The sequence below is a fragment of the Ixodes scapularis genome, unplaced genomic scaffold (genome assembly GCF_016920785.2).
Source record: "Ixodes scapularis isolate PalLabHiFi unplaced genomic scaffold, ASM1692078v2 PGA_scaffold6__148_contigs__length_123643588, whole genome shotgun sequence".
NCBI classification, from domain to species: domain Eukaryota; kingdom Metazoa; phylum Arthropoda; class Arachnida; order Ixodida; family Ixodidae; genus Ixodes; species Ixodes scapularis.
The window spans coordinates 70,032,903-70,321,260 of NW_024609881.1; the positions used below are offsets into that span (position 1 = coordinate 70,032,903).

Genomic DNA, 288,358 nt, shown 5'->3' on the forward strand with positions numbered 1-288,358 from the left:
CAACCCGGACAACTATTTTTGGAGATGACTGAGGACCCTACGCGGATTATCTCTGGGAGGGGGGAGAACAATTGCCATTGTTCGCAAAATCGCGTCGAGGGCCGTTCCACCAGGGGCCTTAGTTCGACCTACTTCCCCTCCTTCGTTTCCCGAGAATGTCGAGCAGAAAAGCTCGAATGGCAGGCACTTACCACCCCTATTTCTCACAGTGGAAGATAACACAGAGAGGGTATGCAGTATGCATCAGAAAAAGTAAGCGGAAACTTTCAAGAGGGGGCCAGAAAACGTTGAATGCAAAACCGCAAAACATTGGTACAGAATCGCGCTGAGCGGGTTTTCACAGTTCAAGAGAGTAGCAGAAAATGTCTAGCTGATAGCGGGCGCGAGAGTCGCACCAGCCGCATTAGCATCAGCAACATAGCGGCGGCCAAAGAGCGTTTTTTGGAAAGGTGTAAAGAAAAAAGAAAAAGTAAAATAAAAAGAAAGGCACTCTTGTGTATTGTGGACACAAAAAATATGCCTAGTGCGAAAAAGTAATTAGGTAATTTAATTACAATTACCATCGCTGGAGTAATTTATTACATTACTAAATTACCTGCTACAAAAAGTAATGAATTACATTACTAATTACTGGAACAAGTAATTAAATTACTGTAATTTCATTACAGTAATTGCATTACTGCCAGCTCTGGAAAAAACAGGCGAGCTTATCGGGAGCGTAAGAAATGGCAGAAGCAGCAGGATGAAGCTTCACGAGGATCCCGCAGAAGAACGCCGGTAACTGGAAGGCATATCGCACATTCTGTGCTTACCAGTCTTTGTCGGCGTGCTGAAGCTTCTATGGTTCATTTTTGTATAACAGGCAACCCGCGGCAGCGTTGTTTTAAATGTCGCGAACTCTGCCACGGAGAAATGAGATCTTCCATTTTACTAAGTCCGACCGCAAGTGACACTTCACTCCCTTGGAGCCAATCGGTCAGCGGCAAAAACTAGTCCCTGGAACGCGTCCACAGCGACACTCGCGTTCGCTTGTGGTTTTTTGCAAGCATTTTACGACCAACCGCCAGGATCACGACATCCGACAGCTCGACTCCCCGGCTTCTCTGGCAACATTTTTTGCCACTTCGGGACCAGTTTTGACGTATGGACAACGCAGGACGCTAAACGCACCGGTCGGAGACGCGCTCCAGGTCAACGTTACTGGAGCAAGCTCAGTTTCACAGTTCCGCCTGTGATGTCGGCTCAGTGGTGGTCACGAGAACTAGCAGCGCTGCAGTCGAGTCTTACTTCCGGACTGGCTAGCCTGCCAAGTTTGACTAGCGATAGTTGAGCTTGGGCGAGTTGGTGATTCCAACGAACACTTCACAACTCAAGGAAATAGACGGACACACCAACAAAAATTTCAAACACTAAAGAAAGAATCTTTTACACTGCGCTGACTCTCAACTCCGTAGTGTGGTACACTTTAACTTCATCATCTTTTGTTTCTATTACGCACATGGACATAAAAAAACAAGGAAGAAAAGAAAAAAAAAGGAAGCTTTCAACGCGGTGGTAGCCGACGACGCGCGAGACAGGGAAGTAAGATCTCACTGCAGCGCCGCTAGTTCTCGTGACCACCACCTGGACCCCTTGCCTCCTCAGGCGAAAATAGGGAGCTGCAAAACTGAGCTTGGTCCAGTAATGTTGCTCCAAATACCATAGCGGTGTAGCCCTCAATGTTTGAACAACGCCACTGGCGAGAGGCCCGTAGCTCTCAAGTTTTGAGCAGCGCCACAGGCGAGCAAAACAGAATATTTGGCTCGCGTTTCGAACATGCGTCAGTACGCTTCCCCACTACAGTTTTTTATACTCCGTTCCATTCTAAACGTAGCAGAGGCTACAAGAGCGAGCTGCGAGCTTTCGGCGTCCATGACAAGCACGCCCGTTCCTGCAGTGCGAGCATGGTTCGGGAGGACGTGTTTTGGAGAGTAGGTACGGCTGGGCTATCGCGTATGAGTAAAACATACGTGCTCGGCGGAAGTTACGAAAGAAAGCAAAGATGAAAGGAATGTTTAATGGGACGCGGTGGCCGCAAGCTGCATGATCTTTCTTATTTTATTTTATTTTTTTCACGTTCTGCTACGACACATGTACCGATGTTAACAGATTCTTGTATTCGAACGTGGCACATGCAAAATCGAACGTTACAGCGCCACACGGATGGTGCAGCCAGCATAACATGGTCGCGTCTGGCGTAAATGTTCCAGACGCGCTCGCGCGCGCCCCCTACCCCTGAGCCACGGGTCGAGCAAAATTGTATATTTTTAGGTCGCGTTTCCGCTGTGCGTAGAGTTGCATCCTTTCGAAGGCTTTGTTAGTGCGCAAGAACCGTGAGCAGACGCTGAGGGACGCTGACAGACGCCAGCTTACTCAGGTGGAAAGTGCATGGCGGGACGCCAGGACGCCGCTTCATGTCAGCATTAAATCGACGCGTCTCGCGGACGCTCGCGAAGGCGCTCTCTTGTGGTAGCGTCTCGTGAAGGCTGCAGCGCTCCCTGGCTGAGAAAAACAGGCCTATAGCCAAAACTCCGTCGTCACTGCGCCCCTCGTCTTTGCGCCTTTCCTTTCACCGACTACACCAACCCCACACACAGAAAAACAAAAACAAAAAACAACAACGAAGAATTAGGTTAGCGAAGCACTTGCTGGTACACCAGGGGGCTCGAAAGGTAACCGCTAAGGGAGCGAATAAAAGATATGTCGCTGTCCGAGGGATGGGGAAAAAATATAAGTGAGGAAAAATAAATAAGCACGCCCTAAATAAGCCATTAATAAATACAAAATATAATGCTAGAGTAAAAACAAAAAATAAATAGAAAGTAAGGTAGATGAATACATTTAATTAATTTTTTTTTAATCTAGTATTTAGCTAAAAATGATGACATTCCACAATAATGGGGATCCAGAAAAACCAATGCAGAATAAATCCAAGCGCATAGGAACATTGGCAAGTGCATAAAGGACAAGAGACTAATAAGAGTTATAAAACTGATGGTTCCTATACATTAAAAAGTAGACACGCGAATGATCACTGATGGCATGCGATCAACGGAAGATTGTTTACACTCGCTAATAGGTTCAAGGAGGGAAGCGTAAGCCCTCCCTAAGGGCGCGTGACTTGTTCCCTGGAAATACGTGTACTGCAGACGCCTGCCACTTGACGAGTGGAGCTAAATCGTGTAATTCACAACGCTCGAGCATATAATAATAATGCCTTTATTTTCTATCCGGGAGATGTGGAAGATTGGGGAAAAAAGCTGAATAAATCAGCTCGACGACCGACCTCCTTCCCAGAAATTTATGCAATGCAGAAGACAAAAACAAGGAGGCAGACAGTACAACATATCGCGCAGAAACACTCTGTATAAATCATACAAACAAGCTATTTGTTTTATGAGATACTCTTTAAACATTTTACAACCATAACAGTGCGATACTTATAGCTTCATACTCGTGTTAAAAAAAAAAAAGCTTCAAATCTTTTTTTATGTAAATTCTAGTTGTATGTCGCAATTATTACAGAAAGTTAGCAATTCTGGGAGTTTGCGTTGCATCATTTGCTCCCCATAGCTCGTTTTACACGCATAAATGTTCCATATGTCAATGCTACGTGTGGGATATGTGATTGTTCTTTTACATAAACATGCTAACTGGGTAAGAAAATTCATGGTGTTTTTTGCTTCCTGTTTATAGTTCATACACAAACGAAATGCATGCATGTTATGAATGTTCATTATGCCATGTTTTTGAAAAAGCGGTGCAGAAGGGTGATCATACGAAGCGTTATCAATATTTCTTAGCATTTTCTTCTGCAGTAAATAAACTTTCTGCAAATTTTAAAGGGTCGTGTTTCCCCATACTAGATTACAGCGATTTATCTGGGAATAAAATGATGTGTTATGTACGAGAAGTTAAACTCTAGTAGGTAAAATTAGGAGATGAATATAAGTTAAACCTATGATACTCGATAATTTTTAGACGACGTAATTTGTATGTTCTTTCCAAGTCATGCGTTCCCTGAAGACTACGCCAAGGGTTTTGAAGGTGCTGACTAATTCTATTTATGAATCAAACAAATTAATATCTTCATAAACGCGTATATTTTTGTCATTTAAAACACTGTAATTGCTTCTCTGTATTTTGAGCTTTTCTGTCCTGCGCCGTGCATACGCAGTTAAAATCGCCTAAAAAAAGCATGAGTCAATGAAATTGAAAATATTTTACAATGTGCTCAAATAAGACTACACGCTCCTCTACGTTCGTAAGGGCATAGATGCACAGAACACGAAACTTGTGGAAATAGAGCAATCACAATTGGAAATAGAGCAATCACAAAATACAAATCGACCCGACTCGCAGCTTACGACCTGCTCGACAGTACCTATAGAGTTCTTTAAAAATAAGAGACTCGCCCCCCCCCCCCCCCCCCCCCCCCCCCGAGGTCCCCCGAGCGTGGGTGACGCACACGTCATTCCTCGTTTCAAAAAGCCGCAGAATGTTCTCCTCCTGGGCCTCGTTTTTCATCTTCGCCTCTTGAACCGTGATTATGTCCGGGTCTTTCTCAATAATCAATCGGTCTACCTGGTACTGCCGTTGCCTGGTACGGGACCCAATGAATCTTGAGCCTAACTGCCGTGTTCGCCGGGTCGATGACAATGCAACGTCCCCCTTTGATAATCAGCTCCTTTGCTTCCACCAACTTCTGCTTGGCCACTGGCGACTGTATCCGCAGCATCCATACATCATTCATTTGATGAGGACCCGTGGACCCTCAGTCCTTTATCCCCCCCAGCCGTTGCAGTTCTTAGCGAAGGTCGTGGGTGCGATACGGTCGCCCCTTCACGTCGTAACGAAGGAAAACAGCCTTGGTGACAACGAGGTATAGGGCCTTAGAGTGATAAACTGGCAGCTGAAAGTGACCCCCAATTGACCGCCGCCATGTTGTACAATTTTGACCACTGGACACGTGACCAGGCCAAATCTGTGGCGTAACCAGACCAAATCTCTGGCGTCAACGATGAGATGGCAGCGCCCAGTGCGTGTCGGAAGCGTTGTGGGCGTTGATCGGAGTGTGTGGATTTCGTGTGCGTAATTCGGTTTTTCAGGGTTTTGTGTGCTCTCCCGCGTAGGAATAACGTGAAGTACGAGGGAATGAGGCTTTTCTTTTTTTATTTAATTCAGAGTAAGCCAGATTCGGTCCCGTGCTTCTCGTACGGGCTCGGATCACTACCTCGGACATCGCTCGGTCGTTCGAGTTTAATTAAAATATCCGCAATCGTTAACCACGGGAGCTCCTCCATAATCGCTGAGTCGAAGGATACGTCGAACCCATCCGGAACGCGGAGTCTAAAGGTATGTAGGACGTAACCAGAACGCGGGGTTCTAACGGTACGGCGGACGTACCCGGGCAATTTTCTTAGCTCGACCGTCAAGATTTGCATTTGAAGCAGCGAGAGAAGTGTTGAAATCTCCGAACTGCTCGGTGCTGAGCTAACTACGGACCACTTCACTATGTGATCCGTAGTGACGTGAAAAAGACCGACGGCGGTCACTCCGGGCGGACGGCGGCTCCCGGCCGCCTGCCGGGTGCCTTCTGTGAAGGGGCGACAGTCGTGTAAGCAGTACTGTACCAGCTTCTCTTATAGTTATGTTGTTCTCGAGCAGCTTCCCGATCACTAAACCCCGCAAACGCGTGCCGAAATTTCAAAAGGTGTCTGCCAACCTGGAAAGCCTTGAACTCCCAGGGAATTTCGGATCATCTGGGAAAGTCAGGGAATCATTCAAAAAGTGGGCTAAATAAGGAAAGACGACTAGTGAAAGCGGCATGGCGGTTTTTCGTCGGCACGGCCATGCTGAATGACATTGCCGAAATGTCATCCTTCGACTCAAAAACTCAAGGAATTTGATCAAAATAGTCAGGGAAAAACTTGAAAAAGTCGGGGAATTTGAAATCAGTAGTTTGTTAGACACAATGTTTGATTTTCTTCGCACTCCACGCGTTTCTACACACGACAGGCACACGCCCGTGTATCACACGGCAGCCAGGCCATGCGGCTGCCAGCCACTTATGCAAGGTCGATAAGCCGCAAGCGTGGAACGCTTTCGGACTGCTGTAAATACACCAGCGGGAGCGTCCGGCCGCAGTCCGACTGCCCACGCTAGGACACCCGACACAGACTCCGCGTCCTGGGTACGTCTGACGTATCTTTAGATTTTGCATCCTAGGTACGTCAGACCTATATTTAGACATAGCGCCTGATAATAGTAGTGAATAGGGTCACGTTCAATGCGCAAGTCGCTTTATTACACTCGGAGAGCGGAATCCCTTTCCCGTCGCGCAGGTAGTTCCTGAGCTAGGCATGCACTTGAAGACTATGTTTTACTCTTTCATAAAGCAAGCTTTGCGGGACCCCTCCGCCCTTGTGCACCCATTCGCAGGTCGTGTCGCCTTTCCTCACGTAACTCCCGCAGGTTCAGTGAGTTGCCGAGCCACTGCAGCCCCGGCGTCGCTCGGTACATACAAGAGGCGGCTCACGTCGGTCGTCCAGCAGCACACTGGAGGGACGCAAAGCTAGCAGCCTCCTTGGTGCACGCAAGACGAGGCTGAGCAGAGCTCCAAGCTCTTCTGACGCACATGTGCACTCCAATGAGACCGGTGTCGCACCCCGATTCCTAGAGATCTGGTCGCACTGGCAGTCTTGTTGGTCCTTGGGGGCCGTCGAGGAGTGCAGGAAAGCAAAATTCCATCCTTCTTGCGCAGGTAGTTCCCCAGCTAGTCACTTCCTTGACGACGTCGCACCCTCTCTGGAAGCAAGCTTCGGGATGCTCTTGTGCACCCATTTGCAGGTCGTGTCGCCTTTGCTCACGTAACTCCCGCAGGTCCAGCGAGTTGCCGAGCCGCTGTAGCCCCGGCGTCGCTGGTCGTGCATCCTGGTCCTGGTCGTGCATCAACCACCGCTGCCCATTTCCGCAGAGTGCTTGGGTGTGGTAGCTTGACGTGCTTTCGCAGAAAGCTGTATGCCTTTGCCGAGTAAAAATGGAGCGTGAGGGCAAACTTGCGCACATCTTCTGTACATGCGTTTTTGTTGCGCCTGACTCTTTTTAAGACGAGGTTGTGCATTGTGTTGGTGAATGCATTGTCAAGTATGTCAACTGCTGGCTTAGGAAGTCGTGTCCTCAGTTCACGGAGCAGTGTGTTCAGCTTCCTAATCCTGGCCGTCTTCCGATTGATCTTCTTCTTTGCCTGTTTCAACAGTTTCCTCGCCTTCTGCAGCTTTTGCCTACTCGTGGCCAGGACCCTGTGCGGTCGTGGTGACACAGCTGCGTACGAGTGGTCACCGAAGGAAGTGTTGCGTCGCTTGAACACAGCTTCAGGGGGAGTCTCTGACGTCGTAGCCTGAGAGGGGGAAGTAACCAGCTCCAGTTTTCAGGTACTTCGGGCGACTAGTTGCACAATTTGCAAAGGTGTGTCTCTTGTATCTGAAAGTGGTGGTCAACGAATCACTAGAAAAGTGGCATCTTGGGGTCAAGTTGATAGGTTCGAGTAAAACATTCAGGTTCTTTGCAACACTTTCAACCACCACCATTATAATAATTCCATGGCACGCTGTATGCTTTTTACAATCATTCAATCATAAGTGGGTTGCGTGTTTTCAGTATATACTGATATACATAACAATATGACCTCCAAACGATTTTTCTTGAAATCTGCAAAAACCGAAAGAACCCGAATTGAGCTTGCTTTGAAGAGAAATTGCACTTTCCACGGCAGGGAACCTTGATAAACGTCTGTACTTTTGTTGAACCACAACACCGACCGCACTGAACTGTCTGCGAGGCTGCTCTTTTTCTTTGGAAATTGTTTCTATGTGCTCCATTTAGCAATGAATAGTGCATATCATGGTGTGTCTCCTAGAAACGCAACAGATATGCATTTGCTTTTACCACATAAGTACCGTGACACTCCGAGTTTTAGTCGATATCAAAAATAGACACCGAAAAACTCAAAATTCAAGAGAACAAATAAGCACCAAAAAATCACCCCCATTTTTAAAAAAAATAAAACTACGAGAGCACCTCAGCTTTCTTTCATGATGTGAGAATGCGTGAGCATTACCTTTGGCCGAGTTATATTGACGTCAATGAGCAAGGTTGACGCAATGAATAGCACACTAGTTTTGCGATCATGAGAGCCTAGGTTCGAAACCGGGCAGGGGGTAATTTATTTCTAGGTTTATTTTTTGTTCGATCACGTGATTAATAATTAAGTCACATGACGAAAATAATAACGTGAGCACTGCTGTTTGTTTTTCTCTTATTTTCTTTTCCCTTGGATTGCGTCGCATTGGTCACGGCATTTGGACACAACTTTTGGTTACAGCTTTTGGCTGCACCCTTTAATCACGGCTCTATTTTTGCTCACTGAGCCAGGTAATACTCACAAATTAAAAAACACCCAAAACATGGAACCCTATTCATAAGCCAGAACTCCCAGCACCCCCTTTTTGTGCGTCAGTGCCAGTTCTGGCCAACGCATAAAAGGTGTGGTCACATATCACACTGCACAGTATAACCTGCCAAGAATGCATGCCCTGGCACACAGTCTTGTGGAATACAGGCAGTCTTGAATGTCACCGCTCGTTGTTCTGCTGACAGGTCTCACCCTCCAGAGAGGCAGCCTGGATTGACGACTGATCAGCCAACCCCAGGAGAGGCCCAAGCTGCTGCTGGTTCTGGAAGCAGTGTAAAGCTGGTTACTTCCCCCTCTCAGGCTACGACGTCAGAGACTCCCCCTGAAGCTGTGTTCATGCGACTCAACACTTCCTTCGGTGACCACTCGTACGCAGCTGCGTCACCACGACTGCACAGGGTCCTGGCCACGAGTAGGCAAAAGCTGCAGAAGGCGAGGAAACTGTTGAAACAGGCAAAGAAGAAGATCAATCGGAAGACGGCCAGGATTAGGAAGCTGAACACGCTGCTCCGTGAACTGAGGACACGACTTCCTAAGCCAGCAGTTGACATACTTGACAATGCATTCACCAACACAATGCGCAACCTCGTCTTAAAAAGAGTCAGGCGCAACAAAAACGCATGTACAGAGGATGTGCGCAAGTTTGCCCTCACGCTCCATTTTTACTCGGCAAAAGCATACAGCTTTCTGCAAAAGCACGTCAAGCTACCACACCCAAGCACTCTGTGGAAACAGGCAGCGGTGGTTGATGCACGACCAGGACCAGGATGCACGACCAGCGACGCCGGGGCTACAGCGGCTCGGCAACTCGCTGGACCTGCGGGAGTTACGTGAGCAAAGGCGACACGACCTGCAAATGGGTGCACAAGAGCATCCCGAAGCTTGCTTCCAGAGTGGGTGCGACGTCGTCAAGGAAGTGACTAGCTGGGAAACTACCTGCGCAAGAAGGATGGAATTTTGCTTTCTGGCACTCCTCGACGGCCCCCAAGGACCAACAAGACTGCCAGTGCGACCAAATTTCTAGGAATCGGGGTGCGACACCGTTCTCATTGGAGTGCACATGTGCGTCAGAAGAGCTTGGAGCTCTGCTCAGCCTCGTCTTGCGTGCACCAAGGAGGCTGCTAGCTTTGCGTCCCTCCAGTGTGCTGCTGGACGACCGACGTGAGCCGCCTCTTGTATGTACCGAGCGACGCCGGGGCTGCAGTGGCTCGGCAACTCACTGAACCTGCGGGAGTTACGTGAGGAAAGGCGACACGACCTGCGAATAGGTGCACAAGGGCGGAGGGGTCCCGCAAAGCTTGCTTTATGAAAGAGTGAAACATAGTCTTCAAGTGCATGCCTAGCTCAGGAACTACCTGCGCAACGGGAAAGGGATTCCGCTCTCCGAGTGTAATAAAGCGACTTGCGCATTGAACGTGACCCTATTCACTACTATTATCAGGCGCTGTGTCTAAAGATAGGTCTGACGTACCTAGGATGCAAAATCTAAAGATACGTCAGACGTACCCAGGACGCGGAGTCTGTGTCGGGTGTCCTAGCGTGGGCAGTCGGACTGCGGCCGGACGCTCCCGCTGGTGTATTTACAGCAGTCCGAAAGCGTTCCACGCTTGCGTCTTATCGACCTTGCATAAGTGGCTGGCAGCCGCATGGCCTGGCTGCCGTGTGATACATGGGCGTGTGTCTGTCGTGTGTAAAAACGCGTGGAGTGCCAAGAAAATCAAACATTCTGTCTAACAAACTACATGATTTCAAATTCCCCCACTTTTTCAAGTTTTTCCCTGACTATTTTGATCAAATTCCTTGAGTTTTTGAGTCGAAGGATGACATTTCGGCAATGTCATTCAGCATGGCCGTGCCGACGAGCAACCGCCATGCCGCTTTCACTAGTCGTCTTCCCTTATTTAGCCCACTTTTTGAATGATTCCCTGACTTTCCCAAATGATCCGAAATTCCCTGGGAGTTCAAGGCTTTCCAGGTTGGCAGACACCTTTTGAAATTTCGGCACGCGTTTGCGGGGTTTAGTGATCGGGAAGCTGCTCGAGAACAACATAACTATAAGAGAAGCTGGTACAGTACTGCTTACATGACTGTCGCCCCTTCACAGAAGGCACCCGGCAGGCGGCCGGGAGCCGCCGTCCGCCCGGAGTGACCGCCGTCGGTCTTTTTCACGTCACTACGGATCACATAGTGAAGTGGTCCGTAGTTAGCTCAGCACCGAGCAGTTCGGAGATTTCAACACTTCTCTCGCTGCTTCAAATGCGAATCTTGACGGTCGAGCTAAGAAAATTGCCCGGGCACGTCCGCCGTACCGTTAGAACTCCGCGTTCAGGTTACGTCCTACATACCTTTAGACTCCGCGTTCCGGATGGGTTCGACGTATCCTTCGACTCAGCGATTATGGAGGAGCTCCCGTGGTAAACGATTGCGGATATTTTAATTAAACTCGAACGACCGAGCGATGTCCGAGGTAGTGATCCGAGCCCGTACGAGAAGCACGGGACCGAATCTGGCTTACTCTGAATTAAATAAAAAAAGAAAAGCCTCATTCCCTCGTACTTCACGTTATTCCTACGCGGGAGAGCACACAAAACCCTGAAAAACCGAATTCTGCACACGAAATCCACACACCGATGAACGCCCACAACGCTTCCGACACGCACTGGGCGCTGCCATTTTTTCGTTGACGCCAGAGATTTGATCTGGTTACGTCATAGATTTGGCCTGGTCACGTGTCTAGTGGTCAAAATTGTACAACATGGTGGCGGCCAATTGGGGGTCACTTTTGCCTGATGAACGGTATACTAGTTTATCACTCTAAGGCCCTCTACCTCGTTGCTTGGTGACGACATAATTAGTAGGCAGCGATGGCAGAATAACCTTATTATCTTCAGACCAAGCAAAAGCAGACTACCACGGCCTGACGCGGCCGTTATCACCGCTCCGTCGGAGCTTATGCTAGCACAACAGTCACATTCGAGCGTCGGAAGTGGGCCAGGCCAAATCCGCGAACTTCCTGCTTACTGGGAAGAAGATAATGAGTAGCAAATGAGAAGGCGATGCGAACGGGCCCGGATAACGGCATCGCGTTCCACTCTTCTCATGAGCGGGTGCACAACGCCTGTGGTATGAGCACCTACTGAATTCTAGGCCAGTCGGTGGCTAGAAATGGCAAGGCTAGAGCGCTGTACTTTCTGCTTCACTTGCCGTAGGCCGGCGACAGAGACAGATATCACGCGAGTGCTGCATGAATGTTCTACTGGGGCGCGTGTTCGATCAGCAAGGACACCAGCTCCAGTCGAAAGCTCACACGACACCGATGTCCGTCCTGTGCATTCTGGGCTGGCCTACTTACCAATGATATTTACTAGTGCTTGTAGGTTTTGGTGCAACTTCTGTTAATCTCAGATGGAAAAAAAATACTCCTTCGTTTCCATAAATCATTTATTGCATTTTTCGGCAAAAGCCACAGAAACAGTACGTGATATACACCGACTCACGCCATTGCTTTGAGTGTATTTCCGTGTGCACTTGGTATAAATTATGCAAAATGCCGGATAAAAACGGGGGGTGGAAGAAACTACACTGCTAAAACCTCCCGTTGCAGCCCCCGCCTTTCTGCGACGAGAAGCAGAAGAGAATTATGGTCCATCACGGCTCTTTGGAGGCACAGTTGAGCAGTGCTTAGACCGTATACGACAGACGAGTTTTCTTTGTGGGAAGCGAGAGCGAATTCTCCTCACCCAGAGGAAAGGGAACAATCAATGAACTCGTTCCGTATAGAATAATCCACTCTGTTTTTATGCCTTTTTCGTGGTAGCCTAATACATGCGAAGCCAATATTTTCTTACAGTGAATGAAAAGATTGGCTGTCGGCCGTTTTAAACAGCCTTCATTGTGTGGATACCGCTTGTGTAAGGGGATTATTTAATCATGAAAAGCAACAGAAGTAGGCCTTCTGTGAATCTTTCACGCTCGCTGCGGTATCCAATCCGACTACGATCGATATCTACTCAGTTTAAACAATATTTCTAAGATAAACCAGAATATAAATAAACTTGTATTTTCGACGCCCATCCCAAACTTTCTTCGTCATCAAGGCCTCGGCTCATGAAGGAGGAGGAGCGGAGCTGGAATTTACTTGGGATGACGTAAGGGAGGGGGTGCGGTAAGGGGGGGGGGGGGGGCGGGCGCATACATTGTTGTTTTTTAGGTTGTATTGGTTCAACGGAATTTGGGGTAGTAACGAGCCTCTTGTAACGCTCCACAGATAACTTCGTTACTTTTTGTTAACCTTTAACGGTAACGAGTAACTTTCTTTTTTTAAGTCTAACTAGTAACTGCAGTTTTCTTACTTTTTCTAGAGTAACAATCAAAGTATCCACATTAGTGGTGGCGTTACTTTCCAGTTTCTTGGTGAAAATTTTATAATTGAACGAGTACACTCTAGCCATTCCTTGCACTTTCTAACTTATCTATTCCCGACATTTCGAGTGGTAAATTAGCCTTGCACAAACTTGTGAATATGTTAGTGAATACGTACCTAAGGACGGAGGTGTGATATGCGTAAGTGTCATAGCCGTCGTGGTTAAAGTCGTGGATGCCACTGACGACTGCCCCCAGTGATCCGGGAACTGGGTAAGCGCGGTAGAAGTTTCTAAAACCATTCAGCATTGCGCGTGGCAACTGGATAGTCCCAAAGTGGGATTTCGCATAACGCGAGTAATGTTGGAAAGCAAGTCTTTCAAGCAGACGACACGATGAGTCTCCGTTCGTTACGCCATTTTCGGCGGGACGTCTCGGCCGCCCTCTTTCGTCCTCTGCGTGCGGCACGGCTTACGGGAGGTACCGACTACCCTCTCCTCGCGGCGAGAGTGAAGAAAAAAGGGTTTATCCATCTTCCCCGCGCGCGCCGCGAAGACAAGAGACGAAGACGAAATCTCTGAAAAGTGTCTCCCATAAAGCTGTCGTTTTAAAATATGAATAGTTATCTTAGGGCACGCGCTTGTACTTTGTGACTGAACACTTGCACGTTAGTATCTTGAAACCTTATCTATGTTGTCGTTTATTTTTATTTTTTCTGCGGCTTGCCCAAATAATTATAGAATACTAAATAATCGTTGCTTGTTTGCATCACATCCATTTTTGCGATGAGAGATATATTATCTAACCTTTACGCCTCGCGTACGTTTCGCAAAATTGCGTTTCTCGGGCCATAAGAGTGCCGAAGCAAATCTGGCGACGGGTAGTGTTACCAAGAGATTCAAACTGACGAATGTAACCGCACCTTCGCCTTAGATGTTATGCACGTCAGCACAACATGATACTGCTGTAATAACTTCTTTAGCGATCTTTATAATAGTCAGTCCAAAACAAAGTTAGAGTTTTCAAACTCGAACACATGGAACACAATGGAACAGAATTACAAAAACAAGCAAAAAATAACCTCCCTCATGACGTCCTTGGTTGCTTGAGTGGCCGTGAACTAGAGAAGGGGTAGTGAGCTCATGAAGCGCTCACGGCTGCCGCACTCCGCGTCGACGGCGCTAGAGGGCGCCACTAAAGTATGTTCTGCATAGGTTGTATGCAGCGGGCAGCCAGAGCGGCTCTCATTGCATTTGCTGCGCGATTAAACACTAATTCGGCATGACACTTCATTGGCCACAAACGACAGCAAACGCGGGGTAAAGATCAGTTCAGAATGGGAGCCACTTCGCGCTGCCATACCGCGTAACGGCCAAACCGCAAGACAAAGCTTCTCGCCGAAGGCCTTCGGAACGCTCGGAGCTGGTCGGATCCTCCTGTCCACACGACCGCAGCGCCGACGTGTACACCCTTGACCTTTGCGTGTCGGCGCCTGATCCCACTACTTTTTTCTAGTATGCGCCGCTTTTTCCACCGCTTGGTGGCGGGCATGTTGACGGGTCATTTCTTGTTTCCGTACTTTATAAACTGCATTCGTTTTTTTTTTTTTTTTCTGATCTAAAATACTGAACAAAAACTACTTTTATAAATAACTGATTCAGTTCGCGCCACTAATATTTTCTATTTCCACCAAAAAGAAGCTTTTCGCGGCTCTGACCAGTAGTAAGCCCAGGACCAAACATGTCACATTTTGCACGGTTTCGGTACCGCGGGTCGCCCTCGTCGGTGGAGGAGGTTTCCGCGTCGTCCGGTTAAAATATGACGCACTGATATTTAGTTACTCTCTCCATGTTGCCGTGTTGGAGCGCTGTTGTCCCTCGGGTGGGCAACCCTCATGTAACGCCCTCGGGTGGGCAACCCTCACGTAACGAAAAACCAACACCAAGAGTGGGGTGTTTCATGTGGCCCCCTATGTGGCCCCCTATGTGGCCCCCTATGTGGGCCACATAGGGGGCCACACGAAATGACTTCTGTCCCCAGACAGAATTTGAACTCGCCTTGAATTTGAACGCGACCTTGATACCGTGATTCTAGTGCTTTACCTACCGACGAAGCTAGCAAGGCACGGCCTCTGCTCTCGACGCGAAGACAGATATTTCGCGCGGCGTTCGAAGGCCGCGCGCCCTGGCCCTGTAGCGCACCTCGCAGCCCCCAAAGCGTGTGGGCAGCTCTCAGCGTTTGCTCTGTAACGAGGCGGTGCCGTTCAGACGCCTCTCCCTTCCGCCGTGGCCATGTTGGAAGAAAAGAGGGGCGAGCTTATCGAAAACGTAAGAAAGGCAGAAGCAACAGGAAGAGGCTTCACGGGGATCCCGCAGAAGAACGCCGATAACTGGAAGGCATATCGCACATTCTCTGCTTACCAGTCTTTGTCGGTGTACTGAAGCTTCTGTGGTTCATTTTGGTCGAACAGACGACCCGCGGCAGCGTTGCCTTGAAGAACTCTGCCGCGGAGAAATGAGATCTTGCATTTCACTAAAGGCCCGTTGACACACTTGCAACCGAGCACGACCGAGAGAGACGAGACCTGTTGAAACCTCTTAAAATTTCTTAGGACGAGAAAACACACTGGCACGCTGGCTCCATCTATACGGTAACCCGGGAACTGCATTTCAAAAGAGCGAAGGTTTTGCGGGATTTCCGAGGTCAAATGTGCGTAATACCTATAAGAGAGGCTCGTTTATAACGTTGACAAAAGTTTTTTGAGCCGAGAAAGAGAGGATAATGCGCGAGAAAAATAGAATATATGCCGGACCGCCAAGTTTACACTGCTGCCCAATAGAAGGCGCCAGTGTGTCCTCTCGTTGCAAGAGACATTAAAGGGATACTGAACCAAAGAATTTAGTGCCCATAATAAGTGGCGCACGTTCTTTCCACCAGCCAGCAGCCGCCGGTGTGCGCGAGCACACGCAACAAAAATGACGTCACAGACCTCCATTCGCGGTTGAGATGACAGTGAAATGCATGGGCTTCGGACTAAAGGAGAATGAGTACAGGCTTTTCATCTCTACAAGTGAAAGCTACGTGCTTGTTAGACCAATTTGATCGCTTACTTTTTACACAGGGCACCACTGTGTAGATGAAAAACTTGTCTTTATTCTCCTTTGGTCCGAAGCCCATACATTTCACTGTCATCTCAACCACGAATGGAGGTCTGTGACGTCATTTTTGTTGCGTGTGCTCGCGCACACCGGCGGCTGCTGGATCGTGAAAAGAACGTGCACCACTTATTATGGACACCAAATTCCTTGGTTCAGTACCCCTTTAAGAGGTTCCAAGGCACTAGGTTCTAAGAGGTCGCAAGTGTGTGAACGGGCCTTACGTCGGACAGCAAGCGACACTCCTATCCAATGGAGCCGATCGGGCAGCGACAAAAACTATGGTGCTTGGAACTCGTCTCCTTATGGTGTGTCTACCGCGTCCAATAAAAAGTGGTCCCTTGATTTCGGCCTCATGACGTCATAAAAGTGTCGCGCTGTCGCCGACCGCGATCCTGGCGGTGTCATAACAGGGGGGGGGGGGGGGGGGGGGGGTGAATGTGGCCGACGCCTGTTCTGCTGCAGGCCGCTTTCTAGCGTGACAGTCCAGAAGTTTGGGCACTGCGACGACAGCGACACTCGCGTTCACTCGTGCTTTTTTGCCAGCATTTCTACGACCGACCGCCAGGATCGTGACATCCGACAGCTTGACACTCCGGCTTGTGTGACGTCATTTGTTGCCCCTTCAGGACCACTTTTGATGTATGGGCAGCAGAGGACGCTAAACACACTAGTCGAAGACGCGCTCGAGGCACTATAACAAAACTGTGTCGTAACTACGCTCGTTTGTCGTCTCTGCACTTTTCCTACCACCGACTAAACTAGTCACGCACAAAACTAAAATTGAAGAATTAGGATAGCGGAGCATTTGCTGTACACCAGGGGTCTCGAGACATTTCTGTTAAAAGGAACTGTCGCTGTCCGAAGGCCGGAAAGACAAACAAGGAATATAAGTGAGGAAAAACTAAATAAACGCACCTAAATAGGCCAATAGTAAATACAAAATTTGATGCTAGAGTAAAAATTAAAGATAAGTAGAATGTAAGTTGGATGAATACATCTTAATTTTCAAATCTAGTTTTTAGCTAAAAACTGTTACATTTCACAATAACAAGGACCCACAAAACGCACCAAGAATAAATCAAAGCGCATAGGAATATTAATGTACCTAAAGGAACAATATACTAATGGGAATTCAAAAGCTGATGCTCACAATGTGCAGTAGATACAACACAGGACACTGTTTACAACGTGCCGAGAAACTTGGGGAGACGAAGAGGATACACGCACTGCCATTTCCACTCGCCACGAACTGCACCCTCCGCACCTACCGCTGTTCGGAAACAAATGTATTTATGAATCGGTATCTACGTTACGGACTACTTTTTTTTTTTTAACGTTTTTCCGGAAGCAATTTTATGTATATACCTGTACTGAAAAGGCAAATGTATATCGGTATTCGTATCTTAGCTCTAAAATACATGTATCTCAGTATTTGTATTCCGGAATACTTTTAGGGGTATACCTTCCCAAGCCTTGTTTTTGGTATCTTTCTTCACGCTGTTGGTGCGTGTAACGGCGCCGCTCGTTTAGGCGCGTTTATTTATGTGTCGCGGTAGCAGCGGCCTTTGTGGAAAGTGGGCCGCGGGCAGGGTTTCGTTCGAAGGACCGTCGCCTGCCACGGGCCGGGATTTGGAGACACCTGCTGTACGATTCTTTTTATAAGGTTATAACAAACATGCAAAGCCGACAAGCGTCTCGACGATGCACTTTTGGGGATGCTTGATTGATTGATTGATTGATTGATTGGCTCCAACCAATCGTAGCGTTGGCTGCGGGTCTCCTGATTTAGAGATCGCCGTCGCTCTTGAAATGCTGGAGAACGAGGATCCACCAACCATGACGTCACACACTGGTCGGCTCTTCTAGGTGGTATCAGTTGACGCACGAAGACTTGCTGCATTGTTTCAGACTTGGGCTCGTTAGTTCAAAAATGTAACGGATTACAGTTAAAAATTACCGAGCCTCAAATGTAATGAATTACCGTTACTAATTACTTTCGCTAAAAAGTAACGGATTACTTTACTCAACAAAATGCAAGGGCGCAAACGAGCTGGTGTACATTGCCCATGATTGAAAAGACTGTTTAGTGCTGTGTCGTTTACCCGCAGTCTCGTGGTTTTTTTCAACCATGTACTTAACTCGTTACGTTACAAATTACTTTCACGTTACTTTTTCCATACAATTATCCAGAAAGCAATGAAAATATTTTTGATATTTTTCAAAAATGTTTTGCAAACCGCACTACTTTTCATTTCTCATACGCCCGTATTATGGTAGTCCTTGTAAAAGGTGCACTCCGTTCACCTGTAAGCTGACAAGGCACCAAAAGCTGCAACCACACCTGCCATCCCGCTAGCTTACGGCCTCCTGAAATGATCCTTGGAATTGTGCAGACAGAGCTAGCGGTGCTCAGTAGCAGCGTCTACCTCCGCTACGAGATTCGGAGCTAAAGGAGCGATCTACGAAAGCTCCCTTTTGACTCGGGTGTCTCGCCTGGTATACTCACAAGAAAAGAAAACTTGGTTCTAACATTACGAAGTATAGCCAATGCAGAATGCAGGTGTCTCGGCTTACCTTGATGTTTTTTCGTAGATTAGACTTTGTTGTACTTGCTAATCACAATTTGTGTTTTTGACAAGCAAAGTATGCACTGAAACTCTAGTTTTTCGTTCTCCTCCTTGCCCTGAATTTTGAACATCTCATTAAGAGATGGCAATGGATACGACTGACACTCCACGACCGAAAACTCGACCAGTCAGAGAATAAGTGGCGGTTACGGGTTATCGATCGTTCATCGATTATCGCTTTCACACGTGGAGGCGAGGAAATGGGAGGGCATAGAGAGCGAGAGAGGCGGTGGCCACAGGTCTTACAAAGCAACAAAGGATCACACCACTTTTACGCGTTTTCTCCCCCTCTCTCTCTTTCTCTCTTTGTCAGCACTCCTTGGATGGCCTAACCCCCCCCCCCCCCCCCCCTTTATGTTCACAGGGGACTGTAAAGTTAGGAGTTGACTCGACCGCCATGCCCAGACAAGTAAACCAAGAGAAGTGTCGTCCGTACAAGAGTACAATGTTTCCAACGCTCCGCTGTATAGGGTGGCGACAACGTATGTGATACCTGTTTCCGACAAACCAGTGTTGCATACCTTGTTACCATGGCAACCTCGGCTATTTACGTCGACCATTTTTGTCACACTCGCCTGTCGTGCGCTCAGACTACGCCGCTAAACGACGACCGCCATCCCGCTGAGCCTCCGACTCCTCTTATAAACGGAAACGGAAGTGGCCTCACAGTTTTGCCGGCGTTTCGAGACCACAGAAACTCAATGTTGTCTACGCTTAGCGAAATAACAAGTGGGAATCAATGGTGGTGGGAGAGGATCTGAGAAAGGATAATAAGAAGTTGGCGCCACCCTAAAGCGGAGCTGAAACATGTAGGCACCCTAGTCCGTACCCTCGAAGACGATGCTCTTAGCCTCGCTCCAGGTGTTTTTCTGCCGTGCCTCCAAAGCGTGCTAGAGTACACTTCTCTAGTGACCGGCTATTCTCTCCTTCCTGATGTGTTCTATTTTGTTGAACTTGCTTTCTTTATGCTGCCGAATGTTCTCCTCGTATTGCTCCAGTTACTGTATTATGCTCATATTTTAAGAAAAGTAAGGAGTAAATAAAGTAATCCGCTACCGATATTTTGTAACGAAATAACATTACGAATTACTTCCGAAAAAAGTAACGTGGCAGTTACAAATTTGCTTGAAAAAGTAACGGCTTACAAGTAATCCGTTACTTGTAACGAATTACTTCCCAAATCTGATTGTTTCCAACAACGGAAAATTCGTATACATATATATAGAAAGGGGCATGGAACACGTCGAAGGGATAACTTTTTAATGAAACGCACTTTTGCCACCAGTTTCGTTATTTTACAGCCATGGCTTGAAGATTTCCCTGTTCGCCCTCGACAGGGTTAATAGGACCTATTAGGTTCACATCGTTTTCTCGAGGAAGGAGCACAGCCAGGCAAAAAGACTTTCAGCCTTTCCACTCTTGCGAAAAAGGAAGACCAGCGAGGCTGTACTATGGTGGAAATGAAGTATTTATAAATGTAAGGATCAAGGTATGATTAAGTAATTCGTCATGTGACAACCGTACTGTCCCCGGTTTTCTTCATTATACCACGTCAACTGCCGAAAGTCATAAACAGGATTCGAGGTGCCACGAGTAGTTCCTCCACCACGTCCAACCGCGGTAGGTGCTCCGGTACGGGTGGGTACTTGTAGCCGCTTACGGTCGCGAACCGGGGCACCGCGCCTTTGAACAGGGAATCTCGGTACGTTCTGCACGCCGGTTTTTTGTAAACGTCCGCCGACGCCGATTCCATACACTGCCGCAACGCGCACGCGCGTGTTTCCCGCTTCTTCTTGTCCGACACGCTGCCGATCGTGGATACGTCTCCGGCGTACCAGAGCCGGTCCCACACGGCGCACGTGATACCAAACGGGCTCTTTACGACCTCTTTCCGGAACCTCGCCCTCGCATCCGGGAACAGTTCAGCCGGCGTAGAGTGCTGTCGTCGCCGGGTCTCGCGCTTGCGCTTGGCCTCCGTGGCACGATCGTCGTCCGTGGCGCCCGCCGGCGCCGTTTACATCGCTGGTTTTGGTCTCGGCGGCGGCTTTCCTGGCGAGCGATGCGTGCTCTTTTTTTCGCAAGAGTCTGAAGCGGTGGACGCAGTGGGAGTTGAGACGACAGCGGCTTCGCGTCGGTTGCGGACCCATTCGCGTTGCTGCGTACGTCGCCGCTCCTTCTGCACGCAGTCTCCTTTCCCCAAACGGGCACGCGGCCGACCCATCCTGAGTCCAAACCGAAACTGATAAGAGCGCAGGAAATAGACGAGCACCAAGAAACACAAGTAACGTGCGCTGCGCTCGTCACGTGTGTTTTTTCTTCGTCCGGGTCTGTTTTTCGCGCTGTTTCCTATGATAAATTCCCACCAACGCGCCCAAATATCCATTCGTCTATCATGATGATGATGATGATGATGATGATGATGCGGCTATTTCCCTTTGGATCGGGAGGACTCAAACAAGGTTTGTGCCTAAGCCTGGGAGCGTAGGTGTCTTAATGCTCCCTGAGGTGGATCTTCTGCCACCAGTCCTCCAATCTCCTTTTCGTGTCTGCAACAAGCCTTTTTGTGTCGCTGGAGGCTACCTTCAGCCCCGTAGCTGGGCAGACTGCTGTAAATTGTCCGCATGGGCTTACCTACCGGAGGGGGGGGGCAAGGGGGGCACTCGCCCCCCCCCCCCCCTAGCTCTCAGAGGGGGGGCAACGGATGTGTTCCCCCCCTGAAACACAGGAGCACCGCTCCCCGGTCCTGGGGGGGGGGGGGGGGGCGTGCCTGGTTTGTCCCCCCCCCCCCCCCACCACTCAAAAACAACTGGGCTGGGTACGCCACTGATTGTCCGATTTCACGGTCAGTGAAGCCCAACGCTTCAGCGAGCGCTAAGGGTTTCGGACTCCTTGGGCCATTGTCCTGTGACCGGGACGACTTGAGTCTCGCGCAGTCTGGCACGATGTGCTCCACCGTCTCGTAATTTACCCCACAGACCCTACACGTTATTGACGTACCAGTGGTGTTGAAACGACGCCTATAAGACAGCGTCCGCAGTGCGCCGGCACGTGCCTCGAACAAGAAGCGGCTACCCAGGCTGTTATCATACAGCCGAACTTCCGAGGCGATGGTAATTTTGTTGGCGAGGTACACCCCCAGCGTCGATTTTGTTTGGGCGTCTTGGAGCCATTGTTGGGTCTCGCAGTCTCGGACTCTCTTCCTAACTTCCGACGTCCACTCCGTCTCCGTCGACGCATCAACAGGCTCCGAGAAGTAGCCGTACTTGTGTTGAAGTTGATAGAGGCGCTTCTGCCGGCGGGTCCACAGAGCAGTCAAGTTGGTGTATATAAACAGTCTCTTCGCCCAACGGCACCTATCCATAAGTCGAAGGCATCTGTCATACGCAATCTTGCTTGAAGCCTCCCGAGCCTTAAAAGATAACCAGCCCAGGTAACCCTGCACTGCCTCGTTGGCGACCGCTCCATGGCAGCCCAGTGCCTGGCGTCCAACGTCTCTCTGTCTACGCTCCATATTGGCGCGGTCATCAACTAGGACACACACCACCGGATTTGCAAATGTTGGTCCGGGTACCATTACTGTTTTCCACAATTCCCGCGAAACGATGAACCTGTTGCAACTCCAGAAGTTTCGCTTACGGAGAATGCTGGCTCCTCGTAGGGATGCTTGGCGGAGGTGGGTGTGATGGCCTAGCAGGTAGTCTGTGCCGTTTGACATTGTTATGCCCAAGTACTTGTAAGAATTAAGAATTGGTACATCGGACCCTCCGAGGCGAAGGCTATCGAGAGTTGTCTCGAGGGAGCCCGAAAACACCACCGCCGCCTAATTGCTGGTGTCAAATTTTTAACGAAGTCCCATAGCCTTCTTGGAGCATACGTCAAAAAGTGTTTGCAGTTCAAACACTGATCCTGCGGTCAGTACCACATCGTTCGCGTACGTCAATCCCGGTAGAACCCAGTCACCTCGATTCCCATGCTCCAAATGTGCTAGTGAAAAGCCCAGTCCTGATTGTATAAGTTGATTCTCTAAGGTGGATACATAAAGCATATACAATAGGGGAGAAAGCGGGCAACCTTGGCGCAAGCCCCTCGTCACCAGCACCTCCTCGGGGTGAGCATTATCAAGGTGGGTCATAACCGTGTTGCCATGGTATAGGCGGGAGATGAGTGTTGTCCACTCCGTCGGCAAGTCAAGCTGTTGTAGGCTAACAATAAGCTGGGCATGGGAAACACTATCATAGGCCTTTGCGATGTCAAGAAAACAACATATTAGGCTCCTCTCCTCTTTCCGTGCAGCCTTAATACATTGTGTTAAAGTAAAAAGATGGTCCTCTAATCGGCGTCTTCGTCCGAAGCCTCCTTGGATTTCTGTCAGTATACCCTCGTCCTCTGCCCATGCCGTCATGCGATTTTTCATGTGGGCGAATACCCTATACACCGCGCTTGTCACAGTTAGTGGTCTGTACTGTCGAAGGTACTGACGGTCGCATCCTTTTTTATGAATCAGGACAACTCTGCCGCACCTCCCGTCTTGAGGAGATCTCTTCATTCCCAGATGCAATATCATTAAAAATTCCTGCGAGTTGGTCTCTGCAATCCTTACCCAGTGCTTTGAGCACCATTGCCGGAATGTTATCTAATCCCTGGGCGGTGTTGTTCTTAATATGCACTGGTGCGCATGTAACTGACACCCTACCAATTGTTACATTATTTCAATCCGGTGCACAGTCTGCGCCTTGCTTGGGGCAGAGATTTTGTAGTGGTGTCTCTCCTGGAGGGGAGAAAATTTCAACGAGATGATCTGTGAGGCATTGCCCAAGTCTCTCCGTGGGCAGCACTGTGTCTTCGTTCAGGTTTGCTAGGCACTGGTCTCTTCTATTGAGAGTTCCGATATATCGCCAGAACTTTCTGGGTGCGTCTCGACCACTTGAACTGATGTCTCTCATTGTGGCTACATCGGCCTGGGCCATTTTGCCTTGCACAAGCTGTTTTACAGCCTGCTTCTACAACTTGTATTTTTGCCATCTTCTTACAACAGCGTCTGCCGGGCCGCCATGGAGAACCACGCGGTGCTCCCTGCGTCTCGGCGGCTTGAACTTCCGCGTCCCACCAACGCTTTCTTAGTCGTCGCCACCTCGGTCCTTTGTAGAATGTTGTCGGATGAGGCGCTTTAATTCTGCCACATATTCCGCGTATCCAGCCGCGTTCTTTCTCTTGGTGCTGTTTTCAAACTCCTCCAACACCTTCTCCACTGCCGTTGGAGGTAGTCGGGAACAGCCTTTTGGTGAAGGCTTTTGTCTTATTATTTTTGGTGTAGCTTTGGAGAATTCTAACTGTATCGGGTTGTGGTCACTCCCAATACTGTATTCACCCGCTTCATCAATGTGTGCGTAACCAGATAACGGACCGCCATCTACGAGCGACGGCGGCAACCAGACTGGTTGTGTGCTTGTCGCCGTTGCTTATAGATGGCGGTAGCTGTCCAGAGGTTTGTGTATAGTTTGTGTCGACATGAGTTTGGTACCAAACACGATCCTGGGGAACCTAGCCCTTAACAGCTCCCCTGTAAAACTATATCAAAATCATTAAGACAAATGCCAAGACTGCCCACAATGTGCAAACGCCCCCCCCCCCCCTCCAAAAAAAAAAAAAAAATCTTTTGTTGGGTTTTTTTTTTTTTCTCGAAGTCCTGTAATAATTGGAATGTTGAATGGGCTAAAGTATAAATATATTAACTTGAAAGATTGCTTGGCTAGGCGTACGGCACTTCGTGAAGCATATACTGTTTCATACTTAGCATGCAACGCTGTCAAAGCTACTGGCGCTAGCGCGTGGCTTCATCTATGGTTTTGTTTGCACGAGAACGCGTGCAAATAATCAACGAGGTGACGCCCCATGCTCGCACCAGAAGCTTTGACAGCGTTGCACGCTAAGTATGAAATAGAGTATAGATAAAGGTGAAGCCTGGATAAATGCGCCACCACGAGGCACCACACTGATGGTTGACGGGTGGGAGAGGAGGAGTGAGGTGCTCGACGCTGATTGGTTGATGGGGAGGTCATGTGACTAGAAGGGTAGGCGAGGACGGCTCGACCACCTGTGCGAACTGAGGGGGAGGAGCTCGAGAGTGAGGAATGCTATTGAAGATCGCGAGGTTTATCAGCCAGATTAGCGGTTGAGTCTTAATCGAGTGGCCGTGGCGGTAGTAACGCTTAATTCATTCTAAGAACAACTATCGAGTGTACAGATGATACGCATTAAACTGTCTGATGAAGAGCTCCGTGAACGTAGGCGTCTGAAGTCTGGAAAAGTACAGTGTCGCTAAACTAGCAATTTTTCGAAGTTATTAAAGAGCAATTTCAGAGAGTAAAGAAGAACGATGTTTATTCATTTTCCCTCCAAATTTAAAGGCAAATATGCACCACGCGGTCACGCGATATTTTCTTGCTGAATTCAGCGGGGAACTTCTACAGCATTATAATGTCACGTGTTGTTTTGACGTCACGTGAGCTGACTTCACGCGACGTCGTTACGTGACCTGTGATACCATGACGTCGACGTCGTGTGACATGAAATAACGTTACCTGAGAATATATTTTTTTTTTTAATTTTACGTGACGTCAGGTTACGTGATGTCAATTTCCCCGTTAAATTTAGCGGTAAATCGACGTCACTGGACGCGACTGGGTCAAGTCGTGGTGTCACCTGGTACTATTAAATCACGTGACATCAGGTCACGTGGTGCCTAATTTATGCTAAATTTAGTGGAGAATTGTTTTAGTTATGAGGTCACGGGATGTCCATTCACATGATGTCAAGTGTCCCGCTAAACATATGGGGGAACTTGAGTGACGTCTGGTGATTTGTTCGTTAGCGAGTTTTAGAATAGGGGGCCCCAACGTTCGGGTTCACTAAGAAATCGGGCGACCCAAAAGCAACAAGGTTGGCGTCGACGGCTTATAGATTAGAGGTTTCGCAACGCAGCGCAGCGCGCTCGCGTTTCCCGCTTGCAGCGCCAATGCGGCAAATGAGCGTAATAATCAAAAAAGAAAAATATGAATAAACGTAAAACATATGCGCTTAGCAAGTACTTTTTGTTTACAAATAATGGTTAAGGTAAATCCCAATCAAGCCTGCTAAAACAAGAGACAATGAAATCAGTATAAATGTTATTTTCTTTATTCGGCCAAAACAATCCATACCGTAGCGCGTTCTAATTTGCCGCTCTTTCTTAGATCTTTTTGGGCGTTCGTATGCGCTTTGACCGTCGTTCGCCGAAGATTTAGGCCTTCAACTATGCCGAAACTGAGACGAACGCGAGCGAGCATTCTCTGCGCGACACTGCTCTATTTAGATATAAGCTGGAGCGACTTTGAAGCCTTGCAAGAGTAGTTTTAAAGCTACAGGCTTCGTGCCACGAACGAAAATAACTCGGAGCCTCGGAGCAGCGATACGTTGCTATGTCAACGGTTTCCGTGTCTCTTTGTGCATAGGAACGGCCAGAATTCGAGGGTTATCTTTAGAATGGGGCGGGCTCACCGCTCATTTTTTGTGACTTGAGCGGGATAAAGCGAAGAGAAAGCCGGGGCTGCACCATTCACTGGCAATGAACGTGGCTAATACTGCAGCTGCCATGACGAATTTGCTCCGAAGCGACCGGAAAGGACGCCATTATGTTTACCGACGCAACCCGGCCCCAAGGAAACAGGGGCCCCACGCTTTGTCTCGAATTTCGCATTAGGGGCGAGCGCCAACACAAAACCCAACCCTCAGTCTGGGGATCGGCGCATGCACAGTGTGGTAGGCCCGTATTTCTTTTGGGGCACCCAAGCTTTGGGGACCCCTATTCTAAAACTCCCTAAAATATCACCGTTAAATTTAACGTAACATTTTCGCGTGACGGTAACTCGCGTGCTTTGACGTCAGGGCGTGCTTCGACGCCTGGAAGTCGTGGCTTCACATGATGCCATGATGTCATGTGACTTGATGCCACCCGTAACATCAAATTCTTCGTTAAATCGGCCGATGAAATGCTCGGATAGACGGACTGATAAAAGGGAAAGATGGATGAAGAGCCAACATTTTGGGATTCGCGTGCTGCTTTCAAAGTATTCCACGCTTTAAAACGATGACTCATCTGTCTGCGTCGTCCTTGTCTCGGCCCCGCGACCTGTGTGAATATTTTCAGAGGGGGAGAAAGTGGCGCCCTCCCGGGGCAGAGAGGTAAGGCTTCGTGCCTGAGACATAGCCTCCGAGATCCCGAAGCGCGCGAACGCCGCGCGCGCGCTTCGGGATCTCGGAGGCCATGCTTGAGAGCGCTTACAATAGGTGGCGCTAGTGAAACAATGCTTGAGCCCCGCAGCCTGGCGGCAAATTTCGACATTTGAAATTGTACTCGGAGGGTCCCTCCGGACGCAGGATAGCGGCTGTGCACCAACGTAATGTAGATCGTTTCTTATGCACTGTTTAAGGAATTTAGCCCCTCAATAAAATTCACGCTTTGCGTTTTTATTGTTTTTTTTTTTTTTTCGAAGTACTGACAAGCAATGTCCCAACGCGTGAGCCACCTACAGAATGGGTGAAGGCTGCAACGCTAGCGTCACTATATTAGCATCCGAGGGCCGCTCATTTTAAGTGCTGCGACTTCATTTGCTTTTTAAGGGCAACACGGGGAACGAGTCTCGTGCACTGTCGCATTCGTCTCTACGTGCAGGGCAAACGCGAACACATCGAGGGACTTTATAGAGGCACGATCACCGGCGCATTAAATAGGAGAGCGCCTCACCTATGGTTGCAGCCCATAGAGAGCAGCGCTCGTCAGCTCAAGTTGCGTTCCCACTTGGAGCAAGGTGACTCCTAAAGCCTCGTTTACATAGCTCGTACAACACACACACAGTGTTCTCTGCTGACATGACGACAGAAGTGTCTAGAGTCACGCATCAAGGAAGTTCTCACACTATGAAAGAGACATTCGACGTGACAGTTTCGGGCAAATGTGCAGTATTCGCTCTGGCCAAGCCCACAGTGCTTTTGGGGTGGCTAAGTATAAGTGAACCTTTCTTCTGTACCTAGAAATACAGAGCCTCTGGCCAAAGCGCGCTCGGCACCAAAGCGTAAACGGCCTCGGAGGTGAATGGTTCTTTCGTGTTATTGAGACACTGTACGCTACAGGAAAGTGCCCATAAATGGAAGTTCGCGTTAGTTTGGCGTCTCTTGATTTCAGAACGTGGAGAAGGCAGGATGAGAGCAAATAATAATATCAGTCGACTTTTTTGTCGTTATTTTTTTTTCTTTTTGTATGTGTGTGTGTCTGTGTTCTGAACTCCCAATGATAAGGAAAAATGAATGAGGGATGCCGTCGGTAAAAATCTTAGAAGCTTTTGTGTATGGTTCGCTTTTCCTCCTCAAAAAAGGTGTATAGCGCCGTCATTAGAACCACGACCTACTGTAATCCTGACCTAACGACAGACGAAAGCGGCAGCGCGCGGTGTTTCGTACACACAGAATTCGCAGCGTTTCGTAACGTTTTAAGTGCATGGCGCCACTTAAAGGTCTTTCTGCTTCCTAAGATCAAGTCGCGGCTGCGTTATCTGTTCCTACCACTGATCTCTATGACAATTGCTGGATCGCGCTTCCCCGCACCGAAAATAAAGCCACCGTCGGCCACCTTACGAGATATGCTTTAGCGCTGTCAAGCCTAGACAGTTATCATGGTTACCGTGTGTAGGTCAAGTGACAACAGAGACAACCGCCGCCTTGACAACGCTTCCGTGGAATCGGTAAGATGGCCAACCGATGGCTTCAATCGCGCAATGGTCTCGAAGCGGGGACGCGCGATCCAGCAATTGTCATAGAGATCAGTGGGTCTTACCGCGATTTCGCCACTGTGCGTGTGAAATATTTTGCCACTAGGGGCGCCAGCTGCCGTCATAGTTTTTGCCGCACTGAGGCGTGGGTCGAACACGCGCGTACTTATTATACTCTGTTTCACCTTGTGTTGTACCGCAGTAAAGGCTACAAGCGCGAGCTCCTTGCTCTATGGCACAGCTCGGCGGCACAAGCTCTCGTGCACCAAGGGCAGCTGCCAACGCTATGAGCTCGCGCTTGTAGCCTTCGCTGCGGTACAACATAAGGTGAAACGGAGTATAAACGGCTTCTATATACTTAAACTGCATTGTCAAGCGTGTAAGTGTACACCTACTTTACAAAAGACCTCGATAATTGGCAGATTCACTGAAAAACACACTCGGGAAATGTTTGAAGCTTTTAGTATACTCCGCTTAGGCGAGCGTTGTGTCAGCCATCCTTCTGTGGCTTTAACCGACAAGAAAATAGCCTTTCTACAGTCGTTTGAGTGTGGTTGATGGTGTGTGTCCTCCGCGTCCTCGGGTGCCCCCGTGCGAGTGTGGCCTCGGCTCGTGATACAGCGGGCTGTTCTTTTTCAGATGCGGAGCATTTCTTGCTTGGGTCTATGTCCCGCGGCGTCGTAGTCCGCACTCACACTATACGCATGCGCAACTCTCCTCCTTCCCTCTCTCCAACAGCTGCGCGTTACTCTCTCCGCTCTCTCTCTCTACCAGCTGCGTGCTCTTCGCGTGCGTTCGCTTCTCCTCACACCGCGCGCCATGCGCAACTCTCCTCCTCTAGTCTCCTCTCCTTCAAGTATAAATATAAGCAGCGGTAGCGCGCTGCGCGCGTTCAGTTCACTGTTGTTGACTCCACTCCGTTCTTCCGATGAAGTGTGATGGAAGCAACAGTCCCGTCAGTTAGTGGGTTGCGCAAGCAAGCGTCAGCACCACCCCACAAAATAACAGCAACGCTACGTCTAGTGCCACTAAATAAGCTACGCTTCAGAGCAACGACACTTGGCCATATTGTGGCTTTAAATCATGGCTGCCAGTTATCTGAAGCTTTATCTGAAATCACAGAAAACGCTTTTTCGCCCTCCAGAAATGTTTAAACAGTTCGCGACAGAGCAAGGCAATATTGCATGAGCTTCCTAACACAACATTTAATGCTGAGGAAGTCGCACTTCTGAATCATGACGATCGGCAGTTGCGTCTGCCCTGCATACGAGCCAAAATGGCGGCGCCCACAGCAATGTCGGGGAACGGAGTGCCGATACTGTAAGCGCAGCTCATTTAGTGGCTCTAGCTACGTTCACTGAAGACAAAGCTGCGCAGCGAAGGGCACGTGACGCTGAGAGCAAACGCTTGAAGCGAGCGGCAGACCCTGAACTACGGCAACGAGAAGCGGCGTCCATTCGTCAACGTCGAGCGGCGGATGCTGAACTACGACAACGTGAAGCAGCGGCGGTTCGAGAACGTCGAGCATCAGAGCCTGAGGGTCGGGGCAGTGAAGTTCAACGTAAACGTACGAAGCGAGCGGCGGAACCCGGCCTTCGAGAGCGGGAAGCCGCGTTGGTTCGTGAACGTCGAGCAGCAGAACCTGAGGTTCGGGACCGTGAAGTTCAACAACGTTACTAACACCGTTAATAATAGAAATAATGGAAACAGCGCGCAAACGACAAGGACGGGAGGAAAAGGAGTACACAGGACGAGCGCTGAACACCGTTAATAACACCGTTAATAACGATCCGCGATGCTCCGCATCACCCCATGGCTCCCCTCGGGAAGATGGTGTAATTTTTTCTTCCTTCAATACATCCGGTTGTGAGTTTGCGCTTGTCTCTTCACTCTTCCCTTTTCTCTGTTCCTTTCTATTTGTGCGCAATTTTAACCATGTCCAATCATTGACAACTCGCCCAACTAACCACTTTACTATAAACAGCTTCAATATGAATAGGCGACAAGGATAACCGGTTTCATGGTTTGCATTATTTATTGTACTACAGCACTTCGGTGCGGTAGTAAAATTTTGTTCTACCTCCTGGCACCGCCCCCTGGCCCCCTAATCAGTCAAACAGAAGCGATTAGATCAACATTGAAAAAAGTTTATTGTCCCGCTACGAGCAAAAACCGTTGGCTCCGCCGCTGCCGCCGCTCTGCGGCGAGGTGGACTCCTGTGGAAGGGAAGGAAGAGCGGTAATCAGCTAGTGGCAGGGGTGGCAGGCCGCAGGGAAGGCAGGCAATGAGCTGCGTGTGGGTCCCAGAAAAACCTTTACCGCGCGCTTTCAACGGAGAAACCAGGCACTCCGCCGGTGACAGCTGGTCCCATAGGGGGCTCTTCTGTCAGCAGGTCAGGATTACAGTTGGTTGCATGGGCGTACCAACCGGGGGGGCAAGAGGGGCACTTGCCCCCCCCCCCCCAGTTCTCAGAGTGGGGGGGGCAAGGCATGCGTTTTGCCCCCCCTGAAACGGCAGGCACTGGGCAGAGCAGACACAGGCCGGCGGCGCCCAAGGAATACCAAGGGCACTGCCCCCCGACCCGCGCGGGCATATTTTTAACGCGCAGGCGATACAAACCCTAGCAACGGTGCTCACGCACGCCGGATTGGCTGGTTCGTAAAGCCTTGCTCCACGAACAAGGCTACACGGTAACCTTACGGAATCCATCCGCGAGACATGGGCCGGACGGGCCGTCCAGACCAGGACGTAGGCCCTTACACAAAATAAAGTTTTGCTTGCTTGCTTGGAGATAGGCGCTGCCGCCGTCAACATAGGCAGCGGATGCAATGCGAGTTTCCGAAGAGGTAGCGTAACTTAGTGGTGAGATGTCTGCCTCATACGTATCAGACCCGGGTTCTATTTATGGTGTGGGCCGGCTTACTTCTTTTTACTTTTTTTCTCGAACATTTTGTTTTGTCGAGGCATTTGGCGATATTTACATTTCTTTTTTACCATTAACACTAAAAAAACGAATGTTGTTGACGAAACATCGCTAAACTAAATCGTATCGACTCTATTTACGGAAGTGCATGGGGGGCAGCGGGGCTTGGGTTGCCGACCGGACGCCGCAAAGCGGCGTGTACGGGGGGTGGGGGGGCTAGGTGGGTTAATAGATTTGTAATTAGCAGCCGCACACCGTCACCGCGATGCGGCGTGAACGCAGGCGCGGGGGTGGGTTAACGCGCTTCGAGTGATACACGAGCAGCCCTTCCGGCGTGAGCGTCGTTGTTAGGGGTTCTATCGCCTGCACCGTAAAAGGAGCAGTGTGTGCACCTCCTGTAGTGGGCAAGAATTCCTACATTGGAGAGAAGCGGGGACAAGCCCTTTCTTCAAATGCGTCAAGTCTCCTTGAGCTTCGGAATACAAAGAAACGCCACTATTCGGAGCTAATCCCACAGTTACTCGACCTCTCTTGCGTCGTGTCTGTTCGCTCCCCGCGCCTCGTAGCAGTGTTGTTGCAGTGGGGGGGCTCGTTAAAATTTTGGGGTTTTTTGGACTATCTAAATCACTTTCTTCCTTCCCATCCCCCCCTTTTCTACTCCGCATGCTTCTCCCTCTGCAAATATCAGCTGACCTTCCGACCTCTGTTCTCTGTTGATAGGCAAAACAACCACTAAAATTATAAAGTAATTTGTAATTTGAGTGGAAGTTCCTCGGAAAAGTAGTTAAAGTAAACTACTGATTACTAGAATAGAAATGTAATTAAAAGTTACTAAACTACCCAGAAAAGTAGTTAAACTACAGTAACTTGAGTAAAGTAGTTGAACTACGTACAAGTCTGGCCTGGCAAGCGCTCTGCGTAAGTGTTTTCACTGATCTGCCTAGCCCCGCACACCATCACATGGGCCAAGAAAGGTGTAGTTTTACTGCAGAGGAGAAATCAGCAGGGTCCAAGATGGTGACAATGGAGGATGGGGGACTGTTCCAGTGGCTGATGGCTTGAGAAAGGAATGACCAATTGAAAGCGTTCGTAGAACCAGAAGTGTGTTTGATGGTGCAGACGTTGTTGAGGCGAGAAGATGTTCGGTCGAGGGGTAATAACAAAGTGGTTTTGAGGTCGGGCATGTGGTAGTAGATTTTGTGAATAAGGCACAGCTGAGAGACTTTCCTGCGAAGCTGCAAAGAGGACATGGTTAGTTCAGTTTTTAGCGCCGAGACACTGAAAGAAAAGTCATAAGTGGATGAAATGAAGCGAGCAGCTCTGTTCTGAACTGCCTCTACAGCGTATTGATGAGGTACAGTCGATGGGTATTCCAGATGGTTGAAGCATATTCTATTTTTGGTCTGACGTACGTGTTAAAGGTTAGCTTAAGGACAAAGGGTGGAGCGATTTTTTAAGTTACGTCTGCTTAGTCCAAGAGTTCCAGATGAATCGGCGGTAATGACTTCAATGCGGTTATTCCAGGGAAGGTCAGATGTTAGTCTTACACCAAGGTATTCATACACAGTAGCGGTCTCAATCAGATCGGAGTCCAAGAAGTAATTAAAGGACAGAGTGTTTTTTTTTTCTTGGTGAAGTGGATTAGTTTGCGTTTATACTTGTTTGGTGACATAATCCACTCTTTGCACCAATTGTTAATTTTATCTAGATCTTCCTGAAGCTGGTTATTATTTTGCACACAAGTTACTTTGTTATGGATGATGCAGTCGCCGGCGAAAAAGCGTTTTTTTTAATAAATCCCAATGGGAATGTCATTAATAAATATTAAAAAGAGTAAGGGCCCAAGTACGAACCCCAGGGGAACACCAGGAGATACATTTATTAAGGAAGATTCATGATCATCATGGACGTGACCTGTACACGGGAAAAAAGAAAGTCACGAATCCATGCAAACGGTTATTGGTCGAGGCAAAAAGATGATAGCTTAGAAAGAAGGCGTTGATGGAGGACACGGCCGAACGTTCTGGAAAAAAAAAAAAAAAAAAAAAAAACTGCGTCAGTTTGGACGTGACATTCAAGGTTAGTGTGCAAGTCATGGATGAAGTCGCAGAGTTGCGTTCCGCAGGAAAGTACCTTTTGAAAACCGTGCTGCTGTTTAAAGAAAAGAAATGGGATGATAGGTGCCTCATGATATTGGAGTAGAGGATATGCTCAAGTAGTTTGCGAGAAATTGAAGTCAATGAATTAGGGCGATAATTAGATGCGGAAGAGCGGCTGCCCTGTTTAAAGTCTGGGAATTACCCTTCCCACCTTTTGGTCAGATGGAAGGCAGCTTTGAGATGAGGACTGAATGAAGATGAGTTTCAAATACTCACTAGAAATAACACGGGTGTTTCTTTTAAATTTTAGGGTTGATGTTATCGGTTCCAGCGGACGAAGTAAGTTTTAGTCTATCAATCAATGTTTTAATACCAGCGGAGTTAACGTTAATAGGATGCAGGCGCTCGTAAAGCTCTTCAGGGAGAGTGGGGACGAAGTCCAAGCACTCGTTAGTAAACACTGATAAAAAGTATTCGTTAAACACAGAACTATCATGCTCGACGTTGCACATCCGACATTCCTAACTCTCCCCATCTTCCTAAACGTCCGTGTGTGTCCTAACACCAGAAACCGGAATTTTAAAGGTTAAAAACGGCACGTTGCGAATATGGAACGCGCACTTTCATGCAAAGCTGACGTCAAGTGACTCAAATCGAAAAACATGCATATTTACAGTATTGTTATCTCTTCTGGTGAAGGCTAAACAACCGTTGCATCCGTTTTCGCGCACGAAACGGTGACTCCCAGAGAAAGTAAGAACGCTGTGATTGTCTTTATTTTAACAATGTAAACACACTTGGAGGCGTGCGCTGATGAAGCCTCAAAATCAAAACTCTCGTAGTGTGATTCGTGACTGCTCCGGCTACTAGCCAACCTCGTTGTCACGCCGCTTTCTGCAAACAAACACTAAAATTGCCAGTAAACACACAAAAGCGACATCGATACAATTATCTTGTAGAATATCACCTTATTTAATCATAACTGTTTCAATAGGCACTACAAGTTGTATTTATTTTAAGAAGAAGAAGCAAAATTTTTTTCGTGAGAAAAAACAAAATATCAGTGTTAAGTCTGGTAACGTTGTAATTTTGCCGAATCATTGCCACATCTTTAGAAAACTTCGACAAAAGTTGCGCCGAATTTTCGATTAAGGGGGTTGGGGAGAGGGTCGGGTTTGCCCCCCCCCCCCCCCCCCCCCCCCCACTCAAAAACAAGTTGGTACGCCACTGGTTGGTTGTGATTAGAACAAACGGTTTAAAGTGGGCCCGAGTGGCTAGACTGCTTTAGAAAAAAGTCCATTGCGTAGGCTAGGCGCTCTGCTACAAAACACATTCAAAATTTCTGCCAGCTCATCGTGTCGTTTCAAGCCACCATTTTTAGTGTTTTTTGCCATTTCCCATCTGTCGAAGAGACGCGTATGCACAGAAATATAACCTCGAGATAGTACAAAAGAAATAAACTTCTTTTTGTTTTTGAAATTGTCAAAAAGTCAAATTTGTCGTTAGTTGTTTATACAGCAGGAGGTGAGTCTGCCAGGACATTGCGACATTCTTGCCTACTGTAGATAAGCAATTTAGCCAGTGCAGTACGACTGCTAGCCTGGGGTCTTTAACGTGCACCACGCAGTAGTGATACACGATCGCACGCCGGTACGATGCTCATCCAGATCGAAACGAGCAGGGGTGGGGATAGAACCCAGGATCCCTGGGTTCTGCAGCGCGAGCTTTTGCTCCATGTGCTCCGAGCTGGTGTGCACTAGCCGACTCGGCCACCTATCCTCCCTATTTAAATCGGCGTGCCTAGGCGTGCCCTCTAATAGCTACTGCGCCAATAAAAGATTGCAAGCAAGGCGACTGGCCGCTGCCATGTCTCTGCTCGTGCGGACAAGCCCGTGCAATTGCAAGCTTGCCAAAGCCATGTTCGCGCGCGAGCTCCAAGTGCTTGCTCGCATGAAGCACCAGTCATGAAGTCATGCTTGCAATGGTCTATAGGGAGTATTCACTGGCAGCCATAGCTGTGTGCGCGAATGCTGAGCGCGTGCTGATGGCGAGCTTCCACAGTTCTTTTGCAACGTGCATTCCGCACCATCAAGAGTGCCGGTCTTAGCAGCCTAGTTATGAGAGCTCGTTCTGAGCATGCGCTCTAAACAGCACCCCCAAATATGGCGTCCAATGTATACTCCCTATACGCCTTCCCCACAAGGGAGCAGCCATCTTGGATATCGTCACTTCTAGTATGCGGTAAACATCTTTTTTATCTCTCCACGCCGCTGAAGGTTTTTACGGATAATATATGATTGTCACACATCTTGCTTTGCCTCACCTATATTTTCTCGGATCTTTCAGGTTAAAAAATTTTTATTATCTTTTTGTCCCGCATACCAGACACGGAACCCACGTGACTGAGGACGACAGGAAACAGAAAACGTCTATAGACCAATCTCACGAGCCATTTTATAGACCATATGCGAAATTCTTTGTAGCTATCATCATCATCATACTCGGGAAAGACACGCCGGCACATTGATGCTTTAGACCCATGTTGTAAAAAGAACTATCTCCAAACTCCGGTCTAAAAACATGCTTTTCGTGCAAGGCCCGTCAAATTATGAGGCGCTGGAGAAATGCAGCATTCTGCGTTAAGTCCTTATTTCGAACTCTTTTTGTTCGCCTTCCACCCATTGAAAAGCATGCGGGAAGGGCCTTAAAACGCACCTAGTATCGCTGCGCCGCAGCGTTCTTCCTCAACATAAAGTTCGTCTGCTTTCCTCTCAGTCACCATGGCAACGAACGCCGAATGAATAGAAGCACGCACGGTACCGCCGCGTGAAGATAGCAACAGCTGACGCCATTTTACGAACGTCGTCTGCTAGCCAAAGCCGAACGCGGTCTGTCAGATCAACCGCCTCCGCCGGTGCGCCGCTAGCTAAGACGACGAAGCTGAGACACGCCGACGGCGATCGAGCAAGCAACAATACCGCGGGGCGACTGCAACGGCGGCATTTATTCGCATCAAAGGCGCGAAATAAGCAAGAACAATTTTTATTTAAATCATAACACCCGATATCCAAGTTTGGGACCACATACCTTTGCTGGGTCTTTCCTGTAAACTTTTTACAGAGACACGGGGTGCCGCATTCAAAACACAGCTCTGTTTGCAAAATATGGGGGCCCTGAAAAGGACCGTTTAGACCGCTACCAGAACCTATAACTGACGTAACGAGCACTTGACGAGCGGTTGGCGCATAAGTCGTCTTTATGCATGCAGGCTGGTGACGGGCTCAGCGCAGCGGATCTCTCGAAGTCACCGGGGCCGTCAGAATCCTCGCCCTGTCTGCGTCGGGGCTCTAGATTTTGGCGGGCGCGGCGACGAACGACTAGAATCTATCAGTGCTTCCGCGCGCTTTGTCTCTCCTCCAAAGCATGAACTTTGCAAGGTGACCAGTGAAATGGTGGCTCTCGCGCCGTCCAGATGGAAGAGAGTTTCTGACGTGGGCCCAGGTGCAATCCACCGTATTGGTGTGCGCACCAGTGTTCGCGTCGACAAAGTGCAGCTTGTGGTTGACAGTGAGGTGCGTGAAGCGAGCGTCATCTGCAAGCTTGCGATGGTCAGCCCAGCAATCAATAATTATTCTTGTTCCAGGGCGGACCCACACGGCTATTAGCCCTTGCAGGGTTTTAGCGTCACGGGTAACATCGGGAACAAGAAAGCAGCACCCGCTGCAACGCGCCACACCGCCGAAAACCCAGTGGCCAGGCCTTAAATACCCGCAATGGTACTTGTGTCGACCGAACATACTCTCGTCTAGTTCTACAGTCACGCCTTCGCCACCAATCGTGTCTGAATGCTTAAAGACGGCATTTAACACAACCTCCCGACAAAGGCTCGCCCAATCAGTTATTTTCTTACTTGCGATATCAGCCTCCCGCTGAATGACGGCGCACGGGTGGGTTCTGGCATTCGGAGGATGATTTTCATGAGTTGGAGAAGCGTCAGGTGCGATCCTTCGAAAAAGGAACCGCTCCGCACTGAGACATCACCCCGGCACTGAACTTTGGCCGGCTTCCTCTTGAGCACCTCACAAGACAATTCTAACAAACACATTGGTTGATCGGTCGGACCACACCATCGTGTGACAAAACAAACGCCAAACGTATGTCCACAAACGGCATCGTCACAGAGAAGGGAGCAGTCGAACCCAACAACAAAATGAAGTAACAAAGTGAATAAAAAGAAAAAAATAAGAAGGAAGCCGTTGGAGTTTCGGACGGCGTCTTCTTTGATGAGAGGAGCTGCTCTGGCCAGAGCGGCCAGAGCAGCCGTGCTGCTCTTGCTGCTCGGAATATTCCGTTTTTACTCGTTTTTTTTTTTACTCTACAGGGTGCCATAACCCTTATTTGAAGCTGATTTGTTAAATTAATAACAAACAACGCGTTGGAACGGAGGAGGTAGAGAGTCGTGACGTCAGAATTCGACGTGAAAGAAAAGAAAATAACGAATGCACAATACATACCGTATGCCAAGACCGTTATACTCCGCACTCGGCGCGGCCTTATGACGCCGCCGACGACCGTTAGGCTATTTATTTTGTTTCTTTAAATTTTTTATCGTGACGACTACTCCACTGTGCCTCGGAGTCTCCAGCGGAAACATATCGAGGGGCTTTAGTGGGGTGGCCGAAACATTGGTTCACAGTGGGATGGCTCGAGCACCATCACGTTCTACTCGTGGCCTTGCTCGCGCCGCTGCCAGCTGTGCTCAGCTAGCTCAAGTAGTAATAAAGTAGAAAGTTGGGCTAGTTGGTTTTGGTTACACATAATGACAAATACACAGCGCTCTGTTCTATCCGGTGTGTCTCTTCCCTTTTTGTCGTTTTGCGCTGTGTATTCGTCATTATGTATAGCTCAAGTAGCGTGGCCCAGCAAACGGATGTATGCGAGAATGCCAGGCTGGGTATAAATTGTTCTGTGATATAGGGAGATGCGGTTCCACGGTTGTAGAGGCTTTCGCAATAAATCTTACGAAGAAAGATTCAAATGTTGATTGACGTGTTAATATTCTATCAATGAAAATTTCTTCAGTAGGAATGCACGCTTAATAGACTCAATCTTTCAAGACACCAGTGGAAGCGGACATCAAGTAAATTGCTTCGCGATTTACGGTACTTACCTCACCATTTTAATGACTATTAAAAAAAGGTGACGAAATATTATGTTTCACGGGGTCCGGAAGATGTTCTAAAGGTTGTTACATTATAGGTTCTCCGGAAACAAACGCCGTTGCAATATTTTCCGAAGTACCGACACACATAATGTTGTAAGTACAGCTTAGGAGGAATATGATGAAAACCATCAGAAGAAATAGAAAGACGTTTATTTGCAATGAAGACGCTATGAAAGAACGGCGTTTAACGACGGCAAGTTATGAGCGTTCGGGAATTTATAAGTTGACGTGATTGCTCACTATGGACATACGGACAATGAAGACCAGTTTTGTCGGGAGATGGTGTTGCGGTGATGACCTGATATCGGACGACTCATGGCAGACGAACAAGCAAGTTTCTTCTCAGCGAATGGTAAATGTCCAGTGTCAAGCACAACACGTGGCTACCGACGTTGTCGACGTTTCGAACACTTACCGCTTTCGACAAAAGTCGTGGCATCTGGGCTAACTTTGTGGAAAGACTCGAAGTCCTCCTTGAGTCCAACGCCATCATGAACAGTAACTGAACACGATCCACTATTCAGTCGGTGGGTGGCGAAACGTATCCACATCTGTGGAGTCATGGGCGATGCGTACTCTAAGTGGCTGGAAGTTTACACGATGCCTGCCACGACGTCCATACACGTCATTGGCGTTCTACGGTCTCTTTTACCTACTTTTGCCCTACCGAAAATACTTTTCTCTGATAACGCGCCAAATCTTGCTTCAAACAAAATAAACAAGTTTTTGAAGAAAAAAAAACTGGCATCAGGCATCACATTAGTGCCCCATACCATCCTGCAACTAACGGGCATGCAGAACAGATGGTGTGCGAAACAAAAAAAAAGCCCTTTTGAAGCTTACGGAAGAAGCAGTTCAGTGATGAATCGCTCGGAGCACTTGGAGCGAAAGCTCGCGCTGCAGAACCCACCCCGCCCCTGCCCGTTTCGATCTGGAAGAGCATCGTGCCGGCGTGCGGTCGTGTATCACTACTGCGTGGTGCACGTTAAAGACCCAAGGTTTGCGGTTGTACCGCACTGGCTAAATTGCTCATCTACAGCTGAGACACCAGACGCCCACTAAGGCAGACTGACTTCCGGCTGTATAAACATACACACAACAATTTGCACCTAGACGCATAATCAAAAAGAACACAGCGTGCCGCCTCTTTTCTTTGAATGCCTTTTTTTTTCTAAACCGGCGCAAGCTCGTGCTTTCTCTTTTTTGAGACTGCACTAGAACGGTCGCACATAAAACCCGCTTTCCTCCTGCCCGCTTCCTCTTCTCATTATGTGCATTTGGTTATAACTAAATATACTATAATAATGGTGTATTATTCATATTTCCTTTCAGCCTCAGTCAGGGAAAAGGAGTTTCGCGGGAACTACAGCCAATAAATGAGCTGCGCTTAGAGTATCGGCACTCTCTTCCCCGACAGTGTTGTGAACGCCGCCATTTTGGTGCTTGTGCAGAGCAGGCGCAACTGCCGATCGTCATGATTCAAAAGTGCAACATCCTCAGTATTAGATTCGGTGTTACAAAGCTCATGTAATGTTGGTTTGCTATGTCGCAAACTGTTTAAAGTGGAGGACGGAAAAGCGTTTCTTGTGATTTCAGATAAAGCTTCAAATAACTAGCAACCATGATTTTAAGCCACAATAAGGTCAAGTGTCGCTACTCTGAAGCGTAGCTTATTTAATGACACTATTTATGCTCTTATTCAAGAGGCTTGTAATACCTGGAGGGGCCATGACGTGAGCCCCTTGGATTCCACAAGCCACTACCTTTTGACTCCTGCCTCTTCTTCATTGTTCCCGCTTGTGCCAGTAAATTAGCTACGGTTCAGAGTAACGGCACTTGGTCATATTGTGGCTTAAGATCATGGTTGCCAGTTATATGAAGCTTTAACTAAAATCACAGGAAACGCTTTTCCGTCCCTCACAAATGTTTAAACAACCCGCGACAGAGCATTGCAATATTGCATCAGCTGCCTAGCACCGCATCAAATGCTGAGGAAGTCGTACTTTTGGATCACGATGATCGGCAGTTGCGTTCGCTCCGAGCAAGACCCAAAATGGCGGCGCCCAAAACAATTTTGGGGAACGGAGTGCCGATGCTTTAAAGCTCATTTAGTGACTCTAGGCATGAAGTGAACTCGGGTGTGTTCTTTTCCTCTTCGTCTTCATTGTTTATTGATTTCAATCATATCGAATAATGAACACATTATATCACGTTACGCCTGTGTAATTATTTGTCTTAGATTTATTAGCCTGACCCAGTACTTAAACCATTCAGTTATCGATAGTAAGTTTTACAATATATTTCTTAAATGTGAGGGTAAAAAGACACGGAGATTGATGATGATGCAGACGCCAACGCCGCCCTCGGAAATTTTTTGAACATAAGAAATCAGCAGTTTGTCTGCCATCCGCCAGGTAGCGCAACGAAACGCCCAAACAGTTTTAATTGTTTTTAGAATTAGCTAAGCTCTACACCTATTAAGAAACCAAAGCAAGATCATTGTGAAAATTTGATGCATCGCAATGTATATCTATTCCAAACAATAAATATTCATAGATGCCAATAAATCTGTTTGATGTCCAAAAAAGATTTGCGTCAAAATAGGTAAGTTTGAAACGCTCCTGGAGGGTTATGACTTTGAAAATGAAAAAAAGCCATCGTCCACCTCTCGGGCAACCATTGTAGCTCTAAACGTTATAAAAGATTTTATCATAGTTTAATTATTTCCTCAGCAGCATTTGAAGTACCATGACTCGAAGCACAAAAAAGTGCTACGTTCGATATAAAATATCTAAACAAAAATATTTTACACAACATTAAATTTTTTTCTGCATATTACCAATTTTAAGCACTACATTTGTAGCTAATTTCGTTGCCCTGGCGCGTGTCATCAAAAATATATTTGTGCTGAAAAGTGTCAATTTTAGGGCAATATTAGGAGGGATGAAAAAACCAAAGTAGTGCAAATACCAAAAAAGTGTGTTGTTACATTCTGGTTCGACATCATCTTAAAAAAACTGCTATATTGAAACCGTGTTATCTTTAATGGATCGTTCATAACACATGAACTAGCGGAGCAAGTGAGGGTCCGCGCCATCATATTCGCAATGCTACAAATGCGCATGAACAGTAAAAACCAACACATACATAATATCAAATGAAAGAGGATTGCATTGCCTTTCGCATGACATCAATCCCACAAAACAGTATTTAAAAGGAGATGAGTATATGACCTGCCAAAATGTACCTAAACTGCCACATTCAGTGGGACCGTGGCCTTAACAGCACAACACAGTTCACGACGTTCACCTTATGTGCCCGTCACCGACAGTGGGGTCCTCCGCGTTACCTGCAACACGACTGAGCTCCCAAATGCGTCGACCACCAGACAGACGTGGTGACTACGTCTAAAGGTGTAGCCACACGACGGACCAAATCGCTGTTTTGGTACGCGGGCCGCGCATCACGTGATCTTACGTCACCGGTTTTCGAGGTCCGCCGGTGGTCCGCGGCCCGCGCTTGTGAGAAATGCCAAGCGACTTTTCTCGTCCGGACCTTGGCGGCGGACCGCGGCGTTTTTAGTATATTTGAAGTGCTAAGTCTGGCAACAAGCTGACTTTTGTTGTTTGGATTGGAATCCAAATCCAAAGTCGTGTTATTTTGGCGCTAACTGTTGAAGACGAAGACGAACCTTTTGTTGTGCCACGATGGCGGCATGGTGCGACGATGCAACTTTTTACTTCATCGCGCTCGTGGAGCAATTCCCCGCTCTGTGGGACAATAGATGCAAGCCCTTTTCGGTTCTCAATAGTCAACGCCAGGGCCACCGCGGTCAAGCGGCTCTGTCGTTCAACCTCCATCTTGGCTCCTTACAAATAGCCTCAAAGCAGCTCGCTGCATGCGTTTGGTGGAGCTGTGAGGTCGAGGGTTAGGCCGGCCCGTTCACTCTGTCGTCTGCTCTTTTGGTCCGCCGTGTGGATGCTCATTGCAGCCGGGCGGCCCGCGGGTCGCGCATCACGTGATCAATCGGTCCGCGGCCCGGTCCGTCGTGTGGATACACCTTAAGGAGGAAGGGCTGTGATGTATAGACCTTTGCGAAAATTCCAAAAATCGCCTTCTGCGCGCTGCCATTTTTGTCTGCTGTGCTGTGAAACGCCTTCTGTGCGCTGTCGCTCTGCAGTGCGGTATATCGCGGACGCTGCGCATGAGTCCACAGCCCAGGGATTCAGACGTTTTCGCCCGGCGACAAGCGATGAATGAGTGAGCGCGTGCTTTTGATCTCAAGGCTGGGAGAGCTCTCGTGACCACATAAACCGACCGAGTCAGAGGCTTCCAACTGGCTGTCTACTCCGTTTCACCCTATGTTGTACCGCAGCGAAGGCTAGAAGCGCGAGCTCATAGCGTTGGCAGCTGCGGTTAATGCACGAGAGTTTGTGCCGCCGAGACTTGTAGCATCGGCTGCGTCTGGACCGAAGCTGAAACGAAGTATAAAACCTTTGTCTGTTGTCTTCGAAAGCAAAGAAGACGACACGAAGGAGCGAGCCGGGAGCCATCAGCAGGATGATGTGAGACCACGGTGTTTCTTGCACATTATTAGTCTTAGTTATTATGTATTTTCGCAATCATATTTCATTTTATTTACAACTTGAATGCCACTAGTCCTTCCATATTTGCGATACTTCAAACCATCCTATTGTGTGAATCAGTGCCTTAAACCTTCGAATGCATGTGCCTTATCTCGCTAGAAATACAACGTTAATGGGACAATAAACCCCGGGCCCTGCAGAAAGGCATAAGCCGTTCTAGGCGTTCCGGCAGTGTCACATCCCATCAATCTGAATTTGTGCGATACACAACACAATGTTAAGGGAATGATGTGCATGCTCATTAAAAACGCGTTCTCATAAACATAATATTTATTGTGAAGGTTGAAGCGCGCTAAGACAACGACGATTAGAATAATCTAAGCACCGATATACTGCCACACTAAACATGGAGTTCCAAGTACTTACGTTATAACCAGTGACAAAACCTACTGACACTGAATATGACAGTGTACCTTCTAAAACATATTGTGTATATCATCAATCTATAAGCTCTCTCCATAGATTCCGGCTGTTGACTCTCCCAAACGCTTTGTGGGAAAACAGATGCATTGTATGCTTCAGAGCGCATGCGGGATCAAAGATCTGTTGTTATTAATCCCATCTTAATATTATATATCTCTCGCAGTGTAATCCGGAAACTGGCAAAGTTCAGGCCGTCTCCCCAGGCAATGTTCGCTGTGACTCTCCTATCGAGTTGCGCCACAATTATGGTCGTCCAACTGTTTCCAGTCGCGCCACTACTTCACCACTACCCAAATCAGCTGTGCTGCGAGCCCACCCGAGTCCTTATAGTAGTGAAGACATACCCCAGCCACAAGCCACTCAGACAAGCCATCCGGGAGACCGTGGCCAGCAAATCTGTGACATCCGCGCTTCCCTGGAGAGTCCTCTTCTACATGGGACACACAGAGGACAAGAAGATGTCGACCTTCCTGCGGAAGGAGACGAGGAAAGGAGACGTCCTTATCGCCCCGTACAGCGCAGAGTCGTCCAACATTATCCCGATCTTCATCGAGGCAGCACGATGGATCGTCGAAAATTGCAGCCCGCGGCTGGAGTACGTTGTCCACATCAACGATACGACGTTTCCCGATCTGCTCGGTCTGCACGAGTACATCGGCAAGCTCGACGAAACGGACAGATACTTCCACTGCGACGACCAACATTTCGTTCCGGTCCGGAGGCGTCCTGGAGACAGATTTTATGTCCCTGAAACGCTTTACAGAGATGCGTTCCTCCCAGCGCACTGTGAGCCAGATACCTTTCTGGTTAAGTCCGGATACCTGAAGGCGTTGGTGCTCGCTTCAGAGGTGATACCGCAGTATCCTCTCTTCGGTCCCTACGTCACGGGACACCTGACCGTGCTGGCCAGGCTTGGGCATATAGATATCTCCAAGAGGATGGAACTGGTATCCGTTCACCCTGACTGGGACAGTTGCGCACTGTTTGTGTCTGGACTCGTAAATGCGTCTTTGTGGAAGCAATACTGGTTCAATAGGTTGTTAGAACATCGTCATGTGACGAATGTTACGGCCATTCTGGCAAGAAAAATGTTAACAAGTACGTAAACGAAGATCATGTTTGTCTAAAAACAAACTAGTCAATGTCATATCTAGAAGTTGATGCCATAAAGGATTGCCTATAAACGTTTATACTTCTACACTGAAGTGCGTCCTAGTTTTGCAAACGGAGAAAGCTAGACCTCTTGAGCAAATCTGATGGACCCTTTTGAAAATTACGCCCTTGTATCGTCTAATGCCCGAGGCCCACTAGAGCGACAAACGGGAACGAACGACAGTGACAAGCCTGAAACACATGCAGCATGCTCGCGATAGTACCTTTGGCAGGCGTTTAGTCGTTCGGTGCTCATGAAGTAAGCACGAGTGATTGCAAGCCTGCCAAAGTTACCCTCGAGTGCATGATGCTCGTGTTTGAGCATAGCCTGCTTTATTCTAGAGAATCATCCAAATCGTGAAAGACTCTAGTTTCAGGATTGAAACTAGAGTCTTTCAGTTTCAGGATTGAAACTGTCGTTAGTTTCTGGGCGCCGCTCTAGTGGGACTCGGGCATAACTGAAAATATTTCACAGCGGCGTGAGCAAAACGCACCATAAAAATGTAGAGTCTATGAGTTGTGTAGACCGTTTTACTCGTTACAAACGTCAGCCCCAACTTGCGTCCCACGTGACTTCAGGTCACTCCGTTTTGGCAAGCTTGCCTAGCTTGCTTATGTCACCAGTGCTAGAAATCATAAATGCTACACAGGAGACAAAGTTGGAGGTTTAGCGAGGGTCTTAAGGCTATATGATCTAACGTCTTGGAAAAGACAAGTTGACTTACAAGAATATTCGAAAAATTTGAAGAGATCTCTTGCTCCTCGGTTCTTTTGTCATTCACGTGGAGAACTGGTGGTTAAATGCTTCATAGACGTTTTAAACAGCGGTACTCAGAGTGACTCTGTTCCTTATTTTTATGTACCGAAAGTTTGCTTGGACGGCATAGAGTAGCTTTATAGGCTCCACTTGCAGAGCCAGAGCATCGCGTTCCTTTTCCTTTCGCCACCAAGTTCGTATCGGCGGAGAAGCGGTTACTTGCCCCGAGGTGGATCCAACGGCGTGCGGAAGAGCGACCTTGCAGGCGCGGAGTTTGGAGCTGATCGTGTTTCTCGCCTTGCGTTTGCGAAATATACATCCTAAACTAAAATGAAACAAATTGGAAGGTTCCTTGACTGTTCAACATTTGTTGTAGCCACTGGAAACAGTATAATCGTGTTGTTTTATAATTCGTGCAATATTTTAAAACATGTTTTCAAAGTATGGGAAGAAGACGACAGGGAGGACGATCGCGTAAATCGCGAAAGTAGCGCTCACGGAGTGATACACGAGTGGCACATCCGGGCACTTCGCACCAGAAAACAACGCGTAGCTGTGGCTTGTGAAAGGACGTCCTTTTCGTCGACTACTACAATCTACCGAAGGCATAGAGAAAAACAAGAGACAAATAACGGAACGACGGTGCACGCACGGCTTGTCACCGCACTATATCTTCTCTGCTCCACACGCCGCAGCACGCCGCCTCACAGCCACGCCATCAGCGCGTCAGGGGCTCTTGTGACGGTCGCTTCCCGCAGTGCGGCCTTGGATCCAAAATGGCCGCCTTGGGATCACCATTGCGGTACTCTGCTTTGCAAGCGGAGCAGATACAGTTACTCTATAAGGTCAAAGACTACAAAACCGCCTAATGGCGTTTGCAAAAAAAAAAAAAAAAAATGTGGGGTGTATGTAAGTTTAAATAGCCTAGAACTTAGTCTGCCTCCGCGGGCGACTTCTCTCCCGGCTGTAGATGAGACATTTTGCCAGAGCAGCACCACCGCTAGCCTGGGGTTTTTAACCTGCACCACGCAGTAGTGATACACGACCGCACGCCGGTAGGATGATCTGCCAGGTCGAAAAGGGCAGGGGTGAAGATTGAACCCAGGATCCTTATGTTCTGCAGCGAGAGCTTTCGCTCCACGTGCTCCGAGCTGGTGTGCGCTAGCCTAGTAGCTCATTTAGTGGCTCTACGCTAGCCCACTCGGCCACCGATCCCCCTTTGGCTTTTGCAAAAAAAGGGGTCTATACAGTTTTTTGGAACTGAGTATTATTACAGTGTACTAGAATGTGTTGGGACCAGAGCGGCTCGCGTGCATGAGGCATGTAGCAACGTTACTGGATCGGACAAGTTCACAAGCTCCGAAAAAAAGGTGACGCGCTGCCATTCACTGCCGTGTTGTGGCGCTCGTGTCCAAGGCCGCCTAGAGTTCCTGTATAGCCCGTAGGGAGCGTATAGAGGAACTCTAAGCCCGCCCGACCCCTTCGGTCTGGCTGGCCTCGGTACCCGTGGACTGGATACGCCGTGAAACATCGTTTTCGTGTGGATTCACAAAGTGTATTACTAAGTACTGTTGCCAGTGTGTCAATGTCCTGATTGAGAAAACATTTCCTGGGACTTTTGAGGCAAATTTACGCTCACCGGGCATTAGTTTTCGCACTTTTCTGACATTTGGCACCAAGGCAAGCAGCTCGGAGAAATGGCTGCGTCTATCGTTCGTGGTTTCCTGCACATGGACCATAGTGTCTTGGTTGTCTGCGGACTACAATGCACTCAACTTCCCTCTTCTGGTGTTCTGTGTTTGTGTCAGAAGTTGGAGCGTAGAATGCTTCATACATACCAAAGCCACATTAGGAAAGAATGAAAATTTGAAGGCGTTTTCGTCATTTGAAAGAATCGGGCTGTTTTTGTATTTGTATTCGGCTACGTAGAGGCCTGCTACTGTTGAAAACAACTCAGTTATTCCTCTCGTGTGTTCTTTACGTGTGTGACAACCTCGCTCCCTTGCGTGTGTGTGCCATTTAGGAGACGTGTGACTAAGGGATAAGAATTCCAAGACATCACTTCCAATCAGCTGATCAGCGCGGATTCGTGTGTGTATATCCGAAGATTTACGTGTGAACGTGTGGTATATATTAGAACCGTTATTTTACAGTACCTGCTACAGCTTCGCGGCAACAGTGCACGAATTGTGAGACACCACCGTTGGCTATGTAAAACGAGTTCATTTGTGTTAGTGTATGCATGCTCCATGTGCTTGACAGCAACATGCTTGTTGACATGTTTATAAGCTCGCGTTAATTTAAATTCGCTTTACATTAACTACTATTTTCTTAACGTTGCAGTTGTCCATAAATGATAATGTTGTTTCATAGATCTCGTGATGTTTCTGCGATCTATCTCGAGACAAAATAAAGACATTTTGGCTACACTGAAAATGCGATATAGGAAGGTGGGAATGCAAATACCACTTTTGAAAACTGCAATGCCTCTTCGTTGTAACACAAATGCTCTCCTACGCGAGATACATTAATCGAGAGATGGCGGAAAAGGTGGCTGTAGCAAACAAGAAAGCTCGAACCCTGTGATCGCCAACTACTGGTCTTTTCAGTCCTGGTATTCTGCATTCTGCTCGCCATTTTTTTCCATGCAAAAATAAATAAACGTTGCACAGTACCCATCAGCAATTTTAGCCTTACCGACGATTTGTTGTGGTAACAAATAAAAGTCAGAAAACGTATTTTGTTCGTTTTCTTGTGACAAGTGGGAGCGTTTATCCTGAACTGCAAGCGGCGCTGGCAGCACACGCCAGCCCCTGTTTGTGGATACTGGTAATAGACGAATATGAGAGACATCAACTATGATATGAATCCTGGTGTATTTTAATATTACACGAACATAGAATCGCGCTGGGAAGCCAGACCCAAAGCTAGGCACTCAATGATTTCCCTACACACTCCCTAGGCGGGGTGTACCCCCCCCCCCTTTTTTTGTGTTTCTGAAGGCACATTCCTTAATACGCGATGACCCCTCTATTCTCTATGCCCTCCCCCCCTAAGAACTTACCCCCCCCCCCCCCCCCCGTTTTCAATACCTGGGTAAACCTAGGGTGCCTACATGTCTGTCTGTCTCAGGGTGAAGACATCCATTGTTGCCCTGAATGTGCCAGCGCGTGACGTTCTCGCGCACTCGGTGCGTGACTTGGGCGGTAAAATGGCGTCTACGCATTAGCCAAAGCTACGCGCTCGAGCTGAGTGACACCGGATCGCGCGCACTTCAAAATGCATAAAAAAACGATCGGGCGAAAAATGGCTGAGATGTCACCACTCACGCAAAAGAGCGCGTGTGTATGAAGGCACTCTAGGTAAACCACTGTAGGCACCCATGCTGCCATCCGATGAATTATAGAGTAAAAATCAAATAAATCGATAGCGTGCATAATTACAATCGTGACTGCAGTAGAATCTACTTGCAGAGTCCATTTTTTAAAATGAAATGCGGAAGGGCCGCCGACGTACCGCCGACCGCCTGATTTCGTAATGAAAAGCCAGCGTCCCGAGCTTGCCCAGAGCTTGGCCGGCCTTGCGGACAGGGCGGGCTGCGACGACAGCGACACCACGCTGGCGCGAACGGAGGGGGCCGGCTTTGCGAAGCGCGGCTAATGCGGAGCTTGTCAAGTGAGCTGATCTGGTAACGTTGGCGTGTAGTGCAGATCGCGATATACTCCGTTTCACCTTATGTTGTACCGAAGAGAAGGCTAGAAGCGCGAGCTCATGGCGTTGGGAGCTGCTCTTAATACACGAGAGCTTACGCCGCCGAGATTTGCCCCAGAGCAAGGACCTCGCGCTTGTAGCCTTTCCTGCGGTGCATCATAAGGTGAAACAGAGTATAGATGTCTCCACCGACGCATCGGCAGTAGGGTCAGTATGATAGTGGTTGTGCACGTGCACCGTGTGCACGCGCACGTGCAGCGGCACGTGCGGACTGCGACGACTTTCTGCTGACCCGTCGACTGCAGCGCCGCGACTGTTGTCTACACTCGCAGTCTCGCAAGTTCCCATTGTCGACTCGTGCCGGTCCAAACACAGCCCAGCATTCTAGTACACTCTATTATTATATCAGTTATAAAATTGCCAGCTTGTTGGTGTTTTTTTTTTTGTTTGTTTTCTTGCGGTACGTTATTGTGCAGTATTTTCAGATCGACCGCAAGAGGGCGTAATTTTTAAAGGTGCTATGTCCTCGTTAAAAACTATTCCTAGCTTGGATGTCCTGAAAGGGATATCAAATGCTTTACTAAGGGGAATGCATTCCATTCCTTGAAAAAACAATATAGCCTCGGCGCGGTCAGGTTTTCTGGGTCGAATGGCTGTACGTCCCGCATCCGTGAAGTTTCCCCCATTGAATTAAAGGTAGGGTGCCTACATGTCTTTCTGTCTCAAGGTGAATACATTCATTGTTGCCCTAATTGCGTAGCGCGTGACGCTCTTGCGCACTTGGTGCACGACTTGGGCGGTAAAATGGCGTCAATGCATTAGCCAAAGCTACGCGCTGGAGCTAACACCGGATGGCGCGCGCTTCACAATTCACAAAAAAACGATTGGGAGGAAAAATGGCTGATATGTCACCACTCAAGCAAAAGCGCGCGTGTGTATGAAGGAACTCTAATTGGGGGTAGAGTGCCTTCATACACACGCGCGCTTTTGCTTAAGTGGTGACATCTCAGCCATTTTTCCGCCCAATCGTTTTTTATGCATTTTGCGCAATCTTGTGTCACTCAGCTCGAGCGCGTAGCTTTGGCTAATGCATAGAGGCCATTTTGCCGCCCAGGTCACGCACCGAGTGCGCGAGAGCGCCACGCGCTGGCACATTCAGGGCAACAATGGATGTCTTCGCCCTCAGACAGACAGACATGTAGGCACCCTAATTGGGGGCAGAGCCGATTGGGGGGCTTGGCGAGAGCCATCTATCGTCGGGGAGGTCTCGGCTATCGGGCGGTAAATGGTGATGATGATGGCGGTGCGTGGATCTTGATTTTGAGGTTGGCTTTTTCCTTCAAAGGCATTGCCCGATGGGCGCGCCGTTGGCCGTTTGATTGTGTGTATTTTTATCTGTCTTATGTTATTTATACATATATACGCGTATAAATAAAGAACACAGCGACGACAAGGTTGAGAGGATGGCACAGCGGGCGACGGCGGTGCCTCAATCTGAGCCCTGGCCGGGCCTCGGTTCCTTGGAGGCGGCAGCTTCCACTTGGACTTGGCTACCTCCTTGGAACCTGATGCGTCGACCCCAGTGAGCAACAGCGCCATCATGTTCCTAATGCTCCTTCATGCACCGATTCAACGGCGTGCCAGATCCCCGTGGCTCGCTGCTGACCCGTCCAACCCGCCTTCACGACATCTGGACTTCCGTGAATCGGACTGCCATCGCCCCCAATATCAACAATCCATGTCGTCGTTATCCATGCATGTACAGGGTGTCACAAAAGAAAATTTACACGGTCTTTTTCACCGCAAAAATAAACTAGGCATCGTCGAACGCTCATTCTCCGCCCAAAGGTAGAGCTAGAGGTCACAACCAGATGCCAAAGTTTCAGCCCGATCCGATAAATCAATCAAAAGTTATAAGTGATTTTCTGAAAATTTCAATGGGATAATGGAGCCCATTTTTGCCCGTTTTCGGTTTCTGTTGCCATAGAGCCCCATGTGTTTGAAAACTCCGTCGGCCGCCATTTTCCCATTGAAAATTTCAGAAAATCACTTATAACTTTTGATCAAGTTATCGGATCGGGCTGAAACTTTGGCATCTGGTTGTGACCTCTAGCTTTACCTTTGGGCGGAGAATGAGCGTTCGGCGACACCTAGTTTATTTTTGCAGTAAAAAAGACCGTGTAAATTTTCATTTCTGACACCCTGTATATATTCATCACATTATCATGGTCACTAGACGCGGCACCGCGGGCCTTCATGGTACGAGCTGCTGCCTTTCCGCGGTGCCGCGGCTCTCCAGAGCCAAATAAATAAAGACTAAAAACTAAGGACTAAAGACAAAGTGCTTTGCTGACCAAGAGACGGTAGCGCCTTAAAAGAAAGAACAATCGTGTTTCCTCGTTTATAGACGCTTTGCAGCAGCTGTGCATGGACGCCGCCATAACTGACCTTCAGTTTTTGTTTCCTCTTATTTCGTTTATTTCACTTCATCATTACAATAGCAGGCCAGGTTATTGCCATATTAGATTCAGCTGTGTCCTTTTCTAAAGCATCGGCCTTTGTAGAGGATCGTCAACTACCGTTTCAGTTTCTCGGCATCTCGGTAAGGCAAGAGAAGGTCAGCAATGGCGGCTGTAATTTGGCGCGTGTGTAAGTGTAAAGGACACAAATTCCAAAACTACACCATAGCATAGTGGCGGACTACCCCTCCGTCAGGGCTGGATTTGGCGCTGCAGGCGTTCTGTCTACGGCAAATGAGCGGAGTGGAATGCATTCACCCTAGTAAAGTATTTGGTGGAAGCTTGGAGTCCTTGCACCGGTGCTGAAGCACGTGACGACGACGTCATTTCTTATTTTGCTTTGGAGTTGAAGACGAACAAGTTGAAAAATCGTTTTATGGCCCTTTTGAAGGGACGCCGACAGGGTATTTATGCACGCCAAGGTTTTTACAGCGGAGCTGTTATAGGCTAGTTTCCTCAGGATCGTGTCCCCCGCAAAGAAATAAAGACACTGAACTCTGGACACCTACCGCCATCTATGAGTGATGGCGGCAAGCCAAGTATCTGATTGCCGCCGTCGCTCATAGATGGCGGCAGCCTTTCCACTCTGGCTTGCCGAATTGCGGAGGTAGAAGATGATGGTTCGCTGAGGAACACGTGTCCTCGCAGCGCTCCGCTCAGCTTCTTTCAAAATGCTACATCCGAACAACATTTCGGGTTCCGTGCCCTCAACGGAGGACATGGAGACCACCCAGGCTCACCTCACCCCCATAGTCGCCCCCGTGGCGACCCCGGCTCTGCCCAGCAAGCAGCCCGAAATCACTACCCTAAACTTTACTGGCCCGCCGGGCTTTCAGGTGGGCAACATCAAGTTTGAAGGCGGTTCTCCCCCCTCCACAGAACAACTAAATCAAACCTTGCAGCTCGTGCGTAACGCCCTCGTGGATCTACCTCAAGATCTGCAAATCCAAGCCCTCCAATCCGCTATTGGAGAACGATTTTACATTCAAGTCCGTCTAAAAGAGACACCATCAAAACGTCTGACCGAACAATCGTTAGACAAAAAACGCAAGACTCAGACGAGAGTGACCACCCTCCTTGGCGGGCACGACAAAACGACAGCAAATGTGCCGCTCGTCCCGGCAACAGTGCTAGACACCTCTATGGAGGCATACCCCACAGATAAGTCCACACCAGATGACGCAGAGCCGGTGCAACTCGACCCAGACACAAACGGCGAAGACTGGCACACGGTTACGTACAAAAAGAAAAGAAGGCGGAAGGAATCTTTAGTTCCCCCTGACTCCCTCAACACCGGGGGCAACCCGCCGGCGAGAGCAAAGCAGCCCAATCGCTGGGAGTTCGAGTACAAAATACGTCTTACGCACTCCCAATCATCTATCAAACCAGTCTTACATCTGCTCGAAATGCAGCTCACTCCAATCTCAAAGGACTTTACACTACACCTGATCGAGAAGAGTAACATAATCTCGCTTCGTACGAACTGCAAGAACGTGGCAGAAGCCGTGGAGCAAGTTACTCATTTTTCCCTCAACTCCCAGCAAGTCCCTGCCCAAGTCTTCCGGACCTACGGCGCCACATACACGAAGGGGGTCATTTACGACATCTTGCCACTGGAAGAAGACCCGAAAGACGAGACACTAAACTCGGACCTTGAAAGTGACAAAATACGCCTAGTCTCTGCACGACGATTACGGAAATCTAACACGGCCGTCCTCACATTCGACGGCCTGAAGCTCCCGCGCTCCGTATTATATGGACGACGCTTCATGAGAGTTTACCCCCACAAGCCAAAAGCGGTTACCTGCGGCAAATGTCACCGCCTCGGACACAAGCAGGACATATGTCCTTACCCAGCCGTTTGCCCGCGTTGCGGCACAACCCACTCTACTTCAGCCACGTCTGGCCAAGGCCCTAATTGTCCGTCTGAGGTACCCTATTGCCAGGGGCGCAAAAAGACGGGCCACCTGGGCACAGACCGTCTATGCCCTACCTGGCTACAAACCAACAAAAAATGCGCGAAGAAGTACAAAGGTATAAGGAACAGCACAAACAACATCAACAGCTACTGCAACAGGATAAACGGCCCCCACCTACATCTTTTTTTGAATACCCGCAGCTCCCCTCTTCGCGGAGCCTGGAAAGAACCATTGCAGCACACAACACGTGGGCAACCCAGCCTCATCTCGACCAAGCAAATCCTAAATTACCTTGGGATTCAAGAGTCACCGACATGCAAGAAATCCGCAATATGTTCAGGGCTCTGAAAGACGAAATTGAAAGAGTTTCGACTGCTCTGAACGCTCGTATGGACGCGGCCCTCCTTGCCGAGCAAGAGTTTAACAAACGGTTACAACAGCAGCAACAGCAACAGCAGCAACACCAAAGTTTTTTTCAACCAAATCCCGTCCGTCATTAACCCCCCCAGCCCGTCGCCAAATGATCAGGATCCTTCAATGGAATTGCCCCGGACTCGGTCAACGAGCGGCGGACGTCCGCACCGGGTTCCTCGAACGTCCTGATCAACGCCCTGACGTACTTCTAATCCAAGAAGCCAATTCTGTTGCCATTAAAATTCGAGGCTTTACCTCCTATGCGTGCCCCTCTATCTCAAAACATCAAAGTGGCCCTCGTTTTACCCTTTGCGTGAAACCAGGCTACGCGCTAGTGTACGTTCGTACCGACTGGCCGCAACATCAAATTGATCTCGCCGAACACTGCAACGAAAGTCAAGAAATAGTCGCGGTTCGTGCCACTACCATTAAGAACAATAATGTGATCTTCGTCTCGGCATATCTTCGTCCTGGGGCAAAGCGGACAATCGATCACGATTGAATCTCTTACATTCATCAAATCTATCCCCAAGAACAGAAGTTGTATGGAGGCGATTTCAACCTGCATCATCCAGCCTGGGGATATGCACGACAAACAAAAGAGGCGGAGCAGCTAATGGAAAGAATGACGATGTGTAATCTCCATCTCATTAACGTGGCCGGGATTAAGACCCGCATGGCAGCCTGCGTAGGCCAGGGGGACACTTCTCCCGATCTTACGTGAACCTCCAACGTCTTCTACCAACATCACGTCTGGAAATGTCTGCCCGATACCCGGGGCAGCGACCACTTTCCAATCGAAATACAATTTTCCCCACCCGAAAGCCCTGCCACGCACTCGGTGCCAAACGCAAGGTTCACATTACTCACTGGGATCGATTTCGCCAAGAGCTGGTCAACAGACCAAACCCTGAAGAAATCGAAGAAATCGGCTGGGAGTGCCTCAAGGCTCCGTTCTATCCCCGACACTTTTTAATATCGTGATGACCGCCCTGCCGCACGCCTTAGCCGAGATTTCCGATATCGGCTTCACCCTATATGCCGACGACCTGACGATCTGGGCTTCTCACACCTGCAGCTTAGAAAAACAGGAAAAGGTACTACAACATGCACTGGACGCCGTCGAGGCACATCTTTTCCGGGTGGGACTTCGTGCCTCCCCCGAGAAGACCACTTACGTCTGTGTCGCGTCCAAAAAGTATCGTGATGCTCAAGTAGCGGAGCGACTTCATCTCGTCTTGGCCGGACGACGCATTAGTCCCTCCCCTTCTGTGCGAGTGCTCGGCATAGCAATTCGAGAGGACGCTGCTGTCGATTCCTGGCTTGAAGAGACAATAGAAACTTGTAACAAGCCACTCAACGTCATCCGCCGAATTTGCAGCTCTGGAGGTGGTTCTTCCGATACCATCGCCAAACGACTGTACAAAGCACTCGTGGTGTCGCGAGTTTGCTATGGAGCACGTCATTTTTGGCTCTCTAAGGCACATTGGACCAAATTAGAAACTCTCAACAACCGTGCTCGGCGCGTAATCACCGCACTTCCACGCTTCACCCCCCTCAGCACTCTGAGAGCAACATCTGGAATAAACGACATTCGGGATGTCGTCGAGACGAGAATGAGCGCTCACGAAAAGCGACTACAACACACCCCCTCAGGCCGAGGCATTTTGTCACTTTTGGACAAGACGACCACCAAACTTCCGCGCTATCCAGCCACACTCCCTCCGTGGGAAGATCTGGCTGACATAACCACCACCCGCCCACTGCCCCGAAAGGGTGATGCTGAACAGCTCGCCCGTCGAGGTCGCGCACACATAAAAACGGTTAACAGCTGGGACCCCGCCTTTTTCGCTGCCGTATACACTGACGTCGCCTGTCTCGAAGGTCCACAACCAAGGAAGACAATTGCGGCGTTCTTCCTCATGAGCAAGGCTGCATACCACGATGTCATCCCTCCCTCCTCCTCGACCAAACAGGGAGAACTCCACGCCATTTGCTTGGCTTTAGCATCAGCCCAGGAAGCTATGTCCTCCTCCACATCGTGGAGGAGGACATAGCTTCCTGGACATAGCGTGAAGCGTAGCTTATTTAGTGGCTCCATATTCCGTTCACCCATAAGCTCATTATGAAGCAAAACCTACAAGCGCGAGCTTGCCCGCGCTCCTGCCTTTCAGACATGCATTTCTAGAGCGAGCGCTCGTTTTGCGGAAGAACGCTTCAAAGCACCGTGCATTCCGCACCATCACGATTGCCCATCTTAGCAGCCTATTATGTTGAATTCGTTCTGAGCATGCGCTGTAAATATCGCTCTCAAATATGGCGTCCAGTGAATACTCCCCTAGACCTTTCAAATGTTTATAAAATCACAGTCCACCGTGCAACCTCCACAGCCCAGCTCGCTTCGGAAAGCGAGAAAAGCACGCGCCCTACGCACGAACACTCAAGATGGCACCGGCCACACGCTCCTTTTTGAAAAGGTCTATAAAGCCGTTTTGGCGGAGTAGCCAAGCTGGCTTGTGTGGCCAGTCTACAATGCGAGCTTTCGCACCCGCAACTTTTACATTTACGGAAAAAAAAGAGGAAGCTCACAGTTTACCAGGAACAGAAGTTACAACAATCGACGGCGAAGAAAACAACGTTTGCACTTCGAACAAGGTTGCAACCTAGTGCTTCGACATGAGGTGAGATTTTTGTATCTGTTTTTTGCCCTGTAACCGAGACGTGGGCAGAGGCCAGTAAATTATGACAAACTCATTGGTAGTTTATCATTCGTAACTATAAAGAGCCAATCAGCAAGAACAAAAGGTTAATTCTTCATTTGTCTTTAAAAACCTTGCCTGGCACTACACTGAAAACGCTGGAAATGCAGAGACAGACTGCTTCATCTTTCCCTAGCTTTAGCTTAGATCCGGCATTATGATGGTAAAGCGTGTGTGATTAATTAATACACAGCTATCACGGTTCTGTGGACCATCTTGTCTAGAAATTTAGGGCTTTCATAAGCCGAAATGTCAAGGTAAAGTAACACTTGACCATCTTTCGCCTGACTCTGGGTATCGCGGCCCTGAATAGCCGAACGTGTGCCAAAGTAAGGCTTCATTGCCCGGCAGTCTGTCTTTCACCTGTCATATTTGTGCCTATATTTCCATGCAAGTGTCAGAATTCGGCTTCACTGCCGGTCGTTCGGTCGATACGTGGCATCTTCCGCTCAAGTCTAGCACTTTGACAATTATGGGGCGAACTAGAGAAAATCTGTGCCACAAGAGACTGGAGGAGAGATGGATACGAGAGCGAGCGTGGTAGTCCGATCACCGACCATTGGTTGGAATGATTAGTGGACAGCCGGAAAGCTAGCTGCACATGTCTCTACTCGCACTTCCAGCGCGTTCGATAGCCAAACGCCCGGGTCCAGCGTTCTGCGTTCGGCGTTCGAACGCGTTTGAAGAGTGATTTACTTCTTAATGATTCCAGTCAGAAATCATCGTCCTGTCCTTTCCACCCACTTTTCTCTTTCTTTTCTTCAATTCTTTTGCGTATATAATGCCCAAAAGACGCGTACTTTGGCCATAAGTAATGCCTTGGAGCGAAACCCAATTTTGCCCAAGTTAGGCCCTATGATTACCAAACTTGGGCCTAATTAGGCAACCACACAGGAAACCAAACCGTGGTGAGATCCTTCTGTGTTCGGCATCGTCCGTCCGCCTATTCGTGGCTCGACCGTGACGTCATCCTACTCTGATGTCGGTAATTCCTTCTCGATCTTGCTGAGACAAACCAATTCGATGACGCAAAAAATAAGCTGCAGATCGGTATGCGCTCATCAGCAAGACCACCATAATGGCGGATTATCTGGCGTCACGCCAGACCATGTATGGCACACGCACCACACGTTATCTAGTCCACCCTCTTGGAGCCTGAGCAGACTGCATGCCCTTTTGGAAAGAAATACTGCCACCCCATGGCTCAAGCCGGCGGCCTGTATGGGGCTTAGCGTTTTCATCATGCGTACAATGTGGAAGTGCTAGCTAAGAATGCATTAGTTGTAAATAAAACGTACGGTTAGAGGAAACGTAAAGTTTATGAAGGAAAGAAAGAGGTCAATATGAACGTAAGTTCTAGCTTGCTACTCTAAAAGTAAGATCAAATGTACAGGCTGTTTACTTTAAATTTGAACAAAAGCCTTGAAAGGTAGGCTGAGGCGATTTCCGCAGGCGAGTCAAACATCCGGGGGACGTAATATAGGGGGCTTATCTTCACGGTAAATTTGAAGACTAACTAAAAGCTGTTCATCGCAAAACGCAAGGTTGGCGACCCGAAAATGCGGATGAAATGATTATCACCCGCGTTTTCGGACCGCGCACATTATTAGTCTAGTGTCCTTTGTACCAGGTCGTGGGAACGTTGAAAGTGTCTTCCGAGGGACTTTGAAATGATGCCGTTTATGCATAGCTTTATCGGGGTTTCTTTGCCACTTTATATACTGCGCAGAATAAAAATTATTTTGCTTTCAAAGTATCATGCGGCCCTTTTTAATCAAAAGTAACAGTAACAGGTAGCGTAATTTGATAGCAGATGCCGTAAAATAATGACGACACTACTTTACTCGTTACTCATTTGGGGTTCTAAGGATTACGTTCGTACGTTACTAAAAAGCTAACGCGTTACCAGTAACGTCGTTACTTGTAACACGTTAGTTCCAAGACTGACTAATATAGCGGTTTAAAATTACGCTCAGTAAATTTTAATTTCCATTATGTTTATTTAAACCATAATTACAGTTCATTTGCCGTTTTTGATTGGTTATTCGACTTATACTGTGGATTATTTATCTATAATATGTCTCCATTGCCGAGCAAATCACATGCACAGGCGCCCCATTGCTGTGTCTTTCGTGTTTTTTGTTCAATAAATTTGTTAGAATATCAATGAAACACACCGTATAATTAAAATCCCGGGACGACAAATCAAAGTCAATAGCCAAAATACAAGTTAGTCGCCACACGTTTGGCGTGAATAACTCGGTATATGCCTTCCATTGACGTCGATTCAGCGGCCATTGTGGGGGCCTTTATGGTTAGCGAGCACATCCTGCATTATACTTTTACCACCACCATTTTTTTTTTCCTTTAGTGGGAACAGGTGAATGACCACGAGCATAGTTCGATGACGTAATGGTCAGGCACCGACCCACATTGTTAGAATGCAAAATATACTTTACCACCTTCATGCTTCCACGCAGGACTGTGTGAAAATGCTTCATATTTTACTCGTTTCTTTTTTGTTTTTCCTTATTTTCTTTATTACGGTCAGCCCATTAGGACACAGTTGTTGCGAAAACTTCGATCATGTTTTAGCACAGATAACTTTTAGTAAATCATCTTAACATCTCGACGGTAACTATCAGATTAACGGGACACTTACAGGGTGTTTATGCTTACCCAAGTATTTACTTGAATATGACCTATAAAAGCCCTCCTACCCCGTGCACAATAAACGGCTCGGAATTCGCTTTTTTTTTTTTCGCCCCAAAGAGTGCCGATCAAGAATACACCGATATCACAAAGCGTTCGACGCACGCCTGACGCGGCCATAACTTTAGTACACAGGAAACAAACGGCAGTGCACGAAAGAGCTCGTGCTGCCTCGTGCTCCCCACGTGCAGAGCAGCATCGAGGTTGTCGCACGTGCAGTAATACTGAAGTCCCCTCGATGCATTGCGGCTGTGGTGGCATAGTCAAACTGGCTGGTGTGATCGGTCTATTGGCCGGTTTCAGTCGCGCTGGCTGTCTTTTTGATGATCACCTGGCTTTCAAACTTTGTTTACCAAACATGTTAAAAGTTTTAGATTATCACAGGCATACAATCAAGATTAAAATTACAAAAAAAAAAAAACGTTATAAACCCCAATTTTCTAGCCTCCCAAAACCTGTAAACAGGTGCTCACAGAAAGTACATGTGCAGGGTGCGGTCCTTACGGCGTCGCCTCGCATTTGGCACGCCTCCCGAAATTCGCATTCCAAAAGCACATACCTAAAACTCAGAAGTTTCGTCTCTTTTTTTTTTTTCAGAGTTCAAGTAAGAGGTTGTAAAATATTAAAAATAGAACAAAAAAATTACTGTACATTTAAAACTGCTTACGTCTTAAAACAGCGGGGCGCGCTGCTTGTGGGAATGCTTTCGCATTTCTACAAGCAGCGCGCCGCGCTGTACCGGCAAAACGATCTTCAAGTGCAAGACGTCAAGCTGTGGGTATATTAGGAGTGCGAAACAAACGGACGACGAATGGCGCATGCAACCTCGTCGTCGCAGTCGTCTGGTTCACACCCCGGAAAAGTGTGTGTGAGTGAGGGGGGGGGGGGGGGGGGGGATAAACGCGGTCGGGTGTAGCTACGGGACTTCCTTCAACTCCCTCCACCTCTGCATTTCTCCATCCTCCTTGGTAAACATCTTCCAAATGTCGCAGCCATGAGTTCCCGTGCTCAAGTGTCGGATTCCGTTTCGGTCAGTAGCGTATTTTGCTTTATTAAAAATACTATACGTGACTCTGTAGGAAACTATAGATTGCTAAATCTCCTGATAACACATTAAATCGCACGGCAAATTTTGTTTAAAAAAGACGTTTGAGGTGTGAGTATCCCGTTAAATCGCGCCGAAGTGTCTAACTTTAAAGTCAGGGATGATCAATACCTTTCATTGGAATGCAAGCTACGGAGGGCTTCAACACACACGAATCATGTCTCTTTTTGGCTTTTTGCACACGTCATTTCAATACACCATGGTTGCAGATCGGCAATTTACCGTGCCCTACATATCAATATAATGTCACAAGTTGGAGATGATAACTTGGGTCTCTCTGCGATGGTTTATTAACGCTACTCCAGCATGCGTTCGTTAGGGCCTGCTTGCAAACTTCCGCTTTTTGCGAATGCACATAGCCGATCCCATGTTGGCTCCATGTGGAAGACCATATCGTGATATTGGGCTCGTGTACTTCGCATAATTACTAGACAAAGAATGTCTGCCTCTTTAAAGTTTTACACGGGTATTTAAGCGTGTGCGTCTATGAGGCCGCCTTTTTGTGCTCCTCTCTTAACAGGCACAATGCGGAGGACACTGAAGGGCACATTTGGAAGGTTTTGAGAATATGTAGTGCAGCCACAGTTTGACATGACGTGCCCTTATGGTGCCATTTAACTTGGTGTCAGGTGGCGTCACGATAGCACGCAATAGTGCCACTTTATCTCACAGTGTCACGTGATCTACTGGTGTCACTTGCCGGGAACGAACAACGCGATTTCACGCCACCTTGTCACGTGCACCGTGTCATGTGACTTGAAGTCACGCGACATGACGTCTTACTGTCACGTGAAACGTGCATCCTGGCAATATATCACGGGCCCAAAATTCCTCAGAACGGCTCATAAATGATGCACTTGAACACTTGTTTCTTAGTTAATCACCGTAAACTGTCTTTCTTCTCGCAGTATCCTGGTGATGATATCGAAGCGCAGCCAGTCGCCTGTTGGCCTCATAGTGGTCACCTTCCTGTCTCTCTGCTCTATGGGAATCATCTTGCACGGGCTGTTGGACCGACCGTTGGAGAAGCACCACCCAAGCCAGCTGTGCGGAAGCTCCGTTCAAGTGATTGTGGCCATCAGGACCGCACCTTCCCACTACAGCACGCGCCGAGCCATCCGGAAGTCTATAGGAAACGAGGCCACAAGAACTGCGCTCCCTTGGCGCATCCTCTTCTACATGGGCTCTACGCAGGATCCCAAGTCATCCCGAGTTCTGAGGAAAGAGATAAAGAAAGATGATATTGCCGTGGCCCCCATACCAGATAGCTCCCCGAATGCCATACGAATCTTTCTGGAAATGGCAGCGTGGCTTCACCAACACTGCAGCGCACAGTACGTTGTCCACATTAACGACACGACGTTCCCCGATCTGTTGGGTCTCCACATGTACATCGCCAATCTTAGCGAAGAGGACAACGGCTTTCACTGCAGCGTTCAGCATTCGGTGAGGGAGCAAAGTGACCCAGCCCAGAAGCAGTTCTTCCTTCCCCATGTGTTCCCGGCGTACTGCGAAGGAGACGCTTTCGTGTTAAAAACAAAATTTTTAGAAATCCTAGTGAACGCGGCAGAAAACAGTCCGCAGTTTCCTCTTTTTGGGCAGTACGTGACAGGCCAGTTGGCCAAGGTTTCGAATTTGGGACACAAGAACATTGCGGAGGCAATGGCTGGGGTGACCGACACAGGAAAGTGGACAGAGCGGAAGCTGTTCATTACGCGTATGGTAAAGGTTTCGTTGTGGAAGCTGTATTGGATGAAAATGTTGGTCTGCTACCAGGACAATGAGAATATTACGTCGGAGCTGACTGAACGAATAATGAACAAATTCCAAATCAAGCTGCTGAACTGATTACGGGACATCACATGTTTGCCTTTATATGGTAAAACCATTTTAACATATTACTAAAAAAAATTAGATGGGTGGACAAACTTCTAAAAATCAATAAATAAACTTTGCATCCAACATATTTACCAAATAATGTCAGCTTCGTGTAGTTTATAATAAGTGTATAGTGTTTTCGGGGAATATATGTTCTCCGAAATCTCGGGTGTGGCTTTAGAGGCTTATTTGTCCCGCAGGTGCGTTGTTTTCTTTGGATGTCGGACCAAATCCGCAACTTTCTGCCTCAGACTGCGAACTGACAGCGATAGCTGCTGCGTTTTAAAAATCGTCACTTTCCGCAAACGTGCAATGCGTATGAAGAAAACTTCACGAATCTTCGGGAAGGACAAGCAGATGTCCTTGATGATGAGGTAATGAAAGAAGGTATGTGGCAACTGAAGGTCTTGTTGAACTCATGATGGAATGACTTTGAAACCAGACGGCAACCTCCTTTGTGAAGGGCATCCGATATATCAGGGGTGGCCAGGCTGACCCGGCCTAAGAGCCGCAAACAAAACCACGAAACTTCCAAAAGCCGCGGGGCCGGCAAACTTTTGTCCATAGCAGTAAACGAAACTCAGGCTACTTTCAATCTATGCGAGTCAAAAGCAGTCCAACTGTGCGTAAGGTAGCAGTAGCACAAGGCAACCAAACGGCAACCTATCTTTCGATTTAAAACGCGTTCCATTTCTCTTTTTGGAGATGTCATGTGGCTGGGAGGAAGGCGGGGGAGGAAGTGGGGAAGGCAGGGGAAGGCGCCGCGGGCCGCACTTTAACACGCGAAGAGCCGCATGCGGCTCGCGAGCCGCAGCTTGGCCACCCCTGCGATATATAACCAGACGGCAACCTCCTCGTCATAATAATCTGAAACTTCCTGTCCATCACGCGCTAGTTGACGCCCGCCGGGTTTCGGCTGCGCGTGCTACCAACTGCTATCAAAAACAAAGCTCGCGCTCGAGCCTGAACAGCAACTTTATTCTTACCCGACTTTAACGACGGGTTGAAGCTAAGCCGTTTGATTCATGCGTGTAGTAATGCTCAACAAGTTCTATCCACAATAACGTTAATTCACACCATAGAGTTATAATAATGTACGCTAGAGGTTCAACTGGCGCTAGTGTCTATGCGACTTCCGGGAGGCAAATTGAAGCAGACAGCAACCAGTCAACTTTTGCGGTGCTCCTGTGCATTCCCATGGGAAAGAGCGCGCGAGGGTTGCTCTTCGCCGGAAAATAACATAAATAACTTTTGTTATTTCGGTTGTACCGGATGGTATGTATCTTTGTTAATATTGTAAAAGTGTAACTGCTTTAATTACAAAATTTTTCTTTACCACTGAGCGATGTTAAACTTCGCTATATTCCAGACCCAAACCTCTGTTCCATAACAGGTCTGTAAAAACGAGCGACGATTCTAAGCAAACTAACAATCGAAAGGAAGATTGTGTTCAAGGTTCACTAGCATTCCGGTGGCGCTTATATATTGATAATATGCCCGTCCTGTCAATCTATGAAAATGACTCCGTCGTGCATATTTACGGTCGGTTAGAAAACATTCAAATGTAAACTACACGTGGGCTGCGAAAGGTGTCTTTTTATTATTTCCTATGTTGGGCAGTTTTTATCGGGCATCTGTTTCTCTAACTTCTCCCATTTGCAAAACTTTGGAGCGTGCGGGTGTTGATTTGAACCCAGAACAAGCATCTTCGCACATATTCATGAGCAGAAAGAATAAAGCAGTACTTATTTATTGCAAATCGGAATATATTACGTGGCTTACAATTTATTTTGATTGCCTACATGCACAGGGAGTTACTTATCCAGTGTTACTGCGTAGTTCTTGCCGTTTCTCTTAGTTTTCTACATGTCCTTCGTTCGTTTGACACGCATGTCCCCCATGCTGGAAAGCGCCGACGCCGTGTTCACGCTAACAGTGTCCGACAGAGCCCATAAATACATGTACGAAGCGGTTTTAGTACCGTTTTTCATGCCAGAAATTTAGAATAAAAACGCCGCAACTGACCAATTATTTCGTCTGCGTGACTAACAAATGTTTCAGTGTGCCTAGTACGTACGAATTAATCGTGATATTTGCTCTTATAATTGAGCGCAGAGAGAAAATGCACTGACTTTTTCCCATAGAAATGCATTACCGGAAGTCAATTTCCGACTGGTAGCTGTCTGCTTCAGCTTGCGGCAGCACACTAGCGCCAGTTGGACCTCTAGCGTACATTATAATAACTCTATGATTCACACCACTGATATCTCTATGACTATTTGCTGGATCGCGCTTGCCCACTCCACGAATGCGGCCACGGTCGGACATCTCTTTGGTAGAGTTACATTAGTTCTAGCCACACTATAGTAGCATGGTGGCGCAATCTACCGTACGTTTCGATAGGGTACACGGTTTCCACCCGCAGCTGAAGGGTCGCCAGGCGACTTCGTGGAAACCTTGGGAACAAATAAATATGCTTCACCAAACGTATTCCTACGCGACAGGATAGCCACAAAGGACTGAAAAGTTACCGACGGTATTTTCTTGTCTTATCGCGATCGGGGAGGTTTGAACAGCCCGTCGCACAACATGACGGCATAGTCAACCTTCCTCCGTCGCATCCACTGAGTTTCAAGAATCTGCTTCGTCGAGCGTCTTTAAAATCAAGCACAAAATATCACCTACGGTACAGTGTACTAGACCGACGGCTATTTTTAGAGGCGGAGCACCTCTTGCTCGGGTCTATGTCCCGCGGCGTCGTAGTCCGCACTCACACTACGCATGCGCAACTGTCCTCCTTCCCTCTCTCCAACAGCTGCGCGTTACTCTCTCCGCTCTCTCTCTCTACCAGCTGCGTGCTCTTCGCGTGCGTTCGCTTCTACCAACACCTCCTAGAGAAGAAGGCCAGAGCGCTCTCAGAGGTTACGTCACAATGGCGGAGGAAGGAAGTCCATGGCGCAACTACGTGAGAATACGCTATCGACGTGAAAACAATGTCCCTTGACCAGCGGCGCGGTGGTGTTCGTTCATGCGCGTTTATCCGACATTAATATACGTTTTAAAGGCGCAGTCTTGTACAATTTATTATATATATAATATAAACGTATTATATAACGCGCTACCAAGGTTGAGAGTATCAAAATTATATTTATGAGTATTCCCGTAACCGCGGGACTACGTGCAGTTCCGCAGCACCCCACACTTTTCGAAAGGACCGGCAGCGATGCTGCTGATGCCACATGGCTCCGATTCTGGTAAATTTACGTTGTGTGTGAGCTGCTGGCTGTCTGAAAAGGAACGCTGAGACATCTCAGAAGGGAAGCAAACCGAAAAGAAATCTAGTCGTTGTCGTAGGGAGCGCACACCAGCAAGAGATGGGTCGACAACGTTAAGCCTTTCGTCGCCGCTGCTCTCGTGTGTGGTACTTTTGAGACTTGTTTCCCGTCGTATCTCTGTCATCACCGTAGTCTCGGGTAGTCTTTTTTTGTGTTCGCTTGATACTACGGCATTTACGTGCATTCGTGAAACAAGTCCTGCTACGGTTTGAGTGACGTGTGACAACTAGCCAACGAAGGCTCTGGTCGACTAATCGATAGACCTCTCTCTCGACAAAGAGAGGCTTCTTGGAGCTCGTGTTCAAATGTGTTCGTCACGGATATTGTGGGACGTATGGATACGATCGACAGGTGAGAAACAACTTATTTACGGGCTTTCTTGTTCATGTAGGACGCAAGTAAGATGCTGCAATCGTTTTTTTTTTAATCGCGTGATAAATTGCAATTTTGTTCCTTGTCATTATTCGTATGCAGTTGCGTCGACATTTGTAAATATGCGCGCTAATCTAGTTTTCACTGGAAGATGAAAATCAAGTCTGTGTGATTATTGAAAGTGAGTTGTTTGTGGTTCTGTGTTTATTTATACTAAAGTTATTTTATTGCCTTTTCCGCGTTTATACTAGAATCTTAACTGTATTAAGGTGTTAGTATTATTATATACAAAATAAGTTATGTTTTGTTCTAAGGCAGCTCGAGCCCATAGGGAGAAGTAAATTAGTAGACTAAGTAGTAAGTTTAGTACCCCTGCCACAGGGAAACGTTAATATATTTTCATTCAGTGATATAGGATTTAATCAGCTCGCGGTCTTGAGTGATTATACGAGCGCCGCAAGCGGATTTGTCGACCATATAATGTCATTCGGTCGAAATTACATTAATTTTGCCATGTGGCCGGGGTATGATGCAAGAATTCAGTGACTGCACGCGATAACGTCGCTTACATGATTGTGAGAAACGCAAGTCTTGCCTTGTCCGCGTTGACTATGTCTACCTGATTTTTAACTGTTCTGTTTTGCTGTTTTAAAATCACTGCGTGTCTCGCCATTTCGTCAAAGTATTTCCGTATAAAATATGCATTCCTACAACGATAATTGCATGACTCAATGTTTTCGACTTAAAACAATCACATTTTTCGATAGACGTCTTGTACGCATACCTCGTGCCATTTCATACCGATTATTTAGCGGTGTAATATTTTGCTCGTGCAATAAAATGTTTTCTAGACCCGTTGCTATCTGCAGCTTTCATTTTAGATAATATGACACGCGTATGTGACTAAAAACGCGTTACGACGGTCGATCTACGCGCGTTGCATTCGCTTCAACGCGCGCCCCCGATGGCCTTCTTTTGCGACGTCACGAGAAGAGCACTATGGCCTTGTCTTCTAGGAGGTGTTGCTTCTACTCACACCGCGCGCGCATGCGCAACTCTCCTCCTTTAGTCTCCTCTCCTTCAAGTGTGAATATAAGCAGCGGTAGTGCGCTGTGGGCGTTCAGTTCACCGCTGTTGCCTCCACTTCACTCCGATCTTCCGATAAAGTGTGATGGAAGCAACAGTCCCGTCAGTTAGCGGGTTGGCGCAAGCAAGCGTCAGCACCATCCCACAAACTAAGAGCAACGCTAAGTCCACTGACGACAAAGCTGCGCAGAGAAGGGCAAGCGACGCTGAGCGCAAACGCTTGAAGCGAGCGGCAGACCCTGAACTACGGCAACGAGAAGCGGCGTCCATTCGTCAACGTCGAGCGACGGATGCTGAACTACGACAACGTGAAGCAGCGGCGGTTCGAGAACGTCGAGCAGCAGAACCTGAGCTTCGGGACCGTGAAGTTCAACGTAAACGTACGAAGCGAGCGGCGGAACCCGACCTTCGAGAACGGGAAGCCGCGTTGGTTCGTGAACGTCGAGCAGCAGAACCTGAACTTCGGGACCGTGAAGTTCAACAACGTTACTAACACCGTTAATAACACCGTTAATAACGATCCGCGATGCTCCGCATCACCCCATGGTTCCCCTCGGGAAGATGGTGTAATTTTTTGCACCCTGCCTCCAAAGCGCTGTCCTCTATATTACTATGATGGCTAGAGACAATATAACTCGACCAAAAAGATGGCCGACCGTGGCCACTTTCCTGTACATATGCGAAGCTGGGCGAACACGACCCAGCAAATAGTCATAGAGATCAGGGATCCACACACACTACAGCCACTAAATCAGCCACTAAATGAGCGTAGGTTATTTAATACCACTAACACACACCAACAAAGGGTAGGGTGTACTAGAAAGGACGAGTGGCGCCGCCGGAGTTCTATTTCTGCACCTCCGCATGTGAAAAGAAAAAAAAACGGTTAATCCAAGCCACTTCGCTCGTAGCGCCCTTTCGGGCGCTACAAGCAAAATGGTTTAAATTAGCCTTTTTTTTTCTTTTTTTTTTTTTGAAAAACGCGTTGCGTTTTAACGCTAAGCTCGATTGGGACGCTCGTCAAGGTCATAGAAACATTAGAACGCCGTGCTATATTACTATACAACCTGGATGTCAGGAGTTATGTCACTACATGACGTCGCCGCGACCTGGCTTTTCGTCACAACGCCAAGCGACATCACGACGACGCCTTGGCGTCAGCGTCGTCATCGACGTTGACGAAGTGCATTACACAACATCAAGACTGCGTCCTGATATCATATCGCGTTGACAACGACATCCATGTGAACGTTGACGTTGACGACAACGACGTCAAGATGACGGCGTCCTTGTCAATGCGACGTCAAGATGACGGCGTCCGTCAATGCGACGTCATAAAGCCGCTCAGTCTCAGGTCGTCAACGTCGTTGACGACATGAAGCAACTCGACGTCAAGTGGACGTCCCGACCACTTCACGACGTCGACGTCGACGTCATCGTTGACGGCGACGACGTCACACAACGTCAAGACTTCGTCGCGACGGCGCGTCGACGTTGGTGTTGGCGAAGGCGACGGCGTTGCACGCCGTCAAGGCTTTGTCGTGACGTCGTTGTGACGTTGACGATGACTACGACGTCAAAACGACGTTAACGAGACGTCAAGCGATGTTTCACGTTGTGTGGCGCATCGGCGTCAACGCTGGCATCGACGATCACGTCCACGTCGTCCTCAACGCGGCGCGACGGGATCATGTTAAAATGGAGATTTGATGTCGCGTAACTTGGTCGTCCTCAACGCGATGCGATGTCACAACCGCGTTACAACGGCGACTTGATGTCCCCAAACGGCGTGGTCCTCGACGCGAGGCGACGTCACGACGGCCTTACGACAGCATCTTGCCGTCGCGTAACGTCGTAGTCGACGATGACGTCGTGGCGTCGTCTTAACGTCACGTCGTCGTGAAGTTGTGTATATACGTTATTTCTGACGTCATAATCATAAAAAAAATGTAATATAGTCCTTAAGGGGCTATATTGCCCCTATGACCTTGGTCTGTGTCGTCGCTTGCTTCGATCGCAGCGAAGGTGGCGCAGCGATCAAAGAGGCTTGGATCCATCTGATCGCTTTCCTCATTTTGAGGGGCATCTGGAAGCAAGAGGGGGGCCTGTAGCTCGCCCCACTCAGTCGTTTCTAGTTCACTCGAACCGGAGAGTATTCACTGGACGCCCTTCGCTATGAGTGCGCCGTTCACTGCGCATGCTCAAAACGAGCTTACATTTTTACACCTTTTTCGCATAACCTAATACAAGCGCTTAACTGACGTACCCTCGTCCCGTTGCATTTTTGCATTGCCCGCCGACACAGGGTATAGGCCCGTAGCTCTGAAGCAGAGTTCCTACGGGAGCCAGAGGGGCGCGTTCACCCCCGGAACGCCGGCGTTCCTGCACGGCATGCGGAGTCTGCTCCTCACGTGCCTGAATTCGGCGAATAGCGGCGCCGCGCGTTCGAGGCGCGCGGCGCGCCCAAAAAAAAAAAAAAAAAAAACCAACCCCCCCGAGAGCCAGTGACAAACACGCCAGGTGCGCATCCACTATTGGCCCTCTCTTCCCCCCCCCCCCCCCCCCCATCTTATTCACAACGCTTAAGGAGTATTCACACGAGGGAAAAATACCAGGGATTTCTCTCCGGCACGCGCGCATCACGAGTCGAAAACGCGAAGCTTTTGCACATCGCAAAGCCTGACGTTTTCCCCCGCAGGATGCGCGTGCCGTGGAGAAATCCCAGGGATTTCTCCCTCGTGTGAATACCAATTTACACACGAAGCAGTGGAACGTACGCCGGGGCGCGCGCGACGCCGTCTTTCCTGCACGACACTTGAGCCTGCTTCTCACGCGATCGGATCTCGGCGAATAGTGGCGCGGCGGCACGTGGAAAACAGCCGCGAAACTCCAAGTCCAGGCGAGGAAGTATAATATTTTTGGCTCGCGTTTCGAACGTTCGTCATTACACTTCCCCACTACAGTTTTTTCGTACTCCGTCCCATTGTACGTTCCAGCGTAGCAGAGGCTACGAGATCGAGCTCCAAACCTTCAGAGTACCAGTCAAGCACGCGCGCTCATGCAGTGCGAGCATCGTTCAGGGAAACGTGCTTTTCCAAGCTTCGGTTTCGCTATCACGTAAAGCGAAACCTCTAACCCGTTCAGTGAAACACACGCGCTCGCGGAAGCTATGAAAGAAAGCAGTGCAGATATTAAAGCTAAATGAACGTTTAATGGGGCGCTCGGGCCGTAGGCTGCATTTTTTTATTCTTTAGACGTTTTGTTATCGCGCATTCGCAGATGCTGAGATGTGCTTGTATTCGAACACGGCACGTGCAAAAACGAACGTTACAGCGCCCCGTAGATGGTGCAGCCAGCATAACATGGTCGCCTCTTGAGGACACGCTCGCGCCCCCTGCCCCAAAGCAACGAGTCTATGCAACCGCCAAGGGTATGGGCGAAAAGGCTTAGAAACCGAAGTCGTGCGCGAGTTAGTTCATAATGCTTCTCTTTCCCCTGTTACAAATCCCAAGGTATTTGCTTGTCTGGCTATCACTGCGTTGTCGTCGTGTGCACAAATAATTTTAATAAGAATAAGAACAATCGCGGAAAATGTGCGATGAGCACCGAAAGCTGGAGCGCGAGTGTGGCTGCTATGTTCCACAGAGTTCTGCAAGGATATTGTCCATTGCGAGCGTGAACAGCCAGGGCTTTGTATCCAACTCATCGTCACGTTTATGCTCACGGCTACTTCGCCTACGCCAAGATAATCGATTTCTACCATGTGCGGGTGCCCCGATTAAGTTATCATCGCAAGATTTTGTATTACTCCATGGCACGTGGAGGGTATGCAAATGTGTGCCATTACTCAAGATGCCGTGAGCTTTATGCCCAGATGCGACACGAAATAAAACAATGTAAATAAATAATACGTTAAACTAAAGGTCACCTATAACATAAAAAAGGCCACAGTCCTATCGAGTGTAGACTGGCTTGAGTCGGACGACGTGAACCACCTCGTTTCGCGGTCGGCGTCGTGATTAGGCTTGCATTCCGTCAACCACCACTTCGTAGCTGAGCTCCCCGAGGTGACGAGGTACCTTGTATGGTCCAAAGTGCCGTTTCAATAAATTTTCGCTGAGGCCGCGGCCACTTATAGGCGTCCACACCGAGACCCTCTCTCCGGGCTGGAAGGGAGCGTCCCGGCGATAAAGGTTGTAGAGGCCGGCGTCGACGCGTTGCTGGTCTTAAATCCGGAGTCGGGCGAGCTGGCTGACTTTTCCGGCCCGTTGTGCAACCACCTGGGCGTCGTCACTCCCGTCGTCATGTGGACTGTGGGGCAGCATCGCGTCGAGAATGGTCGTTACCTTGAATGAATACCTAATAGCTTTATTCACCATTCAAATATGATGGTAGCTGAGGAAAAAACTGTACAAGCAGCTTGACTGGTCCTCAGCTCCCCACAAGTACCTGCTGGAGAGGTGTACCATGTACCAGCAGGAAAGGTATAACTCCAGTTGTCTGTTTAACCGCCGTGTTGTAGACGACCGTGACGTAGGGCAAACCTCGCCCCACGTCTTAAGACGTGGGGCGAGGTTTGCCTTACGTCGACGTAGATGTCCGTCATGTCGGCGATTGTCTCGTTTAGTCGCTCCGTCAGCCCGTTGGTCTGCGGGTGGTACACAGTGGTACGACGGTGGCTAGTGTGACTGAGGCGAAGGATTTCTTGGTCAGCTGTGCCATGGACGATGATTCCCGGTAAGGGATCTGGACCCAGGGGGCACCGTGCAGAACAACCATGCACTCGACGACACACGTGTGAGGTAATCGGCTGCCACGATTATCCACCGGTTGCCTTGTGTCGACGGAAAGAATGGTCCAAGCAGATCCATTTCAAGCTGCTGGAACGGTGTGGCTGGAGGCACAATCGCTGCAGGAGTCCCGCCGGCTTGGTCGGCAGCTTCTTGCGCCGCTGACACTCATGGCACAATCGGGCGTAGAAATGGACAGCCTTCGGTAGCTTGGGCCAGTAGTACTTCTTGCGAATCCTAGCGAGTGACCTGCTGTATTCAAAATGTCCAGCTCTAGTACTGTCATATCGTAAGGCCATATCGCCATATCGTAAGGCCACTGGGAATCACATATGCCGCGCTGAGTTGCTGGTGTCGAAGTTCTCTTTGTAGAGTACAGCCTCTACCAGGGCAAAATGTTGGCAAGGTCCTGGAGAACATACTAGGGATTGCGCCTTCTCCACCCTCCAAGTGCTCAATCAGCCCCACGGAGTTGAGGGTCGCCCTCTGGAGTGCTGCCATTTCACACATGCTTACGGCACCAAGAAAAACCTCGTCGTCGTCGTCGGCAGAGCTAGCGGGAGTTGACGCGAAGGGGGCTCTTGAGAGACGGTCGGCGTCGCTGCGCTCGCGGCTGGACTTATACATGACAGTCATGCCGAATTCTTGCTATCGGAGACTCCAGCGAGCGAGGCATCCTGACGGGTCTTGAATGTTGGCGAGCCAACAGAGCGAATGGTGGTCTGTGACCACTCAGAGGTCACAGACCACCACACAAGGGCAAGGCCTTCATTCACAATCGTCGATTAATTGTTCTCAGCCTTTGAAACTGTCCGACAGGCGTAGGCAATTACTCGGTCTGTGCCCTTCTGCAGTTGGACCAGCATCGCTCCGAGTCCCGTATTACTTGCGTCCGTGTGAATTTCGATCTCTGCAAATTGCTAGAGATATCCGAGGATGGGAGGCGTCTGGAGTCTTCGCTTCAGCTCGTCGAAGGACCGTTTCTCCTCTTTTGTCACCTCCAACTTTACGGTTTCTTTTGTGAGATGTGTCAGCGGCGCGGACAGCCCTGCGATATCTTGAACAAACCGCTTAGAGTATGCGCAAAGTCCGTGAAATCTTCGCACGGCCTTCTTGTCGGACGCTGGCGAAAATTCTTCCACGACGCGCGTCTTCTCGGGGTCAGGGCAAACACCTTCATTGCTGACAACGTGACCCAGGAATTTGAGTTCAGCGTAGGCGAAACGACACTTTGTGGGCTTGAGAGTCAGCCTTGCGGTTTTGATTGCGCGAAGCATGGCCTGAAGGCATCTCAGATGTTCGTAGAATGCCCGTGAAAATTCGATGACGTCATTGAGGAAACGAGGCAGCCCTGCCATTTCAGGCCTGCTAGCAAGGTGTCTATATCGTCTACTTGAGTCAATTAGTTTTTCATCTACATCATTTATGTTGTTGTTGTTGTTTTTGTAGTCCGCTTTTAAAATAGCTACGTACGAGAGCATCATCACTCCTCGTCATTCGGAAAAAAATTGCTGGTCCCCCAATGCTATACACATTATTATTTTTACAATCTCTCCATTACAACCTCCCAGCAGTTCTAGATATATGGTTGTTTAATCAGAGAATATATACTTCTGATTTCGAAAGCTGATTTACCTACATGCATGTTCGATCTTTTTAATATATTTGGGTGTTTTTATGTATTTTTTTTATATTTTCTTGTTGTAATTGATGTAGGTATTGTAAAATGCAAAACTAGTTCAGTTTTTTTTTTTTTTTTTTGTCTTTCTTGGAGCAGTTCTTCTTCCGAACCTTATCAAGCTGATTTTAACTGTTTTTTGTCCGGGAGACTCCTCCAGTGTACATCTGAAAAAAAATGAAGCTCTTAACTGTGTACAAGCGACTGATTTTGATCCTTTAAGAGTGTAAATATTAATGCATCCTACCAGGCACAACTGTTTCATTAGTTAATCCGTCTGAATTTTCTCTGGGCTCTTTTTATATGTTCATTAATATATTTATTCAAGATACTCATATACCAAATAATGTTCGGACCCCTCAAAAGCATAGTAAATCAAATGTTGAGAACACAGCAGCTGCTCGAGTAACAAGGCAAGCCGGACAGTGCACTATGATGATTGTTAAATTGTCAGATGGCAATCTTCCTGAGAATCTTTTTGAGATTGTATTAAGGGTAATATGGAGTCAGCGGCGGACAGGGCAGCCTGTGTTGACGATGGCGCTTCGCTTGAACAGTCTGTTTACCAGGCTGTTATCGAAGCACAGAGCTTCCCCGCCCCTCTTGAATTGGGACTCCTGCGTAGACAAAGGGTGAATGCAACATCTGTTAGAATACAGACCTTTTTAATAGTTTCAAGAAGTAAACGAGAGAGTCAAAAAATAAGTTTCGCGCATAGTCTGGGCAATTAATTAACCTCTATTTTCTGTTGTGCACCGCCATTTTCGTTCACGATCGTTACGGATTGAAAGTGAAAATTTCCGAGCTTTCTGCGCACCTTTCCAGTGCTTATAACCCTGCTGAATTCCCTGAGGTATAAAATTCAGGCTCGGCGGTTTGATATTCCGCACAAGAAATGCGACTGCGCACGCTCAAAATTGGCATTCCACAGCGCAGTAAGTAAGGATGGCAGTAAGCAAGGATGGCAGAAAAAAAATTTTCGAAGTGGCTTATGCTGTGACAGGTAGCTGAGGTGATATCGTGCTGCCCTCTAGAGAACTTTGTGTGAAAAGTTTGGAGGAAGAAAAGGCTTTTCCTGCAATTTCAGATTAAGCTTCAGATAAATAGTAACAATAATTTTAGGCACTTAAGACAGCTGAAGTGTGGTTCCCTTGAATTGTGCCTTATTTGGTAGTTTTGAGAACACAGAAAATAGCCCAGAAAGAACACAAAAAACTCGGGCCATGAACGTTCGGTTGCGAAATTATATTTGGATATCGCCCTTGCGACGCACTCTAGAGTAAAGAACCTGATACTTGAGATAACGACGAATTTAGCGCTTTCGATGTTGTTACACAAAAATAAATTACAATTACTATAGCATACGTGAGAATATGTTCATTACTAAAATTGCAGTAGCTTCTATTTTTGTTCGATGTGAAATTGTTAAATTTACGTTGAGGAAAAGTTCGGCTCCTCTTACATCGTGAAAAAATGTGTACTTTCTGTAGAATGTTTCTCAATGATGTATAGAGCCTTACTGCTATAATTGTCCAAAGTAGGCTCCCAATAATGTATGCAAAATACTTACCGAGTGGCTAGACAACGAAACTAAATCACTAGTTACGTGAAAATTAACAAAATAAATGATTTAATACAGCGTTCGAGAGATGCGGGGAACGATAGTTTATTCACCAATCAAGGAAGAATCTCCAAAACTTCTACCTTAAGAAATGGTTTAATATTAACATCAAGATTAAAGAAATAGTACTGTTCTAGCATGACCACATCAAATTGCCATTATCAAGGTCTTGAGTGTACTTGGAACGTTTTGTGGAAGTTTTAGTTAAAGCGGATTGAAGGGGAATTGGCTTATAAAAGAATCTGTAAAAAATAAGCGTCTTTTTTTTCAGATAAACTTGTTTCTTGGGCTTAAACGCCGTCATCAAGATCTATCTTTTCTGACTTTTACATGTGGCATTTTAAGCTCCTAGAAAGGGGCATAATATTTGTGTAATTAAAGGCAGATTTCGGCTAATGATACTTGAACATGATCCACTAAACTGTTATCGAATAAATGAGCACGCTGAATTTCGCGCGATTTAATTTTGCGTTCTTACAGCTGTGGCAATAATACTGCTAAAAAAACAAGAGTGGAAGGGGGAGCCTCTGAAACTTCACCGGGAGTTTAAAATCGGTAATGCATGACATTTAAAAAAATAAACTTTGCATCTTTATTATAAAGGAAAAATTAAAAAACGAAGCACATTCCACACATCACTGGATAGACGTAGGTTCAAAGGAAAGATGTTTGTCCCACCTATGCCTGCTACTTTTCAAGATATGAAACATCGAATTGTGGATGCTATGAATTTAATAACTCGGGACCAGTTGATTCGTGTGTGGCAAGAATATGGCAACCGTTTTGATATTTCTAGCGCAACATGCGGTGCTCATGTTAAGTAGACAGAACCTCGAAGACCATAGAACTTTGAACCAGCCCCTGTACAGCGGTGTTCGGAATGTATTTGTTTTTCTTTTGCATCGTATTCAAAATAAAAATTCAAAATATGCTCTATCTAACTAGCCCTGCATAATAAACCAATCATTGGCGTACAAAAACGACCTATAATTTTTCAACTAAGACTAGCTGACAGTTTCGGTACCGCAGTATTTGTTTTGCTTTCCTGAAAGCGTTTGAGAACCTGGAAAATAAGAAGCTTGTATATTAAAGATTGTCATGATAAACCAAGTTAATCATCATGGTGCTTAACACGTACCATCCGGTTCATTGAGCCCAAGCAGAATGTGGACTTGTCCACTGCAATGGCCCACTTGCTGTGGTCTTCGGTCGTGTCGAAGGCGATGAAACGACTTTGGTCCAGGTTAAGCTTGACAGAGTCCACGTCGGTTACGGTGTAGTTCGAGTTGCAGTCATTGGGCAACCTGTCTCCAGCCCCATTACGCCATGACTGGACCACCAGGTCGTCCTTGATTTGGCCGGTGAGTATCGACGAGTAAATGTCTGCAAGTTCAACATCATGAACAATGTAAATCATGGTAGCTACTCAGATTGGGTTGATGCGTTGACGGCAGTTTTCAACGATCAGTAAATATGGATGCACGGTGGCTGGAACGCGTCTTCGACTTATGTGTTTAGCCTACTATTCCGGCAATGCATCGGAATTGGTTCCCAAAATTACAACAAGCGACGTCACAGGGATTGGTGTGTACTGCTGTTGGATGTCGCGATCCTGGCGGTTGGTAATCAAAGTCCGGTGAAAAGTCCGAACGAGCGCGAGTGCCGCTGTTGTTGGGGCGCCCCACCTCATGGTAACTGAAGTTTCCGTGGACGGTCCAGCTGAGTAGCGACCTGCACCACAACAGACGTCTGACTCATTAAGCTACGCTTCCGTATCACCGCCAGGATTGCGACAGGCGACACCACGACATTTCTATGACGTCATCAGGCGGAAGTTGAGGGACCACATTTAGGGACGCGTTAAACAGCCTATTAAACAGCTCAGGTGCGTGCTAGTAACGCACGAATGTAGTGCTCGATTTTGTACGTCCTTTATCGCTGGCTAGCGCGGGCAACAGATCGGATAAGATTGCTGTGTCAAGGTACACCTGGGACTCATGTTGAATAAGTGAGAAGACGATTACTAGCCTAAGGGATATTGCACTCGTGCCCAAAGAGTGTCTTCCGCTGTCCTCCGGGACGTGACGTAAAAAATGATGGCACTGCGTCCCTCTTGTCTACGGCGGAGCAGCGTCACTAGACTGTGTGAAACTTCCTTCTGGCGCACATAGGCTCGCGACTGCCTGCCTACCATGTGCGTTCGTTTTCAATAGATGAGAGTTTTAAGTTTTGAACTTGAAAAATGTTGATAGATAGAAATTTGCCCCAGACATTGATGATTGGCTTGATTGGGACGCCATATTTTGTTAAAAACATTATGATTGCTTGGTAGTTCAGCGTCCCAGCATTATTTTAAAACACAAGTGTTGTTTAGTAGACACGCCACTCACTAAATAAGTTTTGAAAATTTGCTAGACAACACACTAGAGATAGTGCGCACGATTTCTGCCTAAGGAGTGATACTGATTATCTGTCTAACCCGAACAATATCGCTCTTTTTTTTTTGCAAGTATCTTCAGTGGTTGTTTTTCCTCGAATGCGCCTAAATATAGTGCATATCTTGATCCTGTCTGCTTTGATGTTTGTGCGGTAAACAAAGTCACGGTCTGCGGAATCACGGCGGCTATAAAGAAACTAAAGCCGAAACTGACATCTGGTACACATTATGTGCCTAACTTTATTGTTAAAGGTTGTTTAAATCTTTGTGCGCCTATCTTAGAGCATATATTTAGTATTTCTTTGACGGTGTATTTCCATCTATGTGGGAAGAGTCTATTGTTGTTCCTATGTTCACAAGTTGGGTATCCTTGTTATGCTCTTTTGCAAAGGTATTTGAGATTGTGATACACACACATTTGTCTTTTTATTTTAAGCAACCTATCAGTTCTCATCGGCATGGTTTATCAAGGGACGCTTGATCGAGACAAACCTTTTTACCTTTCTTGATTATTCAGTACCTTTTGTTTGCAATCGCGGTCAAGTTAACATTGTTTATTTTGACCACGCTTTACTATTGCAGGCTTTGCTATTGCAGAAATTGTCACGAAATGGGGCCCCTTGTGTGCTTTTAATATGGCTTGAAAGCTACCTGAGTGATCGTCGCTGCGTTGCAAGCATTTCAAAGTATCTTTTTATCCTCTTTGTCCGTTATCGTGAGTGCCACCACAGGGCTACAATTTGGGTCTACTTTGGTTTCGGATTTGTGTCAATGACCATATCTACTTGCGTGGTAAACTCAGAAATGTCGTTATTCGCGGATGATATCAAGCTCTTTTCGAGCATTAGTTCGATTGACGACTGTGACTTTCTTCAGAGTGAGGCATCGCATATTTTAAACTGGTCTCAGGAAAATTGCCTGATCATTAATCCAGAAAACACTGAGGTGCGGTCTTTCAGTAATAAACGTGAAATTGTGCATTATTCGTACCGCTTGATGACAAATGTATTTTAAGAGTTTTATCGCTTCGTCATCTTGGATTTCACTTTGACACTACTCTCTCGTTTGGCTGCCATGTCACCTACGTTGTTTGTTCTGCATTTAGATTACTAACAAGGATCACTTGATTATAGAAAGTTTGTGAACTATGCTTTTCTCCTTCGTTTATTCTGTTCTCTTATCAGACCTATTCTAGATTTTGGTTTGGTAGTCTGGAATGCGTTCACTGCACATGATGCAGCCAAGATGCAGCCAAACGCGCCTATGCTTCGTCTCATCCTATAATGGACTAAGGGCCAAAGCTACGGACCGCCAGGTCCAATCACGTTCCACGCTAAACTATGACATGCTTAACATTGATTAAGGATGGACGAACAATGCTCCTAATCAAAATTCGCTGCATCCTTTCTATAGCTTCGACATTGCAAAGAGCCTGTATGTCGTGGCTTTCTTTACAATGTAAAATTTATGAGTCAGTCAGTAACGTTCATCGAAGCGAAATAGCAGGCAATTTTTAAGTGGCTCGTGACTGGACCTGGTGGTTTGTAGCTTTTTTTTTATAGTGTATATAATCAATGGCAACTACCTTGGCCGGGGGCATTTTTACAACTATGACCTCCTGCTTGATAAATTAGGCCTACAGTCTGTATTCCTGAGAAGATTATCGCGCGATGTTGCCTTTTTACATGGAATAGTTTACGGGGGATTTGACTCACCACTTTTATGCACAATGAATTTGAGTGTACCGGCTTTTATCCCAACAATCCACACATAATATCCCCAACAACGAGAATGCAGATATCTGTAAACAATCTTGGGCATGAAATTTTTTATATTTTTCATAACTACGTAAATTTCTATAGGCAATTAGATGAGATTATTTTCTGTGGTTAGCAATGCACTGTCGTGTTTTATTGCGTGTTTGTTTTTTTGTTATTGGCATTTTTTTAAATAAGTATTGCTGAGCACGTTTTACAACTGCACAACTGTTTCACTGTGCCGCATTGCAGACCATGATTGGTTGTTTATTGGCACAAATAAAGGCTCTATGAAAATGCTGATGATGATGCCTTTAATGTAATTGTTTTAAGATATATGGTATACTGGGTTTTTTTACAATTTCCTAACGCACTTAAAACAGTTATAATGCCCGAAGAATGCGCAAGCTAATTTATTTAAATGACGGAACGCGGCATAGACATTTCAAAAACAAGTACCGTCGTGGCTGAACGAGGGGTCGGCTGTCTCTATCTACTTTCGGGAGCAATACAGTACACTGAAGTAACTCGTATTTTATGTGCCAGGACGCCTACCGCGACTTCCGGCGAGAAAAACATGGGTTGATTCTATGGTCACGTCATCGCTCGCACCTGCAAAGGGAATTCAGGTGCGACCTTCGGAAGAGCTCAGGAGCAATGGTGAAACAAGAGTCACTGACAAAATGAGAGCGGCAGTAAGAAACTTAATTTGTTCCGCCCCCCGTGAGAACCCCCCGCCTTCGACACCGCTCCGGTGCCTCATACCATAGCCTCCTATATACACCAACTCATGTTTACAAACAAACCGGAGCGCCCGGAGCGCCCCTAGCGGACGCGCCCAGCGCCGCGCATGCGCGATGGGGGTGTGGGCAAAAAGCTCGCTGTCGCCCATAAACAAACCATTGAAATGCGATGTTGTCGGCGTCGGTGTGAGTCCCCCTGCCCTTTTTCGCGTTCGAATTGTTGGTTCTACGTCTTCCTGGCGATGTCTGACTACTTGAGCGGCGTCAGCGAAATTACCGAGGCTCGTTACACCGCAAAACTTCGCGTGAATAATGTGACATGTGGCGATTCATTCCGCGTGGACGCCGCAGATTGTACGCTAAAGCCTGATTCGCATGATGAGATTTCGCTCAGAATTTTCAGTCGTGACGCCGCTCGGGCTGCAAAAGCGTGAACCATAGCTGAGATGGTCGACGTCGATACTGAATATGTAAAGCAGAATCGGACCAACTGAATAGACATAACAACAAGTCGGTGTTGGTCACTGGTAACAATGACCAACATCTCCTTGTATCTACTGTTTACATCGAGCCTGCTTACCAACCTTCAAATTTAAGTCTTTTGAGGCCTGCACTTACTTCTTATCGCAAGTACCGGGCCAACATTTGGTCTACGGACCGCCGTCGTCTAAGAAAGCAGACGACAAGCAGAAACGTTTGAAAGAGCAGACGACAGTTCGAACAATCAGGCGGCCGTTTGAACTTAAAGACGCACTGAACGTAGTCCACAGGTGGTCCGCACAACTTGACAGTTTTCTGGCATCAATGTTGGAACAAAACAAATAAATCTGATGACCACAAGTATCCGTGAATTCAACCCAAACTGCTTCCTGCCCAAGCAATCGTTGTCCGACGGCGTCTGCTTTTCCCTTTTCACGGCACATATCCAGATTCTCGGACGAACCGAGCACGTGAGAACTGACCTTCAAACCTTTCTCGACACTTTTGGTACGGCCCCAGTCGCGGCGTTCTGACGAGAAGGCAGGTTTTTGTCTGGTTCCTTTCAAAACAACGCAGGAATCAACGAGGTAGAGGGGCTTAGAGTGATAAACCGGAAGTTCGGAAGTGGCACCCCCCCGGTTGCCGCCATATTTTACGCAAATGTGACCACTCGTCACGTGACCTCCCAAGAGCCGTGACGTCACAGGTAAGATGGCAGCGCCCAGAGCTGGCGGATGCGAGTTTGTTCGGTGCGCGGTAGCCGTGATGTGCAGCTGCTTTCCGACGACTTCGGGCTTCTTCGTGCTCGCTGACGCAGGTATAATGTGAAAATATGAAGGAATGAGACTTTATACCGTTTTTGCGCAAGATCGTTCTGGATCATCTGGATATTAACGCCTGTGAGACAGCATCAGCTCTGCATCGCCGTACCGGTGATCGGATTCCGAGATGTGTCCGAGGATCGATAGAACTTTGAGTGCTTTTAACATGAAATTTTCGCATTCTCTTAGCTTTGTTTGAACGTTGAAATATCTGAGAATCTACGCGAAATGTAGACGTCGCGTTAGGGCCTAAGGGAAGTTGTTTCAGCCCTCCGTCACCGAACAACCATAGCAACTTTTAGCGAGGAAGCTCCTGCGATTTTAACCTTTTGTGCTAATCCACGATTCTACATTCGATCGCTTTTCTTCCTTTTTTTTTTGTGTGTGTGTGAGTGCGAAGTGCACCCTTATTTTCAGCTACGAGGTTGGCGTTTTATTGAGTATGGGGAAGAATAAATCGTTGCAGGCACCTGCTTCAAAGCTATTCGACTTGCTATAAGAACAACTGTTTTGGTGCATGCATAGATTAACTGCCCATTTTTTCTGTTTTGTAGGATTTATTGCTGCTATACTCTTTTCCATCAAGAGTGCATTGTATTAGTCGGTCAATTATTTAATTGTTCTAATTACCCGGATAAGATGATTCATATTTGTGTTCATCCCTTGCCTGGAGAGCAGTCTTGTTGAAAAATGTTGACTACCATTCCTTTCGGTCTCTTCAATAGACTCTTTGTAAAAGTGTGGGCTGTCTATACTTCGCATCACCGTAACTTGGAAAAGGCCAACCGCCACAGCCCCCTCGAGCCAATCAGAGACGGAGCAAAGGTGTGTGACAAATCTGCAGACGAGCACTGTGGTGATATGCTGTCATGTGCCTCTCTCCAATGTGTGTATTGATTCACCGAGACCGTAGCCTTTGCCGTCTGCCAAATTCTGATGAAACAAATTACTGTAGCTACTACTGTAATTACCCCAGGCTTTCATACTTTGGGTATTTGTTCGACAAGAATGTTATGCCCGCCATCCCTGTGAATTCCGCTCAGCACCTATTGGACCCGAATGCTGCATTGGCGTTCGACGTGAACTGGGGCCCATTCGTGTGCTTTGCGCCGAAAAAAATGGTGACGGTTGTGTTGCTTGATAAAGTTCTGCAAAGGGTCTATTGTGTCATACATATAGGAAGTGTCATGCTATATAACAATGCATCAACACATACTATTAAACTATATGCTCAGAGGTGTGTTTGTTTTTCCAATTAACAAGTTACAGCAGTGTGCTTTAATGCTATTATCATTTGTGTAGTTTTAAGTATCCTCTCTGCAATGCCTACGAAGGCCCCTGGAAGGAATAAATTAATAAATAACATTTTCACATCACTGGAGTTGGTTTTCGAATGCACCACATGTTCAGGAAAGGTTGTACGAGTGCAGCCCCTTGCAAGAAGTCTGCCAGTCTGGTATGACCCCTTAATCAATATTGAAGGGTCAGAGAAGCGAGTGTCCTCGTAAGGTCCAGAGCGTGCAATGGACACAATTCTCGGTGTGTAGACTCTCAAGGCATGAAGGCAAGCGGAAATATGTTTATCTGGTTAGTGTATCAAATATGTTTATTTCCACTTGATTACATAATTATTGATTCTTAGTAAATGGTTCCATAACGAGTTCTTTCTGCGACAGTATCGTGTCAGGCGTTCAGTCGTAGTACCTGTGGACCTTGTTGTCGGATGACGCTCCTGGCACGTCGGTATTCAGTTTGGTCGAGTGGCAACTTTGACCGACTGATGCTGTCTTGTAATCATACGTCATGTGCACTGAAGCTGCAGGGCTGTCTTCTAATCCGAAAATTTTCCTGGTAGTTTTAGGCATCAACTTAGCAAGCTCGGGCATGTATTGCTTACGTGGCTGTGCCTTTTGCTGTACCGTTGACTTGAAAGCTGGCAACAATTTTTGTTTGCTATCCAAGTCTGGTGATGCTTGCAGTTCACTTTTGAGAGCAACCAACCATTCTATTCCTTCAAGTCACTCAGGGGCATTCTCCCTCAAAGTTGGAAATTGTGTGCTTCGTGGAGTGGACACAGAAAATTGGTGTCAGCAAATTTTTAGGTATTGTCCTTGGACGACAACCGACACCAAATCCACTGTCACTGCATCGACGCTCACCTGCTTTGTCGTGCTTACCTCTTGTTGAGGTGATGGACATCAGGAGCTTTGGGGTAATCAGGGATTCAGAATCTTCGATTCAGCACCTTCAGCATCAGGGACAAAGGTCGCCGAAGGTAATCCTTAATCTCCTGTGGTCGCTCCTCGAGACGTAATCGAGGGTCGTTTGGCACGAACCCTCGCCGACCAATTCATGGGTACGGGCTGCTTTGGTAGACATGGTCGGCTTCATGCAGTGGTAGCAAAGTGGTTTTCGGTCGCACATTCGCATCACCTACGTTTTCCTCGGTGTACTTTGTTGAGCACAGTCCTACACACGATGTCGGGAATGCTTCGGCGTTAGAGTGTCTCATTGAATTGGCACTGAATACTAAGGGGCAGCCGGTGGCGGTCGTCGTGCCATTGTGGCGTAAGTTGCCCTTGGTTTGTCAGATGCCGCTTCGCTCGCAGAAGTCTCGGTTGAAATACCTATCAAACTTGTTCCGAAACAATCTCGGCAATCAAAATAAAAGCCGGGCAACTGATGGCAGGAAGTAGCTTCCTGATCTCCTCCCAGACAACGTCGTGGGTGATGTCGTGGATGCCTGGGAGGCTGGCGTCGAAGTAGTAGCTGGACAACTCGAGTGTCGAGACGCCGGGAAGTTGTTCATAGTGGCAGGCTCGGGCATGCAGTGCACATTCCATGTTGGAAGCCTCAGTGATATGAACACTTCGACTGTTGTTGGGGGGTTGCGGACAAGGCTGCCGAAGGTGTTGTCTCTCACGTGAGGCGCATGGGATTCTTAGGTTCTTGTCTTCTGTAGCATCAAGGTCGGCGTGGGCGTGGGCGCTCGATCAAGCGCAAAACATCCTCCATGAGTGCGGTGGCGCTCTCATTGGGGCAGTGTCCTGGACAGAATCAAGAATGCGGCTCTCTTTCGTTGATGTTGGCTGACGGATGCGCGCTTCAGCTTGATCTTGCAAACTTCCCATGACGTTAAGGAGGATCCATGGTTCTCAGACCAGCGCCGGCGGTTGCTTCCACGAGAAGTATAGGTTCTGCAGGAGCTGGTTGTCTGTCCACCCAATGTGGCGGGCGACACTGTCATATTGTTCAATCCAGTCCTTGACGTCTTCATACAGCTTGCGTGGAAAAGCGTCGGAGTGTGATTTGCGACGGGCATGCAGACAATGGTGGGAGGGGACACGGTTTGCTGCTACAGGTTTGTCATTGTTGGCTCAGTCAGCTTCGGATTTTCTGACAGGAGACCGAATTCCGGTGGTTTTTCCTGGTAGCAGCAACTGGCTCGGATTTCAGGTGCTTTGTGGTGTATTTCCGAGGTTACTCCTTGTGGTACTCGGTCGTCTTGCGGTTGTTCTGCCAGGCTCGGGTCAGGACTTTGCCTACGGCTCGACAGGGGTATAAGACGCAGAATAGTCCGCCAGCCGTGTCCCATTATCGAGTAACTCGGCTGAAGAGCCGCCGGGTTCACACAGAGTGAAGGGCTACGGGTAAAGTGCCCAGCACCTCCACCTGAACATACGATTACAGCTGAGCATGACCTGCAGTGTCCCAGAATAGTGAATATTGATAGAAGATAGGACTGGAACAAGGATCCGTGACAGTATAACAAAACTAGCAGAAGAGAATCTATCCTGACCACTGAAGAAGCTGCATTGCTTTAGTGGCATTCTGTCCGAATAAATCCTCTCCTTCGGGGTTTGGCGACTGCCGTGGACGAACTGAACTGAAATGGATGTGGGACCACTTTTCTGGTAATGAGCCACTGCAGACTGTTGCCACAAAGCGGCGTGATCTGGGTACGTAACACGCTCGGTGAAATGTCCGGACAGCTTGCAATTCGCGTAACGAGTGGGGATGAAATGTTTGTGTTGACGAAACGTGCGACAGACCAGCGGGATCAATACCAACTGCAACACCTGTGCTCCGTGAAAGTGCACGTCTACGCCGGAACAATTTCGGAAGCAGCACAGCATCACCTAAAGCATGGCACAGGAACTACCAGCTTGAAGGCAGCTCTTCGGTGCGCCGCACACCTGTGCTCCGTGAAAGTGCACTTCTACGCCGGAACAATTTGTAAGCAGCACAGCATCATTCAGCACGGCACGGGAACTACCAGCTTCAAGGCAGTCTTCCGGTGCGCCGCACAACCGAAGTGAGCCCTCGGTCATTTGATCGAAACTGCACCGCGATTGCACACCGCCAAGCACGACTCACGCAATTTCCGTCGCTAAACTGTGTATCCAAATATATTGCACACGCTTCACTGCAAACCTCGATGATTCCGATGGTCAACGAGAGCACAGAAACGTCGCCTTAAATTTTATCCTAGCGGTATCCGAATCAATCCGAGGTCCGAGCAACGTAGGTCAGATTGTCTCTTCCGTGGCAATATCCCGGTCGGTCACCAGCGAAATGCACACCGTTTCTCCGTATTTTCACGTTATACCTACGTCAAACACCACGCTGTACTCTGAACTCGCTTTCGACCGGCCTCATATCCGGCTTCCGCGTCTGAAATCAACTCGCCGAGACGAACGACAACCAACAAAACATCCGACAAGCTCCGGCCAGCCGCTGCATGGGCGCTGCCATCTTTTCTGTGACGTCACGTATTTGGTTTGGTCATGTGACGTGTGGTCAAATTTGCGTACAATGGCAGCCTCCTTATGGGGGTCACTTTCGAGTGCAGACCGGAACCCCGGTTTATCGCTCTAAGCCCCTCTACCTCGTTGGCAGGAATACACGTCTGGCATAGGGACTTCTGCCCACAGCCCCAGACTGGAAGTGCGACCGACGCGCCACCACCGCGCCGTGACGTCACAGAGATGAGTTCGTGTATAGACCTTTCCAGCGGCAGTCTCGAACGAAGCGATTTACAGCGCGTGTCCCTGGTTTTGAGAGTGTACGTCAGTGTTGCCCGACTACGCTGAGCTGTGGAGTTTCTCGTCAGTGGGCTGTGGCATCCTGCGTAGGCGCAATTCTGGACGCTGGTGGCGGCTGAATTGCCGCGTTTTCTTTTTTATCTTGTGTTCTGTGGCGAACATAATTTATAGAGGTCTTTAAGGAAGCAGTGCTCTATTTTTGGGAACAAAAACGAAGAAATGAAAGCTGTTTTGGTGAGTCCGTGCGCGACAGAACAAATGCAACTGGAATGTTTGTTTCATTTTATGTTCAATGTTTTACGGCACCGAACACTGAGCCGTGTCAATCTATAAAGGTCAAAATATTGGACCACACAAGATATCCGTACTGCATGGATATTCCCCACCCACAACATAAAATTCAACGAGTCTCATCAATCGAGCAAAAAATATATTGTACGTACCCCACGGTGCCGCGTTATCCGAACAGGATTTGAGAAAGGTCTCAAATAACACAGCATATCCAATATACAGTGTCGACGATAGTCACTTCACGACGATCGGACGGAATCCGGCGTGTTTTGGGGAACATGTAGAAGGGAGCTCCTTTTTTGCACAGTTTCAAAGCAAATGAACGAACGTGCTTCTTCCGTCGCCACACCCCGGACCCGACCCTATCAGCCAGTTTTTGCGAAGACCCGGAACACAGCCTGGAAGGCTTTTTAGGGATTATCTCGACGGAAATAATCCTCCAAGCACGTCGAACTGCCTGCGTCGCGGGCGGCTTGACGTTCGCTTTCTTCGTTCGTTTTCTGCGAAGGCCGAGCGGGCTACGAGCCCTGGGTCGCTAAACTCGTCAAGCACAACTTTGTGCCCGAAGTTTGCGGAACGCGCTCATTAAACTCTCGCGACGCTTACGTCGCGCCGAGCGAGGTGTCAATCATTCGAGCGCTCATTTCTTTGAGAGAGGCAGAATGTAGCAAAGTTCATCGAGGCGCGCGTGCGGCGCGTGAGGGGAGCGAGGAGCCCGCTGATTGAACGGCTTCGCCGATGACGTAGCGCCCGTTTGTCCCTACATCCCTACGCCAAGCGAAAATTAATGCTTTGCAGATTGTCCCTAGGCGACCGGCTGACGCTCCAAACCCCTCCAAAGATTTTGTAAAAAAGAAACCTTGTTTGTCGAAGTTGTCGCTGACGTCAAAGTGACGTTTCCGAACTTTGCGAGAGCCGAGGTTTGAGCTCGAGATCTTCGCTTCGGATCGAGGCGAAGTTAAACTTTGTCAATATGTCGGTGCCGTACGCCGCGGCCGACCTTATCTCCCGCCACCGTCGGCGTCGCTACTGAGACCACCGGGGACGCCTTTCAGCTCCCCGACGACGACTTTCGGCGACAGTACCGGCTATCGAAAGCCGTTGTGCGTTGACTCGGCGACGAGCTTCGTTCGCCGCCTCGGACCGTGGAACAACAAGTTCTCTGCGCGCTCCGGTTCTTCGGAACCGGTAGCTTTCAAGGCATGGTGGCGACTGACGAGCACCTGTCAGTCTCCCACATGACTGTGAGCCTGGCTGTCAAAGTTTTTGCAGCTGCCAACGTTCTTTTTTTTTTTTTTTTTTTTTTTTTTTGTAATAATCGAAGAGGTACTAATAAGCTGGTATACAATTCAGAATGTTGGGAAACAAACAAGAACCGGGGTAATTCTTGGGTAAGGTCGAGTCTCCCGGCAGCCGGCAGAATTATTTCCCCGAAATTGTACTGGCAGTCGTCGCTCATTAGCGGTCATATCAGTTCATCGAACGACGTGTCATCGACAGATCGTTTCATCGGCACGCGATGTAATCACATGAAAGAGATTGTCTTCCGTTAGAGGTATATTAAACATTTTCACACCTTTATACATGTAGGTGGGGTGTGCCATAACTAACACCCTAATAAGTGTAGCGATAGACCTTATAAAAGAAATGTAAACCTCGCACCTTTAAAAATGTGATTTTTTAAACACGTTTCTTAAAATGTGTGATAATGCACTGCAGCTTTTTATCAAGATGTAAAACTACAATTCCCCTTCTCGTCAGGCACGTAGCATGGGGGGGGGGGGGGGGGGAGGGAGGGGGGGGGGGGAGGGGGGCATAAGGCCCGCCCCCTCCCCCCGAAATCTTCCATTTTGCTGGGGCCTCCTCTCCCCCTTCCCCCTCACAGAGCACTTTGTCATGAACGCCCCCCCCCCCCCCCCCTTAAACAACATTCTGGCTACTTGCCTGCTTCTCGTCAAAGTGTAATTACCACAGTACATTTCGTTTTTGGAGTGTAAACAGTGGCCCGGGACCCAATAATATGACCGAACAAATAAATTACTCAAAGGAGTCGCCGAAAAAGCAGCTTGCTTCTTGGCGAGTGTCGAGGCAATTTCGGCCGAAAACTGGCTTCAATATTGGCCGGATGTACGGTTTTGTGCCTCGTTCCGACATCCGGCAGGTATAAGTGCACCGATGCAAATAAACGATTTATGTCTAATAGCACTGGCACCACTGATTTCTTAGGAGGCTAGATCGCGGATAGAGGCCTGTATTGCTGGGGTCGAGCGGCACCATGCACCGGCAGTCATCGCTTGACACGATCTTATGCATGCTATAGGAGAAGCGGGAAAACTCAGTTTTATTACGCTAGTAGGTTGTTCTCTACCATGAAACTTCTATCGTGTTTCCGCAAATAACAGTCAATATTTTGGGCAAGAATATTAAACGCCTTAGAACACCAATCTTGTTTAACTAAATGTTGTGTGGTTGAGGATCGAGGGCGACTTTGTTGGGCGTTAACTGTGATGTGTTTAATGAGACAAGGGCTACCGAGAGTTATTGTGGTTTCGGAGTCATCAAAGCTCAGCAAACAATAAGTTAGAATGCGTTTACTGGGGACATTTGCATCGTTTTAACCGCTTGTACATAGTACTTCATGGTGAAAGCTTTTTCTTTGAACTGCTGTGAGGGTTTCCGTGACAAACTGAAACTCGGAGCGTGCTGTTCAGTCGCTGAACGTGCCATTTATTTAGCAACCGAAGCAAGCGACGTCGGTAAAGTCAATGGTGCTCCGGCCGATTTTTTTTAATCGATGTTTAAACGCTTGACGAATGTCTATTATCTCCAAGAACCCGACATAATCATCGCAGCACGTCATAAAATACTCGCCCTCGGGCACCACATACAAGCTTCCAATTTTTGCTTGTTTCTCCCTTAGACTTGCGTGTATTGCATCATGGTGTGATAGGCCAAAACAACAAGGACGAAAACGAAGGGAGAACTATAGACCTTTGCAAAAAGAGCGCTCTGGCCGCCGCCATTTTGCGAATCGAGCGACCCCTATCAGCCAGAAATTTCTGTCACCCGCCTGAGCTGTGGAAACCCGGTCAGCGTGACTCCCCACCTGCATTTTGCATTCGGAGTTCGCCGGCTTTTCTTGGAAGTTTTTACTTTATTCGCCTGTTTAGGATGCTTACCCTTTGTATGTTATCTTCCACTGTGAGAACCAGAGAATACCAGGGCTCGTAGCCTGCTCGGCCTTCGCAGGAAACGAACGAAGAGAGCGAACGTCAAGCAGCCCGCGACGCGGGCAGTTCGACGTTCTTGGAGGATTATTTCCGTTGAGATAATCTCCAAAAAGCCTTCCCGGCTGTGTTCCGGGTTTTCGCGAAAAATAGCTGATAGGGTCGGGTCCGGGGTGTGGGGACAGAATAGACACGTTCGTTCATTTGCTTTGAAGCTGTGCAAAAAAACTGCTCTCTTCTACATGTGCCCCAAAACACGCCGGATTCCGTCCGATCGTCGTGAAGTGACTATCGTCGACACTGTATATTGAATATGCTGTGTTATTTGAGACCATTCTCAAATCCTGTTCGGATAACGCGGCACCATGGGGTACGTACAATATATATTGTTCGATTGATGAGACTCATTGAATTTCATGTTGTGGACGGGGAATATCCATGCAGTTCGGATATCATGTGTGGTCAAATATTTTGACCTATATAGATTGACACGGCTGAGTGTACGGTGCCGTAAAATGATGAACATAAAATGAAACAAACATTCCAGTTGCATTTGTTCCGTCGCGTACGGGCTAGCCAAAACAGCTTTCATTTCTTTGTTTTTGTTCCCAAAAATATAGCACTGCTTTCTTAAATACCTTTATAAATTATGTTCGCCACAGAACACAAAATAAAAAAGAAAACGCAGCAATTCAGCCGCTACCAGCGTCCGGAATTGCGCCTACGCAGGCTGCCACAGCCTACTGACGAGAAACTCCACAGCTCAGCGCAGTCGGGCAACACTGACGTACACTCTCAAAACCAGGGACGCGCGCTGTAAATCGCTTCGTTCGAGACTGCCGCTGGAAAGGTCTATACAGGACGCGGCGTATTGCCTGTCGTCAAGCAATGGCCGCCGGTGAGGCCACTGACAGGCTCCCGATTCGCGATCCAGACTTGCAATGTAGTGTTCTAACGCATTGCACCCGCGGAGTGCTGCACGCAGAACCGGCCCCGAACGAACTTGCCGAATGCAGACTGATGCTGTCGCCATAGATGTAGAAAAGTACCGACCTTAAACCGAAACTCGCCTTTTTGTTCGACGTGATGTGTGGGAATGCGAGAGTGCCCAGTCGCTGCCATCGTTTATCTATAAATGTTGGTTGCTGCAACATGGAACTTCCATTTGCGATGACTTCCAATGAAGCAACTCGGCTGTCGGAGATATCTACAAACGGCCTAAGTTTCCGAAACCAGCTGACTACAAAACAGCATACACTTGAGAAAATTGATCGCACTGTACGCGCAAGAGCTTGCTTCGTTTTACGCATAGTATTATGAGTGAACCACTGAAAGGATACGGCTTAAATCTAGTTCTTTGGAACATCTAGCAGTACGTTTCGTAAGACTTTTTATTTCCCTGGTGAGAGCATTGAGAACGAGAGCTTTCTCACAACAAAATATGACGGGGCAAGATAGCTGCCGTTCAAATATGACTTTGCTTGAGTCTCGGGCAACGTCTCCATGTTTAGCCTTCCCGGACGCTGAGTGAATCCGTCACAGGTTTCTGCTGTGGGAGCTTTGTCGAAAAATGTTCCACCTTTCACCCATACACAAATGATGCTAGATCTCGCGGCCTCTCTGGTTGTCCTGGGCCTTTCATTACACACTGCTAGGTTTCAGCGTCTGTACGGCTACAAAACGACTCAAATTTTGCAAATAAAACACGGGCCGTCGATTCCTCCCTTTGTGAAATATCAGACGCTTACAATTCAAGCTCGCGTTTGAGTTTGTGGCCCGCGGGACGCAATTTCGAGCAGAAAACCAACTTTTTCTTTCAGTTCCACTGTGCGAATGCCGCATCGTAGCAGACGAACTCTCGTCGTCTGCTCTCGCTCCTTGCCTGGGCGAGGCATGACGGGATCGTCGGCGCTAGAGCGCTCAAAGACAACGTACTTACAGCGAGCGGCGTGAACGCTTGCCTCCCCGCGCTGCCTCGTGCTCTGGTGCACCGCCTAGGGATCGCGGGGGACTTTTCGTCAAAAGTTGCGAAGTTGAGCGCGCGCAGGGAGGAGGAAACTTTGCGGCGCTCTTTTGGTCACTCCCCCCGCTACGTCAAAAAGCGAAGAAGGTTTTGCTCCACGAGTTTAGCTACCCTGGTATTCCCTGGTTCTCACAGTGGAAGATAACATACAAAGGGTAAGCATCCTAAACAGGCATATAGAATAAAAACTTCAAAGAAAAGCCGCCGAACTCCGAATGCAAAATGCAGGTGGGGAGTCACGCTGACCGGGTTTCCACAGCTCAGGTGGGTGCCACAAATTTCTAGCTGATAGGGGTCGCTCGATTCGCAAAATGGCGACGGCCAGAGCGCTCTTTTTGCAAAGGTCTATACTGACAAAGCCTGGCAGATCGCCACGAGAAGCGGCCACCGAAATAGGAAAGTGGAGCGACAGACAACGGATGAAAGGAGAGTCACGTGACTAGCGCCACGCTACGGCGAGACGCCGAAACACACTTCTCCCGAGCGAACAAGTGTTCTTCGGGTCGTCGCCGCTGCAAAAGCTGTGCGCTGACGTCCAGGTTTCCCGAAGAAATGGCTCTTTGATGGCGAATTCCACTGGGTGTTTTGGAGCGCGCCGGTATCAGTTGACCAGATCTGGACCGGAGCACACGATCCGAACGGGATCGCACCGCCTACGGATCCCCAGTGGAACATGACCACTGCTCCGAAATCGGCGGATGCCTTCCCGTCATTCAACTGCCCGGAAATCCCCTTTCCGCGGCCGCCGCGGTCGTTTCGAAGACGTTTTCGCAATCGCTGCGCTAACACGTGTTCGACGCACGAGCGGCAGGAATGGCTCAGGCACTTTTAGCAAAGATGGCCGGAATGCCCGTAGCGCGGAAAATACCTTCTCTTCTCCTTTTTGGAAAACGAATCGGCTGTCGAGCCAAGGGGTAAGCAAGCGGCCATTGCGAATGCTTCTGATGTGGAGAAAATCTAGGAGCCCAGCCTGCGACGTGCTTCTTCTTCTTCTGAGGCGAGATGGGCGAGATCAGGCGAGATGCCCCACGAGAAAGGAAGTCACGTGTGTGCGCCGAGGGCTGGCCCGGCTGGCTTCCGGTTGAATCCCCCGAAATCGTGGGAGCGACTTTTCTCGGATCCAGATCGAGATCTGGAGCGGGAGCTAATCCAAAACGACCAGTGAAACACGTCGGTCTCGATCCCGATCGCCCAGTGAACTAGGCTCGCTCCAGAAAAGTCGATCCCGGTGCGCCCCAAAATGACCAGTTGAATTCGCCATGAGGCTTCGTGCTACCAAATCCTCGCGCTCCAAATCTGCGACCGGGCACTCTATGGCTCTGTCGTCGAACTGCCAGGCTTCGTGGGTACAGACGAGGCTATGCTCATACATCTCGATGGCGCGCGCGCAGCCATAGCACGGCGGAAACCATAGAGCACGTGCTGGTGGGCGGGCGTTCGAAGGACACACCCACCCGTTCTAATTCGTTCGGTAACTATTTGCACGTATATTGTTTTCTTGGCCGTACTGCTTTTGCATCTTATTTCTGGGTGTCGTTCCTTTTCGTCTTGTGTTTTCGCGACACTACCTTCACCAGAAAAATGCGCTCTAAATTTAGAAGTTCTACTTCTACTGCCCATTAACCTTTACGCAGCTGATATTTGTCAACTTGAACTTCGATAGAGAGGATGGCAATTTTACTAACCAACTTCCAGGTTGGCCCTCTTGGCAACGCTGAGGAATCGTTTTCCTCCGAGACTGGTCACGTCGACGATACTCAGTCTCATCGTTCGTCCACGTATGAAGCTGTCCTTGAAGAGGAGATCCACCTGGGCGTGTCTTTGACGCATCGCCGTTGAGGATCCCTTGTCGTACACGTTCGCGTACTGCATGCGGAGCTGCTTGGCTGCACAACCGTAAGAAAAATAAGGATGAGAAAATCAGGCTCTTTTAGAAGCTGTATAATTTTGTTGGTTTTCTTTCTTACGCTTTTAAACTTCCGATGAATAAATTGGTGGAGATATCATCACTCTAGAAAAGCTTTTTACTCCCAACTACCATTTAAACAATTTAAAAAAAACCGGAAAAACGCGCATTGAAATGTGCAAATGTTTAAAAAAACACGAGACGTACATAAAAGTACACTCGGAACAGAGCATACATCAATAGCTAGTTTGAGTTTTATTAACGCTTTGGCATATGAAACGTTAGTTTATCACTTACCTAGGAAAAAAGCCCATTCATATGGCTTTTAGAATGTGACAAATTGGAAATTAGAAATGAGCATATTTTCTATTTGCATGGCAAGCATCGCTCATCTAAACCGTTACTCTTTATGATTATAGGGTGCACATAGTGGATTTTACGCTGTAAAACAGGCTGCACACTGAAAGTTCGAACTTTCACCGACTGAACAATGCGACGATCCTTTCCCGTGTAAAATTTAAAGGCATAGCTGTCTTCTCAGAAAAACTGAGACCAACAAACTTGCCAAAGTTCATTGCGGGCGCGTTCACAGATGACCGAGTTAGTGATGAACGTAAGCTGTGGTGGTCATCACCCGATAGGTGAAGCGAGCAGACAAGAAAGTGCGTTGTTTGGTCCCTGTGCCTTTTGGGAGTTCATGCCATAAGTAAAATTCACCGATAACTCGGTCGCCTGCCGTTGATATCTTTTTTTTTAATTTTTCATAAAGAAAACTGCACCTCTAGATTTCACAACGTAAAACTGAGCACCTCAATGTACATTCGGTGGACGATTTAACTTTCTATGTGCAAGGGCCTATGTTTTCCATTTCATTTTACTGCGTAACATTCCCTGTGCGCGGTGGATGCTACGCTGATGTGAACCTTCCAACAATCTACAAAATGCTATTAATTAAAAATGTACGATGCCAACATATATTATTCACATTTAGTAAATGCTTTACATCTTAGAACTGTTCCGAAATATCTTCTATGCAAAGAAACGCGTTGTCAATACAGTAATGTATCCTGACTAGCTAGGGTCAGCTTAAATTGGGTATGAATGTAACCTAGTTCTGTGGTCACATATATAATCACCGGTTTCAGTGTTATGTTCAGAATGCCGTAGATTTACGCTATGAAAAGGAGATCGGTGGTCAAGAGTGCCGTACTCGATGATAATGTGTTTGTGAAATTTCAGAGAAAGTATATAGTGCACACGGAAAGTTTTGTTCGGTACTCAATTTGCACGAATGCACGAACACACAAATCTTTAGCTTCGTCCCCACAGAATTCTGTCTCAAGCATAGCGTACCACTGCTCAGGAAAACTTTGGCGAAAGCTCGAGTTACTGAACGCTGTGATTTTTCCTGGTTCGGATCTCCATTTCCGCCCGTTTTATTGTCGATGAGTGTTGTACATTGTACAACACTCATCGACATTACGTGCGTCCCTGTAGTCGCTATTACGCCATCGATGTCAGAACCGCAGACTAGCAGCTACGTTGAAAAACTCTTGAACGTGGGAACTTACACCTAAATTCATCCCTCCAAATTAGATACTCAGCTTTGTTGTGTAAAACTCATTAAACGTTTGACCATGATCGAAGAGGAACACTAAGTTCATTTTCTTCCACTAGGGCTTTTGTTTTTATCTCCCGGATGTATCGTTGTACCTTGAAAATGCAAACTCATCCAAAGCGATATTAGTGCGAACATAAAGTGCTTTCACGATTCACCGAAATCACCCACCGATGGCGTTGAGCTGGGTCGCCGGGAACGTAACGCAGACGAAGATCTGAGCGTTTTCTCTGGCATTTTCCGGGAAGGTGTAGGCCCCACCATGAAGGTTTTCAACGAACCTAGGAGCGCTGTGCAAAAGCCAGATGCCGACAGCTTCGTCAAACATGACCACACCTGCGGCAGACGCAAGATAGGTTTTAGAAAGCTCATTCATCACAACTTAACGCAGAGGACTCAAAATTAGTTCCTTTTGTTTTTCGTGCTGCCACACAGCAGATAGGCCCGGTGTCCGATCATGACGAAGTCTACAAACGAACTCAAGCCTCTGACGTCGCACCACTGCGGCGGCGCTGCCGTCGGTACTGCGCATGCGTCGACGCTTCTTTCCTTTAAATTTGGCTTCTGCGCACGCGCTGTGCCCACATCTGGCGTGGGCTAACGCGGGGCGTGGCCTGTTATGTTCAAGCTTCGTGATTGGTTCTTCTGCTGCTGTCATCGGCCGATGACGCAGTTTCATTGGCTCCCGAGCGATAATGAGACGCTCAATACTTGTCACACACCTTGACTTTCTGAGGATGTCATTGATATTGGAATATTAACGTTGCTGTAGCCTTGATTATTATTTCTGATGATTTCGGTTTACCAAAGCTACTTCTAAGAACTTTGACGCAAAAGCTGCAAAACAGGTTAGAAAGAAACAAACGAAACGGGACGTTCATCGCTATTTCTGTGTAGCTTTTTTTTTTTTTTTTTTTTGGGGGGGGGGGGGGGGCATTTTGTGCGCATTTTATGTATCTTCGATTGCGGAACTTCACTGGCCATTTGAGCATTTTCATTTGAAGCCCAGTCTGTCTAAAATTATGTAATGAGTATCTTTTTATATGGTAGCATTATTATTAATCACTGTTAGTTTGCTTCAAGCACATAATTAAGCGCGAATAGACAAGTGGTTTACACGACGTTGGGCGCAGTCTTCCAGATCGTTAGGAGTATGTTGCTAGACTGAATTTTAACAATTCCACGCTCAATTGTTGTTATCATTGGGCGAAATTTTTTCGCTTATTTTAGCTACTAATTTCAAACAGCCTGATCAATGATGTAGCCGTTTTTGGCCAGCATTGTTCTTCATCTGTCATTTTTCAATTTGGGTGGCCTGCAGCTTCATATATCATAGATTATACGAAAACGCACCTAATGCAATGTGACGGATCGCGTCGAGAAAATGATACCCGGTTTTTTGGCCCACATAATAAACTACGCATAACAGAAAGCTGAAACCCTGAAAAAATATCATGCTAATGGTGGTTGTTATCAAATGTGAGTTAAAGACCATGGTGTTACCCAGATGAAAAAATATAAAAGAAAAGCGATTTATTTCTGAGTCGATGCCCACATAAAGCTAACATTTATCAAAACAGGAGACGGCATTGGGGGCACATATATTTTTTTTATTTATGCTGACATTTTTTATAACTGAAATGAACGATACAGTCACCCAAATAGGGATTTTTCGGTTTTTGTGAAGATTATGGCCAAAAAATGGCGACCTAATGCAAATTCTTTTTCTGGCTTTTTTTTTTAATAACAAAGCTTTTTTTAACTTTTGCATGATATTATTACTGTTAGCGTCACATTTTAACAGCTTCAGCTTTTCGTGGTGTGTACTTTATTTATGCGAGCAAAAAAAACGGGATTCGTTTTTTCGTTTGGTCCTAGTAATATAAACCTACGTGCAAAGACGTAGATGTATAATAATTATAAAAATTAATTATAATCCTCAAAAATGTATAATTAGTGCAAGATTAAACGGGGTTAAGGAAGTAAATTGCAAACCATTAGTTCGCAAAAATAAAGAAAAGTTTACAATGTAATAAACGCCATCTCCTTTGACGATACTAAATATGCAACGTTAAAAACACTTGTGACTACGAAAAACATGAGTGTCTTTTGGGTGCCGATGCGAAATGCAATGAACGCTAAAAGTTATGAGAGAGGTCGAATATTTAGTATCAAACTCACTCTACCATACAAAAAAAAAATGTAGAAAAAAAAGAATATGGCATATAATAACTTCTTGTCCGTGTGTTATTCGCGCTGTTTTTCAAAATGGATTCATACCAACTCGCCCAGCTTTCCATTGTAGTAAGCTTCATTTCTACTACAAAGGGCTCTTTTCTATGTTCTCCTCGCCTTCTTTCGGAACCTTCATATTTGTCTGCCTTAATCGCCGTTTACGTGTGCAAGGCCAGGGCGGCAGCGTGGTACGCAAACATGTCTATGTGCCCACCAGAATTACAAGCTGTCTCCGGGTGGTTGGTTCCGTCGCCGGATCATTCAAGGAGAATGTGCCGAGTTTTAAGATCCGAGTGGTGGCATCAAGTTCGCTTCTTCAAGGACTGTTTTCGGGTGGCATGTACCAACAACGCACGGCATCCTCGAGATTTCCGCCTGTATCAAGAATGGACTAAGATCTCCGTCCAGACCACTGAGTTCCTTTGGCATACAGTCCGCCTCACGCTACCTCAACCAGAAGAAGACGCCTAGTAAAGAAGGCAAGATTTTGATCCTTGGAGGGCAGTCGGTTCCAGAGGTGCACCAAGATCTTTAAAAAAAAGGACCAAAGTTTCGCTTTGAGCCGGGGTTGGGCCGGGAAGATAAACTGGTTTTATCACGGTCAGTGTCACGGCGGGTCGCGGAGGAACAAAGGCCTAGATGCATCGGGGAGTGCGTGGGAATTTTGTCAAAAAACGAAGGGAAGCACCCTACAAGCAGAAATTTAGGGCCGGTTATCGGCTATCTGACAAGTTATGGGTTGCGTATTCTGTTGTCTGATAAAGAGGGCTTTTTTGTTATTCTGCCGGAAGGTAATTTTGATGAGAGGGCTAACACAGCTGTACAGAAGAACTTTAGGCAGGTCACGGAACAGCCAGCAAAGGTTAAAGCTCAAGCCTTGAAGCTTCTAAGTAGCTTAAACCTGCAGGAAAGGTCTTAGCTGAAGCCAAGAAAGAGAAAAACCTTATGTTAGAGGTATTTTTTACCGCAAAGACGCATAAACCAGAAATACCATTCCGCACAGTAGTGTCGGAGCGAGATTCCTGGCTCAGGGCAGTTTCAGGACATCTGCAGGCCCACCTCAACTCACTGGAGATTGATGACCCTTTTAACATTCCAAACTCAATGTCTGTGATAAAATTCTTCAAAAACAACAATCCAGAAGGATGTAGCGCATTTAGCATAGATGTGGAAGAGTTATATTACTCTATGCCCCATCATGAGCTCATGAAGAGCGTAAAAGAATGTATTTTTGAGCGCAACGATGAAGGGAGGTTTAGGACCAAAAGTGGAGTCTCAGTAGAAGGGTTCCTTTAGCTATTGTCTATTATCTAAAATCCACGTTTATCGATTGGAAATATAACGTTTATGTAAAAACGTCAGGTGTATGTATAGGTTCAAGAGTGGCCCCTATGCTGAGCAGTATATTTCTAGGTAAAGTTGATAGGGCCCTTGAGCACAGGCTGGTGAAGAGCACCAAAAAAGTTGTTAGATATGTAGATGATTACTTTGTTTTCGTAGAGAAAAAATATTTTAGTAGAACAATGAGTGAAGTGTTAGGGACGTTCGAGGAGGAAGGATTAGGACTTCACCTCTGAGTCTCCTAAGAAGTACAAAATCCAGTTTTTAGATATCCTAGTTGACGTGAAAGAAGATCATGTGTGCTGGATGCACCACCCCAGATCCACGAAGAAATTACTAGACTATCGTTCGGCACACACAAAGCTCGTAAAAAACGGTATTGCGTATTCGTGCTTACAGTCAGCGTTGACAAAAACCTGTTTTCATAAGATGACAGAAAGCTTCTCAGCACAGGCCGCTAGACTCAGAAACTCTAATTTTCCCGACACAGCTATTACTTCAGCCTGTGGTAAGGTGACTCGGTACATAAAGATTGATGCCCAAAACCCTGACAAAGAAAAAGCCAAGATAGACAAAAAAAATGTCGCCGTTATTCCTTATATTCATCGTCTTTCACACGGGATAAAGGAAGTTGGTTCGAGGTATGGGGTCAACGTAATTTTTTCAGCGTGCAACGAACTGAGCAGGATTATAAACGTGGTTAATAAGCGTGCTGGCAGGAAAAGTTAGCCAGAAATTTTCGGTTGTCGCGTCAAGCATGGCATGAGGTCCGTGTCCTGTGCACAGGGGACCGTTTATGAAATACCTTTCTCATGCGGTCACTCATATATAGGTCAGACGGAACGTTACCCCAACATTCATCTACGCGAACACCACAGTTCATTATAAGGTAACGCGTACTCCCATTTAGCTGTCCACAGCCGTGATTTCGGATGTGGGCCAAGATTTAGCGACACAAACGTGCTGTTTAAACTCAAAGACCTGGATAGCTAGGTTCGACATTGTACATGTACCTTTTTTTAGTACACGGAAGTGACGTCATCACGTCTGATTGGTTGGAAACAAAAGTGACGTAATTTCCCTAGAAAAATGTTGGCGGAGTCGGCAAAACTGGGCGGAGTCGGCTACCGGACGTGACAACAAAATGACGTTTCGTTTTGTACCGAGTACGTTTCAAAAGGTACTTGCTCGGAACTAGGTGTCATTGGCAGCATGTTTTCGGCGGCGAGGCGTCGTCGTCTCGTCAATTCGACTTTTTCTTTAATAGAGCTTTTTTTTTCGCCCGAAAGGCTGTATCGGGAACACCGCGGACACCGCGATGCATTCGAGCTCCCGGAGGAGATCTTTTGGAAGCAATACCGCCTGCCCAAGATCGTGGTGCGGTGGTTGTGCGACGAACTTCGCGAGGAACGGGAGGTGGGGAGAGTGCGTACCTCGTGGACGGTCATGACTACGGAGCTTCAAGTGTTGTGTGCACTGCGCTTCTACGGCACGGGGAGCTTCCAAGGCATGGTGGTGAGCGACGAACACGTAGCGCGGGACCAAAAGAGAGTCAGCGTTGCGGTCCGCGCCGTGTCCGTCGCTATCGTGCGTCGTCTCGGGGTCCAGCGTGGCTGGATCCACTTCCCCGAGACGCCGAGCGAGAGGTTCGACGCGGAGAAGGGCTTCAGGCTGTTCGGCAGGATACCCGGCGTCATCAGTTGCGTGGACGGGACCATGGTCTCCATCGTCGGCCCGTCCAAGAACGACCCCACCGTCACGAAGGCGGCGTACTGGTGCCGCAAGTACTTCTACGCCCTCAACGTGATGGCGGTAAGTACACTCATGTTACGTTGTCAAAACGCGCCTCAAATCTGTAGGAAAAAAAAAACGTATTGCCGATACGGTTTAAGTATGCCGTTTTATGACTGCGGGCTGTGGGGTCTCACGACTGCGCGAGCGTGTGCTCTACGTAGCATGTGAGCCATGAGGCTCTTCTCCCAAAAATAATACTTGTCTGTTAAAACGTGCAAGCTTCCGCAAAAAAAAAAAAAACACATTATTTTTGTTTTAAGGTAGTTAGTTGTACCTTGCATCCAGGAAGGTGTGTTCACATGCATGTGTCAGACAAAATAACTTAAAAGGTTCTGAAATTGCGACTGCTTTGTGAACCATAAGTACAATCTACTACTTGTGGATTCAGGTAATTACATGTCAATATCTCTCTCACTTTCAGGTGTGTGACGCCGACTGCCGGATAATGTGCATCGACCCACGGTATCCCGGGTCGGTGCACGACTCCTTCGTGTGGCAATTTTCCTGGCTCCGAAACCAACTCGAGCAAGGGCAGCTGCCACGCGACGGCCGGTTCCTGCTTGGTGAGCATACTAAATTCATTCCTTACGCACACGGTGGCTCCCACTGCTTGAAAGCCACAGTACCACACGTACTGTGCTTGTTGTGAGGCACACAGACACAGTTGCTGGAACTCCTTGAAGTGAGACAGCACCCAAAGTGTGGCCATTAATCTCTGTTTATGTCCACATAACTCTCACACTCTGCAGGCTACGAAAGCCACACTACACCAATCTCACGACAGTGATAGACTGCGCAAGGCATGCAACCGCAGTGCGAGTCGCTGTCCGGTTCGGCCCGCTCACTGTTACTGTCTGCCTGTACCCGCTTGCTGGTTGGTTTTTGCATGAAGTTGGAGCTCTTTCGCTGATCCCTGGGGGCTTGCCTGGTCGCTTTGACGGTCGTCAGTTTGTACGGAATGGGATCCATTCCTCCTTGGCCACTTGGGGCTCGCCAAATCTGTCCTCGTGTCGTCTCTGTCCCACACACTGGATTCTTTTCCCTGACCCTTCTTCTTCGGTCTGCCTATATAGCTCCTCCTATTAGACCCTCCGTGTCCCAACAGGACCTGACTCCTTTCCAATCTAATTACCCCCTCTCTTTTCCCCATCTCCAACTCCACCGAGGATTAGGAAAGAGGTTCGTCGAACTGGCGCCTTATCCCCTTGCTTGCCAAAGACAAGGCCAGCGTGTTCTGCTCTGCCCGTGCCTAAGGTCACGGCCACACTCCCAAAAGCAACAGAGCTGTTATCTGTCGGATGCAAGGGCCTAATAATGCACTTGCATGCAACACAGCACCCCTAAGGAATTGTGCACACATCCCATACAACCCACCAGGAAAACATATAGTTACATGAAATAACAGGGAGTTTGCAGGCAAGCTGGTGCTAATTAAATATAATGTAAACTGATACTGTAGTGCAGAAATATTAACACACTTTTAAGTCACACTTAAGTTACATTATAATTGACATAGTTGCACACAGCTGTTTTCTTGCCTTTCATTTTAAAAAGTAAAGAATGTCATATGTTCCATCCTCTACATGTGCAGGTGACAGCGGCTACCCCTTGGAGCCTTGGCTCATCACCCCTGTTCCCGGGAACCACGCGACCTCCATTGCTTGCGGCCGGTTTAATAAGGCGCATTCCTCGATCAGGTCTGTTGTGGAGCGCTGCATCGGGCTGTTGAAAAACAGATTCCGGTGTCTGCAAAGGCACCAGGCTCTGTATTACCACCCTTCAACAGCCACCGCCATTATTTCGGCATGTGCAGTGCTCCACAACATCTGCCTTGCATCGAGCGAGCCAGAACCGGAGTCAGACTCCGACCCCGAAGAGTCAGAGTTGGAGTCTGAGCCGAGCTCGGACGGTTCTGAGCCGAGCTCGGAGAGGTCAGCGTCGGCTCCCGAGAGGCTGGCTCCTGCCGGCCCTCCGGTCGGCCTTCCGGTCGGCCTCTCGGACAGGGGGAAGGCTCTGAGGCAGCGCCTTGTCGCCCGGTTCGGAACCCGCCGCAGACGTGCCCGTGCGGAGCGCCACGCGCAAGGGTCCGCCGCCACGACGGTAGTCCCGACCACCAGGGACACCGTCGGGAAGCCCCTCAGCGCCCTCGCTGCGGTGGTGCCCAGCACGGACGCCGCCAGCGACAGGGAACCTCTCGCCACCAGGATTGAGATCCTGACCACCAAGGACCCCGTCACATCCTTGCCCTCAGTGAAGCCCTCCCCGTGGAAGCCGTAAAGTGCACACTTCGCTTCCTGCTCCACAGGCATGGCCGTCCACAAGCTACATACTCTCTTCAGCTCCTACACCTTGTGAAGTTCGTCGCACAGCCAGCGTGCTGCCTCCGGATACGTGTCGAGTGCATCGCGGTGAAATTGATACAGCCTTTTTTTTATCGACAGTGACAGAAAAGGTTCGGAGGTTTAGTTGCCAGACCAAGAGGTCATCTAGATTGCCCTTGCAAAGAACTCAGAAGTAATTTAGACTACCTCTAGAAAGAAATGCTTGCTTTTGCAGAGATTGCTTTCTAGTTGCTGATTGAACCAGGGATATTGTTGTCATGGACATTGTTTCATTTTACAAATGCTTCAAAGCGTCTTGCCTTCTGCTCCATTTTATTATCTCTTTTGTGGTACTTCATCAAAGTTAGGTGATTGTGTTATCTCAAGACAGTGCACATGTAGTTTGTTTTGAAAATTGCTTTATTTCTTAAAAAAAAACCTGTAACTTCATGAATAAAAGTGTGATAACATGGAATGTAATATTTCATTCTTGGAAGTAAAACTGAGCATCGACTGGAACCATGTAAGCAATTGGGCAATCTTAAGGCCACGGTCCCAATGAATGTGGCAGTTTAGGTACTTTTCGGCAGGCCATTACTCATCTCCTTTTAAATACTGTTTTTTGGGATTTATGTCATTTGAAAGGCAATGTAATCCTCTTTCATTTGATATTATGTATGTGTTAGTTTTTACTGTTCATGCGCATTTGTAGCGTTGCGAATATGATGGCGCGGACCCTCACTTGCTCCGCTAGTTCATGTTTTATGAACGATCCATTAAAGATAGCACGGTTCCAATATATCAGTTTTGTTAAGATGATGTCGGAGCAGAATCTAACGATCCACTTTTTTTATATTTGCACTACTTTGTTTTTTTCATCCCTCCAAATATTGCCCTAAAATTGACATTTTTCCGCACAAATATGTTTTTAATGACAAGAGCTAGGGCAATGAAATTAGCTACAGATGTAGTGCTTATAATTGGTAATATGCAGAAAAAAACTTAATGTTGTGTAAATTTTTTTTGTTTAGATATTTTATATCAAACGTAGCACTTTTTTGTGCTTCGTGTCATGGTAGTTCAAATGCCGCTGAAGAAATAATTAAACTATGATAAAATCTTTTATAACATTTAGAGCTACAATAGTTGCCCAAGAGGTGGACGATGGCTTTTTTTCATTTTCAAAGTCATAACGCTCCAGGAGCCCTTCAAACTTACCTGTTTTTGACGCATATCTGTTTTGGACATCAAACAGATTTATTGGCATTTAATAACATTTATAGTTTGGAATAGATATACATTGCGATGTATTAAATTTTCACAATGATATTGCTTTGGTTTCTTAATAGGTGTAGAGGTTAGGTAAGTTTAAAAACAATTAAAAACTGTTTGGGTGTTTTGTTGCGCTACCTGGCGGATGGCAGACAAACTGCTGATTTCTAATGTTCAAACAATTTCCGAGGGCGGCGTTGGCGTCTGTATCATCATCAATCTCCGTGTCTTTTTACCCTCACATTTAAAAAATATATTGGAAGATTTACTATCGATAACTGAATGGTTTAAGTACTGGGTCAGGCTAATAAATCTAAGACCAATATTCACACAAGCGTAGCGTGATATAATGTGTTCATTATTCGATATGATTGAAATCAATAAACAATGAAGACGAAGAGGAAAAGAATACACCCGAGTTCACTTTATGCCTAGAGTCACTAAATGAGCTTTAAAGTATCGGCACTCCGTTCCCCAAAATTGTTTTGGGCGCCGCCATTTTGGGTCTTGCTCAGAGCAAACGCAACTGCCGATCATCGTGATCTAAAAGTACGACTTCCTCAGCATTAGATGCGGTGCTAGGAAGCTGATGCAATATTGCAATGCTCTGTCGCGGGTTGTTTAAACATTTGTGAGGGAGGGAAAAGCGTTTCCTGTGATTTTAGATAAAGCTTCATATAACTGGCAACCATGATTTTAAGCCACAATATGGCCAAGTGTCGTTACTCTGAACCGTAGCTAATTTACTGGCACAAGCGGGAACAATGAAGAAGAGGCAGGTGTCAAAAGGTAGTGGCTTGTGGAATCCACGGGGCTTACGATATGGCCCCTCCAGGTATTACTGGGTGGAGCACTTCATGTGCCCTTTGCTTAGGGTGGAGCACGACATCTGGCCATTTTGTCCCCCTCTTTTATTTTTATTTTTTGTTCAGAAGCGCGTGAAAGAGCGTGTCCCTGCACGCGCTCGTGGCGCTGATTGTGCTATGGCGACATTTTGTTTTCGTCGATTTCTTTGTATTTTCCCCTTGAGCGCGTGCTGTCGGCATCGGGTACTACAGAGGGTGGCATCACCCTAAACAGAAGGACATTGAGGCACCCTAGGTATTACAAGCCTCTTGAACAAGAGCATGAGTAGTGTTATTAAATAAGCTACGCTTCAGAGTAGCCACGCTTGGCCTTAGTATGGCTTAAAATTATGGTTGCCAGTTATTTGAAGCTTCATCTGAAATCACAAGAAACGCTTTTCCGTCCCCCACTTTAAACAGTTTGCGACCAAGCAAAGCAACATTACATGAGCTTCCTAACACCGAATTTAATGCTGACGATGTCGCACTTTTGAATCATGACGATCGGCAGTTGCGCCTGCTCTGCACAAGCACCAAAATGGCGGCGTTCACAACACTGTCGGGGAAGAGAGTGCCGATACTCTAAGCGCAGCTCATTTATTGGCTCTATTTGCCGCGAAACTCCTTTTCCCTGACTGAAACTGAAAGCAAATATGAATAATACACCATTATTATAGCTTATTTAGTTATAACCAAATACACATAATAAGAGGAGGAAGCGGGCGGGTTGGAGAAACGCGGGTTTTATACGCGACCATTCTAACCGTCTCAAAAGAGAGAACGCACGAGCTTGCGCTGGTTTAGAAAAAAAGGCATCCAAAGAAAAGAGGCGGCACACTGTGTTCTTTGTTATTATGCGTCTAATTGCAAATTGTTGTGTGTATGTTTATTCAGCCGGAAGTTAGTCTGCCTTAGTGGGCGTCTGGTGTCTCAGCTGTAGATGAGCAATTTAGCCAGTGCGGTACAACCGAAAACCTGGGGTCTTCAACGTGCGCCACGCAGTAGTGATGCACGACCGCACGCCGGTACGATGCTCTTCCAGATCGAAACGGGCAGGGGCGGGGTGGGTTCTGCAGCGCGAGCTTTCGCTCCCAGTGCTCCGAGCTGGTGTGCGCTAGACCATGCACTCGGCAACCAACCCCCCTTGTGCGTCTAATTTATATACAGGTATAAGTATTTGAAGATCGACAATGGACGTCGATCGTCTCGAGGTAATGTAACGTAATAACATTATATAAATTATAAACTGGTTGAAGGACTGAACGACTTAATTTTTCAATTCTTGGATTGTAATGTGGCGGTAGCCTATTGTACTTACTGTTGATGAAGAGCAATATGAGGTGACGAGGTAATGATTAAATGATGAGGCTCTATAAGGACGACGACATTAATGGGTGTTGAACCACAACGTACAGTGCCAGACTGGTTTCAAGTATCGTGTACCCAAAGACTTTCTTCACCCGCAACAGTATATGGTAGAATCAATGAGGATGTAGCTTTACAACTGTACGTGGAACAGGAAAACTGCACTGTGCAGAAGTGCGGCTTATTCGTTAATATGAGGGACGGATTTCTAGCAGCATTCCCTGATTGACTACTTGGAACAAATGGCCTCGTTGACGTAAAGTGTCCCCGTTCCGAAAGATTCTTGAAGCGTACTTAAACCACAAAAGAGTATGAGGCGAAAAATAAGAAAAAGGAGCATGGTGTGAAAGGTCCAGATCACCACCGTAGCTTCTACTATCAAATACAAGGGCAGTTACACAATACACAAAGAAAGGTTTGTGATTTAGTTATATTTACACTTAAGGGCATTGATATCCAACCTATTCAGAGAGATGACACCTCCTGGTCAACCAACATAGAGCCTTTTCTACTCAAGTTTTACATGGAAGGCCAGACTTCCGCTGAAATTCCTCACGTAGGCGAGTTGTCCGACCGAATAAACTGCCATTACTCCCGATGTGGGTATCTCTCGATTTTTGTTCGTAAGCGATAGTATCATGAGATCGAGGGGTGTGGCTATTCTTCCGCCGAATATTGCTTCGGCGGTTTTTTTTCCGTGTAAGATGAGACCGACGCGTGCTGCCGGAACAAGAACCTGGCGATTCTTCACTGAACTGCTTCTTCCGTAAGTTTCAAAAGGGATTTTTTTTTCGTTTCGCACACCATCTGTTCTGCTTGCCCGTTAGTTGCAGGATGGTATGGTGCACTAATGTGATGCCTGATGCTGTTTTTTCTTTTCTTCAAAAACTTGTTTATTTTATTTGAAGCAAGATTTGGCGCGTTATCAGAAAAAAGTATTTTCGGTAGGGCAAAAGTAGGTAAAAGAGACCGTAGAAGGTCAATGACGTGTTTGGACGTCGTGGCAGACATCGTGTAAACTTCCGGCCACTTAGAGTACGCATCGTACATGACTCCGCAGATGTGGATACGTTTCGCCACCCACCGACTGAATAGTGGATCGTTTTCAGTTACTGTTCGAGTCTTTCCACAAAGTTAGCCCAGGTGCCAGGACTTTTGTCGAAAGCGGTAAGTGTTCGAAACGTCGACAACGTCGGTAGCCACGTGTTGTGCTTGAAACTGGACACTTACCAATCGCTGAGAAGAAACTTGCTTGTTCGTCTGCCATGAGTCGTCCGATATCCGGTCATCACCACAACACCATCTCCCGACAAAACTGGTCTTCATTGTCCGCATGTCCATGGTTAGCAATCACGTCAACTTATAAATTCCCGAACGCTCATAACTTGCCGTCGCTAAACGCCGTTCATTCATAGCGTCTTCATTGCAAATAAACGTCTTCCTATTTCTTCTGATGGTTTCCCTAAGCTGTACTTACAACATAATGTGTGTCGGTACTTCCGAAAATATTGCAACGGCGTTTGTTTTCCGGGAACTATAATGTAACAACCTTTACAACATCTTCCGGACCCCGTGAAACACAATATTTCGTGATGTTATTTTTGTCGTCATTAAAATGGTGAGGTAAGTACCGTAAATCGCGAAGCAGTTTACTCGACGTCCGCTTCCACTGGTTGAGTCTACTGAGCGTGCATTCCTGCAGAGGAAATTTTCATTGATAGAATATTGACACGTCAATCAACATTTGATTCCTTCTTGGTAAGATTTATTGCGAAAGCACGTTACAACCGCCGACCGCACCTCCCTATATCAGACAACAATTTATACCCAGCCTGACATTCTCGCATACATCCGTTTGCTGGGCCACGCTACTTGAGCTAGCTGAGCACAGCTGGCAGCGGCGCGAGCAAGGCCACGAGGGGAACGTGATGGTGCTCGAGCCATCCCACTGTGAACCAATGTTTCGGCCACCCCACGGGTGCGTGTCGCCATCTATTGGTTGAACTGACGTCTTGTTCAAGGTGGCTGCCGTGGGACCGCAGCCTTAAGTATATATCACAGATATCTTGTTGAACACTCTGGTCTTATTTAAGCACAATAGTTAAATTTCGAAAGGAAAAAAAGAATACATATTCTCTGACTAGCATACCACCATATAGACACTGGACCGCTTTGAAAGAATTATCACAGATGCGCCAAACATTCTTATTTGAGCACAGCAATAGCAAGTTCTCGAAAGATAAAAAAATTGTTTCTGACTAAAGCAGCCGTCACTCGAGCGCTCCCCGTTGGTTCCGTCGACCCCTCCGCTGCCTCCGGCACACCCGGCTCCTCGTGGTTCGACATTTTGGTTTGAAGAAGGCACGTAGCGCACATCCCGCATAATATTGAAACAACTTTCTCTCCAATTAATTCTTAAATGTATTGCAAAAGGGTACAAAAAAGCGGTTTGTTTTAACAACGCCCAAAAGGTTTTGATTGTTTTTCAATACTTTTACCTGTACTAGAACAGATGCGACGGCCAGCGACGCACAGGATTGGTTGCCGTTCCTTCGCTAAACGCAGGAACTGCTCCCCGCGTCGTAGTAAATCCTACCCCGTATCCCGCGCGTAGGGACGCCTCAGGGAATGCGTAGCTACTTCCGCTCGTCGGTGGTTGGCTCCGGACGTCGCTGAAACGGGTGACGGGTGTCAAGTTTGCGATGACGTAGCGGCGTCAAAGTGGGCAGAGCCGCCACGTGAGTGTTGCTAGGATACGCTCCTCCTTTGCATTACGTCACTTCCATGTACCTTTTCTCAAATGACCAACCTAGCGATCCAGCTATCGAGGGAGGTAGTAGAACCTTGCCATATAGCAAAACGAAAACCCGGGTGCGTGAGCCAACCATCCATTAGCCTAGTGGACAGTGAGATGGGGGGATCGGTGGCCGAGTGGTCTAGCGCACACCAGCTCGGAGCATGTGGAGCGAAAGCTCGCGCTGCAGAACCCAGGGATCCTGGGTTCGAGCCCCACCCTTGCCCGTTTCGATCTGAATGAGCATCGTACCGGCGTGCGTTCATGTATCACTACTGCGTGATGCACGTTAAAGACCCCAGGCTAGCGGCTGTACCGCACTGGCTAAATTTCTCATCTACAGCTGGGAGACTCGTCGCCCCTGTGAGGCAGACCAAGTTCTAGGCTGTATAAACAAAAACACAACCCCAATGGACAGTCAGATAGTTTTTTTGGACATGGGTTGACCTGAAGATTGAAGATCGAGATTGAAGATCGAAGAAAGAAGAAAGGAAGAAGAGGACGCGATGACTAATACCTGTGCTGGTCTGCTGTAATTTACTGGTGTGTTTTAATTTGATATGATTTACAATGTTGTGTGCTTAATGGCGAATGACGTTTGGAAGAGGACAAAGAAGAAGTCGCCCTCGCGTAAATTTCTCTGTTTGTCTTCTGAATATATAGTTGATAGTCAGCGCCTCGTCCTGTGCGTTCTCTCCTTCTTGTCCGTGTGTTATTCGCGCTGCTTTTCAAAATGGATTCATACCAACTCGCTCAGATTTCCATTCTAATGTGATAACTTTTATAAAAATCAAATATTCTAGTTTCGAGTAAAAAAAGCTATTCATTTATTTATATAAATAGCTTAAGCCTTCATTTGCTTGTGCTCTTTCCATATGAAAAATATAGAATACAATTTTTGCAAAAACAAAACAAAATAAAAATTAACTTTTTCTAAAACAATACAAACACTAACGAAAACATAACACCCACATGGCGACTTACAAGGGCAAGAAATTGTGCATGATTACATGATCTCGTCAATCAGGATCAGCGAGGTTTGTGACGCTAAGACCCGGCATACAGATTGACAGGTTCTAAGCCCAACCGGATTCGGCCGGGGCTTATTAGAATGAAGGCACCAAGATCAGTTACATTAAAAAAAAGCCCGCGAACTATAAAAAATTTTATGCGACAGCGCTACCACTCTTTTCGCAGCTTATAGGCACCTTGTTTCTGTTTTTCTTTTTTACTATTTCACAAACTTTCTGTCCATGCCAAAAAAAAACATAAGCACTCAAAATGTGCCATGCTGCAAATATATTGATCATCTGTTTAAGAATGTACTCAAAAAATTGTCAATTGACACCTACGCCCTCAGACTGAAATTCATAAAAAAATCAGTCTCAAATATTTAATAAATTAGGCTAAATAAAAAACTACTGGAACTTTTGCAAGAAGCTTGCTAATAAAATGCAGTGGATTTGTGTACAGTAGATTTATTTGCACACAGGGGGTTGATTTGCTTAGATCATTCAGTGTTTCGGAGCTTGGTGAATGTTAATTGGGACGCTGTGGATAAAAATAAGATCATATATATAATGTTTTAATCCTGCGCCCCACCTCACCTTTGGAGTGACCGTTCCGGGTGCCGTTGTAGCGGTCCGGAGACTGGTCGTTGTAGGCGACGTATAGGATGTCCTGAAAAAATAGGATTTCTATGCTATCCCAAAGCTCGAACGTGGCAGAAAGGACACAGGAGCAAACGAATGGAAAATAGCGATAATATAAGAGCCAGACTCGATTAAGAAAACTCCGGCGCTTTTTCGAGCAACCCAAACAAAGCAAAGTTTCGGAATAATTCATGACTGTAGTCGTCCCGCCATGCTGTTTATTATCTCCAAATTCAAAATAGCCAATGAGGAAACGGCAAACGCAGGTTATGCCATCTTTAACATTCAAATTTCCAAGCACTTTCAGGTGTGGCACCGTCAGTTGAAAAACCTGTAGATCGATCGGGCAGCCTATAGAAAAAAGCAGAATGTCGCGTATTTGTCTTTTTTTTTTCCCCGCTAGAGCGAGTTTCTACGACATTTATTTAACACCTTCAAACTTCTTGTAATCTGTTGGTGAAAAAAATGTGTGCTGCCCAAGTATGGCGCAAACTACAACATTTGATTGGATTGAATTAGATTTCTTGGGCTTCCCCTTTGTTATGGGTGATTACATGACTTGCAATTCTGGATCTATAGGCAGCTGGATCCCCTACTACTGCCAATTCCGCTGTCTCTTCAGTCGTCATGGATTAGATTGGGTTAAATTCTGTCGGCTAAATTGGTCGTCACGGTTTCAACGTTGCCGGTAGACCCTGTTAGTAAAACAAATATGGCAACGACTAGATATAAATTTTATTAGCCTTGCGAAAAAAGGAGACTAACCTGTAATTGGGATCCCGATTTCATATGTCTCCATTGATGTGCATAACCAATTTTCAGAAAAGTCTGTGACCATTAATATTTCACCAGAATTCCGTCCATCAACAGATAAACCTTAGAGACCGCTCTGCTTGTTGTGGACTGTTTCAAGTGCACACAGCGTGTAGAAGAGTGTTCGAAAATGCACAATACGCATCTGCACAATCAAGTGCACGAGGCATTTAAAAAATGTGGTGCTTCATGGGCTTTTCCTGCAGCGACGGCTCACAAACTTTTCTGAATTCTCTCTCATTGAGTAAGCTGAACGTCACGCTCTAAATAATTTTGCATCCGTTTTGTTTTTATGTACAGGCTGTTTCTTTTTAGGTGCACCAAATTTTCAAAAAAAGGGAACGTGAGATTGAGTAATTTGAACCCTGGGGAAGTCTTAGTGGCCATGGCGGCCTCTAGAAAAAATGTGAAATTAGGTAATTAGTTTGCTAATTAACTAAAATGTTTTAACTAACTTCTTAATTTTTCACTTGGGGGCGCCTAATGCTTTTACAGGATTGATGATTGGCCACAGTATGGTCTAGCCGTGTCGTCAAATTTGGATAAAAAAATTCCTAGTAGGCGCTATGGGGTCGAGAAATGTCACTTTCGTAAATGGCGTCAAACCGAAACTAAACAGGAAAGAGTGCCGGTAAAGTTATCGTTCCGCCCTTCCGGGCATGCGATCCGTCATTATCACGGCCGGTTCCACTTGCTTAGGCGAGCCGGCCGCGATAATGACGAATCGCGTGCCCGGAAGGGCGGAGCGATAACTTTACCGGTGGTCTTTCCTGTTTTGCTTCGGTTTGACGCAATTTACGAAAGTGACATTTCTCGACCCCGTAGCGCCTACTAGGAATTTTTTTTATCCATTTTTGACGACACGGCTAGAACATACTGTGGCCGATCTTCAATCCTACAAATACATTATATTGCCCTCAAGTGGAAAATTAAAAAGTTAGTTAAAATATTTTAGTTAATTAGCAAACTAATGACCTAATTTCACATTTTTTTCTCCAGGCGGCCATGGCCACTAATACTTCCCCAGGGCTCAAATTACTCTATCTCACGTTCCCTTTTTTTGAAAATTTGGTGCAGCTAAAAAGGACACGCTGTATACGGTTAGTGGACTCGTATCAACGGTCGCGTTCTCACTTATTGTGGAACGAACTTTGCTTTGCACGCCACAGGGCAAAATACGCTGGCATTTCATAGCGGGTTAAGACGAGCGCATGCTCCTCACGTTTTCTTTTTAATAATGTGTTGCACAAGTTAAAAATACTATTGATGAATATTTGAAATTATGCTGCCCCCAAGAAACTGATGTGGGTTAATTGAGTCAGTGGAATTAATATCACCGAAATATCTTTTTCGTTCCTTTTCTGTTTTTACAAATTGGATTTTTAAATTTATTGTTTACTGTATTTTTATCCTGCTCATTTATTTTAAATTCGATTAAGTCTGAAATGCTATCGCGGGAGCAGGACGAGGCACTTTATTTTTCATTCCTGTAGCTGACTTACCTGAATTATGTATTCATAAGTGCAATTGCAAAATCCCCACTAAAAGTTCGAAATAATTACCATTCGAGTTCAGCGAACGAACTAAAAAGCTCAGACACGACTGGTAAAATTGTGTCCCCGCGCAATTAGGCATACATATCTATTCAAACACATAAACAAACATTGTTATAAAAACGTGCATATAAAAATGAAACTAGCTCCAAGAATGATAACGTTGAGCACACATTTTAAGTACAGTGCTTAAGCGGGAAAAAAAGAATTAACTTTATGAAGGAAACATTGCATATCTTCCGAGTTAAAGTTTTTTACTTTTTAGCTCAAAACTTTTAACGCGAGAGCGTTAAGGAGCTCATGTCGCAGAAATGCGGGCGTCGGCGTCGGTAGCGTCGACAGAAGAAAATCCTGATTGGTCTCTAGGGTCATGACGTTACAGCCACATGACATCGCGCAGAAATTTCAAACCCACAATGCTCACGTAAAACATGACGTCACGCCTGAAATAAAAGTGATTAAAAACAGGATGTAGTGTGAGTTAAAGGTCGCCGCGTGGCTCAAATGATATCACTTAATAAAGAAATTAAATTGCCTTAAAAAAAATTCTAAGAATTTTAGGGTGTGATTCTAACCCAAACCCTACGATTGCGAGCCACGCACTCAACTGACCGCTACACTTCCTGCTTGCATTCATGAGGAGCATGAGAGGCGAATGAGAAGGCGATGCGAAAGGTGCCCGATAGCATTATCGCGTTCTACTCTTAAAGGCGAACCTTAAAAGTTCACCAAGTTTTTTTGTTCATGCAGATATATAGTTTGCAAGAGCTTTCGGACATTTACCAATGTAGGTTCCGGAAACTTCATATGGCAGAGTTTATATCAGAAGGCTATCAGACGGTTTGAGATATGTAAACATAGAGGGGCTGATGCTACATATTCGGATAATCAAGACATCAATCGCGTTCCTTTTTGAGACCAAATTTATAAAACTGATGCAAGTGTCTCTTGCTTAAAAATCTTTATTTCACCACACTAGACTGATACTATCAAAGTCTTCATGAAAACGCATATGAAATAAATATTACAGCTACATGAAATATTGCAAATTGTGTCTGGGCGGGTTTCCGGCAATATTTCTTGCGTAGTGTCAGAGAGGTTCCGGCATATTGCGAAATAGTAGGTGACACTGAATATGGTTGTTTCATTTGGTTCGATTCTGGTGAAAATATCACACATTTTTTAGGTTATGAATGCACTTAGAAACAAGACTTCAAGCAGTGCTCGGTAACATTTATAATCTGCCTCTCAATGGGGCTACAACAAGCCTATTAGTACTATGCCCAGATATTTCTAAAAACTTGATAAAAAAATTGTTTGTGTAAAGCATACAAATATACAGCTTTAAAACTGCTTAAAAAATTGTGTTCCGAATTTAAATAATGTCGAAGCAGCGCGTGTCTCATTCTGCTGGGATATATAAATGGCACAAAGTCGCAACGTGGCAGGCCGTGCCACCAAATGGCTGGGCAGAAGCGCTTTGTCAACGCTGGGCAAGGCACCTCGGACGTTTGACTTCAAGATAGGGTACTACTACTACAACTACTACTACTACTACTATTACCTACCACTATACAAAATACTAAATCACTCAAGGCTCAAATATGCCAATTTAGTTTGTGATCGTATCCAAGAAAACATAACGCACTTCCTAGATATATTTTAAAACAGTTCTGAACGTTTGAAAATTTTCAGTGTAACAGAAATTCAATCACCGGTAACATAAAATTTAGCCATGACCCACCCTCCTATCATTTTGCCGTAAATACTCTCGTATCGGACTCCTTCAGGAGTTCTTCAATCCCTCTTACCAACGCGCCACACTTATCCCCCAATAGGTTTCATCTCCCATAGATCAAGTTCGTAAAACTGCGATTTCATTTCGTAGATATAATGCTTTTTTAATACTTTTTTTTCTCGTACATCAGAAAGCTGTAATCGCCTTGCCGCTACAACAACATCAATCGAAGATCGCGAACACTTCAAGAACATCATAGCTAATATTGTATACCTGGAACCATTTTACTCCATAATAATATTAACCGCACTTTGTTACTTAATTACTTTATTTGTAGCAACTCACCTATTTAATGTCTTAGGCTCTAAGGAAATATGAAATCTAAAAAACTTAATAAGTGATAACGGCCACCAGCGGTCTTAAATTTGCAAGGCTTTTACTTACGATGGCGGTACCAGTTAAGCCAAACGTCACATCTCGGTCGGTATAAAAGCATAAACAAAGAAGGCTCACCTGAGGTACAGCCGTTTGGTACAGCGGTGCTAATGTGTAAGCCAAAGGGTTGGGCGGTCTATAGAGGTCTTGAGAAGACAACGTCCACGTGCGCGCACTGGTCGGGGAATCAGAGTCGATGTAAAGAAACTCCCCACCGGCCGGCGTGAACGCGTTTCCCTTGGTCTTCTGCATCTTGGGTAGCTTGTACAGGATGAACCTAATGAAGGTAATTGAAACCAACACAAAAAGACACCTAAGGTTCCGTTCCTTTGAAAGAAATTTTGTTTTCGTTTTCAAGGACAATAATAGAATGTCAAAAGCCTGTCAAAAGGCACTGTTGAGGACCCCGCATATGATGTGTCGTACGGGGGTCAGAATGATCTTCAAAAGAACACTGGACTGACCAGTGACATAACGTGCGAGCGAACCGCCGCTCGGGCAACGTGCAGCGAACGCTCGTGCCGCAACACCCAGGAATTATGGATTCAATCCCCACTCCTGCCCGTTTGGATCTCGATGAACATCGTACCGGCGTGCGGTCGTGTACCACTACTGCTTAAAGCACTTTAACGACACCAGGCTAGCACTGGCACTGTACTGGTGAAATGTCTCTCCTACACTTGAGACAACAGACGCCCATTGGGGATGACTAACTTTCGACTCTCTAAACAAACAAGGAACACAATAATTTGTTGTTGTTGTTTTCAAGACAGCAAGTTCGCAGGTGAGCTGGTGATAGATCATTTTGCGTAACACTTGAGACTGTAGTAAGTAAAAAAAAATGATCTATCAAGGAAAAAAAAGCAGACGAGGAGAGCGTTTGCATTGAAAAGTTTTTTCTGCTGTGTATTTTTCTTCGACTAACAAGTGTCATATTTCCACAGCACAGTATCGAAGTTACTAGGAGGAGGAGGAATAAACTTTTAATAAATAGAGCTTCAGGCGCTGATGGTTGGGCGCCCGCCCGGTGGGGGGCCTCCTCTAGTCCGGGAAGCCCTGGTCCGCGCTGACTTTCCGGGCTCTCTCCACCAGGCTACGCTGGGCTGAGAGGTCGGAACTGGTCAGCTGGCCCACCCACTGCTCGTAGGTTGCGTGAGGGTTGGGGGCGAGGGATGGGGTTTGCTGACACTCCCAAACCAAGTTACTAGAAAAAAATTTTTTTTTTATTTTTGTATTTACAATATGCGTATGTTCACGGATGTTTTTGTGTTCCTGCAACTGTAATTTTCTATCCCCTCCTGGTAGAACCTTAAAGTAGCCTGCAGTATTGTGAAATAAAAGAAATACGATTAACACTTATCTTCAAAAGCCTATAATGCGTAGGATGCAGTTTTTAAAGAGCGCTCGCTCTGATGTGTTTGAAAGACGGATGCCGGACTCCTGACGAAGACCGGACTTCCTGACGAAGGCCGGACTCGGGTCGAAACATCGAAGAATGAATCGTCCGTTGTTGCTGTTTTCATTAAGGTTTTTTTTCTTCCCAGTTATATATGTATATGTATATATATATATACAGGGTGTTTCACGAAAGGGGGACAAATTCGATATTGCGAAAACTACTCGTCGCAACAACAAAAAAACTTAGTGTCGTTTTGGTTTTGGGCCAGAGCCCTACTTAGGAAAATTATTAAAGTTTGGGATAATTAGGTTTTTAATTGTTTTTGCGTAATTAACTTTTTAACAATGTGTTTAAGGGCAGGGTTTCAATTAGGAAATTGCTCAGTATCATCGAAAAACACTAAATAAACTAATTGCAGAACGACAGAAGGCACGTACAGCATTTTACGGCTGCGGTTTTTCACAAAGCCATAAAATGCTGCGTGTGCCTTATATCGTTCTGCAATTTGTTGATTTAGAGTGTTTCGATGATGCTGAGCAATTTTCTAACTGAAACCATGCCCTTAAACACAATATTAAAAAGCTAATTACACCAAAAATAATTAACAATCTAATTATCCCGGACTTCAATGATCTTTTTAAATAGGTACCTAGCCCAAAACCAAGCCTACACAAGCCTTTTTTTTTTGTTTTTTTATTGCGACGAGTAGTTTTCGATATATCGAATGTCTCCACTTTTCGTAAAAGACCCCGTACATAGGTATCAGTTGACAGAACATATCATAATCCATATGCCTATATTTTTTCTTGCAGGTTCTTTTTCATTGTTTTGCGCACAAAGGAAACTCATGGCTAACTGGATATACACGGTGTTTTAGGTTTAACAGATATTTTTTAAACAGCCAAAGCTACACTGATTCGGTCAATGCGGGTGCGTTATACGACTAAGGGGAAATAATATCAGTGGCTACTTGTCACGATATGTTGTTTAATTACCTCAAAAGCTTTAATTTACTTTTTTTTAGATAAACACATGGTTCCAACAAGAAACTTACTGAGCGTCATGAAAAACCCCTAAATCAATGAACTTCAAAAAAATTTGTGACAGCAAGTTTGTAATTCGAATCTTCACTACGTTGAAAGTTAATTACGAAATTCGACTTAATTAGAATATGTATCGTGACGACTAGCCCTGTATATTATGCTACCCTGGTCGTTAACTCACCCGCACAAACCGAATTAGTGTAACTTTAACGGATTTTTAAAACAAACCTGTAAAGCCTAAAGACCCCGTTAAGGTTTTTGGTTGCGGCATGTTATATTTCGTTAAATAACACTTACGCAATCAATCTAGTGTTTCAGCCATGTGCATGTTATGTCGTACTGTAACACGTAAACTCTAAAAGTCATCTGCATCGGCTGCAGAATTTTAGTTGCAGTCGTTGTCGTAGTCGTCTTAATTTCAGCGCTGAAAAAAAAAAACGTCATGTCAAAACTTAATGAGATGTCAGAAACGACTACGTCACTCTCCTGTGGATCATGTGGCCAAGAATCGCAGTGTTCTATTGGTGACCAGTTTTAAGATTGAGTGACAAGTACGAAAACTTGAGCTATTAATGTGTTATTATCTCTTGTCCTCTATGGTTCGTTATGTTCCCGCTCTGTTTACCCAAGTAGCCCAACGGTTCATTTTGACAGTTCTCCACCTTTAAGCCCTCCAACCTGATAAACGTACAGGGCAGATGGAATTCGCGTAACTGCTACTCTTTTGATCAAAAGTAATTGCTCACACTGAATTCAAACGCCGCGCATACTTTAGAGAACGCGACGTTATTATTGAGAATTCAGAGCTTTTCTAGCAGACCGTGTAACCTAGACGTTGGTGGATCTCAATTTTTTTAACAAAATGATTAGCCGAGCACGTCAAATTTGGCCAGAACTCCCCATAGAGCTACTCTCAGTTTCAGCTATACCTTATAGACCTTTGCAAAAATAACTCTTTGGCCGCCGCCATTTTGCGAATCGAGCGACCCCTATCAGCCAGAAATTTCTGCCCCCCGCCTGAGCTGTGGAAACGCGGTGAGCGTGATTCCCCACCTGCATTGTGCACTCGGAGTTCGCCGGCTTTTGTTGGAAGTTTTTACTTTATTGGCCTGTTTATGATGCTTACCCTTTGTGTGTTATCTTCCACTGCGGGAACCAGGGAATACCAGGGCTCGTAGCCTGCTCGGCCTTCGCAGGAAGCGAAAGAAGAGAGCGAACGTCAAGCAGCCCGCGACGCTGGCAGGTTGACGTAGTTGGAGGATTGTTTCGTTGAGATAATCTCCAAAACGCCTTCCCGGCTATGTTCCGGGTCTTTGCGAAAAATAGCTGATAGGGACGGGTCCGGAGTGTGGGGACGGAATAGACACGTTCGTTCATTTCCTTTGAAGCTGTGCAAAGAAGCAGCTCTGTTCTACATGTGCCCCAAAACACGCCGGGTTCCGTCCGATAGTCGTGAAGTGACTATCGTTGGCACTGTAATTTGGATCTGATGTGTTATTTGAGACCTTTCTAAAATCCTGTCCGGATAACGAGGCACCGTGGGGTACGTACAATATATGTTGTTCGATTCATGAGAGTCGTTTAATTTAATGTTGTGGGCGGGGAATATCTATGCTGTTCGCCACAGAACAGAAAATAAAAAATTGAACGCGGAAGTTTAGCTTCCACCATCGTCCGGAAGTGCGCCAGGCTACCACAGCCCACTGACTAGAAAACCCACAGCCCAGCGCAGTCGGGCAACACTGACGTGCCCTCTCAAAACCAGGGACGCGCGCTATAAATCGCTTCGTTCGAGACTGCCGCTGGAAAGGTCTATACCGTCATTAAATACAAGTATCTGGCGTGGTAGTGGATTGCGTGCTTAGCGTTGACTTCCAATTGTTAATTTGTTTTTGCAGACAGAACGTATTCGAGCAAACATAAATGCAATGCCAGGCTCGGCCCTTAGTAATTGATTTCAGCTAGAAGTGATAAATTGAAGTCCGTCTTAAACATGACTAGTAGTCGGCGAGCACAATATTTGACAGCTTTATCTTGATGTATACAGAGCGACGACCGAGAAATACCGGCGGCCACGTTCTCCGACGAGAAATTAAAACTAGAGTCACAGACAGCTCTTTCGAAACGCGGGCCGTGGCGTGTCCCGGGTATCCTATTATAGCTCAGCTTCCCATCAGGCTGCGGTGTCTGAAGACCAGGACGCTGAAGAGCCTATGGCGAAGCAAGACGCGTGAACATAATCAGCCTCGACCCTGTGTTTCTGGTGCTGCCAGTGGCCATGGTGCGCCCGAGCGGAGGGCAAGCTCATCTGCTCCTTGAGCAGGCTTTGTGGTGACGTCAGAACGCCGAGCTCCGATTGACTCTGATATAAGGATAGTGGAAAGACTTCAAAGCATGCTGCCTTGAGGTCTACCCCCAATCCTTCAGGAAGATCCAATCAAAGCTTGGCGTTCTGACGTCACCACAACCCATGCAAAAGAAGCAGACGAACTTTCGCTCCGCAAACTTCCCAACAAAAAATAGGAAAATACCAGTAGCTGCGACCTACGAAAAAAAAAAAAGTTCAGTAAATGTTTGCGCTGTGAAACTGAGCATGGCGTAAGCACGTGGAACGTCATGCTGGGAGTAGGAGCGGAGCCTTTTTCTTCTTTTTTTTTTTTTAAGCGATTAGCTTTCAAAAGCGAGTAGCTTTCTTGCGATCTTTCAATCACATTGAGGTATGTTTCTGGCCGTTTATTCTCCCCGCTAAAGCAGAAAAAATGATGTGACGTGAGTTGATTTCACGTAACCTTTGCGCCGAGAAACTGATGTAGAGAGGAGACCAGGGCGCGCGTCGGCACGCCGAGGTCTCGTTAGAATGATGAGTGGGTAGATCTGAAGCTATGGCTGCCCTTTGTCCCCACGGCGCTCGTCGACCGCGTTCCGCCGGCGCTCCGCGTTCTAATGCGTTTGACAAATGCAGATGAGGCAGAGGCAGCTAGCCTTAGGTATATACCCACTCATCATTCCGTCCCCTCCTGCCTCTCGGTATGCTCGGCGCATGCAGCAATTCAGTTTCCCCGCTGGATTTAGCGGGAACCTTGACGTCACGGGACCTCAACATCGATTCAGTTTACTCGCTAAATGCTGCGGGAAAATGGCGTCGCATGACTTCATATCATGTGACCTATACACGAATTATATTCCCCCGCTAAAATTGAGCGGAAAGTTGACGTCAGGTAACACGTGACATGTACGAAAATTCAGTTTCACCTTTAGATTTAGCGCGAAAATTCGCGTCACCTATCCTGATGTCACGCGACCTTATCACCAGTTCAGTTTCCCCACTAGCAAAGAAAATGACGTTACAAGGTTAGTTGTCACGTGACCTGCATATCAATTGAGCTTACCCGCTAAATTTAGCGGTAAAATTGACACTTGACCTTTCGCGGCTCTTTCAATTATGTCTGCAGCTAATTGCTTAGTTAGACATCAACATGGTTGGTTCTGCGCGATTTCTTTTCTTTCTTTTTTTTAGTTCTAGACAAATTTTTATCCTTTTGATTTTAGCTTTGCGGGGAAGTGGATGTCCTGGACCTGTAAGGTCGTTTAGTAGCTGTAAGAAACGCGGGACGTGCGAGTTCAATGGATTTTCTTATCGCTTAACAACCAACTAGATTGCGGCAAGGGCCAGTAAGTTCGACAAAAACCCAATCAACAACAAAGGAACGTGAATGTCGTAAAGCTATGACCTGTTCTTCTTGAGCCGTGAGTTAATATTACTCTGATGGTCAAAACTGAAGGCTATACTCGTTTTCACCTGAAGGAAAATGGGAAATTTTGAATAATAAGAATTGGGTTGTGTGTATGTTTATACAGCCTAGAACTTGGTCTGCCTCACAGGGGCGACGAGTCTCCCAGCTGTAGATGAGAAATTTAGCCAGTGCGGTACAACCGCTAGCCTGGGGTCTTTAACCTGCATCACGCAGTAGTGATACACGACCGCACGCCGGTACGATGCTCATCCAGATCGAAACGGGCAGGGGTGGGGGGAAATTTTGAACATTGTCAATACGCCGCGCGTTTACATGATCTGGTTGTCCGAGGTAAAGCGATGCTTTTGGCATTTAAAACGTGCACGTCTCAATAAGATGACATATAGCTAATCTAAACTTTACATACATATATTTTGTTTGTTCAAATAATCGAGGAAGATAGTAATGCTCCGCGAAGAGTCGGACTTCTTTAGCGAGAATTCTGGAGCTGAAAACAAGTATAGAAATAATACCTTAAACTTGTATTGAGCGCGTTGGTAATAGATTCGAAAATACGAAAGAGTTAGACAAAGAGGACGTCCTTCATCTTTGTTTAACGCTTTTTTTATTTTTGAGAAATAGCTTGTCTCATTTTTGTGTATGCACCTCTCGCGGCAGAAAGAAGCCCTTGGTGTTAAATGCTTCCTTCTCGGGGCCGCCTTATCGCACGGGACAGGATGCAATAAAAAGGCACTTTTCCTGGCTTTCCGAGTATCGGACGACCTTGGCAGACCGGAAGAAAACCTGCTGACGCTTCCGGCCTCAGGACGTAGACAGAGTTATCTGCAGATCTACGGCGGTCTCCTTTGTCCTGCGACGTGTTCAGCCCTTCTCGAAAATGTTGATATACGCTCCGGGACGCTGCTAGCGCGAACAAGTCATCGCCGGTTTCTTTCTGTTTTTCTCTCAGCATTGAAGGACTTTCATCAAAACTACTATAGCGGTTGAAAGTGCTCAGTTGGGGGGTGATAATATAAGTGGTGATTTTGATGTCCGCCAGCCTAGCATAACTAAAAAAAAAAAAAGAAGTATATAAATATGTCCAATAAATGTTCGAGGACAACCTGCAAAAGGCCGTTGTTATAGAACTCCTTGTTTTGAGTGTTAAGGAATCGCTCCACTTCAGCAACCACTTGGTCGTCGTCATGGAAATGTGTTCAAGTATGTTTGGCCACATTGGAAGCCTCAGCGCCATGTAACCACAATGTCATAAACTAGGGCGTTTTTTCCGAACACCGCCACCGGTTTGGAATGAATCTCCTTGGCATTGCTACGCTTCAGGCCGAAAAAAAAAACACTGCGCGTGCTTTGAGTTTCCCAACAGGATGTGAGATTTCTGTTTCGACACTCTAGCGGAGTTCCGCGGTACTAGAGCAGGCGATGTTTATACTGTACCGAAACTAGAGGGATGCGCGCTCGTGTTGATTCTTGTTTTGTTCCCTTTCTTTTAATTTTTGGTGCCCATAATACGAACTTTATGAACGCCCCTTAACAGCTAAGATTTAGTGTGTTGATCATGGATACAAACTTCGTGTTAAATTTTTATACCTTATCGTTTCTTCGAAGATTTTGATGGTTCCGTATTTCTCTGGTGGTAGTTTTAGAGCGCAGCTCTTAGGCGCCTGTTTCCGCGTATAACGGCGTCGGCGTTGGCGTAACCGCGCGCTTTCCATTATGGGACGTCACAGACCTATACACTAACTCGGTTTCCAGCTAAATTTAGGGAAGAAACTGAATTGGTGTGTAAGTCTATGACGGCCCATAATGAAACACAGCGCATTCAGTTTCCCCGCTTAATTTAGCGGTAAAACCGATGTCATATGACCTCAACACCAATTCACATTCTCCGCTAAATTTAGCAGGGAATTGAATTGGTGTTGAGGTCTAGTGACATCGATTTTCTCACTAAATCTAGCGGAGAAACTGAATTCGGTCATAGGTGACGTGACACAAAGTCATGTGACGTCATTTTCCCCGCTAAATTTAGCGGGGAAACTGAATTGGCGTTGAAGTCACGTGGCGTTAATTTTTCAACCAAATTTAGAGGCGAAAGTGTTCGAGAAGTGGAGGGTATGGAGGAGGGGAGGGTACGGAGAAGGAGGGGAGGGTACGCAGAAGGAGGGGAGGGCACAGAGGAGGGGGAGAGAAGGGTACGGAGGAGGAGGGGTAGGCGGCGGGAGGAGGAGGGGAGGATAAGGAGGGAAGGAGAAGGACAAGGAAAAGAGGAGGAGCAGAGGTGGAAGAGAGGATACGGAGAAGGAAAAAGGCATATCCTCCCCTCTGTACCCTCCCATCCTACTCAAGAGCTGCGCACTAATTTTGCGTTACAGAGATTTGTAAACGTCTTTCTTTTTGTGGCCTTCTCTTTTCAGTTACATTTTTAAACTAAGTTTTCAGTCTTTTGCCGGGTGGTGGTTATTTGGGGAACGACATTACCGCTGGAACTGCCATGCGAACCATTCATGTGCTACAGCGAAGTTATTTCAACAATGTCACTTCTAACCGTAATGACTTTCGCTTTCTTTTTGTGATGTCATGTCCCTACGACTTGGCAGTGCAATATCAAAAATGTTTGAGGTGTGTTTTCAACTGTGCATATCACGCGATGATTTCCCATTTTCTGCTCTTAGTGTCAGGTGATATTGAGCGTAGCCCTTGGCTCTGACAGCGCTGAATACACCGCTATTCTTGCATCGCTGGAACATATTGCAACTTGTCGAATAAAATGCACTAAGGATCATCTCATTCTCCAGAATGGTCTTCAAAGAGTAACCAAAGGGTGTGATCAACGGCTATAACGTTACTAAACCACTGAAAGTGTAAGTTCGTTTGTGTTTCTCGTAAACTTTCCACAATTCTTCTCCAGTATTTTCTAGACACTGAAGACATCCAGCGAGCTCAACTATAAAAATACTTCGGTGTATATTTTTCTCCTCGTATGTCTTGAAGTAACTATATTGATAATATATATGCCGAAGCCTCTAAAACCCTTGGTGTATAACCGACGCTGCCTACACTCCGCTCCCCCTGCTCTGCGGCAGCTGGCCTATGAAACCTTTGTACGTCCGAAAATAGACTATGCAGCTGCATCCGGTCTTCTCATCAAATTAACCTAGCTAACACATAAGAATCCATTCGAAATTGAGCAACATGTTTCGCCCTAACTATGATCATACCGCCAGTGTGTCAGTAATGACAGCCCTTTCTCGGCCTCCCCGCCCACATACTCGCCGCTAATTACCTTGAATTTCTTTCTTCCATAAACGTTTTTTCTGCCACCTTCGACTCAGGCAATCTTTGTTGTTAGACCCCCATCGCTCATCTCGGCGCCATTTGAACTTTCTTCGAGTACGTCGCATCCCCGCTTCCGCCAGCATTTCTAACAACTCATTTCTTCCACTTGCTATAATAGAATAGTATGATTTTCCGGACCACATAGTTAACATCAGTAACCCACGTCTTTTTAGAAAATGCAGTGTCATTCATAAAAAGTATGTAACTAAGATTATTTTCGTGGCCACTGCTTGGCCAGAAATGTTTTATTTTTTCCCTTTTGTTGTTTATTTTTGTATAATCTCCCATATGTATGTTTCTTTTTTTATTGCCTCCCCCCCCCCCCTTATGTAACGCCCCTCTGGGCCTTTAAGGGTAAATTAAGTAATTAATACTAAAATGTATTCACCAGATGTTCTAACCTAACTATTGTGGTATTCAATACAAGCTTCACAAGTTATTTCTACGATATACGAGGGGCGTTTATAAACTTCGTATCAACACAAAAAATGACGAAAAAAAAAAGAAAAAAAAACAGGCAGCAACATGAGTACGCGTCCCTCTTATTTTTGGTGCAGTCTAAATATCACGTTTTTTAGTACTGCGGAACGCCGCCATTGCATCAAAACAATAAGGGCGTCTCCTGTCAGTGCCCAGCATTTGCAGTGATCCGTTTTCTCCATTTGAAGAGAAGTAATGCCAAGGATATATTTTCCGAGCTGCTGGCCCAGTCCGGGGACAACGCCCCAATTTATGACATTGTGGTTAAATGGCGCAGACGCTTCCAGTCTGCCCGATCAAGAGGAAAGCATTTCAAGTAGAACGACCAAGTGGCTGCTGAAGTGGAGCGACATTCAAAAGAGAAGAGAAAGACTTCTACCCGAGTTTATGAACGCCCCTCCTACGTGGAACAAAAACGAAACAAGTAATTTATCTGTATCTACCTGTTTGTCAAAGCTGGAATTAGAAAGCGAATACGAAAGTTTCTAATTTTGTGAGCAGGTAGTCACACTAAATGTTAGAGAACGCTGTAGAAACCGTGTTTTCGTCACTTAATGAACTGCAGGTTCTGGATCCTGAATTTTTGTTAGCAGAAGTAAACGTCCTTGCTATATGAAAGAGTATGGTCGTCCGCGTACGTCTTCTATGTTAATATCCTTTCGTTTTTAAGTATTCATTATAAAGACGGGCTCAAATTAACTAAGTTATTTAGTCGTTTTTCTTTTTAAATGTTGTCTTGAATATAAAAAGTGATGCCCTACAACTGGTTTTTTTTTTCTGTCGTTGTTTTTTAGTGTCTACGATTTTGTATCGGTCTTGAAGATTGAAATAAAGTTATTTTTGCTGGTATCTCAGCTGAGCAAGCGTAAGGCACCTCGAAAAAGCACTGTGAACGGCTGAGAATCGCCAATCAGATAAAAATGCAGTTTACTATCACAACAATCCGATTGTCCTATGGATGCTTCTTCACGGAATATTAATGTTCTATCAAGGCACTAATTCTAGCCTAGAACTCTGGGAAGGGTTATGTTCATATTGGGAAAAGCGCTATGTCTGTATGTGTCCATGCCTGTTTTTGATTTTTGTATTTGTTTCACGCCACTGCGACAAATTAAAGCGCTATTCTCTGAATTTATCTTGTTGCATTTCAGGTCAAGTGCTATAGTTTTGAAATTGTCTACGTTTCTTATATATCACTTTCAAACTACTTATGATATCAGCTCGATGAACACAGCCATTTGTTACTTGTAATATTTTACCAGCGCTTAGAAACTCAGGCCAAAGCAAGACCACATGCATTGTTGGGTCATTGAAGATATGGAACATACCTCCGAAAAAATACGGCAAATCGAGCTATATATCTGATAAAAAGCGGTCCCCGCTCGGAACGTCGTCCGATAAATACGTTTTAAAGCATGTACCTCCTTTTTACGATATATATATATATATATATATATATATATATATATATATATATATATATATATATATATATATATATATATATATATATATATATATATATATATATATATATATATATATATATACCGTGTGCTTTTTTTCTTAAGATTAGTGTATTCCGGGTAAAAAATACAACTTCCTCAACACCACATTACTCATGGTGGCGCACGTGAGAAAATGCGCGATACTTACTATAGTTGGTGACGGGTCAAGAACGAAGTGGAAGATCCTCCCCCTTCTTTCCACCTTAATAATGTGAACGCTGGAGAGGAGGCGACGTCCTCTCCACCATTCGCTCCGCTCAAGTGGGAAGGGTTGGAAGGAGCTTCCACTTCATTCTTGACTTGTTAACAACTATAGTTAGTTCGTTAATTAATTAAACATGACAAATTAACATTTCATTTAGTGAAAATAGACATGTGCTTCCAGCCAGCAACTTGCTGAGCGTCACGGATAATTGCTACATCAGTGATTATCAGAAAGACCTTGAGCGCGTGAGAAGCGTAGCAGTGCGCTAAAGTTACCACTCGTAGAATAGATACAAGGCTTTAGCTCTGATAAGAGACGGATAAATCATGCGGGCGCCTTATCGCAACCGCTAGCCTTGTACCTGCTCAACGACTGGTGACTTTAGCGCAGTGCTACGCTTCTCACGCGCTTCAAGTCTTTCTGGAAATTACTGATTTAGTGACGAAAATATTTTACTCGAGATGGGGAACAAGAGGGACAAAGGGCAAACACAAATCTTCAAACACAGCTAAGTGAATGGTGCGTGACCGAAAAAATTCGCCTGGTCCGGGTATCGAACCCGGGACCTCTCCATTTCTATTGGAGCGCTCTACCGACCGAGCTAACCAGGGGTTAGACGTCAGTAGAGCAAACGGTTTTTATCAACTGCCACCAGTCTAACGCAGTAATGCAATTAGATGCATTTAATTGCATCATCATCATAACTTTAAAATGCGAGTTTCACCCTTGTTGGTGTTAGACTGGTGGCCGCTGACAAAACCCGTTTGCTCTACGTGCGTTTAACCCCTGGTTAGCTCAGTTGGTAGAGCGCTCCACTGGAAATGAAGAGGTCTTGGGTTCGATCCCCGGGCCAGGCGGATTTTTTCGGTCGCGTGCCAGTCACCCAGCTGTGTTTGGAGATTTGTGTTTTTCATTTGTCCCTCTAGTTCCCCCTCTCCAGAAATTATTTTCGTCATTCTTGTACACGTCGCTTGCACCTTTGAAATTTAATTGCAATATAAACTGATTTAGTTTTTTTTTTTTCAGGACGCTCAACAAGTTTCTAATTGGAACCACATATGTATTTTCACTAAATACTCATTTAATTAGTTATTTTAATTCATTAGCAAACTAATTATTAAGCATCCCGTATTTTCTTACGACCGCCACTGCGAGTAATGCCATCCTGAACAAATTGTATATTTTGCCTGGAATACAAAAACTTTAGGAATTTTGTCACTCTTCGCTGAAACACCCAGTATATTTACAAATATATTTATTCATCGAAGAACACCCAAAAATTCTTTTAAAAAAATGAAAAAGTTTGCCACATTCGAAGAAGTCAAAAACAGGAAACGCCAGACTATAATAAAAATTTGTACATAAAGATCGCTGTCAATTTTATTTTTTAACCCGCTTTCACGGCTAGGTGCTGTCAATAATTCAACCTGTCACGCAAGCCGGTGAGCGAACCTGCTGCGACAGCGTTGTAGTCTATATGTGTATATATGTCTTTGACTTTGCAGGAGCCACCAATGCAACCAGAGCGGATGTCATTCATTATGATGATGGGCGTTCCCTTCGAGAAAGCTGTGAGCTACAACACAACAAATGTCAAGCTGTAATCCATCAACCCTCAAGTGCGCCTAACTTATTTACTGTGAATCGAATATGTTGGGATATGCACCTGCGCAGAATGTGTTAAGATATGCATCTGCGCAGAATGTTAGATATGCACCTGCGCAGGCCCGTACTACTGTTAATGCTGGTTCTGAGTGTTATGAACTGTGTTGCATCTGCTTGCTAATGATGGGAGAACACACACAATCACTAAATTTCGAAGTGAGAGCTAAGAAAAAAAAATAAACTTTTTCCCTCTACCTGCACCACCTGATGGTATAACAGGTTTAATCCAAGTTAAAATTAAAAAAATGAAGGCCGTAATTGTCCAGAAGTTTTTTTTTAGATCTTAAAGCTAAGTAAAAAGAAAAACAGGGAGGCAGTTGAGGCTTAGCATTGTACGCGAACTTGGAAAAAGCTTGCAGGCATTCATAATTATTGGTGGTTTTTTTTTTTTTTTGGGTATTAAGTTATTAAATGTTGTTCCGCTTGGTCTTGCCACTTGTCGTTGGTTTTCTTGCCGACGAGGAAGTTGTCTTGTTCTTTTTTTTAGAATTTTCGTATTGGAATCTATCAGAAATTGAATTGGAAACAATTAAAAAATCTTAGTATTTTACTTTTTTTTATAAAACCAATTATGTATATCTGCGTATCTTTGTACTCTCATGTATGCTTTAATTTTATTTAATGATTGTCTTTGTCCCTATTTTTATGTGTGTGTGTGTGTGTGTGTGTGTGGTGTTTTCTTTTTTTTTTGGGGGGGGGGGGGCGGGAAGAGCAGAGATCATTTTATTTCTTTGTTGTTTTTAATTCTTTTATGTTTTTTCACAACTAGAGTGCTTTTTTTAACTGTACCCTGGTACTTTTATATTTACATTTTTCCCCGAAAGAGAATGATCCCGTTTATTAGGCTTCCTGTTTGCGTATTTCATTTTTAGTGTTGTTGATCTGTTCCCGTAAATATTTTTTTCTTCGGAAGGGGAGGATTCGAAGGGGTGAGGTTGTGTCTTGAAGCCTACACTAAATATTTAGTCGTTCACATCAGCATTACTTTTCGTACGTTGTAGGTTTGTAGGTTGTTGCTGATTGGTCTTGAAGTGTTGTAAAACAATATCAACTTTTCTTTCGTTTTTCACTGTGTTTTTCTTGTGTATTCCTGAACATCGTTATGTTGAGAGTAGGTGATTTTTCGTTCCAGTTTTGTTATTGATACTCTCATTATGTTTGGTGCGAAGACCAGAACCTGGAACTAGTCTTAGGTCCTCCTAACCCATTGCTTGGGGTTTCCTCTATTGGTGGATGCTTGTCATGGTTGGTTAAAGGAATCCCGGGGAATGAAACTGGCTCACACCCCTGATCTTGTTGTGGGTCTTTCAAATGCCATTGTTTGTGGTGTTGGTTCAGGATGGTAAGCTAGGAGAAGCTCCGAGCCAGAAACTAATCCACGGCTCTCGTAACTAAAGATGGAGTCTTCTCATAAGATGTATTTTTGCAAGTTTTTATCTAAAAAGCTAAGGAAGCACTGAGAATGGATCTGGTCCAAACCCCTTATCCACGACTTTTCGGTCTTCCATTGACAGTGTGCATTTTTGCAGTTCGGTGTGTAAAAGTGACTGCTGGTTATCTTCTTCTTGGATTTCGTTTTTACTTGGGGTAAAAGATAATTTGTAAAAAAAAATTCTTTACAATAGTTCTTCTCTTTAGATTGATATCTTTCATTCCCCAGTTTGTTCTATATTTTATTTCATTTTAATTTTAATTTTTTATGGTGTGTTGTCTGAAATAAGTTGAACTAATGCCTCCAGAGTATTTATGTGAGTTTTAGAGCTGAGTACAGTTTCTCACGGATATTCAAGTTAATGTTTTAAATTAAAAGTGTTTGAATACATGGCCTTGTTAGATGACATGTAGTAAAGTAATGATTCATACTAGTACATGTTTGTCAACAGAAACAAATAGTGTGGTTGTAGTGTGGTTGTGTACATTAAATCTATAGAGATAAACATGAAATCTACCGTGTACAGTAACAATTTGGGTGATGTTTCTAGAGGGAGGAAAACTAATGAGGATGGGATTTGTTGATAATATTCATTCAAAAAAGTTTTTTGTGTTTTTGTCATCGTTTGCCAAGAGTGATTCTATCTCCTACGTGCTAATCCCCTTATTGTATGTTATCTATTTTGTTTTGATTTTGGTAGGTGTATGTATTGGCCGTGATAACTTGTGGAGTTTGCAAATTGGTCGGCTAGATCGTTCCCTAATATATTAGAATGGCTATTGACGTGAAAGAATGATGTTGTAATAAATGTATTGACTGGTTGGATTCTGCGATTTATTTCATTAATTGAAGGAATTTCAATATTTGGACTTGCCAATGCTTGTAGGACTAATAGGATATCCGTGTATATGTTTAAATGGTATTCCTCTCTTGTTGCAAGAATATATTCAAGGTTTCTTAATATGGCAAAAGTTTCTGGATCGAATATTGTCTTGTGTTTCGGCAAGCGATATTTTTCTTTTTTTTAATTCCTCTATTGTTTTTCAGAATAATGAATACTGCTCCCACCTGATCTAAGTACACTGAACCATCTGTATAGAGTGATATGACATGTTATTTAAGATAGAGTAATTAAATTCATTCTTTGATATGATAAATTGAATCTCTTTGTCGGATGGGTTTTCCAAAGATCTATTCTATAGGATATGATACTTCTGTGGGAAAAATACTAAGGATACCGAATTGGGCGAGTTTTCTAAGTTGGAATACATTAAACACAAATAATTCTACGTCAAGCTTGACGTTAATTGGAATGATATTACATAGTATAAGACTATAAGTAGACTTATGTTAAAAACTGTGCGGAACGCTCTTGGTATTTTGAGTAATGGTAGTCTTTGTGTGGATTGCAATTGTCTTAACACCTGTCAATTGCCTAATGGTCTCCAGCACGCAGGTGATCCGTACACTATATATCTATCTATGCCTCCGTAAGTATATTTCCCGTGATTGGCTTGATGTAATACCCCAATTTTGGGGGTATATTTTTTATATATTGGCTGTATGGATTTGAACTTTTTGTTTAATATATTGAAGGTGTGGTAGGAAGTTCGAAAGTGGGTCATAAGTGACTCCTAAAATTTTAAGTTGTTTCACTATTTCTAGCTTATGAACGGGAAATTTTATTATTGGGGGTCTGTTTCTATATAGTTCACCTCTAGTTATTATTAGACATTTACATTTCAAATGGTTAAAATATAATCTTCTTTCGGATGTCTACTGTCCTAGTCTTGCAGTATTTCAATAGTTCTTTCGTCTAATTCTCTTCTTGAGTTTTCTTCTATGACATCCACGAGAAAATGGTATTTGCAAAAAATATTTTTGTAGTAATCCTGATAGTATAATATTCCATAGTAAAGGACTTAGTCGAGAGCCCTGGGGGCATCCCATATTAATTCATTTGTTTATTTCTTGTTTTTCTGGGGTGATATAGTATGTCATGGTTCTATCAAGAAAGTCTGAGTATACTAGATTGTATAGATTACTTGGGCAAGAATGGTGTTTTAAATAGGCCAAAACTGCCGGATAACATTGTGTGTTAAATGCCCCTGTGAAGTCTAGGCAACCATCGCTACAGCTGTTGCTTTATTTTTTATTTTTTTTTTGTCTTTGCAGATGTGTAGTAAATGTAAACAGAGCCTGTGTAGATGATTTAAGATGTGTGACCCAAATTGTAATCGGTGTGCATGTTTTTTTTTTTTTAAGAAATATATTCTACTATAGAGCGCACGTTATAAAACTTTTCCGAGTATGGAATTTAAGCAAATTGGGCGATAGGCATTGGGTGTTGCTTTATCTTTATATTTTTATTTAGTAAGATTATTTTTCCTTTCTTCAACTTTTTTGGAAAATATCGAGATGTTAGTCAAGAGTTGAATAAAGTTAGAAAAGATTGGTGATGTTTATGCCAGAAACAATTTAAGAAAAGTAACATTATTTTGTTTAATCCGGGGGCGGTTTTAAGTCGCAATTTTGTTATTATGTTTGGTATTTCTTTAAATGCTAGTTAAACATCAGGACAATAGGATTAGGAAGTGCTTAAATATTGTTGTAAGTTAGTTACATATGGTGAGACTTTTGTGGTGTCGCCTTTTGGGAACACCGTGTCCAAATTATATTAAACTGATTCATTAAATTAAGAAGTAAAAGTATTATCTCCTTTTAATATTGGTGTAAGAATTAGTAATTATTTCAGCTTATTAAGTGCCAGTTTGTATGGGATTCTGAATAGACACATTTTTGCATTTGTACAAACATCTGTTCTACGTTTCTGTAAGAAAGTATCACACACTCAATCCCCTTAGTACTCACGGTATTGTTTTAGCAAATAAAATTTACGTAATCAATTTATGACGTGTTTCTGGTTCTTCTGGCCTCAACTTGGCCATTGAGCTTATTCAGCCTCGAGTCCAAATATCAAGGGTGCATCTCCAAAGTCCGCCATAATTAATAAAAAGGACTACCTTCTGTTCGTGTGTACATTTTGTGGTATATGAATGTACCCTTACTTCAACGAGGTGGAGTGACATTTGTGGGCGGCCTGGTGGCTTAAAGCGTTTGGAAATGTTTCCCGCATAATAAATCATATCTGGCTGTTTCCTACGCCTGGCGACCAACTGTCATCACTGGCATTTTTTTGATGCCGGCAATACACAACGATGACGCCGACCAAGTGTTATATTAAATAAAGTTTCCTCTCTCTCTCTCTCTCTCTCACGTAAGCGGCGCTTCGCTGCTGAAAAAAAAATGGTGGCGCAGAAGTATGATCATTGATGTTTAGAAAGCTAGGCAAACAATAACGACCTAGCAGTCTTTGCGTCAACAGTATAACTTACAACAAAAAATAAATAAAGCGAACGTAGTCCAGTACCCGGGAAATGCGCTCCACTAAAATGGTACCGGAGTATAAAATAATAAGCTGGAATTAGTTAATATGCATAAAATTCGGAGAAATAATAGTCTCACCAATCAACGTTTCCGCCGCTTTGATTCTTGCATCGTGTAGATCCCGAAGTAGAGGAGACCAGAGGGACACTGAAGGCCAGAAGACCCAAAACCAAATAACTTGTGCGCATCTTCAATATATTCCCCGTAAAGGGCAGCCCCAATTTTCTCCTAATTTTGGTAATATAAAGGCTTCGAAATTGGGGTTTTCTGCACAAACATCGACGGATACAAAAGCTCCAAGCTCGTGTTGTCGCTTTCGAGGATCACTTCCTCTCTGTCTGGCAGCTTGGGTCAGGCCGAAGGCTTTATCTTTCTCCCTTTCCCTCTCGCTCTCCCACGAGCTAAAACAAGGGAAACATATTGTCGTTAGTGGGAAGGGAATGGAGGAAGGAGAAAGAGAAGTCAGCTGATATGACGTTCGTGCCCTGAGTAACGACGACCGGCACTTAACAAACAATCAGGGTTGCGGGAAACCCTCTTTTGGCGAACATCACGCAGTTTATTTTGCGGGCAAAAATATTCGCGTGACAAGAACATGTGCCGGAGTGTGAGTTATATGACCTCCATATATTATGCTGCTCTGATTCTAGTTTTGTCTTTATTTCTCTCGGTGAGTTTTTATTCTCTTGCTTCGCTTTTCTTGTCAGTTAGATAAGCTTAAAAATAAACTCCCATATATGATATTTTTCTTGACAAATGGTAACACTGAAATTTTTTTTATCGTCATGGCTGCAAGTGTTAAGCCCGTTGTGAGCCCCATAAAGAACTCTCCGAGGTTTCTACCATTAAGCAACAATGGAGACGATTAGTGTAGCCTAGAGCCACTAAATGAGCTGCGTTAGAGTATCGGCACTCCGTTCCCCGACAGTGTTGCCATTTTGGCTCGTATGCAGAGCAGACGCAACTGCCGATCGTCATGATTCAAAAGTGCGACTTCCTCAGCATTAGATTTGTTGTTAAGAAGGTCATGTAATATTGCTTTGCTCTGTCGCGAACTGTTTAAACATTTGTGGAGGACAGAAAAGCGTCTCCTGTGATTTCAGATAATGCTTCAGATAACTGGCAACCATGATTTTAAGACACAATATGGCCAAGTGTCGTTACTCTGAAGCGTAGCTTAGTTAGTGGCACTAGTGCAGCCTTAAAATAATCATAACACAATTTTGTTTTACTTTTTTGGTGGGTAAAGTGCAAACTTCGAGCTTCGCAGTCCGGTTTAGGGAACCCTGGACGCTCGTTATATTCTGGTTTCAGGCAAGAACCCTAAAGACCGAAGTGCATGGTTTTGCACGACTACATCATAAACTCTCAAACTATACGTCAGGGTAAACCGTCAGTAAAAGTATTTGCGTTCAAAGAAAAGTACGACGAAATAATTGAAATAATAAAGAAACATAGTAAAGTAGTAGTTGAAATCAGCAATTAAGAAAAAAACAGGCGATGGTTTGAGTACGTCATTGTCTCTCCCGGCGTTTAATTTGAGTTGGTACAGCGGTTGCGGGCTCGATCCTGCGCGATCTGCTTATTGATATTGTTGTTCGTTAAATTTTTTGTTCTGTCAATAATTTTGGCGTCCGTGGATGTTGTTTAATTTGGAGACTCAATAGAGTTATTGCAGAGCATGAATGAAAGATATTAAAACACGCTGTAGGCGACGACCGATCGTTCTCGTTCGCATCCCAGACGAACAGGATACAAGTGTAAGATATGGGTACGTGTTTTGAGTTAAAAGCATGAGACGCTCCCATGTCTATCGACCAGCCATGTTCATTTACAGCTTCAGGAATGCGGGGCGTGGCTTATCGCGTTCACGCCTCTCGCTTCGTGATTGGTCCTCCGGCCTTCGCGTCGAAAAATGCCGCAATCTGATTGGATGAAGGATAATAATGAGATGCTGGGTACCCCGTTGATACGGATAAACAAAAAAATGTTGACATTTTCGAGGACAAGCTGGGTAAATACAAAGTCTCCAGAAAAACCTAATGTTTTTTTGTTTGTTTTTTTCTTTTTACAGCGAAGCTGCATATGTCTAGTATTTCAGCTATTTTTGGTATCCGTGTACAAAGACAAAATTGCATGTAAAAGCGCTCCATTGTGTGGAAATGCATATATGCAGTTTGCTAAAGAAAGACGTTGAAACGTGTGATAATGGAGATACATCCGAGAACAATGGGCCTTCTCCCGCTCGAGTCGAGTGACGTCACAGCTTTGCATTTATAAAAGCGGCTGTTCTGATAGATGTAAATCTTTATATGTATAGATTTAACTCGCAAAGAATCTTACCAAAGTTGTAATGGAGCCCATTAGTGTATATCACAGTGATCCCAAAGCAATTATCTCTACTGTTTCAAAATGATGTATATATACTGTAAATTAAGATTTGGTGAAGCGCTGTTTTGTGTCACTTGGTGAATCATTTGTAGGGGTGCTCTACAGCTTCGCTGGCCAACAACTTTCAGAGGGGAATGACTCTCAATTAGTTTTTGTTTCTAGAGCGCAGGCTCTTAGGCGCCCGTTTCCGGGTCGAGCGGCATCGCCGTCGGCGTAACCGCGCACGTTGCATTATGGGACACCCCAACCAAATTTAGCGGAGAAATTTCCCGGCTAAATTTAGCGGGGAAACTTAACCCGCTAAACATAGCGGGGAAATTTTCTCGTTGAGTTCAGCGGGGACACTTAACACTCCAAAGTTAGCGGGGAACTTTTCGCTAAATTTCAGGTTAAATTTAGCGGAAAATATTTCGCTAAATTTTTCGCTAAACTTAGCGGGAAAAGTTTACCCACTAAATTTAGCGGGAAAAGTTCCCTGCTAAATTTAGCGAGAAAATTTTAGCTAAGCTTAGCAGAAAATTTACCGAAAATTTCCCGGTAAATGGGAGGCGAGGAGCAGGGGAGGGCACGGAGGGGGAGGAGAGGCACACCCTCCACTTCGTGCCCTCCCCTCCTCCTCCTCAAGAGCTGCGCTCTAATTTCGTGTTACACGGAACTGTTAACGTCTTTCTTCTTTTTTTTTTTTTTTTTTGTTTTTGTCGCGAAAATAAATTATGCATCGCCGCACACTCATTTTCCGCCCAAAACTTAGAGCTAGGGGTCCGATTCAGATGGCAAAAGCTTCAGACCAAACGCTTATCGCCATCAAAAGTTACGTTATTTCCTGAAGTTTTCATTGGGAAAGTGGCGACCGACAGAGGATCACGAATACATGCAGGTGAATGGTGCCATTTACCTAAAAACGTGCCCCATTTTCCCATTGAAATCAGGAAATCACGTATAACTTTTGAATAACATAACGGTTTGTCCTGAAACTTTGCCGTCTGATTCGAACCTCTGGCGTTACAAATGGGCGGCGAAAGAGCGTTCAGCGATGCGAAGTTTATACATAAAAAGAAACAAAACGACATCTTGTAGACCCTGAGATGGGGAACAAGAAAAAAACGAATGAAGACAATACAATCTTAAACGCTGCTGAATTTTTTTTTATCCAAATCCAATTAAAATCAATTCAACTGCGTTCGAGATTTTGTGGTCTTCATCCGTTCTTTTTTTTAATCTTTTTCCCCATTTTAGGGTTTACAAGACGTCGATTCATTACCAGCTCGCCTGCACTCTATCAATGCTTAAAAAACAAAGTTTAAATTTTGTTTTGGCGGGACACCCTGTGCATGTGTTTTTACCACGTTATTATGAACAACTGACATTATCGACGGTTTTTATGGAGGAACTAAGGCGTCCATATCAACAAGACTTGAGCCTAAGGTTCGTGTTTTCTCACCCTTAGCCCCGTGCCGCTTGTAAGAGTTTTAACTTCGGTGCACCGATTCGACGGTTTTGAATGCGCTCTGCAAGTTTCTAATCAAATCAATGTGTTTGTTTTTAGTAATTAAAAGTTATCTGACATATCTTATTTAATTATTCGGCAGATTGTGTCAATTAGCCCCCTGCGTCATGGTCCCCTGACCGTATAACTCTCCACAGAAACATGCATTTATCTTTTGTATATTCACTCATTAGACAGCCCAGTGCAGCCCAGGCCACTTGGATGTTGGCAGGCACTTAACACAATTGTTTACATTACGGCTTTTACTGCTTCTTCAGGGAATGTCCAATAAATATTGTTGAATCTCACACCAGCAGCTGTTTAGAGGTTTGTGTTGTTTTACGAAACGATATATTAACGGTACAAAAAAAAACACAGCAGGAATTAGCTGCACAAAAAGATAGCGCTGACTGACAACCAGTGTTGTTGGCGTTAACGAAAAAGTAACGACATACGTCACTCCTTACTTGCAAATAAAAGTAACACGTTGCCGTTACCGTTGCAAAAAGTAGCGCACGTTAGTTTTGCGTTATTTTTTAAATTATGAATTAACACGTTTCACTCTTTTGACGGTAAATGTATGCATAAGCGCCATAATTTAAGAAACATTATATCCATGCAGAAAGTGAACATAAATACTCTATATTTTCTTACTATTTCACCTAAATATTTACGATAACACAAGAGGAAGCGCATAAAACTAAACATTTCACATGGCTTGGCTACTAAAAAATGAAAAAAATTAAATTATAGATTTGTTTAAAGGGGTACTCCGGCGATTTTTTGAGCTACCTCAACTAACTATATTTTCTGACTCCCCGGCCTTTACCCTTTCCGGTATGCTATTTAGTATCGCGAAATTTATAATAGTTATTGCAAAATCGGCAAATGAAAATGGTGCGAAAACCAACATTCAAATATACCCGCACTTTTCAGTCCCGTGACGTCAGTGGAAGGCAAGCTTGCCAGTCGAGTGCCAATCATTTGTTCCGTGCTGGAGCGCGGGACCTCGAGCGAGCTTCCAGAGCATTCATTTGACACCATGAAACTGCTTCAAATCAGTTGGGAACAAATTCTACAGCCCAAAGAGTGAACTCCGGCACTTCAACTGACGTTACTTTTTCGTTGTTGCCAGTAGAGACTTTCAGTTTGAAAAACACGGTGAGGACCAAAATTGTCAATTCAATAACTTCGTGAAAAAAAATATTTTGACCTAATATTTAGGATATTATTTTGGCGATGTTGTTTGGTGAGTTTAGCGAAATTTCAAGCAAATCGGGGGCCATGAAGAAATCGCCGGAGTACCCCTTGAAGTCTTCCAAAGGAAACGTAACGAGTAACGTAACACTTTTACCCTTACTCGAGATAGAGATTTTAGGGAACCGTTTCTGCACACCCGATACTGTACGATGGGTCTTCCGGTACGAACTGCGGATGCGCTACCACAGAAAACTCACATATGCGCAGTTGGTACCGGAGGGTCCACCGTACCATATCGGGTGTGCAGAAACGGTTCCCTAAAACTCTCTAATACGGAGTTTTAGGGAATTGTTCTTTCACATACGATATGGTACGATGGGCCCTCCTATTTGAACTGCGCATGCGCAGCCACAGAAGAGTAGCGTATGCGCAGTTAGTACCGGAGGGCCCATCGTACCGTATCGGATCAGCAGAAACGGTTCCGTATAACTCTCTGATAGGGAGTTTTAGGGAACCGGTTTTTCACATACGATACGGTACTATGGGTCCTCCTATTCGAACTGCGCATGCGCAGCCACAGAAGACTAGCGTATGCGCAGTTCGTACCGGAGGGCCCATCGTACCGTATCGGATCAGCAGAAACGGTTCCCTAAAGCTCTCTGATAGAGAGTTTTATGGAACCGCTTCTGCTCATCCGATACGGTACGATGGGCCCTCCTATTCTAACTGTGCATGCTTAGCCACAGAAGACTAGCGTATGCGCAGTTCGTACCGGAGGGCCCATCGTACCGTATCGGATCAGCAGAAACAGTTCCCTAAAGCTCTCTAATAGAGTGTTTTAGGGAACCGTTTCTGCTCATCCGATACGGTACGATGGGCTAGAGAGCTTTAGGGAACTGTTCCTGCTGATCCGATACGGTACGATGGGCCCTCTTATTCTAACTGCGCATGCTTAGCCACAGAAGACTAGCGTATGCGCAGTTCGTACCGGAGGGCCCATTGTACCGTATCGGATCAGCAGAAACGGTTCCCTAAAGCTCTCTGATAGAGAGTTTTAGGGAACCGTTTTTTCACAAACGATACGGTACTATGGGCCTTCCTATTCGAACTGCGCATGCTTAGCCACAGAAGACTAGCGTATGCGCAGTTCGTACCGGAGGGCCCATCGTACCGTATCGGATCAGCAGAAACGGTTCCCTAAAGCTCTCTGATAGGGAGTTTTGGGGAACCGTTTCTGCTCATCCGAAACGGTACGATGGGCCCTCCTATTCAAACTGCGCATGCTTAGCCACAGAAGACTAGCGTATGCGCAGTTCGTACCGGAGGGCCCATCGTACCGTATCGGATCAGCAGAAACGGTTCCCTAAAGCTCTCTGATAGGGAGTTTTGGGGAACCGTCTCTGCTCATCCGATACGGTACGATGGGCCCTCCTATTCGAACTGCGCATGCTTAGTCACAGAAAACTAGCGTATGCGCAGTTCGTACCGGAGGGCCCATCGTACCGTATCGGATCAGCAGAAACGGTTCCCTAAAGCTCTCTGATAGGGAGTTTTGGGGAACCGTTTCTGCTCATCCGATACGGTACGATGGGCCCTCCGGTACGAACTGCGCATGCTTAGTCACAGAAAACTAGCGTATGCGCAGTTCGTACCGGAGGGCCCATCGTACCGTATCGGATCAGCAGAAACGGTTCCCTAAAGCTCTCTGATAAGGAGTTTTGGGGAACCGTTTCTGCTCATCCGATACGGTACGATGGGCCCTCCTATTCGAACTGCGCATGCTTAGTCACAGAAAACTAGCGTATGCGCAGTTCGTACCGGAGGGCCCATCGTACCGTATCGGATCAGCAGAAACGGTTCCCTAAAGCTCTCTGATAAGGAGTTTTGGGGAACCGTTTCTGCTCATCCGATACGGTACGATGGGCCCTCCTATTCGAACTGCGCATGCTTAGTCACAGAAAACTAGCGTATGCGCAGTTCGTACCGGAGGGCCCATCGTACCGTATCGGATCAGCAGAAACGGTTCCCTAAAGCTCTCTGATAGGGAGTTTTGGGGAACAGTTTCTGCTCATCCGATACGGTACGATGGGCCCTCCTATTCTAACTGCGCATGCTTAGCCACAGAAGACTAGCGTATGCGCAGTTCGTACCGGAGGGCCCATCGTACCGTATCGGATCAGCAGAAACGGTTCCCTAAAGCTCTCTGATAGGGAGTTTTGGGGAACCGTTTCTTCTCATCCAATACGGTACGATGGGCCCTCCTATTCGAACTGCGCATGCTTAGCCACAGAAGACTAGCGTATGCGCAGATCGTACCGGAGGGCCTATCGTACCGTATCGGATGAGCATAAACGGTTCCCTAAAACTCTCTAATAAGTAACGTAAGTACGTTACGATAACGAAAGATGGACATGGAAGACAAACACTGTTCGTTTTCCATGTCTCTCTTTCGTTATCGTGAACTGGAAACCAACACGCTCAACCATTTACAAAACTACGTTACCCGTAATTGTCTTGAAAACGTAACGAATACGTTACTCTTTACCAGACTTGGGAAGTAATCGATTGCAAGTAACGGATTACTTGTTATACGTCACGTTTCCTAGTGATTTTGTAATTGCCACGTTACATTTTTGCGACAGTAATTTTTAATGTAATTTCGTTACAAATATTAGCAACGCATTACTTTAATCACTCGTTACTTTAAAACGAATAACATGATACAGAGGTTGGAGCCATATGAGCAGGCAATTCAGCAGCATAAAGATAGCAAGTTCTACAAAGTAGAAAACATCGTGAAGAGGAAAATAGCCCAAAAATAAAACACGACTGTTAGTATGACCGGTCACTAGGAGATCAAGAAGATAACGCCGAGTACGACGCTGTGTTATTGATCTCCTAGCGGAGTTAGACGCTGATACTGAGCATGCGCACCGCTAGTTTTGTCTGCAAAGTTCCAGGGATCGTTTCCGGTCGCCGTAAGCCAGCGGGATGGCGAGTGTGTTTGAAACTCTCGCTGTCTTGACAGCTTACACGTGAACGGAGTGCAACTACATTGTTCTCTTAAATACAACATTTTATTTTTAAAATTACTACCATAATGCGGTCGTAGTAAATGAAAGTAGTATTGCAGAAGATTTTTGAAAGGATCAAAATAATTTCTATTGTTTTTTATACGTATACGGGAAATGTAACACAAAAGTAATTTGAAATGTGACGTGTAAAGTAATCTGTTATTTTTCAGCGAAAATAAATTTTCAACGAAAGTAATTTTTAAAAATAACGCAGTCTTAGTGGTGACATTAAGCAATACAAAACGTCACGCTTGCATTGCTTAGTGTCACAACCCAGACTGCGCTTTTTGGTGTAAACATATGTTTCGGCATCGTCCTTCGCTGATCTGCCTCCGTAAGTTGTGGCACTGCCACTCGATTAGGACTCCCCTTGGGAGCGGCCTGCCGTATGCCTCACTCCGCCGGTGAGAGCGATAGTTCTAATTTACCCCGCAGGGCCAGCCGTGGCGCTCGTTATCGGTGAGAGATAGAGTTCCTTTCGGGGGAGCATATCGAGGAACTCTATACTTCGTTTCACGTTGGTATGTACTTGCTAGCCGCGCGTGCTAAAAGCGCGAGATAGTTGCTTCGAAGGAAGCCTCGGCGGCTGCATGAGCGCTCGTGCAGCGAGTGCTCCAGTCAAGGCAGTAAAGGCTAGCCGCTCGATGCTAGCACAGCGTTCGCGGTTAGTCCATGCTGAGGTAAGACGAAATATAGCGAGACAGGAGCAGTACGCCCGGCCCGGCCCGGTCTGGCTATTTAGATTTTTTTTTCGTGAAGCCGCAAGTCTCAATTGACACGAGTGCCAGAATGCATGAATGATGTGACAAATCTGTGTAGCATAAAAGCACATGATTCTTTCTGCGAAAAGATCACTCAGCTGGAGGCTGCGCGTTAAGCTGCATTCTGCTGGCAGTATGAACGAATTGTCGTTTTCTTGTTCCCGTAACTGTTGCCCCGTTTCTATTACCACTGTAATATAGGAGTTATAGTTGGATATAGCTAGGCCGTATCATTTCCGGTTTTAACCGACGCTTGAGCACGCGCGAGCTGTGCCATTTATTCATCTTTGAAGGACAATATAAAATCGAATTCCGCGTGCATAACTTCAGCAATATAAACTTCATTGTTCACAAAAAAAAGACCAAGGGAGTCATATAGTTCACAAGCGGAGTACCTATCGGGAAAGAGGCTTCCGCGAAAGCCTCAATATATTCTCTAGTGGGTTGTTTAGGTCACCAGCCCAGTTTGCCAAAAAAGGTCTGAGGAGGTTTCTGAGAAAGAGCTCGCAGAGCTCTTAGCTCTGGTAAGGGTCTCGGCAGTTATCACACCACATCAGCGGGCAGTCCATAAGGTGTAGAAGCACAGCGCTCGAGAGGATCTTGCAAATCCTTGCACAACGACGAATCTGCCGATTGTAGAGCCCTCTCGACAAAGGTGCAGACGAGCTTGCACAGCCAGACAGCTTCAGGTCGTGGATTGCTGAGTCCTCCTTGGTCAAGGCTAAACATGGACTGATATGCTCCGTCATGTGATGCATTTCCCTTAAGTTGCGCTTGCATTCAGGACACGTCTCCTGCAAAGTTTAGCGGGTTCTACACATTAGCCTTCCTTGTTTTCACTGAGAAATTCTTTTTAGTTTGCTACGTTGAATGTTTCAGCTAATTACTTTGAAATTACGGCAATTTCTACAAATAAAAATGGTCACCTTTTGTTCGAAAACGAAGGCCAAGTAGCCAGTCATGTAAGTCAGCGGTGCGAACTCAAGTTCGGCAGAGACTTCATTGTACTTCATCAACTGCAGGATTTCCTGTTTCACGAGTAGAGTTGGCACATTTCATCGCCGTCTGGCACTCAGAACTAGAACGCGCATTTACATTTCCGGCAGCTTCCAAAATGCCAACACAAACCATACACGTGAGCGCAGAGTGACACTACGATATTTACGCCGAGCACAGCGGTGCATAGGGGGGGGGGGGGGGGGGGGGGGGAAGCGAGTTTTGCTGCCTTCTGCAACCGCGGCAGCGCCTCGGTATCGGCGAAGCCAATGACAGGTAGATATTTTATCTGGTTAGCGGAGCAAGAGCGCGTTGGGCGCCTTCTCTATACTCCGTTTCACCTTGTGTTGTACCGCAGCGAACCGGGCTAGAAGCGCGAGCTCATAGCGTTGGCAGCTGCCCTTGGTGCACGAGAGCTTGTGCCGCCGAGATCTGCCCCGGAGCAAGGAGCTCGCGCATACAGCCTTTCCTGCGGTACAACATAAGGTGAAACAGAGTATAGCTTTCAGCTCACAAGACTGCTCACCGATGTGCAGCGCCCCCACGGAAAATGGGAGAAGTTCTCCTCTCACGCGCGCTCTTTTGTTTTCGGAAAAACATCCGCAAGCCACACCAACAGGGGGGATCGAGTGGCCGTGGTTGTGGTGACCGGCTATCAGTAGACGCAGGGGCTTGTTTTATAGTGTATTTCGTCGATAATATACACTCCAATGCAAAACATGCTTCCCCAACCTTACTCTGTGATAAACTTTGTCACCATCAGCTCGCAAATTTTTCTGCTTTTTATCCCTGTAGGGTAGTTTGTACAAACAAAACACCAAATACACTTTTTCGCGTGGCATAACACTCTGTGCTTCTGTTCATGACAATTATAACAGATGGGCCTATTAAGTACGCACGCATTGGCTTAATAAGCTCGTAACTTTTTTTTTTTTTTTTATTTTGTTTATGTTTATTTTCTTCTCCCCTTGATCCGGGGTTATACGCGCTTTTGCAGCAGCTGTGCATGGGCGCCGCCAAAACCGACCTTCAGTTTTTGTTTCTTCTTATTTCATTTAATTAAATTCATCATTACTACAACAGGGCAGGTTATTGTCCTTTTAAATTCTACAGTGTCCTTCTCCTCGGAATTTGCCATTATGGAGGTTCGTCAACGCCCGCTTCAGTAGCTCGGCTTCTCGGTAAGACAAGGAAGGATCAACAATAGTGGCTGTGATGTGGCGCGTGAATGAAGCGCGTGGACTGTGTTGGACTCAAAACAGCGGGTATGTACTCTCGCTTTACGTTTCAATCCGTACTTAACTCGCTGTGCCACAAAGTTCAATATCTCATTCGCACGACTAGCGTAAAGTTACCTTTAACATAGCTCACTTAGCAATCTGCAAATCTGACCGCGTTCTTGAGTCGCGAACGTATCCCACGCGCGGAGGAACCAGAACCGATTCGCCGCCAATCATAAAGGTCCCTTTCCTAGTTTTCCATAGAGCAACACGCGGTCCTGACGTCACGCAGCTGCGGTGGCGCTGTCGTCGGCACGGCGCGTGCGCACAAACTTCACTCCTTCCGAATTTGGTTTCTGCGCATGCGCAGTGCCCACACCTGGTGTGGGCAAACGCGGGCTTGTTTGTAAACAGCGTGTCGGTCTATGTGATCGTGAGAATAGGCAAACAAACCTTGCGACAAACAAAAAGAAAACCTATTGATAATAATAATGACTTAATGCAAAACTCTGAGAAAAAAAAATGAGGAGCACTACAACGGTCTCAGATATCTACTACACCACGGCGTCCTCTTTGGTTGCAAGAAACAAAAAAATCAAATACAACTCCCTGTAACACCGAATTAGAGCGCAGCTCTTGAGGAGGAGGAGGGAAGGGTACTGGGGGGGTCACGTGACCTTGGGGGGTCACATGACGATGCCGATGATGCCATCAGTGACGTCACTGATGACGTCATCAGTGACGATGACGATGCGAATTCCGATGACGTCATCAGTGACGTCACTGATGACGTCATTAGCGATGATGACGATGACGATGCGGATGTCAGTGCCGTCACTGACGTCATCCGTGATGATGACGATGACAATGCGGATGCCGGTGACGTCACCAGTGACGTCACTGATGACGTCATCAGTGATGATGACGATGCGGATGCCGGGGACGTCATCAGTCACGTCACTGGTGACGTCATCAGTGATGATGATGATGACGATGCGGATGCCGGTGACGTCATCAGTGACGATGACGTCATCGGGGAGGTCACGTGACCTCGGCGGGGGGGGGGGGGGTCACATGACCTTGGAGTGACCTTGGGATGACCTTGGGGGTCACGTGACCTTGGTGTGACCTTGGTTACGCCGACGCCGACGCCGCTCAAGCCGGGAACGGGCCCCTAAGAGCTGCGCTCTAGAAAGATAACGGAAGCGTTTCTGTTTTGAGCGTGACGCTGGCACACGTGTCGATGCCCCCTCGATAAGCTTGTTTGATTCCGAGTAAATATGAAATTGTTCAGGGTTTAAAAAAAAACAATAAGCGATTCGGTAGCAAAGCAGAATGCTAAAAGAAAGAGGGGTAGTTTGATTTACGACACCTGGTGAGACGTTGCTAGCAAAATCGTTCTTCCTCGGCTACCCTTCACTCCTCCTTCCTCTTCAACGGCGAGCGGGCGGCCCTATATTCTTACCCGGAAGGTGCAGGTTTTGCCCCGAGTTGGGGAGGCTATGGTTATATAGCCTTCTATATAGGGGAAAGATTGCGCTTTTTGCGCCAGAACAATAGACCGCCAGGTCGCCGGAAAAGTGCATAAAAGAGCAGCAGGCGCCGGTGGACTATTTTAAAGGAAGCACCACTTAGGAATCTGAGCAGCCGTACAAAGAACCATCTCTTTATTTTTATTTATTTTTAATTTGCGGTAGAAACAAAAAAAAACGATTTTCACTAAGTACTTGTCTGTGGCTTACCCTCCTCTCTTAGTGGAAGATGGAGAAAATAAGAGAATGCGCCGAGGGACTGAGAAAGAACGGTAAGTCGTAAGAGAAGGGGGGGGGGGGGGGGGGGAAGGGGTGAGAAGTAACGAGCAAGAGCTTGTTATTTATTTTATTTTATTTTGGGGTTTTGGGGCGAGGGGGGGTGGGGCAAGTAGGCAAACTAAAATAGGAAGTTTTCGGAAAGTGGCCGCGGATTCGTGAGGGCGCCACCGGTCATATACATTATTTCTCTCGTGTTTTGTCGTTTTTTCACTCCCAGTTTTGCGACCCAATAAACAATTCGTTAACTGCGGCACTGATACGTCATATTAACGCCTTGGCCACGCTACAGATTATGATTGCTAAGAGTGAAATCGCAAATTTTGTCGTCCATCCCTTTAAAGTCAAAAGCTCAAAAACTGAAGAATTGTCGTTTATATGTTTCGAAGCTTCGTTTCAGTCAAGAGTTTGACTCAAATGTATTTTCAGTTATTTTTTTTTTAATGCATCTACGTTTTTCGCACGCAAAATGAAATCGCCTTATTACAACTTGATTGTTTCATATAATACTTGCAGCAGTGACCAGGCGTTAGATTTATCACTATAATTTTTAAGGTTAAATTAATCAAAACAAAATGCACCTCTTTTGATAAATTCAAGATATTCACTGTGCGGCATTAGCCTTCATGGCAAACAAGCTCGATGTGCAGATGAGATGTCATTATAAAATGATAAAATTATAAATGCCGTAGCAGCGGCAATAGTATCGTTATGTAAATAAAACCAAGTGTCTATTCACTTCTTGCAAAAGAAGTAATATTCGTAAAAAGTGGCGAAAAACTAGACGAATTTCTATAGGCAAAGCGTCACCACAAATATACAAGTATACTTCTATAAAACTGAGAAGTGATTGGCGAATGGACCAATTATAGATACGAAACTCAAACTGTCAATCTACAACTTCTAAGAATAGTTATTGAGGAAACACGGTAAGGCCAAACAGTCAGTCGACATTTTTAAACAACGTCATCTCAGCTGAGAGTCACTCTTCACAAAACGTTGGAAGGTTTACAAGGATAGAAACTGAGAGAAAACCAGTCCATGCATGGTTGAAAACAATATAAAAAAGTAGGGACCACCTACGGTATAAAGCAGAAAGATAAAAGGAATTGTCGTATCTTTTAACGTGTTGCAATTGACTTACTCCTAAACTTGAGCTCGCTCCTGTAATTATTTATACATAAAATTCCCCACCTTCGGTTACGATTTTAAAAAATTAAAGCTTGATGCGTTAAAAAATCAATTTATACACGTTTTTTTTTTCTTCTTTTTTTAATGGACAATAGCACGTTTGGCTCACGTAGTATTTCCCAGTAAAGTCTCTCTAACAACTCTGAGAGGGAAAGAGCGATTTGATAACATGGTGAGCGGGACTTTCTCATGCCGAGTTTTTCAATCACTGCCATTGGCAAATGTCAGACCGTAGCAAACGTTTAGGTCATCGAACACGTAAGCAATTCGTAGAAGCACATTCCCGCAACGCTTCAGAGCGCACGAACGGAAATCAACAAATACATGGCCGAATGTGCCCGCCTCCTACTTGCTGTGTGGCAGGATGTTACCTGACTGTCGGACGACAGTCAGCCATCCTGTCTGCCAGACGACAACAACATAGCCCGGAGGTTATTTTTGCTTCCATGTGACAGGGTCACCGGATACATGTTTCCCTTCTGTTTACAGCTGAACTTGTCCAAATGTTTCTTCAAAGCCCCTCCAGTTCCCCCAAGGGAAGCTGGAGGGGCTTTGAAAAAAAAACAAGTTAGTTGTGAATTTTGGCGAATGTTTGCCGGCTGAATCTTGATAGTAAAATCGCATGGCTAAAGAAGTCTTACGAAATGAAATACAACTTTTAAAGAAGATGCTGCGGAGTCCACGAGCGTAATTCAGCGCATTCTTCAGCAGTCAAACGCTGGACAGGCATTCATATGCTTGGTGCCTGATATCAGTGCCTGCGACAACCGAGGCATAGCAACGTTTAGCCATACCTTCCATGATCGTGACTGGTTCCAGTCTTGGCAATAACGATAGTGTCATCGTTTTGACACTTTCGTAATTACATATTGGGGCTGTCTAATTTCTCGAAGCGGGAAGTTAGACAGCTCTTTCTGTCTCCACTGTAGATGAGATATTTAGCCTTTGCAGTGCCCCTGCTGTTCTGGGGTATTTAAAGTGAATTACGCGGTAGTGACACACGACCGAACGCTGGCACGATGTTCAGCTTGATTGAAAGGGACAAGGGTTGGATTTTGAACCCAGGGTTCCTTTGTTCAGCAGCAAAAGTTCGCGCTTCTCCTGGCTCCGAGCTGCGACGGCGGACAGGCTTGTGTGGCTGTACAGTGTACAGTCCCAGTGTTGTCAAAGGCACAGGAGCACGGAGGAATCGGTGGCCGAGCGTGTTAGCGTACATTAGCTCAAAGCGCGTGGAAAGAAAGCTCGCGCTGCAGATCTCGTGTATCCTGGGTTCAATCCCCAGCCCTCCTCGCTTCAATCTGAATGATCATCGTACCGGCGTGCGGTCGTATAACACCACTGCGTGGTGCACGTTAAAAACCCTAGGCTATTGATTGTACTGCGCTGGCTGAACTTCTCATCTACAGCTGTAGATGGGGCATTAGGGCCGACTATCTTCCGGCTCTATGCGGAAAGCAAGTATATCTGCTTCTTGAGCAGGAGTTGCGGGGACGTTAGAACGACGCCGAGCTCTGATTGGCCGACTGAAAAAATAGTCGGTAGATCTCAATGCTAGATGCTTTGAGCCAACATTAATAGAAACACTCAGTTGGGAAACTGCCATAGAGCCTGCTCTGAAAAAGTGGCACCGATCCGTACTCGAGAACCGAGCTAATGGCGATCGGAACGCCGCCATTTCTCCCGTAGCGGCCACTCAAGGAACTGCACATGGCTTCTATGTTGGTTTTAATCGGCCATTTTGGCGCCGAAACATATACAGTGGTAGGGGTTTCAAAGGTGCCACCCCCGCCTCCCAAACGGACCCGCCGCGTATTACTACCGAAGCTAGGATGCACCTAAGTCGGGACGCGCTACCTGAAATCACCGCTGACACATGGTTGTATGAGAACAATATTAATTGTGCCGCAAAACCTTGCAAACTAAAGATTTTAGAAAACATCGCGCGCCCTTCACTTTGCACTAAACTCCAGCAAAAGTTATTACACGAGTTATTTTCCGTTTGTTTTTACGAAAAAAAGGTGCTTTCTTAAAGCTTAAGGTGACCACAGTACAGACAAATGATAAAGAGTGGCGCTGTTGTCGTATTTAGCTCGGTCTCGGTGGATGCCAGCGGCCCCGGTTTCAGCGGTGAGTTTCCCAACTGAGTGTTCTAGTAACGTTGCTTTGAGCCAAAAAAGAAAACGAGTCAGCCTCCAGGCGAACTCCTTGCCTTCTGGCTGGGCGTGCTCAAGAGACCCGAAGTTGCGGCAGGCAGAAAACTCGCGCTGAAGACGCAGCTTCTGGCGGATACTTAACCTGCACTGAGACAGGCAACGATACAGTATACATAGGATCATATTAGAGAGTTTTGGTAGATCGTTTTCAAATGGGTGGTACCGCTAAAGGGGTATCCACACGAAGGAGAACTCCGCGGACGGATGTCGTGACGTCAACATCCCGGGAAACTCCGTCCCCGGCTCCGCCGCGTGCACTTGCGGAGCTTTCGTGCTGTCAGCACAAAGCCTCCGCGCCTCCGCCACGGAGGAGAACGCGCCGCGAGGCGTCAAAAAGGGATGACGTATGTCTCACGTGATGCGCGATCCGCGGAGGAACGCCGCGGATTTCTCCTTCGTGTGGATCCCCCTTTAAGGGCGCGCGCTTAAGAGCATGCATCGAACTGGCAGCGCGAGCTCCCACTACAAAGAGCGTGGCCTGAAAACGCGATCTACTAAAAGTCTGTATAGGAAGTATTTACTGGCGGCCATAGCTGTATGCACGACTGCTGAGCGCGTGCTGATGGCGAGCGTCCACAGTTCTTTTGTAACGTGCATTCCGAAACCATCAAGGATTGCCGGTCTTAGCAGCTTATTAATGCGGGCTCGTTCAGAGCACGCGCTCTAAACATCACCCACAAATATGGCACCCAGTGAATACTCCTTATTAGAAATGCTTAGTTGACCGTACGCTAGGGCTATGCTTTGCTAGGGGAAGCAGGCACCCGCTAGGTTCTCAATGCGCAGCGCACAACCTACTCGAACACCCCATTACATAAAACTCCCCGATAAAAATTTCGCTTCCTGTTTCTTGCAACTACCGACGACCATTGTTGTGCAAATGCGCGAGACGCGTGCTACGAGCGAGTCCTCCGTCGCCATTTGCTTCCAAGGACCGCTCATTTCACTGCTCTGCCGCCATTTTTGCTTTCAAGGACCACACTGGCCACGCGAGGCACAGGCCTCATGCTTTGCCGCATTTGACAATAGTTGTAATACAAACACAAACATACCAAGGGTGCTTTATATTGCCAAATTCCTCGTCGTCTTTTTTTTTTTTTTCTGAAATAGGCTTTGATATTTTAGAGGATCGTGGCAAACGACATGGTGGGTACATTCAAGAGCTGTTGGCACTCACTCCAAGAAATTAACCGATCAAGACGTTGAATACACCCAGGTTATTACTTTGTCACACCCGAACGAGAAAATAAAACATTATTTTCTTCTCTATTTATTCCCTAATTATATTTTGTTCCACCCAGTAAAGAAAAGAAGGCAGAAGTCCAGATTAGGCCTACCGGGAACCATCGGACGCCTCCCATTATCAATGACACAATTATGCTAAATTTAGTTCACTTTAATGCCAAAGTAATCTGATGGAACTGCCGTGGAACACCTCCAGCCCCGTGAAAACTTAGTGATGTGATCAGGCTTTGACATGTGGGTCGGTAGGTGAACAATCTTTGTATTTAGGCTCAATACAACTCAACTACCCTCAAATTTACATATTTTTATTCGCTCATAGATAAAATATCTTCATTCACGACGTACCAGAAAAAAAGTCTATTCAGCATTATGCTTCCTTGAGAAAGGGGGAGTGTATTCATCTAACTGCATTGGCCAAACTAATCTAGGCATAGTAGAAAATATTTGTTTTATCCATCGCCATCAGGAAGAAAGGTTCACAAAATAAAACAGAAATACCCTCTCTCTGACACTTTCTGTTTTTTTTTTTACGTGTCTTAGCGTGGGGCATATCTATAAAAGTTACTTTGTCACGTATCAACAACTATCTGTATTGTGACTGAGCAATCCAATTTATGATCATTGTAATAATAAAACAATTTTCCTGCCGCCCTGCAGGACTGTTTGAGAGCTCTCTACTTCTATCAAAAATCCTGGCGATGATCCTGCTCATGCCGCAATCCAGTGGTCGCCATAGACGAAAGTTACTCACGGACAACACCGAGATCGTTGAAATTCACAGTGGTCTCATACAAGGATTCCGACAGGTCAGTGCTTCTCATCCCAGAGCAGTAGTAACACATGAACGCGTGATAAGTTGCAATACCATTACATCGTTTATGACTGCAGCTTAATAGCATTTTGGAATAGATGGTACAGCTGCTTCCAAAAACTCTCTACCTCTCCCCAAAATATGCAACAGGTGGTTCCAACATTCAAATCTGATTTTTTATCCTAAGCCCGTCACAGTGAATGCCAGGAAAGTTATATATTACCGTGTGATTTTATTTCTTTTTTTCTCGTTTTTACACGTTATTTATTTTTGCGAAGTTAAAGTTTGCAAGTCGTCAATTTTTGCCAGAAGGTTGGTAGAGACAAAGAGAGGCATCCTTTACGTCTAAGACTCGTCTGTTCCACGCGAAGAAAAGGCAGTGGCGTTGAGGTGTGGCTTTCGTTTTCCGAACACCGGTGACGTCCACTAGGGGTAGCAATGCCTGTCTTACTTTTTCTACAGCTTTCGGTAATTTACCGGTGCTTTACGAACGAGGAGAGGGAAGACAACTGGAAAGGTACGATGTTTCTGATCGCAAACAACTACCAGACGTGTTCCGACGAACGAGGAAATTATGGCCGACATGTCGTCTGCTCATGTGATCACTCCTTTTCGCCACCGCCATATTTCCTTCACTTGCACTCATTATTTTTTTCTCTGCAGAACGGAAATAGTGAGAAAAAAAATTGAGAAATACGATCACTGTCGTAGCCTTCACCCCTTCAACTCGCAGCACAATAAGCAACCACGGGATCTCGTCCCCATTATTCGCCCCCCATGTCCATCGTATCCACGCGCTGGGGTTGGTAAAGCAGAGGGCACATGCTCAGTTACACGCCTGATTAGAGTTTAGCTATACTTGTCATTGTAACGAATGGACATAAGCCACTACCCGAATGTTCGCCGTGTCATATGTCACGAGCCCGAATCGAGTGCTGACGCTGTGCTCGTTCACAATCCATGAGCCGCTTTTGACTATCGTCGCCAAGAGGCAGTCTCTGCGACTACGTCAACACTGCAATTCCCGCCACTAGATCATGAAGCTTTCACAGAGGAGAGACAACGCTTAATATAGCCGTTTATACCTCAAATTACACCCCCGATAAATAAGCGTCTAGATCAGCAGTGTTGCAAGTAAGTACATTTGGTCAACAACAGTGCCAATATACTTGTCCAGAGGAAACGAGCCTTCACATTTGTATTTCAATCTATTAATAAAATCATGTTCTGCAGAATTCTGCTTTGTGAAACCGCAGCGGACGCTCTCTCCAGTTCCAGCCTTCCAGGACCGTCTTATTTCTTTCTTTAAACGCCTCGCAGTCCTCTCTCCTGCCTCTTCTGTTTTCCTGTCTTCTTTTCTCTGCAGTTTGTTTGTTTCTTTATTCATACGCGCTGTTTTGGAATAACCGGGCAAAAGGCAGGATATGCCTTTTGAGCAGTGCGGTCGAAAGAATTAGCGGCGCAGGTGTTTGGCAGCCGGCCAACTTTCACTTTTTTAAGGCTAGAATTAGCTAAAGTAAAAATGCAAATCGGCATAAAAATAATCTGACCCAATATCGTTGTAAATTCCCTTTAGGTATTTTTTTACGAGTACAAGAAGGTTGCATAAAAATAAGAAAAGAACCCGGGGTAAAAATTAAAAAAAAAAAAACTGACTTTAATCCTTACCCCTGCCCGTTTTGATCAGGATGAACATCGTACCGGCGTGCGGTCATGTATCACTACTGCGTGGTGCACGTTAAAGACCCCAGGCTAGCGGTTGTACCGCAAGGGCTAACTTGCTGATCTAAAGCTGAGAGATCTGACGTCCATTAGGGCTGACTAACATCCGGCTGTGTAAACATGCACACAACACAATCGCCTACTCTATTAAAGTAGGTAATTTAATCAATATAAATACTATACTTCACGAAATAGTCAGGGTGCGAAGGTGGACACAATGGGCACCACATGGGAATATCTGCTATGCTCCATTCACATTTAAGGCTGGTTCAGACAGCACCGTTTCCTTACGTTACATACAAGTCACCGAAAAATTTGTGTCTGGAAAGTCGCGTGCCAGGCTGTCTCCTTGAACTGACAGCCACGCTTAATATAAAGCACATATGTACCGGTGACTGGTGGCGTAAACAGACGTAAACTCTCGTAACGTGACCTAACGTGGGAAAACGTGACTGTGTAAACCAGCCTTTAAAGGAGCGGTGCAACCATATTCAGTTGGAATGTTTTTCACTTTACACGAGCTTACTGACACTAGTGGGACTCAAGGATACTCACACGCAACGTCACTGGCCAAGAAACTCCTTTGTTCCGGTGTAATTTCAAGGACAAAAGCGATCATTTTCATTCACTCTCCTTTGCATATTTGATGACGTAACGTGGGGACCGCAGTACACCCCGATAACGATATTTGAATGCGGTTCATAGATTGGACCCGAGCATTGCGTGGGCACTCGATTTGGGCTCGTGATAATTACCAGCTCGAGAAGCATTCAAGTGGTGGCCCGTGTCCAATCGCTGCAACGACGACAATAGCCGAGTCATAACAATGTCGGGAACTCAGCGCGTGTCCTGTGCTTTGCCAACCCCAGCCTGTGGCTATGATCAACATTGGCGGCATATAATCGGCTCCAGATCTCGTGGCCGCTTTTTTTGGCTGCGAGGGGGGGGGGGGGGGGGGGGGGTGAACGCTGCTCGTTTTTCTTTAATTTTTTTCTGGGACTTCTATTGCGTGGGGTGAAAAACGAACGCGTGTTTCATGGGTCATTAACGTTAGGGATCCGTTTTAAGCGGTATTTACGCAAAGTACAAAAATGGTTGCATTGCCCCTTTAAGCTGAGACTGCACTCAATGCCAAAAGCACGAGAGCTCCGTGTCGCTGCACTGAAGCGATCTTTCCACAGGACGAGCGCTGGCGCTCAAATACGTGTCTCAAACCCAGAAGCGCGGGCTAGCTCGCGCTTGTGAACGGAGTATCAGATGGCACTATATACTCCATTCATCTTCAAGCTAAGAGTGGAAGCTCCGCCTTCAGCGCGAGCTTTCTGCCCTTGCTAACACAAGTGTGAACGTGCAACCAAAGCACTGCGGAAGCCAGCGAGCTCACGTTGAAGGCGGAGTTTCTTTAAGGGTGAACGGAAAATTATGACTAATAAGATTAGAACGGCATTAGAACAGCAGGGAGGTATTTCGATTGCCTCGCCTAGGGTGCCTCCATGCGCGCTTTGCTTAGGGTGATGGCATCTCGCCATTTTGTCCCACACGTTTATTTGTATTTTTTGTTCAGAAGCGCGTGAAAGAGCGTGTCCCTGCACGCGTTTGTGGCACTGACTGTGCTATGGCGACATTTTGTTTTCGTCGATTTCTTTGTATTTTTCCCGTGAGCGCGTGCTGTCGGCATCGGGTACTACAAAGGGTGGCATCACCCTAAACAGAAGGACATTGAGGCACCCTAGCCTCGCCTACGCCACGACCATTCTACGTTCGACAATGATTCGGCGTCTCGCGTGTCTGGAGCGTCCACGCGCAGCGAACACGTGCAGGCGGTTGGGCATCCGAAAGAAAGAGTCCCCACCGTTCCCATGCTGTCAGTGAGTCTTTTAAATTATTTCCAACCGTCATCCTAACACAGAACGTGTTGAATAGCACCATCCACTCCTTCCTGGGCATCCCCTTCGCGGAACCACCCCTTGGCCCCCTGAGGTTCCGAAAGCCGGTTCCTGTCAAACCGTGGACGGGAGTCAAGACGTGTTGCGAGCTCCCGCCAAGGTGCGCCCAGCTTCGGATCGTGAGCCAGGAGGACTGTCTGTACCTCAACGTTTGGACGCCGACTCTCGATGCAAGTGCAGGACTGGACGTTATGGTCTACTTTCACGGCGGCGTCTTTCTCTACGAGAGACCGCTCATCCAGCGGGATCTGAGGTATGGTCTCACTCAGTTAAGGCTGGTTCACACACTTGTGCTTCGTCCATACTGAGTGCTCTACAACCTCTGGTGATCTTTTACGACGAGAGAATACACCGGCGACACCTGTCGCGTAGCCGGAGAACACTTGCGATTTCCTTATATTTTCTAGTATTTCGCGGAAATGTTTTTTCACGTTGACTTGAAACACTATTCGACATTGTTATACACAACTATTTGTTTTATGTATAGCATGTACATTTAATATCGGAAACACCGCAAAACCTTCAATCTAGTTGGCAGTTCAAGGGAAGCCTCATAGATGGCGCCATGCGGCTGTATAGTCCCTAGATAATAGCTTCCTACAAGTAGCGACATTTTTTTGAAGCGCCGACTGCGTGACGGTGCAGGTTTTAGGAAGCAAATGGCGGCGCACAGCAGATGTTTCAACTGAATGCCACCATTTTGTTTCAGCGAATTGTGCTTTGTCATATGTATTGGTTGTCATTACTTGTAAAAGAAGTATCAAGAGATTTTATGCCAGTGTGTTTCTTCGTAGTAAGAGATCACGAGGATGCACAGTACACCCGGTCGTAACCAAACGCACGTGCGTGGATTAGATTCACAAGTTCGTTCACCACAATTATAGTGCCTGAAGCTCGTTTCGACAGGTGTGTTCATCACTCTCACTTTTATTGCGAACACCTGGGAAATACGAAGGTGAGCAGAGCCAACAGTTCTCTTTGCAACACAAGCCATGGGACTTGAGGTCGCGTATACCACACTGCGTTGTCCACGTTAAAGACACCAGGTTGGCGGTTTTATTGCACTGGCTGAATTTCTCATCTACAGCTGAGACGCCAGACGCCAATTAAGGCTAACTGATTTCCGGCTGTCGGAAGATACATACAAGACAATTATTATTATTATTCTTACGCAGCTCGCGGTTGTATATTATGGCACATCAATTGAGTTTTAAGCCTCGAACATTGACTTATCTTTCAATATGAAATAGAGCCAGAGACTGCAGAGAAGTATTTACACAAATTACCACAGTAACTAACAGTTTAAAAAGCCCATGGGGACTGACGAGTCCCGAACATGTTATCCGCAGCCAATGAGATTGCAGATCTTAGCCGATAACGGCATCCAGGAACGAATCACGCGTAAAGAAGTATGAGCATGATAAGCCAAAACCCCGCGTTTCTCAAGCTGCTATTAGAAATCATTTTAGTCGATGATTATAACCGGCGTGAGACGTTGTAACACTACCGAAATGCCAAAAAAACACTTCTGCTACGCACTCGACTTAATCGAACGAGAGCATCTCCAAACCGAGGAACAACTCCATCCTAGTGTGCCTGAATGCCCTACTCCATCCGTTTCAAACCGGTTTCATAAGCAATCTAGTCGCTCAAGACAGCATTGCCTTAGTTCACCACGACGTCCTCGGCAAAGAATCCTCCTGCAAACACCGCATCGTGGGTGCCATTGGTGTGAAGGAGGTGTTCGATTCACTTTTTTTTACACTCGGTGGTCCAGGGAACTCAATACCCAGGGCTCTGCGGAAGACCTCTTCACTTCATCAAAGCGTTTGTGTAAGGCTGACGATACCCAGTTCGAGTTGGAGCCACAAAGTGCCCTGTTACCAGCAACGGCATTGCTGTTCCTCCGGGCTCGTTTCTCTTACCCACACTCTTTACGATTGTCATATATTATACCGTCCGGGTCACCAGTCTAAGTTTTATGATATATCCTGTCAATATCACGCTTTGGTCCAAGGGAAGTCTACTCGGCGACCAGCAGCACACTCTGCAGGTGGGACTCGACGCAACTTGCACCTTTTTCGAAGAGGTCTTCAGTTTTCATTTTCGACGAATAAACACATTGCTTTCGGTGAAACTACCAAAATGAAAAAACGATAGCTTCTAAAGGTGATACAGTGACATAACAGAATAAGTTCTACAGGCTTCTTCTTTTTCAACGCTGTAGCTACAGATATTGTGAAGTTTGTTCGCAAAACTTTAGACGCGCATGCGCAAAAACGAAAAACCATCTTTCTCGCTCGTGGAGGTGGAGAGTACTGGTAAAGTTACTGTGTTGGAGGAGAATTACATAAATGACGAGAACCGGACGAGGCCAGCACTGATGTGCGATCCTGTCCTTGCCATTTACGTTCACCATCATTCACCCGCCGACTCGTGTGACGTCACTGGAGGAGCGCATGCGGCCTTCGGTGGTGTTGCGTTAACGCGGCGGAAGCTAGCCTCTCACGCGCCCTTTCCCCCATTATGCCCGAATGAGTGACGTCAGCGCAAGCAATGTATAGGCCAACACAATGTCTACGAACAAGTCCACGAACTGTGCGTGAGCATAAACTAGGTTCGCTTGGTTCGCTTGAGATGAACAGTCTGCGCATGCGCAATGCCAACAGCAGCGCCACCGCCGCGGTGCGACGTCAGAGAGTTGATTTGGGGCACAGCGCAACTGCCTGACTATTGGCACTGGACACGGAGGTTTAGGAAGTGCATATCAAGGTTTAGAATCTATTCTCGCACCCAGACCAACTGGGTCGCCTTCTGCAGGGCCCGCGGGATGCGCCAGATGAGCGGAATCGGAGAATCCTCCCTCTTGAGTGCTGTTCGGAAGTCATCTCATTCCACGAATCGTGCAGTGAGCTTAGGCGGCTGAGATTGTAGTGCTTTCAATGAGATCCTGATGGGTAGGTGGCCACATCCTAGGAGTGTATCGGGGTCCACTCAGCTTTCGTTCGAAGATTTGGAGAGGCCTATGTCAGGTCTGGTATTATGTCCATTTATGAACTTGCACCAGAACACAGGTAGGGATATTAAAGTCATCGAAGAGCTCCATCCTTGCCACCTGCATGGCGTTGAGGATGCTGGTGCCCCTCCGACTGTCCCTAGTGCAACCCCACATCGGACGGAAAGTATTAAGCTTACTACTAGTAACAATAGTTTCCTTACACGTGGTATCAGTTTGATAGGTGATTTAGTTAATTGTCCACGTTCTGGCCACCGTGTTGGTCCGGACTCCAGTGTACCTAGACAAATGTCACAGAGTGCTCTGCTAGCCGGACTTTGAAAGCGACCACTTGATGGTTTGAGTTGCTCAGGCGTTTAGTGCTCAGCTGCGTCTGAGAAAAGTAGCTGCTAATAGCACTGCCATTTGGCCGTTAATGACAATCGGTTCGGGCATGCTTCATAGTATCTGTTCCTTTTGCAGTCTTTTAATTGTAGGTGTTGTGTAATTAGTGCAACCCTTGTGCTTCGAAATAGTCCGAAATACTGAAACCCGAGACGGAGGCAACAGAAAGGGGGTCAATTAGTGCATCTCTTGTGCTTCGAAATAGTCCGACATACAGAAACCCGAGACGGGGGAAGCAGAAAGGGTGACAAACACCACACGTCTAGTCTCGAACACAACTCAAACACGTCTCAAATACAAAGCTGCGTTTCACACCATTTTGTCGCCTCAGGCTCGGGTTTTAGTATGTCCAATAACAACCAACTTGCCTGGCTAATAATGTCATCAACTTCATCAACTCAGAACAGCGCTGTTCTGTAGCATAAACAGGACCCCTATAATCATTCACACGACTGACATGCACAATGAAAACAGGCATGTCTGAAAGAACTGTTGAGAGCCCAGTCTCCTTTCCAAGATTCTCAAGATTTGGAAAGTGAAATTTTGCCCTCTGTCTGTGTACCTCGTTTTTCTATCCTCCGTTTTATTGGCGCTGTAAATATTTTATAATCTTTTTGGAAGAGTATATATAAAAAAAAAAAAATCTTGCAGCCTTTCCACTCTAGTGAAGAAGGAAAACCAGCGATGCTGTACTACGGTGGGAATGAAGTAATGGCCGGCCGCAAGTCGGCAAGCCAGAATGGAAAGGCTGGAAATTTTGCCGCCACCCATGAGCGACGGCGGCAACTAGACAACCGGCAAGCTGGTTGTCTGGTTGCCGTCGTTGCTTATAGATGGCAGTAGCTGCCCGGCGTGTTGTGTCAACATTTATTTACTGGCGGCCACAATCCTGAGGAAACTAGCCCTTAACCGCTCCGCTGTAAAAAATCAACTCTTTCGTGTTCAAAACGACATCGGAGAAAGGTTTGCATCGTACATATCAATGGCTTTATCATTGCTACATGTATGCAACAGCTCGTTATTTTGACCGATGATGAATCCGAGGGTTATGCTTACCATGTGACTGATCGCGACGTAAACTTTTCGAGTGTGCCACGTTTTATACATGAATGAACACTGTTGTCTAGACGTCGTTTCAGTGGGCAGACTTCATTTAATAATCCACTGCAGCACCACCAAAGTTGCGGACTACGTCTGGTGAAGCAACTCGGTCCTGGCTGCGCTGGCAGTTCACTGAGGCCCGTCTCATGCAGAGTACACTCTCATGAGTGACCGATGGCCGCAGCATTTTCACCTCGCCTGACTGAATCCACAGCGAAGAAAGGTGGAGACATTGGAACTATATTGAGAGACAACATGAGGCAGGGGCTACAAAAATCCAACGAAGAGAAAAAAAAATACAGATGACGTTCTTCGCAACGTCCAAGCGGAGCTAAGCCTTGTTCCCACGTCGACCTTTTCTCTAGATCCTCACGTCATCGCGCAGGAAGTACTGCAAACACAAGCCAACCCCGTTTACACTTTGCGGCGTAAACTCGGTACGCAAAAAATACCGTGGCAAAAAGCAGGATTATCACCGCGAGAAGTTGGCGTCTGGTTGCTAGGTCGAGACTGCCATGTTGAAAATATTTGTTAAAAAAAAAAACGGGATTGGTTCATAAAATTGTGTCGTTACAAAAACGCTTGGACCAGATCGGCTGGAGTAGCAATACCTGTCTCTTCGTGCGGTATTTACCGTTTTTTTTTTGTTTTTTTTTTTTCTTAATCTGACACCGATTATGGGAGTCCGGCCAAAAAGTACGAGCGAACGCAAGTTTCGCTGTCGTCGCCTAATCCCAACTTCTGGCTGCTGAAGCGTCCGTGGACTGTCAAGCTGAAGAGTGACCTTCAGAAAAACGGGCTGCTAAACGGACTGTCAAGCTGAAGAGTGACCTTCAGCAAAACGGGCTGCTAAACGGACTGTTAAGCTGAAGAGTGACCTTCAGCGAAACGGGCTGCTAAACGGACTGTCAAGCTGAAGAGTGACCTTCAGCAAAACGGGCTGCTAAACGGACTGTCAAGCTGAAGAGTGACCTTCAGCAAAACGGGCTGCAAACTGCTAATTCTACCACCGCTGCTAGGACACCGCCAGGATTGCGGCCGGAGACATGAGGCTTCTATGACCAAGGCTATTATGTTTAAACCTAGAAATGAAAGGGTAAACAATCCACTCTGTCTTAAAAGCAATAATGAACAAATTGAATTTGCAAACTATATTAAAATACTGAGTGTGTTGTTTGTACAAGACATGAGCTGGAATGCTCGTACAGATTACTTCCAAGCAAAGTTATCCAAGAGCGTTGGCCTAAAACAGAGTTTAAAACAATACTTCCTGCTCATATTAAATTAACTATTTATAAATCGTTCGTTTGTTCCCATTTAAATTACTGCAACCTTATTTGGGGCACCCCAACCAAAACAAACCTGAGAAAGTTGCACCTTTTACAAAAAAGGGCTGTACGTGCAATATCTTCTGTTCCCTCTCTCCATCCCACTGCATCATTATTTAAGGCCCTAAAAATAAAAACAATTCAGCAAATATATGCGTTCAAACTTTTAACAACGTATTGTAGGGCTGTTCAGCCCAAAACAACGTTCATTACATTCACTTAGCTAACCTGAAACATCGCATCGTCCTGCGCGACCTTAGGCTAAATCAGCCCTGGGTAATCCGTCCATCCCGCAAAAATTACCTTGATCAGACGCTCCATCTTAATTTGTCCACCACACTAAACACTCTGTACAAAAAGAGTTTAAATTTAGAGTCACTTTCACATAAAGGGTTAGTAAATTTGATTTTTTTCTCTGTGACGTTTTTAATACTGGCATTGTTTTTATCCTGTGTGCTTTCTTTGTGTATTTGCTGACCGCTCTCGTGGTTTATTGTCGGGTATTGAGTTGTTGTTTTCTTCTTTTTTTGCCTAAAGTGCTCATTACATCAAACATTTGTATAAAATGTGTCTACATTTATGTAATATTTAATTGTTTTTGGGTGTGTGTGTGTTTTTTTTATTTACCTTTTTGCTGTCCCGAACTGCACGGGGGCTGGGACCTTCGTCAAGCTGCAACTCAGCAGCTTTTTGTCCTAAGTCAGGAGATGTGACAACAAATAAAACTTAATTTGATTTGATTTGATAACACGGAAATCGAGAGATTACATTTTATGACTTGGTAAATACACCTTTGGGAGAAGTGTTGCAGGCACCATGCAGGCTAATACCATGGTCTCACTCAAATGTCCCAGGTATATGGCATCTATGGGCGACGTGGTCATCGTCAAGATGAACTACCGACTCGGAGCCTTTGGTTTCCTCCACGCCCACAACGACGACGTTCCTGGCAACATGGGCATTCACGACATGCACCTGGCCCTGCTCTGGGTTCGCCGCAACATCAAGTCTTTCGGAGGGGACCCGTCCAGAATCACGGCCTTCGGAAGCAGTGCCGGAGCCATGTCCATTGGACTAATGGTAGTTCTGACTCTCGATCGTCCGCATTTAACGACCAGAAACTAAGTTTGCGACGTTATACAAGTGTGACGGTGACGTTACGTGACATCACGTGGTACTGTGACGTCACGTCATGTGGCCTTGTGACGTGACGTATGTGCCGTCGAAATCATGTGACGTAGTGCCACATTAGGACGCATTGCCACATGTCACATGGACTAACGCTGAGAAAAATATACGCCAATTCATGTGTTATCGCTAAGTTTAGCTACGGAGGTGTTTACGAATGGCCGCATGCAATCTCACAGTTTGGTGGGCCCAGAAATGCTACCGAATTTAAACGCTGGCCACAAAAAAAGACAATGATTCGTGGTTTTGAACTAGATAACTGCCACGGGAAGGAGTATGTCATCCGCTGAATATTTTTCTTATTATTCGAAAATTCGTTTTTAACGTTAAACTTTCTTTGGCTAGTTGCTACGGATTGCGTAAAGCCGTATTTCGTTGAGGCGCGGCATGTGACCTTCCATAATGCAACGCGCGCAGTGTTGCATTACGGGACCTCAGACCAACACACAGATTCAGTTTCTCACCTAAATTTAGCGGGGAAGTTGAATTCGTGTTTAGGTTTGTGTTGTCCCATAATGCAACGCGTGGTAGTCGTCCGTTATGGTACGTCGCAGGCCTTCACACCAATTATGTTTCTCCGCTAAATTTAGCAGGGAAGTTCAATTGATGTATAGGTCACGTGAAATGATGTTATATGATGCTAGAACGTTTCACGTATCCAACACAAATGCCCAGCAATTTTCCATACAATTTTTTTTTCTACTTACTTAACATTGCGCTCTATTACCGTTTCAAAACGTTACCAGGGCTGTCGTCCTCTTCTTTCTTCCCGCAGCTCACGTCGCCCATAGCAAGCCACTTGATTCAAGTGGCGATCCTCCAGAGCGGCAGCCCCTGCGTGCCCATGATAGCGCGCGTCAACAGCAGCCTGCAGGCCGCCGACGAACTGGCCTTCAGGACGGGTTGCGCGACCGGCAACATGTCCGTGCACACGCACGGGCGGCAGGTCGTCGGATGCCTGCGTAGGGTCAACGTCCGCAGGATACTGGTAGGCAGAGCGGAATTTCGCCACAATCTAGACTTCATTTCATCTTTAATCCAGACGCAGCCCACGCTTGGCGAGCTCACGGAACCAAGCAGACGGCGTCAAAAGAGCACCGTCGTGGTGTTCGTCATGTTTATGTACGTGTTCTATCGTCGCTGGACCAATCATGACAAGGAAGGTACAGTGACTTGCGCTTTTGACCCTGCTTGATTGGTACCATTAACTCGTTGCGTTGGCTGCGTCTGGACTTAAGCTGAAACGAAGTGTTATAACTAAATAGCGGCTACAGCGAAGCGATTACGATTTCCCATTCCCTCTGCACTTCGTTAACCGAAGTCGTTTATAACGAAATAGGGGCTATAGCGATGTGCTTTCCGATTACCGTTTACTTCGTTGTAACCAGTCTCGACTCTCGACAGTAGTGGTGACTTCCATTCGCAGGTAGACGATACCCCGTTACACTTGAAATTCGACCGCAGCCCACACTTTACCACGTGCATGTTCGTCTGCTCCAACGAGGTAGAGGGGATTAGAGCGATAAACTGGCAGCTGAAAATGACCCCCGCCCGGCCGCCACCATGTTGCACATTTTTTTATCACTAGACACGTGAGCTCATAGTTTTACGTCTAGGTTTTAACGAAGTACCGCGAACACATAATTGCTTTGATCTTTAATAAAAGTACCGAACAGGTGAGTTATGTTTAGTTCGTTTTAAGTCCAAAATGAGCTTTCGAGAAAAAAAAAAACCGGACAGCGTCGAGAGGACTCCGTTGGATGCCGTCAGACGCGGTCCTATATTTCGGGTTTTTGTCGGAGCTCGACACTGATCTCTGGGGGCTAACATTAGCTGAAAATTAGTTTATAATGTTTTTTACAACGATCGGAATAATACAAATCTCGGCTCAGTTTTGCGTAAAAGCCTCAGTATTTGGTACGGTCACATGTCTAGTGGTCAAAATTGTACAACATGGCGGCAGCCAGGAGGGTGTCACTTTCGTCTGGTTAACGGGATACCAGTTCGTCGCTCTAAAGCCTGGTTCAGACAGTTGCGTTTGACTGCGTTTGACTGCGTTGCGGCAGCGAGAAACCAGGACATCCCTGCTACATATATCGCGTGCTAAGATGATTCTTTGAATTGGGTTGCACGCTTCATATGAAGCACAGATGTGCCGGTGACTCGCTTTCGCTTCTCGACGCAACGCAGTCAAACGCACTCAAACGCAAGTGTCTGAACCGGCCTTAAGGCCACGGTCCCACTGAATGTGGCAATTTAGGTACTTTTCGGCAGGCCATTACTCATCTCCTTTTAAATACTGCTTTTTGGGATTGATGTCATTTGAAAGGCAATGCAATCCTCTTTCATTTGATATTATGTATGTGTTGGTTTTTACTGTTCATGCGCATTTGTAGCGTTGCGAATATGATGGCGCGGACCCTCACTTGCTCGGCTAGTTCATGTTTTATGAACGATCCATTAAAGATAGCACGGTTCCAATATAGCAGTTTTGTTAAGATGATGTCGGAGCAGAATCTAACGATCCACTTTTTTGATATTTGCACTACTTTGTTTTTTTTCATCCCTCCAAATATTGCCCTAAAATTGACATTTTTCCGCACAAATATGTTTTTAATGGCAAGAGCTAGGGCAATGAAATTGGCTACAGATGTAGTGCTTATAATTGGTAATATGCAGAAAAAAATTTAATGTTGTGTAAATTTTTTTTGTTTAGATATTTTATATCAAACGTAGCACTTTTTTGTGCTTCGTGTCATGGTAGTTCAAATGCCGCTGAAGAAATAATTAAACTATGATAATATCTTTTATAAAATTTAGAGCTACAATGGTTGCCCAAGAGGTGGACGATGGCTTTTTTTCATTTTCAAAGTCATAACGCTCCAGGAGCCCTTCAAACTTACCTGTTTTTGACGCATATCTGTTTTGGACATCAAACAGATTTATTGGCATTTAATAACATTTATAGTTTGGAATAGATATACATTGCGATGTATTAAATTTTCACAATGATATTGCTTTGGTTTCTTAATAGGTGTAGAGCTTAACTAATTTTAAAAACATTTAAAACTGTTTGGGTGTTTTGTTGCGCTACCTGGCGGATGGCAGACAAACTGCTGATTTCTAATGTTCAAAAAATTTCCGAGGGCGGCGTTGGCGTCTGTATCATCATCAATCTCCGTGTCCTTTTACCCTCACATTTAAAAAATATATTGGAAGATTTACTATCGATAACTGAATGGTTTAAGTACTGGGTCAGGCTAATAAATCTAAGACCAATATTTACAGAAGCGTAGCGTGATATAATGTGTTCATTATTCGATATGATTGAAATCAATAAACAATGAAGACGAAGAGGAAAAGAATACACCCGAGTTCACTTTATGCCTAGAGTCACTAAATGAGCTTTAAAGTATCGGCACTCCGTTCCCCAAAATTGTTTTGGGCGCCGCCATTTCGGGTCTTGCTCAGAGCAAACGCAACTGCCGATCATCGTGATCTAAAAGTACGACTTCCACCGCATTAGATGCGGTGCTAGGAAGCTGATGCAATATTGCAATGCTCTGTCGCGGGTTGTTTAAACATTTGTGAGGAAAGAAAAGCGTTTCCTGTGATTTTAGATAAAGCTTCATATAACTGGCAACCATGATTTTAAGCCACAATATGGCCAAGTGTCGTTACTCTGAACCGTAGCTAATTTACTGGCACAAGCGGGAACAATGAAGAAGAAGCAGGTGTCAAAAGGTAGTGGCTTGTGGAATCCACGGGGCTTACGATATGGCCCCTCCAGGTATTACTGGGTGGAGCACTTCATGTGCCCTTTGCTTAGGGTGGAGCACGACATCTGGCCATTTTGTCCCCCTCTTTTATTTTTATTTTTTGATCAGAAGCGCGTGAAAGAGCGTGTCCCTGCACGCGCTCGTGGTGCTGATTGTGCTATGGCGACATTTTGTTTTCGTCGATTTTTTTTGTATTTTCCCCGTGAGCGCGTGCTGTCGGCATCGGGTACTACAGAGGGTGGCATCACCCTAAACAGAAGGACATTGAGGCACCCTAGGTATTACAAGCGTCTTGAACAAGAGCATGAATAGTGTTATTAAACAAGCTACGCTTCAGAGTAGCCACGCTTGGCCTTAGTATGGCTTAAAATTATGGTTGCCAGTTATTTGAAGCTTTATCTGAAATCACAAGAAACGCTTTTCCGTCCCCCACTTTAAACAGTTTGCGACAAAGCAAAGCAAAATTACATGAGCTTCCTAACACCGAATCTAATGCTGACGAGTCGCACTTTTGAATCATGACGATCGGCAGTTGCGCCTGCTCTGCACAAGCACCAAAATGGCGGCGTTCACAACACTGTCGGGGAAGGGAGTGCCGATACTCTAAGCGCAGCTCATTTATTGGCTGTAGTTGCCGCGAAACTCCTTTTCCCTGATTGAAACTGAAAGTAAATATGAATAATACACCATTATTATAGCTTATTTAGTTATAACCAAATACACATAATGAGAGGAGGACGCGGGCGGGTAGGAGAAACGCGGGTTTTATGTGCGACCGTTCTAACCGTCTCAAAAGAGAAAACGCACGAGCTTGCGCTGGTTTAGAAAAAAAGGCATCCAAAGAAAAGAGGCGGCACACTGTGTTTTTTGTTATTATGCGTCTAATTGCAAATTGTTGTGTGTATGTTTATTCAGCCGGAAGTTAGTCTGCCTTAGTGGGCGTCTGGTGTCTCAGCTGTAGATGAGCAATTTAGCCAGTGCGGTAAAACCGAAAACCTGGGGTCTTCAACGTGCGCCACGCAGTAGTGATGCACGACCGCACGCCGGTACGATGCTCTTCCAGATCGAAACGGGCAGAGGCGGGGTGGGTTCTGCAGCGCGAGCTTTCGCTCACAGTGCTCCGAGCTGGTGTGCGCTAAAGTCACTGGATCCTGGGAAAGTAACGCCAAGCTGCCCGTGTGGTCGCCATCTTGGTCCGTGAAATGAGCAATTTCTCCTTGACCACTTAATTCGTTCTTGGTGAGCCTATCTAAATTCGCTGGTGACGGGTAGCTTTATGGAGGCGTTTATTGTATACCGAGAGTTTGCTATCCACACACCGGCGAAACAGGCGCACATATTTGTACCACCACCACATGCTGGGCCGGTGCTTGGAGGCACTGAAAAATAAGTTTACTCTCTTGAAATACGCCAGATGAACAATAAAATAGTAAGAGATCCATGGAGATATGCATGATTAATAAGTTGATCGCATACGAAGTGCCAAAGACTCTTAAATTGGTGGGGAACGCTTCCAGTACGATGATGCTCCATGGTGATCTTGGCGCGACTGGTTTAGAACAACCCCCTGGAGGCTTCGAAGATTTAAATGGACCAAGATGGCGATTTCCATGGCAGCCTAGAACAATTAGCCAATCGCCTTGCGAGGTTTGGGTCGTGTGTATGTTAGTATCTGTTTGTGCCCGGCTAGCACGTAGGGAAGGCAATGGCGCTACTTTCCCAGGACCCAGTGACTTCAGTGTGCGCTAGACGATGCACTCGGCAACCAACCCCCCCTTGTGCGTCTAATTTATATACAGGTATACGTATTTGAAGATCGACAATGGACGTCGATCGTCTCGAGGTAATGTAACGTAATAACATTATATAAATTATAAACTGGTTGAAGGACTGAACGACTTAATTTTTCAATTCTTGGATTGTAATGTGAGGGTAGCCTATTTTACTTTCTGTTGATGAAGAGCAATATGAGGTGACGAGGTAATGATTAAATGATGAGGCTCTATAAGGACGACGACATTAATGGGTGTTGAACCACAACGTACAGTGCTAGACTTGTTTCAAGTATCGTGTACCCAAAGACTTTCTTCACCCGCAACAGTATATGGTAGAATCAATGAGGATGTTGCTTTACAACTGTACGGGGAACAGGAAAACTGCACTGCGCAGAAGCGCGGCTTATTCGTTAATATGAGGGACGGATTTCTAGCAGCATTCCCTGATTGACTACTTGGAACAAATGGCCTCGTTGACGTAAAGTGTCCCCGTTCCAAAAGATTCTTGAAGCATGCTTAAACCGCAAAGGAGTATGAGGCGAAAAATAAGAAAAAGGAGTTTGGTGTGAAAGGTCCAGATCACCACCGTAGCTTCTACTATCAAGTACAAGGGCAGTTACACAATACACAAAGAAAGGTTTCTGATTTAATTATATTTACACTTAAGGGCATTGATATCCAACCTATTCCGAGAGATGACACCTCCTGGTCAACCAACATAGAGCCTTTTCTACTCAAGTTTTACATGGAAGGCCAGACTTCCGCTGAAATTCCTCACGTAGGCGAGTTGTCCGACCGAATAAACTGCCATTACTCCCGATGTGGGTATCTCTCGATCTTTGTTCGTAAGCGATAGTATCATGAGATCGAGCGGTGTGGCTATTCTTCCGCCGAATATTGCTTCGGCGGGTTTTTTTCCGTGTAAGATGAGACCGACGCGTGCTGCCGGAACAAGAACCTGGCGATTCTTTACTGAACTGCTTCTTCCGTAAGCTTCAAAAGGGATTTTGTTTTCGTTTCGCACACCATCTGTTCTGCTTGCCCGTTAGTTGCAGAATGGTATGGTGCACTAATGTGATGCCTGATGCCTTTTTTTTTTTTTTTCTTCAAAAACTTGTTTATTTTATTTGAAGCAAGATTTGGCGCGTTATCAGAGTAAAGTATTTTCGGTAGGGCAAAAGTAGGTAAAATAGACCGTAGAACGTCAATGACGTGTTTGGTCGTCGTGGCAGACATCGTGTAAACTTCCAGCCACTTAGAGTACGCATCGTACATGACTCCGCAGATGTGGATACGTTTCGCCACCCACCGACTGAATAGTGGATCGTTTTCAGTTACTGCTCGAGTATTTCCACAAAGTTAGCCCAGGTGCCAGGGCTTTTGTCGAAAGCGGTAAGTGTTCGAAACGTCGACAACGTCGGTAGCCACGTGTTGTGCTTGAAACTGGACACTTACCAATCGCTGAGAAGAAACTTGCTTGTTCGTCTGCCATGAGTCGTCCGATATCCGTTCATCACCACAACACCATCTCCCGACAAAACTGGTCTTCATTGTCCGCATGTCCATGGTTAGCAATCACGTCAACTTATATATTCCCGAACGCTCATAGCTTGCCGTCGCTGAACGCCGTTCATTCATAGCGTCTTCATTGCAAATAAACGTCTTCCTATTTCTTCTGATGGTTTCCCTAAGCTGTACTTACAACATAATGTGTGTCGGTACTTCCGAAAATATTGCAACGGCGTTTGTTTTCCGGGAACTATAATGTAACAACCTTTACAACATCTTCCGGACCCCGTGAAACACAATATTTCGTGACGTTACTTTAGTCGTCATTAAAATGGTGAGGTAAGTACCGTAAATCGCGAAGCAGTTTACTCGACGTCCGCTTCCACTGGTTGAGTCTACTAAGCGTGCATTTTTGCAGAGGAAATTTTCATTGATAGAATATTGACACGTCTATCAACATTTGATTCCTTCTTGGTAAGATTTATTGCGAAAGCACGTTACAACCGCCGACCGCATCTCCCTATATCAGACAACAATTTATTCCCAGCCTGACATTCTCGCATACATCCGTTTGGTGGGCCACGCTACTTGAGCTAGCTGAGCACAGCTGGTAGCGGCGCGAGCAAGGCCACGAGGGGAACGTGATGGTGCTCGAGCCATCCCACTGTGAACCAATGTTTCGGCCACCCCACGGGTGCGTGTCGCCATCTATTGGTTGAACTAACGCCTTGTTCAAGATGGCTGCCGTGGGACCGCAGCCTTAAGCACCTCTACCTCGTTGGTCTGCTCATTGCGCACCTCCTGCGTTTGTTCACCCCCCAAACGCGTCCGCGCGCGTTTGTTTACCCCCCACTTCAACCAATGACGGCACAAGCTGTTCTGCTTCGTCATCGCGTTTTCTATGCGCGTTCTTCATGTTGCCCTTTGCCCCTTTTCGCGTTTCGACGCGTCAAATGCGCCTTTTAGAGCACTTGTTCGGCGTATACAATATCACGGAGCTAATAAAGCAGTGCCAAAAAGCGCATCGTCACTGCGCTCGTCGTCTTTGGGGGTTTGCTACCCCGACTAATAGCAACTTCGCACGGAAAAACGCCGAATGACTGCGCCGCACTACTGCGCTTTTTAATGCGAAAGCATTAAATGGGGGTCTCATTGAGTGAAGCCAGCGAAAAAGGGCACATAAATTCTCATTGGCTGAATGAAACGGCACCTAAATTCCTATTGGCTCAGCGAAACGGCACCTAATTTCCCATTGGCTGAGCGAAACGGAACCTACATTTCCATTCCCAGTAAAACACGAAGAAAACCACAGCAGCGCAGATGCCTCGTCATGGAAGCCGGCGGGGGCGCTCGAGGTCAAAGCGCACGTGCCTCAGAAATAAAACATAAAGAAAGGCACATTAACGCAACGCTTCGACACGGCAAGCCGTCGTGAAGCCGGAGTGGTTCACCGCGCCTGCGCAGTAGGGGAGCGTGATGTCGCCGCCGGAGCGCCGTGTGCGGAAGGAAGGCGTGGCGCGGTGCGTGTAGGAATGCCTTTCGCATTCATACACGTTAGCAGTCTTAAGTGTCGTCTTTTTTTGTTGTGCCGTGATTTGTTCAGCAGGTAATAGCAAACCCCCAAAAACGACGAGCGCCATGACAATGCACTTGCTTCACTGCTGCTTGATTGACTCTATTGGATCTTAGGGTCCACTGCGGCCGGACTTAAGGGTAGACTGAAGCGGTACTGTATTTGAGAAAAAAAAACACACTTAAATCGTCTTCATTTTGGCCTCTCGGTTCACGAATATCGAAATTATTTTTAAATTTGGTGCACGGAGGCCGGAGAAAACCGTCTTCAATGTACCGCCGAAGCCTTTTCTTCCCGGAGCGTGCCGTCATATCCAGAGTTTTCGGACTCTCCGCTCTCGCGCATCTTCAGCGACTATCAAAGCTATGCAAGCGCACCTTTGCTATTTTTACAAAAAAAAAATATAAAGAAATCAGGAAAAGACTTTGCGACTAGGGAAGTCTACACCACCTAGAAGACAAGGCCTGCGCATTTCCTCCTTTAAATGTCATCACTATAGTAGATCCCCTCAGCGCCCCCCAGGTGGCCCAGATGAGCACCATCGTCTAGGGTGCCTAGATGTCTGTCTCAGGGTGAAGACATCCATTGTTGTCCGGAATGTGCCAGCGCGTGACGCTCTCGCGCACTCGGTGCGTGACTTGGGCGGTAAGATGGCGTCTATGCATCAGCCAAAGCTACGCGCTCGAGCTGAGTGACACCGGATTGCGCGCACTTCATAATGCATAAAAAAACGATTGGGCGGAAAAATGGCTGAGATGTCACCACTCAAGCAAAAGCGCGCGTGTTTATGAAGGCACTCTACCATCGTCGTCTGCGACACCTAAAGCTGCTTCGCCTGCTTCAGTGGTCATGCTCAGTGCGAGCTCATATTATTAGGCTGCCAAGACCGGCAAGCTCGATGGTGTTGCATGCACGTTGCAAATGAACAGTGGAAGCTCGCTATCAGCTCGCGCTCAGCGGTCGCACGTGGCCCATACTCTCGTCATTCTTCAGCCTGTTTCCCGCTTGGGGCGGGTCGGGATCTACTAACGATGACGTCATGAGTAGGCCTTGTCTTCTAGCTGGTATTTTGCCAGTTCGGGGGAATATATGCCCGGCAAGTTTGTAATTGCACGCGCTGCCCACACGAACGACACGCGTTTAATGGCCGAAAGATCTTAGTATGACGTCACAACTGGTCGGAGGTTTTTAGTTTTTTTTCTTGCGTTTAGGTGCATCTTTAGAAATACGAACCAGATATTCAGATTCATGGGATAGAACTACCCTATAATCAGCGTCTATTTTTTAACGAAATGTTTCAACGTCCCTTTAAGGCGTAACGTGGTACAGGGTGTCACGAAAAAAGAATTTAGAGGTTGTTTGTTTTTATCGGAAAAATAAACTAGTCATCGCCGAACGCTCATTCTCCGCCCAAAGGTATCGCTGGAGGTCACAACCAGATGCCAAAGTTTCAACCCGATCCGATACCTAATTCGAAAGTTATAGGTGATTTTCTGAAAAGTTCAATGAGAAAATGGAGCCCACTTTTGCCCGTGTTCGGTTTCTGGTGCCATAGAGACCCATGTATTCTATAAACTCCGTCGGCCGCCATTTTTCCATTGAAATTTTCAGAAAAACACTTACTTTTGAGTAAGGTATCGGATCGAGCTGAAACATTGGCATCTGGTTGTGACCTCTAGCGATACCTTTGGGCGGAGAATGAGCGTTCGGCGATGACTAGTTTAATTTTTGGATAAAGAAAACTTTTTTTTTGTGACACCCTGTATATCATAACCGGATCTTAAAGGGGATGGTGTTTATTGTGTTCTATGACAAAACCTTCTTATTTTACGGTAACTTAATTTTGCCCTTAAGTATTTACAGAAACCCATACACTCATTGAAAAAGAAAACATGGGAAAAATGAACGAAAAGTTTCTGTAAATGTTGTCGTATTTTGTTTTGTTTTTGTTACAGTAGTTTTTTTTCGCAAAACGGGAGTTTTTTGTGTGTGTTTCATGCATTTCTAAGCGCTCTGGAATCTAATCTAAAATCTAGATATAGATACGAGGCATTCTGGTTTTATCGTTCATATTTACAGACATCCGAATACGAGAGGTAACACAAGCACCGCAATCATGAGAATTTCACTGTCTTTCACTGCTTCGTAATGAAACGAAAAACAGCTCAAAGGGTAAATCAAAAGCATCGCATTGTAAAGCATATTTACTAGAGCTTACAAACGTTCCATGATAGCTAGAAATATTTATGTAGCTTCCGGAATTTAAATTAAACCTTACGATATGGTTTTTCATGGGTTCACCTATGAAAGCAATTAGAAATTTCTACTTTACTGTATGCAAGAAAGCAATCAAAATATATTAATGGCTCATAGCACTGTTATTTGACACACTAATCATGTTTCCGTCATTCTGCCGGACCGTCGACAGAAAGTGCAAGACAGCATGTTCAAGAAGCTGCTGCTATTCCTGCCCATCTTCGGTGACGACCTACTGCCCGTAAACATCCTTCGAGCTGTAGAAAGAGGACTGTTCCCGAAGGACGTGACGGTGATGCTGGGCGTCACGCCAGATGAAGGTACCACCATACTGACCACGTGAGCACCCTCCATATTCAAATGTTGCGCGGATCTATACTCCTTAAAAAAAATTAAAAAAAAAACTTTAGTGGTCATGCTTCATGAATTTATCGTACGTAATAGTAGGTTCTTGGGCCGGATGACTATGGGTCACGTGGTTGGTGCTACAGTGAGTCACGTGACCGCAAGAAGCGACGCCACGCGAAACCATAATGTCACGTGATAACGAACGTCACGTCACACATTTTTGCAACACTTTTTAGTAACGCCTTTGTTTTCTTTTTTCTTTTTTTTTTTTGTGAGGCTGCAAAGTGACGTTAAAAAGTAAGCGTTAACTTTTATGCACAACACGCCTCTTGGTAATCACTGCGAACATGTGAGGAATTATACCTGAAAAAGCGATGTAGGTCACAAAGACGAACATGGGGCTTCACTTTCTAATTGCCGCTGCGCAGGTGTCATTTTTCTTTATTATTTGTATCTTGAACAAAGCGCTAGGAACCAAGCTCGTTCAAACGCGAAAAGACGGATAATCATATTTTCTCACAGCAGGCCGCAGTATCAGAGGAAGTCGAGTACAATCTTCTTATTCAGTACAAAAAACCCGGCGTTAAATATTAAACCACAACGGTAAGAACCAGGCCCAGGTTCTAAGCTGCAGAAAAAAAGCTAGGTCTGGGGAAACGATGGTGAACTTATTCCATTGGTCTCTGGAGAATTATTGACCAAACAGCAAAGAGCATGTGGTGTCCACTTCTTTGGTCGTTCAATAAATACGTTTCAAAGTAAGGCAAAGCTGAAGAATTATTCGACATCTTGTGAACCCTGAGATGGGGAACGATAAAAAAACGGAAGCAAACATCAAAATCTCAATTAAAATTTTGTTGTGTTCGTCCGTTTTTTTTTTTTTTTTTTCGTCCCCCATCTTGGGAGACTTAGGGTTTACAAGATGTCGATTGCACTCCATCACTCGCTTGGTCGCTCGCTTGCACTCTATCACTGCTGAGAATTATTGTTTATTTTGTGGAAAGAGGTATTTATTCCTTAAAAAAAGAAAATCAATCTGTTTATTTCTTTTTTTTTCCCCTATTGGTAGTGTGTGTTTTTGTTGTTTTTGAAGGTAAGTCATCCACATACGCGTGAGATACGAGATGGTATCAAAATGTTTTGAGTCTAGATCTGTTTAGAAAAACCTACCTTATCTACGTTTGCACACTGTCACCATCAGAATAGTCCCTTTCCGCAGCGACGAAGCGCGATCCAGCAATTGGGATAGAGATCAGTGCTAAATAGTATTTTGCCGGTCGTGTAACAGCAGCTCCTTTAGCGGAATATCCTTTATCGAAAAGGATATTTATTGAAGAGGAAGGTGTTGTCTGACAGGAGTAGTTATAGGCTAATTTTCATTCTAGCTTTTTCTATACACGCGTTCAGCGCGTCAGTTACCCGAGCCGCCACCAGTCGGCGCGCTCCCCAGGCCGCCATTGGCTACGTTTACATGGATGCGACCATAGTGCATCGAATTGAGTTAGCGCATTGAAATCACTTTAACCACTGCGTTTACATGGATTCGAATCGACCGCTGCCGACAACTTGCGTCGAATGATTACAGCGCACCCCATGTGAGCTGTCAGGGAGGGGGGGGGGGGGGGGGGGGGAGAGATTAGTGGAGTCTGTCGGTGACTAGGCGGTCCGGACGGTGGCACAAAACGGGGAGGGGAGCAAAGTACCCCGTCCTTCAGACACTTGACTCGGTTCACTAGAGTTTACATGGGGGTCTCTATTCGGCTTGAATATCTCAAACCAACATCTTTAAACGGATGGGATCGGACTGGATTCGAAGCGCTTGGCTAGCGAATCGACGAGTTTACATGGGACGATTCGACACGCTAACTCGATTCAATGCGCTACTGTCATATCCATGTAAACGCAGCCATCGTCGGCCTGTATTTTGGCCTGCGTCTGCACTCCGGTTACCTCGCTTGCGGGTGTTTGTGTGACGATGAGCGGGCGCTGTGGGACGCGTAAACGGTGGTCAACGGGCAAGGCCCGCTCTGTAGTGGGTTCCAAAAACTGCAGCAGCGACAATGGGGTATGGAACCACGCTGCGCGCATTGAACATGCCCCACTGAAGCACATGGACTGTCCGTACTTGGTGCCGTTTTCGATGCACCGATTCATGCTGAATAGCCCAAGCAGAGCCTCTTTAAGACGGGACAGGCGGCACTTTTTCTCGGGCCACGCTCGCAAATTGGCGACTGCTCGTTCGCGCAAGACTTCCTACCCAACACATGCGTTCCTTGCTGTAACTCATTCCAATGCACCCAACATCGAACACGAAATTTTTGGGATGAGCGACGAGGCGCAGCACAAAAGACCGCATTCGTGCGATTCCCGAGCGACGAGCGAAGTTTACTATGAATTTACTGCAACTGATCGGTATACGACGAGCAACAGCAAGCCATCCGCCCCAGCGAGAGCCCAGCCGGTCGCTGATCGGCAAGTTCGTTCGCTTGCCAAATAGACTACGTGATTAGAGGGCATCCTTTCGGCTGACTTATCTCCATTCTCGTGTTCGCACAATGAATCACCTCACCATCAGAACGGCGCGCGCGAACTCATGCCCGGCTTTCTTAAAGGGCAACTCCACTCCATTTTTACAATTTTTGGGTTATGATCTGTTTAGTCGAAGCCGGCGACCCTGAATCACGAGATATAATTTGTTTTTCGGTAGTGTGTATAGTTTTGTAGATATCGCGAATGCAAGAATCGGTCCGGTGGCACGGCGAAACCGAAACTACCGGTTGAAGCAGCTTGGCAACACTGATACTAGTGGCGCGTCGTCGGCATGACCTAGTTCTAGTCCCGCGCTTCTGAGCCGACGCGCCGACAAGGTCGGCTCAGTCGCACGTGGAGTTTCAAAACAGAAGGTTAGATGCACATTTTCTTTTTTTACCGCTTCACTTTGTTGATATGCATCAAATGTAGTAAGTTTTAGTGTGTATTTATAAATTTGCCGGCCGAAAAGCGAATCCGACTGCTATAAATATGACGCGGTCGGTGCCGACGCAGCGTGACTGTATTTGTTTCTTGCGCGCGGACCGAGAAAACGAAATAATGGGAGATAGATGGACAGATCTATCCACAAGTGGTCTAAGTTGTTAAAGCCAAGGTGCCTTTATGTGCACGCTAGTTAGATCAGCCGCGACCTGCTGCGTCCGGCCGATCGTGCTGGAGCAGCCGGCGGACGGTACGCGAACAGCGACGGCACCGCATCGTTCTTCAAAGACGCCTGTTTCGTGGTGAAACCCGCAACAGTCAGCAGCCGCAGATCCCGTGTGTAGGTGTCTGACGTAAAGTGCTGGGAGCAGAGCTTCGCGTTGGAGCTCGGAGTCAACAGTCTTCCAAAGTCTATCCGGCGAACGGCACCGACCCACACCTTGTGCCTCTTCCGGTCTCTTGGGAACTGGTGGAACCGCAGCTCCGGGTTGCGCACCCGGTTGTTGGTGCAACCCACAGCACTACAAATCCTGCTCGACATTGCCCAACGCGAGACCGGCGAATCTCTCCGGCTCCACGACGCGCGCGTGAGCGAGCAGCACCGCTTCGCTCTCTTCCGCGCTGTCGCGGAAGCAATGCTGGAATTAAAGCAACTGCCTGGACGCTAATAAAAATAGGAGAACACAGGATAATGTGGTAAACACCTCGTGCCGTCAGCAGAATCGCAGAATGCCACGGGAAACGAAGCGTTCGCGGCGTCCGTACGAGAGCGTAGGACCAGACCTACGTCATTGCCCAGTGTTGCTTCACTAGCTCACCCGGTGCCAGCGTTGCTCACCCGCTTTCGGGCCGCTAACCGAGCCGGGAGAACATTTCTAATATTGGTATTAATCGGTAACGCGGCGTCGGTTTGACGTGATATTTTGGGTATGACCGTATTTTGACCTCCTAAAGCGATATCAGTCATTTCGATAGGGTCGACTTTTTGCGTGGAGTTGCCCTTTAAGGGGTGTCCAAACAGGACACTACAAAACCCGCGACTCCGGCAAATCGTGCCGCGCTTTGCCGCGATCCGCTTCCGGCCGTCGGAGGGAAATTTCCCTCCGTCAATTCTTCCCGGGGGGAAACTTCCCTCCGTCAAATCTCCCCCTCGCTTCCTCCACGGCGGCCTTGCTCTGCTCATCACGTGGGTCCAGAGAGCCAGTCACACGCTTATTTGGCTGTCGGTCAATTGCTCAAGGCCTCCGCTCACAATACGGAACCGCATCGGGCGCCATCACGACAAAAGTGAATCTCGACAAAGAAAGCAGATCCGAGGCGGGCGAAACGCACCCTTCGACGCAGGAATGTCCCAAATCCACCCAAAGCCGGACCTCCTTGGCCTTCGAGCCGAGGCGACGGCGGTACGCGAGGGCGTTGGCGAGGTGAGACAGACGCAGGTGGCATGTGACGTCAATCTGAAGAGGAGAGCAGTCGTGATCGTAAAAATTTTCACGACTCCTGCAAACATTTTCACGACTCCGACAGACCGTAAAAATAAAAGCGTCCGCTTCAATTTTCACGATTTGTCGGAGTCGCGGGTTTTGTAGTGTCCTGTTTGGACACCCCTTTAGACCCCTCTTTCCGTCGTTCGCTTCCCTCGCTCGAAGACGTGAGAGAGTAGGAAAGCCTTGCAGAATATCGGGTGTCGTTCGCCTTTACATAAGTCATTTCAGCGTCGCCGTAAGCTTAAAGAATCGTGTCGGACGTCTCTGTGGTAGATTGGCTCAGTTTCATGCAGAATTTCACGTTCGACCTTTTGTTCTAGCTTTGCTGTCTATTATGAAAGCAGAGACGTGGTAAGGCACATGATCAAAATAACACCGATTGTACAGCTCCTGCTGTACGCAGGTCCATATCTTTTTACACACTGACTCACAAAGGTCAAACCCTTTTGTGACAGTTCCTGCCGCCTTCTGCTGCCACTCGCTGGCACGTTACAAAATTAATCTTGAGACGTTTTGATACAACCTGGTATAAAGCAAAAAAGAAGTATGCTCTTCGACAGCGATGAGGTTGCGGCATTGGCCAACAAGAACCCCCAAGGACCAATCACAAAGAAGCGTAAACACATAAGCCGCACCCGACGATTCTTAACGTTTCAGTGACTAAATGAACGTCAATGCTATACGATCATCTGTTGGCGATGCGTACACCTATGTGTGATTAATAAATATAGCCAAACTGTAATGCTCACGCGTCCGAAAGAAAAAACAAAACGAAGTTAGCGGGGAAACTATATTTGTGTATAGGTCACCTGACATGAAGTCATGTGACATTATTTTTCCCACTAACTTTAGCGTGGGAACTATAAAACGCGTCATAGGGCCGGGGGGACATAAAGGGGATAATTCTCACGATAAGTCGGATAATTAACTCAAGTATGTTCAATTCATTTCTTATTATTCGAAAATTTAAAAATGATTCAAATCAGGAACTATGGGCGTCATTCAAAACCACTTCATCAGTCAATTTTAAGCACATTTTGAGCACGTGGTAAGCGCAAAGGTGCGCTAAAGTCACCACTCGTGCAACAGGCGCGACGCTGCTTGTCAAAAACGCGTATGGTAATCCTTCTATTTGCGTTTTGGCGCCGTACCCATTACGCCTGTTGCACGACTAGAAACTTTAGCCCACCCCCCGCTTACGACGCGCTCTGAATCTCTCTAGAATTGGCTGATTTAGCGGTTTGAGATGACGCCCAGCAAGTTTCTAATTGAGAGGAAATGTTTATTTTCACTACGAAGTTAAGTTAAAGATACTAGTTAAATATTCGACTTATTATGACGATTATTATCTTGCATTATGCGCCCCCCCCCCCCCCCCTTTTCCCTCCGGCAGTATAACTATAACCTGCAAAAGCCACATATAATCTATCTTTTATGGCTTTTATAGTTTTATTAACTCTGTTTGAATTAAAATGAATACCCTATTAAATTCTTCTGCGAAGCGGAAGTCCGTCTCCTTATCTTGCAGGAATTTGGTGACGTCAGAACGCCGAGCTCTGATTGGCTCTGATTGAAGGATAGTGGGTAGACCTGAAGGCAGCTTGCTTTGAGGTCTACCCAGTACCCTTCAATCAGAGATGGGCATTCTGGGTTCACCATAACTCCTGCAAAAGAAGCAGAAGGACTTGCGCTCCGCATATGTTTTGGCATGCTTATTGGGCAAATCATATCAAAACCCTTCTTCTCCCTTAGAATAGTGAATTAAATAAGATTCCAAATGGCAAATTGTTCGAAAATGCGTAAACTTCGTTAATATTCACAGTGAATGTTTTAATGTAGAAAAAACTGGTTCCATGGTCTTTTCTTTTTTTAAGTGAGAGATTATATATTGAACATGTACACATGCGACACTGTTAGCGCGAACACGACATCGGCGCATTTTCGAATTTTACTTCTAAATAGTATTAGCGAGCACGAAATGTTATCGCTTACGTTATAGAACTAGATGAGCTCTACCGGTAGCAATAATAACTTGGATGACATCCTTTGGTTTCAAAGAGAAAGACTGGAAAAACCGGCGATCGCTTGTTCGCGCTAACAGTGTCGCGCTCTGTACATGAGTGTTTTATCGAAGTGGTCACCATTCTTCTTTTTTTTACTCTAGTGTTGTGTATATTTTATGTTGTGATGAGACCCGCAGGATATACGGGATCTTTGTCACAAATTTATGGTTACCTTTGGCCCCTACTACAACACTAAATGCCTCATAAGTGCAACGCAATACAAAATATTACGATGAAATCCAATCCAATACAATACAACCTTTTCCCACAGCCTGACGCCCCACTTCTACAAGCGGGAGAGCCACCGGAAGGTGTCCAAATCTGAGCTCTTCTCCACGTGCAATCGAACCTTCCTGCACAGCTTCTCCAAATCGGCCCTGCGGAAGATCTACTGGAACTACCTTGGTCTCCTCGGCCACACCAACTACGTGACGCTCCGCTCCGCCATCGCCAACTGCATCGCCGACTACTTCATGGTCTGTCCAACCCACGTCTTCGCCGAGGGGCTGAGCCAAAAGGGAGTGCCGGTCTTCTTCTACCAGTTCGACTACCGCACCAAGAACTCGGTGGACCCGCCCTGGATGGGGGTCATCCATACGGCTGAACTCTACTACCTCTTCGGCGAGCCTTTTGCGACGTCCTGGTACACGGACAAGGAGCGGGAGTTCAGCAAGACCTTGGTGGACATCTGGGTGACGTTCGCCAAGACAGGGTGCGTGGATGAGTCGATGAGGCGCGCCGTCTAGTACATGCACGTAGCATATATTGGACACGACAGCTGCGCCAGCGCTTGGCGTCAACTCGACTAAGCTCGTATCAAAAACAAGTGCTGCGTGAACAGGCTTCGTGCCTAAGAAAAGGATACCGCCAATGTTTGCTTGTTGCGGGTTTTGAAAAGGGTCTATTCTGTGCAAGGTTCAGTTTTATTTAGTTTGTCATTACGATTTCATGTGCCGGCTCGTGTTTCTAGATGTTCACGCAAGTTTTAGCCATCTATTGAAGCAAAATTGGCATCATTAATAAGAATGCAGAACTCTTTGAATAACCTGTCGCCTCATATGGACGTATTTTCAGATTTGCCTGTTTTTAAAAGGGAGCATGGGGGGGGGGGGGGGGGGGTGTTGCAGTTTTTTTGTCCTTTTTTTTTTGGGGGGGGGGGGGGGGGTTCTTAATCTGCATGGCATTCTCGTCGATCGTTGATTATTAACCTGGACTCTGTTTTGATTTTGATTTATGAGCCACCATATTCTGACCGGCTGGTTGTTCTGTGGGGCATCAACGAAATAAAGCATTATTATTATTATTATTATTATTATTATTATTATTATAAGGCAGATTTGATGATAAAACCATTGTGAACAACCGTCATGAATAAGCAGAACGAAGAACCGTGAAGGACTGTGAGGTCACGGTGACGTCACGTCATGACGTCGCGGTGCCACAAAACGTTATGACGTCTCGTGAAACCATAACGTCGATACTTCAGAGTCATGGAACCTCATGACGTCACGTGACGTCACGCACACACACAAACACAGTACGAACCCAGCTCGGTCACGACATGTTCTGTGCTGCTCGGTATGTGTCGGCATGACTAAGCTGGTGTAATTTTTAGCAAAACATCGGATGCTTCACAACACAGATGGATATATGAGGTCGTTGGTCTCATCGCGTGGTCAAAACTAGCTCCCATTTATCGTCTGGCCGGACATCTACCCTGATTGTGTGGAATGCACGTTCAACGTGCGCGAACGTGCCTTCTTTTCAATCAAGTTTACTTTTTCCTCGCAGAAGATAAATGAAAGCTAGTTTTCATCACGCGCTGCAAACCACAACCTCAGATATGGCTCAGAACATGGTCAAAAGCACAAGTCACTTGGTCTTCTCTGTATGTGATTGGTTCAAGGATGATAGAACACAAATAGAAACATAACAAGCACCATGGTGGCACGCTTTTGACGCTGTTTGATTGATTCCAGCAGATCGTAGTGTCAGAGGCGTCCGGACTTAAGGAGACACAAAGTGTAGACTGCTCCGACATTCGTGAGTATGCGGTACCAAGTTCTATTACTTTTAACTTTTATGCGCAGAAAGCCTCCAGCTAGGTTCCATTGGCCAGCATACAGGTGGAACGCCCGAATGTATCTTCGCCTAAGCCCGGACAACTTCGTCTCTAAGAGGGGTCCCAGGGAGGAGTGGTGCAAGCTGTGGGAAGAGCATCTCTACTGAGGTTCGCTCGGACGTCCGGCAAATTGTTGCGTGCCGCCGTGCTAAAAATGTATACCTGAAAAACGACGACGACAGAGTGGAAAATTGCATTCACCTTTCTGTGGCTACAAGGATTTAATTTTTTTTTTTGCCATAAAATTTCCTGGTAGGCTACCTTTCTTAAATCACTTTTAGTGAATTCATATTTTCTAAAGATTGTGCGTTTATAGCTTTAAATGCGTCAATATATTGACTATCCCCAGTATGTATGTTGTAAAACTAGGTAAAAAAGTGTGATAATCCAACGCACTAGAAGGTAGCTTTACCCCTGCCGCGTTGCGCATTTTGTTCAGTAATCAGATAGGCGAAACATTTTCATGATTTGTCACTCATTCAATATCCGTATCACTCTTGCATCATTCGCATCATGTACTGAAAACAACTATAAATATCTACACCAGATAGATATTTTTGACAAACTGCTGTAAAAAATACATCTTATTAACCGATGGGAACTTCAGCAGAGCTGATAAGTATGTAAGCACCGGACTTGTTGACCTTGACTATTTAAAAAAAGACAATAAATATCCTCCATAAGGAGCAGAAATATATTTCAATGTTTTGATAGAGCTGCACTTTGTCTTGGTTGTGTGTTTGCGCAGGAATTTCACAGATCTTTCGTGGTATAGTCGGGTGTTTGATGTCCATCACTTTTGTGTGAGTTTTGCTATGTCCAGGAGCCACTGCTGGCGGCGATAATACTGGGGCAGAAACTCGGTTAAGGCGCTCGCTATAACTTTTTTCCTCTCGGCTTCCTAGAAAGGAATTAAAAAATATAGAAGTATGTGAGTGAATGTATGACAGTTCAATACATGCTGTATTATTTTATAAACGCCGAATGCCATAAACACTCTGCATATGGTACTTCATCCTACTGTTTTATTTGGGATTTACTTCGTAAATTGCTTTTCAAAGCTAATAATATTATAAATATAGCCACAATGCTTCAATAGTACATAAAAAAGTACATAAAAATACACACAAAATTCCATTTTATTTGTGTATTGCACTATGATGCTATTATAATCGTATCAGATGTGATACGATTATTTCCCAAATAACTTGGCAACTCCACTTTACTATATTGAAATTAAACGTGTTTTATATCCTGTGCTCCGTTCCTTTTTCCATTATTTTGGGATTTATTGGATGGAAACTTTATTGAACCGATGTATACGATAGCAAGTAACCTTCGGAGTACGGTCAAAATTAGTTCTTTTGTCATTTTCTGTGACTCTAACCATTCTAGAAGATAGTGGTTTCTTGTAAAATTTCAATGCAAAACTAAAATGCTCTGATGAATATCCAAGAAGCAGCGATTCCTAGGAAGAACCTTTTAAAAGACAGTTGTCATATAGTAAATCTTTTAACGTGAAACATTCTTTGGCTAGGTGTTCGGCATTTCGTGAAGCCTGTATAAAAGCGTGGCCGCGAGGCTGGACACTGATTGGTTGACGGGTGAGAGAGAAGGAGTTGGGTAGGCGAGGAGGAGCTCGACCCCCTGCGCGCACTGAAGGAGAGGAGCTCAGGAGTATGGAAGGCTCCGGAAGATCGTCAGGCCTATCAGCCCAAAGAGCGGTAGTGTTGATTCATTCTAGGAACAACTATCAACTGTAACGCTTTGAGCTACCTGATGAAGAGCACCGTGAACGTAGGCGTCTGGGGTCTGGAAATTCAGATTATCACTAAATGTTTGGGATGCTAGAATGTTTCAGGTATGCAGCACAATTGCCTAGCAATTTCCCATAAATTTTCTTGTGCTCGGAGCAGTAGAGGCAAATATCCCGCTTCGCTTAGGGTGAAGGCATTGGACCGGCGTGCGGTCGTGTATCACTACTGCGTGATGCACGATAAAGACACCCAAGCTAGAGGTTCTACTGCACTGGTAATATCTCATATATAACGGGTAAAAATGTTGCCATACTCTGGTAGACACAAATCCCACTCCCTAAACAAATAACCACTAATTTGTTTTTATTTCAAAATAAAAGTATGCAAAAGTGTTTTTTACGCCCCTTTCAGGGAGCTTTACCAAGATCCTTGATTGTCAGTGATTTGCCTCAAAAGTGATTCACACATTAATAGACATCTGACTAGTAAACGAAATTGCAAGGTACAATATTATTTTTTCGCGAAGTAATTTAAGTTTCAAAATTGGTCAGAGGCCCCGAGAGGCTTTTCTGGCACCACTGAAAGCATGACGTCATGTTTTAATAGGCAGGCAATATGAGGGCATTACAACTTGTTCTCAATGGGTTACAAAATGTCAGATGGTGTAAAATAAATACTAATTCTGCTCACGTCAATAAAAACAAACAAAACAAAACAAAAACACGCGCATGCTGGTGTTTTTTCACGCTGTTTGTTCGACTTTCAAGTTATAAAACATGTGACGTCTCCCCACCAGAGAGGGCGGGAAAATTTGAATGCTGGTTTTGACAACGCCTTTATTTTGTGGTTTTCTCAATAGCTACTTTAGAATTTAGAAATAATAAATAGCATGCCTGAAAGAGTAAAACCTGGATATTCTAAAACTTTTTGTTTAGTTTGGATTGCTCGAAAAACCGCCGGAGCTGCCCCTTAAGAGAGGAGGGCGCGTAGGGTATACTACGGCTTATGCCCAGTAATCGGTGGGTTGTGGTCATTGGCATCGGCTTCAGACACTTTTTTTTGTTCAAGACATTTGATGAAGAGCGCCGAGAAGTTTACAAGAGTTGTCGAAGTTATAGCCCGTTGGCAATACGGACTCACTCCTGCCGTAAATCTTTTTTGCGAAAACGCACTCTCTGTGTCCATAATACACCTCGAAAACACTGCCTAAACCATGCAAAGCAACACATCTCGACTGTTCTACCAACGTTATGTTATCCTTGACCTTTTTAACCTTTTGTTTTCTCAATATGTTCGCTATATCTCCCAGTTGGGCACGCTGGTGGGTGCTGTGTTTTAGACGCCGAAGTTCTTGTGTGCTTTATAAGCATCCTGTTTCCTAAATTCTTCATGGAGCGACCTCGTACGGAGGCTACTTTAGAATGAAACTTCTAAATCAGAAATGTTTACAAAATGTCTTGTTCTCCATGCTAAACGCGGCGCACTTCCTTTGTTTAAGATCTTCACTTTTGTTGTCGTCAAGAACATTTCAGAAGTGATTAAGCTATTCGGCGACGCATAGTAAAACCGAAACGAAAAAGGCACAAAAAAAGCACACAACACATAATATGTGTCTTTCTTATTTATGTCGTCCTTCGTCTTGAGAAACTTCAACCAACTGTGCTGCATTCTTGCTGTCTCGTCACTTATCCGGCTATCTCCTCTTGGAGGTGGAAACAAAGCCAAAAAATGTCATACTTTTTGGAACTGCCTCATTTTGGCAACCACGGTGTGGCTGTCAGTCTCCACCAAACTTGAGTCCAGTGACATTTTCGAAGATGACCTTCTTGACTTCAGGGACATAAGATATCCCGGAGGGGTTTCATACCCTTCCTGTCCCATTGGCGTCCAGTATATTCCCCTTGGTCAAAACAGGCAGGAGCAAAATACTAAAGAACGAATGCTCACGTTCGAGCTAAATTCTCTACCTCTCTTTGACAAAGCTGGATATCTTCAATTTCGTTTTGACCCATGTCCGAACGTTTCGGACATAAGTCACGCAACGTGGTAGCTGTGGAACCTGCTCGATGTGTGGCAGCACTGTACGAATAGCCAACATATTCGAGAACTGCCAGAAGTGTGTGAATCGTGGAGCCAGTCGCCCCATGTTCTTCCGAACACATTGGATTGCTGCCCCTAGTAAAAATTAAATTAAATTAATTTCTACTTAGGTACTTATTTCACTGTATTGAAAATGTATCTATTTAGATACCCGTAATATATGATAAAATGAGTATCTTTTGGGGTATTTCTAATGGCTGAGTCTGCTTAATTTTCTAAATTAATGGCGCTTTCCCTTCTTTCCCAGTGAAAATGCCGAGGCCTCGCTACTATAACTAGGACAATAATCTCGTTTCTACTACAGGAGCACATTACTTTTGATCTCGGCCTGAGACTTCCCTAAAAAATTATGGCAAATTCCTAGGCAGTTTCCCAGACTCCCACGTTCACGGAACTCCTCATCAGGTACTTTAACGCGTACCATGTGTACACTCGATAGTTGTTCCTAGAATGAATGGGTATTACCGCTAATTGGGCTTATAAACCTGGCGACATTTCAGAGCCTTCCATACTGGCAACTTCCTCTCCCTCAGTTCGCACAGAGGGTCGAGCTCCCCCTCGCCTACCTCACTCCTCCTCGCCATACCCTCTGGTAATATTACCTCACCATTAACCAATCAGCGTCGGGCACCTCACTCCTCCTCTCGAACCCGTCATGCACGAGCTTAGTACATAGGAATCCAACTCGTTTTAAATCAGTAACGTGTCACCATATACATGTGTTACAAAATTAGCGACATTGAGCATCGACTTGAGCTACGTTGCAAAAACAAGATATACAGTTCTCGAGACAATCAAGAACGAATTGAAAGGCTTAGGGGGATGGCTGTAGCAAAGTGACCCACGAAAATGCTGCTTAGGTACTGCAAAGCAGTGACGCGCTTTTATTTATTACAAAGTAACGAGTATCATATCCAGTTGTTATTTTATAGAGTAAAGTACAACACTTTTCGGAATGTGCGCTTCTTGTTTTCGGTCCGTCTTTCAATGCGCTGGGGGCCACTCTGCTTGTAGCCAGTCCTGTTTAAAGACGGCTTCATATCTGTCACGATGTCCAGTGGCGCTTGCCAACACCTCCCATGCAACAAAGCCGTAGTGCTTATCTTTCAGCTTAACCCGAAGAAGGTCAACCCAAACAAAGATTGGAAACGACTGCGTGCGTCAGTCTTTGGTTGGGAACCGTGTCGTCACTAAAAGGAATTCAAGTCTGAGCCGAACGCGGACGCAGCACTCGCGTCTAATCTATGACCCAGGATAGCCCTCCCCATGGGACGCGGAAAATTAAGCACTCCAGTTTTGTTTTTCGTGTGTTGTTCTAGCGACGGCGGCACCTTCGGAACGCAAAGACAGGTTACGCCGGTCAGAACCTTATCACCCTTGCTATGACCAGCCAGAAGACGCTGGTGAGGGTGCATAGCATAATTCCCCAGCCACAAAGAGGCGTACCAGTTCCTGGTGCCGCGTCTTTCGCAATGCCCAGTTACTGTAGTGGCTTCTGCCCCCCAGATTGTGCAGAAAGTTTGCCTCAGAACCTCGTGATACTCGCAAGGATAAGCCAGAAAACGCGTAACAGGACGATGTCCAGCCAGGACAAGGAGGCTGACAAGTCCTTGGTGATGCATCTGTCTCAATGTCCAATGCCTCTAGTGGCTTCTCCCCCTCCGAAGTGTGCATACAGGTTTTTTCAGAACCTTATGATTCTCTCGATGGTAAGCCAGAAGACGCTGATGAGGACGCACAGAGTGATGCCAAGCCAGGACAAGACGACTGACCAGTCCTCAGTGAAGCGTCTTTCTCAATGTCCAGCGACTCAAATGACTTCTCCGCCTCCAAACTGTGCAGACAGGTAGCGTCAGGAGCTCATATTCCTGGCAAGGATAAGTAGAAGGCGCTGCTGAGGCCGCACAGCGCGATGCGAAGCCAGGATAAGGAGGCTGACGAGTCCTTGGTGAAGCGTCGTTCTCAATGCCCAGTGACTCTCGTGACTCCCCCACTGCGCAGACAGGTTGCATCAGAACCTCATGATCCTCGCAAGGATAAGCCAGAAGACACTGGTGAGAACGCACAGCGCGATACCCAGCCAGGACAAGGAGGCTGACCAGTCCCTGGTAAAACGTCGGGCACGTAGAAACTCGGTGGGCACCCCTCTGTCGAAGTCAGTGCCGGTCAGTACACCTTGGGGCACGGTCCGCTTGAAGTGCATGAAGCAGGTCGTGAACACTGCGAACACCGCTGTTGGGGTCCACGGGAATCCCGTCCAAGAAAGAAAGGACAGAAAGGTAAGCAGATGCGGGCAGAACACGCAATTTATCAACCGCTCTGTAGTGAATTAACACGCAGTGAAAACCGCATTCATATACCTTTTCCCCCATTTATTTAAGAATTTGGTGCAACTAAAAAAAACACCCTGTATACATGAGTTACAAGTTACGTCCTCGCACTAGGCTGAGGACAGATCCTACTTGCTCTTGCTAAATAAAATATATATTATGTTTCGAATCGTTTATTGCGGAAAAAACGCACTTAGTAGCAAGGCCACCAAACGGTAGCTGATGGGACGTCAATGTAGGCTATATATACGGGTCTTATACGTGACATCTTTGTACCATGTTGGCCGTCGTTCCTGGTTGTTTTCGCCAAGAAAAACAAATTTAATGGTGCTACATCTATGCAGCAGAAGGTACAACATCCAACAGTATGAAAGACCCGTTCCCCTGGCAGTTTATGCGGCGTTTCTAAACAGATATTGGCAAGACACTTTATTTTTAGAGCGAGTATAAAATAAAGGCTCATTTATTTCCTCACCCGAAACCACGTGCATCAGGCCAAAGCTAATCCAAAACCGCATCGTTGAATGGGTCTTTCGTATGCTTGGAGCACGGTGGAAGAAACACATTTAGATGGTGATTCTGGCCGCTCTTCCCGCGAAGAGCGAGCGACCAGATCGTTTTCCAAGCTAGCCTCGAACCAGGAGTATACTCTGTTTCACCTTATGATGTAACGCAGGAAAGGCTACAAGCGCGAGCTCCTTGCTCTGGGGCACATCCCGGCGGTACAAGCTCTCGTGACTTAAGAGCAGCTGTCAACGCTATGAGCTCGCGCTTCTAGCCTTCATTGCGGTACAACATAAGGTGAAACGAAGTATAGTTAGTTCCGCGCCGCCGCGGAGGGCGCTGAGGTGTGAGCACCGTGGGTATGAGGGCTCTAGACCTCCTCGGCGGCCACGGTGTCGGGGGGTAGCTTGCTCGCCTTTTTCGGGGTGTGGTGGTGGTGTGCGGTCAGTGGCTGGCCTCATGTTTTGCTTTGGTGCTGTGTCAATCACCGGTGCCATCATTGTGCACGAAGATGAGCCTTAACCTGAAGAGGAAGTTATGCTATAACGATGGGAAAGACGTGCTTCATTCCCAACTGCAATTCGGGGTACCGGAACTGCGCAGAGCGAGTGTCCTTGTATAAAGCTCCATCGAATGACGCTCTGAGACACAATCGACAGTGCTCTTGACACATGCACAACAACGTTTCTATGCGCTGAACCCAAAGAAGAAAAATTGCCCAGTTGCTCCACTACTACTTCGGCATGCGAATGCGAAAACACTGTAAGCATATTACGATGAGTAGGAACAAACAAGCTCGAGAAATAAATAAATCAGCAAAGCAGCGCTCGTTCTATTTTAAGGGCATGGGCGAGAAACACAGGACGTAGGAGATGGCGTTCTTTGGCAGTATGCAGTGAATTCAGCTTTTATATACATTTTAAAGCAAAAATATTTGTCGCGTATTTTTTTACCTGTAAGACACCCCGACTCACAATATGGTGTGACAGCATAGTGTGAGAGTGTAGATGAAAAGTGATTTATGTCTTATAACCGCTACTATTGTTTGACTTTCAGACACTGTGTCGTCATGTCAGTCAGTATGTCATCATATTGTGTCATCTTTTCAGTCACTACGTCATCATAAAGGGGGATTTTTTCTGCTCACAAGGTTTGTATGTTCCACAGTACAAGTTGACATTGTATGTATAAATCATTCGTAATGCTAAAACCTTTATGCGCATGTAAAGAATTATTTAGGCCCCACTATGCAACATTATAGGAATTTATTTTTGTTTTCAATAAGGCAGGAGCAGGGTGGAAAAAATCACCCGACCTCATATAAAGCCACGCAATGTATGTAAACAATTTACGGAACTGTTACCAAACATGTTGTTTGACAAAACATGCGAGCACGACCAAGGTGTTTACTCTAAATTAATCTAAATTATTGAGGGCCCAGTAGATTATGCCGGGAAGTTTTATATTTATACGAGTATTTTTGACACGTTGCGTTATCATCGGAATGTTCTCCTTAAAAAAACAGGAACCGCACGGAGGAAAAGGCAATCAGTGCCAGTGCGCCAACATAAATCCATCATTTCACAATACAGTGCAAGGGACCAGGTAAAAAATGCATTATTTCCTTCACAGGCCCTCCATACAAGCGTTCACAAGCCCCTCTATACGCGGGCGCCATCTATCCCCGTGCGAGTGAAGCGCGCTCAGTGCGCCGAACATAATGTGGTCGCGGCGCGAGACAGAGAGTCATCACCTAAATGTATTTCTTCCATCGTGGCTTGGAGACTACGTTCTCACCAGCAAGAGCACCACAACGGCAGCTGATGTCACGTGAATGCAATCCCTGTAAAGCTAGCTGTTCTCACGAAGACGAAAAAAAGAAGTAAATCGTACCTGAGAGTATGAACATGACTCCCGTGACCATGACAGCCGACAGCTGTCGCTTGCAGATGCCAAAGCCCCCGACGAGAGCGCTGGCGCCCATTAGGATCAGGCTAACCAGAGAACAGGACATGGCCAGGTTGCGCATCTCTACGCACAAGCAATTCACCCAGAATTACTCGCATGATGACGGGCTAACATTTGCAAATCAGAAAACTATACATTGCTTGTACAACGAATGTAGCAGTTTAGCAGGGCCAATGAGCGCAGAATTGCAGTGCGCCCTTCGCGTGCCCTTGTTGAAACACAATACACTAGAAATGTACTAATGTTTTGTAACTTTTTGAAACAAAAAAGTACACTCAAAGCAGGGTGGGGCAAAAATACTCTTAAAAGTACTTGGAAATACAAAAACTGGTTATACAAGACAAAGACAGCAAAAATGCTGATATTCAATTACATTTATAAAAGCTATCGCGCGATTTCAATCAGAAATACATATGAATATAAAAATATTTTGAAATACAAATACAGATACAATTTTGTGTGATCGGAATGCAGTTACTGAAAACATTGCCCTAAAAATTGTTATCTTCTATCTCTAAGTTACTATATTTCGTAAAACTTATCTGTCCGCCCTGTAGGGTATACAAAAAAAGCATATATGATCTACAGTACTCTAAATAATTATATGATACTTTTATAGAAACCAACAAACGATGGAAATAAATTTTTCGCAAAATTAACATTTGGCATTTTGTATAGCGAGCAGTGAAGTGAGCAACATTTTTTTAATGGATTGAAAACATTCCCCACCAGAGATGGAACGCAACTTTTCTCTGCATTTCTCATCCTTTTTAGGAAGAATCGCAAGGAACTATAAATATGTTTCCTGTGCTAACAAATAACCTCGAGATGTTACCCTGCCATTATAGGCGATATTATGACGTTACGGTGAAATGAAACAGTATTTTCTTATATGTTGTTTCGACGTGCCGGCAGCGCATATAATTTTTGAAGTCTTCAAGAATAGTGCACATTGAAGCCCTGAGCAATGTTTGTTATATTTTCAGAATAGAGAAGTGGGTCACTATAGTGGGAAGAGCGTTGACACAATCACAAAACATCAGTGTACTCTTCACACCACCCCCCCCCCCCCCTCTCAAAGACAAAACAAGAAAAATATCAGCTTAGGCTTATTGGGAAGACAACGATTCCCTGAAAATTGTAACCAGACACATTACCTTATAAAGTACTGTGATACCAGGAATACACCGAAAATTTATTTTAAAACGGAGACCAAAAAATACTCTAGAAAATTTCGTATCACGGTACAAAACAAACTTAATACAAAATGCAATTCTAAATACTATCGTGATACATTTCCCTTACGATACCGCCCATCCCTGACTCAAAGTATGTTTTAGTATACACTTTTAATATTGGAAGTAATTATTTGAATGTAATTGTACATACTAACGGTATATGTTTGCCATACTATTACTCAACTAATAATATATTTCAAGTGCGCTTAGCGAAGTGCTTTATAGAAGTTCAAATTGAGTACACTTTTAGAGTATTTCCTTTCTACCAAGTGCGTTAAGCTATCTCAAGGTGCGCTTTCGGCAAGACCCCGGCACCAGTTCGTCTATACTTGCCATACAAGCCCTGAATGTCACCCCATGCTCGATTCTTTATAGAGACATAACTCCATTAGTCTTGATACCAGTGTTTTCTCGATTACAGTGCTTTAGAATTACGCTATTGCTGTTTTCATTGCTTTTATATTTATCCTGAATGTTTAATTTAAGTCGAACAGAATTTTATTTAAATGGAGTGAGAGTTACTCTGGTGTCGTCTTCACCACGTATTTATCAAGCTCGGTGGACGTTAGATGAGGAAATAATCGTCATGGGAAGTCGAGTAATTAACTAAAATATGTTAATTAACTTTTTCCTTAGTTTTAGGGGTCATGTTACAATTTCGGTATAAGAAAATATATATTAAAGGACAGACGATTTTTTTAATTTAGCAAAATGTAATGGTTTTTGTAGGTATTAATTCATCAATGCATGTTCTCGTCTTTTAGTCAAATTTAAAAACTGAGCGCAAAAAGAGCGCAGCAAGCCCTGCCCAGACTGACGCTTACGACAGTGACGTAGGCGTTTCAGACCTCTCGTCACTTGTGTCGTCAGCGCACCCACCGAGGACACGCTAACGTATATCGATGACGTCACTCTTCCAAGCGTCATTGGGGTGGGGCTTGCGACGCTCTTTTTCGCGCATATTTTTTTTTAAAATGGAGTTAAACCGATGAAAACTGATCAATTACTATATAAAAAGCTATTACATTTTCGGATATTTTTTCAGTAACTGCCGTCACTATACTGCCATTGCAGGCAATCCATAAAAACAATAATTAAAAATTTAATTAACATATTTTAGTTAATTAACCAACTTACTATGCCAATTATCCCCTCATTTAATGTCCGCCAAGTTTGATCGGTATATGTTGAAGACAGAACACGTCCAACACTCACCGTCGTTCTTAAAAAAGAAAAAAAAGTCAGTTTGAATTATGAATTAAAATTCACACCCTGTATACAGGCTGTTTCTTTTTATAAAATTAACACATTCTTGTTAAAATATTCATGAAAGATACAATAATTTGGTTTTTGCAAACGAGTTATACGGCCAGGGGAACATAGTATAGGGGGATAATTGTAACATCAGTCGGTTAATTAACTAAAATATATAATTTAACGATTTAATTATCGGAACTAAACATATCGTTCTAAAGACATAATAACGCTTCAGACAAATACAAATAAAAGACTGGGAAACACAGAGCGCTGACTTCAGCTGTCTAATCATCGTAAATTGGGAAATATACGGTATACACTGCGATCATCGCACTTAATCAATCCCAGGCCTCGCCACAAGCTCGCAAGAACGTTACCTCCTTATCTACCAGGTCAATGTAAGCAACGCTGACACAGCCTGCACCATATCTTTTGATTACGTCTGCCTCGATTATCCCCCTTACGGTCTTATCCTTATGTCCGGCAAGAACATTGCACGCGCTGAAAAGAGACCTATACAGCCACAGTCTCGACAGTGAACTGAGAGATGGCCATCTTGATAGCTGTTAACATTTAGGTAATGATCGATAAACCTATCATTCAATTGTCTGCCCATTTGACCGACGTACTTCTTTCCGCATGACGACGGAATTGAATACACGACCCCCTCTGGCGCAGGCAACAAGAGGCTTCCGTGTTTCTTGACGCAGCACAGCGCGTGATCAAAAGATCTGGGGCAGGCTGTGTCAGCGCCGCCTCCATTGACCTGGTAGATAAGGAGGTAGCAAAGGTAGCATTCTTGCGAGCGGTGGCGTCGTGGCCTGGGAATGGCTGAGAGTGCTATGATAGCAGTGTACATGTTTCTCAATTTACGATGATGAAACAGTTGAAGTCAGCGCTCTGTGTTGTCCAGTTCCCTACTCTGTCCTCGTCTCAAGCGCTACGATGTTATTGAATACCCAGCACCAACGCGCCCAGCAACCCGCACTGATACGGTTCTAATTAGAAACTTACAAAGTGTCATCGAAAACCCTTACATCAGTCGATTTCAGAAAGACTCTGAGCACGTGGGAAGCGCGGGGGAGCGCTAAAGTTGTTACTCGTACAGCTGGAACAAGGCTACCGGGGCAATAACGAGCTCGCGCGGTTTTTCCGCCTTTCGTCATGGACCCAGCCTAATGCGTCTTGCACGAGTAGTAACTTTAGCGCACTACTGCGCTTCCCACGCGCTTAAAGTTTTTGAAAAAATTACTGATTTAGTTATTTTTGATGAAGTTCAGGAAAGTTATAAGTAGAACCGTAAGTATATTTTGATTAATTATAAAATTAATTATCAATTTTAATTGATTATTCGACGTATCGTGGCGATTAGCCCCTTATTATATCCTCCTGGCAGTGTAACTCACCTGCACAAACTGCATTAGTGTAGCTTTCACGAAGTTTTTTTAACAGTATGTTAAGCTTAAGAAGAAACGCTCTCCATTTGTATGCACGGATACTCCGTGTTATACCCCTTGCTTGTCCTTAAGGAATATAAATTATGCGGATTATGATGATGCTGGTGATATGCATGGATTCATGTTAAATAATTATGACTTGGGTCACAAGTGCAAAAATAGTTTACATTGAACGTTACTTAGTAAACAAAGAATATCTTTTAGGTTAACATTCTTGGATAACATATATAACAATTAAATTTTAATTGGGGTATATTCATGCTGAAACTATTCTATGTTAAAAATAGCACACCATCCAAGCAAAATCTGACCCTTCTCGCTTCACAGAATTTGAACGCTTTTTTTTCTTTTATTTTTTTTTGTCAACTATTGACGAGTAAAATATGTTGCCAGTAAATCTCTTCTTGGCGAATTTTCAATAATGTGTTTGATATGGTTGTCCGACCTGGTGGTGTTTTTTTTTTTTTTATTCGCATTGGAATTTTTCTTTGTTTGATTTTTTTCCCATGTTTGCCTAAATATATTGTAACTACTGTGTCACTCAGATACCTTATTTATTTTTTCAATAATAGCCATATATTAGTAAAATAATGTCTGCAAGTTATGTAATAATGATTAAATTATTTCGTGAGATACAGATTTCCAAAGTTTGCCATTTGTCGTTCGAGCAGGCATGTTTGGCAATTTTTAGAAAACTAAATAAATTTTTAATAAATATTATTACTTTATATTACAAGCAAGTTGTACCCATAGTTTGTTTGTAAAAAGTTTTAAAATTCTCCTAATTTTATTGTTTTAATTATTCACTTTCAAACTTGCCCCCTCCATCAGTGCGCGTTATTGCAACTGTCCACCTCTCCCTGCCTTACGATTTTTCTTGTCTCCAATTTTTGTTTTCTGGTCAAAACTTAGTGTGGATTCGTTTATACCAGACACTAGACAATGTCATATAAAAACATCAGTTGATTTAAAAATGTCGACCAGCCACCCTTTGGTCGATCTTATCTGAAATCACCCTCTATATCCTAGTTTTCTCTATTGATAACCTTTCTTGCACTAGTTGTGTTTAAAGGTAATGTTTTTATTGTATTTCAGTTATGTTGACGAACTCATTGTTCGGATTTGGTTCTTACCGCACGCCTGGAATAATGCTAAAGGCGATTTATTTGCAAATCATACGTGACGTCACGTGTGACGTCATTAGAGGAAACGTCCCACAATGCAACGCGCGGTAACGAGTGATGTCACTCGTGACCCTAGTGATCCTCGTGACGTCACGTGTGACGTCACCATGGGAAATGTTTCATAATGAAACACACGGTTACGCCGACGACGACGGCGACGCCACTCAAGCCGCAAACGGGTGCCTTAGAGCTCCGCTCTAAAAAGTAGAGTTTGATATCTGAGCTGCCAGAAGGAAAAAGTATGCAGGCAGTTTTGAACCATGGTTAAAAGCACTAAAAAGACGAACACAAGAAAGAAGACAAACACGGGCGCTGAACCACGGTTAAAATCGCCCTTGTTAGTCTTCTCTCTCGTGTTCGTCCTTTTAGCGCTTTTAACCATGGTTCAAAACAGTCATCAACAAATAGCCCAACAACAAATACTTTTACTGCATGCAGGCAAGCAATGTGATTGGGAGACAACATATCTCTTGCTCCTAATTTCGAAAAAGCCAGGAACACCCTATTTCAATATACCATAGTTAGTAACAGTGCAAGAATGTGGTAGACATGACTTCAGAAAAAGGCAAACTAGGCCTCCCTTCACCAAGTAACCTATGATTAAAAATTAATCTGTTAACGGCGGATTGAAAACCACATCTCTTCATGACAAAGCTTGCCTCCATAACGTCGGCTGAAGGATGCAGAGAGGAAACTTTCCATACGCTGCATGACTGCAGTATGCCTCAGAAGACTATTCTAATGTTTTCAGGACATTAGGGCACCTACAAGGTGTGTGGTATTGAAATAATTTTTTTTTTTAGTTTACAATAACATTCTAACAAGAAATATGTTTTATCAGCCGAATTTCTAAGGAAAACTGTTTTTGAAGAACCGTCACAAAGGACCGCGTCACGGAGAACTGTAGATCATGTGACATTGTGACCTCATTTTACGGCATGATTTCACATGACATTGCGTGGCCTTCTGACGTAATATAATGATGGTGTCATTGAACGTCGTGATATTTCACGTTATATCATGACGTCACATGAAACCATGACGTCGTGTGACGTAACCATCATGTGACCTCATAACGTCAGGTGACGTTACACACACATAGCCATGTGCCCAGCTCACTCACAACACAACTTGCGCTCCCCGGTTTATGTGAGCATGATCAAGCTAATGTAGTTTTATAGCGCAGTCTCACACGTTTAGCTAGGTTTTTATCTTTTTGTTTTATTTAAAACCTAGATATTAAAAGAGCTCACTGTCCAGCCAGGGGTATCTGACCACGACGGGTGACCGGCGGTAGTCTTCGTCCGCGGAAGAGATGGAGTAGTAGGAGATGCAGCCGATAGGAGCCAGCTTCGCCTCGTCGCCCAGGAAGGCCAGGTCATCGTCTGAATCGAAGGAAACAAAAGAACTACGCTACACGTTATTCTTCGATGTATGAATAAATTGCCTACGCCAGAAAAAGTTAACCAAAAATCCTCCGTAAATTGACAGTGAAAGCTTTCAGGGCTGTGAACATGGTTTAAAGGGGTAAGGCAACAAATGTTTGCACTTACTTCATTGTGTCAATGGGCTATGTTTTGCCAGCAGCCCAGAAACATTAGATTGGTGTTCCTGGGCTGCTGACTGAAAAGTAAACAAACAAAAAAATTTAAAACGAATTAACAGATTTCAAAATTGCTCCTGGTGGCAGTCTGTGAAGCTCCGTTAAAATGCCTCCACGTCATGAGCTTTTAAGGAGCAGCGCCAGTTTTTGCGGCAGTTTGGCTCCTTCATGGAATTACTTAGCCCTGAATGTGACTTAGCGGAGAACGCTAACGAGTTTACTACGTTGTTTATGTTAAAGAGATACTAGAACAAAATTTCGGGGCTTATTTTTTGGTCTATATGTGTTCAAAGGAGCAGTATCACATTGGACACACCAATATCTTGTTAAAAGGACATGAAAAGGAATTTTAAAACAAATTAAACGATTAGCAAAGAGTACCTCGTGGGTGTCGCTAACCCCTCGTTTGTAATGCCCGTCTAGGAACCTTGACAGGTAATGACGGTAACTGTCTCGCCTCCGGCCACCACGAGAGAAGGGGGTAAGGAGGAACTCCCTTCTCCCCGAGAATCCCTTTTGTGCGTCCCAGTGTCGCTATTGTCCCTCTACAAATTTATAAAAGATTAACCCGTCACTCAAAATGCATACAAAAGCAGCCGCTTCGGTGGCTGGAATGACTACGACATCGTCTTGAGGTTGGCCTCACCGCAGCTTTGATCGTCCCGAGACGAACTACGTCACGATTGCGGGGGATGTTACGTGCACTGCGCTGGCTGCTCTCCGAGCGCTTGCTAGGGTGGGCCGTTTATAACTTAAAATACAGCCGCCAGGCTCATAATACAAACGTGCAATTGTCATTTACGGATATTGTGGATCATATTAAGCCTATTTCGGAACACGACAGGTAAATTTCAAATTTCGTTGAAATATCCCTTTAAAGCTCCCACAGTGCTTGCGTAAGTGCATTCCACATCATCAAGATCGCTGTTTTTCGCAGACGATAACTAGGAGCTTATCCGAGGTTGCGAGGACGTCTGAGAGGCCAATCACACCATTTTCCCCTCCCCAAGGTGAGCTGTCAATAACGCGCTCAAATATGACACCCAGTGAACACCTTACATATATAGCTTGCATCTGTCGCCACTGCTGCGTACTGACGGTTATTTCAACTTGCTGGTTTTCCCGACCTGCTACTTCTGCGGTGTAAAATGAAAACAATGAACCGAACGCTCCTGCACATAAAATAGCGGCATGGCCGCGAATAACGTTACGGGCAAGCAATGTATAGGGTATAGGGTGTATAATCCTTGGATATTACTAGTAGGCAAAATTGTCAAGCGCTGACGCCACCAAGCGGCAACGCTCGAAACTACAGTGCCCTTGGCCGTGCAGGAACTCTTGACGTCACGAGCGAGATACGCACTGCGCTTCTCGCTGGCCGGCCTTTCAAGAAAGGGTAGAACGTAGAAAGCTCGCGGTCACGTCATTTCGTTTCCGTACGCCTTTGTATTCAAGAATGGTGACAGAGAAGGTCAGTGTTGGGTAAAGTACTTCTAAAAGGTACTTCAAGTAAAGTACAAAGTAAATGAGACGTGATGTATTTTAAGTAGAGTATTACGTACACTGGTTGCAACGTACTTGAAGTAAAGTACTAAAAATGCAATGTACTTTCAAAGTAAGCTACAAGTATTTTAAGACAATCTTTCATGATGCCTTTTCATTCCCCTTTACATTGATTTTTAACTGGTATGCATTGCCCAGCATACTAGGGTGCATGACTTATTTTCAAAAACAGTGGCGAATATTTGATAAAGTCAAGTGGCCACAGAGTAGTCATTTTCAGTAATGGAGCCAAATTCAGAAGTCCCTCATCTGAATTTGGAGCCCCTTGCACTGGATTGTTGTACCCAAGGGGGTTGCATGTACTAGGAGAGAGCATGACGTCAGCCCCGTTGCATCCACAAGAAATCCTCTCATAGAGGAGTGTCTCCTTGTGCAAGAGAGCTGGTGATAATTAATATGGCGCCTGAAATTTGGGTGCGAAAAAATTAAGTAACTTTCAAATAGAAGGAAAAGGCGAAAGAGAATCTCTCAAAACATTGTAACGTTCTCCTCTGTTTTTTTTTTTTTTTTTTAATACTTGAAAATTTAATTTTTTAGCACCACAGTCTCAGGTGCTACATTATGATGAATCTAGCTCTCCTAATATTTTAAACATCCTCGCTTGCGCTGACCGACCGAGAAGTAGCGAGAGTTCAAAAAGCTACGGGAAAGCCGCCCCCAAAACAAACAGAGCGATGCATCGTCTGCTCACGTTTCTGGTGAGAGTGGAATATCCCTCCCAGTATTTCTTCGGAATTGACAAAGCATCATTTCGCGGTAGACATTTCCCAAAACCAAATTTGTGGATAGTACTTTGAAATCAGGAATTGTACTTTCCTTGGAAAGTACCAGAAACAAATATTTTAAGTAAAGTACAAGTACATACTCAGTGAATGTACTTCAAGTAAAGTACAAGTTTCCTAAACCTACTTGAAGTGGCACTCTAAGTACAATGTACTTAAAGTACTTTCCAACACTGGAGAAGGCTTCATGTTTGTCCTCGCTACACATTCAAATATGGACTTCTTTCATCTTCCTGCGCACATATGCCTTACAATCAATCGTGTAAGCCTGCCTGGAGTAACTAGGCGTGCATAGTTTGCACGCGCACACCAAGGGGTATTCACACGAGGGAGAAATCCCGGAGATTTCTCCCTCGTGTGAATACCCCTTAAGAGAGCATCCGGTTGATATCTAGGCTTCAATATATAGCATGGCCTAGCGTGCAACTTGAAGCGATATTTGAAACAATGCGTTTGCATACGGTGTCTTCCAAGCAAACGTATGAGAACAAAACAATTATTCCATTCTGGTCAAGCTATATGTAACATGACTTTAAAAAAACATGTTCAACCTTTTTTTTATGGATAATGGTTTCATTAACACGTACATATAATTCAAGTTGAACAATCGGAACCCTAAATATAAACTTACATTTGCCCTATTCTCTAACGTGCTTTGATTTATCTCCGAGAAAAACAAAACAAAAAACTTTCAGAGTTTCCACTTTGGTAAAGAAGGAAGACCAGCGAAGCTGTACTATGGTGGGACGACCTCAAGGACGACTTCTTGGACAACCTCAAGGACGTGGTCTTTCGTAGGGAAGGATGCGGTCTTTCGTACGGTGTCACAATGAAGAAGACGTACCATCGAGGGTGGCGCAAATCCGGTGAACCCCGCCCTGGAGGTTAACGAGGAAGAGGGCCTCCGGCAAACCCCGGTAGGGACTCGGCCCCAGCCGGACCACGTTCCGGGACCTGGTCACGTCCAGCCCCTGGTGGCGGGCTAGGGCAGACACCTGGTCACCGTCGAAGCGCACCTGGGCGACGCACATACGTCTGTTTCAGAAACCACAAGGAACGTCATCCAGCTACTGCCACACGACCGAGAAGGAAGCGAGAAAGAGAGAAAGGGAAAGACTGCACGTTAAACTTCGTTTCACCGTGAGCCCAGGAGCTGCTGACGCTCCGAGCCGGTGTGACTAATCAAACAGCGTACAAAGTGCAACGTCACGGTATTAATGAGGCTTCAATGCGTTTCTTACAACCCTAAACAAAGCTTGTGAGTCTACTTTCACGCACAACACTTGGAGAGCCAATCACCGCAACAGGCAGCTCAGCGAATGACGATGCCGAAACATATGTTTAGACCAAAAAACGCAGTCTGAGTTGTTACATTAAACAGTGTAAAACGTCACTCTTGCATTGCTTAATGTCACAAGTCAGACTGCGTTTTTCGGTCTAAACATATGTTTCGGCATCGCCATTCGCTGAGCTGCCTCCGTAAGTTGCGGTGATTGGCTCTCCGAGTGTTGTGCGTGAAAGTAGGCGCAGAGACTTCTTTTAGAGTGGCATCGCTAAACCATTCATGTACAAGGAAGGCACAGTGGTTTTCGCATTTAGCAAATGTCTTTGGGGTTGAATGTGTTCGTGCCTTAGACTGCGCTCGAACATATATAAAATGAAGTACAGTTTGAATCGATGCATCGCGGGACGGTAAATCGGCTTCCGACCATCATTGCTGTGGTCAAAGCCGCTATTCAAGGCAGTGAACAGAACAGCGCACAAAAGGACAAGGACAGTAGAAAAGGAACAAGCACGACACACAAGCGCTGACTCGTAGCTGAATGCATACATAAAAGAAACAAGACAACGTGCTGGACGTCACGCAGTGCCAGTGCGTTTCACACATGACATAGCACCATCTAAGACGTCTTTGCCCCATTGTCCGATCTAAAAAAGAGGTTTCTGTTTGAAGCAGGGTCACTGATGGGTGGCTAATGCACCGGTCCCCCAAGCTATTGATACAATACGCTTCCAAAATTTCGCGAGTCGTCTTGTCTCGATCGCACAACAATAATTTGACATTATCGAGACAAGACGACTCGCGAAATTTTGGAAGCGCATTGCATTAATTGCTTGGGGGATCGCTGCATTCGCCACTCATCAGTGACACTGCTTTAAACAGAAACTTTGTTTTTAGATCGAACTACGGGGCAAGGGTATCTTAGTTGAATGGTGTCGTGTCATCTGTGACACGCACTGGCACTGCGTGACCTTCAGCACGTCCTCTCCTTCTGCCCTTGGTGTATAAATTCAGTTGCGAGTCAGCCTTGTGTGTCGTGCATGTCCCTTTTTTCTGTCTTTCTCTTTTTGTGCGCTGTTCTGTTCACTATGCTCATCATACCAACTCGACCAGCTTACCACAGTTCTGCGATTCGATGCAGGTGTTGTGAGTGGTTAACTGCGCTGTGGTGGGTACAAAATCAGCAGGTTATCAGTGTAACTTGCTCGAATAAACATTTATTTCGCGACTAACGTCATATCGTATCCGTAGGCAACCGAAGAAAGATAAAAATATTGGCCCATGGTCGCGCCGAGAGGCCTTAGTTGAGCCGCTGATCCACGTGGACGAACGGGAAGTACATACTCGGTTAGATTCTGTTTCCAAGCAACCGGCTTTTAACAGATGGCAGTGCACTGTTGTCGTTGCCAGCCTTTTACGTTGATAACTCACAAGTTGGTCGTTGAAGGCAGGAACGACGTCTAAATTTCGCATACACACGCTTCGAAAACCAAAGCGTGCTGTAAGAAACAACAAGGTGTTGAACTGGGCGAGTTTGTAAAGCGTACTTTAAGAAACGTGCTCGATGCTTTCCTCTCCACTGAAGTGTAAAAGTTCTTTCAATTATCTTTTTCACCAGCTGTACATTTTTCAAACCTTTAAATACCTTGTTTTTGTTCTGCTGTACATCCATCTTCTTTTTTTTGTTTTTCCTTTTTTTTCTTTCTTGTAGGCAGGGCTAACGAAAGCGAGCTTTTCTTGATTTCTGTATTCTCAGTCAGAACTTGCAGACCAGAAAATGTCTGAATTGATTTCATGAAGTGAGTATGCATCATATGAAAATAAACACCAATAATGGCCAGGTAAATGGAGCGACGTTAGTTGCTGTCTTTATTGAAGAGTGATCCCACATGGAGAAATTTGTTTTCTCCAACATTTGACGGGTCAAGCGTTCTTTATTGATTTGTTCTTGTTTTAATTTCTTTCTGCATCCGTTTGTTTTTGTTTTGTTTTTCCCTGGAATTAGACGATACCATTTCGTGAACGGAGTGGTGTCGCTTGGCGTCCGAAACTAGGAGTGTTTGTTTCGCTCTGCATGAGTTGTGACCCACATTGCACCCCGGCACATGACAACGCCGCTCCGTCTTTTTCGTGGCCGTATTTGGCATCACTGTGAGTCATTGTCTCTTCGGCACAGCTAGCAGCCACACAATATTGTGTCGCTTCACACGCAACGAGAAACAGGAAAGAATCGCACCAACACGCCCCAAGCCAGCCTCGTAAACGCTACTCGACCGGCCTCCTGGCACCGCTGCAGGGGGGTAAAGGTGGATGAGGAGGAGTGGCAAATCCTGTGCGTCGACATCCGGGGTCCCGAGTGAAAGATCACGAAAGAGAGCGACAGAACACGAATGAAAGAAGGCAATGTTGCCAGCTGAAAGATGACAGTCGCAATGGTAATCGCGAAAACTGAAAACTCTCAGCAATATAAACAGTGATAATTTTACGTTGGAAACTTAATTTCCAGCTATTCTAACGCTTATCAAGAATAATATACTAATTCCGCTGCATTAACTTCCCTTCTGTCGAAATCTCGGAAATCTGGTGGTTGCGCGGTTTCGTATTCCTGGGGCGCGCCCACTCGAGCCTATACTCGCTCGCGCCCCACCCGTGAAGCCGGTTATCTGGTTTGAGTAAAGCTATACGCACTACGTAGTGCGACTCAACCTGAAATGGCTACGCGCACTACGCGGAGAGCTTATGCCATTTGGGTCACCCTTTATGAACGGCGCGTGTATCACTGGGGATGCATCATTATATTCGTGAAATCGAATCCCGAAGGTCTGCCTGCATGATCCGCCGCTTGCGGCGGCCAGAATGCATGGGAAAATGGCGGACCTTTTCCTCTAGAGTTAGTGTATATGACCTCCATGCAACGCTGTGACTGGCAGCGCCACCCCGGGCCCCTGCGGCAGAATTGGGCCACACGGCAACCAGCTCATACGGAAAGGCCGACGCGGTCGGCACACATGTCAGTTCAGTACTCAGCGAACGAACTATGGCTCTCAGATGCTTCAATTTAGTCTTCGAAATTTGTTAAATACATATGCAGTAGTAATGTTTCCCTTGAAAACTTGACTTTCAAAGACTTGCGTGGATATTTTTGTACATGATGCATTCTTTTCATAAAACGTTGTTTGTTTTGTTTTGTTTCTCTGTTAACAATACCTTCAGCTGCTACTTGATGTGATTTTCATATTTGTTTCTCGATGCTTGCCGTTGACAACTGTAAGAGGACCGAGGACCAGTCAAGCTGCATATCGCAACTTTTTTCCTCGGGCTCCACCATCAAGATTGATGGAAATAAAGATATTATTATTATTATTATTATTATTATTATTATTATTATTATTATTATTATTATTATTGTCTTAATCTTGGGGGATTTTAATGCTCCTGGAGTCAACTGGCCGCAGCTTGATGTTTTTACGGACAACTTTTACTGCAGGCAGAAAGGCACCCAGCTCTTAAACTTTTCTTCTTTCTTAAATCTCAAACAACACAATAATGTTTTGAATCACCAATTTAATGCTCTAGATTTATGCTTCTCAAATATGGACAGTGTGCGTGTAGCACGGGGTGAACTGCCATTAGTTCCTCAGGATCCATATCATCCTGCACTTGATATAGTACTTTCTTTCGAGAATTCTTCTGTTCGTGCTCATTCTAGTGATTCCCCGCCGCACACCTCATATAATCTGTCGGCAGGGGACTATGTCGGGATGCATCATTACCTCACGAGTTTTGATTGGGCACTGACCTTGGAGTCGCCTGACGTGAATGACCAGGTCATGCTCTTCACGCAAACTGTTCGGAAGGCCATGGATACTTTTATTCCGTTAAGGACAGTTACTAAATCTCGCTTTCCTAACTGGTTTTCCAGTGAGCTAAAAACACTACTGAAAAGAAAGGACTTCTTTCACAGGAAGTTTAAGAAAAGTGGCCTTTTAAAGTGGGAGGTGGAATTCAAGAACTGCAGAAAGCAATGTAAGACGGTCCTGGATCGCGACCGCCAGGCTCATCGTCGCTCAGTGGAATCAGATCTTGTCAATAATCCGAACAAATTCTGGAGGTACATTAATTCACGTTCTGGGAGGCATATCGAGTCGAAGATTGTCCTCGATAATCACGAGAGCGATTTGAAGTCCGTGCCTGAGTTATTTGCTGAGCATTTTAGGTCCGTCTACAGGGATAGTACGCAGCGTTCTGCACCTGTGCTGCCTCACTTAGATGGGTTTGGTGACTTGTTAAGTTGCATTAATGTTGATGAAGAGTCCGTACGATCCTGTATTAAGAAAATGAGAGCAACATTATCAGTAGGGCCCGACGGCATTCCCTCTGCGATTCTCAAAACGTATCACGACATATTCACGCCGGTACTGTGCTCGATATTTAACAACTCGTTAAGGTTGGGAACCTTTCCTGAAACGTGGAAAGTCGCTGCTGTTGTTCCAGTCTTAAAGTCGGGAAAAAAAGGTGATATTTGTAACTATAGACCTATTTCTCTTCTCTCTCCATTTTCTAAGCTCTTTGAAATGGTAGTTCATCAATTCCTGTCTTTCAAATTTCGAAACTTAGCAGTTCCCAATCAGCATGGTTTTATGAGCGGGAGATCAACAACTACCAATCTTGTTAGCTTTATGTCTGCTGCATCTCGTGTAATATGTAACAGAGGTCAGTTAGACGTTGTCTACTTTGACTTAAGTAAGGCTTTTGACGTAGTCAATCACATTATTCTTTTATCCAAACTTTCCTCCTATGGAGTATGTGGCTCAGTACATGACTGGTTAAAAAGCTACTTGTCAGAGAGAGAGGCATATGTCCGGGTTAACAACATGAGCTCTTCGTTGTACAGGACTCGCTCTGGCGTTCCTCAGGGATCTGTTTTAGGACCCCTTCTGTTCACAATTTTCGTAAATGACGTCTCTTTTGCTGTTTCAAATTCTTCATTCCTGCAATATGCTGACGATATAAAAATTTATCGAGAAATAGTTACTGAACGTGATTGTGCTAAGCTCCAGGAAGATGCATGTTCTTTCTACCGATGGTGCTCTGAAAATGACCTTTTCTTGAACCCGTCCAAAACCAAGGTCATGACGCTCTCTCGGAAAACTCACAATATCTCTTTTGCATATAATATTCAAGGAGAGACTTTGTCTCGAGTAAGTGTAATGAAAGATCTCGGAGTCATTGTTGATTCTGGGTTGCGTTTCTCTGATCACGTTGGTAGGCTGGTTAACTCGTCTTTGCGAATGTTGGGTGTTGCCTCTCGCTTAACCAGGGAGTTCAAAAACCCGACGGCTTTTATCACGTTATACTGCTCGCTATCCAGGTCACAGTTAGAATATGCCTCAGTTGTTTGGAATGGAATTTCTAAAAGTCACTCCTTGGAGATCGAGCGTGTGCAAAAAAAGTTTGTTCCTATCTTTAAACATTGCTACATGAAGGAGGATGTTCACTGTTTAACATATCAGTCTGCGTTAGAGCGTGTTGGTTTGCTTAGCTTGCACCGGCGTCGGGAGAACGCGGACTTACTATTTTTGTTTAAAACGCTGCATGGACTCATCAATTCTCCGAGCCTGTTATCTGAACTGTGCCTTAGGGTCCCACGTGTGCCTACTCGTCTTCTGTCATCTTTTTATGTTTCTAGAACGTTTAGTCCGGTAAACCCAATTGTGAGAATGGCTCAGCGTTTGAATCATTACTCTGAAAAACTTGATATTTTCAACCCTTGCTACAGGACGTTTGTCCTTACTATTAAAAACTTGCCCGTGCAGGATGAGCATTGCTGAATTGCTTTGTTATGTCTGAATGTCGTCATCTCCATGTCGTGTTTTCTGGTGGTGCACTTGTTGTCCTTCGGTCTTGTGTTCCGTCTCTACTGTTACTGCCTCGTTTTTATTTCATCGTACTAATTACTCGTGCACTGCCTAGTATTATGCTAAAAATGTATCTTATTTTCTGCGGAGATGTGTATAGTGTTTTTGTTTTTTTGTTGTTTTTTATCCACCAGTGTACCAGCACCAAGACCTCAGGGTTGTTCCTGGGCACTGTATAATAAAGATTGATTGATTGATTGATTGATTGATTATTATTATTATTATTATTATTACTATTATTCTACCGCACCCTACCTATACACCAACTCAACTTTCTGATGACGTCACGCCGCTGCGGTGGCGCTGCTGTTGGTAGTGCCCTCTTTGCTAGTCATTTAATTCGTTTTAAAATTCATTTTCGTGTCTTTGTTAACGGGATATGGGAGTGTCCGATCTGATACTGCTCCTTTGAACACATATAGACCAAAAAATAAGGGCCGAAATTTCGTTGTAGTATACCTTTAAAGGAGCTGTGCAACGATTTGAACGTTGAAAGAATTAGCGTCTTCTACTTTTGACATTGTTCACCTTGTGACAAAGGACAGAAAACACACCTCCTTCCTTCGAAACGTTGCGATTCCGCCGCGTAATCGCGAGGCAAAAATGAGAATATTCCTCGACCTGCCGCCACGAGCGGCGGTCATGATGAACACGCGGCATGACGTCAATGGGGGTCTTGTAAAAAGATAGAAAGTTGTGCAAATACCTGCTCGATAGAAGGTAACTTTTCTATAAATCTTGTCGTTCCAGCATAATTATAAATGCGTCAAAAACCTGGTATCATCGACAAAACTTTTATTATACGGAGTTTTAGTGGCGCCACCTATCCTAGGTCCAAAAACCGTCAGCTCGATCTACTACCGCGATCAGCCGCGAGAAGCCGGAGGGGGAGGGGGACAGGGCCGGAAGGGTATGGCGGGCCCGGATGGGACTTTCCTCCTTTCACCATATTGTTCGCGCTGCGCCCGCCAGCACGTGGTCACGCGGTCGCGAGCGGATGAGTTCTCGCTGCTCACTGATGGCTCTAGAGAGAGAGCTTCACCGGAACCCCGCGCCACCCCCATTGACGTCACAGCGCACGTGACTCGGAAAACGGTGAAGAAGTTGAGAGGTGCCGAAACCCTCAATCTTTGTCCATTTTTAAAATAAAAACTAGGGCATGTAGGAAAAAGAAGTTTTTTGTTCTTTACTTCAGAAAGGTCGAGACACCAACTCCCAAATTTTTTAAGCAAAGCACTCAAATTGTTGCACAGTTCCTTTAAAGCCCCCGGGCTACCAGTTCGACAGCACTGGCTAAATTTCTCGTCTACAGCTGGGAGACAAGTCGCCCGCTGAGGCAGACTAAGTTCTAGGCTGTATAAACAGAGACACGCGCTGACCTTTCTACGTCATTTACCCGATGCCACCACGGGGCACGGATTGCGTGCAAGTGCTGCGTCACTGTTTGGGAAGGACTCTTGTTCAGCCGGTGCAAAGTCACGGCCGCACGCTGACACAGCACTTGTATACAAGCTGTGTCCCAGGCTCCTGCAGCCTAGGCTATGTAGACGATCTATAGTGCTACGACGGGCAGAGCACTCACCGGAAAAGATGCGAAGGAATGGAGCGGCGAGATACCATCGTATCCAAGTGTGCGGCGAATGCAGCGGAAAGGAGATTGAATTCGCGTGGTTGGAGTTACCGACATAACGTTCCTGAAATATTTGGCGCCGCCTACCAGCCCCACAACGCACTATACCGCTCGCAGATTTGGGACAATCGCGAGGCCTCCCTGGATTTTCCGGCAAGCTCCGCACCTGCTCCCAGTGGTCGCTGAGGAAGCCCACGAGCAGGCCCATGGACGAGGCGACACTCAGCAGCAGCGTGGCCCCCAGGTAGAAGGAGGTGGCGTCACAGGCCGACCTCGACGTCGTCGCGGTCGCCGTTCGGCCACGAGTCGTCCTAGGGCCGCGACCCGTGGCATTCGAGGTCGGGGCTACGGGTCCGACCGCCTGCGCCAGGCGCCGCTCCATGCAAGGGCGGCGCTACCTCCGCCGGTGCCTGCACCTGGATTGAAGCGACACAAAGGACAAACAGGAATCTCCAAACACGGCTAAGTGACTGGTGCTCGACCGGAAAAATCCGCCTGGTCTGGGTATCGAACCCGGGACCTCTCCATTTCAAGTGGAGCGCTCTGCCAACTGAGCTATCCAGGGGTTAGACGTCAGTAGAGCAAACGGGTTTTATCAGCTGCCAGCAGTCTAACACCAACAAGGGTGAAAAGCTTGCATTTTAAGGTAATGATTATAATGCAGTTAAATGGGAAAGTGCATTTAATTGCATTATATTCATTCTGTCCAGCTCGCTTGCATCTTTGCATTTAATTGCATTATAATCATATGGGAGGCGTGGCGCAATAGACAAAACGAAATGAAGTGCCCGGCACAGTTGCCCACCTTCTTCTCAAGTCCCGACGCAGGCGACGCTTTCGAACTTATGTAATCAATCAGAGAGCTTCAAAAGCGCAAAAAACACGGTGCTCGTAGTGTTTTATAGCGCAGCTCTTAGGCGCCCGTTTCCGGCTTGAGCGGCTTCGCCGTCGCCGTCGGCGAAACTGCGCGTTGCATTATGGACGTGTGACACAGACATGCGCTAGGCTCGCAATGTGCAGCCTCTCACAGACTTGCTCCGAGCTCCGAGCAAGTGTTCGGCACAGATATCATGGACCACCAGCGCACTGGAGGCTTTCACCGCGGGCAAGCAAGCATTTGTCGATGCCACATTACTCGTGCATCCTATGCCAAACGCCCCGACGCGTGTCATGGTAGACGCGTCCAATGTTGCTGTCGGCGCTGTCTTGCAGCAGAACGGCGAAAATGGATGGAATCCGCTTGGATTTTTCTCAGAGAAGCTCGAACCTGCGGAGACACGCTACAGCACGTTTGGACGCGAGCTCTTCGCAATTTATGCGACCGTTCGGCTCTTCCAGTACTTCTTGGAAGGCCGAGTTTTCTACGTGCTAACTGACCACAAGCCCCTGATTTGCGCATTCGCGGGAAATCACAATTCCTACTCCGCCAGAAAAATCCTACACCTCTCGTACATCTCCGAGTATACCACTGATCTACGCCATGTCGCTGGAACGGACAACACGCCAGCAGACGCGCTCTCACGCATTAACGTGTTTCATCACCTCCTGTTGTCAGTTTTTCGGAACTGGTCTCCGCACAACAGGAAGATTCCGAGGTGCAAAAGCTACGAGCGTCCTCTACATCTCTGCAGCTCCAACCCGTCACACTGCCACTCGCAGACTGCGAGCTTGTCTGCGACGTGCCAACCGGTACCACCTAGACCATACATATCCCAACGGTTTCGACAAGCTATCTTGCAGTCCATTCATGGTCTTAGTCATCCGGGCATTCGTGCAACGCAACGTCTCATTACGGCACGATACATCTGGCCCCGGATTAACGCTGACATCCGTCTATGGACCAAAACATGCAGCAAATGTCAATGTTCCAAAGTACTTCGACACACGAAGACACCGCTGCACCATTTCGACCTCCAGATGCCAGATTTGATCACGTCCACCATGATATTGTGGGACCTCTACCATCGTCAAGCGGTTACCGATACGTTTTGACATGTGTGGACAGGTTCACGCGATGGCCGGAAGCTGCTCCACTCACCGACATAACAGCGGAGACAGTCGCCCACACCTTCCTATCTACGTGGATCGCGCGGTTTGGCTGTCCGTCCACCATCACGACCGACCGTGGCCGACAGTTTCAATGTAAATTTTTCACGGCCCTCACCAAGATCTTGGGTGTACGCCACGTACACAGCACTGCATACCGCCCTTCATCCAATCGGATGGTTGAACGGCTGCATCGCCAACTCAAGGCAGCACTGATGACGAAAGAAGATCGTGGTCATTGGGTTAGCCACCTTCTATCGTTCTCCTTGGAATCCGTTCTACTTTCAAAACAGACATCGCTTGCACCTCAGCCGAGCTCGTCTATGGCACTACGCTTAGGTTGCCTGGAGAATTTCTCACACATGTACCATCGGAAGATCCTGACATCCCGTCCTACCTTCAAGAGATGAGAAATTTCTCTTCCTCCCTGCGACCAATGTCACACAGACAACGGACTCCACGGCAGGTTTTTATTAGCGACGACCTCCGGATTTGTACACACGTATTGATGCGAAGAAATGCTGTACGAGCACCCCTCACGCTAGCTTACGACGGGCCCTATGAAGTTGTTTCTCGAACAGAAAAAAACTATCACGGTCAACATCAACGAAAGTCACGATGTGGTCACGCTGGACCGCGTGAAACCTGCCTATTTAGCTTCCTCCGTGACAAATCCGGACGTTTTCCCGCTTGAACTGTCCAGAACAACTACTCAAGTTACCAACACCCACCAGCAAATCTGGTTCCAAAAAGATCGTTACGTGGAGCACAACCACAGCTTTTGCTCCGCGCAAACAAGGGGGGGGGGGGGGGGGGGGGGGATCTTTTAGTGACACAGACAGATGCGCTAGGCTCGCAATGCTGGCTATCACGAGCACCAGCCTCTGCCAGCGCTCGTGGCTTGGGAGCCAGGAAAATAAAGAGAAAGAAATTGACTCTAGCCGAAGCTCTGGTTCGGACTCCTGCATTTTTCCTCCGGCGTTTATAGAGCACCACCGACAACGTCAGTCGTAACCGCGCGTCGCATTATGGGACGTTTTCTATAATGACGTCACGAGTGACGTCACCAAGGTCACTCATGAAGGTCACGCCGAAGGTCACGACCTTCACAGTAAAGGTCACGACCTTTACGAGACCTTAACCAGTGACGTAACGAGGCTAGAGGGGCACGAGGGAGGAGAGAGGGAGAGGGAGGAGGTGGAAAGGAGGGGGAGGAGGAGGGGAGGAGAATGAGAGAAGGAGGGAGGATGGAGGAGGGGAGAGGAAGGGGGAGGACAGGAGGAAAGGTGGAGGAGAGGCATACCCTCCTCTTCGTACCATCTCCTTTTCCTCCTCAAGAGCTGCGCTCTGATTCGGTATTACAGGTAGTTGCAAACGTCTTTCATTTTTTGTACATGTTCTATCGTCGCTAAACAGTGAAAGGCCCACTGATGTATGCTTTTGACGGTGTAGGATTGGCCGCATCAACTCGTCTAGCGTCGGCTGCATTTGAACTGAAGGTGAAACGAGGTATAGACAGAAAGGCCATTGTGCTAGATGGTCTATACGACACCTACAGGAAACCAGCGTTTGGCACAGATTTGACAAAAGGGCTGCGTCACGTTCGGCTGGGATTCGTGTTTCAAGGGGAAAACTAAAGTGGTTTAGTAGTTGAGAAGAAACAAAAAAAAGATGCTTAAGTAATCATTATTTGGCTTCTGGGGTTACGAACATCAAAATTATATTCCAGATTGATGCGCCAAAAAGTAGCCACAACAGCGCTTTCGAAATAACGCTGAATTTCCCTCCTTCCCGTCGCGTTCGGTGCGAGGAGGGAATCGTGACGTGTTCTTCAAAGATACCAACGCTTCCGCGCTTTCCGCAAGCCTTCGTGTACAAAATTTTATCACGGCATCAATGTTGGTTTGTGCCTCGTTCTTATCGCTTGTATTCTTCTTCTAATTCCCGGGTCAATATATATCACCGTCGAAACTGACAGGTCCAGTAAGAATCGTAAGGTAAAGAGCACAATGTCGAGTGCTGCTGACTAGCGAAAGTGATGGTGCCCGGCAAAAATGTACAAATTGCAGGTCGATTGTCGCTATTAGAACGGCAGAAAAAAAATGTAGACTGCTACCTGAGACACCAGATGGCACTGAATTTCAAAAAGGGCGCCAAGTGCGACGAAGCTTGATTGGTCGTCGAAATATCTCTTTTAATGTTCGGCTCCCTTGAGGCCTGGTGACATTCTTTTCCTCGGGTTTCTTGGCTTTTCCGCTTGCCCGATCAAACTTCATAAAAGAGTCGAGCAAGTCATTAAGCGATGTGAAGCTTCTATCGAAATACATCCGTTTTGCCTTGTCGTTCCGCGATTCAAGAAGCAATTCGCACTTCTCGGCTTCGCTTCCTCTCCCCATTTGTCTCGTCACATGTACATGTATTATTTCTTGTTTGTGAGCTTTAGACACACTGTATCATCATCCGCGATAATCAGGAGCCACGTTTGAATATATCACGGGCACTTTTCATCATCGTACACGGTTTCCAAAGAGGACAAAACCGAAAATATGAAGGTGAATGAACAGTGAAATTCATCAGTCTACGAAGCCGCCGAAAGACGAAAATCTCTGGCACGGAGCCCGGATTTCAACACCGGGTCTCCCAATATCCGATCGGGCGTGCTAACCATTTCAATACTCCACTTTCAGTTTCTGGCGTTTCTTATCTGTCTTATTAAACCACAACGAACGAGTTACCGGGTGTTTGGGAGCAATCCGAACCCGGCTGTTTGCACCGCAAAAATAAACTAGATATCGCGGAGTGGTCAAACTCCGTCACGACGTAGCACCAGCCATTCGAGCAAGATGCCAAAGTTTCAGCACCAACCGCTGTCTTATTCGAAAGTAATAAGTGATTTTGTTTTAATTTTGAACGGGAAAATGGCGCCCATTTTCGGCCCTTTTCGGTTTCTGGCGCTTATAGAGCACTATGTATTCGAGAATTCCGTCGGCCGCTATTTTTTTCCATTCAAATTTAGAGAAAAGCGCTTACAGATTTTGAATAAGATAACGGTGGATGCTGAAACATTGGCATTTTGCTCGAACGGCTGGGGCTACGTTTTGATAGAGTTGGAGTTTAGTTTGTTTTTGCGGTGCGAAAAGCCGGGTTCAGATTTCCCGAAACGACGCGCTATATCCGAACAGAGGTATTCTCGAAGCACACGCCGCCGCGTGGAACGTGGTACGACGCTTGCTTGCACATAGGACGTGCTCGTTGCGCTTCATAATTGTTGTTTGGCCTCAGCCGAATGAAGTTTTATGTTGTTTTTTTATCCTTGGCTTTTGAAATTTAAAGTGTGAACGTTCGCGCATTGCAAGCTTAGGAATCGTTGTTATACATATGTTTCAAAGTCGCCCGCAAAATTCATTAACCCACCGCAAAACTGGCGTATCAAAATGTGCACGCACGCTTGCGCCTCGTGAACGCGTACGCGAACTTGTTTTGAAACGCTACAATGCACATCCCACGGCAATCTTTTTCTCTCTTTTTTTTTTTGCGTGTGTATGTGTGTGACCTTTCTTCCTTCTACGCCACAGATGACCGAATTCAGCCCCAGAGTTCGTTTTTCGGAGGTGCCAAGGTTAATGATAAAACGACGTGACCGCGGGAGGTCGCTCGCTGCGTTCCTAATTCCCGGGTCAATAAAAGCCGACTCGATTAAAGATCTGCCTGTCACAGAGCGATCCTTCATCCCCAACTGCGAAATTATACACATTATGGTTAGGACTATATGTTTCGGATGCGGTTATATGCACTGCGTATTTCGGATAGAGTCACTCTATGCACCAACTCAACTCTGTGACACCAGGGCACTGCAGTGGCGCTGCTGTCGTCCCTGCGCATGCGCAGAAACTGCACTTGAAGGGAACCTGGTTCCTGCGCAGGCGCCGTGCGCGTACCTGGTGTGGGCAAACACTCGCTTGTTTATACACAGTACAGTTCCTCAACTACAGATGTCAACATCTGTGTATCAGTCTCCGCGTGCCGCCGCACGATGGGCGATTCGATAGTTACTGACTAATCAACGTTGTGTTTTGTATTCACTTGTATAGACCTTTTCTGTGTACTCTCGTTCCCAGCCACCTAATAAGCGTATCCGGTATGGGCGACGAAAAAATAATCCAACGTTTCAAGGGGAGGCAAAACGAGAAAGTGTGACGGTTACGCTTATATCCTAAATGACTTCTATTGGCGTGGCAAAGGCAAAACAATGTTTTCGCCCATACTGGAAGTGACGTCAATTCAAGATGGCGGCGCACTTGCAGAAAAGGTCTATAGTTAGTCTTGAGTGTGATGATTTTTTTTTCTTACGTATAGCGTTCTTTTGAAGGTGCACGGATTCATAGGTCACTGTCGTTGTTTTGTGGCACTTTATATACTTAGGGTATTATAATCATTATTGTTATTAGTATTTTGATAATGGTCTTAAAAGGTATTTCTATTTTACTTATATTTTAAAAAAAATAAGCACTAGTAGTCTCTTATATAATACAAAATATTTTCTTCCTATATGCGTTTAAAGAATCATTGTGCATTCCCTTGCCTATATCGTCCTTCGCTACTCCAATGCCGTTTTTGGAAATTATTTCGATTTTGATAGACCAAGGTGGACTGCGTCTTCAAGGGCATTCTCGAAAGTATTTCTTATACAAACTCGAAAACAGCCGAAGACTCAAACTTTTATTTTTTATTATTTGCAACTACCTAACTTTAAAATCATACATATACATTCTGTAGTATTGCGCTTTTTTTTTTCGCGTTTACGATCTTAAGTTTATGCACACGTGCTCTTCGACACACACAGACACCTTTCCTTATGTCTTTCGTTGGCACTCGTTCTGGCGAAGGTACGCGTGCGTGTTATGTACCAATATATCTTTACCCACTTGCCGCCTGAACATATGAGTAAAACATCGTTGAGGAAGGATGCATGTAGATGGTTATAAGTGTTTAAGTCTGATAAGGAACTTTTGGTTCGATCCGTATTGTCTGTCTCCATGTAATCGTTTACTTGTATGTCATCCTTGAACCTCTTCCTTATGAGACTGTTTGATGTCATGGTCTTTGCGGTACAGGTCAATCATGTTCTTGTCAGTAGAAGCCTGATTTTGTTATATTTTTTTAATCCTCTACGGTAATTCGCTTTGCTTTTATTTCACTCTTGGTCTTAGTGCGTGTATAATATTTTTTCTGTAAAATATTTACGTCATAGCCAGAATGTCAACCATACACAAAACTGTGTTTACATTTATTTCTATTCCTGACTTTTTATCTGTTTACTTTAACAACAAGTATCAAAAAGTTTATTTATTTATTTATTTATTTATTTTAACTGGAGGGTGGCATTGCACACGCCTCTTAAGTTTTTATGCGCCCTCTCAGGGTTTCCGTTCGTGACGTCACTACCAGAATACTCCTCGCGGTTACGCCATGAGTTGTAACCTTCGGCAACTTTTTCTCATTTCTGAACTACAAGTTTCATGGAACGTGTAAAAAATAACTGTGAAAGCTCCGAGTCATCCCGTTCTTAAACAAACATTGTCATTGTTGACGCTCTGGCTTTGCGCTATTTCCGTCGATAAAGGAAAAATAATCCACATAAAGATGTCACAGTGAACGTTTGGCAAATCGCGAATTGCGACCGCAGCGACGCTTCTGGTCGCGCACGGGATTTGTTGAACGCTGCCCGATAAGCGGCCCGGGAGCGTTTCGGCTTTTCGCGAAACAGCATATGTAATAGATAAGAGCAGGGGTAATCACCTCATATCACAATTCTGTTATTCGTCGAGTAATTTGGTTACAAATATATTCGCCAGTTACTTCAGCTCCTTTTTTTTTTCCAGCTTACGCATGAAAATTATTATTCAACGATGAACAATCGCGACTTTCTTCTGCGATATCAGTGACGATAAAGTCCTGCTGGCCTTCAGCCTAAGCGGTCTTACTGTTGTGACATTACCTGGAGTTTTATTTTCAAAGGTTCCGGGAGGTATTCTTGCTCCTGTTCTTTGGTGCAGCTTTAATCTGTCATTTAGTTATGGTGTTTTCTTCCACGGCAATGGAGAGAAGCGATATTATAACACCAATATTTAAAGCAGAAGACGCTTACCAGGTGAATAACTACCGACGGTGTCATTTCTCTGTGATGTTTCGAAGAAGTTTGAAATCGTTATTCATAGGTGATTGCCGATCTATTTTCGCCAAAAGATCAATCCGGTTCAACATGGAATTTGTTAAAGGGAGGTCAGTTGAAACCAGCCTATGTTTACTTTTTTATTACTCGTCACCGGTGTGTTTTTTTTTTGTGTTTTTTTTTTTGTTTTTTTTTTTAACAAGGACAAGTTGATGCCGTGAACTTTGATATGCCAAAGACTTTTGAGACGGTAAATCATTTTTGTTTATTACTGTCGGAATTTCAGTTGTATGGCCTATTCCCTCACCGTCTCGCATGGTTTAAATCTTTCCTTCGAACAGCAAAATTTCTTTTGCTGTTTGAAGTTCTAAGATTATTTATTTGCCAATGATATCAAGCTTTATTTAGCGGTTCGTGGTTCTGATTCTGGTTCGCTACTAAATCAAGATATTAATCATGCGCCAATGTGGTGCGCACGCAATCATTTATTTCTGAGCCCACAAAAAACTAAGCTTATTTCCTTGTCTCATAAAGCGTGATGAGAATAATTTTTGTTATGCCCTAAACAGAGGCATAATGATTCAGCGTGAATCTACAGTTCGTCACCTTGGCGTTCTTGTAGATGGCCGTCTTACTTTCAAGGAACATTTTACCATCAATGGTCGTTATCCCTACGTATGTTGGGGATGGTTTCACGTATGCTGCGTAATTTCTTTAGGTCTAAATCATTTATTTCGTCCTTTTGTAGTTCAAGACTTGAATTTAGTTCAGTGGCTTTTTGACCGAAATTGATCGCGTGCAGAAGCGTCTGGTGCGAATTGTTTAGGATTGTTATTTATGCTCAACGTTTATGTATTTTGTTTACTGACTGCCCCTCTGCACATTCAAATGTCCTTTTTTAGCGTTTTATATATATATACGGGCTGACCTGCTATAATGCCGGAGCTTCGACGCTGCAGGTTTTTCCTGTAAATAAATAATAAATAACTCCAATTCTATTCAGTATATCCTGATTTAAAAGAGCTATCGAAGCGACGTGTAGCGCGTGATTTGTTATCTTCGCACAAAATCATTTTAGGAAAAGTTGATAATGCTACATTGGTGGCATTTGTGAATTGTTATGCCCCTATTCGGAGTGGTAGATTTATTTTGCCATTTTACTTGAATAACCATCCTCCTGCCTCGTCCATGTCTAGAGTTCAGCATCTCTATAACGAAATGTCTGACACCGATATGGACATATATGCTTGTAACTTCTTGGGAAATCGAAAATATATATTGCATTTGATGCTCTTTGTGTTGCTTGATTTCGTGTTTTATCTTTTTAAGAGTATACTTTCAGTAGTGGCACTTTGATGGAGTGTACTGTGTTGTCTTGTTTTGATAATAATGCCCATTCTGCGCGAGGGCCAAACTTCTAAATTAGGTCAATGTTTGCTTTATCTTTTTAGAGTTTTGGTTTATCTCTTCTTCCCCCTCCTCCTTCTCGCCAGTACAGAGTAGCCAACCAGAACCTACGCTCAGGTTAACCTCTCTGTCCTTCCTTAATAAACCCTTCCCCCCTCTCTCTCTGTCTCTCTCTGGCTCTCTCCAAGAAGTAGGCTTATGTGACTTTTTTTGGACACTAATAGAAAAACATAGTATCACTATTATTATAGTAGTAGTAGTAGTGGTAGTAGTAGTAGTAGTAGTAGTATTCTTAATAATAATAATAGTAGCAGTAGTAGTAGTAGTAGCAGTAGTTAATATTGTGTCACAACATGGGTTTGTCAGTGGGCGTGTGGGACGCAGCCACTTCTGGAAGATTTTGCGGACGAATGGCATCTGGCCTTCGAGAGACATCAGGTTGCTTGTGCGTTTTTTATCGATGTTGCAGAGGCATCGATACAGTGAGTCACAAAAGTTTACTAAGTAAATTGCAAAACATTGGATTCTGCGGTTCGTTCCTTTCTCAACTGCACTACTTTTAACTACAAGGGCATAACTAGTTTCTGTAGGTAATAGTCGAAATTCCCGAGTTAACTTAGAAACTGGGGTTCCCCAAGGTTATGTGTTGTCACCTCTTCTTTCGGAGATTTTTCTAAACGATATGTCCAACGCCGTTTCAACATGTAAACTGTTCCAATGCGAAGATAATGCAGTGCTGCTTTCGAAACAATTTGATTATCCAGTAGCAATCCCTTTACTTTAAGACGACACTTGTCGAATTCATGACTGGTTTAAGACAAATTATCGTACGATAAATACATCTAGAACCAGGACCAACTTAAATAAGGGGAGACCTGTCTACTGAACGGTGGCTCAGCGCCGGCTCAGTAGTACGCGCATTCCTCACGAACGCTCGTGGTGGCGCGCGGAGCCCCCCCAGCCTTCCCTACCGGATCCAGTCCGGGAAGCCTTGGGGAGCACTGCAGCGAGGTGGCTGCGCCGCTGGAATCTGGGTGTTACGATCCGAAAATTTAAGTGTCGACTCGAACTGCGGCTAAATGGTAGACTGTTGCTTGCCGCTCTGTAGCTCGCACGGCAAAAAGGGCAAAAGATTTTCACCTCACGAATTTCCATCATCGAGTGTCCGCGAAGAATGAATCAGAACAATCTCGAGAGCGGGTAAATGCCGATTTTTAATATTTTTTTTCATCTCAGTGATCTAGGAAAGTAAAATTAAAAACGACATATTGTATTTGAAAAAAAAAAAACAAAAAAAAAACAAGGCAGTCAGGACATGTTTTAAAGTTGTTGTTTTCGTTTTTTTTTTTTTTCTTTTGAAGTTAAAAAAGAACTCCCAGTGGCACCCAAGTGATAGCGGGGGCACTGTCCTATGCTTGCTGCATTTTACATCAGATGACTATAAAGAGAATGGGAATATAAAAAATGCTGAAAATTACAGCGGTGCCAACGGTGTTCCGTGTTCGAGATTTATCCGATGGTAGGAATTAATTTTCTTCTTGCGTGCAACTCATCTTTCCGAGTATTTGTAACAGTTATACATGGCGACACAAGAATTTTATCAACTACGAACGGCGAGACCGGTGAACGAGAGCAATGCTGCCTCGGAGAGGCCGAGGTGGAGCCGATGGACCTCTCGATATTTTGACTCGAGAACACATTCATCGAGTATGTGAACAATTGGAAGAGAACGGCACTGTCGGTCAGAATATATTTAACGTCCGAAATTGACGAAGCCTTGGCAGTCACAACGTTGTCTTCTGTATTGTGTACATGTCACCTAATGGACTAAGGATACAAGTACATTTTAACGTTCAAGTTCTCTTCAGACAGAGTAGAGTCGCCCTTTTCTGCGGTGAGGCAACTGAGCGGCTCCGATGACCGAGCGGATGCTCGGTCATCGGTCATCATCATCATCATCATCATTTATTTTTCTTGAAGCCTCTTGTGCGCTGCTGCAAAAGCCAGTACTTCAGCATGCTGCTTCGCCGAGAAATATGAAGATTTTAAAACCATTCTTAAAGGAACTTCAGACGTTCGTTTATTTAAAATTTAGTTAAAACTAGTAAAAAACGCAAAACAATTTTTTTGTTAGGTTTTCCAGCACCAGGACTGCAAACCATCACTCTGGCACTCATGTGAGGTTTCCTCGTGAGGGCGGCTGAAGACATTGCCTGCGACAGGTGCTTGCACGAGATCAAGGCCCCTTCACACAACAGAGTAACCGTTGCTATAGCACATAACCTGGACCGTGGGGTACCGCGTTATGCCAGTCCCCGCTTCGTCAACTTTCTGAGAATGCTTGAGAGCGCATCTAATTCTGCCGAGACGAGGTTATGAGCATTGAGGAAGCCACTGCTGCCGTTAATTAAAAGGTTCTGTCGGCAATTGCGAGCAATTAACCCGCTATTCAGCTGTGGAGTCAACAACTCACAAAATCACAGAGCCACCCGGGTTACAATCGTGGTCAGGAAGTGCACGAGGCCTTTTCTGACAAACATTGCATCAAACATGATGGGGGAGCGCCGGGCAAAGTAGGTCATAAAAGAAAAACCGACTTCCCGAAAGGTGTTGAAGGTTTAAGAATTCTGTGAGAATCATGTATAGAATTTGTTTTGTAATTAGTGTAAAAGAAATGCTTCATATACCTATTTATTACTGAGTGAATCCAATAAAAGGAAATTTTTGCGCGCAAAGCTGCACCAGTGTTAAGTTATTTCATGATTTAATAGACGCCTGTAAGACAAAATCACAGGTTTCAGCATCGCAACGTGAATCGCGCAGCCTTCCCCATTCAAAACGATAGGGGGGCTTTGCGCGCCGCCTTGTAGCCGCAACGTCAACTAGAGCTCCAGTAGCTCTCCCATAGGAAGGGCGCGCGAGACAGGTCTCCCCCCTATTCAAGTTGGTCCTGTCTAGAACTCAGCTTGTCTGCTTTCGTAATCCTCTTAAAATGTTAATGTCCGATCATCCTTTCTATGTTTATAGCTCTCTTTGCACATCTTGTAACTGTTGTCCTGTATCTGATGTAGGCCATGCTAAATATTTAATAATTGAATTTGACAGTGACTTATCGTGGAATTCCCATCTCCCAAAACGTTGCGAAAGACTGAAGAATGTATCCTGTTTATTGTACAATACCGGGTCTCTAATACCTAATTCAACGAAAAAGGCAATAGCCCACGCTTTAGCATTCAGTGTTTTGCGTTATGGACTAACTATTCTTGGTCAAGGTCCAAGACGATGGGGTCAAAAATTTATTTTTTCTTCAAAAGAAATATTTAAAATCATTGACTATCGTTCAATGTCGGAAACTGAAGAAGAGATGAGAGTAGCCTTGGGTATGCCATTGTTCAACTCTTTATTGGTTCAATCCGTTGCACGAACACACCTCTGGTGTGATCATTTCAAGATACCCCATGTGATGTCTAGACCAGTTCGGCACGCCGAGCGCTATGAAACGTTCTTTGTTGTGGCGAACTAGAGGAAATGAATTCTAAATTTCTATGTGCCTTCACTGTTTCATGGCCTACCGGACGATGTTTACACTGTAGACTCAGTATAAAAACAGAAACAAGTGCTCCGATATATAAGTGCAACTTTGTGACTGTACTGTGTATGTGTATGCGGTTATGTGACTGGCATCGTTTACATCACAGCGTATGTGGTGCACGTTGAGTTTGACACTGTACGTGTGTGGGGACGCTTTTTGATCGCGAACTGAAGGGTCCTGTTCCACAAGCCTTTTGTCTGTCTTTGACACGAACGAGCAGTACAGCTACCTCCCTAATCCGGAAAATCCCGGCCTGCCTCAGCGACCTCAGGAATACATTGAGGAAATCATTGCACGCACTGTACGGAGGATGGGTGTCTCCGATTTCCAGCCGTCCGAAGTGGTCGCCGTAAACCGACCGCCTCCCCAGCGGGAAAAGCGAGACCCCGCAAGCTTTGCTCCGGTTTTAGTCGGCTGGCGGCGAGAAGAAGTGGTTGGATGCACGCGCTAGGTTACAGGCACTAAACCAGGGGTCATCGCTGCTGCATCTATATTTCAATGAAAACCTGACTAGGCTCAGCAGAGAGCTCTTCTGGATGACGCGTTCCCGTGCCAGAGAAATACACTTCAAGTTTGGATGGGTGATGAGGGGAGCATCTTCGCGAAGAGAGACGAGAGTGGCCGTCCCATCCGAATCTACCGACAGCCTGACCTGGAAAAAATAATGTAAATCGATGGCTTCGTCTCAGTTTTTTTTTTTTTTTTCTAGGCTACCGGATGTTTCGAGCATTACGATTAACTTCGCAATTAGCGACGGCATCACATCACATACTGTGGTACACGTAAATATTCGCAGCATTAGGTATTTTTGGGGTCTGTTCTTTTCTTTTGATAAGAGATGTCATCACCGCCGTTGATGTGTTTGTACTGCCGGATATCAACGCTCATGAGGGATCAATTAAATTTGATAATCTCGCTGATTTTAGTCATTTGTGTTTCACATGACATGGCAGGAGATGTGGCCGTATATTCGCAAAGAATGGGTGACACGCAGAACGCCAGGATCTCACGTTCGAGGCATCCGAATATTTTGCTCTAAAGATAACAAATTCTCAAAGCAGTTTCTTTCTTCATGCTTTGCACAAGCCCCCGCCTGAAAGCATCGACAGCTTGATTCGGGAGCTCCGAATGGCACTCGAAGGCCTGGAAGCTGAACGCTGTCTATGAATTACGGGATATATTAACATTGACACGCTGGCGTTTTCTAAAACCCAGGTGGTGGGTTACTCAAACTTGCTTGTGGAATTCGAAGTATACCGCCTTATTGGCTCTGCCACAAGAGAGGAGCATCTTTCAGACGGAATGTAATCATCCTGTATAGATCATTTGAACATAAGAGCGCCTGACGCTTTAATGAGATCAGCGACGTGATTGGCCAGAAACTGGCGGACCGTTTCTTTGAGACGTGCGGTTGAGCCTTATTTTTTCTTTTTTGGGGGGTAGGGGGTCGGGGGGGGGGGGGGGGGGGGGTTGGCCCGAGAGCCGAGCCCTCTCAATCACGACGAACAATCAGTATAGTTGATTGGATAAGATATATGAAGATCTTGTTGGCTCGTCATCTACATCCGAAATTTACAACAGGTTTACTCATGTTCTAAGTTCTTTGAGACTCAATTGTATAAAAGAGAAAACCTAATCTACCGGGATTGAATGCTTTCATTTTGGCAGCAGTTAACCGGAAGGAGCTGACATGGGCTTGCAGCAGGAATAACCCAAAGATTAAGAGGTAGGAATGTAAGATAGTGCCAACGCCATCCTGCCTTCGGCAAAAAAAAAAAAAAAATGCATTACAAGAATAAATTTTGTGAATCATCTCGTGACCTTGGCCAAGACACGGAACCCTATAAACGAACTCCGCGGGATCCCTGTTAGGTCAACCACCGAATTGGGGGTTTGTTTTGGACGCGATGCATTATCTCCTGCAAACGGCTTCAATACATATTTCGCTTTGTTTTCGGAAGTTTTCAGAAATCTGGGTGAAAGATCCCTAACGTTACATAAAAGCGTAGCTACGTCAGCTTTCCTTTCGTGCTTGGACAGGCAGGAGTTATATTGTGACAACATTGGTATGGGTGAGCTCCGAAGAAACGTTGACACCATATGCAATGTGCTGCTCATTATTTTAAACGAAATACTAAATTCGGGCTGCATACCAGACAATCTGAAGACTACAGTGGTTAAGCCGCTATTTAAACGTGTGACCAGCGGAAATTTTGGAAGTAATCGCCTGATATCAATCTTGCCTTCATCGTCTAAATTTTCGGAAAAGCATTTGTTACGGCCTTGATTCTTTGAGAAGCGTAACCTTATGTCATCCTGCCAATACGGTTTTGTCAAGAGTCGCGGCTGTTACGCTGTCACGCGTCAGCGCACGAGGGCGCACAACTGGTGATAGCCGCCGCGCAAAAAGCGTTATCTTCGGCCTCGCACTTTTTCTTGTATTGTTCTTGGCTGCAGCCGATAAAAGTCAGTCGCGCCACCGCCTGTTTTGTTCTTCGGATTTCGTCTCTCGGCGAGATGCCTGGGATTAAAAGGTCCGTCTGCCCTGCTCCCGGCGTCGTGTTCTCGCCGTGGCCTGGAGCCCTGCTCGGCCGAACGCAACACGGCACACAGCCTCTACTGGAAGAGCTATTGGACGTGTCGAACACCTGCTTTGACAATATTCAACTTTTGGTGTGCCTTGTTGTTGTTGTTGTTGTTGTTGTTTTTATGCCTCCAAGGCGTTCGACACGGTTATTCATAAAATTCTGCCTCAAGAACTAAATCTTTATGGTCTCAGAGGTACATATCTTTCACTTCTTGCTAATTTTTTAACTAACATGGTCTCAGAGGACGTTGGTCGGTGACAGAAAACGTTCTAGAGCTTGGCTGCGAGCAGTAGTACATCAGGGCATAGTCTCATCTATACTCACAAAGCCTGGCAGTTCGACGATGGAGCCATAGAGTGACTGGTCGCAGGTTTGGAGCGCGAGGATCTGGTAGCACAGAACATCTGAGAGCCATTTCTCGGGGAACCTTGACGTCAGCGCACAGCTTTTGAAGCGGCGAAGTCCCGAAACACACTTGTTCGCTCGGGAGAAGTGTGTTTCGGCGTGTCGCAGCAGCGGGGCGCCAGTCACGTAGCTCTCCTTTCACCGGTTGTCTGCCGCTCCACTTTTTCCATTTCGGCGGCCACTTCTCGTGGCGATCTGCCAGGCTTTGTCAGTATATAGGAGGCTATGATCAGGGTTCTATTTTGTCATCCGTATACTCTATTCTATAGGGAGTATTCATTGACAGCCATATCCGTGTGCGATGCTGCTGAGCGCGTGCTGACGGCGAGCTTCCGCAGTCCTTTTGGAGCGTGCATTTAGCACCATCAAGGCTGCCGGTCTTAGCAGGCTATTAATGTGAGCTCGTTCTGAGCATGCGCTCTAAACATCACCCTCAAATATGGCGTCCAGTGAATACCTCCTATACTCAATGTACGACGCTGTCAAAGCTGCAGGCGCGAGCATGGGGTTTTATCTCGCAGATCATTTGCACGCGTTCTCGCGCAAAGGAAACCTTATACATGAAGCCACGCGCTCGCACCAGTAGCTTTGACAGCGTTGTATACTAAGTATAAAATCGAGTATATGTAAACGACGTGCAATCTTGTATGCAGGACTGTGCCTTTCATCAGTACGCCGGTGACATCCTACTTTTACCTCGTCATGAGCAATATAGTACCGCGATGGGTATGCTGCAGGATGACGCTATACACTTGTTGGATTTTTTTGCGTCAAACGTTAATGAAATCAACCGCTCAAAAAGAAAACTTGCCTGGCTTTAAAACCCGCTAAAGAGTGTTTGCCTAAGTATATGCCCTTGATTCTGCATACATTATATTGTGCAAATTGTACATGTGTTCCTGTGGAGGAATAGTATCCTGTCTAGTCCCGATGTCGATTAGGATACTTATTATGCAGACATTGGGATGCAGTGTTTTAATGTACTCTAATAAATGCCTGCGCGTCTACTTACCTGCAAAACACTCAAAGAGCCAATCTCTGCGATCTACGAAATCAGCATTGCGAATGATGAGGCGGAACATCCGATTAGACCTAAAATTGAAGTCTGCGCTGTGGCATTACGCAATCCGAAGCGTCATGCTTGGATTGCGTAATGCCAAAGCGCATATAGATTTGAAGTCTAAACAGACGCTTTGCCTCATAATTCGCTGAGCTGATTTTGTAGGACGCAGAGATCGGCTCTTTGAGTGTTTTGCGGGTAAATAGACGCGCAGGCATTTCCTATATAGAGTGTATGGCATTACCTTATTTGGAAACTTTCCCAGGCGAAGGCATAACGGAATTGATGGTGTCTTGAAAGGTATGCTGAGAAGAGTAGCTTACAACTCAGAGTTTCTTGCAGAGGACTTCTCCAAATTGCTTCAGTTGCCTCATTTTAATATTTCAATAAAGCACACTATCATCACTAGGCACTACTGGGACAGCTCCTTTAAGACTTCCGAATGTTTGTCTAGGTCTTTCAGGAGCCATCAACGGTTTGAGGTGCCCAGAAGAAGAACGCGTTGTGAAGAAAGCGTAGGATGTTTTAATGCACCAAAGATATTTAATGAGCTTCACGAAGAATTATATAACATAAAGTCAGTGAAAAAATTAAAGAAAGCTCTTAAGTGTTTTTGCTAAGGCCCATCCCAAGAGAGATGACTTTAGTTTGTTTTTTGTTTCATCTGATGATTTCTTTAGATTGGTTCATAGTGTGGTGTTACATACTGTGAGTAATCATATTGAATTTGCTTTTTACTTACGTGTATCCAAAATCAAACTTTTTTAGCACTTATAATTTTCTGTTTAACTCTTCAAGAGCAGTCTGCTCATCAAGGCGGTGTACATTCTGCAAGCACTAGATATGACATTGGTGAACCCGTGTCTCTGGCTGTTTTGTGTGTTCATGCAATAAACATTATTATTATTATTATTATTATTATTATTATTATTATTATTATTATTATTATTATTATTATTACTATTATAACATCGCTGCTAATATGCACTAAGAAAGTACAAAATCTCTTGCAACCAACGCAAGAAATGGCGAATAAGAGAAAAAAATGAAACGACCGCCGCGATGCGAATTTGAATATACACGCAACCAAACCGGGGACGCTCTTTTTTACGAGCCAGAAACGGGGAGAAAAACATTTCCGATTCCTGTCACCGAATGTCCAGAGAACATCCGGTCAAAGCCGTCGGCGAGACATGGGTTAGATGGAAGACAAAAACAAAATCGATGATCGGTCAAAGCAGCTTTAGAACCCTCGTGAAAGTCGATCTGCTTCCGGTCAAACATGTACCGCGGATTCGATAAGGCCAAACCAACTCATCATTTATTCTCGTGTTTTTGCAGTCCCATTTGAGGAAAGCGGGAGAAAAAAAAAAACGAGATATATTGATCCAGTGGCCAGTAAACCGCCACGCGTTCCCTACAAAAAGCCTCTCCCAAAAACACGAGCACATCAACTAAACAAAGAAGCCGCAGTAGCTGTAACTATCAGTAAAGGGTTAATAATGGCTCTATGAGCGCCTTTGTTCAAAACATCGGCTACAACCGAAACTAACGTTCGACTTGTCGTCTGCATTCGACGTCGCTCATGCGAGGTCTAGCACAAACGGTACGTGTAGCATTTCCTTTCGTGTTCGTATTTTGATTTGGGATGATTGGTACGTAAAGAAGTGTAATTTGAGAAGTTAATTTGCATTTTTAGATGGACACTTACCTCATGTTTCGTCCCGCCGAGGTGAAAAACGCAGCCTCGCCGACGAACCCGAAGAGGCCGTCCGACGCGCTCATTCGGCGCAGACGACAATGCAGAAAAAGAGGACATGCAGCGCCGCTTTCAGTCCTGGCGGGCAGTTATCACAACGGCGAGCGTCGTCTGCATTGAGTGTAGGTGTACTGCTCCCCGCCGCAAGCTTTCGAAACCTTGGGATCGCTCGTCGTTTCTGGGACCGATTAAGAAAAATCACTTTGTCGTCGCTTCTGAGGCAAAACTCACTTCGCAATGTGGGATAAAAAAAAAGAAAGAAAAAAGAGCCGAAGAGCTAAAATTCCAAATCGGTTCATTGTTTTGCCGGGAAGACGGGCTCACATCAGGTAGGCGATCGAAGCATTTCGGATAGGTTTCCGCAGACTGATTAATAATAGATGGGCAGGGCTAACACATAAAACACTACAAGTAAAGGCAGCTGCGAGCGCGCGAGTTTAAGGTTTCTGCAATAAAATAAAAAAAGACTCGTACAAAAAAAATTTTTTTGTTTAATGATTTGCAATCTATTATATATGTATATATATAGCCGCGTGCACTGCCCACTCGGTCAAAAACATAATTTTATTTAAATGTTTGCGTGAGTAACGATCCCATCAATTTGAATGGCAAAAATGCGCGGTTCCACTCTGATACCTCCTCATCAATGATGCAGTAGATCGATCGTTGCGTTATAACAGGGACGTGAAGGGCGTCACCAAAGGATATTCGAGAACACTCAAAGGAACATAAGACGCCATGCCCAATAGTCCCCAAGAATGAAAGAACAAAATATTATTTATGCTCTATGCATACCGGATATTTACGGTAATTATACTGACGATAATATTAGCAATGATGATGATGACGATTATGATGGCGGTGGTGGTGGTGGTATGGCGCTATGGTGCCTGGAACGCGTCTCCGACTGGTGTGTTTACCGCGGCCAAAAAAGTGGTCCCTCGATTTCCGCCTGATGACGTCATAAAAGTGTCATGCTGTCGCCGGTCGCGACCCTGGCGGCGTCCCAACAGCTGTGGTGTATGTAGCAGATGCCTGTTCTGCTGCAGGTCGCTTTCCACTGTGACAGTTCACGGTAGCTCTAGCAGCCGGATTTGGGACGTCTAAAGGGACGCCGTGACGACAGCGACACTCGCGTTCGCTCGTGCTTTTCGCCAGCATTTCTACGGCCAACCGCCAGGATCGCGACAGGCAACAGCATGACACTCGCGTCATTTGTTGCCACATCGGGACCACTTTTGATGTATGGGCGGGATAGGACGCTAAACACACCAGTCAAAGACGCGATCCAGGCACCATAATGGCGCCTCGAACCTATTCGGAAAGCAAGTCGTCTGCTTCTTGACCGGGGGTCGCGGTGACGTCAGTACAGAAAGGATGGTGGGCCTTTCTATCAAGTGACGTATTTTAGAAAAATGGTTCAATATATCGCGTACAAGTTCAAAGCTCTAAACTTTTTCTTATCTCGCTCAGTAACATCTACGAGACCTCACACCGTTAGTGTTGGCTAACGTATATTTGTGATATAGAGGATTAATCTGAAGTATATTTATATGCACCTTAAGAATAAAGGAAAGCTACTTCCAGATAATGCTTGTCCAGGGTGGCTAACGTCATTATGACAAGCAAGCTTTAGAGTTTTCGGTAAGGGCGCTTTGTAGATACGATCTCGTCAAGTCCACTAAACTCGAAGTCTCTCACCGTTCAAGCTGAGCGTATTTATTCAACGCGTGGGTCGAAATGCTTTCGCCTCACCTCATGTGCATTTCAAACTCCGTTATAAAATAACGAGGACGGGAGAGTTCAGGTTAGCAGTTTATACGATGTAACAATAGAGAGTTGTAGGGAACCATTTTTTGCACATCCGATAGGGTACGGTGGGCATTCCGGTACGAACTGCGCAAAAGCTACCACAAAAGGCTCTCGTATCTGCAGTTTGTACCCGGAGGGCCCATCGCACCGTGTGTGCAAAAACGGTTCCCTAAAACTTGACTTTTACCCGAACCGTACGGTTCGATTCATCAGACTGGCAGCGGCCTTTTTTTGATGCGCGTGTTCCATTTAATGTTTTAAAATACGCATAAAAACCTATCGTTTGTTTGCTCTTTTTCGTTGCCTCGTGAACGCCTTTTAATAAACATAATAAACGTGAAGTAATTCCTCACCTTGGTATGTATAACTTTGGTAGCTTTAACCTACTCGAATGTTCCTAAATACTTAATTGCACACTCGGCTTTCTAGAATAAGCTTGCGTTTTGTGTATTTTCTAGCTATATATATATATATAAGTGTGAGCGCGTGTGTGTGTGTGTGTGTGTGTGTGTGTGTGTGCGTGCGTGCGTGCGTGTGTTCTTTATGTTATAGCCACTTTGCACTGTTTTCGTGTTCATTCTTTTTTCTTGTAACATCATTTTACGTTATTACCGCAGATCTGATTGCGGCTCACCAGGAAATGTGTTTGTTTTCAAACATTTGAGGCCACATGCAGCAGACCCGCAGTGTTCCAAAGTGTATCCTTAAGAATCCAAGAGTTGGAGAAACGCATAACCAGCTAGAAACACGAATGGAAGCGGTATTTCTGTGCCAGAATAAGAAAGTATGAGGGGCGTGAAAATCGATCCTTTCTTCGAGCTGTAAATGTATACACTTCAAATCCTTCCAAATCCTGAAGTGTTCGAGAGTTGATATTTGCGCCCCTCGAAGCGCTACAATATGCGTAATTCGGTGCTAAAGAAATTGTTCAAGATCATATATACAGATGGCGGTAACCTTGCCTTCAATCGTTCGCCACCAAACAGCAATTCTTTCAATGTTCTTGCAGCTCCAGGATAAGCAGAATGGACTAGTATCTTATCAAAAAACCACGATTATCTGCTGAAGCGTCGCCCAGAAACCCTCCCGGCCCGTGCGACCCAGCCGATGGCGTTCCGCATCACGATGGCGGAACCTCTGCGCCCTTTGTCGACTCTTTGGGGTGTCATCAACGCTGCTACTGCTGACACGCCCAGGTCTGCGAGTTGGTCAGCTCCGACTGTAGGAAATGTCCCGGAGTCCTGGAGTAAGCTTCAGAGAATGGGCAAGCCACAACTGGAAAACCAACTCGCGGGCGTCCTGAGCAGACTCGACCGGCGCCCACTAAAGGCGACGGTGTTCGAGGATTCCTGAAGGGTTAAGGCCCGTTCGCACACTCGCAACCGATGATGGGGCTGAATGTGGCATCTGCTCTCTCAATGACTAGACAAAACCAAAGGAAGGAAAGCCGTAAATCTCTGAAGGCTATGTTGTCATCTATTCCCTTTTTGGCGTTCCAACGTCCAGCACTGTGGGGACACGATGATGACGAGGAAATTGGGAAGCAACTGTTACTGTTGAGCGAAGCCTATGTGCCGGGACTAGCAGCATGGCTAAGTAAAACAGGCTATAAATGGACGCCCGGTGACATCCAGAAGGTGATGCTCGAATTGATAACAAGCACGCATCGCTTCCTAATGAAAGAAGTACACCAGGCAGGGTTTTAGGCTGTTATTGCTGATGAAACTTTAGACATAACTACGCAAGAACAATCCTTCTACCTTCGGTATGCTAAAGAAAAGTGGAGGAGGTATTCGTTGGATGTTATGCACAGCGGACACTAGAGCCCGTGCTCTCTTTTCCATTTTGAAAGATGTGCTTTGTCGATCCAATCTTCGGACTGAGAACTTCCGTTGGCATTGCTATGGTGTGGTTGCAAATGTTTCTGGCAAGAGTAGTGGGTCTGAGGCCCTTGTTCAAGATATAGAACCAATGGTCTTGTTTATTCACCGCCTTGCGCACAAACTGAATCTGTCGTTGCAAAATTTGTGCACGAAAATTGATGTCTGTTCGGATTTCGTGCGCTTGTTTACGGACCTCGTCAATTTCGTTAGAACGTCCTCAAAATGTCTCATCTGGTTCCAGCAGTTTCAAAAATAGGAAAAACCTGTTCTTACGCGGTTTTGCAAAACTATAGCTGGACGTTGAAGGCGACACACTCCGGTCGATCTCCAGTAATTACCCCAAACTAACCGAACTCTTTTTCACTCTCTCATCGGAAAAAAAAAATGGCACGCGAGCCAAAGCGAGCGGGTACGCGAAAACGCTTCAAAAATTCGACACCTATTTCCTACTTAGTCTTATGCTTCTCGTGTTTCAGAGGTTGGAAAGTGTAAACACCAAAAGAAGAGCCTACAGTTCACCCGTGCAGAGCTTTTAGTAAAAGCTGCTGAAGAGAGTATCGGTCAACTCCGCGAGGTTTCCAGCTTCTGGGCCCATCTGCCAGATGAAGCACGTGAAATCAAGATTGGGGGCCCAAGCGTTCCGAAGAGACCAATAGGATGAAGGATCGCACGTGCATGACCTTAATTCCCCGGAAACTTTCAACCACCAGTGGTTCTATTTATACTTCGTTTCACCTTATGTTGTACCCACGGTGTAAGATACACTCTTTAGGTGAGTACACGGCGGGGCTGAACGCGCGGCGCGAGGAATCAGATAGTGTTCATTCAACGGGCATCCGAAAGGCTGCATTATCCCGCGGCCACCGTGCCCGCGGCTGAGTGTCGCCGGCGGCCAAACGGCGAAACTGTGAGAGCGAAAGAAATTATCTCGTTGCCATGACACCCCGGTACACCGTGGTCACGGTGACCGTGGTCTTTCTGCACGAGCGACAACCTCGCTTGAGCTCTGCGCGTGTGGAACATGAGGAGGCACGAGTCGTCTTGTGCCGTGCCCACGGGTTGACGGGTCATCTGCCGGCGCCGCTCGAAACCATAGTGAGAGAGAAAAAGAGAGAGAGTGAAAAGCGAACTTTATCTGCACACTAGCGAGAAAACGCGCGCGGCGCGCCGATCGCGTTGAAAACGCGTTCCGCAAAATCAGTTGAGCGGGAAGATAAAGGGCGTGTGTCTGCACGCGCTCGTGGCGCTGACTGTGCTTCGGCGACATTTTGTTACTTCCCGCGATCGGCGTGCCACGCGCGTTTTCTCGCTAGTGTGGGTGGCCCTTATTATCTTACACCGTGGCTGTACCGCAGCGAAGGCTACAAGTGCGAGCTCATTAGGGTTGCCAGCTGCTCTTAAGTCACGAGAGCTTGTGCCGCCGAGATGTGCCAGATGTGCCCCAGAGCAAGGAGCTCACGCTTGTAGCCTTTCCTGCGGTAACAGAGTATAGTCATCGACACGGTGCATGCATCGCTGCGAGTGCGGTTTCCGCCAGAAATGTGGCATCACGTGACGCTAGTAGAGCAGTTCGTAACACGCGACACTGACAGCACGTATCTATGCGAATTCTATAAAGGAGATCTAAATTTTCTGCGTCTTCAGTTTCACAGCGATATGTTACTGGACGGCAAAGCCAAGTGTGACAGGCCTTAATTGTCACATTTCAAGATGTAATAGGTCTCTTTGGGGGGAAAAAGACGGTGAACACTTGAGGGTGCTACTTCCATAAGTTTTCGAGCTTTTACAAATCGCAATGACGATTCCTGTGCCTTTATGTTCGTCAGAAAGATATTTGTCGTGTCTCTGCTGTCTCTGGAGAATTAAAAAATGTCCCTGCGTTCAGCAATGTGACAGGCCAGACTTAACCGCACCTCCTTGCTTCTCTGCCACAAAGACCTGTCTCGGCGAGTGGATCTACAGATATGTAAACGCTTCTAGTGCACTTTAGACAGTCCGCAAAAATCGATATCTAATCGTATCCCGCTTCTATTTTTCTACACAGGTGCAAGCGCGTGGTGAAAGCTTACGTTAAAAAATAAAAAAAAACCACCCCCTTCGTTAAAAAAAAAAAAAAAAAAAAATTTCTTTTGGGCAATTTACGTTTCCACTTCGCAGACGCGTAGAGGGAAGAATTCGGTTCGAGCAACCGTGGAGTGCATGCGGACGCAACTGTGGGCTGAGCGTTGCCCTTCGTCAACAGGGAGTTTTCGTAGACCGTGTTTACTTCTCCGCTAAGCCCTCGGCAACGAAGAAGCCGCAACTGCGCTTGCGCGCCCGTGGCCTTGACTGTAGAGTTTCGGGTAGCTTAGCGGGTTGCGGAGAGGGGGACAGCGAAAACGATCGACAAAAACTCCCTTTTAATATAGAGTTTTAGCAGATTGTCCTTTCGCCACGATAACGGCAACCGATAACGATACGATGCATGCCCAGGGCCGCCGGAGGGGAGAGGAAGTATCGTTATCGGGATGAAAAAGCAATCTGCTAAAACTCTCCAATAGGGAGTTTTCGTAGACCGCGTTTCCCCTTCCGCATAAGCTTTCCGCAACGAAGAAGCCGCTGCTGCGCCTGCGCGCCGATAGCCTTGACTCCAGAGTTCCGGGTATCGCAGCGGGTTGCGGAGAGCGTTGCGGGACGGCAAAAACGATCTACGAAAACTCCCTATTGAGCAGCGTGGCGCGGCGCCGGAGCCTTTTGCGTCATTAGGGCTAACTCTGGCACTGTACCGTTGGGATCGTGGAGGGGTCGGCCCCTTTCTCGCATTGCCAAATCCCTAATCACCCAAATCTACCCCTTAGCCGGCGAACTCAAGATCCGGCCACGGGCGGGAGAGATGTACACCCAGGGAAGCCACATCCATATGACCACCGACGCCGAGTTCGACGACAACACCGAAGTCTCACTTTCCACTCCCATCGGTGGCTTCCCTCAGTCGGGCGGCCCTACTACCGTGACCGACCCGCCCCTTGGCGCGGCGGCTGGGGAATATCAATATTCGACCTGTTCCGACCAGTCGGCGGACAAGATGAAGAAAGAAGTTTTGTCACAACTCAATGACATCCTCAAAGAACTTCTGGTCTGCGGCACTAACTCACAAGCGGAAAAGCGTGAGGCCAAGAACAGTGGAAAGAAGACGGGCGCGCCAGCTCCGCCAACACCCCTTTCCGACGCCGAACTTCAGCGACAAGGATCCTCAACGACCATCAATGGAGGCGGCAATGGGCAGCCACGTGGTGCCACGTTTGCGGCAGAATCTCGATAGCAGGAGCAAAGCCTGCACCCTCAGGGACGTCAAGAAAGGTGCACGTACCCCCTGCATCAGCTTCGCAAGAAAACACTGAAGATCGGGAATTTCCACCCCTTGGCGACTATAAGGAATGGTACACTCAAACACATAAGAAGGCACGCCGGAGAGCTGGAGTCATTTTCGCCGCTTCGGCGATATCTGAGAAACCACGTCAGCGCATGCTCGGCTTCAAGATCCGTCCACGGCGGCAAATGACGATCAAGCCATACTTCCACGCCTTCGATACCCATATCAGGAAGGACTACGCCAACATGCCGGCCCTCGCCTCTACCCGTCTCAATGAAAACGCCAACACTATCTCGGTGAGGATCAGCTCGGCCGCTGTGGCCGAGGTCATTACCAAGATCAGAAACTAGAGACAGCACCCCTTCCGGAACTGGAGGTGCAAGTCTACCGCAACTACAACAACACACACCGTAAGGGAGTCATCTACGACGTCGCTACTTTGCAACTAGAACCCAAGACGAAGCCCTAAAATACTAGTACCTCCGCGCGGACGGAGTAGAAAGTCTGGGAGGCCGGCGCATTGGGAAGACAACGACAGCTCTTCTTACCTTTAGCAGCGAGGGGATCCCTCGAGCCACGTACTACGGCATAAGGCACATGCCAGTATTCCCATAATAGAGAGTTTTAGTAGATCGTTCCCATGACTCCGATAACGATACCCGATACTCCGCCACCGCCTCCCTTGTGCATGCATAGTATCGTTATCGGGGCTATCGGGGGTATCGGAACGATCTACTAAAACTCTCTATTAGCCCAGAGAGGTCGCGCGCTCACTGCCACCGCCTCGGACACAAGAAAGGAACATGCCCCAACCCTGCGGTGTTCACACACTGCGCCAAGAGGCACGAAGGAGAGTCTACGTCCATCCAACAATGCCCACACTTCAATCCGTACTGTCAAAGCTCTAAAGACTTTGGCCTCCTCAGGATAACCGCAAATGCCCGACCTGGGTGCTCAAGAACCGCGCCGGTTGTAGGAAGAGCCCAAACGTTGCGAGCAGCGACAAAAGGACGGCCCTGAATTCTCGGACGTAAGACCCAAAAAGAAGCCGATCCCCCTGGGCCGTGGCACCTGGGATACCGAGTCTAGCAAAGCGCAACCCTTGGAGGGGCTCCCACGTCAGGGGAAACTCCGTCTGCCTCCCTGCGGACGACCTGAAAATTTTCAGCAAAATGACCAAACTCTTCAACCCATACCGGAACGTACTTCACTACGCATTATTCCAGCCTTCAATGGAATTGCCAGGGCTTTGGCAAACGGGCTGCCGAGCTCCGCGCGTGTTTTCAGGACAATCCCGATAAGAGGCCGGACATAATTCTCTTCCGGGAAAACAACAAATACATCTCGATGCCTGGCTTTGAGTCCTGCTCGAAGCCAGGCTACGCGCTTGTACTGATAGATGGTATTGGGAGCAGAAGGTACCCTTTTTACGTCCGAACATAGGGTCCGAAGGTGCAGCCGACCAGCAACAGAAAGCAGACGACACTCAGACGAAATCCGTTGGCAGGAAAAACGCCGTCGTAATGCAGACGCGTTTTTTTTTTTTTTTTTTAGTTCAAGTGTTACTTTTATTGTCCGGATTTATTTTTTAACCGAAGGTACATTTCGAAAAGATTATGTTCATTTTAATAAACCCGCGATAAGGAGGTAGCGCCATCTATCAATACGAACGGCAAACACACCCCTCTACTGGACCTTTGTCGTCTGCGTCGCTGCCCGCCGTAGACCCTGGCAAGTTTCTTGGCCTTATTTGTTTAGAGGAAGAGAGCTACGCTTTGTAATTTTACAAGAAAAAACCGACCTGTGAAATACACCTTTGACGAAAAGTTTAGATCGCTACGTGCAGGTGCCGATTTTTACGGTCCATTTTAGATCGAGCCCGGGCTCAAACCAAAATCAAATTTATATTTAAAAAAAAATTGTCGGGTTCGGGCCGGGCTCAAGTTTTTGTCTAAAATTTCTGCCGGGTCCGGAGTGTCTCTGCCGGGACAGGTCGGGCCGGGCCTAGAAATTAAATATTAAGTCGGGCTCGAGCCGGGCCCGGACCTAGAAATTCCGGCCCGTGTAGTGTTCTAACTCGAATCCCTTTATCACCACCCCCATACGAGGGCAGACACCCTCTCCTAAAGGGTCGTAGACCTTACACCATATTGCACCCTTCATCAGGAGGTTGAGCTTGCCAGGGTATCCTTTCAAACGCAGAACCTCCTGGTGGTATCAGCGTACTACCGACCTACCCCACAAGTAAAGACCACAGCTGGATCTCGCACCTACAAGACATGTACCCCAAAGAGCACAAGGCATACGTAAGCGACTTCAACCTCCATCACCCGGCCTGGGGGTACTCGACAAAAAGCAAGGGCGAGTTCCTCGGAGTGGTGACCACCTGTCATCTTAGACTGAAAGGCTGAAATCCGTGAAAGGCTGAAATTCTCTGCCACTTTTATGCACGTGTTGCCATTGCTAGAATTAGTTCGTTTTGTTGCTTTTGTAAATAAACTCGTTAAAAAAAACGTTAAAAAAAACAGCATTGTACGATGAAATGCGGGAGTTTATATATGTCGTCAAGGCTTATATGCTCACTCTATACTTTGTTTATTGAATTGTAAGCGTTTTGTAACCGTTGCATTGAGAATTGTTTGACGGATACCTTTCATGTATCAATTAATTATAGATGTACCATGCGTAAATAAAAAGATCAAAAAGCTTTCGCTTAGAGCAGACTCTTTTGCTCCTGTGTACTATTTTCAATACTAACACTTTTGGTGCGCCTGCGTATCCACTCGAATACTTTGGTAGTACAGGGGTCTCAAAATACATTTTACACACTAAAATGGCCTGCAAAATTTAGCTCCTTGGCGCAAGTAGGAGTATTTTTGCAATACGTGTATTACTGGTCATATTTATATAACAAAATTTCACGCCTAAACTACCAATGAAAAGGACGACTAGCTTTGTTGTACTGGCAGTTCACTTTGCAAGATGTTTGCATAAATGTGATCAGCAAAACACGTATTCAAATAAATTTGTACTGGATGCGTCAAGCCACTGAAGTCTCCGGGTCATTCGTTTGCGGAGCGTTTTACTTGGGGAAGCCGGTTGGCTCTGCAGACTGCTGCAGTAAACAAATCAAAAAGGAACCCCTCCACCCCCCCACCCCCCCCTTTTTTTTTTCTCCGAGAAAATAGAAATTCTACGCCGCTGGTTGACGGCACGTGTAAGAAACGCGAAGCGTGGATTTATCAAGGGGATTTAGTAGCAGTAGAGACCGAACAGTGCATTTGCACATACAAAAACAACGCAAACGGCTAAACAGAAACCGAAACTAACCACTCAACCGATAGTGCTGCCATCTGAAGGACGCAATGGAAACTAGCCGGCAACGCCCTCAAAGATCGCAAGCGAGACCCGTTTCACCATAAGTTTCACGCTTCTAACTTTTTATTCTGCTAACTGTAAGTTTCCCAACTCTGGCGTCTTACCCCAAACCGTTAGTGCTACATTCTAGCGGAGCCTAGACTTGTGTTAATATGTAGTTTATTTTTGCGAGGCGACACACTTTTCTAACAGTGCTTCTATAAATACGGTGAAAAAAATCCAATCAAGCTCAAACACTAGACCATGCACGCTATCAAGTAAAGGCACACAGAATAGATGAGCTCGTAGCTCATGTCTCATGAAAAAAGGCGAGATCTTAAAAAAAGCAAAACCACAAACGCGCGCGCGCCTCCACCAAGCACCACAACGATAATATACGCACGCCAACAACCTGATGAAACCGCAACAAGGAGCGGTTGTTTCGGAAAAACGACACTTCCTTGTTACAGTAAAACACGGGCGAGTTACTGACTCAACGTCTGTCCAGACTTCAAATAGGCAGACAAACACTTGTGCAATGCAACGCAATCGACCGGTCGATCGTCGCAGTTTGAAGACGACTGAACTAATGGCGTCTCCCAGACACAATCCGAGCGCCGCGCGATTTCATGCGCGCACACACATGCATTTTCATGTAGCCACGATGTTAGGCATGCTAAGGACAAGCACCCTAAAAACGAAACCTTGTTAAAAAAGCTAGGAAGCAGGTTATGAAGCGCCTTTGGGGACCGAAATTTCGTCCCTCCGGCGTGGTCTAGTGGCTAGGATATCTGGCTTTCACCCAGAAGGCCCGGGTTCGATTCCCGGCGTCGGAACATGTTGGTCTCATGGTGTAATGGTTAGCACTCTGGACTTTGAATCCAGCGATCCGAGTTCAAATCTCGGTGAGACCTCTTTTTGTTTTTAAAAAGTCATTAAAATTTATTTTTAGTTGTTAGTATTGCAGAACCTGAATTTGAGCTCAAAAGCGCCAATGTCTGAAATTAGTTCTTACACCACCACTGCAAAAAGTTATTTCTAATCGTAGCGTCACTTTTGATTTTTGCAGGTACTACGGCCAATATTTAAATGCCACGGCATCACTGAGACTCCCTTTCACACTTTGTTAAACCTGTCAACGAATGCTATCTCAGGAACATTCTTAATACTCAAGGCTTTTCTTACTTTCGACATGTCTAGTCACCTACGTTGGTCTCACGGCTTGCAGTATGTTCAAAATTAAATTTAAATTTGTTTTTACATATTTACGGTGGGCTTGTACTATGTGAAAGGGACATGTACAAGGGAGGACTTCGCCTCAGGGCCATAGAAATTATTGAGTGTCCCTTTGCGAGATTAAGCTTGCTTTGCAAAACAGATGAAAATGTCAAAATGGGGAGTAGCGTGAATTCACTTCATTGCAAAGTCAAGAGCTCGGTGCAGTCCGAGCACTTTTAAGCAAGAGATTAAAGAAATGTCCACCCGAAGTAAGAGCCTCGACAAACATCAACAATAGACTGACAATCCGATGAGCACGAGAAATTATGATATCAACACACCCGTCTTTCCTAAATTGGTAACCAAGCACCAGGGTCCAGTCATGCACAATGCAGAAAAGCACGAGCTCAAAACGTTTCTGCCTGACTAGGTCCTAGGTAAATTCTCACCTTTGCTTAGGATAAAACTGCTACCTTTCCAGTAACCCTAGAACAGGGGTCTGAAACACGCCGCCCGCAAGCATCCTGCGAGCCCCCGTTCCATGCCTCGAACAAATGCACAATCGTTTTATGTAGTCGATTCATCTCCGCTCGAAACGGAGCTCTGCTCAATCTAGGTGTTCACGTATTTTGCACTATTGTTTTGGAGAGCATTCCTTTGTCTAAATATTTAGTTGTTCTTTATTTTACAAATCAACAGGAATGGCAATACCAATTTCAAGTGCAAGCTCTTTGCTGAAGAAGGCACATCGACTGCACCAATTCTCGCTCAGCAGGAACTGCCAAAGATGAGCTCAAGCTTCTAGCTGTCCGACAATATCTTGTGCTCTTTCTCATAACACTGCTATAAAAATCGGTAGGAAAGCTAAAACTGCCATATGAAAACAATATATTTACACTATGCCTGTTGAGCGTAGTGTATCATGCAACAGGCAAATACGGTGTGCTTTCTCTCGTTTTGAAAACTGCCAGTATGTTGGTGCGGTTTTAAATCTTATAACATCAGGTGCACGCCCAAAGTCGTTTATGCAAATGAAACCTAAAAAGGGCAAAACGGCAAGCTTACAAAAGGTGTTACTGGGACAGTCCGCTGCTGTGTAATGTGAAACACCACTGCCGTTTATCATTTTGTGCCTAAATAACCGATGTCACTGGATCTGGGAAAGTAGCGCCATTGCCTTGCCACGTGCTAGCCAGACACAAACATGCCAAGATACAGACGACAAAACCTCTCAAGGTGATTGGCTCATCGCTGTCGGTTGCCATGGTGATCGACATTTTGGACCCTTTCAAAGCTTCGAAAGGGTCGTTAAAACCAGTCACCGAGATCGCTATAGAGGATCATCATACTGAATGCATTCCTCGATCAATATGAGCGTCTTTGGCACTGCGCATGCCATGAGCTTATCACTCGCGCTTAATTCCCTAGATCTCTTAAAATTATGTCGCCCTTCTTGCGTGTTTAAAGGTAGTAAAATTATTTTTCAATGTCTCCAAGCACTGGCATTACTTGTGATGGCGGTACGAAGATGTATAGCATCACATGCAGCGTCGGTGCTTGGGGGCATTTAAAAATAGTTTTACTGTTTTGAAACACACAAGAGCAACATAATTGTAAGAAATCTGGGCAAATAAGCAGGAGTGACAAGTTTATTGCAGGCACAGTGCCAAAGACGCTCATATTGGCCGAGGAATGATTTCCGTACGATAAAGCTCCATAGTGATCTTGGCAAGGCTGGTTTTAACGACCCTTTTGAAACTTAGACGCCATGAAAGGGTCCAAAATGGCGATCACCATGCAACCAACAGCGATGAGCCCATCACCTTGAGAGGTTTTGTTGTCTGTACGTGTGTGTCCTGCTAGCAGGTGGGAAGGCAATGGCGCTACTTTCCCAGATCTAGTGACCTCAGGTTGGCCGTACCCTTGAATATGAATAGTATTTCACCTGTCATCAACTCGGACTTGGAATTATTCAACTTAGGGTAGTTACACTTCAACAGGTGTCAAGTGCATCCAAAAAGAAAGGTTAAATTGGTCATTTTTTGCCTCGTCTTCATTGCACTCACGTAGCGTTGGCACTTCTAGCTTAACCACAGCTAGTGATGCAAGCCACACTAAAAGCTCCTACAACATTGTGGGTATTACCCAGTCAAAGTTCCAAAAACATCAGAGAATACATTTCAAGATATGGCATCCTGCACCAATTTTTGAACAAATTTTTGAACTTGTATTCTACACTGATTGGAGCACCATTTCGCCACAATGAACGTCAAGTATATTTTCCAACCATTCATTTGTCGTATTTCACGAAGAGAGCTTGAACAGAACCAGAGTGAAACCAGCACAAGTCCCAGGCTTTGCCTTTGGCACAACAGTGTGCACTTAGGTACTGGTAAAAGGGACAGATCGCAGCAACCAGGTCGGGCAGAAGTTGCAAAATGCCAGCGTTTGAGTCAATAAAGACAACCTCAGTTGAAATGTGCAGCCCATTTATTTACTTCAGCTCTTTCACCTGGAGACCTGAAAAAAGGCAAAAGAGAAAGCACTCATTAAAAATCGGCTAAAAAATGCATGTTGCCACTTGCATTCCGTGCCATTGGCTCGAGCCACATACTGGTACTACTCAAAGCGCACAAAACCTAGTTAAAAGTTCCACTAGTCCAAAGCAATGGACTAGTCTTGAAAGTCACAATTAGAGAAACTCGGTAATAGGATTTCTCATGCCACTGTGCAGTTAATGGCAATATGAGCTGGCCTAGTTTAACCCCTTGGTTACTCATCACTTGTGTCACTGGTGCCCTCCATTACCATTTTAACAGCACCACACAATGAAGAACTACTGAATTAACACACCAGAGCCAGGAATTAAAAGCGAAAGCAACAAAGAACACTGAAGACCAAATACATGTTTGAATTTTCGTACAAGTTGACAATTTTGAACAAAACATTATAATATGTTTAATAATAATAAGAAAAAAAAATTTTTGTAGGGTTAATGCTAGTTTAAAGCGGTAAAATGCCGCAAAGGTTCATTCTGCACTCCAAGCTATGAAACGGAATGCCACACTGCAATAACAAAAGAATATGGCAGTCCATTCCACTTCTTGTTTAACAGCTTCACACAAACGGGGCTCCTAACAAAACTTTTGCTGTGCCCCGGCTTCAACGGCGCAGGTCCAACACATTCTGTACGTTACAGAAGGCCAGAAACAGAGTTTTTGCAAAAACGGTGCTGCAAGTGCACTATGTTTGTTATATTCGTCTGCTAGCTTGGCTTCTTGTTAAAAAGCTAAATCAATTTTTTGCCCTAAAAGGGGAGGAATTAACAGTTCTTATACCAAAAATAAGTTTTAGAAACGTCAATCTGCTTCAAGTCTTCTGGAGCGAAATTCGTTTGATGCCAGCTTAGACAATGGCCAACAAGGCACATTAACGGTTGAATGAACCACCCTCAATTGGCTTAACTTCTAAATGTAAGAAGGGGCTCGGATAAGACGGTCGTGCGCCTTCAGTTAGTAGGCATCCGATGCGTGCAAGTGTCAACGCCTACTCTGGAGGGGGGGGAAGGGGGGGGGGGGGGGGAATTTTTTTCCATAAACACAGGTGCGATGCAGCTAAGATAGGCAAAATCGGAGTGCCTGTTTAACGGATGTTGTTTCACCACACTTCACCGGTACTTGTTGAGAAGCACACATAACGGAGCGAACTAACCTGCCAGTATACAGACCACAAACAGGAGGAATAATGAGACACTTTTGAGTACTTTTTGATACAGATATCAAACCTAGTAGTACACTATTTGAGGTGATAATCAAAGGGTCTGATTATTCGCACGAGCCTACCGTAAAGATCTGGCCGTGTAGCGGGGCCTGAGCTATTATATGCACAGTATTACCCCGTGGAGCGACACGCTCGTATGTACTCGGGCGCATTCCCCTGCGGTTTCAGTTCTGGTTAGCTCCCTGTCCCTCCCAACTAGGCTATCATTTTCTTTTTTTAATGCGTAACAGCACATATAAGAGGGCGAACGAAACGCTGCTCAATCTTGTTGTGTCACTTCTTGATCGCATATAATTCTTGTTTATTTGAGACTTCTTTTGTTTTGGAGATATTCTTTGTTGCAGAATGGTAAGTCTCGTTTCAATTTACGCTTCATGGCAGGCACTGAGGTCTAAAAATTACTAATTAACTCTGTATTCAATGACTGCAAAGGTCACAGTTCCAAATAAACCAACACCAAGAAAGGCCACTAAAAAAGACAACCTCGGGTGCAAGGTCGAGGTGCCATCGCATAGTGCAATACATAGCTTGCAAGTGCCGCCATTGCTGAGTACTGACAATTATTTCTACTTGCCCATTTCTTCAAACTACAACCAGAGGTCGGCATTTTAGGTTGCCCTCACTCACCCTCACAGCCAAACTCACCTAAGCCCCTCACTCACCCTCCACAGCTACACTCACTTCAGCCCCTCACTCACCCTCACAGCCACACTCACCTTCAGCCCCTCACTCACCCTCATCCTCACAGTCCCTCTAACCTTCAGCCCTTCACTCACCCTCACTGAACCTCGCGGCCCTCACGCATCTCACTCACTCATGGCCCTCACGCCCCCTCACCGCCTTCCCGCACTCATACCCCTCACGCCAACAATTTCGCCCAGAAACTTCACGTCGCATCACCAGCAACACGGGCCGCCCGCGTTCACACGCAGCAACCTATTGCTGCAATCTGCCATCATTATCATGAAATTTTATTTTTCTTTCACTATTTAGACAAAAATTATGCGCTATAAACATGTTTTTATGCATTTAAATCTCGTTGAGAATACTAATGCATCTTTCTGAAACAGTTTAGTTCCAAAAACAATAAATTTTAAACCAGCACCAAGTCTTTTGTTGTCATCACCGGCACAATGTATCACGTGAAAATATTGCGTCCCTGATTGGATCCAGCCGCTTCAAATGTCTTCGAATTGCTCCGAGTTGCTCGCTTGTTTCGAGCCGAACCTGATCTCCGCAATTCATGTCGATCTAGGGAAAGCTAGGGAACAACCCGCCAGCAACACCAAAATTGCTGAGAAAGTTGCTCCGTCTGAAGCGGGCCTCACGCACTCACCACCCTCACGCACTCATGGCCTTCATGCCACTCACCGCCCCGACGCCCCTCACACAGTCATGGCCCTCACACCCCTCACACACTCACCGCCCTCACGGTCCTTAAAGACCTCACGGCCGACACTCACCCTCACACTCATGAATTTTCTTCGTTCAGAAACTCACTCACCCAAACTCCCAAACCAACAAACTCACCAAAGCAAGTGAGGGCCCTCATGAGTGAGGTTTGCCGAGGTATGACTACAACTTATGCGGTGTGAAACACACACAGTGCACCCAAAGTTTGCGACGCATAAAACACTGGCATGTCCGCAAATGACGTCACATGCAAGCTACGTATAAAACAATTTGTCATAAGTTGGAGGCATGCTGACGTCAATTACCATTTTGCCCCTAAAATAGTGTCTTTTAAAATTACTGTCAGAATAAGGATGCCAATCAGTGAGAAAATTGTTCTTTACACCAAGAAAGAACCGATTCTCACCAAAGATCGCTATAAAGTGTTCTATCTCGCCAAAAATGGTGTCCCTAAAAAAAAGTAAAGGATTTAGAAGAACCGATCGTCCTGGAAAATTGTGTTCTCGTTCGGCAGTGAAAGAGCAGAAAATGTTTTTCAAGCAAAGCAAAAACGTAAAAGTCACAAGAAAGTAGCAGCCTCCTCGACAAGTGAAACATGGCGCGTGTGTGCATTTTTTTTTTTTCTTGACAGTTGGCAAGTGTGTGATTCAGAGCACAGTTGCAGGTTCGTGTTTAAAACTGAAGCCAGTGTTGCCATTATTGAATACTGCTCTATTTTCCCAGTGGTGTACTCGCACTACCATGTGAATAAGAGTACTTTGCTGTGGTGAATGACCACAGTTCTTTTCCCACTTTTTTGTTTGGCCTAAATAAAATGATACAATGTTATTGTTGTCTATTATTAATTTTTATGGTTAGAAAATTTGAGTCTGCTTGAAATGGGGTTTACGAAACCAAAAGAAAAAAATATTAAAATCTCCTTCCTTCTGAGCGCATCTTCTGGGCAGAGTATTGCAGACTCCCGCGACACCCTCGTAACTACAATCATCCTTCCAGCGATCCAAGTGTCTCTGGAAGGATGACTGCTCGTAATGTAGATATGATCAAACCAAACACAATAAAATTATTTTTACCGTATTCTGACTCAGAGTTAGTATTTGTACCAAGATAAGCAAACAACTTATAAAGCACTATCCAGACACCTTTTTTTTTTTCTCATTCAAGCTTGATTTGATATAACATGAACGCTCAAATTGCCAGTAGGATGCAGTTCCAAATTTTGAAGATGCGATTTAAATGCCGAGGCATTGTCCGTGAATGTGAATATAAGAACATTGCGGATGCGGACACAAAGTCTGCAGATGTGAATCTTGATCAAACTGCTATCCGTGCAGGGCTCTACTCACAAACCAATGTCCACACTAAAACGATTTATGCTACGACCAAAAGATTGTGTCATCAAGAAAAAGCACAGGGCATGTTTTGTACGCACTGTGCCCCGCCACACGTCGGTGAAACGAAGATCTCTTTGGAACGAATCCACCAGCACAAGAACGATGTGCAAAAGTCCGACGGCAAGCGCAGCGTCACCACTGAACACTGCGAGGTCCTCAACCATCAGATTGACAACGCGAACGCGCACGTGATCAACGCGGAGCCTCATTTTTGTAAACGGCATTTCCTGAAATCGTGGCACATCCAGTACACTCCCAGCAATTTAAAACAAGTCCCTGGGTCCCCTGCCATCTGTGCAAACCCAAGGCCTACGCCATTTAACAAAAACTATTAATGATAGACCGCCTCTGTAGAAAAGCGTTGTTCTTTGCAGACAAATGCGACGAGAGCTGCTGCCGCTGCTCTGTGCGATTCATTCACCCCCAAAGAAGAAACCAGGCAGGTTTCGAAACGTCAAGTTACCTTTTTAGGGCTTTGGTTGGAGTATTTTCTTTTTATTACTATGGAGAACATAAACAATCGAGTTTACAGGCAGTATGATGCGTAAACACCGAGCTTGGAGCAAAACAAGCTGGAAAAGCATCCCGTACAATTCAATCCTTTCACCAAAACACCACCGCACTGCTGTGTGCATTTTTCCACACCACACACCACGTCTGGGCTGTGTGGGCACTGCCTGTGCGCAGGAACCAGACCCACATCAAGTGATCTCTGCGCTTTGCAGTTATGCTTGCAATGACAGCAAGCATGCACTAGACTCCTTCGACGCCGTCGAGACTACTGTTCATGGCAGACGATAAGCAGAGACCTACGGACTGTTTAGAAACAAATCCGCATTTAGCCGCACCGTGTCGGCCATACGCGTGCAAAGGAACCAGATCCAAGTGTTGGTGTGTAGCCACAGCCGTCCACTCACCGGGGGGCAGGGACTGTTTGAGCTTCTCCGCCTTCTCCTTCTCGGTGACGACGATTGTGTACAGGTATTTGCTGCAGCGCACCTTGAACTTGGTCACATTGTCCGGGTTCTTCTTGATCTTAACCGCTGCACAGAGGAGAACGGGCATTGTTAAACCCTACCTACCAGAATGTCGTACTTTCTGGGCTGTAGTCAGCAGACCATACATGTTTAAAAGTTGCAATTCCCAGCTGTGCAGACTATACAGGAAATTTATTTTTCAAGATTGTTCACTGTGATGAGACGTGATGGAATTTATGAACTAAAGAGTATGTTAATGATGATTTATGTATAATACAAGCTTGTTTGTGAGCTAAGAAAGCAGACGTCTGTCAAGGTGCGCCATGTATGAGATTTTCCTGTCAAGTAAGCACCAGGTGCAGACTATCTAAGGAAACACTTTTTTTTGGCCCTGCAGACTACACACCAGGTGCGGACTATAGCCCAGAAAATACGGTACCAGTACTGTCACAATCAGCATGAGAGTGAACTATGTGCCTTCCAATGACACTAATACTACACCGGTCAACAAGCTGCGACTCTAACACGACAACAATTGTGCAAGATAAAATACTTTGTGCACCGCTAAGCTGACAGGGAGGTGGGTGCTATGCACATGCCAGACCAATCAGACCACCTTCCTTCCATCACCCGACCTTGTTCCGTGTGTTGGTACAGAGCCGTTTATTGGGTTAGAGCATAAACTAAAAGTGCAACGCAGTGTCGACCAATAAGCAGACCTCGATGTCACAATATTGAAAACGACAGTTAAAGCGAAAATAGAAGCGTTTGATTCGATCTCGCAGCAGCAATGATCGCAGCTATGCAGTTTGCTCTGGTTTGGAGCGCACGTTTGTTTATTGTACCATTGAGTATGGATGTGACGAGAACCTCACATGCACCAAGCTTTCAGACATCAAGAGTTGCACCTTTTTACTCTAGCGACACTAAAACGGCTTAAATTTGTGGAGCTGCATTTTTAGAGCTCACGGCCACCACTAGGGGTTGTTTCCCGGCCTGTGGTTGGCCACGAAATGCTCGCCTATTCAAACCAATGAATGACAAAACCCTCCGAATACACGGCTCGGCGTTGGTATGAGAAAAAGCGCCATCACATGGCGAATGATTGATATATGACTAGAGCTCATAGTTCTCACTGCCCTACTAGCTTAGGGGCGATTGGAGAACAGACTGTCATACTTTCCTGACCAAGCATTTCACATGCATATCACTCGTAACTTTACTTGGCAATGGTGCAGTAAAAAGTCGCGATCGTGTTCATGCCCCATGTGTACGGAATGTCAACACTTGGTGAACTTGCGAACTGTTCTTCATAGCTTGTCAAGCTATCCACTCAATCCACGCAAAGTGAAACAATCTAAAACCGTTCTGGTTTATATATCCCCCGCTAAGCTATTATATCCATTTCGAGTAATCGATCTCAATGGATCCGAGATCTAGCACGAAGACATCTTGCCATGGTCGGACACGAACGCGTTAACAAACAAGATGCGATGTCAGACTCACACTTGGCATCCTTTCGCCTCGCCGTGAGAAGGAACTCCTTGATTTCTTTGAGTTGCTTGGGCTGAAGAAAGGAACGTACAGAACGTGAGTAACCCAACAAATTGACCTCACTATGCGTACGCCGTGAAAATGAAGCAGTCCTTCGCGTACTTATCCGCCACCATTCACGCAGACGTTCTCAAAGCTAATGATGAAAGTTACTAAAACACAAAACAGGCGTGACAAACGTCGGTAATTACTGTGATTACAGTGACGCGCGTACGTTTACAATGAAATACGCGTAGAACGATCTAACATGTCCATGCAAACGGCTGCAGAGATGCAGTGCGAAAAGCACGCAGAACTTACCATGGTGATCTGTTCCCTCCGGACCTGAAACAAAAGAAATAATTGGTTTACTATATTAGCTGACTCGTATATTCACGTCTAGAGCGACCTATTTGGTCTTTAAGTAGGAGAAATATTCGATTTAATCCGATTGAGAAAAAGGCACCGACTCACCCGCAAAACACTAATGGCGGCTCCTTACCGAAAAGGATCTTGGGAAGGAGAACGAATATCGAACTCGAGTTTCGTAACAAAAAAAATCAATTAGAATAGATAGGCAAGAAACACATCGTCACTTTAAACTGTTTAAAAAATATTATTTTTTATTTTAATTTTTAAATTTGAAGCAAACAATATCTGTTCATTTAGCACGCGAAACCGAAACCTAATCAAGAGTTACTCTACTTCACTGCTCATTGCATTAACAACATTTGAAATATGCAATAACAAAATAAGGCAAGCAAACGTCACCAAAGACGAAAGTACGCTCATTTACGGCCATCTCGAGTTATCAGCTCAGCCTCGCACCTGCGAGACGTAACAAAAGAACGAACGCACACATGTCTTGAGGGAAAAGTGGGCGAGCGTCGAGGCGGTGGTGGGTTGCTGTGTCGCTGTGTCACGCGCCTGGTTTGTTTGCAGATGGATTTGTTCGGGTAATTAGCCGAGGCGATAATGCCCGTAATACGGCGGACCGAGCAGCTGGCTCATCTGGGCAGTGACGAAGAGAGGAGACCGCTCTTCGAGTCTGAACAGTTCCCCTCCGCGTCGGGAGTAAGCGAAGCTCTTTTTCACTCTGTCCGACAAAAGAACAGTTCAAAAACTCACGACCTTATTTTTGAAGCTTGTCAACTTTCGCGCTCTAAGTGCAGTGCCAGGGCACTGTTCATTCATATATTCTATGCCCGGTAATTGAGCAGTTGATCACTTTTGGGATTGTTGGGCAGTGTCGTTTCGCGGGACAAAGATCGCCCCAACAACTTGGCTGATGACTCATCAGCCAAGTCAGCGCAATAAGCGATCTGTTGATCGCATTTCGCGCTGAGCTTTGACTTTGGTTCTCGGCTTTCTTATTTGTTTCGCTATTTTATAGGGTTTCTGCCACAAGGACATATCAGCGGGCAGAAAATCTATGAAATAAAGGCGCTCTCAGCCAGTCAGTCGATATCGTTCGTTTAAAAGCCGTATGCTCGTGGCGATGAGTCGTGACAGCGATGTAGTAGATGTTATAAGTGTTTGAACAGGAAGTGTGCGAATTTTCCCAGATATATTTGTTGGCCCGTCCAAAAGCTCAGCCATTTCCTTACACACAAAGGCTCGCTGTTTTAAATATTGGAACACCCACACAAACGCTTAAAAAGTAAGGAGTTGGTTTTCATAGAACTTGACGTAAGATGAGATTGTGCGTCCCTCATTGAACTCAAAAGTGAGATTCCACTTTTGCAGGTATAGGCGAAACCAAACTAACGCAAGTGCTGTGCAAGTGACAACGATGACAACTGCGTGGGTGCAGTACAGAATAGAACTGTGTACTGAAGCAGCAAAGGGTGTTCGCTCAGAAGTCTCACTACAAGGCCTGTTTTTGCACTTTGATCAGCCTTCATGTACCTATTTGCGAAGAGTTGGTGTTCATCACTCTATTAATTAATCCGCAGTCTATTCGTTCTCCAGAAAACATGCAGTGGAGTGTATTGACACACCTGTCGGCAAACTGAGCGTCATCACAGTCATATCACTTTGGAACTAGAGGCTTCTTTTTCTTAGTTTATGACAGTCTGACGTCATTCTGCAATTTCCGTGGTTCCTCCAGAATAGCGCTCCAGTAAGGTGAGTCGCAGTGTCCGTGTTTCATTGAAGTTGGATGGCATTCAAGGGCAAGGGTAGTGGCGGCAGCAACACCTCTCAATTTTTTCTCCGTTATGTTGGTTAGCACAACCCAAGCACACATTGATTGAGAAATTCATTAACAAATTGCCCGTTGATGAATGTTTATTGATCACACAGTGTCCAGATGTATGGTGCACTTTTATCGTATTATTATTTTTGCTGTGAAAGTGTCATAAGTATGCAAGTCTTACAAGCTGGAACTGCAAGTGGCATCTACCCAGCCATAGTAACATAGTCATAAAGAGCCCAAAGTTTGAAATGTTTATTTTCCTATTTGTTCTTTTTTTAATAATAGAGGTATTTTTATGCATGTTAGTTTGATGGGGTTTGACCGTCAATCAAGTGGTAGGAAGCAAAGTGTGTGGTCAATTGCAAGCATTATGAAGGATAAGTAGTCATGATGTATTGTGGGTCACAAATTTAATGGAACGTCTCGTGAAGGTTTCACCAGATCCAAGCTATTTTCTCATAAAGGCATTACTGAACCTGGTCACAGAGGAAACAGCTGCCGTTAGGGGAGCCTTTTGGGGAACCTACTAGAACACCAGCTAGGTTTCAAGAAGTGATTCTGAAAGCAGCTGTTTTCCAACAGGAAATTAATCTCACTCTGGCAGAAGTTTGTTTGGTTAAACATTTACAAGACTCGACATGAAATGAACACAAAATAAAAATGAGTTGTGGTTTGTTTAGGTCCAGCCTCGAAAGTAGGCAGGTATTGTTTTCTTCATGGTTAATTTTCTCTTGTTTTCAAATTGTATCATTTCACTGGAACATTTTCCTTCCCTGAGGACTGACAAGCAGGCCTAAAATTGACCCTTGATCAATGAACCGGCTTGGTTGAGAAATGTCTATCTTATCTAGTAAAATTGAGCTGCTGGTTTTGTACTTATGCCCTTATGTTTGTGTGTGACCAGGCCGAAAGCTGCCAAGTGTTTGCTTTCAGATGCTCAAAATAACTTTCTTGTACATAGTCCATATTGCGGGATAGACGTTGTATTGTATCATTACAAAAATATGGTTGTCTGAGTATTTGGCCAGAAGACCCTGTAAAACAGCAGAGCGAGGAAGCCTTGGAGTGCGGTTATGGTCTTCTCACGGCTACAAAGTAACTACCGTATTTTGCAGTCTATAAGTTCACGCCTTTGTATAAGTTGCAACCCCCCACCTACTCCCCTATAAACAGCTGTTTTTGGAAGAAAGTTGGTATTTAAGTCACACCTATAAATTTGTATGGTCAGGGTGGTGAAACTGCATGCACGTCGTCAATGCATTGAACGAGGAATATAACCCCTGTGGCACATTTCCACTGTTCAGGCCCATACTTATAAAGAAAAATGCATTTAAGTCGCACTGTTGTACAAAACGCACCAACAAAAATTTAAAAAAACAAACAAACAAATGCAGTTTATACATTGAAAAATTTGGTAATTACTTTTCAGCTCAGACAGCTGTGGTGACCGATTCAGTTGCTTTCGACGAGTAACTCCTGCGACTCTTTTTCCCGCAGTGCATCAACAGCAGCCATGGCAGCGAGGCTCCGTGCATCAAGACAATGAGGGAGCTCGGTACCCTCAACCTCCTCTCCCAGAAGTATGAGGTGAGCTCCACGTGCGTCATTTTCACCATAAGAGAAAGACCCGTGATATTATTGGCCCGGGTCTTTTGGAATTGTATGATGAAAGCGCAATCGCTTTCATTGTACTGCAGAAGCTCGAGCTTTCATTGCTCGAGCTTCTGCAGTGCAGTGCGTACCCGTCGAGCCAAAAGTCACAGATTTGCTGCCAAGCCGAGTTCTTGTTTGGGCGCTCATTTATTTAGGGGTGCTTCTCTTTATAAAGAAGTGGGTACTCTTTTATAGCATTGATCAAAGCCACCGCTAACCGAGGTGTTGGACGGATATGTTGGTTGATTCTGTCGCCGGATGTAGACAAACAGAGGTGCATCACGTCACTTCCGAGGCACCACCAATTGCTTCAGCCGCTGAGTGATTTGGTGACCAGTTCAAAATATCAGTCCTCGAAGCAACTGTCGCTTTTGCTACAAAAAGCTGTCGTGCGACGGTGGCTAGCAAGTGTGAACGTGCCTTTAGAGTGTTGTCACCCTATTCCCCAATTTTCTTGAGGACATGGCCCTTTTGGGGCCTTTCGCAGAGTGGGCACAGTTGTTGATCGTTACGATTAAAAGATTGCGTTCTCCTCAGCTTTAGATATGGTGTTGAAGAGCTCGAGTGACGTCATCTTGCCCCGCCGTGGACTGCTTTATTTGTTTCTGGAAGACAAAAAGGCATTTCTTGTGATTTCATATAAAGCTTCAGACAACTGTCACAAGTGATGTTCAGCAACAAGATGGCTTAAAGGGGCTTTGAAATGGTTTTTCAACTTCTTCCTCACCCCTCTTGCTCAACTCCAAAGCGAAACAAGAAATCACGTGGTCGTGGCACAGTATTTCACCGGATGCAAACGACTCCAGGCTTCCACCGTGTTTTTTTAAGCACACCATGCAGCTTGTCATTTGCAAGTGACAGTAAATGCTGTCACGGAACTGATTGGCCACGAACGCAAATTCAAATATTCGTCGACAAATCGGTCTTTGATGGGTGCATACGTCCGAGCGACGCGGTGCTCGTGTCCAATGCGTGAGCTGGGGTCGGCGGACCTGTTTTGAGTACAGCAGATGTGTCATAGTGAAAAGCGAGAGACCTTTGGACGGAAAGAGGGTCCAAAATAGTCCACTACATTTTCGAATTTTGTGTGCCAAAAAAGCAGGCTTTTGACTTTCCACTGTCTTTTTTTGAACCCACTGAGCAATATACAGTCAGTAAAATTTCAATCTAAAGATCAATTGGTGCGGCCCAAATTTTATTTCGTAGCCCCTTGAAGTGTTGTTACTCCGAAGGCCAGCTCACACATTTGGGCCCATGTGTGACCGAGTATGTTGTGCTCGCTTGTGACCACTTACAAGAGAACAGACTGGTGCCATCTTTCAGCTAGCCCTGGACTTCCGACATGCACATATAATTCTTGTACATTGCTCTTTCACTGTGGGCTGAAGATTATTCTGACAAAGTTATACACAACCATTTCTTATAGATGGCACTTAGGTGCAAAACCTTCAGTCTCATAGATAGGACGTGGATGCAAAACCCTCAGTCTCATGGTACTTGGATGCAAAACGTTCAGTCTCAAGCGCCGTCCAGGTACTTGCGACCGAGTAGGACGGAGAGAGACAAGACCGGTTTTTAATCCTCTTAAGATGTCTTAGAACCAGCTCCACAGCAGCGCACCCGATCCTAAGACGTCGTAAGAGGCTTAAAAACGGATCTTGTCTCTCTCAGTCGTACTCAGTTACAAGTGTGTGAACAAGCCTTCATACATAGCACGTGGATATAGAATTTTCAGTCGTATAGATAGCACTTAGGTGCAAAAGCTTCAGTCTCATAGATAGCACGTGGATGCGTAACCTTCAATCTCATAGATAGCATGTGAATGCAAAACCTTCAGCCTCATAGATAGCATGTGGATGCAAAACCTTCAATCTCATAGATAGTACGTGGATGCAAAACCTTCAGTCTCGTAGATGGCATGTGGATGCAAAACCTTGTCTAGTTATATGCGTGTCGGAACCGTTTTCAAAGCCACCCGATGGGTGGCACCACTGTGACAGTGTGTGTGCCTAAGTATGTCTTCTTGTTGTAGACGGTCACAGCGGTGCAGTGAACCGCTGAAACGCAAATGCGTGAGTCAGCCATAAAGCTTTGGATGACTGGCAACAGTGATTTTAAGCTTAAAGATAGTCAAAATGTCGTTACTTTGAAGCTTAGCTTATTCATTAGCTCTTGGCTGAGGTTTCAGATCTGTTCCTCACCTTGGAGTTTATTTCCAGAGCCTGGACTATGACTTTTGCGAAAATGCGCCTTACATGGACGATATTCATTAGCTCTTGGCTGAGCTTTCAGGTCCGTTCCTCACCTTGGAGTTTATTTTCAGAGCCTGGACTATGACCCTTGCGAAAATGCGCCTTACATGGACGATCAGCGGTCAACCACCTTCAGTGTGAGTGGAGCGAGCGTCACATTCATTCATTCTGTCATTCATTCATTGATGCATCTATTCGTTCATTAGTTTGTTAATACAGAATCTATGTCACGAACGCGATGTCAATAGTTTTGTCGCGTCGCTGTCACCATACCATCATCAACTAAATTGAATGGGCTAACATCCGGCTAAATTCAGCGCCATCTCGCTATCAGCCTTGTGATGTGACATTCCGTTTGTTAAGCCACGCAGGTCGCGTGGCATTGTGTTGTCACGCGACCTGTGGTGCAGTCATGGTGTCGTGTGACATCATAGTGTCGACATTATTAGATCTGGTAACGGTGGGTGTCAAGTCGTGTGTAACGACTTTACATTGTGACACCACGTGATGTCACGCTGCCCAGGTTTGCATACACGTCACTATGCATTCTGTACATCGGACATTTGAGATGTAGGTTAAACGAGCGCGTTGTTGTTATATGTCACGTGCTTATGAACAGCTGATGCCTCAGTGATGATGCACATCATGTGCCTTGCATGAGAAGTGGCAGCAATTCCTACGATGACATGTTTTTCTGCATAATCTGATTTACCTGACGTAATGAAGAACTGTGCTGAAACAAGACAAGACAAAAAAAAAGAGATGTACAAAGTATGCCAGGTGCGGAAGGGCTTCTAAACGTTTCTTTACAAGAAGAAGGAAGACAAAACCTATGTTAGTTAGAAACAGGCACATGCCAACAGTTTCTGCAGTAATCAGCTGCAGGTCAGAACAGGTTTCACCTGAGCCACGAGTTGCCAAGCCACATTTTTATTGCGATAGCATTAAAGGGATGTTGAACCGAAGTCTGGATTCCTCAAAACACGGCGCCAAAAGCTTGCAGCGAGATGCTACACACACCAAAACATCACTCATACAGCGATATCTCAAAAGGATGACTCTATTTTTCAAAAAAAGAAGGCGCATTTGACAGATATGGTTACGTCATGTTTCTCCGAGAAGGAGAGGAAATGGCCTCCCATCTTTTCCGCTTTGCCGTCTTGAGGGGGCGAAGCGAAGAGAGGGGGAAACGAGATATCTTGACGTCACGCGCCTCGTCGGCCTCGTTTAATCTCTACTTCTTTTGCCAAAAATACGGCCGTCCATTCGAGATATCGCCTTACGAGTAGTGTTGCAAGGATTGTAGCATCCCGCCTACAGCTCCTGCATTGTTTTTTCAAATGCAATTTTCGATTCACCATCCCTTTAAAGAGCTTGTGGCGCGCCAGCTTTGTTGCCGTGCCAGAAAAGCTGCTGTGACGCGAAAATCCTGATTGGTCAATAGGGTGTTGACGTCAGTCACATGACCTAGGCTCGTCTGTCTGGAGGAGCAAAAACGGTTTCCATCCATCGAGGAGGAGCGGAAAGTTTCTGTCCGTCGCCGAGTCCGCCCAGTGGCGCTGTGGACTGCCGTAATTGTTCATATGTGGAGAATGCGTACCCCACCACAGGGCCGCTGTAGCTCGCCAAGAGCAAACATGTGCGACGGATGCGGTGCCGTCTACTTGTGCAGGGCGTTCTTCTGAGCTGTCGTCTTCTATGAGTGTAGATGCCGCATCTACTTCTGCTGCTGCTCGGCGAAGGGGTTTGCCTCATAAGACTGAAACCGAGAAGCTGGAGACAAAAGCTAGGCGTGCAGAGGTGATGCACCACAAACGGTCCGAGGATTCGATAACGCTATCGCGTTCCTTTCTTAAAGGCAAAGCTTAAGCGTCCTCCGACTTTTCTTGCTTTTGAAGAAGTAGAAGCGTAAAGGTTTGGGTTTAACCTTTTTATATAATAATATGTATGGCATCACTAGTCATCGAACAGAGCATTGAAGACGCTGTAAATGTGGTTTTTCACTGCATTATTAGTTTGGGTTTTATTGTTGGGGGATGGGGTCTTGAGGCAACGTCACAGACCAGGGAGCTAAACTATGGCAGTGGTTAGATGGCCTAAAAAAATCCATGCAGTGCGCGTATATGCTCCACAGCCAGTTGTAGAGCAAACAAACAAGCCTCCTTTGAGTCGCAGTTCACAAAAGAACTCGCTTCATAGTTACTGTACAGTCATCCATGTTTCATTCATTTTGCCTCTCCTGCAGCAAATCCGCAAGACCAACCAGACACGATGGTTGGTGATCCTCGTCATCGGCATCCTGACGGCCGTCACGGCATGTCTCATCGACATGTGCATAGAGACCATCTGCGACTACAAGTTTGACCTGCTCCAGCACTGTATCCTTTTCTTTATGACGGAGTGGCGTATGTCACCCGACGCAGTTGCCATAAATGCTCAGGTATCAATGTCTCGCGGCGTTTATAAATATGCTAAAAGACCGTTGTCATATCTACAAGGTGGTGGATCAGAGCGGCCTGGATAAACACGCCACTTCACCGAGCACGTTTCAATTTTTCTCAGAAGTCGCGGCTTGCTGGCGTATGTGGGCTTCTGAAGTTTCAGTGTTCCCACTTTCCCGAGTAAGAAGTTAAATGAAAGCCCTAATTTTTCCACAGATCATGTCATTTTTTTTAAATATAAAAGCATTGCCGAAGGTTGCTGTCTTTGTGCAAAGTTCCTCACTGTGTCGAAGAGCAAGAAAGGTTGACAGGAGCCAGGCAGACATCGCAACATCTTTGATGCTCTCCACTGCCTCTGTGACTCCGTCTTGTATCAGTCTATCGTGTAGCCAGTGGAAGGCCTGGAAATTGTCTTCCCGTGCAGTAAAGGCCCGTTCACATACTTGCAGCCGAGTAGGATCGGCTGAGACAAAGACAGGTTTTTAAGCCTCTTGCGACAGCTTAGGACTAGCTCCACAGCAGCACATCCTCTCCTAAGCCTTCACAAGAGGCTTAAAAACTGGTCTTGTCTCAGCCGGTCCTACTCACTTGCAAGTGTGTGAATGGGCCTTAAGGCTGTTTAATCTCAATTGGCTCTTCCAACATAAATTTTGCCTTTCTAAACCTCCCAAATTGTTACTTCTTTTTTTTTAGGGCCGCATTTTTTTAAGGAACGTTTGGCATGACGAAAAACTGTCAAGTTGCAAAAGCCGTTGCAGAAAATCGTCGCTCTCCATCCAAATTTTGTGGATTTATGTTTCACTAAATTTGGCTGACAGTGTTCACGCGATGACGGTTGTAAAGTGGCACCAGGAGTTCACATCACATGACTTGGTCGCGGTGTTGGCCACGGTGCCATATGCGACATGTCACGTCTCCATTACATAACGCTATGTTCATGTCATGCTAAACCTAGCGAAGCTCAAAACACAATGCTTGTCCTGCACTCCCGACTTTATCCGTAAAACTAACATACATTAAAAATGCATTATCATCATTGTTATTAGTGGTAGCAATACTACATTTGGATCTTTGCCTGTCAGTGGCCCTGCAAGCTGGAGCAAAGTGCATCGCACGCGGTGACAGTTGGGATGCCCAAGTTCTCCGCTCTGCTCAAGGTGTTTGTCTGGCGTCTGGCATTGCCTTCCTGAGCTCAACGCAGGGATGAACCAGTGCATCCGAGACGACTGCATCATCGTTCCCTACCTGGCCTGGGTTGGCATGAACGCGGGGGCGGTCCTTGCTGGCTCCGCGCTGGTTGCGTACGTCGCCGTGAGTGCTCCCCGTCATTGCCTTTGCTCCGTCTGCTGGACAGTCTTTGTCAGTGTTATACTACCGTAATATCCCCAGTCATCACCCATCCCCGAGTCATCGCTCACCCCACTTTTATGGCGAATATCGATTTCCAAAAAAACAAGTGATTGCCCACCCCTACAAATACCCCGACGCAGACTCCGCGATCCGCGAACATTCATTCTATCCGAATGATACAGCCACAGACCTTATAGTTTGAGGATGGTCGTGACAAGGTAAAACTTGGTTTGGATTGGGTTTTTATGCCGCAAGGGCTGCTAAGGCCAAAGAGCGCCAAAGAAGGACAAAGTAAAATGAAGGACGGAAACACACTTCTCTTTGTTTACGCATTTTCTCCCCGATTTCCGCGACCCTGGAGTCGTAGTACAGTTATGCCTCTTTGTAAAGAAATCGCTTTTTTCAAATTATCACTTTTATCGAAGTTCAACGTGGTTCCGACCGAAAGGCACGCACTTTTAACCGGATTATTCTAAGTGTATCGGTGGCTGAACACGCTCATTACAAAGGCCAAGGTGCCGAAAGCATGCAAGCACACATGGAGGCCCCCTTCCCCATTGAGGCAAATTGGGGAAAAGGAGTAAATGGGTGACGGAGGGCAGAGCGTGCAGAGCTGGCAGAGCACTGCTTCTGATGCCAATGCGCCTGCGCTGGGACGTGGGCAGGGAGCAGCGTAAACGTTTTGACGCCACTCTCGGCCCCTGCAGCCGACGCTGCCCGACTCCTATCGCAATCGGGTCAAGGGGAGTGATGGAGCCCAGCGGAGATCATCTTCTCGGAAGTCCCCGACGCGTACACCTGCGCGGGTGTGCTTGCGGTGTATTACATGCACACGTGCGTCGTATGGGAGATTGGGAGTGTTTACCGAAAGCCGCTTAAGGGAGGAGGTGGGGAATAAATATGAAATTTCTTATTTCTAGAGAGATCTGAACGAAATTTACAGAATGTGTTTATAGCACAGACATAAGAGTAACTGCAAAGTTTCATAGAGCTGTGCACATTATTTCTCAAGTTACAAATATTTATCAAAATCGTCCATATGCATTCCTTATCCCAGGTCTGGAGAATTTGAAAAAGGTAGTAGTGGCGTAATATTTGTTATGATGACCCCTGGATACATTCCCCAGGGCATAACAGAGCCCTTTTTTTAAATTTCATTGTTGAAAAATTTTAACGCAACTTTGAATTTTGTGTAGTCAATGAAACCCACATTCACCAAATTTCATTTTTTTATTATAAATTTTTAGTACAGTTTTCTAAAAAAAGGGCTCTGTTATGCCCTCACAAAGTTATTAGAGAACAGAATAAAAAAGACAGCACAAAAATCCATTCATCAGTTCCTGAGATATCGCTGGGACAAGCAGCCACGACAGTGAAAAAATCCATTCTGAGAAAACAGCACTTGAAAGTTGCACGCAGATTTTCAGCTTTAGAATGACCCTGCAGAATAGTCAGAAGTGTTCTTGCGCCCTTTCTTCTTGTTCCGCCTTTCCAAATTCTCTTGATGTCGTTTGCTGGCCTTATGCAGACGTAGGGCATCTTTCTCGACAGCTCGTTGGAGGGCCAGATGGGTCGGCTGAAGTCCCGCTGCAACCGATATTTCTGCAGTTGCCTTGTAGCAGCCGGCGTTGAACCTCAACACCGCTTCATGCAGTGCAGTTTGCTGGCATAGCTCCAAGTTTGGCTTGAGCAATATCACAATGTCTAGCTTCTGCTTCGATCTCCTCACGTGTCAGGAAATGCGTCCGCAGTTGGGTGCTAGAAGACGCGCTCCTACTTGTCGCGGCAGGCGGAAGACGGGCGCTGGGACCCGCGATCTCGGGAGGAACCACAACGGTCGGCATGCTCGGTACTCCAGGCGTGAGCGGGACGATGCGTTCTTCCTCGACGACAGCCGATGGCACAGAAAATCCATCACTGAAAGTGTTGACGCGATCATCATTGACGGCACGCCGTGCAGAAACTTCCAACTTCGCCATCCGCACTAACTTCATGGACCGCTTCCGCGCGCCAAACGCGTGCACCGTCTTGTACTTCAAACCCCGCATCGTGTGCGACCACGAAACAGACGGGCACGCTACACGAAACTACTCAAAGAAAGTTCGGAAAACGATCGTAAAGATGGCGAAAAACGAAGTGGAGCTGACAAAGCAAGAGCGCGTGCAAGCATACCACTACCAAAAGCAGACGACGCAAGCGGCAACAGCAGGAGAAACGGAGAAGGAGAGCGCTCCGCGCGCGGAGAAATCGCGTCCCAGCCAATAGCAGTCGCGCGTTCCCCCGCACGCTCCTCGAGCGCGCGCTCTGTCCAATCGCGTTCTTGCGATTGCGACATGGAAGAACGGCGACCACGCCGTGACTACGCAGCCGACGCCATTTTGGGAGCTGGCAAAAAAAAGAGAAAGAATTCACGTTCAAAACAAGACTAAGATGGCGGCCGTCGGCCCAACGCGTCGAAAATGGCGAGCGCGCGAAGTTGGGGTTGATTTTGACGTTTGACCGTCACTTGGATGCTATTCAGGCCTCGTAAATAATTGTTTTTAAATATTTCCCCGTTGTATTTGGTGCTGATAATTACAGAGAAGGTAGTTTATGAGATATAGAACCGAAAAGTAAGGTTTTCTAAAAATCGACTTTTTCGCGATTTTCCGGTTTTCAAAGCCCGCGTCCCCCCTTAAATCTGCAAAGTTGACAATTATGGCCGGCCCAAGTCCGAAACCGCCAAAGAATTCAGTATTCCGGTTCGACACTGTCCACCATTTTGCAGAACAAGGAAGGCATATTGGATTGGTTTGAGAAGATCCTCATGCAGAAGAAAGTATGCCCGTGACTCGAAGATGAAAGTTCGCCAACTGTTTCGCGCACGTCGGATTTTCTGTTGCGAGCATGCTTGCCGAGCCGGCGCACAATTTCTATAGCAGTAACAATCTCTACAGGAGTGTGTGAAAACATGTTGGCAAAGCCACTAAGGATAACTTTGATTCGTTCGCGCTTGTCGATGCGGACGTTCCCGCTGTTGCTCCTGCGACGGATGCTGCGATGGTAGATCTTGCGTGCAGCCAGGGTAAACACTAAGCGACGTTAGGGAGGCACTTGGGAAACGCCGTCGACTTCAGAGACGCGAAACGTCCTACGGCTGCTCCGAAACGAAGTGTAGTGCAGCAGCAGTGACAGTGTTCTTGCAATGCCTGGAGCAGTTTGAGGAGAACTGATGCCTGAATGAAATTATTGGCAAACTCCATTGAACTATTTTTTTACTCGGTAAAGCTGCCGCAAAATATTGGGTTGTTTGATTAAATATACGGTCGGAGTGTTCCGCAGTGTTCCCGTCCACCTTCAAGGCTGCTGCCACTGTTCTACTCTATTGCTTTTATCGCATTACCGCTTATATCAAACTTTTTTTCTGTCCCGTTGACTTCGTTATAACGAGGGATTACTGTACATGCATGCGAGGGGAAAACAATGTAGGTAACAAAAAATGTGCTCACGAAAAAGTTATTTCGGACAAAAAAACAGTTGAAAAAAATACCACAAGCAGTAACCCAGTCAGGGATGACGAGGTCAGCAAACGCCCCACATCCTGGAACGTAACCGTGGAGTTTAAGGTCAAGGTTCGTCTCCACCGAAGTCGTTCATCGCGCGTATGCAAACAACGGGCTTTGCGATAGTAAGACATTCTTTCATGAGCATTTCTGGCAAAAACCAATGAAACTAATTCGAGTTGAGTTTAATGCCTTGTTTGCAGCTGTGCTAGATACATACAGAAAAACTGGCATTTTTTTAGTTTCTTCTAAACTTTTTGTGCTTTTTATTTATGAATTTCAGGGGGATGGGCGATGACTTAGGATATTATGGTAGAGTCGCTTCCAAAGTGAGAACGGCGGGTAAGAATCCTCCGAACGCCTGGCCTTCGTCGCACGCTTCATGCCTTCAGGCGTGCTTTAGTCGCGTAAAAGCGCTCGAGGTGCATAAGACACTGATTCCATTTTTACCTGGGCAGTTAATATAGATAATTTCAGTTGCAGAACTTCCTATAAACACTGTTCAATGGACAGCCATTTCAGTTGTGGAACTTCCCATAAACGCTGTGCAACGAACAGCTTTTGAAATGTTGTCCGATTTTCGGCGGCGGTGGCGCCACTAGCGCATTCACATGCACATGCAAAGGAAAAAAAACTTTTTTTTTTTTTTCAAACAGCCTAATGGAGAAGGAATGTCATAAAACAAATCTGTAGTTTGCGCTTTCGGAAGACTGCGGAAAAGTGGCCGCTACGGTCACGTGACTGGCTGCTATGGTCACGGGATGCTTGCGTTTCTTCGGTAGCTTCATATGTGCTCTAAAAGTTGTTTATTAATCTTTGTTTGAAGTGTAACAGGAAGCGAAGATTAATATGTAACTTTTAGTGCTTGAAGGAAGCTCCTGAAAGAGTGCAAGCACCACGTGATAGATCTGTGTGCCGGTCAGAAATTGACCGCGGCGGCGCGCCAGAGTGTTCCATTTTTGCGGCAGCAATGGGGAGAAACGCATTCTACCGGTGACACACCACGCTCATCGTGCGGCGGCGGCGTGACTTTGCAGCAACGGCGGCGCAGCTTGGCGGTGCGCAGGTGTACGACGTGAACAGTGGTGGTTTCTTCGGGCACCAACTACAAATTTGTTTATATCCATAAAATTTAAAAAAAATTTTCTTTATTGTAAATTAGTTTTATGACATTCTTTTTCTATCTAGGCTGTTTAAAAAAAAATTGTTTTTTCCTTTGCATATGTTCCTTGAGTGCACCTTGTCTGCTAGCTGCGAGTTTTGGAAAAAAGTAAAGGCTGCATGAATATTCTAATTTCTAATTGGAATTGAATAATAGTTGCCCGAATAACTCTTTTCGACTTTCGGATTCCCTGTATTCGAGTTTTTGAATAATTCTAGACTTTGAATATTAGTACTGCTGGTGAGAATTCGGGTTGATTTGGGAACATCATTTATACGGTGACATAGGCCTCGCAGACCTCTGCTCTAAATCGAGCCTGGATTGAGAAGCGTAGACTGTCAATTCGTTTTGAAGTGGTTTGGCTCTCATATTCCTCAAACAAGGCGGCCGGTCGATTGAGGAAGCAAAGGAAGAGCTTTGAACGTTGGTTTACGTCCTATCCTTGCAGCCCGTGGCGGCGGCCAGTGGCATTCCTGTGATCAAGTGCTACCTGAACGGTGTCAAGGTGCCCGAGGTGGTCCGTTTCAAGACCCTGCTGGTCAAGGCGGTCGGCGTGGTGCTCTCTGTCGTCGGAGGACTGGCCGTCGGAAAGGTGTGTGCGTTAATCGCGGCGCGGGCCTAGTTTTCGTGGGCCAACCCTGCTTGGGCCCGCTGACCCTAAGCCTCACCCGACCCGGGCTTTGACTGGAGCTTTCACTTCAGCCGAGGTTCTCTGGTCCCCCCCCCACTTCTAGGAAGGACCAATGATCCACTGTGGATCTGTGATAGCGGCCGGCGTGTCGCAAGGAAAGAGCACAACATTCCGAAAGGACCTGAGGGTGAGTGGATATTTGCCGGGAGCATGGTGCCTGGAATGCGTCTCGACTGCCGCGTTTACCGGGTCCTCGATTTTGGGGGCTCGATTTCCGCACGACGACTTCGCACGTCCCGCCATAACACCAGTGGGGGCGCATTAGCGGAGGTGGACTTGGCAGGTGCCTATTCTGCTCTAGGTTGCCCTCCAGTTTGACAGTCCGCGAAAGCTTCGGCAGTGAGGGTCGGGACACTGCGACGACAGCGGCCCTCACGTTCGCTCCTCTTTTTCGCCGTAACTTCTACGACAAACTGCCGGAATAGTGACGTCCAACACCGTGAGATGCCAGCTACTGCAGCACACAGTTAAAACTCTAAGCTGAGGGAAGTTGCGAATAACTTCGTTAAGTTGAAAATGGCTTTTTCGTGCTAATTCAATAAGTTTTGTTTTAATCTGACGGCATTCGGAGTGCTACCAGTTTGGCGAAGTGCCCACGTGCCAAAAACGTGATTTACATGCGTATGAATTTAGTCTGCGAAGACGATCTGCACCGCTAGTGCATTAAGGGAACTTTGGAACTCTTATGGGAACAGAATAAGGTTCTTTCCAGCAACAAGATCCGTATCCCGTCACAAACCGCGAAAGTTGGCTTGGGCTCGCATTGAGGTCTGCATTCCCCACCAGAAACGAGATAAAAGTGCACTTTTAATCCAAGCCCGAATTAAGTTTTCTTCAAATATGAGTTTTTTTGTTTTGTATTATCACTTTTTACTGCGTTGCATTTTTATTTATTTACGAACCCCAGCGTACAGCATGTATTCAAAACATTCAATCATGCGATGACTGCATGCACACTCGTAGATAACAAGACCCGTAAATGTCAAATAAGAAAGACCTCCCTGCCGTCTCTCTCCTGGTGGTGTCCTACTATTCATATCCAGTGTGCCCGTCGTCAGGCATAACAAAAGGTCGAACTACCACCGAATGCTATCCATAGGCCATTTAACTCCATCATTGCCATCTGTTGCATGTTACATGAATGAGATGCCATGAAACAAATATTATTGACTAAAAACCCTGAGTGGAAAGTTAATTTTTCGGTAAAAACTATGCGACAGTTGCGCAGTCTCGTTGCTGGCACACCGGCTACATATTTCGGTGCAGTCTAAACAAAATACCGTATTTACTCGCACAATGAACGCACTCGCGTAATGAACGCACCCCCCAAGGCGGATCTAAAAATTTTGACTTTTTTTTCACTCGCGTAATAAACGCACCCCCAACTCCGACGTCAAGATTTTGACTCCCTCCCCCCACGCGCGCGAAATGAACGCACTTTTTTTATCCTGGTGCAGCGAGGTCGCGAATGCATGGGCAGCGTGGGCGAACAAAACGCCTTGCAAAAGGCGTTAAAAAAATTCGCAAAGATCCAACGGAAGCAAGAAAAAAAACATGGAGAGGAGCTTTTTTTTTTTTGGACAGCGCTGTCTGGGCTTTGGGTTCGCGCGCCGCCGCGCGCAAGGAGGTAAGAAAGAGAAGCGCTCTAGGCGAACGAAACAGCTTGCGAAAAGCGGCAAAAAGAAAAAAAAAAAAAAATAACGGAACTAAAAAACAAAAAAACAAAACAAAGAGGAGCTTTTTTTTTTTTCCCGCAGCACGTTTTGGTTACTGGGGGGGTCGCGCGCCGCGCGCAAGGAGGAAGAAAGAGGAGCGGAGAAGCATTGCGAAAGGCGGCAAAAAGAAAAGAAAAAAAAAAAAACCCACGGAACTGAGAAAAAAAAAAGAGCTTTTTTTTTTTGCATAGCGCAGTTTGGTAACGTGGAGGGGGGGGGGGGTCTTGCGTCGCGCGCCGCGCGCAAGGAGATAAGAAAGATAAGCGGAGAGCCCTCGATTAAGCAACGCCTAAGCAAACAAAACAGCTTGCGAAAGGTGGCAAAAAAAAAACCCCAAGGAACTAAAAAAAAAAAAAACAAAGAGGAGTTGTTTTTTTTTTTTTTGCGCAGCTTAGTTTGGCTACAGGGTCCGGCGCAGCGCGCATAGAGATAAGAAGTTACTTCGATTTTTCAAAATAAAAGGTCCGTTCATGTTCATTATGCGAGTAAATAGGGACGCAAAAATTTTACTTCGCGTAATGAACGCCCCCCCCCCCCCCCCCTCAACTTTGCCTCGATTTTTCGGAAAAAAAAGTGTGTTCATTCTGCGAGTAAATACAATACATTTGTAATTACCTCTTTTTGGACTCATTTTTGTTTTCCATGAATTCCTTGTTAGATTGGGTTGACAGTCAAATTTATTCTAATATTTTGAGTCCATAAAAGCATTGAGCCCTCTGGGAACCTACGGAGGGATTAGAATCTGTTCGTTAAACCAGGAATATCGTAGTAAAATGGGTTTTGTAAAATCGATTTTCGATTGTGATTTGTTGCCACTTCCTGACCACTTTCAAAGAATGGTCAGGGAAGGATGCTGATTGCGCCAGCCGAAGACGCATTTCAGGCGCTCTAGTGAGATTGCACGCAGTCGCTGAGCAGTGTCCTGGGTACCACGTATTTCTGCAGGTCTTCAAAGACTTCCGCGAGGATCACGAAAAACGAGATTTCGTGTCTGCCGGCGCGGCCGCGGGTGTGGCTGCTGCTTTTGGAGCTCCCGTAGGTTAGTTTTGCACTCAGTATTTCTTTTTTTTACTTCATTCATAGGATTTGCAGTGTTTTATTATCTTTATTTCTTCTTTTATTGTTTTTTTTACACGAAATAGCTCTTTATTTCATTAATTCATTTTGTTTCCCCGATGAGAATCTTTGCTGCATCAGCGTTTTCACTATATCCGTGCTTGTACACCGGCCTCACTAGCTTTCTGCAATTTTCGTTCACGACGAAGAAAGCGTGTGGTAAGTTTTGATTCTGGTACAGGGCACAGGTGTTCACAGAGGGATAGATATTTATTTATTTATTTCATACTGCAAGCCTTAATAGTTTAGGCACTACGCCATGAAAAATGTAGCACGCACATCAGGCAACAGAAAGCAGCACCAAGAAATAACTAAAATACAAATTAAAAAAAAAATGTTTCTACCTGTTGCTTCACGTTAACTGACTGTGCAAGCCGGAAAAAAAAAAGATAGGCATCGCAGTTGTCAAATTTCAACTCGATGGATGTAGTAAAGGCATTTTTTGTGAATCGACTCAACACTGAACGGCATCACTTCTTTTTATACGAAACATTTGCTTTGCATGCAGGCGGAGTCCTGTTCAGCTTGGAGGAAGGGGCGAGTTTCTGGAACCAGTCTTTGACATGGAGGATTGTGAGTGTTCTCGGTGGTCTAAAGCGGGTGCAGACTTATTTTACATTCTAGAGAAAAATGAGGTCTAGATCTTTTGAAAAACAAGGATGTGTCCACCCTTCTTTTTTTCGTTTTTATACTTCAAGTGTTCTGTAAGTGTTGTGTTGTGCTGAAGCCTGCATGAAGTAAAAGGCCCTTGTTGAGGGTTTTTGTTCGCCTTTTCTTCCTGCCACCCTACCAGATGGCTAATAAAAAAACATGAAAAAAAAACAATGTAATGGGTTTAGACTATGTAAGGTCGGTCTGCCTTTGAGGTATGGCGACACTAGAGTACGCTGTAGACGTCCTCTCTTAATAGCAGCCATTAAATCATTCTGTTTCGATGCTGACCTATCTCTGCTCTCGCGTCTCTGCCCCCTTGTCATGGCGCAGTTCTTCTGCTCCACCATCTCTGCATTTTCGTTGAGTATGATCCTGAGCGCATTCCACGGCCATGCCGGAGAGCTGTCCTTCTCCGGCCTGGTCAACTTTGGGGAGTTTGAGGTGAGCCTCTTTTGTCTTTTCTTTTGTCTGGTTCAGTTTAAAACCCCTGCCCCTCGTTTCAAAAATTGAAACTTTCTTTTTCTGCCAATTACCATTTACTGCTGGTTTGTCTTCTTTTTAAACAGCATGAATTGCATTTGTGGCCTGTAGATGGACTTCCTGAAGGCTGGAAAGTGATGGAAGTTTATGATTTATCTTTGTTGCTTAAAAAACATAGCAAAGTTTAAAAAAAAAAATTTGAACAGCCTGGATGGAAAAAGGATGTCCTACAATGAATTTACAACGAAAAGAAAAAAATGTTTAGAGCTATATTTACGGCGCGAAACAAATTCGTGGTTGGCGCCCGTGGGAACCCGCATAAAATTGTCTACTAGAGTCACGTGACTGGCCACTATAGTGACATGGTGCTTACGCTCTTTTGTGAGGTTCCTATGGTCTCTAAAAGTTACTTATTAAGGCGAAAGCCTGATATGTCTTATCGTTCAGTCGACGTTCAAAGTCCTTCAGCGAAAACACGCCGGCAATACAAAAGGTACCTAAACGAAAGGTATTAATGAAATGGCACCAGAAGTGCGTCGTCAGAGAGCGCGCTGTCTTCGGAGGCTTGCTATCACTGGGATCACAGCCGATGCCACGATCCGAGTGAGCCAATGAAACTGCGCCAAAAGTTAGAGAGCGTGCTGTCTTCGGAGGTTCGTTATCACGTTTACATCGGCGCTTGGGCTATTGCCTTTAAGTCGTCTTAGGGATAACGTAAGAGACCCTGTGAATTCTTAATCTTCGTTTTAAGTGCAATAAAGAAGCGAAGACTAGTAAGTCATTTTTATCTTTATGTCACGGGAATGGATACTGCAGGCTGCGAATGCAGCAGAATCTCATTTCACAGTGCAACATACACACGGGAACAACTTCCGTGTTATGGGAGCCGATATCGCGCGCACAAATCGCGGACAAAAACGCAGGAACCCGCTATGAACTCACTTGCCAGACCTGCCGGCACAGCAAATAGGCCTTTTCCGCAAATGTTGGGTGCCATCTATCGGCAAGCAGCAGAGGCGTTTTTGATGGCCTGCCTTGCTTACGGTTCTGTCCTCTCCAAGCTATGTTAGCTGTCTGAATACGGTCGGGAAATGCGCTCACTGCTCAGCGTTTGTTTTTCCTCTATCCAACACAATTGACGAGCAGATTTGTTTTCAATTAATGCGTTAACTACGAACGACTTCGTCCGTTTGTACATTTTTTTTCCTAATGAATGGACGACTAACTTCGCCGTGGCGCCCGTTTGACTGACGACACAGTTGAAGCTCTCTTCGACCTATGAGAAAGTACAAACGGTTACATTAAACTAGGATTAATGTCATATGCAGTACTGGCAGTAAATTCAGAAGACATTCGAGACCAAGTTACAGCTAAGGAAAGCCTTTTTTTTTTAATTGCAAGCTATTTCTTTAATTTACTCAAAACGTTTTATTGGCAAGGTGTATTCTCATACAGTAGGCTCGCGATAATTCAAACTCTGATATTTCGTACTTCCGGTTAATTCAAACAGATCTGAAAATTTTGGTTGTCCCGCTATGTTTTTAATGTATTTATAAGTCGCTTAATTCGGACGGCGTTTTCGCTTAATTCATACTTTTTTGTTCTCGCGGCCCCGTTGAGTGCACTTCTTTCCGAGCACCGGTGCTCCGCGGAGAAGCAATACCCGCAGAGCTTGTTTTTGCGAGTGTTGCTTCTCCGCAGTGCACCGGTGCTCGGAAAGAAGCGCACTCAACGGGGCTCAAGCAGGCACAAATTAGCGGAAAACGGCATTCACATTATGTTCTTCAAGACTAGCAATGATGACCAAGACGACATATAGGATGAGGAACAGCTCACTGGCATCATGCTTTCTGGCCTTGAAGCACATAATGTGAACGCCGAGCTGGCGGAATATGCTAGTCTTGACGACGATGTGTGTGTGAGTGAAGAAGTGAGAGTGAAGATGATGATGAAGAAAGGGATGACCCTCTACTAACTGTCACAGCTGCAGAGGCCTTTGAGCACATCGCTCGGCTCCGAAAGTTTCTGTCTGCAAAGGAAGAGTCCCGTAAAGAGCTACTTGCATTGGCTGGTATTGAAAATTTTGTTTTGAGATCTCATGTACTGACTAAACAGTCCACAATTGACAACGTTTTTGCTGGATGAATAAACTTAACGTTGCAGTTCTTTCACCAATGTGTTATGCCTGTACTTGCTTATAAATAGGCTTGGGTAGAGGAAACTGGCAAAAATCTGCTTTGTATGTGTAGCTATCCATGTAACAAATCTTAATGTTGTCTAGTATCATATTTAGATGAATTTTTGATAATTCAAACTTCTGGTTATTCAAACTAAAATCTGTGACTTCCTGGAGTTTGAATTAATGAGGGTCTACTGTAATTGTGAAAGCTTACTCTAAACCGTCCGAAAAACACCGCCGCCTGATCGTACCAATGTAATTCTCATCAAAGGTGTATTTCACTGGTGGATTTCACCTTGTGAAATTTCAACGCGTAGCTCCATTTCTATTATAAAATGAGATCAACAAACTTGGCCGGGTCAACGGCGGACTTGTTCAGCGACTATACTAAATGTTGTTTGCGAGCGCCGCTGACCTTGGCGAGTATGTTGGTCTCTTTTTTTACTAGAAAAAAGCACCACTTTGAAATTTCACAAGATTGAATTCACCACTAAGATATATGTTTAATAAATACCTAAGATTATTTGGTGCAGCCACCAATTTCTGAGCGAGCCTCGTCATTGATGTCACCCCACTTTAGGCTACAGGTGTGATTGTAGGTTCTGAAGAAAAAAACAAAATCGCCCACACCTGTTTTATTTTTTTTATTTTTAGTTTAGCGCCTGTAGACAATGTTGCAAACTTATTTTTTGTTTACTCGAGACTTACACGAGGACAACATGTCAGGATGATTGTTTCCTCTTTCTTGTTTAACCGCAAGACCAGCAGATGCGGTCGTGGTAGCGATAGATCTGCTCCCATTTCACTTTCTGGGCGTGCACGTAGCAACAAACGGTGCAGCATAGCCACTTTACCTTAATTTTTTATAAATATTTGAAAACTGTAGGTTATTCCAATGTTTGCAACAACCAAAAAGCAGACAGGCAGTTTGTGTAGCAACGCGAGACCGTCACATTGGTAAACAAAAAAGTGTGCCAGTCAAACGCACTATCCCAGAAACGCCAACTCCGAGGCGCTCGCTCTGCGTGGCCCATAAGTGACACGACAGCATACCTAACCAATCTGCTGACTTGTATCCACATACAAATAAAAAATGAAGGAACACAAACATGAATTTTCCTTGAAGTGGCAACTGCAAACGCGGGAGTGCTTTGAAGGCTGCCTTTACGAGCCGTCCGCATTGTATCACTGGATTGCCCGAATCCGGAGCTGCCGCTTCGTCGAGTGCAGGCTAGATAGAAGGATACTCAAAGAAGCTTAAACTGCGACGACACTTGCTGTCGTTGCTGCAGCCAACAACGAAACAGCGCTAGGGCCTGTCGGAGAGCTTCGAAACGCGCGACCACCGCTGCCTCCTGCAGCCCCGAGCCGGACGTACCACGCCACCAAAAATGGCGAACTCCTGTCTGCTGCTGCCGCGCATGCGCCGTGGAAACCCTGGAAAAGGCCCATTGTGCTGTTGATGCGATTCCCGTCGGGCATCGCGTGTTGCCGACGGTAATTGGGGCTTAGAACTATGCTTAGAAGTGGACAAGTGGAAAGTTTGATACTGCCGCGCGCCAAGTAGGCAGCGCAGCCGTAGCCTAACGGTTATCGCGCTTGCCTCCCACGCGAAGGGCCAGGGTTCGATTCCTGGCCGCGGCTATGCATTTTTGTTAACACTGTAATGTGATGTTCTGGCGAAATCGAGAACCGTCTAGCTGATTCGAGGTCAGAATGTTCTACTCGTCGAACCTTCTACGTCGAATGCTCCAGAAGCCAACGTGTGTACAAAAGCGGCTCCGCGGGCAAGCCGGAGCCAGTTTTCGCCTAGCGTTCGACTCTGCTGCTACGCCGACTTCGACGCCCGCGACGCTCCGTTATTATCTTTTGTACCCTTTTATTTTTGGCACAAGTTCGCCACATTAAACGTTTATTTCTTTCTGTTTATTTATTGTCTATTTGTCACCACCCGTGACATTTTGGTGGAGGTGCGGGGTACCGCATGCCCGTGCAGCGTTCCCCTCCAAGAGCCCGCAGTGCAAGTCCAGTTCGAAGCCCAGTGAGGAGAAAAGTCCCCGCGGAACCCGAAACTCGGACCAGTCGCCGCACCCAAGGACTACACCCGGAATACGGATTTCTGCCACCCAGGACCAAGCAGCCAACGAAGCCGACGATGGACGGCCAGCAGTCACAGACCCCGGCCGCTCCTGCCTTCATCTACCTGCCAGTCGCACCCCGGACTCCGACGCCATTCCACGGGGACGCCCACGAAGACGTCGAGGACTGGCTTCAACAGTACGAGCGGGTGGCCCAGCACAACCGATGGACGGAGGACCAGCGCCTGCAGAACCTTTACTTCGCGCTCGAAGGAACGGCCAGGCACTGGTTCGAGAATCGGGAGACATCATTGATCTCGTGGACCGCCTGCAAGCATGAGTTGAGGCGAACTTTCACTAACCAGTATCGACGGGAGAGGGCCGAGGACCTTCTTCGAATGAGAACCCAGGGCGCAAACGAGACCATCACCAGTTTCGTCGAGGATGTCCTGCGCCTGGTCACTCGCGCCGACCCTCAAGCCACCGACAAAAAGAAGTTGCGGATCCTGATGCGAGGCGTACGAGATGACATCTTCGGAGGCCTCGTCCGCAACTCGCCGACCACCGTCGAAACGTTTGTAACAGAGGCGACCAACATTGAACGGGCCCTGCAAGCACGAGCCGCTCACTTCCATCGAGCTCCTGCCGTCGCTGCACCCACGCCGTCAAGCTGCGCCCTCAGCCCCAATATTCCGGGGATCCGAGAAATAGTCCGGGACATCGTCCGTGAAGAACTGAAGAAGCTGATACCTGCCGCCGAACGTCCAGCTTCACTCTCGATCGCCGAGATTGTTCGAGAAGAGGTCCAGCAAGCGCTCCAGCCAGACGTTCTCGCCGACGCCGCACCGGAACCACCAGCTGTGACCTATGCTGCCGTTGTTCGTCGTCCGCAGCCTCCTATTGCTCGGCAGTACCCATCTGCACCCCGACGAGAAATCTCCTCGCCGCAGTACGCGCCGCGCCAAGAGCAGTGTGGACTTCGAAAGACCGACGTGTGGCGCACGGATGACGGACGCCCGGTGTGCTTCCACTGCGGGGAGGCTGACCACGTTTACCGGAGGTGCCCCTACCGCCAGCTCGGCCTGCGAGGATTCGCTCCAAACGACCGTCGACCTCGTTTTGGAGAACGACCAAGGGACATCGAGGAATACCTCCGTCGCCCTCCGTCACCAGCGCCCACCGCACCACGAGGTTCCCGTTCTCCATCCCCCCGACGTTCCGCGTCGCCTTTCCGTCGGTCGCGCCGTGACAGCCTGTCCCCCCTATCTCGTCGGGAAAACTAAGTACGGCAACGCCTGGAGGTGCCGTTGCCGAAGATGACCTGAGTAAAGAGCCTCCAAGAACGCCGGAGCGCTCCCACTCTCCCAACGCCACGCATCGCTACGACGCGCCTGCAATGGTGTCCAACAACCTAAACGTCGTCATCGACGGCCACGACGCATCGGCACTCGTGGACACCGGAGCAGGCTACTCAGTCTTGAGTGGGAGGCTCTCCCGCCGCCTTCGAAAAGTCATGACGCCGTGGGAAGGACCCCAAATACGAACCGCCGGAGGACATCTCATCACACCAGTCGGGAGATGCACTGCTCGCGTCGAGATCCACGGTGAAACGTGCCCTGTCAAGTTCGTCGTTCTGCAAGACTGTTCGAGGGATGTTATCCTCGGAATGGACTTTCTCTGCGAGTATGGCGCCGTCATCGACCTCGGAACAAACCGGCTGACGCTACGAAAACCTGCTCCACCAGCGGAGGAACCCCAAGCGACGTCACCCACGGTCCGAGTCCTCGCAAATCACGTAAACCTACCACCGCGGTCGAGTGTTTTCGTACTTGTCGGGATCGATGAAGCTTCCTGTGGCGAAGTTCTTCTCGAGGGAAGCCTCCAATTGCTCCTGGGAAGAGGCATAGGCGTCGCAAGGGGAGTAGCTGAACTTCAGGATGGGCGGACTGTGGCCCTCGTGACGAACTTCCGAAATGAAACGCAACACCTCGCGAAAGGTGCAGCCGTGGGCCACGTCGAGGAACTTCGAAACGCCGCCGAAATCGCCACGATTACTGACGAAACCTCGCCACCTCAGCAAGACAGTCCGTCGCCAGCGCAGCTCGACATTGACCCTAAGCTTCCGAGCACGAAACGACGGCAGCTAAGTGACCTCCTCGCCGAATACAGTCACTGCTTCGCGACGTCGTCGAGGGTGCGCCAAACCGCCGTTGCGAAACACCGCATCATTACCGAGGACAACGCGCGCCCTGTACATCGATCGCCGTACAGAGTCTCCGCTAAGGAAAGGGAGGTGATCCATCAGCAAGTTCAAGAGATGCTGAATGACGACATAATTCAACCTTCAAGCAGTCCATGGGCCTCTCCAGTCGTGCTGGTTAAGAAGAAGGACGGAACGCTTAGGTTCTGCGTGGACTACCGACAGCTGAACGCGGTGACGAAGAAAGACGTCTATCCGCTCCCCCGCATCGACGACACGTTAGACCGGCTGCGCCAATCCCGATACTTTTCATCGATGGACTTAAAGAGCGGCTACTGGCAGATCGAAGTCGACGAACGGGACCGAGAAAAGACAGCCTTCGTCACGCCGGATGGACTGTACGAGTTCAAGGTGATGCCCTTCGGACTGTGCACGGCGCCAGCAACTTTCCAGCGTGTGATGGACACCATACTAGCAGGACTGAAGTGGCAGAGCTGTCTCGTCTACCTCGACGACGTCGTAGTGTTTTCCGGCGACTTCGGCGAGCACTTGCGACGACTCCGAGCTGTTCTCCAAGCCATACGGACCGCCGGACTCACCCTGAAGCCTTCAAAGTGTCGGTTCGCCTATGACGAACTGAAGTTCCTTGGCCACGTGGTTAGTAACGAAGGCGTCCGCCCAGACCCCGAGAAGACTCGCGCCGTCGCGGCATTTCCAGCGCCGACAGATAAGAAGGCCGTGCGAAGATTCCTTGGACTTTGTGCCTATTATCGACGCTTCGTTCGGGATTTCGCAAGGATTTCCGCACCACTTACGAATCTCACGAAGGACGCCGAGAAGTTCGAATGGGCCGAGGAGCAACAGCAGGCATTCGACGAACTGAAACGATGACTCCAGACTCCTCCTGTGCTTGGACATTTCGACCAGGATGCGGAAACAGAAATTCGCACGGACGCAAGTAACGCGGGACTGGGCGCAGTACTAGTCCAAGTGCAAGAAGGCATCAAGCGAGTCATCGCCTACGCAAGTCGGACATTGTCCAAGGCGGAGAAAAATTACTCCACGACTGAGAAAGAATGCCTTGCGGTCGTCTGGGCAATAACGAAGTTTCGTCCGTACTTGTACGGGAGCCCGTTCCGTGTAGTCACGGACCACCACTCGCTCTGCTGGCTTGCGAACCTGAAGGACCCGTCAGGACGCCTCGCTCGATGGAGTCTTCGACTACAAGAGTTCAACATGACAGTGGTCTATAAGTCAGGCCGCAAGCACAGCGACGCCGACTGCCTGTCCAGAGCCCGCGTCGAAACTCCTTCCGGCTGCAGCAACGACAATGACGACGAGTGCTTTTTAGGAGCAGTGAACACCGACGATATGGCACGACGTCAACGGGACGATCCTGAGCTGCGCGCATTAATCGAGCACCTGGAAGGGGGCAGGAGTACCGTGCCACGTGTCTTCTCACGAGTACTGCCGACCTTCGCCATCCGACAAGGTGTACTCTACAAAGAGAACTTCGGCGACAACAACACACCGTGGTTGCTGGTAATCCCGAGTGACCTTCGAGAGGAGATCTTCCAAGCCTGCCACGACGACCCGACATCCGGGCACCTTGGTTACAGCCGGACACTGGCCCGTATTCGTGAAAAGTATTATTGGCCGAAGCTCCCCAAGACCGTCCACCTATACACACGATCATGCCACTAGTGCCAGCGACGCAAGAAACCGCCGACGAGGCCGGCCGGACTTCTGCAGCCCATTTCTCCTCCAACTTCACCCTTCCAGCAGATCGGAATGGATCTACTTGGTCCTTTTAAGCCTTCAACGTCGGGGAACCGCTGGATCATCGTCGCCACAGATTATCTCACGCGGTACGCCGAAACGAAAGCTCTTCCTTCAGGGACTGCTGTGGAAGTCGCCAAGTTTTTCATCGAGTCCATCGTCCTCCGGCACGGCGCTCCTGAAGTTCTGATTACAGATCGCGGATCTTCGTTCATGGCCCAGCTGACACAAGAGATCCTTCGTCTCAGTGGCACCGGCCATCGTCGAACCACTGCATACACCCCGCAGACCAACGGGCTGACCGAGCGACTCAACAAGACGATCGCCGATATGATCTCTATGTACGTCGACGTAGAGCACAAGGCGTGGGACGAGGTGTTGCCCTACGTCACGTTTGCCTACAATACGGCGGTTCAGGAGACCACTGGATTCACCCCTTTCCAGCTGGTGCATGGTCGGAAGGTGACGACCATGCTGGACGCAATGCTGCCCCATGAGCCATCTGACAATGAGAGTGACGACGTCCAAGCGGTTGCTCAACGCGCCGAAGAAGTCCGCCAGCTCGCCCGACTCATGATTCAAGACCAGCAACGCGTCGACGCGAGCCGCTACAACCTTCGTCGCAGGGACGTTCACTTCCAGCCCGGAGACAGGGTGTGGGTGTGGACGCCCATCCGTCGCCGCGGCCTCAGTGAGAAACTGCTGAAACGGAGCTTTGGACCATACAAGGTACTTCGTCGCCTCGGCGAGCTGAACTACGAGGTGATGCCCGACGGAACAAGAACATCATCACGCCGCCCACCACGACCTGAAGTCGTCCACGTCGTGCGCCTGAAGCCGTACTACGCTCGATAGGACTGTGGATCTTATGTGTTTCAAGTGACTCTTTAGTTTGCCGTTCTTTTTATGTGCTTTGTTTTGTTTTGGGATGCATCGGGGCGATGCACTTTTTAAGGGGGGAGTAATGCCGAGCGCCAAGTAGGCAGCGCGGCCGTAGCCTAACGGTTATCGCGCTTGCCTCCCACGCGAAGGGCCAGGGTTCGATTCCTGGCCGCGGCTATGCATTTTTGTTAACACTGTAATGTGATGTTCTGGTGAAATCGAGAACCGTCTAGCTGATTCGAGGTCAGAATGTTCTACGCTTCGAACCTTCTACGTCGAATGCTCCAGAAGCCAACGTGTGTACAAAAGCGGCTCCGCGGGCAAGCCGGAGCCAGTTTTCGCCTAGCGTTCGACTCTGCTGCTACGCAGACTTCGACGCCCGCGACGCTCCGTTATTATCTTTTTTACCCTTTTATTTTTGGCACAAGTTCGCCACTTTAAACGTTTATTTCTTTCTGTTTATTTATTGTCTATTTGTCACCACCCGTGACAATACAACCTTCACGAGTTCAGTTACATTTTTTTTTTAAGCATGGTGCACGGTAGTAAAAGGCTTAGAGAAACTATTTGATATTCAATCAAAAATATTCGGCCAAAACCACCATTTACTTTGAATTCGCATCAAACTCAAAATACACTATTTTCACATGCCTGACTACTTTTGTGCTTGTTGTTTGTTTTTGGATAAGAATTTGCCTCCACATCTGGAAAAATTTCCCACCCCATATTTTTTAGTGCTCATATCTTCATCAGGGATGGACATTAGTTTTGGATTTTATAGTACTCTCATAGCTACCGAGACTTTTTTTATAGCTAGGAGCCTTACTTAACTGCATTTATGTTTTTCTTTGCTTTTTTTGCTTTCTTTTTGTCAAAGAGTCTGTCATTGTTAAGCATGTTTTATGAGAATCGAAGTAGGAAATTGGCTTCAGTAAAAGTAACAAATATTAACTTTTCTCTCCATGGTGGATATGGGTAGTGCAGTCTTTCAGTGCTTTCAGAATCAAAGTGTATTTGGGGACAGTTGAATGGTGTTTCTTCGTTCACATTTCAAAAAGACTGACCTCCTAGTCATTGCTTGATGTCTCAAACTGGTTGGATGGGATGATTTCAGGACGTCCAGTGGAACATTATGGAACTTCCCATCTACATTGTTATGGGAGCTACTGGTAAGGACACAATGTTGGATCTCTGCTGGAACCTCTGACACATGTCAATCAATTAATCAATGCTTCGTGCAGACGATAGGTGCAATATAGGCTTCGCTGTCGCTGTTCCAATATGTGCCCAATCAATCAATGAAAACTATGCAGACCATAGGTGCTTCACAGCATTTGTTTCTACCATCTTATAAATCCCAATAAATAAATTCAAACTTGCAGTTGTAATGAACACTTCATGTAGACAGCTCGGACATTATGAATTGTCTGCTTTACAAACAGCCAATCAATTCATCTAGACCGCGTACATAGTTGTCGTGCTAATAGTCATTCTCATAGCTGCATTACAAACTCCAAATAGGCAACTCAACAAATCAATCAAACACTTAATGCTCATGACAACATGATCTCTTAGGGCTCAATTACCGCAATAATCTGAAGAAAAAAAATGACATCATCAATAGACATTTTTGACGCGATAGCGTTAAGGAGCCAGCCTCAGTGGCGTGGTAGTAAAGTCGATGGCGTGGCACAAATCCTGATTGTTGGATAGGGTCATGACGTCACAGCCACGTGACCTCGCACGGGAATTTTAAACAATCCACAAAGGTCACGTGAAACGTGACGTCGCGCGTGGAGTGTAAGTGATTAAAAAACATGACTTGTAATGTGAATTAAAGGTCACCACATGTCTCAAATGATTTTGCTTTATAAAGCAATTGATTTGCCTTAAAGAAAAATTTTTAAAATTTTAGGCAGGATTCGAACTTACGATTTTCCGGTTGCGAGCCAGACACACTACTGACTACGTCACGCAAGGCACGCTTTCACGGCGAATAAGAAGGCAATGCAAACAGGGCCCCGTAACGCTAATGTGTTCCCCTCTTAAAGGCGAAGCTTAACCGTCCTCCAAGTTTTTGTCCATGCTCTTGCATAATATTTGTATTATGTATATCTTATATTGAAAGATAGTTTCCCAGTTCGATCTTCAGTGGGGTCTAATGTCCTCCTTACATGTCCAGTACGTTTTGTACCATTTTTCTAGATTTTTCTAGAGCAGGTTGCAAAAAGGAAATGACACATCAGCACTTTCTGCCCTTCACTGATAAGTTGAACTACAGTCATGGCTTTTTAATATGGACATCGTTAATATACAGCATGTAAACCAACGGCTTTAAGGCACTTCAGACGGCTCACAAAAATCGGTTTCTCAGCATGTCACGCTGAAATATGCAACAAAGGTGCATGCAGGTAGTGAAAGTTTACAGGGAAAAAATTCCACAATGCTATTTGATGGTTTTAATAAAAATAAGCTTACCGTAAAATACCGGGCAAGCGACCACTCAAACTTTTGAGATAATCGCAAAAAAATGGGGATGGGTGCTTTTCCGGTCATCAATTTTACATATAAATGTTTTGTGCATATTTTCTCAAATCTTACAAATTTGGTAATGGGCACTTAATGTGGAATAAGCGGATGCGCAGTATTTTACGGTAGACACATTTTTTAGGGATGAACTGGGTGAGTGCATGTATTTTTTTTTTGGTAGAATGGACACTTCACATTATGAATGATTTTGGGAGGGTATAGAGGTGTCCATAATAATAAGACATGACTGCAATGACATGAAAAAAAAAAAAAAAAAAAAAATTCTTGCTGTTTCAAAAAAAAAATTTTTCATATTTTCTCAAAAACTGCATTGACTCATTTCTGCTTTCTCGCAATGGTTCGAGTATTTTCAACAATGGTTCTTTTTGCTTTTATTTTGTTCTCAGGAGGCCTTTTGGGAGCCATTTTTAACTATGTCAACTTCAGGCTGACAGTCTTCAGGATCAGGCGAGTGATATGGGCTTTGCTTGCACCATAGGATATGACTGCTCAAGTTTAGATTGATTGTTTTTTTTTTTTGTCTTGTAAGGAACTCAATATGCTACCTGTAGTTTTACAGAATTTTAACACCAATATATTTTGATGACTCGGTTCGCAGGCGATAAAAATACTAAAGGAGGAAAATAAAAAGAAATCTGAATCTCGTATATCTATTTTTTTCTCTCCAAAAGCTAGGGTGCATAAACTGGAATGGATAGCTATTTGATGCTTCATGTATGTGAACAATTTTCCAACAATCAAAAACTTGTAGTTTTTTTTTTTTTTTTTAGATTCAGTGGAATTATTTTTTTATTGCTTTCCTCCATTCATGAAATCATGCAAGTTGTTTTGCAGCCTAAAATGAAAAGAGGAAACAAAATTGCCATAAGTCTGGAGAAAATAAAGATAAGCTCATTATAGATGTGGGACAAAATGTAGCCTACATAAGCAGTCGTTCATAGATCATTTAGTGACCACAGATGTCTTTATTTGACAAACACTTATTTCTTACAAAATTATTCATGTATTGTGACAAAAAATGTGCTGTTTGAAGTTGTTTGAATAATTTTGCAATTAATGCTTACCAAATTTTACTCCGTTATGGGGAGGATAAACATTTAGTTGCGGTAATCTTGCAACCAAAATACCCTTTAATTATTTTTATTTAGTCAAATCATATAGAAATTGAAGGCGCCTCTTCCAAGAGTTCCTTTATCCCTTCTGCCGCAGTCAGGAAATGCTATGAAATCTTGACAGAGGGCGTTTCCTCCAAACTGATCAGAGGCTGAAGTTTTTTCTATATTCTTTGCTCGTGAATGCAAAAGGCTGGTTAGCCCTAATTTTCTTGAAGGCATAAGAGCTACAAAAATTAATTAAATCAATGAATAGGACAAAAACGGGACGAGTCTTGGCTCGTCTTCATCCCGTTCGTTATTTTTTTGTCATTTATTTTTTTGTCATTATTCTTTGACTAAACCAATGCGCTTCCTTCCATTGAGCACAAGAGTAATGCCGCCTAGATATTGTGCTTAGGTTTTAAAATGTATATCTTATATTGAAAGATAGTTTCCCAGTTCGATCTTCAGTGGGATCTAATGTCCTCCTTACATGTCCAGTACGTTTTGTACCATTTTTCTAGATTCAGGTAAACGATCGATGAATTGACTGTTTGCTACGACAGGTACCTCTACCGTCGCTGGACAAAGGTGGTGGAAGCAGTGATGGTTGCCGTGGTGACAGCCTCGGTGGCCTTCCTGATGATTGACGTGTCCACGGACTGCAGGCCGCACATGGACGAATTTAAAGACGACTCTCTTCAGGTTGGTGGGACAGATTGTGAACACTTCCACATTGGTCTCAAAGACGGTGAAGAAGCATGGGGAAAAAAGACGGGGCACAAGCGAATCGATTGGCGATTTCATGAGCAGCAGGCTCCAACCGTTTGGCCTGGCTTCGATGTCATTCTTTTGCCTGTAAATTCGCTGTCGATTTAAACACCGCCAACGACCAGGAGTTCCTTCACAGAAAGTGCACCTTCGTTCAAGTGGTTCAATTGGAAAGGATAATATAACGCGAGCGATCGACCGATCGTGTCTGCTTGCATCAGCTCTGAATGAGTAGTCTCGTACGTACTGAACTTTGTTAAGAAACGTTAAACCGTTGCGAGCAGCAAGTTGCCAGCGATTATTGCGAGGGAGATCGGTGGCCGAGCGTCAGCAGCTCGGCGCATGTGAAGCAAAAGTTCATGCTGCAGAGGATCCTGGGTTCGATCTTTGTTCCTGCCCGTTTCGATCCGAACAAGCGCTGTACCGGCGTGTGGTTATGTATCACTACAGCGTGATGTACGTTCAAGACCCCACGCCGGCGATACTACTGCACTGGCTAAATTTTGCGTTTACGACCAAGACACCGGACGCCCTTCGAGGCCGACTTGACCTCCGACTAACTAAACGTGTACACAATTATAACAGGGATCGTTGCCGACCTTGCCGGGCCTCCGAAAGTGCCGGGAGCATGCACGCAACGAAGCGTCATCCCGTATCGAAAGTTGAAGTTGCCAGGACGCCGCCGACATAGCGCTCGCGGCAAGTGCAGTACCGGGTAGTGTCGTTTCCGAACGCGGCCGTTCACAGCCTCGATTCGTCTCAACTTCTTGCACTCCGCGAATGGTTTGGAGCGAGATCGGGTACCTGCGCCACCTCCGACGAGGTTTGGGTTTGGTGCGTCTACAGTGGCAGCAGAGCTATTTTGTGCGGGTGTGCAGAGTTTGGGGGTGTGCTATTCTAAAACTCTCTGCAGTGGAATCTCGTTAATTGAAACACGCGGATAATTCAAACTAATGTGCAGGTCCCATCATACGAGTTTCTAGGGAGGAAACTCCCAATAATTCAAACTTTGCATTCAAACAAAGTTTTGGTCCCCCCTGGGTTCAAATTAACGAGATTCCATCGTTATATCCTGGATTAAAAAATTGGAGTGCCCACCTGAGAGAAAGCTTGCCTCTCCGCTCCGTTGCAGTTCAACTGTTCAGATGGGCGGTACAGCGCACTCGGCCAGATCTGGTTCCAGACGCCGGAAGCGAGCGTGCGCAGCCTCTTCCACCAGCCAGAGGGCAAGTGCCTAAGGGGTTTCAAGAACGCCCTTTGTTGTTTTGTGTGTCTAGGCACTGCCAAGTTAGTTTTGAGCTGCACGGTCGTGTATCTGCCTAGAGGAACGGGTAAAGTGATTGTGGAAGCAAGTATAGTGGCACGAAGGATCATGATGCCGCAGATTCCATTCTCGCGTGACTTGCCTTCGTTTGTTTCAGGTTTTTTTTTTTTTTTTTTTTTTTTTTTTTTTTTTTTTTTTTTTTTACATTGACATACCTTAAAATATTGAGCCTCGCAAAAGTTTGAGATACCGACGAAAGAATGGGGATGGTCGCTCATTAGGTCCAAGAGCAGGAATTGGGGCTCGTGGTGAGATAGTCCCACCCTCGTTTGATGGGTGGTGTCAGGGTCTGGCAAAACTGCCAGTGTTTAAGGCAGCCGTGACGTCCTCGACGGGCCTGCTTTGCGCCAGCAGCTCCTGCTTCGAGCGTTACCGCTCTGCACCGACACACATGCGTAAACCTCGTTGCTTCACACCGATTTTTCGGAGAAATAGTTAGGCACAGAAGAGCACCTCTGTTGGCTCAGTGGGCTCAAAAGTTAGATGGGCTGGGCACTTGATATGTCGTTTGCCTGTTTTAAATGTTTCGAAAGCAGGGGGTAGGACGTTTTCTGCGAACTGGATGCATGTTCGGTATTTTACGGTAATGTTGGTGGTCTGGCGTTCGTACGAATTAAATTTTAAATTTTGTACTATTCGTTTTTTTACGAGGCGAGCCTCACACTAAGTATTTCTCCGATATTTCAGCTTGTTTTTTTGTCATCGTAAAGGAACCAAAGAAACGAAAGTGGAAGCAACCCAGAGCAGCCGGACCCTGAGTCGGCAATTTTTGCGCAGAAAAATGTTCCGATTTTGAAATGCAGGTGTATTCGGTCTCGACAGTTCTGCCCTTATAGATTGTTTCCCCGGAACCCGGGGAATCTCACACCTATGTCTTATTTTCCGAAACATAAGCCCCGAAAGACCCCGATCTTTAAAAGTTTGTGGCATTTTCGGTGATTTTCTGCCCAGGGCATAAAGCCTCGGTGGCGTCACACTGTCACGTGACATCATGTGACATCACAGAGTCACGTGACACTAACGGCTTCATATATTCACAAAATCCTCGCAACGTGCCCTTGAGAAGACCCCTTACTGCGCGTGCAAAGGGACGGGTGCAAAGAGGCCCCTGCCCCATAAGTGCCACTCATTTAGAGTGTCTTAGGCAAACGCCAAAGAAATAGCCAGCATTTTTGTTTGACACCCAAAAAAGTCGAATCTAGTAGAAGAAGAGGCAAACCCTCACAAAAACATCCCCAAATTCAAAGAAAAAATCTAAGTGAAATGAACCCCGAAAACGTGGAACCCTCACTGACGAGTGATGTCACGGCCCTGCAGGGACGTGGAGCGCCGCCACGCTGGGGGGCTTCTTCGTGGTGTACTTCTTCCTCAGCTGCTGGACGTACGGGCTGAGCGTGTCCAGCGGAGTCTTCATCCCCACCCTGCTCGTGGGGGCCGTCTGGGGCCGCTTGCTCGGCATTGGCGTGCGCGCCATTTTCCCCACAGCCGTGAGTGCCCAACAGATCGCCTCGAGCGCTCCTCTTTAATGCTGGATGAGAAACGCGGCACTTTAAAGGGGTACTCTGGCATTTTGTTTGTAGTCCCCGATTTGCCCCAAAATTTGCTAATCACACCAACAAACATCGCAGAAATAGTAACCGAAATATGGCCAAAATAATTTTTTTTTTACAAAAAATACCAAATTACAAGTTTGGTTTTCACCGTGTTTTTCAAAGTGAAAGTTTCTGCTGGCAATGATGAAAAAGTGACGTTAGCAGAAGGCAGGGGTTCACTCCCTTGGGTTGTAGACTTTGTTCCCATCTGACTACAAGCAGTTTCATTCTGTCAAATGAATGCTTTGGAAGCTCGCTCAACACCTGTGCTCTTGCACGAAACAAATGCTCCGCAAAATCCATTTTTAGACTGCCCGCTCGACCTGCAAGCCTGCCTTCCTCTGACATCATGCCACTGAAAAGTGTGGGTATATTTGAATGTTGGTTTTGGCATCATGTTCAGTTGGCACAATAACCTTTCTGAATTTTGCTATACTGAATAGCATTGTGGAAAAATGAAAGGCCGGTGATTCCGAAAATAAAGTTTGTTGGGGTAGCTAAAAAAATCGCTGGAGTGCTACTTTAACAACTAGTTCAGACACTTGTGACCGCTTACGACCCCGTGCCTTAAAACCTCTGAGGATCTCTTACGACGAGAGAACGAACTGTCTCCATCTGTTGGGTTTTCGTGGGACTTATGGCGTTTCCGTATATTTCCTTTTTTTTTCTCATCATTCTTTCTTGGCTCGAAAAAAACTGTTTGACAATGCTTCAAACAACCATTTTTTGAGGACGCTACGTACCATATTTACACGAATGTAGGTCAACCCATTTCTAAATTTTTGAAAATCTGTACTGGGGGGGGAGGTCAACTTTTAATCGAACTAAAGCATTCCACTGCCAACAAAAAACAAAACAATCACGTTATCAAGAACACCTCGGCTTGTTATGAGTTCAGCCGGCTGTACCTATAGCATTGCGCTATTCTGTGTGCTCATATTAAATTTTTTTTTTCACAAACGAGTACCGTATTTACTCGCAGAATTAACGCACCTTTTTTTTCTGAAAAATCGATGCAAAGTTGGGGGGGGGGGGGGGGGGGGCGTTCATTACGCGAAGTAAAATTTTTGCGTCCCTATTTACTCGCATAATGAACGGACTTTTTATCCTGAAAAACCGAAGTAACTACTTATCTCTGCGCGCGGTGCCCGACCCTGTAACCAACTAAACTGTGCAAAAAAAAAAAACTTTTTTTTTTTTAATTTTTTTTTTTTGCCGCCTTTTGCAAGCTGTTTTGTTTGCTTAGGCAAGGGCTCTCCGCTTATCTTTCTTATCTCCTTGCGCGCGACGCACGACCCCAGTAACCAAACTGTGCTGTGCAAAAAAAAAAAAAAGAAAAAAAAAAAGCTCCTCTTTGTTTTGTTTTCTCTTAGTTTAGTAGTTTTTTTTTTCTTTTTGCCCCCTTTCGCAAGCTGTTTCGTTCGCTTAGAGCGCTTCTCCGCTTCTCTTTCTTACCTTTTTGCGCGCGGCGGTGCGCGAACCCAAAGTCCAAACTGCGCTGTGCAAAAAAAAAAAGAAAAAGCTTTTTTTATGTTTTTTTTTCTTGTGTGGGTTGGATCTTTGGGAATTTTTTTAACGCCTTTTGCAAGGCGTTTTGTTCGCCCACGCTGCCCATGCATTCGCGACCTCTCTGCACCAGGATAAAAAAGTGCCTTCATTTCGCGCGCGTGGGGGGAGTGGGTCAACATTTTGACGCCCAAGTTGGGGGTGCGTTTATTACACGAGTGAAAAAAAAAGTCGAAATTTTGAGAGCCGACTTGGGGGGTGCGTTCATTACGCGAGTGCGTTCATTTTGTGCGAGTAAATACAATATTATTGATGGCGATTTGCAAATTAACTTGAATGTACGGCCTTCGGGGGGTGCCGGCACTCCTTGTAAGAGCCACTCTGGAGGCAGCATTGCCGGAGGCCGCTGGAACAGCCTCACGGCTCACTCCCCACACCCTCTTTTCACAGTTTTCCGCATAATTCACGGTCGCATGTCGTTTGATCGAGTTTTGAGATCGTGCTGGAGCGCTAACTACATTTTTTACATTGACACGCATGATCCGGGCAGTTTAGGTTTTCGGTGCTCGTTTATGGACATTCTTCACCCAGAAGTAACCAAAAACTTTGCTGTTGGACGCAAGTTCGACCCGTTGGAGCAGGTGATGCTCCAGTGGAGCCTGCAAAGGCGCAAGATCTTAAGCTCTGATGACAAACGAAGAGGCTTGCGTGAGCCAAAGTCTGGATAGGTGGTTGTGCTTTCCGGAGTTGGAGGTCAGGCTTGCAACGTACGCCCCAAAAGTGTGCAATCAGTCCCTACCCGTGACGTGCAACGTGATCGCCGAGCAAGCGTGGAAGATGCGGTTGATGCTCTCGTTTGTGAAGTGGGAAATTGTGTTGGACGACGCCGACGACGTGCTTCCAGAACGTAGCAGTGATGACGACGGGACTGACATCACCAGTGCAGACGAGTCGTAATCTAGTTTCGGACGGAGTGAGAACGACAAGCAGTAGTTTCAGTTGTCCTGCCTCCAGTGTGAACTTCCTAGTTTCAATAACGCCTGGGCATCTCGTGCACGTCGCACATGCATGCGCAGCCAAGGCACGCCAGAAGGCATTGATCACGTGTTGGAAGCTGGGCTTTCAAAACAGATACTTTGCCGTTCTCACATGTTCGCAGTAAAATATGCGTCTAAAGATTTTTTTTTTTTTTTTTCGGATGTGCAATGTGTGTGTGTCGCCTTATAATCGAGTTGACTTACAATTGTGTAAATACGGTATGGTATGTATGGTCTTGCAAATACAGCGAAACCTTCTCTCTAGTGAAATGCAGTACCAGAATCGCCTCGTAGATGGTGCGGTATGTGAAGTGCCACGAGCCGACCACGTGCACGTTTTGTGTTCAAACGGTGACCGCCGCCCCATGTCCTTGCCCGTGGCAGACGTGGGTGAACCCGGGCAAGTTTGCGCTGCTGGGTGCGGCAGCCACGCTGGGAGGGGTGGTGAGGATGACCCTGAGCTTGAGC

At 46.0% G+C, this 288,358-nt stretch overlaps 6 protein-coding genes and 3 non-coding genes across 10 annotated transcripts in view; 6 read left to right on the forward strand and 3 right to left on the reverse strand.

Annotated features, from left to right (window-relative positions):
• Positions 1-43,983: 43,983 nt before the first annotated feature.
• LOC115317797 (N-acetyllactosaminide beta-1,3-N-acetylglucosaminyltransferase 3-like) lies at positions 43,984-44,883 on the forward strand. Its single transcript, XM_040212783.1, has one exon. It carries the CDS (start codon positions 43,984-43,986, stop codon positions 44,881-44,883), a length of 900 nt encoding a protein of 299 aa, XP_040068717.1.
• Positions 44,884-61,743: 16,860 nt separating this feature from the next.
• LOC8026979 (beta-1,3-galactosyltransferase 9-like) lies at positions 61,744-62,673 on the forward strand. The gene has a single exon (XM_002406803.3). The coding sequence runs from the start codon at positions 61,744-61,746 to the stop codon at positions 62,671-62,673; it is 930 nt and encodes a 309-aa protein (XP_002406847.3).
• Positions 62,674-74,266: 11,593 nt separating this feature from the next.
• LOC8026986 (deoxyribonuclease-2) lies at positions 74,267-134,699 on the reverse strand. Of its 2 annotated transcripts, XM_029977602.4 has the most exons (7): positions 134,437-134,699; positions 116,170-116,368; positions 111,508-111,580; positions 96,105-96,269; positions 94,095-94,295; positions 76,724-76,968; positions 74,267-74,581 (listed from the first exon to the last, which is right to left on the reverse strand). In XM_029977602.4, the coding sequence occupies exons 1-7, from the start codon at positions 134,544-134,546 to the stop codon at positions 74,471-74,473; spliced, it is 1,104 nt and encodes a 367-aa protein (XP_029833462.2). In that variant the 5' UTR covers positions 134,547-134,699; the 3' UTR covers positions 74,267-74,470. The 2 variants fall into 2 exon arrangements, with proteins under 2 accessions (XP_029833462.2, XP_040068711.1); XM_040212777.3 differs by lacking the exon at positions 96,105-96,269.
• A 181-nt stretch (positions 134,700-134,880) lies between these two features.
• On the forward strand, positions 134,881-183,613 carry LOC115317796 (acetylcholinesterase-1-like). The gene is made up of 7 exons (XM_040212784.3): positions 134,881-135,028; positions 152,601-152,749; positions 163,106-163,331; positions 164,215-164,427; positions 174,504-174,670; positions 181,474-181,914; positions 183,293-183,613. The coding sequence occupies exons 3-7, from the start codon at positions 163,110-163,112 to the stop codon at positions 183,429-183,431; spliced, it is 1,182 nt and encodes a 393-aa protein (XP_040068718.1). The 5' UTR covers positions 134,881-135,028; positions 152,601-152,749; positions 163,106-163,109; the 3' UTR covers positions 183,432-183,613.
• Positions 183,614-189,192: 5,579 nt separating this feature from the next.
• LOC115317857 lies at positions 189,193-210,279 on the reverse strand. Its single transcript, XM_029977601.4, has 5 exons — positions 210,064-210,279; positions 201,912-202,083; positions 198,373-198,504; positions 191,909-192,046; positions 189,193-189,413 (listed from the first exon to the last, which is right to left on the reverse strand). Exons 1-5 carry the CDS (start codon positions 210,277-210,279, stop codon positions 189,193-189,195), a joined length of 879 nt encoding a protein of 292 aa, XP_029833461.3.
• Positions 210,280-210,389: 110 nt separating this feature from the next.
• On the reverse strand, positions 210,390-210,462 carry Trnas-uga. The gene has a single exon. It is a non-coding gene; the product is annotated as a tRNA-Ser (tRNA).
• A 29,632-nt stretch (positions 210,463-240,094) lies between these two features.
• Positions 240,095-240,166, forward strand: Trnae-uuc. Its single transcript has one exon. It is a non-coding gene; the product is annotated as a tRNA-Glu (tRNA).
• Positions 240,167-240,172: 6 nt separating this feature from the next.
• Trnaq-uug lies at positions 240,173-240,244 on the forward strand. Its single transcript has one exon. It is a non-coding gene; the product is annotated as a tRNA-Gln (tRNA).
• A 10,096-nt stretch (positions 240,245-250,340) lies between these two features.
• LOC8026981 (H(+)/Cl(-) exchange transporter 7) overlaps positions 250,341-288,358 on the forward strand; it is a 60,543-nt gene continuing 22,525 nt past the window's right edge. The window contains exons 1-16 of the mRNA XM_029977599.4: positions 250,341-250,719; positions 253,340-253,429; positions 255,819-255,884; positions 257,993-258,125; positions 259,390-259,499; positions 264,691-264,834; positions 264,977-265,060; positions 267,594-267,687; positions 268,273-268,337; positions 268,749-268,859; positions 279,131-279,185; positions 280,953-281,013; positions 282,227-282,365; positions 283,564-283,657; positions 285,073-285,242; positions 288,275-288,358. The exon at positions 288,275-288,358 is cut by the window's right edge and continues 96 nt beyond it. Coding sequence (XP_029833459.3) covers positions 250,621-250,719; positions 253,340-253,429; positions 255,819-255,884; positions 257,993-258,125; positions 259,390-259,499; positions 264,691-264,834; positions 264,977-265,060; positions 267,594-267,687; positions 268,273-268,337; positions 268,749-268,859; positions 279,131-279,185; positions 280,953-281,013; positions 282,227-282,365; positions 283,564-283,657; positions 285,073-285,242; positions 288,275-288,358 — 1,599 coding nt within the window. The 5' untranslated portion in view covers positions 250,341-250,620. The remainder of the gene's footprint in view (positions 250,720-253,339; positions 253,430-255,818; positions 255,885-257,992; positions 258,126-259,389; positions 259,500-264,690; positions 264,835-264,976; positions 265,061-267,593; positions 267,688-268,272; positions 268,338-268,748; positions 268,860-279,130; positions 279,186-280,952; positions 281,014-282,226; positions 282,366-283,563; positions 283,658-285,072; positions 285,243-288,274) is intronic.

Coding starts and splice junctions, on each gene's coding strand:
- LOC115317857 (XM_029977601.4), bottom strand. CDS start 210,279: ATGGAGCGGCGCCTGGCGCAGGCGGTCGGACCCGTAGCCCCGACCTCG. Junction 202,084..210,063: donor TCAGCGACCACTGGGAGCAG/GTGCGGAGCTTG, acceptor TGCGTCGCCCAG/GTGCGCTTCGACGGTGACCA. Junction 189,414..191,908: donor AGTCATGTTCATACTCTCAG/GTACGATTTACT, acceptor GGACCCCAACAG/CGGTGTTCGCAGTGTTCACG.
- LOC8026979 (XM_002406803.3), top strand. CDS start 61,744: ATGATATCGAAGCGCAGCCAGTCGCCTGTTGGCCTCATAGTGGTCACC.
- LOC115317797 (XM_040212783.1), top strand. CDS start 43,984: ATGTTCGCTGTGACTCTCCTATCGAGTTGCGCCACAATTATGGTCGTC.
- LOC115317796 (XM_040212784.3), top strand. CDS start 163,110: ATGGCATCTATGGGCGACGTGGTCATCGTCAAGATGAACTACCGACTC. Junction 163,332..164,214: donor CCATGTCCATTGGACTAATG/GTAGTTCTGACT, acceptor TTCTTCCCGCAG/CTCACGTCGCCCATAGCAAG. Junction 174,671..181,473: donor GGTACCACCATACTGACCAC/GTGAGCACCCTC, acceptor CTTTTCCCACAG/CCTGACGCCCCACTTCTACA.
- LOC8026986 (XM_029977602.4), bottom strand. CDS start 134,546: ATGCGCACAAGTTATTTGGTTTTGGGTCTTCTGGCCTTCAGTGTCCCT. Junction 96,270..111,507: donor CCGGAACGGTCACTCCAAAG/GTGAGGTGGGGC, acceptor CGTCTGCCGCAG/GTGTGGTCATGTTTGACGAA. Junction 94,296..96,104: donor GACCCAGCTCAACGCCATCG/GTGGGTGATTTC, acceptor ACGGTTGTGCAG/CCAAGCAGCTCCGCATGCAG.